Genomic DNA, 288,358 nt, shown 5'->3' on the forward strand with positions numbered 1-288,358 from the left:
ACCTCAATGATATGAAGTAAAAATTTATTCTATTTCCAGGCCAATCTCGCAGTCTCCTCTGAATTCAGAGAGATAATCAGCTGTGAGTAAAAACAGAGAAACTTTTTGGAGTCAAACTCAAGGCTAAGATGAATAGTAACTATTACAAAACTGGAATTGCCTTGCAGTTAGTAATACAATTAAAATCTGCAATTCATAAAACCTACCACGCTGGGCATTGATGGTGCAAGCTTTTAGTCCCAGGACACGGGAGGCAGAGGAATGTAGATTTCCCAGTTGAAGGCCAGCCTAGTCTACCGAGTGATTCCAGGATAGCCAGGGCTACAGAGAAACCCTGTCTTGCAAAAAAACCAACCAACCAACCAACCAAACAAACAAATAAATAAAACATCCCATGAACAGAGGAACACTGTAAACAATTTATACTATGTAAATCTTAAGATTATAGAGGAAAAACTAGTCAAAATGACAATTTGTCCATTAACTTGGGACATTAGAGACAACATCCATAGTTAACAATATAGAATTACTCATTGAAGAATGAAAAATTACTGGCCTCTTGTGAGAACATGAACTTTTTACCTCGGAGCCCACCCCCTCCCATCTAGAGGTTGTTCTCGGAACACTCCTAAACTTTTCACCCCAAAACTCCTCACCCTAAAGTTCGACCAAGAACATTTTTGAGATAAAGGCCTCCTGAAACAACCTCAAAATGAACCGGGTACATTGCCAAATGATAGGACATGACTCCTTAGTTACGTAGATTCCTTGATAGGACATGACTCCTTAGTTACGTAGATTCCTTTGGCAAGAACTCCCTAGTGATGTAAACTTGTACTTTCCCTGCCTAGTTCTCCCCCTTTGAGTTTTACTATATAAGCCTGTGAAAAATTTTGGCTGACCGTCGAGACTCCTCTACCCTGTGCTAAGGTGTATGAGTTTCGACCCCAGAGCTCTGTGTGCTTCCATGTTGCTGCTTTATTTCGACCCCAGAGCTCTGGTCTGTGTGCTTCCATGTTGCTGCTTTATTTCGACCCCAGAGCTCTGGTCTGTGTGCTTTCATGTCGCTGCTTTATTAAATCTTGCCTTCTACATTTTATGTATGGTCTCAGTGTCTTCTTGGGTACGCGGCTGTCCCGGGACTTGAGTGTCTGAGTGAGGGTCTCCCCTCGAGGGTCTTTCATTTGGTGCATTGGCCGGGAAACAGCGCGACCACCCAGAGGTCCTAGACCCACTTAGAGGTAAGATTCTTTGTTCTGCTTTGGTCTGATGTCTGTGTTCTGTTTCTAAGTCTGGTGCGATCGCAGTTTCAGTTTTGCGGACGCTCAGTGAGACCGCGCTCCGAGAGGGAGTGCGGGGTGGATAAGGATAGACGTGTCCAGGTGTCCACCGTCCGTTCACCCTGGGAGACGTCCCAGGAGGAACAGGGGAGGATCAGGGACGCCTGGTGGACCCCTTTGAAGGCCAAGAGACCATTTGGGGTTGGGAGATCGTGGGTTAGAGTCCCACCTCGTGCCCAGTTGCGAGATCGTGGGTTCGAGTCCCACCTCGCATTTTGTTGCGAGATCGTGGGTTTGAGTCCCACCTCGCACCTTGTTGCGAGACCGTGGGTTCGAGTCCCACCTCGCGTCTGGTCACGGGATCGTGGGTTCGAGTCCCACCTCGTGCAGAGGGTCTCAATCGGCCGGCCTTAGAGAGGCCATCTGATTCTTCTGGTTTCTTTTTTGTCTTAGTCTCGTGTCCGCTCTTGTTGTGACTACTGTTTTTCTAAAAATGGGACAATCTGTGTTCACTCCCCTTTCTCTGACTCTGGAGCATTGGAAGGAGGTGCGGGTCAGAGCCCACAACCAGTCGGTGGAGGTCAGAAAGGGTCAGTGGCAGACCTTTTGCGCCTCCGAGTGGCCAACGTTTGGAGTAGGCTGGCCACCTAAGGGTGCTTTTGACTTGTCACTAATCGCCGCCGTCAGGCAAATTGTTTTTCAGGAGGAAGGGAGTCGATGTGGAATCTGCCCCCGTCAGGAAATAGCGTTTGGCTTGGCTGGTTGTACAAGTCCAGGCGTGGACGAGTGTGCTTAGAGATACTGGTGTCTTCTTTTTCTCTGTTGCTATCTTGTTTTTGTTTGTGGTTTTTGTCATGAGACACAGACACTGTACGTCAGAGGTAAAGTGAGATCCCTCCCTGTCTGTATGTCTGTGTGTCTGTGTGTCTTGTTCACTTGTGTGTCCTCCATTGGACCACCTTCTGATTCTGTTTTGTTTTTGATTTGTCTGGTTTCAGGTCTGGTTTTGGTCCCAAGGAGTTGACTGATTATCTTGGTTTGGTTTTAGGCCGGTCTCAGGTTCTGGGGCCTTCCCATGGAGACAGGTCCATTTGGGTTGGTCATAGTGACAGTAAGCTTCTCTGGAAATCGCATGTAAGATGCCCTGTATTGGTCTTGCTTGTGTTTGTCATTTCTGTGGTACTGTGATTCTATAGTGGTTGCCTGAAAAACGGTTTCTGTGTGTGTCTTTTTTGTCTCTTTGTGTTCGGACTTGGACTGATGACTGACGACTGTTTTTAAGTTATGCCTTCTGAAATAAGCCTAAAAATCCTGTCAGATCCCTATGCTGACCACTTCCTTTCAGATCCTCAGCTGCCCTGCCTCCTACTCCAACTCCAGAGAGCAGCCAGCGGGTCACAGTGGTCCCGCCCATGGACCTGGAGCCTAGGGAAAAATGAGCTCGGAAATCCGGAGCAAATGAGGAGTGGTCCCTGAGAAGTCAGTGGCCCTGGATGTTGTGGCTGCTGAAGAAAAAAAGAAGAGGAGGCTGTTCGAGTAGCCGGCCAAGAGCGCTGCAGGTTCCCAGGCAGCTTCTCATTCCCCTGTCCCTCCCATCCCATCTCTTGTTAACAGAAAAACTGCTTTCACTTTAAGATAAGTGCCGGTTGCAGCCAGCTGTGAGAGCTGCACTCCCGTCTCTGCTCTAAAGTTCCCTCTTCTCAGAAGGTGGCACCACCCTGAGCTGCTGGCAGTGAGTCTGTTCTAAGCTCCAGTGAGGGAGGCATCCGCCCACTTGGGGCTTCTGTCCAAGGTAAGGAGCACCTGTGAGTCTAACTGCCAGACTCTGATGGGGGTCTCGTCTCTGTGGGACTAGAAAGTCCCAACAATCTAACCAAGGTAATAAGAGTCAGACAAGAAAAAGAGTTAAAGAAACATGAGGCTGACAAAGACAGAGACCAGAGTCAGAATCAGAGCTGTGCTGTGAGACAGAAAGATAAGAAAAATAAAATGCTGGCCACAAAAGTCAGGAAAATTAGAAAACTTAGATAGTACCTGGCAACAAAAGAAAGCTTTTGGCTAAAGATCAACGTGTATACTGTAAAGAAAATGAGCACTGGGTGAGAGACTGCCCCAACAAAAAGAAGAGGAGCCCCCCTCATGACCAAACCCTTCACCTGTTCGTGGCTAAAAGTAAAGAGATAACAAAAGGGGTGCTAATACAGAAGCTGAGTCCTTAAAAGAGTCCGGTGGTCTACCTGTTGAAGCAGCTAAAAAAAAGAGACTGTGTTTCATACTCCTCCACCGACCAGTGCAAAACAAGCTAAAAAGTTCCTGGGCACTGCGGGCTTTTGCAGATTGTGGATTCCAGGTTTTGCTGAGTTAAAGAGATAAACAGCCCTTCGTATAAAGAAAAAAAAAAAAGGAACAATCTTAGATGGCCTTAGATGCTCTTGAGACTGCCCTAATGTTATCCCCAGCTATGGGACTCCTAGATGTGACTGAGAACAAAGGTATTGCCAAAGAAGTTCTTACTCAGAGATTGGGACCCTGAAAAAGACCTGTGGCATACTTGTAAGAAATTAGACCTGGTGGCTGTAAGATGGCCTGCTTGTCTGCACATAGTGGCTTCTGGTCAAGGACGCAGATAAATTGACTCTGAGACAAAACTTGGCACATGTCCTAGAAAGTGTGGTTCAGCCCCCATGACCGATGGCTGACTAACGCTCTTGAAAGCATTATCCAACTGTTCCCCTGACCGATGGACACATTGTCAGAGCTTTGACTGAACGAGTGACCTTCGCTCCCCCTGCTATCCTCGATCTCACTACTGCCTGAGACTTCACCTACTCATCATTGTGCTGACATTCTGGCAGAAGGAACTCATACTCGAGATGATCTGAAGGATCAGATCAGCCTTGGCCTGAGAGTTTGAACTGGTACACGGATGGCAGTAGCCTGGAGGTTAAAGGTAAGCGGAAGGCGGGGACAGCAGTGCAGTGATGGACAGAAAGCAAGTGATCTAGGCCAGCAGCCTCCCTAAAGAGACTTCAGCCCAGAAAGCTAAACTTGTGGCTTTAATACAAGCTCTATATATACAGACAAAGAGAGCTGTTGACATCTGCAGAGAAAGACCTAAGATGCTGTGGCTAAAAAAAAAATCAGATGGCAAATCTAACCGCCCAGGCATCCTAAAGAGCAATGATCCTGACAGTCTGAAGACTATCAAGTTATAGACAAATTAAGACTGGTAAAAGAAACCCTGTATAAAATAGTAAAAACTGAAGAAAGAAAACTAGTCCTCTCATGAGAAGACATCTACTGAAAAATAGACTTTACTGAAAAAATATGTGTATGAATACCTTCTGGTTTTTGTAAACGTTCTCAAGATGGATAAAAGCTTTTCCTTATAAAACTGAGACTACTCAGATAGTCATCAAGAAGATTATTAAAAATTTTCCAAGGTTCGGAGTGCCAAAAGCAATAGTGTCAGATAATGGTCCTGCCTTTGTTGCCCAGGTAAGTCAGGGTGTGGCCAAGTATTTAGAGGTCAAATAAAAATTGTATTATGTGTACAGACCTCAGAACTCAGGACAGATAGAAAGAATAAATAAAACTCTAAACAGACTTTGACAAAATTAATCCTGGAGACTGGCACAGGCTTACTTGGTACTCCTTCCCCTTGCCCTATTTAGAACTGAGAATACTCCCTCTTGATTCGGTTTTACTCTTTTTGAGATCCTTTATGGGGCTCCTGTGCCCATCACTGTCTTAAATGATGTGTTTAAACCTATGTTGTTATAATAATGATCTATATGTTAAGTTAAAAGGCTTGCAGGTGGTGCAGAAAAAAGTCTGGTCACAACTGGCTACAGTGAACGAGCTGGGTACCCCAAGGACATCTTACCAGTTCCAGCCAGAGATCTGATCTACGTACACCTGCGTCATGCTGAGACCCTCAAGCCTCACTAAAAGGGTCCCTGCCTAGTTCTGTTTACTAATCTGCCTTATTCTGTTTCTGTTCCCATGTTAAAGATAGAGTAAATGCAGTATTCTCCACATAGAGATATAGACTTCTGAAATTCTAAGATTAGAATTACTTACAAGAAGAAGTGGGGAATGAAGAATGAAAAATTACTGGCCTCTTGTGAGAACATGAACTTTTTACCTCGGAGCCCACCCCCTCCCATCTAGAGGTTGTTCTCGGAACACTCCTAAACTTTTCACCCCAAAACTCCTCACCCTAAAGTTCGACCAAGAACATTTTTGAGATAAAGGCCTCCTGAAACAACCTCAAAATGAACCGGGTACATTGCCAAATGATAGGACATGACTCCTTAGTTACATAGATTCCTTGATAGGACATGACTCCTTAGTTACGTAGATTCCTTTGGCAAGAACTCCCTAGTGATGTAAACTTGTACTTTCCCTGCCCAGTTCTCCCCCTTTGAGTTTTACTATATAAGCCTGTGAAAAATTTTGGCTGACCGTCGAGACTCCTCTACCCTGTGCTAAGGTGTATGAGTTTCGACCCCAGAGCTCTGTGTGCTTCCATGTTGCTGCTTTATTTCGACCCCAGAGCTCTGGTCTGTGTGCTTCCATGTTGCTGCTTTATTTCGACCCCAGAGCTCTGGTCTGTGTGCTTTCATGTCGCTGCTTTATTAAATCTTGCCTTCTACATTTTATGTATGGTCTCAGTGTCTTCTTGGGTACGCGGCTGTCCCGGGACTTGAGTGTCTGAGTGAGGGTCTCCCCTCGAGGGTCTTTCATCATATTTTATCTTTAGGATTAATTTGGAACAGGAAATAAAAAATAGCCCTTAAGTTGCCCTTAACAAGTAAAATTGTGATTGTTTATCTGTGTTGTTGTTATTTCTCAGACACAGCCTTATTTAGAATATCAGAGTCACTAAATAAACACAAATAAAAACAATTAAATCAAAATTAATTTATCTCTGTTCTTTGATTATCTGCTCATTGGAGGCCAGCAGCCTGTATTGTCTTCCTCTCTTTGCCTTACTCTGGGCAGCCTATTTGAACAGCAGTGACTCCCAGCACCTCTAAGTCTAAACTCTTTGGATAGTCCAGAACTCTGGGAAGAAATCTCCACATGGCGTAGGCAAAATCTGTGCCTTGCTAAAAAGCCAATCCTCCCCTCCGTCTAATCTTATATCATGGTGTGTGTATTCCATCCCAGAATCTCTAAATAACTTTTAATAGTACTTTCCCCATGTTGCCATCTGTAGCGGTGAATTGTTAATTTGCTTAACCTCCCATCAGGTGGCGCATGTACTACACCCACCCAAGAGTTCTGGATTCCTGAATAAAAGACATACATGTCAGTTTAATCTTTAATATGACTAAGTAGCTCAATTTCTGTGCACTTCTTTTTTTAAAGATTTATTTATTTATTATATGTAAGTACATTGTAGCTGTCTTCAAGCACTCCAGAAGAGGGAGTCAGATCTCCTTACGGATGGTTGTGAGCCACCATGTGGTTGCTGGGATTTGAACTCTGGACCTTCGGAAGAACAGTCAGGTGCTCTAACCCACTGAGCCATCTCACCAGCCCTTCTGTGTGCACTTCTAATCTTCCCAATGGCTAGCACATATTTCTCTCCAATTCTTTTTTGTTTTGTTTTGTTTTTTCGAGACAGGGTTTCTCTGTGTAGCCCTAGCTGTCCTGGAACTCTCTCTGTAGACCAGGCTGGCCTTGAACTAAGAAATCTGCCTGCCTCTGCCTCCCGAGTGCTGGGATTAAAGGCGTGCACCACCATGCCCGGCTTTTTTTTTTTTTTTTTTTTTTTTGGTTTTTTGAGACAGGGTTTCTCTGTATAACTCTGACTGTCCTGGAACTCACTCTATAGATCAGGCTGGCCTTGTGGCCTTGAACTCAGAAATCTGCCTGCCTCTGCCTCCCCAGTGCTGGGATTAAAGGCGTGTGCCTCCATCCCTGGCTCTCTCCCTATTCTTAAGTTATCGTTTTCTAAATATACTTAGGTTATTTGCTTTCCCTAACCCAAGTCGGGGAGCAGCTCCTGGGCCTGCTTCCCTGGGTAATTCTATGTTGACTTGCCTTTACTTCTGATATCTCTGCTCCCTTCATAGCGATTCTTTCTTTGTCCCCCTTATTCCCTTGCTTGTGCAATCTAAAAGTCCTGCTTGCATTTCCCTGTGCAGCCATTGCCTGAACGGCAATCATTTATTATCAATCAAAGCCAGCTGGAGGCAGGGCTACTGAGCCTCTCTGAGCAAGCATTTCGGGAGGAAAATTAAGACATAGCATAATATTCAACCTGCAATACATGCACATAACCAGGGACTTTGAAAATTCAGATGGGTTAACATTGAAAGAGCACAGCTGGCATCAGGCTGACAATCTGCTATAAAAATGCACAGTCTTTCCAGATACCTTCTAATTAATGATGCCCTAATCAAACTTTGGGTTTGTTTGTTTTCATAAAAAATAATTCCTAAGGAATATAATGTTGAAAATGAAAATGTAATTATTAAGATGAAATACTGATCTAACTCTACTGTTTTGTAGATTTTTTTCTTTTTTATAATGTGTTTATTTTTATGTTATATATATGGGTGTTTTGCCTGAATGTATGAGGGTGTAAAATTGGCTGAAACAGAAGTTACAGACAGTTGTGAGCTGCCATGTTGTTTCTGGGAATTAAACGTGGGACTTCTGCAAGAGTAGCCAGTACTCTCAACCATTGAGCCATTTCTCCAGTCCCTAGAGTTTTTTTTTTAATTGTCAGAATTATAAATGTATATACTATGAAATTTAATTATATATCCCTCGTCCCCCTCTACAGCCCACAGATCCATCCAAATCAACCATCTCCTCACTATGAAATCTCCTCCTCCTCTGCCCTCTCCTTCCGATCCCTACTAAGTCCATTTAGCAATGCCTGCATGGGTCTGACTGTGGGCCCGTTATTGGACAATGGGCAGCCTTCCACTCACCTCATCCTCAATAAAGAATGACCCTGATCTCTCAGCTGCAAATAGCCCTTCAGTTGAGGGTACAACTATGAGATATCCTTGGCTATTCTACATAGCCAATTTTGGCTTGACCCTCTCACCCACCCTTTGATTGTCCTCATTTCAGCTGATTAAACCTTCCATTTTGTAATAAAGAAAAAATTATTTTATTATTCTACGTGCATGAGTGTTTTGCCTTTTTGTATGTTTATCACATGCATTCCTGATTCCCTCATAGGACAGAAGTGGACAATGAATCTTTTGTACTGGAGTTTTATACAGTTCTGAGCCTATGTGTAGATACAGAGAATACAGGTTCTCTGCAAAAGTAGTCTTTTTATTTTAAATATATTTTTATTAGATATTTTCTTCATTTACATTTCAAATGCTACCCCCTTTCCTAGTTTCCACTCCGAAAATCCCCTATAACCTCCGTCCTCACCCTGCTCCCCAATCCACTCACTCCTTCCTCCTGACCTTGGCTTTCCCCTATACTGGGGCATAGAATCTTTGCAAGACCAAGGGCCTCTCCTCACATTGATGGCTTACTAGGCCATAAGACAGGAGTACCACCATGTATTTTCTTTGATATTATTTTCTTTGATTATTATATTTTCTGGCCTCAAACTCAGAAATCTGCCTGCTTCTGCCTCTGGAGTGCTGGGATTAAACACGTATACCACCACGCCTGGCTTCATTTTCATTAAACCCTAAAACGTCTTTAATTTCTTTCTTTATTTCTTCCTTGACCAAGTTATCATTGAGTAGAGTGTTGTTCAGGTTCAACGTGAATGTTGGCTTTCTATTATTTATGTTGTTAGTGAAGATCAGCCTTCATCTGTGGTGTTCTGATAGGATGCAGGGGATTATTTCAGTATTTTTGTATCTGTTGTGGCCTGTTTTGTGACCAATTATATGGTCAGTTTTGGAAAAGGTATAATGAGTTGCTGAAAAGAAGGTAAATCCTTTTGTTTTAGGATGAAATGTTCTACAGACATCTGTTAAATCCATTTGTTTCATAACTTCTGTTAGTTTCACTGTTTCTCTGTTAAGAAAATATTCTAAGATTCCACAATACCTAGTCTTTGAGGATAATAAGGAATCCCAGTAATATGACTGATATTAAATTGTTAACAAAACATCTCAAATGTCTGACTGTAATAGCCAGTAACTCCATGTCATTTTGAACATCCAGTATAGAAAAACATGTAGGCAATGACTAGTTTCATATTTAGTTGCTTCTCTTGTTAAAGCATTTCCAAATAGATAACCTGAGAAGGTATCAATAGTCATACTTGCTATGAATCGGGTCCAGTGGGCGCTCCTCAATCCTTGGGAATCAGGAGTTCCAGCAGATGGGCATCGAGTAGGCGGGAATGACAGACAGACACAGATATGAGAGAGTGTGCTGAATCTGAATGTAATTTGTTAAATCGAGCATCAAACTTTTTATACAGAAGAAAATAGGAAAGTTCAGTGACACTCCAGCAAGGTACAATGATGTTACTGAATTCTTACACAAAACAGAGGAATGCAAACACAGAAGGACTGACCAGAGGAACCAACTGGGATAAAATTCAGTGTTAACAACTGGGATCAAAAACAGCTCCACCTAAGGTCCACTTAATCTTAGAAGCCAAGGGCAAGGGCTTCATGCCCTTGGCATAGTTCCTATTGTAGTCTATTATATAGTCCATATTCCCCCTAGGCCATTGTAAACACTTGTATATGGGTGTAACTCAGCAATCTATAGTTCTAAGTATTTACTCTGGTTCCTCCTCTGGTCACAAACTTCCTTCTTCCTAGATAATGGTAAATTCCTGCATAGGGCAGTGACTTAGCTATCCATGCCCAGGGTCGGATCAAGGACTGTCTAGAATCTAACTTAGGTATATGTCAAAAAAAAATCAATTCTTAGGAGCACTTATTTTGTTTATAATTATGTGATTTAAAGATTTGTTTATTTATTATGTTTAAGTACACTATAGCTGTCTTCAGATACACCAGAAGAGGGCATCAGATGTCATAATGGGTGATTGTGAGCCACAATGTGGTTGCTGGGCTTTGAACTCAGGACCTTCAGAACAGCAGTCAATGCTCTTGACCACTGAGCCATCTCTCCAGCCCCCTTAGGAGAACTTATACAGTTTTTCGGGGCCTGTTGCGCTTCTCACTACTGGATTGGATGTAGCACATATGTACATTGTTTAACATTTTTTAAAATTCAGATATATAAGTAACGTCTATTTGCCATAACTGAGTAGGTACCAGTCCTAGAGGATTAACTCCTAGAGGATTAACACCTTTGTGTGATACAGGAAGAAACTGAGGACACTGATGAAAGTCTTTACAATTTGACATGCACATTCTCTAGAAATACCAAATTGTTGTCTCAACCTATTGCTTTTTAATGATGTAAAGAATGAGAGTGTTTGGCTAAACTGTTCCTGAGTAATGCCTATACTCTGCCTAATATGCAAACCTGCTGAGGCATTGCCCTCATTAAGGGGTCTGGGCAATCCACTATGAGCTTTCAAATATCCTATAACCTAAGGAAGAGTACTTGCTCTTAAATTAAGTTGGAACTTTGGGCCAGAAGATCCATTCGGTGTTAAGAACTCTGTGGGATGTTGTGTAGGAGCTTGAAAGATAATGTTGAGAGCAGTGCAGAAGATTAAATCCTGGCTTGTAAATTTTCACAGGGAAAATTAAAGACTTTTGAGGGCCATTTCTATTTTGGATTGTGAAGATCTGTGGTTCTGGATAGCTAGGGCTGAAGAATCAGCTGTGATGAACAAGATACCAGAACTACTAGAGTGAAAACTTTGTATTACTGGGACTACTGATGCTGTTTAGTTGGAGCTAAGAAATTAGCAGTGATTAAAAAGAAACCAGCATCATTGAGGTGGCATCATATGGGAAGTGTTTTCTGAGAGCACAGAGGCAGTGTTCTAGAGATAGTCAAGGTTGTATCTTGTGCTCTGGCTGGACTTGGTAATGTGTAAGAGGTACCCAGGTGGTACTGGTTTTGAAGGCATAAAGGGATCATGCAGAGCAGCTGAAGCCCAGCACTGTGAGAGACCATGGAAGGCCATTGGTGAAGGTGCAGCCTCAGGTGCAATTGATGGCCCAGTGCTGAAGAGATCATGCAGTGTTTTGGAGTTTTCACGTCCATGAATGACCAAGAACAGCAGCAACAGTAAAGTACAGGCATCTGGAGCCTAGAGGACAAGCTGTGTGCTACAAAGGACAGGGCTGGAGAAGTGACCCAAGCCCTTGGAGGAGCCCAAAGGATCGTGAGTTGGATCCCATACTTTGGATAGTTGGAGTTTAATTTTGGATTTTGATTGTGACTGTGCGCTAATATTTTTCCCTCTTGAAGGGAGAATATACTTTAGTGGATTCCACAGTTAAGAGACTTTTAATTGTAAAAGGCTTTGGATTTTAAAGGCTATTAGATATTTTTAAAGGATTTAACTTTTAATATGTAAAGACTGTGGGACTTTCAAAGTTGTGTATATCTAGGGGATGAATAAGAAACTAAGGTTTGAGGATTACTAGTGATGTGTTTGTGTGTCAAGTTGACAAGGTGTCAATTGTACTGGCAAGTTTTGTGTCAACTTGACACAAGCTGAAGTTATCACAGAGAAAGGAGCTTCAGTTGGGGAAATGCCTCCATGAGATCCAGCTGTCAGACATTTTCTCAGTTTGTGATCAAGGGGAAAAGCCCCTTGTGGGTGGGACCATCTCTCTGCACTGGTAGTCTTGGGTTCTATAAGAGAGCAGTCTGAGCAAGCCAGGGAAGCAAGCCAATAAAGAAACATCCCTCCATGGCCTCTGCATCAGCTCCTGCCACTTGACCTGCTTGAGTTCCAGTCCTGACTTCCTTGGTGACGAAGAGCAAGCAGTATGAAAGTATAAGCCGAATAAACCCTTTCCTCCCCAACTTGCTTCTTGGTCATGATGTTTGTGCAGGAATAGAAACCCTGAAGAAGACAAGGGGTATAAGGTGTGGATTGTAAAAAAAAAAAGTCATCAGACAATAAAGAAATGAAGAAATAAACTTATGGGCTGGTTAGATGGCTCAGTGGGTAGGAGCACCCTACTGCTCTTCCGAAGGTCTGGAGTTCAAATTCCAGCAACCACATGGTGGCTCACAACCATCCGTATGGAGATCTGACTCCCTCTTCTGGAGTGTCTGAAGACAGCTACAGTGTACTTACACATAATATATAAGCAAATAAATCTTTAAAAAAAAAGGAAAAAAAAAGAAATAAAATTATTTTTTAAAAAAGGATGGACAGACAGAAACATACCTTCCAAATTATAGCTTCATTTTCACACCAATCAGAATTTAGGGATAGGGGCTTATGTAGTTTAGAGTGTCATCTGTTATATATTATGGGTGTTATAGTTTAACCAATCATATGGATTTGTTCTTTGGTGGTAAAGTACAGGTCTTATGTTTTGAGGAGCACAATGAAAAGCAGAAAGTATTATTAGTGACAGTCATTATGTTTTCAAGAAGAGAATATGAGTAAAGTGAGGTTGGATTTCCACAAGACCCCATGCCTGGAAACTTGAACTTAGAGTCACCATATGAGTAAATGCAGGGTAATAACAAAAAAAAGGCAATACTTAGGGCCTGGTGTTTGTTTTGGTTTGGTTTTTCTGCTTATTCCCAATTGTGTATTGGTTCTCATGCTACTCCTGTTAAATTGTTCAAATTGCATGATAAGCCCATATTGGGACACTGAGATTCCCTGCCCCAAGCTGATTGTAAATGGGTAAAAAAAGTGCCAACAGCCAATGGCTAGGCAGGAGACAAAGGCAGGATGTCTGGATCAGCTAGGGGGATTTTGCTACATCCCAGCTTATGACATGGAACCAAGAATTATGCATACCAGTTCAGCTCACCTTTTGTTCTAGTTGTGAACCTGCACAGCTTGGTGACACACCTCATGTCTCCAGTAAACCAGCATCTCTGCTAAGAATCCAATTTTCCACATCTCTTTATCTCACATCATGACATGGTTTTCCACTTGAGAATCTACAATTAATTTTTAATATTGAGTTCAAGCCTACAGGTGAGGTACATTCTGCAGAGTTGGTTGGTTACTCTGATCTACTATAGGATGCTTCCTGTGCAAGTTCCTCACTGAGCATGCAAATGCTTTAGATCCTCAAATAAAGATACACAGCTTTATTTACTATTTTAAATCAGCTAATTGGTTGGGACACTCTCAAACTTCCACATTGCTAATTCTTTTCTGTGATAATCCTGAATTATTACTTACTAAAGTCTCTATGCCATTTTTGCTACCCCAGAATCAATCACAGGAGGGGCCACTGGGGCTCTCTTCCCTGGCTCTTACATGGCTGGTATTCTGCCATTCCCAGCTCTCAAGCCTGCATCCACTTCATTTACTAGCATGGCAATCCTCTTTGGTTCTCTTGGTCGATTTTGGAGAAGGTACCATGAGGTGCTGAGAAGGTATATCCTTTTGTTTTAGGATAAAATGTTCTGTAGACATCTGTTAAATTCATTTTTTTCATAACTTCTGTTAGTTTCAATGTGTCTCTGTTTAGTTTCATCCAGGATCTGTTCCTTGATGAGAGCTGTGTGTTGAAGTCTCCCACTATTATTGTGTGAGGTGCAATATGTGCTTTGACCTTTACTGTAGTTTCTTTCATAGATGTGGATGCTCTTGCATTTGGAGCATAGATATTCAGAATTGAGAGTTCATCTTTGAAGATTTTACCTTTGGTGTGTATGAAGTGCCCCTCCTTGTCTTTTTTGATAACTTTAGGTTGGAAGTTGATATTATTTGATATTAGAATGGCTACTCCAGCTTGTTTCTTCAGACCATTTGCTTGGAAAATTGTTTTCCAGCCTTTTACCCTTCAAAAAAGCTTTACCACTTTGGTTACATTTAAAAGGTTCCTCTCTGGTATGTGTTCATTTATGTACTTGGAGATCAATGCTTGCTGCAAAGGCTTTATAACATCAGATGCCTTCATAGAGTCTCTCTCCTGTATGGTCTTTTCTCTTTAAAGGTCACTCCTTCCTGCAAAACTTTAGCACATAGGTTACATTCATAGGGTTTTTCAGCTGTTTGTGTTCGATTATTATATTCAAGACCACTGCTTCCTTCAAAGGGTTTACCACCTTGGTTACATTCATATGGTGTCTCTCCTGTATGTGATCTTTTATGGCATTGGAGACCACTGCTTCCTGCAAAGGCTTTACCACATTGTTTACATTCATAGGGTTTCAATCCTGTATGTGCTCGCTTATGTATTCGGAGATGACTGCTTTGTGCAAAGGCTTTACCACATTGTTTACATTCATAGGGTTTCTCTCCTGTATGTGTTCGTTTATGTATTTGGAGGACACTCTTTCTTGAAAAGGCTTTACCACATTGTTTACATTCATATGGTTTCTCTCCTGTATGTGTTTGTTTATGTTTTTGGAGGTCACCACTTCGTGCAAAGCCTTTACCACATTGTTTACATTCATAGGGTTTCTCTCCTGTATGTGTTCGCTCATGTATGTGGAGATGACTGCTATGTGCAAAGGCTTTACCACATTGTTTACATTCATAGGGTTTCTCTCCTGTATGTGTTCGCTTATGGATTTGGAGATGACTGCTTTGTGCAAAGGCTTTACCACATTGTTTACATTCATAGGGTTTCTCTCCTGTATGTGTTCGCTTATGTATTCGGAGATGACTGCTTTGTGAAAAGGCTTTACCACATTGTTTACATTCATAGGGTTTCTCTCCTGTATGTGTTCGCTTATGTATTTGGAGGTCACTCCTTCTTTTAAAAGCTTTACCACATTGGTTACAGTCATGCTGTTTCTCTCCAGTATGTTTTATTTGATGCCTTTGACTACCACTCTCATTTGCAAAGGCTTTACCACAGTGAATAAACTCAGAGGGTTGCTCTGCAGAACAACTTCTTTCATGCCTGCAAATAAAATTGGCACACGTGAAATCTTTCTTACACTGATTATACTGATGAGTCTTTTTATCTGTATGAATTCTTTTAAAATTTGATTTCATTGAAAAGAGCAAATTAATATTAACATAATATTACTTTGTTTACATTCAAAGGAGTTCTATTGAATTATGGATTGTTTTACATCTTTGAGTATACATGAAATGGGAACAGTACTGATTATCTGGCTCACATTTATAACATAATTTTCCCATAAAAGGTTACTCACATATTTGAAAAAAACAGGAAGAACTCACAGTGTTTGCACAGTGATTGCATTCACAAATTTTGTTATCATGAGAGTAATACTACATTTGGAATATGAACAAATGCAAAAGAAAAAAATTCTACTGCCTTGATTCTCATTACTATTTTCAGCAGTTTTCGTTTGTAAATGTCCCCAGCAATGTTCGGAAACAAATTATTTATAAACTTATAGCACATTAAGAATGTTGCTCAAAGTATGTTATACTGCATATCCTCTAATTGTTCTGGAAAAGAGAAAGGTATGTGGCTTCTTTCAATGCCTCAATGTTCACAAGGCTTGTATCCATCCTAACCTATGACATCCACATCAAAAGAAGAATAACAAGTGAAAATTCCATGTTACATTCACAGCTGACTTTCTTTCGTAACAGAGATGTGGTACAGAGTTTAAGGTTTTTCCACAAACCATTTTTTAATCTTATGAACTGTTCATCTCGCTAAATTTAGCAATGTTATTACAAGTATATCATTAAGCTCAGATATTCTATGGATTATTACTAGGTTTTAGACATATACTTGTCACCTAATCACTGTTAGTTCCTGTTGCAATAGCTAAGCGATATGAGACTGAAGACACTCGCACTTGTACAGCATGGCTCTACTAGGCTTGATTTAAACAGTAACATATCTGTTAAGCCATTCTTTCTCTACCTTTGAACTAATAGAATGCCTTGCAAACAATAATTACATATTTGACATAGACATATATGATTTTATGAAAGTCAGTAAACATCCATCACTGAAAGCAGTGCTTATTGTACCCTTTTGGTTTTCTTTACTACTTGTAGCACACGTTAAACTTTCTTCATAGGCATTTTCTCATCAGCTTACAGAGGAAAATTACCTTCCATGACTTCTAGAAGTTTGAAAATGGTCTTCACTTGTATGTTCTTCCCAAATGTAACCTAAACCCAGTACCAGAGAAAGTATGTTACATTATTGGAAATTAGGCAACATTTAAGTTACTAACGCCATTGAACTTTAAAACCATGAGTGATTTATACACCATATTCTTCCTCACTCTCAATTGAAATTATAAGAACTAATTACAATAACATAGACATTTTACAAAGCAAATAAAAAAATCACAATATTACCTATAGCTGTGAGATTCCTATAGGTCTCTACCATCACATCTTTGTAGAGATTTTTATGAGAAGGATCCAGCAAAGCCCACTCTTCCTGAGTGAAGTTCACATGCACGTCATCATAGGTGATTAAATTCTAAAAGATCCCAAACGTGTGTACATAAAAAATAAAAATATGATACAGACAAAAGTGTAAAGGTGTACTTCAAAATGAATATTTGCTGACTGCCCTGCCCACCCACATAGTACTTTTTATCCAGTCTTTCACAGTTGGACAACAAAAACTTAAGTAAATAAATGATCTCTGGGAACCTGATGCCTTAGTATTAAGATGTTGTGTATGGAACCATGTAGAATGCTGGTAGACCTTCCACATTATTGTTCCTTGAGACCAAATATGTAATAGTTCTCTTAAGACTGCAGTTTCCTCTCACCTGCCCATGTCACCTGTAGATACAAAAGACTATTTCCATCTCCCCTTACCTTCTTGCCACATGTCCCCTTCTCTTATTAGCCCCCAAGTATGGGCAGACACCCTCTTCTCAACCATAGACAGTTTTCCCCAAGACCAAGCAGTCTGTCTAAAGAACAAGCCCTCTATCCGTTATCCTAGACACAGTTTTCATAGTAGCCCACAGAAATGCAACACAATATCAGGGAAAGCTTCCTCTGCCCATTTCCATGTGACCAATTTTCAACTTTTCTTCAATTACTAAGGCAACTACACCAGGAACAATGTGAACTTGACCAATGTTACCTGTGCTAGTGTGTGTATAGAAATAAAATAAAATCATATTTCATGACTCCAATAAAGATAACTCAAAGTCACCCCTAAACTGTTATAAATTTGACCCTAGTTACTACTGATCTGTCTTCTGAACAGAGAGGCCCCATGCTTCAGAGCCCTCTCTGTCATTGTAGATGATCAGAAAGTTGAGCTATTGTTCTATAGCTGTTCATGACCCTTAGTGATTTCAGGCTAAACCAGACCCACAGGAGCCCATATACAAAACAATGCTGAATGATAATTTAATGTCTGCTTCCTGCCATATGCATTATGCTCCAATCAGTCCTATCCACCCACCCAGCACCAGCAACACCTGGGAAACTTCTGCATGTCAGAAGCTCCTTTTGTAACCAAGAATTGAAGTTCTGTGAATCATGCCATTTTGACAATAGGGAATAGAAAGGTAAAAGGAATCTAATCAAGTATTTCTGAAGGATGACCGCTGTCGATCTTTACAACTAACTTCTAAACTATTTTATAAAATTAGTCACACAAAACTGAATACAGAGGGTCAGGAATTCTAGAAAGCAAACCGTTACTTTTCCAATGTTGTCCTACGGCACACTAAAGGCCATGCCTGTATATAGGCCCTGCATAGTGACATTTAAATTCCATACCTTCCCACTCCCAGGCCTAGCGAGCCACCCCCACCCCTGTAAATCCACACTCAGGAAGAGTCAAAGGACAAGGGCCTCTGTTATGATCACCACATGGACCAACAGAACCACACTCTGACCCACAGTCCATTTAGCACCAGCAGATCAGACTCAAATAGCTCTGCAGACTTGCTCCTCCTGTACTCTCAATGGACATTACTATAATAACCAGGGGATGGCTTGTGGTCTTCCAGGCAGCTTGTAACACATGCATCTGAGGAGAATCCTTTAAAGAACCAGCAAGCTACCTAAATTCTCCTAGTGTTCCTGATGGTTAGGCCTGCCCAGAGTCCCTCATTAGCATGGAAAACCCAGCTGGGCCTCAGGGCAACAGCAGCTCCTTCACTGTGTGATCACAGAGCAAATGACTCAGACAGCTGAAACCTTCCAAACTCATCTGTTACACCCTACAAGCAGACAAAGCCCAAGTCTGGAAAATGTACATTTAAAAGAATATTCTAGTCCTGTAGACCAAGTATTTTCCATTTTAAAGGCCCAGCATCCTTTCTTTGTACATTCAATTATGCATGCAATACCCACTACAGCCATCTCTACTTCTTACTGGGGAAGTCCTGAAAAAAACCTGCAATGAAATTCATACATTAACAATAATTTAAAAGTGAAAGTGACAATGACAGAAGTATAAGTTATCTTTTTAAAAATAGGAATGGAGCCGGGCGTGAGGCAGGCGTGAGGCCTTTAATCCCAGCACTTGGGAGGCAGAGGCAGGCGGATTTCTGAGTTCGAGGCCAGCCTGGTCTACAGAGTGAGTTCCAGGACAGCCAGGACTACACAGAGAAACCCTGTCTCGAAAAAAAAAAAAAAAAAAAAAAGGAATGGAATTCTTAATTTTCGGGTAATATTGGAGAATAGAAACACATAAGAGGTCACCTATGGATACTGAAAATGAAATTTAAAAAGTAAAACCGAAAAATAACTTTTTAAAAAGATAAAAATAATTGAAAAAATATATTACCGTACTGATTTGGAAAAGATCATGCCCTTTCTGGTAGAACAAATGGCATTAATAAGATAGTGTTTGACCTTGCCCCTATGTGCTTTGTTAACTACTGAGATCTATAATGTGATACACACAGCTACAGCTAATGGCATGTGTTTTACATTTCTGATACATAATATCTATATAGTACAGATCCTAAAACAGAAATTCATTATCATTGGCTCAAGCTAACTTGCACAAATTAAGCACACACCAATCTAGTTTTATTTAATAACATGCATTATTTAATACATTTAGTGAAATTACAAAAGTATTCACCCTGCCTGACTCGTATCTCTAGAATAGTGACACCTGGAGCAGATTCCCTTAAGCTTTCGTCTATGATCTAGCCGTCTCCTGCCCTACTTCACCTGACAGAGATCACAGTAAACCATTGCTCCTGTTCTCTACTGAAGGTGGAAGAAATGAACAGTTCATTATATAACTCAAATGAGCAATTATAAAACACTACTTTGCTACATTCTTTAACTCAAGAATTTAGAAATTTATATCAAGAGGAAAGCAAGGTCATTGCCCTGGGGAGCAGCAGACCAGGATCAAGGCTACCTGAGTCAACATAGCTTGTCTTAGAAACATCTCTATAAGGGGAAGAAGAGACAGCTCTCCCAGAATTAACATGTCATCCCAGAAAGTAATCACTGCATACACAACAAAAATATTAATTAGTAAAAATTCTTAATGGCATCATGAATTCAGCTGCGGCTAATGCTCAAAGACCTGCTAGCCAAAAATAGGTTTTTTGGATTCCACATATGCTCTCATCCATAAGTTTCTTTCCAGTTCAGTCCCCAGGTTATTTTGAACAATTTAAATATGGACTAGAGATTACAAGTCCTACTTAAGACAGCTAGGAGAAATACAAAGCAAAGACCCCCAGAATCATTTATTAAGTGCCTCAGAGCCCTGAAATAGCAAGCCATTTTTCAGTGATGGGTTCCTGAGTTGGAGGTCCCAAGAGATGAGAAAAATAGCAAAAGGAGAAGGTAGAATTTGCAACAGCTGCAGTGGGGAGAGTTTACACAAGCTATGTCTTATGCCAAGTAAACTTAAGAGTAGCATGTTGTATTCTACTTACAGGGATAAGTGGAAAGAAATGGAGACCTCTATGAAGTCTGCAGAAACTAGCATACACTGGGACAAACTCAGAAGTCTAATAAAACAGCACTGCAAAACATAACTACCAAGTATCAAAAAACCATGACTGACCAAGCCCCGTGAACTTGGGACTGAGAACCATATCGCCACATTGTGGAGAAAGTTGGAATCTCAGGATCTGAACCTTCTCCCAGAAGCCCTAGCCACAGACCATTGCCACCTCTCCTAATGCTAATCCTGGTTTAAGAGAATGAGCTTAGCAAGATTTTATCGAAAGGACCCAGATGTAGCTGTCTCTTGTGAGACTATGCCGGGGCCTAGCAAACACAGAAGTGGATGCCCACAGTCAGCTAATGGATGGATCACAGGGCTCCCAATGGAGGAGCTAGAGAAAGTACCCAAGGAGCTAAAGGGATCTGCAACCCTATAGGTGGATCAACATTATGAACTAACCAGTACCCCGGAGCTCTTGACTCTAGCTGCATATGTATCAAAAGATGGCCTAGTCGGCCATCACTGGAAAGAGAGGCCCATTGGACACACAAACTTTATATGCCCCAGAACAGGGGAACGCCAGGGCCAAAAAGGGGGAGTGGGCAGGTAGGGGAGTGGGGGTGGGTGGGTATGGGGGACTTTTGGTATAGCATTGGAAATGTAAATGAGCTAAATACCTAATAAAAAATGGAAAAAAAAAATTAAAAAAAAAAAAAAAAAAAAAAAAAGAGAATGAGCACTGTTTTGTATTCAATACACAACGGCCTTAGGTCAAGCTCCTAAGGCTTAAGGCTCCAGGATCTTAAAGGTCTGGAATTTAGGATAGATATGCAATTCTCCACACATTAGGATCAAGCTTTACTTGAGTGGACCAGCCCTCAACACAATAGTATTTTTCCTTTCAAAGAGCTGTCACCAGCTGTAGTCCTGCCCTTGAGGCAAAACTATGCTTTTTCCATGAAGGAAAATATATCTTTATGGCATACCAGGCCTTAAGGTTGGTTGTGACCCTATAATGCCATTGTGAGTAGCTTGTTCGGGGGCTGTTCTTTGATATCAGCATAGGTCTAATGCCTGACTGTATAGCAGATTTGTCCCTTTTGTTATGGTTTGGAGACAAATTTCAGATAACCCTGGAAAATAAACATGCATATGGCCATAATAATCTTTAACAGGACTGCTTAGCATACTACATACCTGTCAGGTGTTTTACAGGCAGCCCTACCTCAGCTACATTCTACTTAGTGTCACTTAATATTACCTAAGCATTGATGAATCCATAACATCATCAACTCTACCCTTGTACATCAGGGCTTAATATTGGAGTGCTACCCAGCACATAAAATGTCTTCTACAACCTCCACAAAAACAACTCCAAATGGATCTTGCACCTACATGTTAACTGCTAAGGGCAGAACTTAGAGAAAATAACATAGAAACAAAGGCTGTCAAGTTTGTCATCCTGCCAAGTACATTTCTCCAGAGAAGCCCCTCCTGCAAATGTTTTGTGCAGATGCAGCCCAATAATAAAGTTATTTAGAGGCCACAGCCAGGTCCAAGAGGAGACTAGGCCCACAAAGGACCTCACAGGTGGCCTCATCTAGCTGCCTGCTTCTTACCATCCAGGTGCTGGGAAGTGGTACTACAAGTGCATTTCTTGCTAAGCTGCTTGCTCCTCCTCTCTGTGGCAGATGACTTTGCACTTACCATGTCTGGAGTTTTGAGTTTGTGAGGTCCCCTTACATCAATTAGTAGAGGCGCTCAAAACACATTCCACAGAAACGCAATGATCAGATGAATTACAGGGAGGAAGTTGCTGGCTTGGAACCAGGAAGAGCTGCCTCCTTTTTTGACTGGCAGCTGTGTAGAGATTCTGGTTGGCTCAAGAGTCTTGAGTGACATGTTAACTACCCTTAGGGTTAGGGTGTGTTGAAGGGACACAGTTCCAACCTGGGCCAATCATTTTCCAGATCTAGAGATTTGCAGTTCAGTTGCACTAGTGCCTTTGCTCCAATAGATTACCTGTGCATCCTCCTAAAAGCCTCTTGGAGTAACTAAGATTGCAGATCCATGCTGCTCAATTGTCTGTTACTTCCCTTTGTGGGCAGTGTCTCTGTGTTCACTGTTTTGCAAATTTGGAGCTCATTTGAACTCCAACCACAGCACTCCCTCTGCATGCCTCCTTCTTCCTCCTAGAATCAAGCTGGATATCTTACATAGCCCATAAATCAGCTTACATGGGAGTTACCAATGTGCCCACAAGTGGACAGGTGACAAGAATGTTAGCAATTAAAGAGAGATTTTAGGGAACAAGATTTTGGTCTGTCTTCAGGCTGGGTTTAGGTCACCTGCAAGTCCACTTGATGGTTATGAGACAAGCTTCAGAACAAAGCAGGAAACATATGACAGACATGGTGGCCTTCCTGGCTTTCCTGGCCTTTGTGGCCATCAGGCACAGATAGAAACAAAAATACAGAGGCAAAATAACCATACAAATAAAATAACAGGTTAATTTCTGAGAGAGAGAGAGGGGGCGGGGGACGGAGGGGAGAGAAAGAGAATAAAATTTAAAGAGAGCACTGAAGAATTGGAACAATGCAATAACTCTTAAAGTCATTTCAGGTGTTTAGCATCAGTGCCTTACAATCATTTTCAAAATGATATTGCCAAGCATGATAATATGTGCTATCAATCCCAGAAGTGTGGAGGCAAATTCTTATTTTTGAATTTGAGGCCACACTTGTCTACATAGTCTCTTCCATAATATAAACCATATCAAATAGGCTTAGTTTTTTAAAGGGTAGATACAGTTACACTGTCAAGAACTAGGAAGCAATGACCTAAATGATATGAAGTAAAAATTTATTCTATTTCCAGGCCTATCTTCCAGTCTCCTCTGAATTGAGAGTGATAATGAGCTGTAAGTAAAAACAGAAAAACTTTTTGGAGTCAAACTCAAGGATAAGATGAATAGTAACTATTACAAACCTGGATTTGCCTTGCAGTTGGTAATACAATTAAAATCTTCAGTTCATAAAACCTACGATGCCGGGCAATGATGGTGCAAGCTTTTAGTCCCAGCACTTGGGAGGCATAGGCAGGCAGATTTCCCAATTGAAGGCCAGCCAGGTCTACTGAGTGAGTCCAGGATAGCCAGGGCTACACAGAGAAACCCTGTCCCGAAAATAATAAAATAAATAAATAAAACATACCATGAACAGTGGAACAGTGGAAACAAGTTATACTTTGTAAATCTCAAGACTATAGATGAAACACAAGTCAAAATGTCAAGTTGTCCTTTAACTTGGGACATTAGAGAAAACAACCATAATTAACAATACAGAATTAATCATATTTTACCTTTAGGATTAATTTGGAACAGGAAATAAACAATAGCCCTTAACTGGCCCTTAACAAATATAATTGTGATTCTTTATCTTGGTTGTTGTTATTTCTCAGACAGGGAGACTTGGGGAAGGGAACTGAGAAAGGGGATAGTATTTGAAATGGAAATAAAGAAAATATTCAATAAAAAATAAGTGAGCTGTTAAAAAAAAAAGTAGTAGTATATATTTAATCCTGTGCTTTTGGGCCTCCGTTCTTTACACGAGTCTTCAATACAAGTTGGAGCAGAAATGTTATTTGGAACTGGTTGGGTTATAATTAAAGGAGAATATTCTTAAAAGGATTGCTTTTTAAGGGAAGTAGATAATTGTCAATCTTGGGATTACTCCTAATTTGAAAGGTATGGGACAGATCATACTGACCTAGAGATAAGTTGAAAAATATTCCTCCTTGGTTTCTATAGTTGTAAGGGATGATATTCTGATTTCTGATTTCCATGGAACTCCTCTGTATATTTCTTTTCTATTGATCTCATGAAAAACACCATAGACAAAGGAAATTATAATTGAAGGCTCATTTTGGGCTTACTGTTCCAAAGCCTTAGAGTCAATACTGGCAATATAAACACATGGCATCAGGTAGAGCTGAGAGCTCATACTTTGAAACTAGACAAGAGGTAGCTAGCAAAGTGGGCTTGGTCAGAAGATGTTAAAACCTTCATAATTAGTCCGATATACTAAAAGAATAAGTATTCGAACATATGGAGGACGGAAAGGTGGCTCAGTGGTTAAAAGCACTGACTGCTCTCCTTAAGGTCCTGAGTTCAAATCCTTGCAACCATATGATGGCTCACAACCATCTGTGCTGAGATTTGACTCCCCCTTATGGAGTGTCTGAAGACAGCTACAGAGTACTTACATATAATAATTAAATAAATCTTTTTTTAAAAAAAAAGTATTCGAATATATAAATCTATGGGAGCCATTATCATTTAACTACCACATGTTTTTTCAAAAATGAAAACTACTTTTTATCTGTCCACACTGTACCATATGCTTAAGAGAGATTGTTATCTTTTGTACATCCAAGGTCACAAAAGAAACAATCCTTAGCAGAAATAATCAAATCATCTGAAAAAATTGAACTGACCAAAGACACCAAAATTTAACAGTGAAGACAACAAAACTTATAGCTTCTTGTTCAGCATCTTGAGATTATGATGACATTGCCTTAGCCACATGGTTTTCCATACTCTCACTTCTCCAGCTCTGTCACCTGCAACACACATAGCTTCTTTTCAGTAAATTCCATGTCCTGCTTGTAGCTTTCCTCAAAGCTGGCCCTTGTAACTCTAATACCTTCTGTACAGTATTCTCTTATTTTGTTGAAAGTGGGTTGTCCAGAGCCATAATAGGACAAGCTAATATCTAGCAAGTGATCATCCAGAAATGTTCAAATACTTTTTAAATAAAAGATTTATTTAATTATTATATGTAAGTACACTGTAGCTGTCTTCAGACACATCATAAGAGGGAGTTAAATCTCAATACAGATGGTTGTGAGCCGCCATATGGTTGCTAGGAATTGAACTCAGGACCTTCAGGAGAACAGTCAGTGATTTTAACCACTGAGCAACCTTTCCATCCTCCATATGTTCAAACAATTATTATATAATCTGCAACATCTGTGCCCTTATTAAGCAAGCCTGTAATGGATTCCTTGTATGAAATATTCCTGAGATGAATATGCTTTTCCTGTTATTATTAAAGATATATAACAATCACTATGTAGAAGCACACCCCTTTAGAGCAGAACTCTACAGATCTATGAAGATGTACTGTTTTCTAGTGATGTTATATAGACAAACAGATGACTTAAGTCTTAATGGCAATCCAATAAATATTCCTAAAATGGTTTCAGTGATAATTAAACTGTTTATATTCAGACGGCTATTAGGTAAATTTCTGATACTCAAAACTGCAAAGAAAACTCCACCAGTCTCCCAAGCATCATAAATTAATTGCTCTTAGATAGTAATCAGACTTTCTCCTACTCAGAGCACATTCCAAGAGGTTGTAAAACAATTTACCAAAGGTCATAAAAAGGAAACTAACGATTTATTATAGGTGCTAGGCTAGAAGATGAAATATGGACTGTGTTTATCTCTGCAAAACTCTACTAATAACTTAGTTATGGTTTTAAACCTTCAGGGAACCTGAGGATCTGATACAGGCGATGGATACTTAGCCATTAGTAATTACTCGTAATGGATATACATGTAAACATTCTCTGTTGTAAACTTCTATTTCAGTGTATGATTTGATTTTTTGTGAGAACTTGTGATGAACTTGGTAACATGTGATCATGTATACTGAAGGATGTATAAGTAATGAGGACAAAGAGATAAAGAAAAGAGAAAGGAGAAGTTTTTTGCCCTTCCCCACTTAGGATCTTTTCGCTTTTCCTCTTAGATAGCTTTCATAGGTAACTTGTTACAACTTAGTAATAAACTCCATAACCACTTCTTTGAGCATCCCATTTTCTTCCTGTGACTTCTGACTTGCAGGCTAAAAGTTAGAGTCCAGCAGTTCCTTCTGAGATAGAGCAAAGGCCACACTGCTTAATCCTCAGCTGTTAGGCTACAGGTGATAATCACGGAAGCCCTCAGTCTTTTACCCTCAGAAAGAGCAAGAAAGTTTTTAGGCTCAGATGCACAAAGCAAGTATTAACTACATGGCATAAGGAAAGCCTGAACTACAGATGTTGCTGTAAACAGACAGATATGTAAAATCTTTACAAATAGGAATAAAACTATTGATTTCTGGGAAACATTGGAGAATAGAAACAAGTAAGAGATCAGGGCACCTATGCATAAAGAAAATGGAATTTAAAAAGTAATACCAAGGGCTGGAGAGATGACTCAGTGGTTAAGAACACCAACTGCTCATCTGAAGGTCCTGAGTCAAATCCCAGCAACCACATGGTGGCTCACATCCACCCGTAATGCGATCTGATGCCCTCTTCTGGAGTGTCTGAAGACAGCTACAGTGTATTTACATATAATAAATAAGTAAATCTTTAAAAAAGAAAAAAAATTAAAAATATGTCACTGTACTGATTAGAAAAAGATCAGGCCTTTCTTGGTAGAAGGAATGTCATTCATGAGATAGTGTTTGACCTTTCCCTTAAGTGCTTTGTTAACTACTGAGATCTATAATCTGACTCACACAGAGACAGCTAATGGCATGTGCTTTACATTTCTGAGCTCAATTAAATATGTCAACAAGGATTGCACAAATCTACATAATACATATCCTAAAATGGGAATTCATTACCCACTGGCTCAAGCTAACCTGTCCAAATAAAACACCCACCAATCTAGTTTTACTAAATTACATCCATAAATGAATACAGTCTGTAAAACTACAAAATCATTCTCACTCCCTGAATCAGGTCCTTCTCCATAACAGTGACCCCTGCAGCACACTCCCTTTTTCTTTGGTCTGTGACCTAGCTCTTGTCTGTACTGTTTTGCCTGACAGTGTACACAGTAAGCTGTTCCTCTGGTTCTCATCCCCCCAAGTATATTTCCACACACAAGCCCCTGCCACAAAGATTTTGTCCAGATGCTGCCAGACAATAAAGTTATTCAGAGGCTAAAGCCGGGTCCATGGAGAGACTAGGTCAACAAAGGAGCACACAGGTGGCCCCATATGCCTGGCTGATGCTTACCATCCATGCGCTGGAAAGACCTACTACGCAGGCATCCTTTGCTAAGAAGCTTGCTCCCCCCCCCGTCCCTCTTTTTTATGGGAGATGACTTTGCACTTATCATGTCTGAAGTTCTGAGCTTGCCTGAGCTACCCTCGCAGCACTCACTGAAGACAGTAAGAACAGAACACATAGAAACACTCAGGTCACCTGAGTTACAGAGAGAAACTTGAGGGCTTGGTACCAGGAAGAGCCACCTCCTCTTCTGACTGGCAGCTCCGTGTGGGGGTTCTGATTGGCTACTGAGTCTTGAGTGACATGAGCACCACCCTTAGGGTTAGAGTGTGTTGAAAGGACACAGCTTAGTGGTTCCAGCCTGGGCCAATCCTTTTCCAGATCTGTGGCTTTGTAGGATAGTAGCAGTAGTGAGTCTCCTCCAATAGCTGATCTGTCTGTTCTCCAGCCAGGCCCTTGGGAGGGGCTAAGATTCCAGATCAAAGCTGCTTATCTGCCTTCTTCTCTCCTTTGTGGGCAGTGCCCTTTGTTCACTGCTGTGCAAAAAACTTGCCTGATGTCTAAGCACTGCACTCAGGAAGCACTTCTTCTTCCTCCTAGAATCAAGCTGAAGAGCTTGCATAGCCCATCAATCAGCTTACATTGGAGTCACCAATTTGTCCCACAAGTGGGCGGTTGGCCAGGATCTTAGCAATTAAAGAAAGTAGAGATTTGAGAAAACAAGAGTTCGTTCTGTGACTTCTGACTGTGTTCAGGTCAACTGCAAGTATGTTCCACATGATGGTTATGAGCAAACTACAGCACAGAGCAGGAAACACAAGACAGATATTGTGGCCTTGCTGGCTTTCCTGGCCTTTGTGGCCATCAGGTATGGACAGAGAACCAAATCAGAGCACAGAGGCAGGGAGATTACTGAGTTTTAGGATCACCTGTACTGGCCTCAGAAATGGGGGTCTAAACTCTGCCTACAGGAGTTTTTGGCCCATTGACTCCAGGGACCAGAGATAATTTCTGGACTGAAGCAGCACTATTATAAAAATACTGCAGATCTATTCACACATTATAGACAATGATTATGCAGGTGAAATTAGAATTATGGCTGCCCCATTATATGTGTACCTGCTAACAAAAGAATTGTTCAACTTAATTTAGTTCCCTTGTATCTGCTAAATGTGTGAGAGGACAAGGTAGCTTTGGTTTCACCTATGTGTACTGGGTCCAATCTGTTGCTATTAAGAGACCTAACCTTAAATTACTAATTGAAGGAAACTGTTTGGAAGGATTAATAGGCACTGGAGCTGATGTACTCCCTCACCTCCAAAGGACTGGTTATTCCAATGACCGAAAATAAAGTTCAGGGCTGGAGAGATGGCTCAGCCGTTAAAGGCTAGGCTCACAACCAAAAGTATAAGAAAATAAATTTCAAAACTTAAGATGTATGAAAGGATAATGAACCTGGGACTTAAGAGGACATTCAAAACTGTCTTACCTACTTTAGCTGACATTTCAAAAATAGGTGTAAGATTATTATTGACTTAAAAGATCATTTTTATAGTATTCCTTTGCATCTTGAGGGTTGTAAAAGGTTTGCATTTGAAGTGTCTGCTTGTAATTTTAAATAAGCCACGAAGTGATATCATTTGACTCCCTTCAATGGAATTTCTCAAGGAAGGGTCAGTCGCCCTACATCATGTCAAAAATTTGTTTCTGCTTCAATACAAGAAGTTAGGACTTTGAATCCTACTTTGTGTATTGATCATGATATGGATATTTTATTAGACGATCCCTCTGAAAGAGTTTTACTACAGGCCTTTGTTATGATACAAAAAGCTTTAAAATCTTGGAGAAGAAAAGATTTAAAGACAATATCCTTTTCAAGATTTGGGGCATCTGTTATACACTAAAGAAATTGTTGCCCAGAAAATTCAAATAAGAAAAGATAGTTTACTTACTTTAAATGATTTTCAAAAGCTGTTAGGGAATGTTAGTTGGCTAAGACCTCACCTTAAGCTTGCCACAGAAGAACTTAAATGTCTGTTTGTTATTTCTCAAGGGAAATGCAAATCCTAATTCCCCTGGAAAAATAACTGATGAGGAATGAAAAGCTTTGCTGAAAGTAGAGGAAGCTATTAGCCAACAACAGATATATAGACTAAGATCAATTGTTGACTATTTCACAGCAGTCCTTTAGCAAAAGGGACCATTAATGTGTATTCATCATTCTTCATCTCCAAGTAAAGTTTGCACACTCTACTATGAAACTGTTGCTATGTTGAAAAAGAATTGTAGGATAGAATCACAAAAGTATTTTGGAAAAGAACCTGATGAAATATTTATTCCGTATTTCAAACAGCATTTAAATTGGTTACTGAAGAATGCTTATATTTAGTCTATTGAATGTGCAAACATTTTAGGCAAATTTGATAGTTATTATCCAAAAGGCAAGTTGTTAGAATTTGCCTCTAGGCATACTTTTGAATTTCCTGTAAATTTACTCATGCAGCTGATAGAGAATGCATTTATTGTGTTTACAGACAGCTCATCTAAAGGGAAGGTAGCATGCGTTATTGGATCATATGTTTATTCTCTTGAGTTTCCCCAATGCTTCACAAATATTTGAATAATGTACTATAGCCACTGTTTTTGAAACGTTGAAAAAACAAGCTTTGAGTTTATATACTGATGGCCAGTATATACCTCATGGCTTACAATTGCGTGACTTTGTTCCATTTTTAGTTACTGCTAGTACTCAAATTTTGGAATTATTTATGCAAATGCAACTTAATTTAAGAGCTTGTACTGTTCCTTAGGTTATACGACATTTAAAAGCTCATACTGGGTGTTCCAGACCCTTTAATGAGGGCAATGCCACAGCAGGTTTGCATATCAGGCAGAGAATAGGCATTACACAGGAACAGTTCAGCCAAACACTCTCATTCTATACATCATTAAAATACTAATAGGTTGAGACAACAATTTGGTATTTCTAGAAAATGTGCATGTCAATTTATAAAAACTTGTCTTCAGTGTCCTCAATTTCTTCCTGTACCACATAATGGTGTTAATCCTTAAGAACACATACCTAATCAAGTATGGCAAATGGATGTTACTTATGTATCTGAATTTAAAAAATGTTAAACAATGTATATATGACTATTGATACCTTTTTAGGCTTTCTATCTGCAACTGCTTTAACAGGATAAGCAACTAAATATGAAACTAGTCATTGCCTACATTGTTTTTATATACTGGATGTTCAAAATGACATGAAGACAGATAAAGTTACTGACCATTACAGTCAGGCATTTGTGATGTTTTGTTAACAATTTAATATTTGTCATATTATTGGGATTCCTTATTATTCTCGAAGAATAGGTATTGTGGAGTGCTACACTCTCCGGTCGAGTCAACTGGACAGGCCGAAAGGCTTAAAAGTCACTCATGAGGCAAAAGAGCTTCAAGGAAGCTCTCCTCCTGGAGTCTAGGGTTCCCTACCCATACAGTAATTTTTCATTCCCGAGTTCCATTCCTGAGTTAGTCTAGTGTATGGATCCACGTGCTCTCTTTCAATATTTTCCTATCATAAGTGCCTTTTAAGATTGAATTCTGACATAGCTAAAGCCGTCCGCCAGTGTTCCAACAGTCCTAGTTCGTCCTTATCAAGACCTTGGGTTTGGAATTCAGTACTGCCCCTGGTATTACACTATCTCTTTGAGTAAAAGTTAGGTCACTGCCCTTCACAGGAATCTACCATCACCTAGGAAGAAAGAAGTTTCTGACCGTAGTGGAAACCAGAATAGATGCTTAGAATTATAGCTGAGTTACACCGATTTACAGGAATTTACTATGGTTTAGGAAGCAGATCGGGCTGTGGTTTTAGAGTATTGCATTATTCATGAGATGGTTAGCTAGAACGGAACTCCCTAGTTAGAACCATGACTTGGATGTGAAAGCCCTTGCCCTAGGAGTGAAAAGTTCTCACACCTGGCTTCTAAGACTATAGCTGACCTTAGATAGGGCTGACTTTGTCTCAATTATTTTATTGCCCAGTTCCTTCCGATCTTTGCGTTTTCATTCCTCTGTTCTGTGTAAGAATCATTAAGCATCCGGTTACCTCATTTGTACCTTGCGGGTATGTCACCCAACTTTTTTATTGTCTTCTGTATAAAAGTCTGAAGCTCGAATTGTAAATTACATTCAGATTCTACACACAACCTTTCCTGTGTGCATCTGTCTGTCATTCATCCACGCTTTTCCCACCCGCGTCGAGAGACCCCGTTCCACGCAGACACAGGGACCCAGAGGGTCTGCGGCAGTGGAGCATGCCCATGGAACTTTAAAACAATTCTCAATTTAGCACAATCTTCAATCATCTGGTAGGAAAGTCTCAAGGAGGCATCATCTGAATCAGGTTAGCCTTTCACAATAGCTGTGGGATACTGTCATAGTTATATTAATTAAGATGAAGAGAATTACCACTGAGATTTGCTCCATTTCCTAGGCAGGTTGTAAAAGAATGGAGAAAGCAAACTGTGCACTAGCAAAAATGCTCTGAGCACTCTCTGCTCTTGACTGTTGATAGGTGTGCACTCTTTTTTTTTTCTTTTTTTTTTAAGATTTATTATATTTAAGTACACTGTAGCTGTCTTCAGACACTCCAGAAGACGGAGTCAGATCTCATTACGGATGGTTGTGAGCCACCATGTGGTTGCTGGGATTTGAAATTCGGACCTTCTGAAGAGCAGTCGGGTGCTCTTACCCACTGAGCCATCTCACCAGCCCAGGTGTGCACTCTTGTCGCAGGCTCTTGACACCACAACATTATACCATCATGGACCATACCACGGACCTATGAGCTAAGATGACCCTTTCTTTCCCATTTGCTTTTCCTAGGGTATTTTATTGTAAGAATAGCATTGAGACGTACCAATAAATTTAAACATTTTGTTTCTCTTTTGAGGATTTTAAAAAATGAAACATAAAGTATATATTACATGAAAGGTATTGTCCAAAGAATGCCAAGTGCACACATCTCACTAGTCTATCTCTTGATGGACAGCTTCCCTCAGTCTCACTCTCTGTCAGGCATCATTCATTTCTGCAGCCAGGAAACAGCAGATTCCTACTATGCTAACCCTGGCTTGACCTACAACTGTATACTACCTCCAATCTGAAACTAACTCAAAGGAGGTTATGGGACTCACAGTGTTACCAGTGGGGTTGTATAAGCAAGAACCAGTTTCTAAGGGAGAGATGACTCCCTGGTAGCACTGCCTGCAAGCAGTATAGCAAACTCCAGGGATTCAACTCCTCCAAGTCATCCCCCATATTGGGTTGCTTTGTTAGTAACTCAGCTAGCTGACTATGTCAACCATAATCTGAAAAGCTCAATAATAATTTCTCTCCCATTCACTGGGCTTGAAATCACTTCAGAGACAAAGTTTTGGTTGTTTTGGGGAGTTTGAGAGAAGCTAAAAAAAAAAAAGATCAAAGCACCCAGAATGAAATGGCTCCAAATCTTGGCCCAGCTAAGGTGAAAAATGAGAGGAACACTTTTTAATCTCCCTATGTCAGGACAAAAGATGAAATGTGACAGGATACTTTCAACTCCAAATCATGCATTCCACTCCTACCTAGCTCCCTCTCCCCTCCTGCCTCCCTCTTCCCACTAGTTCCCTTCTTAATCACTTGCCCCCCCTCCTCCCAGCTATCTCACTGTCCTCCCCATCCTGTCTCCCACTTCCAACACTGCCTTTCTCACCATGATGGACTTCCGAAAATCATGGGCCAAGATAAACCTTTCCTTCCCATAATCCTAAAATATTTTTGTTGGGTATTTATTCGCAGCAACAAGAAAACCCACTGATGCTCCAAAGCAGTACTTGGGTGGAGCCATCTCCTATCTCTCAACATGCTCTATCAGGAAGGAAAAGAAGTTCCTTCCCATCTCCCCAGGATACATTTAACAACAAACACCCCATTAAAAACTTGCTGTAATCATTGTCCAGGGTCACTGCCTTGGGTAGTTGACACATGAGAAGCTCCTGTGACATCTTGTGAACTGTCACTGCCATGGAGCCAGGATCCCACCTCAGTGTTGAGACATCAGAGCTGGTGCTAATGTACAGACTTCAAGGATGTGCCTGTCTAAGATGAAAAGTGGATGCAGGAAGGACAAGGGCAAAAGTGACAGAATTTGTCCAAAGAAAAACAAAGCAGGGGCTTCTCAAAAAGCGAGCTTGCCATTCCCCCCTCACCCCCCACTCTCCCAATCCCTGAGAATCCCACAAGTCAGGAAGGTTTCGGTGGCCCTCTTGTGGCGACCTCAAATATTGCTCAATATTTTTGGTTGCCTCATGCAGGTGGTACCAGCTAGAAACAAGGTGTGAAATAAAACTATTTTAAAGGTTTCTGTGTTTTGAAATAATTCATTTAACTTATTAATTAGAAAATCTACCAGTGATTTTATTTGTTCAAAATACCCCTGTGTTCGGACATATTGCAGGTCATCACCATACTTGATTTCAAATTATGCTATAAAGCTGAAGTAATAAAAATCAGAATGGTACTGACACATAACCAGACACGGATTGAACCACTGGAATAGAAGATCCAGATATAACCGCATAAGGTCACATTATCTCTGACAAAGACACACACACACACACACACACACACACACACACACACATACACACACATACACACACACACAGACACACACACATTCATACATGAACCCCACTCACATGCTCTCACACAGACATACATGCACATGCTTATTCAACTGTCACATGCAGAAACATACACACATGCATGTCCCATTCTCAGTCACAAGCTCACACCCACATATGCATACATACATGCACATAAACATGCTAAAACAAAAATGCACACCACATACCTGACCCTGACTTGCACACATGCTCCCTTCCACACACATACAAACACATACACACAAGAAACTCTTTCCCTCACATGCTCACACAAACACAAATGCACCCCTGCAACAACTTCACAGACAGACATTCACACATGCACTCCCCCATATTCTCATACACACATTCACACAAGTAACCCAAGCACATTTGCTCACACTCACATGCACAAACACCAGATGACACACATACATGCACACACACACACACACACACACACACACACACACACACACATGCATATGCATGTGCAAACCCTGTGCTCACACATACACATGCACCCTTTAAACATGCTCAAATACAAACAGGATCACATACATCTCCACACACATGCAAAAACACATCCTCACAGTCATTAACATTCCTACATGCACCCATACATCTGAAAATCAATATTCACGAAAAAGAAGCCAATCTTTTCTTCCTGCACAGAACTTAATTCCAATTGGATCAAGGACATCAACACAGGACTTTGTACTCCAAGGCTGCACCAGAAATATCAACGACTCTGCATCAACACAGAAGTACAGGAGAGGAATTTCTAAACAAGACCCTTGTGCAGCAGAGGATGAGAGCAATTACTGACAAAGGGGACCATATGCAGCTGAACACTGAAGTGTCAGGTGAGTGAAGAGGAGAGGCTTACAAGACAGGAGAGGCCTCTCTGCCAGATGCTCATCTGAAAGAGAATCATAGATAGAATGTACAAAGAACTAAAAAGAAAGTCTAACCATTAAGAACCTTTAAAAATAAATGAAAAAACGGGCCCTGAGTGGTTAAAGAGATGACTCAAAGAGTACTTTGGGGACAAAATTTTGTTGACTATATATGCCTGGATTGATTTTGGGGCTCTCTTTTTACCAGGCTTCTCCTGGTTTGTAGAAATGCTATTGCTGATTTTCTATCCAGGGTGTCTTTGAGGCAGGTCCACACAGGAGAGCACGTGGGCTGCAGAAGGAAAAGAGGTTCTTGGACAGGATCCCTTCAGTCCTTCATCCTCAGCCAGGAGGTGGAGCTGATCCTCAGTCCTCTGTGCACCTTTCCTGACAGAGGAGAGTTGGCCTGTAGGGAGTGCTCTGACCCAGGAACTCAGGACAGAGCTTGTCTCCCAGGAGTACTGACAGAGGCTAACAGACACACAGAAGGAACAAGCTCCAATCAGAGACAGCTAGAACATCTAACACCAGAGATTACCAGATGGCAAAAGGCAAACATAAGAATCTTACCAACAGAAACCAAAAACACTTGGCATCATCAGAAACCTGTAATCCCACCACAGCAAACCCTGGATAACCCAACAAACCATATCTCGTGATGCTGGTAAAGGATTTTAAGAAGGACATTAATAATTCCCTTAAAGAAAAACAGGACAACACAGTTAAACCGCTAGAAGTCATTAAATAGGAAACACAAAAATCCCTTAAGGAAATACAGGAAAACGCAAATAAACAGGTGAAGGAATTAAACAAAACCATCCAAGACCTAAAAATGGAAGTAGAAACAATAAAACCCAAAGGGAGACAGCTATGGAGATAGAAATCCTAGGAAAGAAATCATGAGTCATAGATTTGAGCATCACCAACAGAAAACAAGTGATGGAAGAGAGAATCTCAGGTGTAGAAGATTCCTTAGAAAACATGGACACAAAAATAAAAGGATGTGTAAAATGCAAAAAGATCCTAACCCAAAACATCCAGGAAATCCAGGACACAATGAGAAGACCAAACCTAAGGATAATAGTTATAGATGCGAATGAAGATTTTCAACTTAATGGGCCAGTAAATATCTTCAACAAAATTATAGAAGAAAACATCCCTAACCTAAAGAAAGAGATGCCCAGGAACATACATGAATCCTACAGAACTCATAATACACTGGACCGGAAAAGAAATTCCTCCCCTACACGAAATAATCAGAACAAATGCACTAAATAACGATAGAATATTAAAAGCAGTAAGGGAAAAGGGTCAAGTAACATAAAGACGGACCTATTAGAATTACACCAGAGTTCTCACCAGAGACTATGAAAGCAACAAGATCCTGGACAGATGTTATACAGACCATAAGAGAAAACATGTGCCAGCCCAGGCTACTATACCCAGCAAAACTCTCAATTACCATAGATGGAGAAATCAAAGTATTCCATGACAAAACCAAATTCACACAATATCTCTCCACAAATTCAGCCCTTCAAAGGATAATAAAGATAAAACTCCAACACAAGGATGGAAACTACACCCTAGAAAAAGCAAGAAAGTAGTCCTTCAACAAACCTAAAAGAACATAGCCACGAGGACAGAATACCAATTCTAACAATAAAAATAACAGGAAACAACAATTACTTTTCTTAATATCTCTTAATATCTAACAGACAGGTTACATAAGCAGGACCCAACATATTGGTGCATACAGAAACCCACCTCCAGGACAAAGACAGACACTACCTTAGAGTAAAAGGCTGGAAAACAATTTTCCAAGCAAATGGTCCCAAGAAACAAGCTGGGACCATTTGAATAAAATTGACTTTTAACCTATAGTTCTCAAAAATGATAAGGAGGGACACTTCTTACTCATCAAAGGTAAAATTTACCAAGATGAACTCTCAATTCTGAACATCTATGCTCCAAATGCAGGAACATCCACATTCATTAAAGAAACTTTGCTAAAACTCAAAGCACACATCCCACCTCACACAATAATAGTGGGGGACTTTCATACCCTACTCTCATCAATGAACAGATCCTGGAAATGGAAACTAAACAGAGAAACAGTGAAACTAACAGAAGTTATGAACCAATTTTAACAATTGTCTCTAGAACATTTCATCCTAAAACAAAAGGATTTATCTTCTTCTCAGCACCTCATGGTACCTTCTCCAAAACTGTCCATAAACTGAAGAAAACTGACTGGCCTCGTCACAAAACAGGCCTCAACAGAACAAAAATATTGAAATAATTCCATGCATCCTATCAGAACACCACAGATGAAGGCTGATCTTCAGTAACAACATAAATAATAGAAAGCTAACATTCATGTGGAACCTGAACAACACTCTACTCAATAACTTGGTCAAGGAAGAATTAAAGAAATTAAAGACGTTTTAGAGTTTAATGAAAATGAAGCCACAACATACCCAAACTTATGAGGCACAATGAAAGCAGTCCTAAGAGGAAAACTCATAGCTCTGAGTGCCAACAAAAAGAAACTAGAGAGAGCACACCCCAGCTGTTTGACGGCACATCTAAAAGCTCTAGAACAAAAGGAAACAAATTCACCCAAGAGGAGTAGATGGCAGGAAATAATCAAACTCAGGGCTGAAATCAACCAAGTGGAAATGAAGAGAACTATAAAAAGAATCAACCAAACCAGGAGCTGGTTCTTTGAGGAAATCATCAATATAGATAAACCCTTAGCCAGAATCCAAGAATATCAACATGATCATCCCTCATGATCAAGTAGACTTCATACCAGAGACACAGGGATGGTTTAATATATGGAAATCCATCAACAAAATACACTATATAAACAAACTCAAAGACAAAAACCACATGATCATCTCATTAGATGCTGAGAAGGCATTTGACAAAATCCAACATCCATTCATGATAAAAGTCTTGGAAAGATCAAGAATTCAAGGCCCATACTTAGACATAATAAAAGCAATATACTGCAAACCAGTAGCCAACATCAAACTAAATGGAGAGAAACTTGAAGCAATCTCACTGAAATCAGGGACTAGACAAGGCTGCGCACTCTCTCCCTATCTATTCAACATAGTACCTGAAATCCTAGCTAGAGCAATTAGGCAATAAAAGGAAATTAAGGGGATTCATACTGGAAAGGAGGAAGTCACTTGATCTTTGACAAAGGAGCAAAAACTATCCAGTGGAAAAAGGAAAACATTTTCAACAAATGGTGCTACCTCGAGTGGTGGGTAGAATGTAGAAGAATGCAAAATTATCCATTCTCATCTCCTTGTACAAAACTCAGGTGTAAGTGGATCAAGGAACTCCACATAAAACCAGAGACACTGACACTTATAGAAAGGAACATGTGCAAGAGCCTCAAAGATATGGGCATAAGGCAAAATTTCCTGAACAGATCAGCAATGGCTTGTGCTGTAAGATTGAGAATCAACAAATGGGACCTCATAAAATTGCAAAGCTTCTGTAAGGCAAAGGACACTGTCAATAAGACAGAAAGTCTGACAACAGATTGGGAAAAGATATTTACCAATATTAAATCAGATAGGGGACTAATATCCAATATATTTAAAGAACTCAAGAAGGTGGACTCCAGAAAATTAAATAACCCTATTAAAAAATGGGGTACAAAGCTAAACAAAGAATTCTCAACTGAGGAATACAGAATATATGATAAGCACATGAAAAAATGTTCTATTCCTTAATCATCAGGGAAATGTAAATCAAAACAACTCTGAGATTCCACTCACACCGGTCAGAATGGCTAAGATCAAAAATTCAGGAGATAGCATATGCTGGTGAGGATGTTGGGAAAGAGGAACACTCCTCCATTGCTGGTGGGCTATCAAGCTTTTACAACCACTCTGGAAATCAGTTTGGTGGTTCCCCATAAAAGTGGTTATAGTACTACCAGAATATCCAATAATACTACTCCTGGGCATATACCCAGAAGATGTTCCAATTTGTAATAAGGACACATACTCCACTATGTTCATAGCAGCCTTATTTATAATAGCCAAAGCTGGAAAGAACCCAGATGCCCCTCAACAGAGGAATGGATACAGAAAATGTGGTACATTTACACAACTGAGTACTACTCAGCTATTAAAAACAGTGACTTTATGAAATTCTTAGGCAAATGGATGGATCTGGAGGATATCACCCTGAGTGAGGTAACCCAATCACAAAATAACACACATGATATACACTCACTGATAAGTGGATATTAGCCCAGAATCTCAGAGTACCTAAGATACTATTTGCAAAACACTTAAAACTCAAGAAGAAGGAAGACCAAAGTGTGGATACTTCAATTGTTCTTAGAAGGGAGAACAAAATAATCGTGGAAGGATTTACAGAGACAAAGTTTGGAGCAAAGACTGAAGGATCCTGTCAGCAAACTCTTGTTGGCATCTACAGCAGTGTCTGGTTTTGGTGGTTGTTTATGGGATGCATCCCTAGATTGGGCAGTCTTGGATGGTCATCTTTTCAGCCTCTGCTCCAAACTTTGTCTCTGTAAATACTTCCCTTCAGGAGAACACAAGATGTCTTAGTCAGGGTTTTAATGCTATGAACAGACAACATGACCAAGGAAGTCTTATAAAAAAACAAAAAAAAAAAAACCCATTTAATTAGGGCTGGATTATGGGTTCAGAGGTTTAGTCCATTATCATCAAGGTGGGAGCATGGTGGCATCCAGGCAGTCATGGTGCAGGCAGAGCTGAGAGTTCTATGTCTTCATCCAACAGCTGCTAGTGGAAGACTGCCTTCCAGGCACATAGCGTGAGAGTATTAAGCCCACACCCAACTGACACACATACTCCAAACAGGTCATACCTATTCCAACAAGGCCACACCTCCAAATGGTGCCACTCCGTGGTCCAAGAATATACAAACCATTACAATATTGCTTTAAAGAATGTCTTCCCTGTTAATATTAATGACTCCATTTTGGCTACAAGACCAGGAGGCAAAGGGGTGGCTAATGTCTCAGTAAAATGGTAAATGCTGCAAACTTCAGGACAGCCCTTAAGGCTGTGGAAAAGACCTCTAAGATCTTAGGTTCCAAATATGTAATTCCTCAAAAAACAATAATGCAAATTGAACTATGAGGGGCTTCACAAATCTAAAGGAAAGAAAGTAGGTGTGCTGTGAGCCAACTTATCAGACAGATACTAAGGAAGGATATAGAAGATAATGAGACTTAGAGAGTGGTGATCACAAGAGATTTAACCCAGATAAATTTTTGTTGTTATAGCTGTTATCTATATTTACAAAGCCAAAGAGATTCCTGAGTTAAATATCAGCCTGGAACAGATCAAGGTTAACCCAGGTGTTTTGGAAATGGAATTTCAGGACTGGGTTGCACTCAGCTAGTTTAGTATCTGTGCTTAACAGAGGCAGGTAGACCTCTAAATTCTTCTGCAATTTTATAAGAAAATGTGTACTTGCTTTCTGCTAAGAATCAGGTGTGTGCTCAGGGATGCACATTCTTAAGATAATCAAATGGAAACTTGGAGTAAATGACTGGATTGTTATGTAAAATAAAAGACTGGACTCTGATCTCCAAGAGATGACCTACCCAGAGAATTTTTTAGAATAGCAAGAGAGAATTTCTTGTAGAAGATTCTCATGGATTGCTGCTTGAAGATCTCCAGAGAGGCAGATCAGATAAAATGAGCACAGAACAGAATGAACGCAGGGTAGAAAACTGTTTCCAGCAGAGCATAGGTTGTTACCTTGTAGTGATGAATAAACTGCCTTCCCTTTATTTTTGATGCTCCCAGATACCCCTTCTCTCAGAACACTCCTTCTAGCCCAGGACTGGAACTTGGCAACAGAGGAATATTTTTATGCCACTAAGTTTTTAATCTATATCAGGACTTATAGGAAAGGTCTCATTTATGTTAACATCCAAAGCAATGCCAATACTAGCTTATACCCAACTATTTTGATTTATGGTTCTTATGGAAGTGTACTTACAGAACATGTTGATCAGCCATGTGAGACCTAGGAAAAGTAATGGGTTTGAACAGTGCTCTTAACCACTGAATGATCCCTGCATGCCAACTAACCCACTTTCAATAAAATAAAATAAAATAAAATAAAATACTGTAAAGGAGATATTAGATATTCAAGTACGAACTTCGAGGAAAGCTACAAATGGTTAATGGAGCTTGCTGAAAAGAAGCTATGTTTGCTGCAAGTGACATAGCTGGAGAAGTGGGAGTACCTAAAACCTTGTGGTTAAGGCAATTAAACCATAATCCCAAGGTGCTGAACTGGAAGTTATAAGTTTTGTTGTTTTCACTGTTAAATTTTGGTCTCATTTGGTCAGTTCATTTTTTCCTATGTTCTGATTATTTCTGCTAAGGATTGTTTCTTTTGTGACATTGGATTTATGAAATATAACAATCTCTCTTAAGCATATGGTACAGTGTGGACAGATAAAAAGTAGTTTTGACTTTTGAAAAAACGTGACAGTTAAATGAGAATGACTCCCATAGACTTATATGTTTCAATACTTATTTTTTTAGTTGGTCAGACTGTTTTCAAAGGAGCACAGGTGTGGCCTTTTGGAAAGATGTGTCATATGGGTGCATATTCAGGTTTTAATATCTTCTGACCATGCTCACTTTGCTAGCTACCTCTTGTCTCAGGTTCAAAATATGAGCTCTCAGCTTTACTGGATGTCATGTGTTTACACTGCCACTATTGACTCTAATGCTTTGGAACTGTAAGCCCAAAATGATGCCTTCAATTATAATTTCTTTTGTCTATGGTGTGTTTTATGATATCAATAGAAAATAAATATACAAAAGAGTTGCATGGAAAATCAGAACACAGAAAAACCACCACTTCTAACTAAAGAAAACAGGGAGGAACACTATTCCAACTATCTCTAGAGCACTATGATATGTTCCATGCCGTTGAAATTATCAGTGATTCCAAGATTGACAATTATATATTTCTCTGAAAAAGCAACCATTTTAAGAACATTCTCCTTTACTTATATCCCAACCAATACCAAATAAAGGTTCAACTCCATCTTGTGTTGAAGATTCATGTGAAGAATTGAGGCCCAAAAGCATAGGATTACACACATACTACTCCTTCTTTCATTGACAGCTCCTTATTTTTTATTGAATATTTTCTTTATTTACATTTCAAATGTTATCCCCTCTCTCAGTTCTCTCCTCCCAATTCACTATTCCCTACCTCTACCCCTGTTTCTTTGAGGGTGTTCCGCCAACCACTCACTCCTGCCTCCTTGCCCTGGCACTCACTTACACTGGGGCATTATACTACTCTTTATTATACATACAATAAATGTTGTAAATTATGGTATATTTAGTGAATCAAGTTGGGATGACATTCTAAATAAGGCACTCTCTCAAGAACAACATCAACGATAAACATCACAGTTATATATTTAAGGGCCTGTGAAGAACTATTTTTTATTTTCTGTTCCAAATTAATCCTAAAGATAAAATTTGATTAATTCTATATTGTTAATAATGGTGTTTTCTCTAATCATGTCCCAAGTTAAAGGCCAACTTATCATTTTGACTTGTTTTTCCTCTATAATCTTGAGATTTACACAGTATAAATTGCTTCGACTGTTCATGGTATGTTTTTAAACTGCAGATTTTAATTGTATTACTAACTGCAAAGCAATTCCAGTTTGTGATAATTAGCATGCATCTTACCCTTGAATTTGACTACAAAAAGTTACTCTGTACTTTGGGCTGAATATCTCTCCTAATTCAGAGGAGAATGCAAGATTGACCTGGAAATAAAATACATTTTTACTTCACATCATTTTGGTCATTTCTTCCTGGTTCTTGACAGTGTAAACATATCTACCCTTTTAAAAACTAGGCCTTTTTGAAATGGGTTGTATTATGAAAGTTACTATGGAGACCAGTGTGGCCGGAATTCAGGAATACGAATTTGCCTCCAAACTTCTGGAATTGATAGCACATACTACCATGCTTGGCAATATTCATTTTGAAGATGATTGTAAGGTACTAATTCTAAACAACTGAAATGACTGTAAGAATTATTGTATTGTCCCAATTCTTCAGTGCTTTCATTATCTTAGTTATTCATTTTGTTTTTCTTTTCCTCTCTATCATCTCTCTTACCTCTACTCTCTCTTTATTCTCCTTCTCCTTCTTCCTTTCCCCTCCCTCTCTCTTTCTCTTTCTCTCCCCCCTCTCCCCTCCACTCTCCCCCCTCCCTCTCCCTCCCCCTCTCTCCTCTGTCAGTATATGTGTGTGCATGTTGATTTTGCAGCACTGGCTATCCTAAAACTCAGTAATCTCCCAGCCTCTGTGTTCTAAGTAGTGGGTTTGAAGTAATGCTTTGCTGAGTGTCTCAATATGTTCTCTCCCTACCACCTCCCTCCCTCAACTAACTCTCTCTCTCTCTCTCTCTCTCTCTCTCTCTCTCTCTCTCTCAAAGAAATTTATTTGTATGTTTATTCAGCCTCTGTATTTTGGTTCTCCATCCATGCCTTATGCCCACGAAGGCCAGGAAAGTCCGCAAAGCCACCATATCTGTTATGTGCTTCCTGCTCTGTTCTGAAGCTAGCTCATAACCATCACGTGGAACATACATGCAGTGGACCTGAACCCAGTCAGAAGCCACAGAAAAAATCCTTGTTTCCTAAAATCTCTCTTTAATTTCTTTAATTGCTAATATTCTGGGCAACAGTCCACTTGTGGGACACATTGGAGACTCCAATGTAAGTTGATTGATGGGCTTGATTCAGCTTGATTCTAGGAGGAAGAAGAAGTGCCTCCTGAGTGCAGTGCTTTGAGTTCAGGCAAGATCAAAATTTGCACAGCAGTGAACAAAGGGCACTGCCCACAAAGGGGAGAAGCAGGCAGATAAGCAGCATTGATCTGGAATCTTAGCCCCTCCCAAGGAATTGGCGGGAGAACAGACAGATCAGCTATTGGAGGAGACTCACTACTGCTACTGTCCTACAAAGCTGCAGATCTGAAAAAGGATTGGCCCAGGCTGGAACCACTAAGCTGTGTCCTTTCAACACACTCTAACCCTAAGGGTGGTGCTCATGTCACTCAAGACTCAGTAGCCATCATAACACCCACACGGAGCTGCCAGTCAGAAGAGGAGGTGGCTATTCCTGGTACTATGCCCTCGAGTTCCTCTCTGTAACTCAGGTGACCTGAGTGTTTCTATGTGTTGTGTTCTTACTGTCTTCATTGAGTGCTGCGAGGTAGCTCAGACAAGGTCAGAATTTCAGACATGGTAAGTGCAAAGTCATCTCCTGTAAAGATGGGGAGCAAGCTTCTTAGCAAAGGATGCCTGCGTAGTAGGTCTTTCCAGCGCATGGATGGTAAGCATCAGCCAGGCATATGGGGCCACCTGTGTGCTCCTTTGTGGACCTAGTCTCTCCTTGGACCCGGCTGTAGCCTCTAAATAACTTTATCTGGCAGCATCTAGACTAAACCTTTGTGGCAGGGGCTTGTGTGTGGAAACATACTTGGCAGGATGAGAACCAGAGGAACAGCTTACTGTGTACACTGTCAGGTAAAGCAGTGCTGACAAGAGCTAGGTCACAGACCAAAGGGAAAGGGAGTGTGTGCAGGGGTCACTGTTATGGAGAAGGACCTGATTCAGGGAGTGAGAATGATTTTGTAATTTCACAGACTGTATCCATGTATGGATGTAATTTAGTAAACCTAGATTGGAGGGTGTTTTATTTGGGCAGGTTAGCTTGAGCCAGTGGGTAATGAATTCCCATTTTTGGATCTGTATTATGTAAATATGTGCAATCCTTGTTGACATATTTAATTGAGCTCAGAAATGTAAAACACACGCCATTAGCTGTAGCTGTGTGTGTCAGATTATAGATCTCAGTAGTTAACAAAGCACTTAGGGGCAAGGTCAAACACTATCTCATTAATGCCATTCCTTGTACCAGGAAGGGCCTGACCTTTTTCAAATCAGTACAGTGATATATTTTTTCAATTATATTTATCTTTTTAACAAGCCACTTTTTGGTATTACTTTTTAAATTTCATTTTCTCTATGCATAGGTGCTCTGATCTCTTCTTTCTATTCTCCAGTGTTTCCCAGAAGTCAATAATTACACTCCCATTTCTAAAGAGATTATATATCTGTCAGTTTAGAGCAACATGTGTAGCTCAGGCTTTCCTTACGCCATGTAGTTAATACTTGCTTTGAGCATCTGAGCCTAAAAACTTCCTTGCTCTTTCTGAGGGTAGAACACTGATGGCTTCTGTGATTATCACCTGTAGCCTAACAGCAGAGGATTAAGCAGTGTGGCCTTTGCTCTATCTCAGAAGGAACTGCTGGGCTCTAAGTGTTAGCCTGCAAGTCAGAAGTCACAGGAAGTAAATGGGACACTCAAAGAAGTGGTTATGGAGTTTACTACTAAGTTGTCAAAAGTTACCTATGAAAGCTATCTAAGAGGAAAAGCAAAAAGATCCTAAGTGGGGAAGGGCAAAAAACTTCTTTCTCTTTTCCTTATCTCTTTGTCCTCTGTACTTATACATCTTTCAGAATACCTGATCACATGTTACAGAGTTCACTACAAGTTCACACACAAAAAAAATGGGAATGGGTGGGTAGGTGAGTTGGGGGGGGGGGGACTTTTGAGATAGCATTGGAAATGTAATTGAAGAAAATACGTAATAAAAAAAAACTCTATAGAGGGACAAAAAAAGAAGAATCCTTTCAAAAGCTGAGAAGACTAAAAAAAAAAAATTGAGAAAGAAGTTTACAACAGAGAATGGTTACATGCATACCATTAGGAGTAATTACTAATGGCTAGCTATCCATCGCCTGATTCAGATTCACAGATTCACCGAAGGTTTAAAACCATAACTAAGTTATTAGTAAAGTTTTGCACAGATAAACACAGCCCATATTTCATCTTCTAGCCTAGCACCTATAATAAATCATTAGTTTCCTTTTTATGACCTTTGGTAAATTGTTTTACAACCTCTTGGAATGTGCTCTGAGTAGGAGAAAGCCTGATTACTATCTAAGAGCAATTAATTGGTGACACTTGGGAGACTGGCGGAGTTCTCTTTGCACTTTTGAATATCAGAAATTTACCTAACAGCCGTCCGATCATAAAAGAGTTTAATAATCACTGATATAATTTTAGGAATTCTTACCACACTGTCATTAATACTTAAGTCATCTATTTGTTTATATAACATTACAAGAAAACAGTTCCATGGAAAATCAGAACACAGAATATCATCCCTTCCAACTATAGAAAACAGGGAGAAATATCTTTGAAACTATCTCTAGGTCAGTATGATCTGTCCCATACCTTTGAAATTAGGAGTGATCTGAAGATTGACAATTATCAACTTCCGTTTAAAAGCAATCCTTTTTAGAACATTCTCCTTTACTTATAACCCAATCAATACCAAATAACATTTCACCTCCATCTTCTATTGAAGACTCATGTAAGGAATGGAGGCCCAAAAGCACAGGATTAAATATGTACTACCCCCCCTTTTTTTTTGACAGCTCACTTTTTTTTATTGAATATTTTATTTACATTTCAATTACATTTCAAATGCTATCCCCTTTCCCAGTTCCCTTCCCCCAGTCTCCTATTGCCTCCCTTCCCTCTTCTATGAGGGTGTTCCCCAGCCATTCACTCCTGCATCCACACCCTGCCATACCCTTACACTGGGGCATCACACTACTCTGTATTACATATTCAATAAATGTTGTTAATTATCATTTATTTAGTGTCTCTAGTTCAGCTGGTATTCTAAATAAGGCCCTGTCTGAAAAATAACAACAAAGATAAACAATCACAATTATATTTGTTAAGGGCCATTTAAAGACTATTTTTTATTTCCAGCTCCAAATTAATCCTAAAGATAAAATATGATTAATTCAATATTGTTAACTATGGTGGTTTTCTCTAATGGCCCAAGTTAAAGGACAGCTTGTCATTTTGACTTGTTTTTCCTCTATAATCTTGAGATTTACCTAGTATGAATTCTTTCCACTGTTGATGGTATGTTTTATTTATTTATTTTGTTATTTTCGAGACAGGGTTTCTCTGTGTAGCCCTGGCTATCCTGGATTCACTTGGTAGAACAGACAGTTCTTCCGTTGGGAAACCTACCTTCCTCTGCCCCCGAGTGCTGGGACTAAAAGCATGCACCATCATTGCCCGGCATAGTAGGTTTTATGAACTGCAGATTTTTTTTTTATTGGGTATTTATTTCATTTACATTTCCAACGCTATCCCAAAAGTCCCCCACACGCTCCCCCCACCCACTCCCCTACCCACCCAATCCCACTTCTTGGTCCTGGGGTTCCCCTGTATTGAGGCATATAAAGTTTGCACGACCAATGGGCCTCTCTTTCCACTGATGGCTGACTAGGCCATCTTCTGATTCATATGCAGCTAGACACACGAGCTCCGGGGGGGCTACTGGTTAGTTCATATTGTTGTTCCACATATAGGGTTGCAGATCCCTTTAGCTCCTTGGGTACTTTCTCTAGCTCCTCCATTGGGCCCATCCAATAGCTGACTGTGAGCATCAACTTCTGTGTTTGCCAGGCCCCGGCATAGTCTCACAAGAGACAGCCATATCTGGGTCCTTTCAGCAAAATCTTGCTAGTATATGTATTGGTGTCAGCGTTTGGAGGCTGATTATTGGATGGATTCCCGGATATGGCAGTCTCTAGATGGTCCATCCTTTCGTCTCAGCTCCAAACTTTGTCTCTGTAACTCTTTCCATGGGTGTTTGGTTCACAATTCTAAGAAGAGGCAAAGTGTCCACACTTTGGTCTTTGTTCTTCTTGAGTTTCATGCGTTTAGCAAATTGTATCTTATATCTTGGGTAGTCTAAATTTCTAGGCTAATATCCACTTATCAGTGACTACATATTGTGTGAGTTCTTTTGTGATTGGGTTACCTCATTCAGGATGATGCTTTCCAGGTCCATCCATTTGCCTAGGAATTTCATAAAATCATTCTTTTTAATAGCTGAGTAGTACTCCATTGTGTAAATGTACCACATTTTTCTGTATCCATTCCTCTGTTGAGGGGCATCTGGGTTCTTTCCACCTTCTGGCTATTATAAATAAGGCTGCTATGAACATAGTGGAGCATGTGGTCTTCTTACCGGTTGGAACATCTTCTGGATATATGCCCAGGAGTGGTATTGCAGGATCCTCTGGTAGTACTATGTCCAATTTTCTGAGGAACCGCTGGACTGATTTCCAGAGTGGTTGTACAAGCTTGCAATCCTACCAACAATGGATGAGTGTTCCTCTTTCTCCACATCCTTGCCTGAAAGATCTCCCATGCTCATGGATTGGCAGGATCAACATTGTAAAAATGGCTATCTTGCCAAAAGCAATCTACAAATTCAATGCAATCTCCATCAAAATTCCAACTCAATTCTTGAACAAATTAGAAAGGTCAATCTGCAAATTCATCTGGAATAACAAAAAACCTAGGTAAGCAAACACTCTTCTCAAGGATAAAAGAACCTCTGGTAGAATCACCATGCCTGACCTAAAGCTGTACTACAGAGCAATTGTGATAAAAAACTGCATGGTACTGGTATAGCGACAGACAAGTAGACCAATGGAATAGAATTGAAGACCCAGAAATGGGGCATGGTGGTACATGCCTTTAATCCCAGCACTTGGGAGGCAGAGGCAGGCAGATTTCTGAGTTTGAGGTCAGCCTGGTCTACAGAGTGAGTTCCAGGACAGTCAGGGGTATACATAGAAATCCTGTCTCAAAAAAAAAAAAAACAAAAAAAAAAAAAACAAAACAAAAAAGGGATTCAGAAATGAACTCACACACCTATGGTCACTTGATCTTTGACAAGGGAGCAAAAAACATCCAGTGGAAAAAAGACAGCATTTTCAACAAATGGTGTTGGCACAACTGGCCTTTATAATGTAGAAGAATGCGAATTGATCCTTTCCTGTCTCCTTGTACTAAGGTCAAATCTAAGTGGATTAAGGAACTCCACATAAAACCAGAGACACTGAAACTTATAGACGAGAAAGTAGGAAAAAACCCTCGAATGTATGGGTACAGGGGAAAAATTCCTAAATAGAACAACAATGGCTTGTGCTATAAGATCGAGAATTGACAAATGGGACCTCACTAAATTGCAAAGCTCCTGCAAGGCAAAAGATACTGTCAATAAGACAAAAAGGCCACCAACAGATTGGGAAAGGATCTTTACCTTTACTAAATCAGAGAGGGGAATAATATCCAGTATATATATAAAGAACTCAAGAAGGTGGACTCCAGAAAAATCCAATAACCCCATTAAAAAATGGGGCTCAGAGCTAAACAAAGAATTCTCACCTAAGGAATACCGAATGGTTGAGAAGCAACTGAAAAAATGTTCAATATCCTTAATCATCAGGGAAATGCAAATCAAAAAAACCCTGAGATTCCACCTCACACCAGTCAGAATGGCTAAGATCAAAAATTCAGATGACGGCAGATGCTGGAGAGGATGTGGAGAAGTTCCTAGGCAAATGGATGAAGCTGGAGGGCATCATCCTGAGTGAGGTAACTCAATCACAAAAGAACTCACATGATATGTACTCACTGATAAGTAGATAATATCCCAGAAACTTAGAATACCCAAGATATAAGATACAATTTTCGAAATACATGAAACTCAAGAAGAACAAAGACCAAAGTGTGGACACTTTGCCCCTTCTTAGAATTGGGAACAAAAGTGGATGCTCACAGTCAGCTATTGGATGGATCACAGGGTCCCGAATTGAGGAGCCAAAGCTTGAACACAGGATTTGAGGACCAGTCTTTGTTTTCATGCTCCCAGATACCCCTTCTCCCTCTACTACCCTCCAAGCCCAGGCTTGGTCCTTGGCAACAGAAGTACACTTTGATATCATTAATCTTAAATCTAGATGTCAGGACTTAGAGCAAATGTATCACTTATGTAACCATCCAAGTCAATGCCAGGTACCAGCTTATACTCAAGTATTTTCATAGAAGTGTAGCTACAGACTAGTGAACTGCCATTTGAGTGCTAGGAAGTGAAATGGGTTTGAGCAGTGCTCTTAACAACAACTGAATGATCCCTTAGCCCACTAACCTACTTTCAATAATATAAGAGACAGTACTATACATTACAGATTTGAGATACAAACACCAGCTTTGAGGAAAGCTGAAAGAAGATGGTGACTTTGAGGAAACAAAGCTGTGTGTGCTTCAGGTGACAGAGCTAGAAGAGTGGGAATTCCTAAGACATTGTGGCTAAGGCAATATCATCATAACCTCAAGTTCCTGAACAAGAAACTGTAAGTTTTGATGGATTCCCTGGTGAATTTTGGTCTTGTTTGTTCTGTTCATTGTTTATAATGCTCTGATTCTTTCTGGTAAGGCTTCTTTTGTGACATTGTGTGTTGAAAGCATAATAGGCTCTCTTTAGGATATGGTAGTCATGTTAGATAAACAGGTGTTTTCACGTTTGAGGAAACAGATGGTAGTTAAATTAATATGGCTCCCATAGACTCATAGGTTTGTATACATGTTTCCTAGTTTGTGGAACTGTTTGGGAAGGAACACAGGTCTGCCTTTTTTGGAAGAGGTGCAACACTTGGGTGCATTTTCAGGCTTTAATCTCTTCTGAACCCGTCCATATTGCAAGCTCCCACTTTCGTGGAGTTCAAAATATGAGTTCTCACCTTTCCCTTGATTTACAGCTAAGACCTTGTAATCCAAGAGGAACTTTCCAGATGCATTTATGTCCAACATTTTTATAATTTATGGATGATTCTGGATGACTATGAGGTAAGAATGCCCTTCAATATCTCAGCTTTTACATTTGACCATCTTCAGAAAAGAATTTAACTTAACTTTCATAGGAGTAGGCAAACTTATGTGTAAATGTGTCTAGATTCCCTGAGTAAAATCTCAATACTCCCACACTTGAAGAAAGGCGTTGCTTTGGAAATGGCTCCTGTGCTCTCCTTACTCATCACAGGAAGAATCTTTTGCAGGTGTTCTGTCTTGTCTGCTGTGCTAGGTATTCTTGTCAGTCAAATTGACCACATCTGGAATTAGCTGAAACAGAAAGAGTTGGGTACTGTGAGGTATTTTTCTTAATTATAGTTTTCAATCTGGGAAAAGTATTTTTAATCTGGGTCTTTTGTGGTGATAAGATTCACCTTGAATCCATAATTGGTCTTTCAAACATATACTTTGTGTTTATGGAAACATTAAATTTACTTTACTCAACCAATTATTGTCTCCTCTTCTTGACTCCAAATCTGTGTATTTGCTACCTCTAAGGATCAAGAAGTGTTTGTTGTTCATTTAGTGGCAGGCTCAATTCACTTAGCATAAGGACCTCCAGGGGTTTTGAATGAGAATCATTGCAATACACTTATATGTTTGAATACTTGGTCCCTAGATGGTGGGAAATTTAGGAAGGATTAGGGATGTGGCCCTGTTACAGGAGGTGTGTCAGTGGTGGAAGGCAGACTTTGAGGTTTTCCTAAACCCAACAAATCTGAGTGTTTTTTTTTTCCTAGCTTGTCCTTCTTTTCTACTTTGATAGTAGATCAAGATGTAATGTCTACCTACTAAGGCAACTCCATGCAACCTACTGATTGCCACATTTCCTGCCATTATGATCCTTTGGTTTGGTTTTGTTAAAAACAACAACAACAACTTCCCAGACATTCAGTTTTACCAATGAAGACTGAGGAGGCTGATGAAGTTGTGAATGCCTTCAAGACCAGAGAGGCAGAGAAAGAACCAAGCTTAACTTCCTCAACTGACTTTCCAGAGGAAAAGGGCCCTTTCCCCTCCTCCAAACTGTGCTAAATACTCTTCAACTAATGCCTTTCCTTTCCACATCCTGTGTTCATTTCCTCTCAACTGGCAACTTGCTTACATATTAACCTATGGTCTACTTTATTTACTCCTGTTTACAGAAAGCTCTTACTTAGTATTAAAGTTGTATGCTAGAGCTGAGCCACAGCACAACAAGAAACAAGTATTTTTCACAATCTTGAGGTTCACCATGTGATTGAATATCCTCCAACAATGGCCACAAACACTTATTGTATTTACCTTGAAAGTATAAGTCCCCAATAAACATTTCTTTATGTTGCTTTTGTTTGGTGTTTTTTCACAGCAATAAAAAAATGGAGAGACTTCAGAGTTCATCCACTTTATGGCCAGTGTCATGACTGATATTATGATATCTGCATAGATCATGTTTTGCTTCACCTCTCTAAAGGAACTCTGGCTGCTTCTACTTCAAGGTCTTGAGAATACAGTTGTGATGAGCCTGGGTGTGGAAAGCTATATGACACTTGGTTTTCAGTTCTTTTAAGCAGAACTGTGGGCTACCATGTTAATTCTGTTGTTAGCAGTCCTTTAGATGTCACCATACCACTTTCTATAGTTATCGGATCCTCTCATGATCCACCAACAATGCACAGGAGCTCCAGTTTGTCCATAGACCAGAACACTTGTTGTCTTTTGTTTGTCTTCACTACCATAAATAAAGATGAGGGTGTGATGGATCCTTTTAATTGTCAACTTGGCACAATCTAGATCCACCTGAGAGAAAAGTCTCAAGGAGTCCTCATCTGAATCAGGTTAGCCTCTGACTATAGTTGTGTGATACTGTCACAATTATGTTAACTAAGAAGAGAATCACCACCATGAGTCACTCCATTGTCTGGGCAGGGATTCAGGTTCTTTAAGAATGAAGAAAGTGAATTGTGCACTAGCACATATGCTCTGAGCACTCTCTGCGCTTGACTTTGGATATGTGTGACCTCTTGTCTCAGGCTCTTGATACCATCACATCATCCAATAATGGCCTATACCCGGAAACTATGAGCTAACATCACTTTTACTTTCCCAAGTCGGTTATATTAGGATATTTTATTTTAACAATAGCGAAGAGGCTTACCCTTAAATTTAAGCACTTTGTTTCTGTTTTGAGGATTTTTTTAAAATGAAACTTAAAATATATATGGCATGAAAGGTGTTGTCCAAAGAATGCCATGTGCACACATCTCCTCCCTGGTGTAGTTCTTTTGAGGACAACCTCCCTCTTTCTCAGCCTCTTTCAGGCACCCTTCATTTCTCCAGGCAGGAAACTGCAGATTCCTACTCTACTAAACCTGGCATAGCTCAAAGCAGTGTTGATCAACAGGCATTACCTCCAATCTGAAACTAACTCAGGAGGTTATGGGACTCAGGGTTCTCAATGGAGTTGTATAAGGAAGAACTGATTGCTGAGGGAGAGAAAACTCTCTGGTAGAGCAGCCTGCAAAAAGTGTAGCAAACTCCATGGATTCAGCCCCCCAAGGCATCACTCATGTTGGGTGGCTTTGTTAGTGATGCAGGTAGCTGACTATGTCAACCATGTTCCTACAAGAACAATGAAAATATCCCTTCCCTTCCTGGGCAAGAGACACAGTTCTGCGTGTGTTTGGGTGTTTTGACAGAAGTTTCCAAAAAAAGTGAAGAGCCACCCAAAATGGAATGCCTCCAACTGGTGGCCCAGCTTTAGGAGAAAGTGAGAGGAAAATCTTTCATCTTCATCTATTTGGACCACAGATGGAATAGGACAGGTTACTTTCAACATCCAACCCTGCCTCCCTCTCCCCATCTGCATCCCACTCCCACCTGTCTTCCACTCATCCCCAAATGCCTCCCAGCCTCCCCAACCTGTCTCCTGCTTTTCACCCTGCCTTTCTCACCATGATAGACTCCAACAAAACAAGATAAAACTCTCCTTTCCATACTTCTAAGATATTTTTGTTGGATATTTATTCAAAGCAACAAGAAATATCAGTGATGTACCAAGCAATATTTGGATGAAGACATCTCATGTCTCTCAACATCCTCTATCTAGGAGGAACAGAAGTTCCTTCACATCTCCCTGGGAAACAGAGAACCACAAATGCCCCACTAGTCACTTGTTTGTATCAGCATCCAGGATGAGTGCCTGACCTAAAGCCAATTTCTTAGTTGACAAGTGAGAAGCTCCTGGGACATCCTATGAACTGTCACTGCCATGGAGCCAGGATCCCACCTCAGTGTTGGGACATCAGAGCTGGTGCTAAGTGGGCAGACTACAGGGAAATGTCTATAAAAGATGAAAAATGGCTTCAAAGAGGACAGGGGCAACAGTGACAGTGTTTCTACAAAGAAAAAGAAGGCAGGGGCTTCTCCAATTACCCCCTCCCACACTCCATGAGTTACCATGGGTAAAGAAGGTTCTTGTTTCCTCTTGCAGGGACTTTAGGTATTGCTCAATATTTGTGTGTGTGTGTGTGTGGGGGGGTGTTGAGCAGGTGGTGCCAGAAAACAACAGGAGTGAAATAAAACTATTTAAAAGGTTTCTTTGCTTTCATAAACTTCATTTCAGTGCAGCTTATTAATAAAAAATATACCTGTGATTGTATATGAATAAAATACCATTGTGTTATGTGGTATTACAGGGTCATCATCTTACCTGATATCAAATTATATGACAAGGCTGTAGTAATAGAAATCAGCATGTACTAACACATAACCAGACACAGCTTGAAGCACTGGAATAGAAGATCCACATATAACTGCATGAAGTCACATTATCTATGACAAAGACACACACAATTTTACACATGAACCACTACTTACATGCTCTCAAACACACCACACATGCACATGTACTGACACCTGCTGAAACACACACACACACACTCACCTGTACTCCAGCCACATGGTCACAGCTACATAGGCACACATACACCCACATAAACATGCTCACACACAAAGGCACACCATATACCTGATCCCTGCTTATACACATGTAGAACACCACACACAAATGCACACAAACACACATGAAGCCCCCACTCCCCACATGCTCACACACATGCACCCCCCAAATGCCCTCACACACAGACATGCACATATGCAATGCCCCATATGCACATGCACACATGTAACCCAAACACATGTACGCACACAGGTGATGACACACATAAATGCAAACATACAGCCCCACATACATGTGCATGTGCAATCCCTCCACACACACATACACATGCCCTCCCGCCCATATGCTCATAGATACACATAAACACACACATCTCCATACACATACTAACACACATACACGTACCCCCACACTAATACACATGCCTACATGCTCCCCTAAAGCCGACAATCAATATTTAGGAAAATAAAGCCACATCTTCTCATCCTGCACAGAACTTAATCCCAGTCGGATCAAAAACATCAACACAGGACCCCACACTCCAAGACTGCACCAGAACCAGCAAAGAATCTGCATCCACATAGAAGTATGGGAGTGGGATTTCTAAACAGGACCCTGGTGCTGCAGAGGATGAAAGCAATTACTTTCAAAGGGAACCACATGCAGCTAGAACTTCTGTAGAGTGACCTGTCAGGTGAGTGAAGAGGAAAGGCCCACAATACAGGAGAGGTATCTCTGCCAGATGCTCATCTGGAAGATCAGTGGATAGAATATACAAAGAACTTAAAGGAAGTCTAACCATTAAAAACTTAGAAAAATAAAGGGGGGGGGGAACAGGCATTGGGAAGCTAAGGAAAGCCGGGCAGTGGTGGCACACAACTTTATTTTATTTATTTTTTTTTAAATATTTTTAAAGATTCATTTATTTATTATATGTAAGTACACTGTAGCTGTCTTCAGACAATCCAGAAGAGGGAGTCAGATCTTGTTACGGATGGTTGTGAGCCACCATGGGCACACAACTTTAATCTCAGCACTTGGAAGGCAGAGGCAGGCACATTTCTGATTTCGAGGCCAGCCTTGACTACAGAGTGAGTTCCAAGACAACCAGGGCTACACAGAGAAACCTTGTCTCGAAAAACAAAACGAGAGAAAGAGAAGGGGGGAGGGAGGGAGGGAGGGAAGGAGGGAGAGAGAGAGAGAGAGAAAGAGAGAGAGAGAGAGAGAGAGAGAGAGAGAGAGAGAGAGAGAGAGAGAGAGAGAGAGAGGCTAAAAAGATGGCTCAAAGAATACTATTGCAGAGGACCTCGATTCAATTCTCAGTGCCAACACAGTAGCACAGAACTGTCTAAAACACCAGTGCAAATGATTCACTGCCCACTACAGACCTATGAGGGAAACAGGCATGCATGCAGTACACATACAAGCAGGCAAAACACTCAAACACATAGAATAATAAAATAATTTTTAATTCGAAAAAGAAAGGCTGAACTGAGGAAAGGAAGGGGAGAATGGGGTAAATCAAAGGGTGGGTTTCACTTTTTCATTCCTGACTTCTACTTGCTAGTAGTTTTAATCTTAGAACTAGACACTATCTTCTGTCTGACACACTTGATCCTTTAGGGCATGGTACTGTTGTCTCAAAACTAAAAGCTGCACTGCACTAATTCTTATTCTAATAAAGACGATAACACACATGGACCTATAATTAAATAGAGAAGCAAAATCTAAAGTGGTCCCATAAGGGTAGTAAGTAGGGTGGTCAAGAGAACAAGATAAGGTTTTCTGCATTGTGGCGTCTAATGTAGACCAAATCTCTAACTTGGAACTGATGTGGGGCTTGAAGTCTCCTTCTCTTGAGTAGGCCTTCTGGGGCTGCTTCTTTGCTCCCTGTCTCACTCACTTGAGCTCCTTGAGCCTAGTGAAAAAGGCTGGGAAAGCAGCACGTCAGCACTATGTACAGAGGCTATTTCTACCAGTGGAGCCTCCCCACCCCCCATACAGTGATTTATAGAGGGTTGAAAGATCATGACAGAATGTAAAAGGCCACAGAAGCCCTGAAATTGGCAAAGTAGATTTCACTGTTAGTATAACTAGCTTCACTGATTTAGAAAAATAGAGGAGCACAATGCTCTGGCTGCTCCTCGAACCTGTGTGTTTGTCAATGTTCTGACAAGGTGTGTCCCCATTGCTGTAACTCACTGCCAAGTGTCTGTGGTATTGTTTGCTATATTGGTTGCTGGGAAAGAGTCAGAAAATCTCCCCAGCAACCACAGTAGGGGCCAATCTGGAGTTGTTGCACCTTCATTAGACTCTTTCCATGTTTCCCTCCCATACCCATTTCAAGAGGAATCAATCATTTTAGAATAGACATTGTTTAGATCTGAAAATCCCCTACTTCCCCCCTTCTCCTTTTCCCCTTAAGGACCCATAAAAACTGAAACCCCTTTTACCTCATGGTTGACTCCTCTAACCCTGCGTGGGATACGAGTTGTCTCCATAGCTCTGGCTTTCCCCGAATAAAGCCTCGTGTGGTTTGCATCAAGCTTGGTCTCTCCTGAGTTCTTGGGGGTCTGCTATTATCCCGACGCCTGAGTGAGGGGCTCCTCTTGGAGTCTTTCAGGGTCAGTCCAAACTGTCCAGGAGTGTTTCTAACCCTGAAGAGCACAAAGGGTAGGAGAGCTATCTAATCATTAATGCTAGTCTCCGCTGTCAATTTGTTAAGGGTCTCTTTAATGGTTATATTTATCTTCTCTACCTGTCCTCAGCTTTGGGGCATGTATGCACCTCCTTGTCTTTTTTGATAACTTTAGATTGGAAATTGATTTTATTTGATATTAGAATGGCTAGTCCAGCATGTTTCTTTAGACCATTTGCTTGGAAAATTGTTTTCCAGCCTTTTACCCTGAGGTAGTGTCTGTCTTTTTCCCTGAGATGGGTTTCCTGTTAGCAGCAAAAAGTTGGGTCCTGTTTATGTAGCCAGTCTGTTAGTCTATGTCTTTTTATTAGGGAATTGAGACATTGATATTAAGATATAATAAGGAAAAGTACTTGTTGCTTCCTGTTATTTTTGTTGTTAGAGTTCAGATTCTGTTCTTGTGGCTGTCTTCCTTTAGGTTTGTTGAAGGCTTACTTTATTGCTTTTTCTAGGGCTTAGTTTCTGTTCTTGTGTTGGTGTTTTCCCATTATTATCCTCTGAAGGGCTGGGTTCATGGAAAGGTATTGTGTGAATTTGGTTTTGTCATGGACTACTTAGGGTTCTCCATCTATGGTAATGGAGAGTTTTGCTGGGTATAGTATCCTGGGCTGGCATTTGTGTTCTCTTAGGGTCTGTATAACATCTCTCCAGGATCTTCTGGCTTTCAAAGTCTCTGGTGAGAAGTTTGATGTAATTCTAATAGGCCTGCCTCTATATGTTACTTGACCTTTTTCCCTTACTGCTTTCAATATTCTATCTTTATTTAGTGCATTTGTTGTTCTGATTATTATGCGTCGGGAGGAATTTCTTTTCTGGTCCAGTCTATTTTGAGTTCTGTAGTTTCTTTGTATGTTCATGGCCATCTCTTTCTTTCGGTTAGGGAAGCTTTCTTCTATAATGTTGTTGAATATATTTACTGGTCCTTAGATTTGAAATTTTCCATTGTCATCTATCTATAATTTATAAGTTTGGTCTTCTCATTGCATGCTGGATTTCCTGCATGTTTTGGGTTAGGATCTCCTTGCATTTTCTTTGATTGTTGTGACCATGTTCTCTATGGAATCTCCTGTACCTGAGATTCTCCCTTCCATCTCTTGTATTCTGTTGCTGATGCTAGCAGCTATGGTTCCTGATTTCTTTCCTAGGTTTCTATCTACAGAGTTGGCTACCTCTGGGTTTTTAAAATCGTTTCTACTTCCATTTTTACATCTTGAATGGTTTTGTTCAATTTCATCACCCCTTTGGTTTTGTTTTCCTGTAGTTCTTTAAGGGATATTTATGTTTCCTTTTTAAGGTCTGCTACCTGTTTAGAAGTGATTTCCTGTAATTCCTTTGGGGATTTTTGTGCTTCCTATTTAAGGGCTTCGACATGTTTAGCAGTGTTCTCCTGAATTTCTTTAAGTGAGTTATTAATGCACTTCTGAAAATCCTATACCAGCATCAAGAAATATGATTTTAGACCTTAATCTTGCTTTTCAGGTGTGTTGGCATATTCAGGACTTGCTGTGGTACGTTCTGATGATTTCCAGTGGTCCTGGTTTCTGTTAGTAAGATTCTTTCCTTTGCCTTTCGCCATCTGGTAGTCTCTTGTGTTAGATATTCTAGCTGTCTCTGGTTGGAGCTTGTTTCTCCTGTGATTCTTTAGCCTCTGTCATGACTCTTGGGAGACCAACTCTCTCCTGTGATCCTGTGGTCAGAACATGCTCTGCAGGCAAGCTTTCCTGTTGCAGAGTATGTACACAGAAGTCTGGAGCTCATATCCACCTCCTGATTCCTGGGGTCAGAGCCCTCCCTGGAGGCTGACTCTCCTCAGGCAGGGAAGGTGTGCAGGGCTCTGAGTGTTAGGTCTTTTCATCTAGCTGAGGATAAAGGCCTGAAGGGACCCTGTCCAAGAAGCTTAGTTGCTTCTGCTGCCCACTTACTCTCCTGCATAAACTGGTCTCAGTGATCCCAAGATTCTGGATGTGCTAGGGCCTGCCTTTGTCCTTTGACCCTGTTGCTGCTAGCACAAGACCTTCTGGATTTTTTGGAAGTGATGTTGCATTCCACTCACCAGTGATCTCAAGGACCCGGGTGTGCTAATGGAAGTGCAGCATGGAGAATCCTCTGAGGACATTTGGGCCCTCTGCCTAGATCATGCCGAATATGGCATGGGGGTGGGGGGTGGGGGAGGAAGGAGCTGACCAGAAGTTAAACCCAGCTGCTGGTCAGGCTGCTGTCCTTTGTCCCTGTTTCTGCTACCACAAGACCCTCTGGATTTTGTGGAACTTACGTTGCGCTCCACTCACCAGTGATCAAGGACCTAGGTGTGCTAGTGTGCCAGCCATGTGGAGACTCCTCTGGAAACATTAGGGCCCTCATTAGAGATCCCTCATCAAAGATCGCTTCAAACACTCGTAAACAATCACTACCTGCTCATTTATCCTTTAAAGAAATTAAACAAATCTCATAGATTTCTCTCTATTCTTTTTTTCTGATTATAGCTCTGAGCAGCCTCTACCATCTAGCTCTGACTCTGCTTTCTGGGCAGCCTGTCTCTTTGTACTGTACCTCCAAGCTCAAACTATCAGAGACAGACAGAAATCTTTAAGAAGAGTTTATGGTAAACCAGACTAACAAGGATGTCTGGATCAGCTTGGGGGATTTTGCTGAGACCCAGCTCATTACAGAAACCCAAGAATTAAGCATAACAATTCAGCTCAACTTTTGTTTTAGTTGTGAACCTGCCCAGCTTGGTGAGGAATCAGATGGCTCTGCAAAACCAGTGACTCTGCTAAGAATCCAATTTTCCTCATCTCTTAATTTCACATCTTAGCAGTTGTTTATCATTTGAGAATGTCAAATTAGTTTTTAATACTGCATTCCAGCCTATAGGTGTGATGCCCTCTGTAGACTTAGTTGGTTACTCTGCTCTACTATAGGATGCCACCTGTGCAAGTTCCTAGCTCAGCTTGCAAGTGCTTTGGAGTCTGAAATGAAAGACAAACAGCTATATTTAATATGCCAAATTAGCTCATTGGCTGGGACACTCCCAAACATCCACATTGCTATTGGCTCCCCTGTGATACACCTAATTTCCTAAATCTAGAGCCCATCTTTGCTACCCCAGAATCAATCAGAGGAGGGAACACTGGGGTTACTCTTCCCCATCTATTATGTGGCTGGTATTCTGTCTTTCCCAGCTCTCAAGCTGCATCCAGTTCCTTTACTGGTATGGAGATCGTGTTTGTTCCCCTTGCCATGAATACAAAAGTCCTGCCTTTGTCTCCTGCCTAGCCATTGGCTACTGGCACTTATGTTTCCGATTTATAATCAGCTTGGGGCAGGGAATCTCAGTGTCCCAATACGGGATTATCATGCAATTTGGGAAAATTTAACAGGAGTAGCATGAGAACCAATACACGATTGGGAATAAGCAGAAAAACCAAACCAAACCAAACACCAGGCCCTAAGTATTGCCTTTTTGTTATTACCCTGCATTTACTCATATGCTGAAACTAAGTTCAAGTTTCCAGGCATGGGGTCTTGTGGAGATCCAACCTCACTTTACTCATATATTCTTCTTGAAAACATAATGACTGTCTGTAACAATGCTTTCTGCTTTTCATTGTGCTCCTCAAAACATAAGACCTGTACTTTACCACCAAAGAACAAATCCATATGATTGGTTAAACTATAACACCCATATTCTATAACAGTTGACACTGTAAACTACATAAGCCCCTATCCCTAAATCCTGATTGGTGTGAAAATGAAGCTATAATTTGGAAGGAATGTTTCTGCCTGTCCATCGTTTTCATAAAATATTTTTACTTCTTCATTTCTTTATTGTATAATCTCTTTTTTTACAATCCAACTTTATACACCTTTTCTTATTCAGGGTTTCTATTCCTGCACAAACATCATGACCAAGAAGCAAGTTGGGGGGAGGGAGAAGAGTTTATTCGGCTTATACTTTCATACTGCTTGCTGTTCATCACCAAGGAAGTCAGGACTGGAACTCAAGCAGGTCAAGAGGCAGGAGCCGATGCAGAGGTCATGGAGGGATGTTTCTTTACTGGCTTGCTTCCCCTGTCTTGCTCAGACTGCTCTCTTAGAGAACCCAAGACTACCAGCCCAGAGAGATGGTCCCCACAAGGGGCCTTTCCCCTTGATCACAAAATGAGAAAATGTCTTACAGCTGGATCTCATGGAGACATTTCCCCAACTGAAGCTCCTTTCTCTGTTATAACTCCAGCTTGTGTCAACTTGACACAAAACTAGCCACTACAATTGACCCCTTGTCAACTTGACACACAAACACATCACAACTAAGCCTCAACCCTTAGTTTCTTATTCATCCCTAAGTTCTAAGCAACTTTGAAAGCCCCACAATCTTTACATAGTAAAAGTTAAATCTTTTAAAATATCCAATATCCTTTAAAATCCAAAGCCTTTTACAATTAAAAGTCTATTAACTATGGAATCCACTAAAATAATTTCTCCCTTCAAGAGGGAAAAATATTAGTGTACAGTCACAATCAAAAGCAAAAATTAAACTCCAACTGTCCAATGTCTGGGATCAAACTCACGATCTTTTGGGCTCCTCCAAGGGCTTGGGTCACTTCTCCAGCCCTGTCCTTTGTAGCACACAGATTGTCCTCTAGGCTCCAGAAGCCTGTACTTTATTGTTGCTGCTGTTATTGGTCATTCATGGACCTAGTGACTCCAAAACACTACATCATCTCTTCAGTACTGGGACATCAATTTTACCTGAGTTTGCACCTTCACCAATGGCCTTCCATGACCTCTCAAATGGCAGGGCATCAGCTGCTCTGCATTATCCCTTCATGCTTTCAAAACCAGTACCATGTGGGTAACTGTAACACATTACCAAGTCCAGGCATAGCACAAGGTACAAACTTGACTATATAACACTGCCTCTGTGCTCTCAGAAAACACTTCCCAGATGATGGTCCTCAATGATGCTGGTTTCTTCTTAATCACTGCTAATTTCTCAGCTCCAGCTAACCAGCATCAATAGTCCCAGTAAAGCAAAGTTTTCACTCTAGAAATTCTGGTATCTTGTTCATCACAGCTGATTCTTCAGACCTAGCTAACCAGAACCACAGAATCTTCACAATCCAAAATAGCAATGGACCTCAAAAGCGTCTTTAATTTTTCCTGTGAAATTTCATAAGCCAGGCCTTCATCTTCTGCACTGTTCTCAACATTATCTTCCAAACTCCTACACAACATCCCACAGAGTTCTTAACACAGAATGGATCTTCTAGCCCAAAGTTCCAAAGTCCTTCCACAGTCCTCCCAAAACATGGTCAGGTTTTCACAGGAATACCCCACTCCTCATACCAATATGTCTTAGTCATAGTTTCTATTCCTGCATAAACATCATGACCAAGAAGCAGTTGGGGAGGAAAGGGTTTAATCCAGCTTACACTTTCCACATTGATATTTATCTCCAAAGATTGTCAGGACTGTAACTCAAGCAAGACAATAAGAATCATGCCTTGTATCCCCTTGATCTCCTTTGTATGATTATTCTCATGATGATGATGAATTAGAAATGTTTAAAGGCCTCCCCATATTGAATGCATTCATGGGTTTCTCTTTCATAATGATGAAGATTTGGGAAATCTGAAAAGGTTTCACCATATTATATTCCTAAATTTCTTTGCAGTATGGATTGTTTGATTGTGAAGACTCTAGAAATATTCAAAAATCTTCACCATGTTAAATACACGCAGCATTTTGTCTACATTATATTTTCTTTTGTGTCTTTGAATATGACTGAGAAATAAAAGCAATACCACATGGCTTGCAAACATAGAGTTTCTCACCTCTATGTCTTCTTTTATGTATTTGAAGTATTTAATGTACAAGGCTTTGTTCATTTGATAACTTTCATAGGGTTTCTCTCAACTGTGTCTCCTTTTATTTACTTAAGGACTACTGTGATTTATAAAATGTTTACCACAAGGGGAATCCCAGGGCCAAAACGGGGGAGTGGGTGGGTAGTGGATTGGGGGGGGGTGGGTATGGCGGACTTTTGGGATAGCATTGAAAATATAAACGAGGAAAATACCTAATAAAAATAAAATAAAATTTAAAAAAATGTTTACCACACTGCTTATATTCATAGTGTTTCTATCCAGTGTGTATACTTTTGTGTTGGGAGATGACTCTTTTGTACAATTGATTTCCCTAAATAGTGTTATTCAGAGGATTTCTCTCCACCTCATGTACTTTATGGATTTGAAGATGATTGTGCTGTAGAAGTGCTTTAAAACATTGCCAATATTCATAGGGTTTCTCTCCTGTACTTATCCCTTTATATATTTGGAGGCCACTGCTTTGTGAAAAAGGTGTAAAAGCACCATTGCTAACATTCAAAAATCTCTCTCCTATATGTGTTCTTTCATTTTGTTGATGACTGCTTTTTGAAAAAGTTTAACCACATTGGTTAAAATCAAAGCATTTCTCTCAACTATATGTGCTTTTATGTGTGTAAAGACTATTGGTTTTCGAAAAAGCTTTACCACACTGGGTACATTTAAATGGTTCCTCTTGGTATATGTTCATTTATGTACTTGGAGGTCAATGCTTGCTGCAAAGGCTTTATAACATTAAATACCTTCATAGAGTTTCTCTCCTGTATGGTCCTTTCTCTTTAAAGGTCACTCCTTCCTGCAAAGGCTTTACCACATTGGTTACATTCATATGGTGTCTCTCCTGTATGTGATCTTTTGTGACATTGGAGACCACTGTTTCCTGCAAAGGCTTTACCACACTAGTTACATTCATTGGGTCTCTCTCCTGTATGTGTTCGTTTATGTTTTTGGAGGCCACCACTTCTTGCAAAAGCTTTACCACATTGTTTACATTTATAGGGTTTCTCTCCTGTATGTGTTCGCTTATGTACTTGGAGGTCACTCCTTCTTTTAAAAGCTTTACCACATTGGTTACATTCATAGGGTTTCTCTCCTGTATGTGTTCGCTTATGTATTCGGAGATGACTGCTTTGTGCAAAGGCTTTACCACATTGTTTACATTCATAGGGTTTCTCTCCTGTATGTTTTTGTTTATGATTTTGGAGGTCACATTTTCTTGCAAAGGCTTTTCCACATTGATTACATTCATAGGGTTTCTCTCCTGTATGTGTTTGCTTATGTTTTTGGAGGTCACAGTTTCTTGCAAAGGCTTTTCCACATTGATTACATTCATAGGGTTTCTCTCCTGTATGTGTTCGCTTATGTATTTGGAGATGACTGCTCTGTGTAAAGGCTTTACCACATTGGTTACATTTGTAGGGTTTCTCTCCTGTATGTATTCGTTTATGTTTTTGGAGTTCACAACTTCTTTTAAAAGCTTTACCACATTGGTTACATTCATAGGGTTTCTCTCCTGTATGTGTTCGCTTATGTTTTTGGAGTTCACAACTTCTTTTAAAAGCTTTACCACATTGATTACATTCATAGGGTTTCTCTCCTGTATGTGTTCGCTTATGGATTTGGAGAGTACTGCTTTCTGCAAAGGCTTTACCACACTGTTTACATTCATAGGGTTTCTCTCCTGTATGTGTTCGTTTATGTTTTTGGAGGTCACTACTTCTTTTAAAAGCTTTACCACATTGGTTACATTCATAGGGTTTCTCTCCTGTATGTGTTCGCTTATGGATTTGGAGAGTACTGCTTTCTGCAAAGGCTTTACCACATTGTTTACATTCATAGGGTTTCTCTCCTGTATGTGTTCGTTTATGTTTTTGGAGGTCACATTTTCTTGCAAAGGCTTTTCCACATTGATTACATTCATAGGGTTTCTCTCCTGTATGTGTTCGCTTATGTTTTTGGAGGTCACAGTTTCTTGCAAAGGCTTTTCCACATTGATTACATTCATAGGGTTTCTCTCCTGTATGTGTTCGTTTATGTTTTTGGAGGTCACCACTTCTTGCAAAGGATTTACCACATTGGTTACATTTGTAGGGTTTCTCTCCTGTATGTGTTCGTTTATGTTTTTGGAGGTCATCACTTCTTGCAAAGGCTTTTCCACATTGGTTACAGTCATGGTGTTTCTCTCCAGTATGTTTTATTTCATACCTTTGACTATGACTCTCATATGCAAAGGCTTTACCACATTGAATGAACTCAGAGGGTTGCTCTGCAGAACAACTTCTTTCATGCCTACAAATACAATTAGCATATGTGAAATCTTTCTTACATTGATTATACTGATGAGTCTTTTCATCTGTATGAATTCTTTTAAAATTTGGTTTCATTGAAAAGAGCAATCAAATGTTAACATAATATTACTTTGTTTACATTCAAAGGAGTTCTACTAAATTATGGATTGTTTTACATCTTTGAGGGTACATGAAATGGGAACAGTACTGATTATCTGGCTCACCTTTATAACATACTTTTTCTATAAAAGGTTACTCACATATTTGAAAAAAAAACAGGAAGAACTCACAGTATTTGCACAATGATTGCATTCACAAATTTTGTTATCATGAGAGTAATACTACATTTGGAATATGAACAAATGTAAAAGAAAAAAATTCTACTGCCTAAATTCTCATCACTATTTTCAGCAGTTTGAGTTGGTAAATGTCCCCAGCAATGTTCGGAAACAAATTATTTATAAACTTATAGGACATTTAGAATGTTGCTGAAAGTATGTTATACTGCATATCCTCTAATTGTTCTGTAAAAGTGAAAGGTATGTGGCTTCTTTCAATACTCCAATGCTCACAAGGCTTGTATCCTTCCTAACCTTTGACATCCACATCAAAAGTGAATAACAAGTGAAAATTCCACATTACATCCAGAGCTGACTTTTTTTTTCATCACAGAGATGTGGTAGAGAGATTAAGGTTTTTCCACAAAACCATTCTTGAATCTTATGAACTGTTCATATCACTAAATTTAGCAATGTTATTACAAGTATATCATCAAGCTCAGATATACTATGGATTATTTGCTCAATACTAGGTTTTAGAAATATACTTGTCACCTAATCACTGTGTGTTCCTTTTGCAATAGTTAAGCGATATAAGACTGAAGACACTCACACTTGTACAGCATAGCTCTACTAGGCTTGATTTAAACAGTAACATATCTGTTAAGCCATTATTTCTCTTTCTTTGAACTAAAGGAATGCCTTGCAAACAATAATTTCATATCTGCCATAGACATATATGATTTTATGAAATTCAGTAAACATCCATGACTGAAATCAGTGCTTATTGTACCCTAGTGGTTTTCTTTACTACTTGTAGCACATGTTAAACTTTCTTCATAGGCATTTTTTTCATCAGCTTGCAGAGGAAAATTACCTTCCATGACTTCTAGAAGTTTGAAAATGGTCTTCAATTGTATGTTCTTCCCAAATGTAACCTAAACCCAGTACCAGAGAAAGTATGTTACATTATTGGCAATTAGGTAACATTTAAATTACTAACTCCATTGAACTTTAAAACCATGAGTGATTTATTCAACATATTATTCCTCACTCTCAATTGAAATTACAAAAACAAATAACAATAACAAAGAAACAGTTGTGCATACACGTTACAAAGTAAATTTAAAGAATCACAATATTACCTATAGCTGTGAGATTTCTATGGGTCTCTAGCATCACATCTTTGTAGAGACTCTTCTGAGAAGGATCCAGCAAAGCCCACTCTTCCTGAGTGAAGTTCACCTGCACATCATCATAGGTGACTAAATCCTAAAAGATCCCAAACGTGTGTACATATATATGTATATATATATATATATATATATACACACACACACACACACACACATATATATATGATACAGATAACAGTGTAAAGGTGTACTTCAAAATGAATATTCGCTGACTGCACTGCCCAACCACATAGTACTTTTTAATCCAGTCTTTCACAATTGGACAACACAAACTTAAATTAATTAATGATCTCTGGGAACCTGACGCTTTCATATTAAGATGTTGGGTTTGGAACCAAGTAGAATGCTGCTAGACCTTCCCCATTTTTGTTCCCTGAGACCAAATATACAAGAGTTCCCTTAAGACTGCAGTTTCCTCTCACCTACCCATGTCACCTGTAGATACAAAAGACTTTTTTCCATCTCCCCTTCCCTACTTGCCAGATGTCCCCAACCCTTCTTAGCCCCCAACTATGGGCAGATACCCCAATCTCAACCATAGTCAGTTCTCCCGAAGAGCAAGAAGTCTGTCTAAAGAACAAGCCCACTATCTGTTATCCTAGACACAATTCTCATAGTAGCCCACAGAACTGCAACACAGTATCAGGGAAAGCTTCCTCTGCCCATTTCCATGTGACCAATTTTCAACTTTTTTTCAATAACTAAGGCAACTACACCAGGAACAATGTGAACTTGACTAATGTTACCTGTGCTAGTGTGTGTATAGAAATAAAATAAAATCATATTTCATGACTCCAATAAAGATAACTCAAAGTCACCCCTAAACTGTTATAAATTTGACCCTAGTTACTACTGATCTGTCTTCTGAACAGAGAGGCCCCATGCTCTAGAGCTCCCTCTGTCATTATAGATGATCAGAAAGTTGAGCTATTGTTCTATAGCTGTTCATGACCCTTAGTGATTTCAGGCTAAACCAGACCCACAGGAGCCCATATACAAAACAATGATGAATGATAATTTAATGTCTGCTTCCTGCCATATGCATTACATTCCAATCTATCCTATCCACCCACCCAGCACCATCAACACCTGAGAAACTTCTGCATTTCAGAAGCTCCTTTTGTAACCAAGAATTGAATTTCTGTGAATCATGCCATTTTGACAATAGGTAACAGAAAGGTAAAAGGAATCTAATCAAATATTTCTGAAGGATGATCACTGTCAGATCTTTACAACTAACTTCTACACTATAAAATTAGTCACACAAACCTGAATACGGAAGGGTCAAGAATTCTAGAAATCAAACCATTACTTTTCCAATGCTGTCCTATGGCACACCAAAGGCAATGCCTGTATATACACACTGCATAGTGACATTTAAGTTCCATACATTCCCACTCCCAGTGCTACTGAGCCACCCCCACCCCTGTAAATCCACACTCAGGAAGAGTCAAAGGACAAGGAGCTCTGTTATGATCATCACATGGACCAACAGAACCACACTCTGACCCACAGTCCATTTAGAACCAGAAGATTGGACTCAAATAGCTCTGCAGACTTGCTCCTCCTGTACTGTCAAGGGAGATTACTATAATAACCAGGAGATGGCTTGTGGTCTTCCAGGCAGCATTTAACACATGCATCTGAGGAGAATCCTGGTAAGAACCTACAAGCTACCTTCCACTAGTGTTCCTGATTGTTAGGCCTGCCCAGAGTCCCTCATTGGCATGGAAAACCCAGCTGGTCCTCAGTGCAACAGCAGCTCCTTCACTGTGTGATCACAGAGCAAAAGACTCAGACAGCTGAAACCTTCTAAGCTCTGCTGTTACACCCTACAAGCAGGCATAGCCCCAGTCTGGAAAATTTACCTTTAAAAGAATATTCTAATTCTGGAGACCAAGTATTTTCCATTATAAAGGTCCAGCGCCCTTTCTTTTTATATTCAATTATGCATGCAATACCCACTACAGCCATCTCTACTTCTTACTGGGGAAGTCCTGCAGCCAACCTGCAATCAAATTCATATATTAACAATAATTTAAAAGTGAAAGTAACTATGACTTTTAAAACTAGAAGCAGTTATTGGGCGAGAAAAAGGAAGAAAAAGAAGAAATAAAATGTAAAGACATCACTGCTTCTAGGTATGTTGGAGGAGAAAGTATATTATACACAAAAGAGTGAACATAGCCAGAACCAGTTATACCTGGGATAGAATAGAGTAGACATGACCTGGGACCTTGTGGAGAGAGGAAGGAGGGTAGTAGCAAGAGCCAGATCAAGATGATTAATGATAGATGAAAAGGTCAGTTACCAAATGATTGGATTGCATAAGGAATGGCAGCTGGAAGATTGGTAGTCCTAATGCTGGGGTAGATGGTGAGGTATGCAAGCAATATGGTGTCACAGGGAGGGCCTGTGATCTCATTTGTCATTGCCCTAATCTGAAAAATGCCAGAAGATGACCAGTATGGAATTTTACTGATTGTGTAAAATTGATTACTTGACTCCTCACGGTGAATGTCAACCACTGCCAAAGCAGAAAGGCCTCACCTACCTTATTCCTCCTCCTTTTCTGTGCTGCAAGTATACCAGCTTCAAAGTTGGTCAGTGAACTCAACCTTATACCTGTCCCTCTTTATTTGTAATCCCCTAATTTGTAACTCTGTAACCCAGGGAGGTTAGACAACACTCATTCCCTGGTGTCTTTTGTCACACTGATAAGTCACAACCCAGCCTGAAAGCAGTTGTAGGACTGTTTTCCAAGCCCTGGGCAGCAGAGGGAGGATTAGGAGTTCAAAGCAAGTCTTAACTACATGGCATAAAGAAAGTAGGAGCTACAGGAGATGTTTCTCTAAACAGACAGATATGAAATCTCTTTAAAAATAGGAATGAAATTCTTAATTTGGGGGCAATATTGGAGAATAGAAACACGTAAGAGGTCACCTATGCATAATGAAAATGAAATTTAAAAAGTAATACCAAAAAATAACTTTTTAAAAAGATAAAAATAATTGAAAAATATATTACTGTACTGATTTGATAAAGATCATGCCCTCTCTGGTAGAACTAATGGCATTAATAAGATAGTGTTTGACCTTGCCCCTATGTGCTTTGTTAACTACTGAGATCTATAATGTGACACACAGAGCTACAGCTAATGGCATGTGTTTTACATTTCTGAGCTCACTTAAATATATCACCAAGAATTGCACATATCTCATAATACAGATCTAAAATGGGAATTCATTCCCCACTGGCTCAAGCTAATCTGCCAAAATTAAACACCCACCAATCTAATATTACTAAATTATATCCATATATTAATACAATCTGTGAAATTACAAAATCATTCTCACTGCCTGTATCATGTCCTTCTCCAAAACAATGACCCCTGCAGCATACTCCCCTTTCCTTTAGTCTGTGACCAAGCTCTTGTCTGCACTGCATTATCTGACAGTGTACACAGGAAACTCTTTCCCTTGTTCTCATCCTGCCAAGTATATTTTTACACACAAGCCCCAGCTACAAATGTTTGTCCAGATGCAGGCTTATAATAAAGTTACTCAGAGGCCACAGTCTCGTCCAAAAGGAGATTAAGTCCAAAAAATACCTCACAGGTGGCCCCATTTGTCTGGCTGATGCTTACCACCCTGCCTCTGGGAAGACCTATTGCACAAGCATCCTTTGCTAAGATGCTAGCTCCTCCTCTTTGTGGGAGATGACATTGCACTTAGCACCTCTGAAGTTATTACCTTGCTTGAGCTAACCTCACAGCATCCAGCGAAGACACTAAGAACAGATCACACAGAAACACTGAGATCAGTTGAGTTAAACAGAGGACCATGCAGGCTTAGTCTCTGGAAGAGTCACTGCCACTTCTGACTGGCAACTCCTTGTGGAGGCTCTGATGGCTATTGAGTCTTATTGACATGAGCACCACCCTTAGGGTTAGAGTGTGCTGAAGGGACACAGCAGAGTGCTTCCAGCCTGGGCCAATCCTTTTCCAGATCTGCAGATTTGAAGTTCAGTAGCACCAGAGTGTTTCCTCCAACAGTCTGTTCCTTCACCAAGCCCTTGGGAGAGGCTAAAGTTCCTGATCCTTGCTGCCTAAGTGCCTGCCTCTCCCCTTTCTGGGCAGTGAGCCTGGGTTCACTGCTTTGAAAGTTTGGAGCTTGCTTGAGCTCCAATTCCAGCACTTCCCCTTCTTCCTCCTGGAATCAAGCTGGATAGCTTGCATACCCCAACAATCAGCTGACACTGGAGTTGCCAAACAGTCCACAGGGGGTCAGTGCCAGAATATTAGCAACTGAAGAGAGATTTTAGGACATAAGATTTTGTTTTGTGGCTTCAGGCTGGGTTAGGGTAAACTGCAAGCACTTTCCACCTAATGGCTATGAGCGAAGGCTCAGAGAAAAGCAGGACACATGTCAGACACTGTGAAGCACTCTTGTTAATCAGCTCATTGTCCTCAGTGGTTTGCTAAAACAAACATAACAACAACAAACCCACAGCTATATTGGGAAAATATATCACTGTACTGATTTGAAAAAGATCAAACCTTTCTTGGTTGAAGGAATGATATTAATAAGATAGTGTTTGACCTTGTTCCTATGTGCTTTGTTAACTACTGAGATCTATAATGTGACACACACAGCTACAGCTAATAGCATGTGTTTTACATTTCTGATACATAATATCTATATAGTACAGATCCTAAAACAGAAATTCATTATCACTGGCTCAAGAAAACTTGCACTAATTAAGCACCCACCAATCTATTTTATTTAATCACATGTATTATTTAATACATTTTGTGAAATTACAAAAGAATTCAACCTGCCTGACACTTATCATTCTCTAGAGTGGTGACACCTAAAGCAGATTCCCTTAAACTTTTGTCTATAATCTAGCCATCTCCTGCCCTATTTCACCTGATAGAGATAACAATAAACCATTGCTCCTGTTCTCTACTGAAGGTAGAAGAAATGAACAGTTCATTATATGACTCAAATGAGCTATTATAAAACACTACTTTGCTACATTCTTTAACTCAAGAATTTAGGAATTTATATCAAGAGGAAAGCAAGGTCATTGCCCTGGGGAGCAGCAGACCAGGATCAAGTATATATATATATATCTGAGTCAATATAGCTTGTCTTAGAAACATCTTTATAAGGGGAAGAAGAGACAGCTCTCCCAGAATTAACATATCATCCCAGAAAGCAATCACTGCATATACAACTAAAATATTAATTAGTAAAAATTTTAATGACATCATGGATTCAGCTGCGGCTAATGCTCAAAGACCAGCCAGCCAAAAACAGGTTTTTTGGATTCCACATATGCTCTCATCCATAAGCTTCTTTACAGTTCAGTCCCCTGGTTATTTTGAACAATTTAAATATGGACTGGAGATTACAAGTCCTACTTAAGACAGCTAGGAGATATACAAACCAAAGACCCCCCAGAATCATTTATTAAGTGCCTCAGAGCCCTGAAATAGCAAGCCATTTTCCAGTGATGGGTTCCTGAGTTGGAGGTCCCAGGAGATGAGAAAAATAGCAAAAGTAGAAGGTAGAATTTACAACAGCTGCAGTGGGGACAGCTTACAGAAGCTATGTCTTATGCCAAGTAAACTTTTTAAGAGTAGCATGTTGTATTCTACTTACAGGAATAAGTGGAAATAAATGGAGACCTCTATGAAGTCTGCAGAAACTAGCATACACTGAGACAAACTCAGAAGTCTAATAAAACAGCACTGTAAAACAGAACTGCCAAGTATCAAAAAACTATGACTGACTAAGCCCCCAGTGGAGTTGGGACTGAGAACCATATCGCCATATTGTGGAGAAAGTTGGAATCTCGGGATCTGAAGCTTCTCATCCCCAAAAGCCCTAGCCACAGACCATTGCCACTTCTCCTAATGGTAATCCTGGCTTAAGGGAAAGAGCAATATTTTGGACTTAATACACAAGGGCCTTAGGTCAAGCTCCTAAGCCTTAAGGCTCCAGGCTCTTAAAGGTCTGGAATTTAGGATTGAGATATGCAATTCTTCACACATTAGGATTAAGCATTATTTGAGTGGACCAGCCCTCAACAAAATACTATTTTACCTTTCAAAGAGCTGTCACCAGCTGTAGTCCTGCCCTGGAGGAAAAACTATGCTTTTTCCATGAAGGAAAACGGATCTTTATGGCACACCAGGCCTTAAGGTTGGTTGTGGCCCTATAATGCCATTGTGAGTAGCTTGTTAGGGGGCTGTTCTTTGATATCAGCATAGGTCTAATGCCTGACTGTATAGCAGATGTGTCCCTTTTGTTATGGTTTGAAGACAAATTTCTGATAACCCTGGAAAATAAACATGCATATGGCTATAATAACCTTTAACCGGACTGCTTAGCATACTACATACCTGTCAGGTGTTTTACAGGCAGTCCTACCTCAGCTACATTCTACTTAGTGTCACTTAATATTACATAAGCATTGATGAATCCATAACATCATCAACTCTACTCTTGTACATCAGAGCCTAATATTGGAGTGCTACCCAGCACATAAAATGTCTTCTACAACCTCCACAAAAACAACTCCAAATGGATCTTGCACCTACATGTTAACTGCTAAGGGCAGAACGTAGAGAAGATAATATAGAAACAAGGGCTGTCAAGTTTGTCAGCCTGACAAGTACATTTCTCCAGAGTAGCCCCTCCTGGAAATGATTTGTGCAGATGCAGCCCAATAACAAAGTTATTCAGAGGCCACAGCCAGGTCCAAGAGGAGACTAGGCCCACAAAGCTCCTCACAGGTGGCCTCATCTAGCTGCCTGCTTCTTACCATCCAGGTGCTGGGAAGTGGTACTACAAGTGCATTTCTTGCTAAGCTGCTTGCTCCTCTTCTCTGTGGCAGATGACTTTGCACTTACCATGTCTGGAGTTCTGAGCTTGGGACATCCCCTCACATCACTCAGTAGAGGCGCTCAAAACACATTCCACAGAAATGCAATGATCAGATGAATTATAGGGAGGAAGTTGCTGGCTTGGAACCAGGAAGAGCTGCCTCCTTTTCTGACTGGCAGCTGTGCAGAGATTCTGGTTGGCTCAAGAGTCTTGAGTGACATGTTAACTACCCTTAGGGTTAGGGTGTGCTGAAGGGACACAGTTCCAACCTGGGCCAATTGTTTTCCACATGTAGAGATTTGCAGATCAGTAGCACTCATGCCTTTGCTCCAATAGAGTACCTGCGCATCCTCCTAAAAGCCCCAGGGAGTAACTAAGATTCCAGATCCATGCTGCTCAATTGTCTGTTACTTCCCTTTGTGGGCAGTGTCTCTGTGTTCACTGTTTTGCAAATTTGGAGATCAATCTGAACTCCAACCACAGCACTCCCTATGCATGCCTCCTACTTCCTCCTAGAATCATGCTGGATATCTTACATAGCCCATGAATCAGCTTACATTGGAGTTACCAATGTGCCCACAAGTGGACAGGTGACAAGAATGTTAGCAATTAAAGAGAGATTTAAGGGAACAAGATTTTGTTCTGTCTTCAGGCTGGGTTTAGGTCACCTGCAAGTCCACATGATTATTATGAGACAAGCTTCAGAACAGAGCAGGAAACACATGAAAGACATGGTGGCCTTCCTGGCTTTCCTGGCCTTTGTGGCCATCAGGCACAGACAGAAACAAAACATACAGAGGCAAAACATCCATACAAATAAAATAACAGGTTAATTTCTGAGGGAGTAGGAGAGAGAGAGAGAGAGAGAGAGAGAATAAGATTTAAAGAGAGCACTGAAGAATTGGGACAATACAATAACTCTTAAAGTCATTTCAGGTGTTTAGAATCAGTGCCTTATAATCATTTTCAAAATGATATTGCCAAGCATGATATTATATGCTATCAATCCCATAAGTGTAGAGGCAAATTCTTATTCCTGAATTTGAGGCCACACTTGTGTACATATTCTCTTCCATAATATAAACCAAATCAAATAGGCTTAGTTTTTTAAAGGATAGGTACAGTTACACTGTCAAGAACTAGAAAGCAATGACCTAAATGATATGAAGTAAAAATTTGTTCTATTTCCAGGCCAATCTCGCAGTCTCCTCTGAATTCAGAGTGATAATGAGCTGTAAGTAAAAACAGAGAAACTTTTTGGAGTCAAACTCAAGGCTAAGATGAATAGTAACTATTACAAAACTGGATTTGCCTTGCAGTTGGTAATACAATTAAAATCAGCAGTGCATAAAACCTACCATGCCGGGCAATGATGGTGCGAGCTTTTAGTCCCAGCACTCGGGAGGCAGAGGAAGGCAGATTTCCCAATTGAAGGCCAGCCTGGTCTACTGAGTGAGTCCAGGATAGCCAGGGCTACACAGAGAAACCCTGTCTCGAAAATAACCAAATAAATAAATAAAACATACCATGAACAGTGGAACAGTGGAAACAAGTTATACTATGTAAATCTCAAGACTATAGTGGAAAAATAAGTCAAAATGACAAGTTGTCCTTTAACTTGGGACATTAGAGAAAACATCCATATTTAACAATATAGAATTTATCATATTTTACCTTTAGTTAATCCTGTGCTTTTGGGCCTCCATTCGTTACACGAGTCTTCAATACAAGATGGAGCAGGAATGTTATGTGGAATTGGTTGGGTTATAAGTAAAGGAGAATGTTCTTAAAAGGATTGCTTTTTAAGGGAAGTAGATAATTGTCAATCTTGGGATTACTCCTAAATCAAAGGTATGGGACAGATCATACTGACCTAGAGATAGAAAATATTCCTCCTTGGTTTCTATAGTTGGAAGGGATGATATTCTGATTTCTGATTTTCCATGGAACTCCTCTGTATATTTCTTTTCTGTTGATCTCATGAAAAACACCTTAGACAAAGGAAAATATAATTGAAGGCTCATTGTAGGCTTACTGTTCCAAAGCCTTAGAGTCAATACTGGCAGGATAAACACATGGCATCAGGTAGAGCTGAGAGCTCATATTTTGAACCTAGACAAGAGGTAGCTAGCAAAGTGGGCATGGTTAGAAGATGTTAAATCCTTCATAATCAGTCCGATAAACTAAAAAAAAAAAAAAGTATTCGAACATATGGAGAATGGAAAGGTGGCTCAGTGGTTAAGAGCACTGACTGCTCTCCTGAAGGTCCTGAGTTCAAATCCTACAAACCATATGGTGGCTCACAACCATCTGTGCTGAGATTTGACTCGCCCTTATGGAGTGTCTGAAGACAGCTACAGAGTATTTACATATAATAATTAAAAAAATCTTTTAATCTATGGGAGCCATTATCATTTAACTACCACATGTTTTTTCAAAAATGAAAACTACTTTTTATCTGTCCACACTGTACCATATGCTTAAGAGAGATTGTTCTCTTTTGCACATCCAATGTCACAAAAGAAACAATCCTTAGCAGAAATAATGAAATCATCTGAAAAATGAACTGACCAAAGACACCAAAATTTATCAGTGAAAACAACAAAACTTATAGCTTCTTGTTCAGCATCTTGAGATTATGATGACATTGCCTTAGCCACATGGTTTTCCATACTCTCACTTCTCCAGCTCTGTCACCTGCAGCACACATAGCTTCTTTTCAGTAAATTCCATTTCCTGCTTGTAGCTTTCCTCAAAGCTGGCCCTTGTAACTCTAATACCTTCTGTACATTATTCTCTTATTTTATTGAAAGTGGGTTGTCCAGAGCCATAATGGGACAAACTAATATCTAGCAAGTGATCATCCAGAAATGTTCAAATACTTTTTAAATAAAAGATTTATTTAATTATTATATGTAAGTACACTGTAGCTGTCTTCAGACACTCCATAAGAGGGAGTCAAATCTCAATACACATGGTTGTGATCCACCATATGGTTGCTAGGAATTGAACTCAGGACCTTAAGGAGAGCAGTCAGTGATCTTAACCACTGAGCCACCTTTCCATCCTCCATATGTTCGAACAATTATTATATAATTTGCAACATCTGTGCCCTTATTAAGCAAGCCTGTAATGGATTCCTTGTATGAAATATTCCTGAGATGAATATGCTTTTCCTGTTATTATTAAAGATATATAACAATCACTATGTAGAAGCACACCCCATTAGAGCAGAACTCTACAGATCTACAAAGATGTACTGTTTTCTAGTGATGTTATATAGACAAATAGATGACTGAAGTCTTAATGGCAATCCAATAAATATTCCTGAAATGGTTTCAGTGATAATTAAACTGTTTATATTCAGACGGCTATTAGGTAAATTTCTGATACTCAAAACTGCAAAGAAAACTCCACCAGTCTCCCAAGCATCACCAATTAATTGCTCTTAGATAGTAATCAGACTTTCTCCTACTCAGAGCACATTCCAAGAGGTTGTAAAACAATTTACCAAAGGTAACAAAAAGGAAACTAATGATTTATTATAGGTGCTAGGCTAGAAGATAAAATATGGACTGTGTTTATCTCTGCAAAACTTTACTAATAACTTAGTTATGGTTTTAAACCTTCAGGGAACCTGAGGATCTGATACAGGTGATGGATACTTAGCCATTAGTAATTACTCCTAATGGATATGCATGTAACCATTCTCTGTTATAAACTTCTATTTCAGTTTATGATTTGATTTTTATGAGAACTTGTGATGAACTTGGTAACATGTGATCACGTATACTGAAGGATGTATAAGTAATGAGGACAAAGAGATAAAGAAAAGAGAAAGGAGAAGTTTTTTGCCCTTCCCCACTTAGGATCTTTTCGCTTTTCCTCTTAGATAGCTTTCATAGGTAACTTGTGACAACTTAGTAATAAACTCCATAACCACTTCTTTGAGCATCCCATTTTCTTCCTGTGACTTCTGACTTGCAGGCTAAAAGTTAGAGCCCAGCAGTTCCTTCTGAGATAGAGCAAAGGCCACATTGCTTAATCCTCAGCTGTTAGGCTACAGGTGATAATCACAGTAGCCATCAGTCTTCTACCCTCAGAAAGAGCAAGAAAGTTTTTAGGCTCAAATGCTCAAAGCAAGTATTAACTAAATGGAATAAGGAAAGCCTGAACTACAGATGTTGCTGTAAACAGACAGATATGTAATCTCTTTACAAATAGGAATGAAACTATTGATTTCTGGAAACATTGGAGAATAGAAACAAGTAAAAGATCAGGGCACCTATGCATAAAGAAAATGAAATTTAAAAAGTAATACCAAGGGCTGGAGAGATGGCTCAGTGGTTAAGAGCACGGACTGCTCTCCAAAGGTCCTGAGTCAAATCCCAGCAACCACATGGTGGCTCACAACCATTCATAATGAAATCTGATGCTCTCTTCTGGAGTGTCTGAAGACAGCTACAGTCTACTTAGATATAATAGTAAGTAAATCTTTAAAAAAAAAAAAAAGGTAATACCAAAACCTGGCTTTTTAAAAAGATAAATATGGGGCTGACAAGATGACTCAGATGTTAAGAGCGCCGACTGCTCTTCCGAAGGGTCCAGAGTTCAAATCCCAGCAACTACATGGTGGCTCAAAACCATCCATAATGAAATCTGATGTCCTCTTCTGGAGTGTCTGAAGACAGCTACAGTGTACTTACATATAATAAATAAATAAATCTTTAAAAAAGAAAAAAAATTTAAAAATATGTCACTGTACTGATTAGAAAATGATCAGGACTTTCTTGGAAGAAGGAATGGCATTAATGAGATAGTGTTTGACCTTGCCCCTATGTGCTTTGTTAACTACTGAGATCATTAATCTGACACACAGAGGCAGCTAATGGCATGTGTTTTACATTTCTGAGCTCAATTAAATATGTCAACAAGGATTGCACAAATCTACATAATACAGATCCTAAAATGGGAATTCATTACCCACTGGCTCAAGCTAACCTGTCCAAATAAAACAATCACCAATCTAGTTTTATGCATAAATGAATACAGTTTGTAAAATTACAAAATCATTCTCACTGACTGAATCAGGTCCTTCTCCATAACATTGACCCCTGCAGCACAATCCCTTTCCCTTTGGTCTGTGACCTAGCTTTTGTCTGCACTGTTTTACCTGACAGTGTACACAGTAAGCTGTTCCTCTGGTTCTCATCCTGCCAAGTGTATTTCCACACACAAGCCCCTGCCACAAAGATTTTGTCCAGATGCTGCCAGACAATAAAGTTATTCAGAGGCTACAGCTGGGTCCAAGGAGAGACTAGGTCCACAAAGGAGCACACAGGTGGCCCAATATGCCTGGCTGATGCTTACCATCCATGCGCTGTTAAGACCTACCACACAGGCATCCTTTGCTAAGAAGCTTGCTCCCCATCTTTACAGGAGATGACTTTGCACTTACCATGTCTGAAGTCCTGAGATTGTCTGAGCTACCCTCGCAGCACTCAATGAAGACAGTAAGAACACAACACATAGAAACACTCAGGTCACCAGAGTTACAGAGAGGAACTCAATGGCTTAGTACCAGGAAGAGCCACCTCCTCTTCTGACTGGCAGCTCCGTGTGGGGATTCTGATTGGCTAGTGAGTCTTGAGTGACATGAGCACCACCCTTAGGGTTAGAGTGTGTTGAAAGGACACAGCTTAGTGGTTCCAGCCTGGGCCAATCCTTTTTCAGATCTGCGGCTTTGTAGGACAGTAGCAGTAGTGAGTCTCCTCCAATAGCTGATCTGTCTGTTCTCCCGCCAGGCCCTTGGGAGGGGCTAAGATTCCAGATCAATGCTGCCTATCTGCCTGCTTCTCCCCTTTGTGGGCAGTGCCCTTTGTTCACTGCTGTGCAAATTTAGAACTTGCCTGATGTCTAAGCACTGCACTCAGGAGGCACTTCTTCTTCCTCCTAGAATCAAGCTGAAGAGCTTGCATAGCCCATCAATCAGCTTACATTGGAGTCACCAATTTGTCCTGCAAGTGGGCAGTTGGCCAGGATATTAGCTATTAAAGATATTAGAGATTTTAGGAAACAAGAATTTTTTCTGTGGCTTCTGACTGGGTTCAGGTCAACTGCAAGTATGTTCCACGTGATGGTTATGAGCAAACTACAGCACAGAGCAGGAAACACAAGACAGATATTGTGGCCTTGCTGGCTTTCCTGGCCTTTGTTGCCATCAGGTATGGACAGAGAACCAAATTAGAGCACAGAGGCAGGGAGATTACTGAGTTTTAGGATCTCCTGTACTGGCCTCAGAAATGGGGGTCCAAACACTGCCTACAGGAGTTTTTGGCCCATTGCCTCCAAGGACCAGAGATAAGTTCTGGACTGAAGCAGCACTATTATAAAAATACTGCAGATCTATTCACATATTATAGACAATGATTATGCAGGAGAAATTAGAATTATGGCTGCCCCATTATAAGTGTACCTGCTAACAAAAGAAATTGTTCAACTTAATTTAGTTCCCTTGCATCTGCTAAAAGTGTGAGAGGACAAGGTGGCTTTGGTTTCACTGATGTGTACTGGGTCCAATCTGTTGCTATTAAGAGACCTAACCTTAAATTACTAATTGACGGAAACTGTTTTGAAGGATTAGTAGGCACTGGAGCTGATGTACTCCCTCACCTCCAAAGGACTGGTTATTCCAATGACCCAAAAGAAAGTTCAAAACTTAAGATGTGTGAAAGGATAATGAACCAGGGACTTAAGAGGACATTCATACCTGGCTTACCTACTCCAGCTGCTGTTTCAAAAAAATAGGTGTAAGATTATTATAGACTTAAATCATCAGTTTTATAGTATTCCTTTGCATCTTGAGGGTTGTAAAAGGTTTGCATTTGATGTATCTGCTTGAAATTTTAAATAAGCCATGAAGCGATATCATTGGACTCCCGTCAATGGAATTGCTCAAGGATGGGTCAGTAGCCCTCCATTTTGTCAAAAATTTGTTTCTGCTTCAATACAAGAGTTTAGGACTTTGAATCCTACTGTGTGTATTTATCATGATATGGAAATTTTATTAGATGTTCCCTCTGAAAGAGTTTTACTACAGGCCTTTGTTATTGTACAAAAAGCTTTAAAATGTTGGAGAAGAAAAGATTCAAAGACAATATTCTTTTCAAGATTTGGGGCATCAGTTATACACTAAAGAAATTGTTGCCCAGAAAATTCAAATAAGAAAAGATAGCTTACTTACTTTAAATGATTTTCAAAAGCTGTTAGGAAATGTAAGTTGGCTAAGACCTCACCTTAAGCTTGCCACAGAAGAACTTAAATGTCTGTTTGTTATTTCTCAAGGAAAGTGCAAATCCTAATTCCCCTGGAAAAATAACTGATGAGTAATGAAAAGCTTTGCTGAAAGTAGAGGAAGCTATTAGCCAACAACAGATATATAGATTATGATCAATTGTTGACTATTTCTCAGCAGTCCTTTAGCAAAAGGGACCATTAATGTGTATTCATCTTTCTTCATCTCCAAGTAAAGTTTACACCCCCTACTATGAAACTGTAGCTTTGTTGATACACAATTGTAGGATAGAATCACAAAAGTATTTTGGAAAAGAACCTGATGAAATATTTATTTCTTATTTCAAACAGCAATTAAATTGGTTACTGAAGAATGCTTATATTTAGTCTATTGAATGTGCAAACATTTTAGGCAAATTTGATAATTGTTATCCAAAAGGCAAGTTGTTAGAATTTTCCTCTATGCATACTTTTGAATTTCCTGTAAATTTACTCATTCAGCTGATAGATAGAGAATGCATTTATTGTGTTTATAGACAGCTCATATAAAGGGAAGGTAGCATGCGTAATTGGATCATATGTTTATTCTCTTGAGTTTCCCCACTGCTTCACAAATATTTGAAAAATGTATTATAGCCACTGTTTTTGAAACATTGAAAAAATCAAGCTTTGAATTTATATACTGATGGCCAGTATATACCTCATGGTTTATAATTGCTTGACTTTGTTCCATTTTTAGTTACTGCTAGTTCTCAAATTTTGGAATTATTTATGCAAATGCAACTTAATTTAAGAGCATGTACTGTTCCTTAGTTTATAGGTCATTTAAAAGCTCATACTGGATTGCCCAGACACCTTAATGAGGGCAATGCCACAGCAGGTTTGCATATCAGGCAGAGTATAGGCATTACACAGGAATAGTTCAGCCACACACTCTCATTTTTGTTTTGTTTTTTGTTTTGTTTTTTTAAATGTAATTTAATTTAATTTAATTTAATTAATTAATTAATTAATTTATTTATTTATTTATTTATTTATTTATTTATTGTAAGTACACTGTAGTTCAGACACTCCAGAAGAGGGCATCAGATCTCAGTACAAATGGTTGTGAGCCACCATGTGGATGCTGGGATTTGAACTCAGGACCTTCGGAAGAGCAGTCAGTGTTCTTTTTTTAAAAAATATTTTTTATTAGGTATTTTCCTCATTTACATTTCCAGTGCTATCCCAAAAGTCCCCCACTCCCCTACCTATCCACTCCCACTTTTTGGCCCTGGCGTTTCCCTATACTGGGGCATATAAAGTTTGCATGACCAATGGGCCTCTCTTTCCAGTGATGGCCGACTAAGCCATCTTTTGATATATATGCAGCTAGAGACAAGAGCTCTGGGGTACTGGTTAGTCATATTGTTTTTCCACCTATAGGGTTGCAGTTCCCTTTAGCTCCTTGGGTACTTTCTCTAGCTCCTCCATTGTGGGCCCTGTGATCCATCCAATAGCTGACTGTGAGCATCCACTTTTGTGTTTGCTAGGCCCTGGCATAGTCAAATGCACTAAGAGAAACACTCTCATTCTATACATCATTAAAATACTAATAGTTTGAGACAACAATTTGGTATTTCTAGAAAACGTGCATGTCAATTTATAAAAACTTGTCTTCAGTGTCCTCAACTTCTTCCTGTACCACATAATGGTGTTAATCCTTGAGAACACATACCTAATCAATTATGGCAAATGGATGTTACTTATATATCTGAATTTTAAAAATCTTAAACAATGTACATTTAACTATTGATACCTTCTCATGCTTTCTATTTGCAACTGGTTTAACAGGATAAGCAATTAAATATGAAACTAGTCATTGCCTACATTGTTTTTCTATTCTGGATGTTCAAAATGACATGAAGACAGATAAAGTTACTGGCCATTACAGTCAGGCATTTGTGGTGTTTTGTTAACAATTTAATATTTGTCATATTACTGGGATTCCTTATTATTCTCAAAGACTAGGTATTGTGGAGCACACCCATGGAACTTTAAACCAATTCTCAATTTAGCACAATCTTCAATCATATGGTAGGAAAGTCTCAAGGAGGCATCATCTGAATCAGGTTAGCCTTTCACAATAGCTGTGGGATACTGTCAGAGTTATATTAATTAAGATGAAGAGACTTATCACCGTGAGTTGCTCCATTTCCTAAGCAGGGACCCTGGTTGTAAAAGAATGGAGAAAGTGAACTGTGCACTAGCAAAAATGCTCTGAGCACTCTATGCTCTTGACTGTCGATAGGTGTGCACTCTTGTCTCAGGCTCTTGACACTGCAACATTATATCACCATGGACCATACTACAGAACTATGAGCTAAAATGACCTTTTCTTTCCCATTTGCTTTTCCTAGGGTATTTTATTGTAACAATAGCATTGAGACATACTAATAAATTTAAACATTTTGTTTCTCTTTTGAGGATTTTTAAAAATGAAACATAAAGTATATATGGCATGAAAGGCATTGTCCAAAGAATGCCAAGTGCACACATCTCACTAGTCTATCTCTTGATGGACAGCCTCCCTCAGTCTCACTCTCTGTCAGGCATCATTCATTTCTCCAGCCAGGAAACAGCAGATTCCTACTATGCTAACCCTGGCTTGACTCACAGCTGTATATTACCTCCAATCTGAAACTAACTCAGAAGGAGGTTATGGTACTCACAGTGTTCCCAATGGGGTTGTATAAGCAAGAACCAGTTCCTAAGGGAGAGATGACTCCCTGGTAGCACTGCCTGCAAGCAGTATAGCAAACTCCAGGGATTCAACTCCTCCAAGTCATCCCCCATATTGGGTTGCTTTGTTAGTGACTCAGCTAGCTGACTATGTCAACCATAATCCGAAAAGCTCAATAATAATTTCTCTCCCATTCACTGGGCTTGAAATCACTTCAGAGACAAAATGTTGGTTGTTTGGGGGAGTTTGAGAGAAGCTAAAAAAAAAAAAAAATGGATCAAAGTCACCCAGATTGAAATAGCTCCAAATGTTGGCCCAGCTAAGGTGGAAAATGAGAGGAACACTTTTTAATCTCCCTATGTCCTGACAAAAGATGAAATGTGACAGGCTACTTTCAACTCTGAACCCTGCATTCCACTCCTACCTAGCTCCCTCTCCCCCTCCTGCCTCCCTCTTCCCACTAGTTGCCTTCTTAATCACTTGCCCCCCCTCCTCCCAGCTATCTCACTGTCCTCCCCATCCTGTCTCCCACTTCCATCACTGCCTTTCTCACCATGATGGACTTCCAACAAAACATGGGCCAAGATAAACCTTTCTTTCCCATAACCCTAAAATATTTTTATTGGGTATTTATTCGCAGCAACAAAGCAATACTTGGGTGGAGCCATCTCTTATCTCTCAACATGCTCTATCTGGAAGGAACAGAAGTTCCTTTCCATCTCCCCAGGATACATTTAACAACAAACACCCCATTAAAAACTTGCTGTAATCATTGTCCAGGGTCAGTGCCTGAAAGCTAATTCCTTGGGTAGTTGACACATGAGAAGCTCCTGTGACATCTTGTGAACTGTCACTGCCATGGAGCCAGGATCCCACCTCAGTGTTGGGACATAAGAGCTGATGCTAATGTACAGACTTCAAGGATGTACCTGTCTAAGATGAAAAGTGGATGCACGGAGGACAAGGGCAAAAGTGACAGAGTCTGTCCAAAGAAAAACAAAAGCTAGCTTGCCATCACCCCCACCCTCCACCCCACTCTCCCATTCCCTGAGAATCCCACAAGTCAGGAAGGTTTTGGTTGCCCTCTTGTGGCGACCTCAAATAGTGCTCAATGTTTTTTGGTTGTGTCATGCAGGTGGTACCAGCTAGAAACAAGGCGTGAAATAAAACTATTTTAAAAGTTTCTATGTTTTCAAATAATTCATTTAACTTATTAACAAGAAAATCTACCAGTGATTTTATTTGTTTAAAATACCCCTGTGTTCGGCCGTATTGCAGGTCATCACCATACTTGATTTCAAATTAGGCTACAAAGCTGAAGTAATAAAAGTCAGAATGGTACTGACACATAACCAGACACGGATTGAACCACTGGAATAGAAGATCCAGATATAACTGCATAAGGTCACATTATCTCTGACAAAGACACACACACACACACACACACACACACACACACACATTCATACATTAACCCAACTCACATGCTCTCACACACACATAAATGCACATGCTTATGCACCTCTCACATGCAGAAACATACACACATGCATCTCCCATTCTCAGTCACATGCTCACACCCACATATGCACACATACTTACCCATAAACATGCTAACACACAAATGCACACCACATGCCTGACCCTCACTTGCGCACATGCTCCCTTACACACACATACAAACATATACACACAAGAAACTCTTTCCCCCACATGCTCACACAAACACAAATGCACCCCTGAAACAGCTTCACAGAAAGACATTCACACATGCACTGCCCCATATTCTCATACACACATTCACATATGTAACCCAAGCACATTTGCTCACACTCACATGCACAAACACCCAAAACACCAGATGACACACATACATGCACACATGAGCACACACACACACACACACACACATATGCATGTGCAAGCCCTGTGCTCACACATACACATGCATCCTACCTACATGCTCAAACACAAACAGGATCATATACATCTCCACACACATGCAAAACATATCCCCACAGTCATACACATTCCTACATGCACCCCTACATCTGACAATCAATATTCAGGAAAAAGAAGCCAATCTTTTCATCCTGCACAGAACTTAATTCCAATTGGATCAAGGACATCAAAACAGGACTTTGTACTCCAAGGCTGAGCCAGAAACATCAACGAATCTGCATCAACATAGAAGTACAGGAGAGGAATTTCTAAACAGGACCCTTGTGCTGCAGAGGATGAGAGCAATTACTGACAAAGGGGACCATATGCAGCTGTACACTGAAGTGTCAGGTGAGTGAAGAGGAGAGGCTCACAAGACAGGAGAGGCCTTTCTGCCAGATGTTCATCTGAAAGAGAATCATAGATAGAATGTACAAAGAACTAAAAAGAAAGTCTAACCATTAAGAACCTTTAAAAAATAAATGAAAAAACGGGCCCTGAGTGGTTAAAGAGATGACTCAAAGAGTACTTTGGGGACAAAATTTTGTTGACTATATATGCCTGGATTGATTTTTGGGCTCTCTTTTTACTAGGCTATCTTCTCCTGGTTTGTAGAAATGCTATTGCTAATTTTCTATCCAGGGTGTCTTTGAGGCGGGTCCACACAGGAGAGCACGTGGGCTGCAGAAGGAAAAGAGGTTCTTGGACAGGATCCCTTCAGTCCTTCTTCCTCAGCCAGGAGGTGGGGCTGATCCTCAGTCCTCTGTGCACCTTTCCTGACAAAGGAGAGTTGGCCTGTAGGGAGTGCTCTGACCCAGGAACTCAGGAGAGAGCTGGTCTCCCAGGAGTACTGACAGAGGCTTACAGACATACAGAAGGAACAAGCTCCAGTCAGAGACAGCTAGAACATCTAACACCAGAGATTACCAGATGGCAAAAGGCAAACATAAGAATCTTACCAACAGAAACCAAAAACACTTGGCATCATCAGAAACCTGCAATCCCACCGCAGCAAATCCTGGATAACCCAACAAACCATATCTTCTGATGTTTGTAAAGATTTTAAGAAGGACATTAATATTTCCCTTAAAGATACATAGGACAACACAGTTAAACCGCTATAAGTCCTTAAAGAGGAAACACAATAATCCTTTATGTAATATAGGAAAACGCAAACAAACAGGTGAAGGAATTGAACAAAACCATCCAAGACCTAAAAATGGAATTAGAAACAATAAAGAAAACCCAAAGGGAGACAGCTCTGGAGATAGAAATCCTAGGAAAGAAATCATGGGTCATAGATTTGAGCATCACCAAGAGAAAACAAGTGATGGAAGAGAGAATCTCAGGTGCAGAAGATTCCTTAGAAAACATGGACACAAAAATAAAAGGATGTGTAAAATGCAAAAAGATCCTAACCCAAAATAACCAGGAAATCCAGGACACAATGAGAAGACCAAATCTAAGGATAATGGGTATTAGAGGCGATTGAAGATTTTCAATTTAAAGGGTCAGTAAATATCTTCAACAAAATTATAGAAGAAAACATCCCTAACCTAAAGAAAGTGATGCCCATGAACATACAAGAAGCATACAGAACTCATAATACACTGGACCGGAAATGAAATTCCTCCCTACATGTAATAATCAGAACAAATGCACTAAATAACGATAGAATATTAAAAGCAATAAGGGAAAAAAAGTCAAGTAACATAAAGACAGACCTATTAGAATTACACCAGAGTTCTCACAAGAGACTATGAAAGCAACAAGATCCTGGACAGATGTTATACAGACCATAAGAGAAAACAAGTGCCAGCCCAGGCTACTATACCCAGCAAAACTCTCAATTACCATAGATGGAGAAATCAAAGTATTCCATGACAAAACCAAATTCACACAATATCTCTCCACAAATTCAGCCCTTCAAAGGATAATAAAGAGAAAACTCCAACACAAGGACTGAAACTACACCCTAGAAAAAGCAAGAAAGTAGTCCTTCAACAAACCTAAAAGAACAGAGCCACAAGGACAGAATACCAATTCTAACAATAAAAATAACAGGAAACAACAATTACTTTTCTTAATATCTCTTAATATCTAACAGACAGGTTACATAAGAGGAACCCAACATATTGGTGCATACAGAAACCCACCTCCAGGACAAAGACAGACACTACCTTAGAGTAAAAGGCTGGAAAACAATTTTCCAAGCAAATGGTCCCAAGAAACAAGCTGGGACCATTTGAATAAAATTGACTTTTAACTTATAGTTCTCAAAAATGATAAGGAGGGACACTTCTTACTCATCAAAGGTAAAATTTACCAAGATGAACTCTCAATTCTGAACATCTATGCTCGAAATGCAGGAACATCCACATTCATTAAAGGAACTTTGCTAAAACTCAAAGCACACATCACACCTCACACAATAATAGTGGGGGACTTTAATACCCTACTTTCATCAATGAACAGATCCTGGAAATGGAAACTAAACAGAGAAACAGTGAAACTAACAGAAGTTATGAAACAATTTTAACAATTGTCTCTAGAACATTTCATCCTAAAACAAAAGGATTTATCTTCTTCTCAGCACCTCATGGTACCTTCTCCAAAACTGTCCATAAACTGAAGAAAACTGACTGGCCTGGTCACAAAACAGGCCTCAACAGAACAAAAATATTGAAATAATTCCATGCATCCTATCAGAAACACCACAGATGAAGGCTGATCTTCAGTAACAACATAAATAATAGAAAGCTAACATTCATGTGGAACCTGAACAACACTCTACTCAATAAACTTGGTCAAGGAAGAATTAAAGAAATTAAAGACGTTTTAGAGTTTAATGAAAATGAAGACACAACATACCCAAACTTATGGGGCACAATGAAAGCAGTCCTAAGAGGAAAATTCATAGCTCTGAGTGCCAACAAAAAGAAACTAGAGAGAGCACACCCAAGCTGTTTGACAGCACATCTAAATGCTCTAGAACAAAAGGAAACAAATTCACCCAAGAGGAGTAGATGGCAGGAAATAATCAAACTCAGGGCTGAAATCAACCAAGTGGAAATGAAGAGAACTATACAAAGAATCAACCAAACCAGGAGCTGGTTCTTTGAGGAAATCATCAATATAGATAAATCCTTAGCCAGAATCCAAGAATATCAACATAATCATCCCTCATGATCAAGTAGACTTCATACCAGAGACACAGGGATGGTTTAATATATGGAAATCCATCAACAAAATACACTATATAAACAAACTCAAAGACAAAAACCGCATGATCATCACATTAGATGCTGAGAAAGCATTTGACAAAATCCAACACCCATTCATGATAAAAGTCTTGGAAAGATCAAGAATTCAAGTCCCATACTTAAACATAATAAAAGCAATATACTGCAAACCAGTAGCCAACATCAAACTAAATGGAGAGAAACTTGAAGCAATCTCACTGAAATCAGGGACTAGACAAGGCTGCGCACTCTCTCCCTATGTATTCAACATAGTACCTGAAATCCTAGCTAGAGCAATTAGGCAATAAAAGGAAATTAAGGGGATTCATACTGGAAAGGAGGAAGTCACTTGATCTTTGACAAAGGAGCAAAAACTATCCAGTGGAAAAGGAAAACATTTTCAACAAATGGTGCTACCTCAAGTGGTGGGTAGAATGTAGAAGAATGCAAAATTATCCATTCTCATCTCCTTGTACAAAACTCAGGTGTAAGTGGATCAAGGAACTCGACATAAAACCAGAGACACTGACACTTATAGAAAGGAACATGTGCAAGAGCCTCAAAGATAAGGGCATAAGGCAAAAATTCCTGAACAGATCAGCAGTGGCTTGTGCTGTAAGATCGCGAATCAACAAATGGGACCTCATAAAATTGCAAAGCTTCTGTAAGGCAAAGGACACTGTCAATAAGACAGAAAGGCTAACAACAGATTGGGAAAAGATATTTACCAATATTAAATCAGATAGGGGACTAATATCCAATATATTTAAAGAACTCAAGAAGGTGGACTCCAGAAAATTAAATAACCAGATTAAAAAATGGGTTACAAAGCTAAACAAAGAATTCTCAACTGAGGAATACAGAATATCTGATAAGCACCTGAAAAAAAGTTCTACATCCTTAATCATCAGGGAAATGCAAATCAAAACAACTCTGAGATTCCACTCACACCGGTCAGAATGGCTAAGATCAAAAATTCAGGAGATAGCATATGCTGGTGAGGATGTTGAGAAAGCGGAACACTCCTCCATTGCTGGTGGGCCATCAAGCTTTTACAACCACTCTGGAAATCAGTTTGGTGGTTCCCCATAAAAGTGGATATAGTACTACCAGAATATCCAATAATACTACTCCTGGGCATATACCCAGAAGATGTTCCAATTTGTAATAAGGACACATACTCCACTATGTTCATAGCAGCCTTATTTATAATAGCCAAAGCTGGAAAGAACCCAGATGCCCCTCAACAGAGGAATGGATACAGAAAGTGTGGTACATTTACACAACTGAGTACTACTCAGCTATTAAAAACAGTGACTTTATGAAATTCTTAGGCAAATGGATGGATCTGGAGGATATCATCCTGAGTGAGGTAACTCAATCACAAAAGAACACACTTGATATACACTCACTGATAAGTGGATATTAGCCCAGAATCTCAGAGTACCTAAGATACTATTTGCAAAACACTTAAAACTCAAGAAGAAGGAAGACCAAAGTGTGGATACTTCAATTGTTCTTAGAAGGGAGAACAAAATAATCGTGGAAGGATTTACAGAGACAAAGTTTGGAGCAAAGACTGAAGGATCCTGTCAGCAAACTCTTGTTGGCATCTACAACAGTGTCTGGTTTTGGTGGTTGTTTATGGGATGAATCCCTAGATTGGGCAGTCTTGGATGGTCATCCTTTCAGCCTCTGCTCCAAACTTTGTCTCTGTAAATACTTCCCTTCAGGAGAACACAAGATGTCTTAGTCAGGGTTTTAATGCTATGAACAGACAACAAAACCAAGGAAGTCTTATAAAAAAACAAACAAAAAAACATTTAATTGGGGCTGGATTATGGGTTCAGAGGTTTAGTCCATTATCATCAAGGTGGGAGCATGGTGGCATCCAGGCAGTCATGGTGCAGGCAGAGCTAAGAGTTCTATGTCTTCATCCAACAGCTGCTAGTGGAAGACTGCCTTCCAGGCACATAGCGTGAGAGTATTAAGCCCACACCCAACTGACACACATACTCCAAAAAGGTCATACCTATTCCAATAGGGCCACACCTCCAAATGGTGCCACTCCGTGGTCCAAGAATATAAAAACCATTACAATATTGCTTTAAAGAATGTCTTCCCTGAGCCGGGCGTGGTGGCACACACCTTTAATCCCAGCACTTGGGAGGCAGAGGTAGGTGGATTTCTGAGTTCGAGGCCAGCATGGTCTACAAACTGAGTTCCAGGACAGCCAGAGCTACACAGAGAAACCCTGTCTCAAAAAAAAAAAAAAAAAAACAAAAAACAAAAAACAAAACAAAACAAAAAAATGTCTTCCCTGTTAATATTAATGACCCCATTATGGCTACAAGACCAGGAGGCAAAGGGGTGGCTAATGTCTCAGTAAAATGGTAAATGCTGCAAACTTCAGGACAGCCCTTAAGGCTGTGGAAAAGACCTCTAAAATCTTAGGTTCCAAATATGTAATTCCTCAAAAAACAATGATGCAAATTGAACTATGAGGAGCTTCACAAATCTAAAGGAAAGAAAGTAGGTGTGCTGTGGGCCAACTTATCAGACAGATACTAAGGAAGGATATAGAAGATAATGAGACTTAGAGAGTGGTGATCACAAGAGATTTAACCCAGATAAGTTTTTGTTGTTATAGCTGTTATCTATATTTACAAAGCCAAAGAAATTCCTGAGTTAAATATCAGCCTGGAACAGATCAAGGTTAAGCCCAGGTGTTTTCGAAATGGAATTTCAGGACTGGGTTGCACTCAGCTAGTTTAGTATTTGTGCTTAACAGAGGCAGGTAGACCTCTAAATTCTTCTGCAATTTTATAAGAAAATGTGTACTTGCTTTCTGCTAAGAATCAGGTGTGTGCTCAGGGATGCACATTCTTAAGATAATCAAATGGAAACTTGGAGTAAATGACTGGATTGGTATGTAAAATAAAAGACTGGACTCTGATCTCCAAGAGATGACCTACCCAGAGAATTTTTTAGAATAGCAAGAGAGAATTTCTTGTAGAAGATTCTCATGGATTGCTGCTTGAAGATCTCCAGAGAGGCAGATCAGATAAAATGAGCACAGAACAGAATGAACGCAGGGTAGAAAACTGTTTCCAGCAGAGCATAGGTTGTTACCTTGTAGTGATGAATAAACTGCCTTCCCTTTATTTTTGATGCTCCCAGATACCCCTTTCTCAGAACACTCCTTCTAGCCCAGGACTGGAACTTGGCAACAGAGGAATATTTTTATGCCACTAAGTTTTTAATCTATATCAGGACTTATAGGAAAGGTCTCATTTATGTTAACATCCAAAGCAATGCCAATACTAGCTTATACCCAACTATTTTGATTTATGGTTCTTATGGAAGTGTACTTACAGAACATGTTGATCAGCCATGTGAGACCTAGGAAAAGTAATGGGTTTGAACAGTGCTCTTAACCACTGAATGATCCCTGCATGCCAACTAACCCACTTTCAATAAAATAAAATAAAATAAAATAAAATAAAATAAAATACTGTAAAGGAGATATTAGATATTCAAGTACCAACTTTGAGGAAAGCCACAAATGGTTAATGGAGCTTGCTGAAAAGAAGCTATGTTTGCTGCAAGTGACATAGCTGGAGAAGTGGGAGTACCTAAAACCTTGTGGTTAAGGCAATTTCACCATAATCCCAAGATGCTGAACTGGAAGTTATAAGTTTTGTTGTTTTCACTGTTAAATTTTGGTCTCATTTGGTCAGTTCATTTTTTCCTATATTCTGATTATTTCTGCTAAGGATTGTTTCTTTTGTGACATTGGATTTATGAAATATAACAATCTCTCTTAAGCATATGGTACAGTGTGGACAGATAAAAAGTAGTTTTGACTTTTGAAAAAACATGTGACAGTTAAATGAGAATGACTCCCATAGACTTATATGTTTCAATACTTATTTTTTTAGTTGGTCAGACTGTTTTCAAAGGAGCACAGGTGTGGCCTTTTGGAAAGATGTGTCATATGGGTGCATATTCAGGTTTTAATATCTTCTGACCATGCTCACTTTGCTAGCTACCTCTTGTCTCAGGTTCAAAATATGAGCTCTCAGCTTTACCGGATGTCATGTGTTTACACTGCCACTATTGACTCTAATGCTTTGGAACTGTAAGCCCAAAATGATGCCTTCAATTATAATTTCTTTTGTCTATGGTATGTTTTATGATATCAATAGAAAATAAATATACAAAAGAGTTGCATGGAAAATCAGAACACAGAAAAACCACCACTTCTAACTTCAGAAAACAGGGAGGAACACTATTCCAACTATCTCTAGGGCACTATGATCTGTTCCATGCCGTTGAAATTATCAGTGATTCCAAGATTGACAATTATATATTTCTCTGAAAAAGCAACCATTTTAAGGACATTCTCCTTTACTTATAACCCAACCAATACCAAATAACGTTTCAACTCCATCTTGTGTTGAAGATTCATGTAAAGAATTGAGGCCCAAAAGCATAGGATTACACACATACTACTCCTTCTTTCATTGATAGCTCCTTATTTTTTATTGAATATTTTCTTTATTTACATTTCAAATGTTATCCCCTCTCTCAGTTCTCTCCTCCCAATTCACTATTCCCTACCTCTACCCCTGCTTCTTTGAGGGTGTTCCGCCAACCACTCACTCCTGCCTCCTTGCCCTGGCACTCACTTACACTGGGGCATTATACTACTCTTTATTACACATACAATAAATGTTGTAAATTATGGTATATTTAGTGAATCAAGTTGGGATGACATTCTAAATAAGGCACTCTCTCAAGAACAACATCAACGATAAACATCACAGTTATATCTTTAAGGGCCTGTGAAGAACTATTTTTTATTTTCTGTTCCAAATTAATCCTAATGATAAAATTTGATTAATTCTATATTGTTAATAATGGTGTTTTCTCTAATAATGTCCCAAGTTAAAGGCCAACTTATCATTTTGACTTGTTTTTCCTCTATAATCTTGAGATTTACACAGTATAAATTGCTTCGACTGTTCATGGTATGTTTTTAAAACTGCAGATTTTAATTGTATTACTAACTGCAAAGCAATTCCAGTTTGTGATAATTAGCATGCATCTTACCCTTGAATTTGACTACAAAAAATTACTCTGTTTGTACTCTGGGCTGAATATCTCTCCTAATTCAGAGGAGAATGCAAGATTGACCTGGAAATAAAATACATTTTTACTTCACATCATTTTGGTCATTTCTTCCTGGTTCTTGACAGTGTAAACATATCTACCCTTTTAAAAACTAGGCCTTTTTGAAATGGGTTGTATTATGAAAGTTACTATGGAGACCAGTGTGGCCGGAATTCAGGAATACGAATTTGCCTCCAAACTTCTGGAATTGATAGCACATACTACCATGCTTGGCAATATTCATTTTGAAGATGATTGTAAGGTACTGATTCTAAATACCTGAAATGATTGTAAGAATTATTGTATTGTCCCAATTCTTCAGTGCTTTCATTATCTTAGTTATTCATTTTGTTTTTCTTTTCCTCTCTATCTTCTCTCTTACCTCTACTCTTTCTTTATTCTCCTTCTCCTTCTTCCTTTCCCCTCCCTCTCTCTTTCTCTTTCTCTCCTCCCTCTCCCCTCCACTCTCCCCTCTCTCTCTCCCTCCCCCTCTCTCCTCTTACAGTATATGTGTGTGCATGTTGATTTTGCAGCACTGGCTATCCTGAAACTCAGTTATCTCCCAGCCTCTGTGTTCTAAGTAGTGGGTTTGAAGTAATGCTTTGCTGAGTGTCTCAATATGTTCTCTCCCTACCACCTCCCTCCCTCAACTAACTCTCTCTCTCTCTCTCTCTCTCTCTCTAAGAAATTCATTTGTATGTTTATTCAGCCTCTGTATTTTGGTTCTCCATCCATGCCTTATGCCCACGAAGGCCAGGAAAGTCCGCAAAGCCACCATATCTGTTATGTGCTTCCTGCTCTGTTCTGAAGCTTGCTCATAACCATCACGTGGAACAGACATGCAGTGGACCTGAACCCAGTCAGAAGCCACAGAAAAGAACCTTGTTTCCTAAAATCACAGAAGTCAATAATTTCACTCCTATTTCTAAAGAGATTACATATCTGTCAGTTTAGAGCAACCTGTGTAGCTCAGGCTTTCCTTATGCCATGTAGTTAATACTTGCTTTGAGCGTCTGAGCCTAAAAACTTCCTTGCTCTTTCTGAGGGTAGAAGACTGATGGCTTAGGTGATTATCACCTGTAGCCTAACAGCTGAGGATTAAGCAATGTGGCCTTTGCTCTATCTCAGAAGGAACTGCTGGGCTCTAACTTTTAGCCTGCAAGTCAGAAGTTACAGGAAGTAAATGGGACACTCAAAGAAGTGGTTATGGAGTTTACTACTAAGTTGTCAAAAGTTACCTATGAAAGCTATCTAAGAGGAAAAGCAAAAAGCTCCTAAGTGGGGAAGGGCAAAAATACTTCTCCTTTCTCTTTTCCTTAACTCTTTGTCCTCACTACTTATACATTTTTCAGAATACCTGATCACATGTTACAGAGTTCACTACAAGTTCACACACAAAAAAATGGGAATGGGTGGGTAGGGGAGTGGGGGGGGGACTTTTGAGATAGCATTGGAAATGTAATTGAAGAAAATACGTAATAAAAAAAAAAAACTCTATAGAGGGACAAAAAAAAAAAAGAGTCCTTTCAATAGCTGAGAAGACTAAAAAAAAATTGAGAAAGAAGTTTACAAAAGAGAATGGTTACATGCATACCATTAGGAGTAATTACTAATGGCTAGCTAACCATCACCTGATTCAGATTCACAGGTTCACTGAAGGTTTAAAACCATAACTAAGTTATTAGTAAAGTTTTGCAGAGATAAACACAGTCCATATTTCATCTTCTAGCCTAGCACCTATAATAAATCATTAGTTTCCTTTTTATGACCTTTGGTAAATTGTTTTACAACCTCTTGGAATGTGCTCTGAGTAGGAGAAAGCCTGATTACTATCTAAGAGCAATTAATTGGTGACGCTTGGGAGACTGGCGGAGTTCTCATTGCACTTTTGAATATCAGAAATTTACCTAACAGCCGTCCGATCATAAAAGAGTTTAATAATCACTGATATAATTTTAGGAATTCTTATCGCACTGTCATTAATACTTAGGTCATCTATTTGTTTATATAACATTACTAGAAAACAGTTCCATGGAAAATCAGAACACAGAATATCATCCCTTCCAACTATAGAAAACAGGGAGAAATATCTTTGAAACTATCTCTAGGTCAGTATGATCTGTCCCATACCTTTGAAATTAGGAGTAATCCCAAGATTGACAATTATCTACTTCCCTTAAAGCAATCCTTTTAAGAACATTCTCCTTTACTTATAACCCAATCGATACCAAATAACGTTTCACCTCCATCTTCTATTGAAGACTCATGTAAGGAATGGAGGCCCAAAAGCAGAGGATTAAATATGTACTACCCTTTTTTTTTTGATAGCTCACTTATTTTTTATTGAATATTTTCCTTATTTACATTTCAATTACATTTCAAATGCTATCCCCTTTCCCAGTTCCCTTCCCCCAGTCTCCTATTGCCTCCCTTCCCTCTTCTATGAGGGTGTTCCCCAGCCATTCACTCCTGCATCCACACCCTGCCATACCCTTACACTGGGGCATCACACTACTCTGTATTACATATTCAATAAATGTTGTTAATTATCATTTATTTAGTGTCTCTAGTTCAGCTGGTATTCTAAATAAGGCCCTGTCTGAAAAATAACAACAAAGTTAAACAATCACAATTATATTTGTTAAGGGCCATTTAAAGACTATTTTTTATTTCCAGCTCCAAATTAATCCTAAAGATAAAATATGATTAATTCTATATTGTTAACTATGGTGGTTTTCTCTAATGACCCAAGTTAAAGGACAGCTTGTCATTTTGACTTGTTTTTCCTCTATAATCTTGAGATTTACATAGTATGAATTGTTTCCACTGTCGATGGTATGTTTTATTTACTTGTTTTGTTATTTTCGAGACAGGGTTTCTCTGTGTAGCCCTGGCTATCCTGGATTCACTCGGTAGAACAGATAGTTCTTCAGTTGGGAAACCTGCCTTCCTCTGCCCCCCGAGTGCTGGGACTAAAAGCATGCACCATCATTGCCCGGCATGGTAGGTTTTATGAACTGCAGATTTTTTTTATTGGGTATTTATTTCATTTACATTTCCAACGCTATCCCAAAAGTCCCCCACACGCTCCCCCCACCCACTCCCCTACCCACCCAATCCCACTTCTTGGTCCTGGGGTTCCCCTGTATTGAGGCATATAAAGTTTGCACGACCAATGGGCCTCTCTTTCTACTGATGGCTGACTAGGTCATCTTCTGATTCATATGCAGCTAGACACACGAGCTCCGGGGGGCTACTGGTTAGTTCATATTGTTGTTCCACATATAGGGTTGCAGATCCCTTTAGCTCCTTGGGTACTTTCTCTAGCTCCTCCATTGGGCCCATCCAATAGCTGACTGTGAGCATCAACTTCTGTGTTTGCCAGGCCCCGGCATAGTCTCACAAGAGACAGCCATATCTGGGTCCTTTCAGCAAAATCTTGCTAGTATATGTATTGGTGTCAGCGTTTGGAGGCTGATTATTGGATGGATTCCCGGATATGGCAGTCTCTAGATGGTCCATCCTTTCGTCTCAGCTCCAAACTTTGTCTCTGTAACTCTTTCCATGGGTGTTTGGTTCACAATTCTAAGAAGAGGCAAAGTGTCCACACTTTGGTCTTTGTTCTTCTTGAGTTTCATGCGTTTAGCAAATTGTATCTTATATCTTGGGTAGTCTAAATTTCTAGGCTAATATCCACTTATCAGTGACTACATATTGTGCGAGTTCTTTTGTGATTGGGTTACCTCATTCAGGATGATGCCCTCCAGGTCCAACCATTTGCCTAGGAATTTCATAAAATCATTCTTTTTAATAGCTGAGTAGTACTCCATTGTGTAAATGTACCACATTTTTCTGTATCCATTCCTCTGTTGAGGGGCATCTGGGTTCTTTCCAGCTTCTGGCTATTATAAACAAGGCTGCTATGAACATAGTGGAGCATGTATCCTTCTTACCGGTTGGAACATCTTCTGGATATATGCCCAGGAGTGGTATTGCAGGATTCTCTGGTAGTACTATGTACAATTTTCTGAGGAACCGCCGGACTGATTTCCAGAGTGGTTGTACAAGCTTGCAATCCTACCAACAATGGATGAGTGTTCCTCTTTCTCCACATCCTTGCCTGAAAAATCTCCCATGCTCATGGATTGGCAGGATCAACATTGTAAAAATGGCTATCTTGCCAAAAGCAATCTACAAATTCAATGCAATCTCCATCAAAATTCCAACTCAATTCTTGAACAAATTAGAAAGGTCAATCTGCAAATTCATCTGGAATAACAAAAAACCTAGGTAAGCAAACACTCTTCTCAAGGATAAAAGAACCTCTGGTGGAATCACCATGCCTTACCTAAAGCTGTACTACAGAGCAATTGTGATAAAAACTGCATGGTACTGGTATAGCAACAGACAAGTAGACCAATGGAATAGAATTGAAGACCCAGAAATGGGGCATGGTGGTACATGCCTTTAATCCCAGCACTTGGGAGGCAGAGGCAGGCAGATTTCTGAGTTTGAGGTCAGCCTGGTCTACAGAGTGAGTTCCAGGACAGCCAGGGGTATACAGAGAAATCCTGTCTCAAAAAAAAAAAAAAAAAAAAAAAAAAAAAAAAAAAAAAAAACAAAAACAAAAACAAAAAAGGGATTCAGAAATGAACTCACACACCTATGGTCACTTGATCTTTGACAAGGGAGCAAAAACCATCCAGTGGAAAAAAGACAGCATTTTCAACAAATGGTGCTGGCACAACTGGCGGTTATAATGTAGAAAAATACGAATTGATCCATTCCTATCTCCTTGTACTAAGGTCAAATCTAAGTGGATTAAGGAACTCCGCATAAAACCAGAGACACTGAAACTTATAGACGAGAAAGTAGGAAAAACCCTCGAATGTATGGGTACAGGGGAAAAATTCCTGAATAGAACAGCAATGGCTTGTGCTATAAGATCGAGAATTGACAAATAGGACCTCACTAAATTACAAAGCTCCTGCAAGGCAAAAGACACTGTCAATAAGGCAAAAAGGCCACCAACAGATTGGGAAAGGATCTTTACCTTTCCTAAATCAGAGAGGGGAATAATATCCAGTATATATATAAAGAACTCAAGAAGGTGGACTCCAGAAAAATCCAATAACCCCATTAAAAAATGGGGCTCAGAGCTAAACAAAGAATTCTCACCTAAGGAATACCGAATGGTTGAGAAGCACCTGAAAAAATGTTCAGCATCCTTAATCATCAGGGAAATGCAAATCAAAACAACCCTGAGATTCCACCTCACACCAGTCAGAATGGCTAAGATCAAAAATTCAGGTGACAGCAGGTGCTGGCAAGGATGTGGAGAAAGAGGAACTGCAGATGTTAATTGTATTACCAATTCAAGGCAATTCCACTTTTGTAATAGTTATGGTTCATCTTAGCCTATAGTTTGACTCCAAAGTTTCTCTGGTTTTACTCACAGCTGAATATCTCTCTGAATTCAGAGGAGACTTTGAGATTGGCCTGGAAATAGAATGAATTTTTACTTCATATCTTTTAGATTGTTGCTTCCTGGTTCTTGACAGTGTAACTGTATCTACCCTTTAAAAAACTAAGCCTATTTGAGATGGTTTATATTCCAGAAGAGACTATGTAGACGAGTGTGGCCTCAAATTCATGAATATGAATTTGCCTCCACACTTCTGGGATTGATAGCACATACTATCATGCTTTGCGATATTCATTTTGAAAATGATTGTAAGGCACTGATTCTAAACACCTGAAATGACTTTAAGACTTAGTGTATTGTCCCAAATCTTAGGTGCTGTCTTTAAATGTTACTTTGTTTCTCTCTCCCCCTCTTTCTCTCTCTCTCCCCCTCTCTTCCCCTCTCCCTCTCTTCCTCTTCCCCTCTCTCCCCCATTCCCTCTCTTCCTCTCCCCCTCTCCCTCTCCCTCTCCCTTTCCCTCTGCCTCTCCCTCTCCCTCTCTCCCTCTCTCTCTCTCAACGAAATTAAGCTGTTATTTTATTTGTATGGTTGTCTTGCCTCTATTTTTCACTTCTGTCTGTGCCTGATGGCCACAAAGGCTAGGAAAGCCAGGAAGCCCAACATGTCTGTCATGTGTTTCCTGCCTTATTCTGAAACTTGTCTCATAATCATCATGTGGACTTGCAGGTGACCTAAACCCAGCCTAAAGACAGAACAAAATCCTGTTTCCTAAAAAAATCTCTTTAACTGCTAGTATTCTAGGCACCTGTCCACTTGTGGGGCACATTGGTAACTGCAATGTAAGCTGATTCATGGGCTCTGTAAGTTATGCAGCTTGATTCTAGGAGCAAGAAGGAGGCATGCTTAGGGAGTGCAGTAGTTGGAGTTCAGATTGAGCTCCAAATTTGCAAAACAGTGAACACAGAGACACTGCCCACAAAAGGAAGTAACAGACAATTGAGCACTTTGGATCTGGAATCTTAGTTACTCCCAGGGGCTTGGCAGGAGGACACACAGGTAGGTTATTGGAGCAGAGGCACTAGTGCTACTGAACCTTGAATCTCTAGATCTGAAAAGGGATTGGCCCTGGTTGGAACTGTGTCCCTTCAGCACACCCTAACCCTAAGGGTAGTGATCATGTCACTCAATATGCTCCAGCCAATCAGAATCTCCACCGGGCGCTGCCAGTCAGAAGAGAAGGGGCTGCATCTGCACAAAACATTTCCAGGAGGGGCTACTCTAGAAATGTACTTGGCAGAATGACAAACTTGACAGCCCTTGTTTCTCTATTATCTTCAGTAAGTTCTGCCCTTAGCAGTTAACCTGTAGGTGTAAGATCTATTTGGAGTTGTTTTTGTGGAGGCTGTAGAAGACATTTTATGTGTTGGGTAGCACTCCAATATTAAGCTGTGATGTACAAGAGTAGTTGATGATGTTATGGATTCATCAATGCTTAGAAAATATTAAGTGACACTAAGTAGAATGTAGCTGAGGTAAGACTGCCTGTAAAACAGCTGATAGGTATGTAGTATGCTAAGCAGTCCAGTTACAGGTTAGTATAGTCATATACATGTTTATTTACCAGGATTATCAGAAATTTGTCTCCCAACCATAACAAAAGGGACAAATCTGCTATACAGTCAGGCATTAGACCTATGCTGATATCAAAAGAACAGGCCCCTAACAAGCTACACAAAATGGCATTATAGGGTCACAACCAACCTTAAAGCCTGGTGTGCCATAAAGATCTTTTTTTCTTCTTGGAGAAAGCATAGTTTTGCCTCCATTTCAAGACTACAGCTGGTGACATCTCTTTGAAAGGAAAAATACTATTGTGTTAAGGGCTGGTCTACTCAAATAAGGCTTGATCCTAATGTGTGGAGAATTGCATATCTCAACCCTAAATTCCAGATCTTTAAAAGTGTGGAGCTTGACCAAAGGCCCTGGCGTATTGAATACAAAATAGTGCTCTTTCTCTTAAGCCTGAATTACCATTAGGAGAGGTGGCAATGGTCTGTGGCTAGGGCTTCTGGGAGGAGAAGCTTCAGATCCTGAGATTCCAACTTTCTCCACAATGTGGCGATATGGTTCTCAGTCCCAAGCCCACTGGGGGTTTGGTCAGTCATGGTTTTTTGATACTTGGCAGTTCCCTTGTGCAGTGTTGTTTTATTGGACTTCTGAGTTTGTCCCAGTTTATGCTAGTTTCTGCAGACTTCCTAGAGGTCTCCAGTTCTTTCCACTTACCCCTCTAAGTGGGATACAAGATGCTACTCTTAAAAAGTTTACTTGGCATAAGACATAGCTTGTGTAAGCTCTCCACACTGCAGCTGTTGTAGATTCTACCTTCTACTTTTGCTATTTTTCTCATCTCATGGCTACCTCCAACTCAGGAACCCATCACTGGAAAATGGCTTGCTATTTCTGGGCTCTGAGGCACTTAATAAATGATTCTGGGGGTCTTTGGTTTGTATATCTCCTAGCTGTCTTAAGTAGGACTTGCAATCTCCAGTCTATAATTAAATTGTTCAAAATAACCAGGGGACTGAACAGGCAAGAAACTTATGGGTGAGAGCATGTGTGGAATCCAAAGTCTGTTTTTGGTTGGCTTGTCTTTGAGCATTAGCCACAGCCGAATCCATTCTGCCATTAAGAAATTTTTCCTAATTAATATTTTAGTTGTATATGGAGAGATTTCTTTCTGGGATGATATGTTAATTCTGGGAGAGCTGTCTTTTATTTCCCTTGTAGAAATGTTTCTAAGACAAGCTATGTTGACTCAGGTAGCCTTGACCTAGTCTGCTGCTCCCCAGGTAAATGACCTTGCTTTCCTCTAGATGAAAATTCCTAAATTCTTGAGTTAAAGAATGTAACAAAAGAGTGTTTTATAACTGCTCATTTGAGTCATATAATGAACTGTCCATTTATTCCAGCTTCAGATGAGAACAGGAGCAATGGTTTACTCTGATCTCAGGTGAAACAGGGCAGGAGATGGCTAGATCATAGACGAAAGCTTAAGGGAATCTGCTCCAAGTGTCACCATTCTACAGAAGGATAAGAGTCAGGCAGGGTGAATAATTTTGTAATTTCACAGCTTGTATAAAATAATGCAAGTGATACAATGAAATTAGATTGGTGAGTGCTTAATTTGGGCAGTTTAGCTTAAGCTAGTGATAATGAATTTACATTTTAAGATCTGTACTATATAGATATATCAGAAATGTAAAACACAAGCCATTAGCTGTAGCTGTGTGTGTAACATTATAGATTTCAGTAGTTAACAAAGCACATAGGAGCAAGGTCATACACTATCTTATTAATATCATTCTTTCTACCAGAAAGGCCTGATCTTTTTCAAATCAGTACAGTTATATATTTTACCAATATAGGTGTGGGTTTGTTGTTATATTTGTTGTACCAACCCACTGAGGACAATGTGCTGATTAACAAGAGTGCTCCACAGTGTCTGACATGTGTCCTGCTTTGCTCTGAGCCTTGTCTCATAGCTGTTAGGTGGAAAGTGCTTGTGGTTTACCTGAACCCAGCCTGAAGCCACAAAACAAAGTTTGTGTCCAAAAATCCCTCTTCAGTTGCTAATATTCTGGCAATGACCCCCTGTGGACAGTTTGGTAAGTCCAATGTAAGCTGATTGATGGGGTATGCAAGCTATCCAACTTGATTCCAGGAGGAAGAAGGGGAATTCCTCCTGAGTGTTGGAATTGGAGCTCAGGCAAGCTCCAAACTTTCAAAGCAGTGAACCCAGTGGCACTGCCAAGAAAGGGGAGAGGCAGGCAGGTGAGCAGCAGGGATCAGGAATCTTAGCCCCTCCCAAGGGTTTGGCGGGAGATCAGACAGGTAGCCTACTGGAGGAGATGCAGTAGTGCTACTCAACTGCAAATCTGCAGATCTGCAAAAGGATTGGCCCTAGCTGGAACCATTCTGCTTTGTCCCTACAGCACACTATAATCCCATGGGTGGTGTTCATGTCACTCAAGACTCCCTAGCCTATCAGAACCTCCACACGGACCTGTCAATCAGAAAGAGAGGTGACTCTTCTGGGTACTAAGCCTGCAAGTTCCTCTCTAACTCAACTGACCTCAATGTTTCTGTATGATCAGTTATTATCTTTACTGGGTGCTGTGAGATGAGCTTATGCAAGCTTAGAAGTTCAGATGTGTTAAGTGCAAGGTCATCTCCCACAAAGAGGGTGAGCAAGCATCTTAGCAAAGGATGCTTGTGCAATAGGTCTTCCCAGAGGCTGGATTGTCAGCATCAACCAGACAGATGGGGCCACCTGTGAGGTCCTTTGTGGACCTACTCTTTCCTTTCGGTCCTGGCTGCTGCCTCTGAGTAACTTTATTATAAGCCTGCATCTGGACAAAACCTTTGTGGCAGGGGCTTGTGTGTAGAAATATACTTGGCAGGATGAGAACCAGAGGAACAGCTTACTGTGTACACTGTCAGGTAAAACGGTGCAGACAAGAGCTAGGTCACAGATCAAAGGAAAAGGGAGTGTGCTGCAGGGGTCACGTTTATGGAGAAGGACCTGATTCAGGCAGTGAGAATGATTTTGCAACTTCACACATTGTATTAATTTATGCATGAGATTAAATAAAACCAGATAGGTGGGTGTTTAATTTGGGCAGGTCAGCTTGAGCCAGTGGGTAATGAATTCCCATTTTAGGATCTGTATTATGAGATATGTACAATACTTGGGAACATATTTAACTGAGCTCACAAATATTAAACATATGACATTATCTGTAGCTTTGTGTGTCACATTATAGATCTCAGTAGTTAACAAAGCACATAGGGGCAAGGTCAATCACTACCTTATTAATATCTTCTACCAGGAATGGCTGGATCTTTTTCAAATCAGTACAGTGATATATTTGTTCAATTATATTTATCTTATTAAAAATTTAATTTTTAATGGGGTTATTTGAGTTTTTGGAGTCCACCTTCTTGAGTTCTTTATATATATTGGATATTAGTCTCCTATCTGATTTAGGATAGGTAAAGATCCTTTCCCAATCTGTTTGTGGCCTTTTTGTCTTTTTGACGGTGTCTTTTGCCTTACAGAATTGCAATTTTACGAGGTTCCATTTGTCGATTCTCAATATTACTGCACAAGCCATTGATGTTCTATTCAGAAATTTTTCCCCGGTACCCATATCTTCAAGGCTTTTCCCCATTTTCTCCTCTACAACTTGAACTGTCTCTGGTTTTATGTGGAGTTCCTTGATCCACTTAGATTTGACCTTAGTACAAGGAGATAGGAATGGATCAATTCGCATTCTTCTACATGTTAACCCCCAGTTGTGCCAGCACCATTTGTTGAAAATGCTGTCTTTTTTTCACTGGATGGTTTTTGCTCCCTTGTCAAAGATCAAGTGACCATAGGTGTGGGTTCATTTCTGGGTCTTCAATTCTATTCCATTTGTATACTTGTCTGTAGCTATACCAGTACCATGCAGTTTTTATCACAATTGCTCTATAGTACAGCTTTAGGTCAGGCATCAGAGCTAAACAAAGAATTCTCACATGGGGAATACCGAATGGCTGAGAAGCACCTGAAAAAATGTTCAGCATCCTTAATCATCAGGGAAAAGCAAATCAAAACAACCCTGAGATTCCACCTCACACCAGTCAGAATGGCTAAGATCAAAAATTCAGATGACAGCAGATGCTGGCGAGGATGTGGAGAAATTCCAAGGCAAATGGATGAACCTGGAGGGCATCATCCTGAGTGAGGTAACTCAATCACAAAAGAACTCACATGATATGTACTCACTGATAAGTGGATAATATCCCAGAAACTTAGAATACCCAAGATATAAGATACAATTTTCGAAATACATGAAACTCAAGAAGAACAAAGACCAAAGTGTGGACACTTTGCCCCTTCTTAGAATTGGGAACAAAAGTGGATGCTCACAGTCAGCTATTGGATGGATCACAGGGTCCCGAATTGAGGAGCCAAAGAAAGTACCCAAGTAGCTAAAGGAATCTGCAACCCTATAGGTGGAACAACAATATGAACTAACCAGTACCCCCCCCCCCCAGCTTGTGTCTCTAGCGGCAAATGTATCAGAAGATGGCCTATTCGGCCATCACTGGAAACAGAGGCCCATTGGTTTTGCGAACTTTATATGCCTCAGTACAGGGGAACACCAGGGTCAAGAAGTAGGAGTGGGTGGGTAGGGGAGTCGGGGAGAGGAGGGTATGGGGGACTTTTGGAAGAACACTGGAAATATAAATGAAGAAAATATCTAATAAATATTCATATAAAATTAAAAAATTATACTTAGATGTAAAAAAAGTTAATTTTTGGTATTCCTTTTTAAATTTCATTTTTATTATGCATATTGATCCCTTACTTGGTTCTGTTCCCCAATATTTCCCCAATTTAAGAATTTCATTCCTAATTTTTTTTTTTTTTTGAGACAGGGTTTCTCTGTGTAGCCCTGGCTGTCCTGGAACTCACTCTGTAGACCAGGCAGGCTTGGAACTCAGAAATCTACCTACCTCTGCCTCCCTAGTGCTGGGATTAAAGGTGTGCACCACCACTGCCCTGTTCATTCTTATTTTTAAAGAGATTTTATATATGTCTGTTTAGAGAAACATCTCCTGTAGCTCTTACTTTCTTTATGTAAATCAGACTTTCTTTGAACTCCTAATCCTGCCTCTGCTGCCCAGGGCTTGGAAAACAGTCCTACAACTGCTTTCAGGCTGGGTTGTGACTTATCAGTGTGACAAAAGACACCAGGGAATGAGTGTTGTCTAACCTCCCTGGGTTACAGGGTTACAAATTAGGGGATTACAAATAAAGAGGGACAGGTATAAGGTTGAGTTCACTGACCAACTTTGAAGCTGGTCTACTTGCAGCACAGAAAAGGAAGAGGAATAAGGTAGGTGAGGCCTTTCTGCTTTGGCAGTAGTTGACATTCACCATGAGGAGTCAAGTAATCAATTTTGCACAATCAGTAAAATTCTATACTGGCCATCTTGTGGCATTCCCCAGATTAGGGCAATGACAAATGAGATCATGGTCCCTCCCTGTTACAGCATATTACTGCCATACCTCATCATATAACCCAGGAGTAGGGTTGCCAATCTTCCAGCTGTGATTCCTTGTGGAATCCAATCATTTGGGAACTGGCCTTTTCATCTATCATTAGTCATCCTGATCTCCTGGTCTGGCTCTTGCTTCTCCCCTCCTTCCTCTCTCCACAAAGTTCAAGGTCATGTCTACTCTATTCCATCCCAGATATAACTGGGTCTGGCTATGTTCTCACTTTTGTGTATAATATACTATCTACTCCAACATACCCAGGATCAATGCTATCCTTTACTTTTTTAAAAATATTTTTTATTAGGTATTTTCCTCATTTACATTTCCAATGCTATCCCAAAAGTTTCCCATACCCTCTTCCCACTCCCCTACTCACCCACTCCCACTTTTTGGCCCTGCTGTTCCCCTGTATTGGGGCATATAAAGTTTGCATGACCAATGGGCCTCTCTTTCCAGTGATGGCCGAATAGGCCATTTTTTGATACATATGCAGCTAGAAACAAGAGCTCTGGGGTACTGGTTAGTTCATATTGTTGTTCCACCTATTGGGTTACAGATCCCTTTAGCTCCTTGGGTACTTTCTCTAGCTCATTCATTGGGGGCCCTGTGATCCATCCAATCGCTGACTGTGAGCATCCACTTTTGTGTTTGCTAGGCCCCAGCATAGTCTCACAAGAGACAGCTATATCAGGGTACTTTCAGCAAAATCTTGCTAGTGTATGCAATGGTGTCAGCGTTTGGAAGCTGATTATGGGATGGATCCCTGGATATGGCAGTCTCTAGATGGTCCATCTTTTGTCTCAGCTCCAAATTTTGTCTCTGTAACTCCTTCCATGGGTGTTTCGTTCCCAATTCTAAGAAGGGACAAAGTGTCCACACTTTGGTCTTTGTTCTTGAGTTTCCTGTGTTTCGCAAATTGTATCTTATATCTTGGGTATTCTAAGTTTCTGGGCTAATATCCACTTATCAGTGAGAACATACCATTTGAGTTCTTTTGTGATTGGGTTACCTCACTCAGGATGATGCCCTCCAGGTCCAACCATTTGCCTAGGAATTTCATAAATTCATTCTTTTTAATAGCTGAGTAGTACTGCATTGTGTAAATGTACCACAATTTTTGTATCCATTCCTCTGTTCAGGGGCATCTGGGATCTTTCCAGCTTCTGGCTATTATAAATAAGGCCTCTATGAATGTAGTGGAACATGTGTCTTTCTTACCAGTCGGAATAACTTCTGGATATATGACCAGGAGAGGTATTGTGGGATCCTCCAGTAGTACTATGTCCATTTTTTTGAGGAACTGCCAGACTGATTTCCAGAGTGGTTGTACAAGCTTGCAATCCCACCAACAATGGAGGAGTGTTCCTCTTTCTCCACATCTTTGCCAGCATCTGCTTTCACCTGAATCTTTGATCTTAACCATTCTGACTGGTATGAGGTGGAATCTCAGGGTTGTTTTAATTTGCATTTCCCTGATGATTAAGGATGCTGAACATTTTTTCAGGTTCTTCTCAGCCATTCAGTATTCCTCAGGTGAGAATTCTTTGTTTAGCTTTAAGCCCCATTTTAAATGGGGTTATTTGACTTTATGGAGTCCACCTTCTTGAGTTCTTTATATATATTGGATATTAGTCTCCTATCTGATTTAGGATAGGTAAAGATCCTTTCCCAATCTATTGGTGGCCTTTTTGTCTTATTGACGGTGTCTTTTGCCTTACAGAAGCTTTGCATTTTAATGAGGTCTCATTTGTCAATCCTCCATCTTATAGCACAAGCCATTGCTGTTCTATTCAGGCATTTTTTCCCTGTGCCCATATCTTTGAGGCTTTTTCCCACTTTCTCCTCTACAACTTGAACTGTCTCTGGTTTTATGTGGAGTTCCTTGATCCATTTACATTTGACCTTAGTACAAGGAGATAGGAATGGATCAGTTCGCATTCTTCTACATGATGATCGCCAGTTGTGCCAGCACCATTTGTTGAAAATGCTGTCTTTTTTCCACTGGATGCTTTTAGCTCCCTTGTCAAAAAGAGTGACCATAGGTGTTTGGGTTCATTTCTGGGTCTTCAATTCTATTCCATTGGTCTACTTGTCTGTTGCTATACCAGTACCATGCAGTTTTTATCACAATTGCTCTGTAGTACAGCTTTAGGTCAGGCATGGTGATTCCACCAGAGGTTCTTTTATCTTTGAGAAGAGTGTTTGCTATCCTGGGTTTTTTTTTTTTTTTTTTATTCCAGATGAATTTGCAGATTGCTCTTTCTAATTCATTGAAGACTTGAGTTGGAATTTTGATAGGGATTGCATTGAATCTGTAGATTGCTTTTGGCAAGATAGCCATTTTTACAATGTTGATCCTGCCAATCCATGAGCATGCGAGATCTTTCCATCTTCTGAGATCTTCTTTGATTTCTTTCTTTAGAGATTTGAATTTCTTATCATACAGATCTTTCACTTCCTTAGTTAGAGTCACGCCAAGGTATTTTATATTATTTGTGACTATTGAGAAGGGTGTTGTTTCCCTAATTTCTTTCTCAGCCTGTTTATTGTTTGTGTAGAGAAAGGCCATTGACTTGTTTGAGTTAATTTTATATCCAGCTACTTCACCGAAGCTGTTTATCAGGTTTAGGAGTTCTCTGGTGGAATTTTTAGGGTCACTTATATATACTATCATATTATCTGCAAAAAGTGATATTTTGACTTCTTCTTTTCCAATTTGTATCCCCTTGATCTCCTTTTGTTGTCTAATTGCTCTGGCTAGGACTTCAAGTACAATGTTGAAGAAGTAGGGCGAGAGTGGGCAGCCTCATCTAGTCCCTGATTTTAGTGGGATTGCTTCCAGCTTCTCACCATTTACTTTGATGTTGGCTACTGGATTGCTGTAGATTGCTTTTATCATGTTTATGTATGAGCCTTGAATTCCTGATCTTTCCAAGACTTTTAACGTGAATGGATGTTGGATTTTGTCAAATGCATTCTCTGTGTCTAAGGAGATGATCATGTGGTTTTTGTCGTTGAGTTTGTTTATGTAATGGATTACCTTGATGGATTTCTGTATATTAAACCATCCCTGCATCCCTGGAATAAAACCTACTTGGTCAGGATGGATGATTGTTTTAATGTGTTCTTGGATTCAGTATGGAGAATTTTATTGAGTATTTTTGCATCGATATTCATAAAGGAAATTGGTCTGAAGTTCTCTATCTTTGTTAGATCTTTCTGTGGTTTAGGTATCAGAGTAATTGTGGCTTCATAAAATGAGCTGGGTAGAGTACCTTCTACTTCTATTTTTGGAATAGTTTGTGAAGAACTAGAATTAGATCTTCTTTGTAGGTCTGATAGAACTCTGCAGTAAAGCCATCTGGTCCTGGGATTTTTTTGGTGGGAGACTATTAATGACTGCTTCTATTTCTTTAGGGGATATGGGACTGTTTAGGTCATTAATCTGATCCTGATTTAACTTTGGTACCTGGTATCTGTCTAGAAATTTGTCCATTTCGTCCAGGTTATCCAGTTTTGTTAAATATAGCCTCTTGTAGAAGGATCTGATGATGTTTTGGATTTCTTTAGGATCTGTTGTTATGTCCCCCTTTTCCTTTCTGATTGTGTTAATTAGGATGCTGTCCCTGTGCCCTTTAGTGAGTCTGGCTAAGGGTTTATCTATCTTGTTGATTTTTTTCAAAGAACCAGCTCCTCGTTGTTTGATTCTTTGAATAGTTCTTCTTGTTTCCACTTGGTTAATTTCAGCCCTGAGTTTGATTATTTCCTGCCGTCTACTCCTCTTGGGTGAATTTGCTTCCTTTTGTTCTAGAGCTTTTAGGAGTGTTGTCAAGTTGCTAGTGTGTGCTCTCTCTAGTTTCTTTTTGGAAGCACTCAGAGCTGTGAGTTTCCCTCTTAGAAATGCTTTCATTGTGTCCCATAAGTTTGGGTATGTTGTGGCTTCATTTTCATTAAACTCTAAAGAGTCTTTAATTTCTTTCTTTATTCCTTCCTTGACCAAGTTATTATTGAGAATAGTGTTGTTCAGTTTCCACGTGAATGTTGGCTTTCCATTATTTATGTTGTTATTGAAGAATAGCCTTAGTCCATGGTGGTCTGATAGGATGCATGGGACAATTTCAATATTTTTGTATCTTTTGAGGCCTGTTTTGTGACCAATTATATGGTCAGTTTTGGAGAAGGTACCATGAGGTGCAGAGAAGGTATATCCATTTGTTTTAGGATAAAATGTTCTGTAGATATCTGTTAAGTCCATGTGTTTCATAACTTCTGTTAGTTTCACTGTGTCCCTGTTTAGTTTCTGTTTCCACGATCTGTCCATTGATGAAAGTGGGGTGTTGAAGTCTCCCACTATTATTGTGTGAGGTGCAATGTGCTTTGAGCTTTACTAAAGTTTCTTTAATGAATGTGGCTGCCCTTGCATTTGAAGCATAGATATTCAGAATTGAGAGTTCCTTCTGTAGGATTTTACCTTTGATGAGTATGAAGTGTCCCTCCTTGTCTTTTTTGATAACTTTGGGTTGGAAGTCGATTTTATTCGATATTAGAATGGCTACTCCAGCTTGTTTCTTCAGACCATTTGCTTGGAAAATTGTTTTCCAGCCTTTCACTCTGAGGTAGTGTCTGTCTTTTTCTCTGAGATGGGTTTCCTGTAAGCAGCAAAATGTTGGGTACTGTTTGTGTTAGTCTATGTCTTTTTATTGGGGAATTGAGTCCATTGATATTAAGAGATATTAAGGAAAAGTAATTGTTACTTCCTTTTTTTTTTTTGGTTTTTGGATACAGGGTTTCTCTGTGTAGCCCTGGCTGTCCTGGCACTCACTTTGTAGACCAGACAGGGCTCGAACTCAGAAATCCGCCTGCCTCTGCCTCTGGAGTGCTGGGATTAAAGGTGTGCGCCACCACATCTGGCTCTCTTTCTACTATTTTTGTTGTTAGAGTTGGCATTCTGTTCTTGTGGCTGTCTTTTTTTAGGTTTGTTGAAGGATTACTTTCTTGCTTTTTCTAGGGCGTGGTTTCTGTCCTCTTATTGGATTTTTTCTGTTATTATCCTTTGAAGGGCTGGATTCGTGGAAACATAATGTGTGAATTTGGTTTTGTCGTGGAAAACTTTGGTTTCTCCATCTATGGTAATTGAGAGTTTGGCTGGGTATAGTAGCCTGGGCTGGCACTTGTGTTCTCTTAGTGTCTATATAACATCTGTTCACGATCTTCTGGCTTTCATAGTCTCTGGTGAAAAGTCTGGTGTAATTCTGATAGGCCTGCCTTTACATGTTACTTGACATTTCCCCCTTACTGCTTTTAATATTCTATCTTTATTTAGTGCATTTGTTGTTCTGATTATTATGTGTCAGGAGCAATTTCTTTTCTGGTCTCGTCTATTTGGATTTCGGTAGGCTTCTTGTATGTTCATGGGCATGTCTTTCTTTAGGTTTGGGAAGTTTTCTTCTATAATGTTGTTGAAAATATTTGATGGCCCTTTGAGTTGAAAATCTTCATTCTCATCTACTCCTATTTTCCGCAGGTTTGGTCTTCTCATTGTGTCCTGGATTTCCTGGATGTTTTGAGTTAGGATCTTTTTGCATTTTGTATTTTCTTTGATTGTTGTGCCGATGTTCACTATGGAATCTTCTGCACCTGATATTCTCTCTTCCATCTCTTGTATTCTGTTGCAGATGCTCGCATCTATGGTTCCAGGTTTCTTTCCTAGAGTTTCTATCTCCAGCGTTGCCTCACTTTGGGTTTTCTTTATTGTGTCTACTTCCCGTTTTAGGTCTTGGATGGTTTTTATTCAATTCCATCACCTGTTAGGTTGTGTTTTCCTGCAATTCTTTAAGGGATTTTTGTGCTTCCTCTTTAGGGTCTTCTACCTGTTTAGCAGTGTTCTACTGTATTTCCTTAAGTGAGTTATTAAAGTTCTTCTTGATGTCCTCTACCGTCATCATGAGATATGCTTTTAAATCCGGGGCTATCTTTTTGGTCGTCTTGGGACCCACACAGGACTGGGTGAGGTGGCAATGCTGCGTTCTGATGATGGTGAGTGGTCTTTGTTTCTGTTAGTAAGATTCTTACGTTTGCCTTTCGCCATCTGGTAATCTCTGGAGTTAGTTGTTATAGTTGTCTCTGGTTAGAGCTTGTTCCTCAGGTGATTATGTTTGTCTCTATCAGCAGACCTGGGAGACTAGCTCTCTCCTGAGTTTCAGTGGTCAGAGTACTCTCTGCAGGCAAGCTCTCCTCTTGCAGGGAAGGTGCCCAGATATCTGGTTTTCGAACTTGCCTCCTGGCAGAAGTTGTGTTCCAATCATCAGAGGTCCTAAGATCCCGTGGAGAGTCCTGTGGGGACCTTGGGGGTGTCCGCAGACTCCCCGTCCAAGGTGCCTCGGTGCTGGTGCTAATGCCAACTCTAAGGGAATTGTGAGCCTGGTGAGGCCGGGTTTTCTGCTTCCCTAATTAATGCTGTCTCAGATCCCGCGAAATTGGATTGGAGCAGCAGTTGTGTCCCATTCACCAGAGGTCTTAAGAACCTGTGGGGAGTCCTGTGGGGACCTTGGGGGTGTCCACAGACTCCGTGCCCAAGGTGCGTCTGTGCTGGCACCGACCTGAAGGGACCTATCCTTTACTTTTTATTTCTTCTTTGTCTTCCCTTTTCTCTCCAATTAACTGCTTCTAGCTTTAAAATACATAGCCACTTTTACTTTTAAATTATTGTTAATGTATGAATTTTATTTCAGTTCAGCTGCAAGACTTTCCTATTAAGAAATAGAGATGGCTGCACAGGACATTGCATGCATAATTGAATATAGAAAGAATAGACCCTGGGCCTTTTAAATATAAAATACTTGGTCTGCAGGACTAGAACATTCTTTTAAATGTACATTTTTCAGACTAGGGCTATGTCTGCATGTAGGATGGAACATCAGAGCTTGGAAGGTTTCAGCTGTTTGAGTCATTTGCTCTGTGATCCAACTGTGAAGGAGCTGCTGTTTTTCTGAGGCCCAGCTGGGTTTTCCAAGCTAATGAGGGACTATGGTCAGGCCTAACAATCAGGAACACTAGCTGAAGGTAGCTTGCAAGTTTTTTACAGGATTCTCCTCAGATGCATGTTTTAAATGCTGCCTGGAAGACTACAAGCCATCCCCTGGTTTTATAGTAATTTCCCTTGACAGTACAGGAGGAGCAAGTCTGCAGAGCTATTTGAGTCTGATCTGCTGGTTCTAAATGGACTGTGGGTCAGAGTGTGGTTCTGTTGGTCCATGTGGTGATCATAGCAGAGACCCTTGTCCTTTGACCCTTCTTGAGTGTGGATTTACAGGGGTCCCGGAGGCTTGGTAGCCCTGGGAGTGTGAAGGTATGGAACTTAAATGCCACTATGCAGTGTGTATAAAGAGGCATTGCTTTTCTTGTGCAGAAGGACAGCATTGGAAATGCAGTGGTTTGATTTCTAGAATTTGTGACCCTTCTGTATTTAGTTTTGTGTGGTTATTTTTATGAATAGTTTAGAAGTTAGTAGTAAAGAGCTGACAGTGATCATCCTTCAGAAATATTTGATTACATTCCTTTTTACCTTTCTGTTACCTATTGTCAAACTGGCATGATTCACAGAAATTCAATTCTTGGTTACAAAAGGAGCTTCTGACATGCAGAATTTTCTCAGGTGTTGATGCTGCTGGGTGGGTGGATAGGAAACATTGGAACATGATACATATGGAAGGAAGCATTATTATGTATATGGGCTGGAGTGGGGATGGTTTTGCCTGAAATTACTAATGGTCATGAGCATCTACAGAGCCATAGCCCAACTTTCTGACCATCTACAATTACAGAGAGAGCCCTAGAGCATTGGGGCCTCTCTGCTTGGAAGACAGATCATTAGTATCTGTAGGGTCAGAATTATAAAAGTTTAGGAGTCACTTTGAGTTATTTTTATTGGAGTCATGAAATATGATTTTATTTTATTTCTATACACACACTAGCACAGGTAACATTGGTCAAGATCACATTATTCCTGATGTATTTGCCTTAGTTATTTAAGAAAACTTGAAAATTGGTCACATGGAAATGGGCAGAGGATACATTCCTTGATACTGTGTTGCAGTTCTGTGGGATACTATTAGAATTGTGTCTAGTGAAACAGATAGTGGGCTTGGTCTTTAGACAGACCTCTTAGTCTTCAGGAGGATGGACTATGGTTGAGAAGGGGGTTTCTGTCCTTACTTGAGGTCTAAGACACAGACATGTGGGAAGAAGGGAAGGGGAGATGGAAATGGTCTGTTGTATCTGCTGGTGACATGGACAGGTGAGAGGAAACTGCAGTCCTTAGGGAACTCTTGCATATTGGGTCTCAGGGAGCAAAAATTGGGAAGGTCTAGCAGCATTCTACATAATTCCAAACCCAACATCTTAATACTAAAGCATCAGATTCCCAGAGAACATTAATTTACTTAAGTTTTTATTGTCCAACTGTGAAAGACTGGATAAAAAGTACTCTGTGGGTGAGCAAGGCAGTCAGCGAATATTCATTTTGAAGTATACCTTCACACTGTTGTCTGTATCATATTTCTGTTTTATATACACATGTTTGGGATAGTTTAGGATTTAGTCACCTATGATGACGTGCAGGTGAACTTCACCCAGCAAGAGTGGGCTTTGCTGGATCCTTCTCAGAAGAATCTCTACAAAGATGTGATGCTAGAGACCTATAGGAATCTCACAGCTATAGTTAATATTGTGATTTTTTTTACTTGCTTTGTAAAATATCTAGGTTATTGTTATTTGTTTTTATAATTTCAATTGAGAATGTGTGTATGAGTGTGTGTGTGTGTGTGTGTGTGTGTGTGTCTGTGTGTCTGTGTGTGTGTGTGTGTGTGTGTGTGTGTTGATACGCAACAATGGCTATCTAAAATCTCGATGATCTCCTCTGAGTTCTGAGTGCCTGGACTGAAGAAATGCATTGCAAGCTATTGAAAAGGTGAGCTCAGCAACTTTGGAAAATTCAACCACACACCTCCCCTCCTGAAAGACAATGGTCATAGAACATGTAGGCACCCCAGTGCTCCAGAAGGGAGAAGCTAATTTAATTAAATTCTGCAGACCATAGGGGGGACCTACTGCTGACCACATGCAGATAAGGGAAACCCAGAGCACATAGACACACTCCTCAAGGTGAAGAGACAGGTCTTATCCCCCCATCACCTCTCTTTCCTCCCCTGAACTCCCCCTGCCCCCGCAGCCAAGAAAAGCCCTTGCTACCTCAGCCCATGAAGACCAAACTCTTTAAAGGGTACACTGTTCCACTAGTCACATTGTGTCTACTTGCTGCTGCTCTGAAAACTGTATAAAAAAATTAATGAATGGGCTGCACGAGGTCACCACCTCTCCTTCAGGTGTAGTATAATCCCAAAACATTCAAACAATAAATTCCTCTTGCTTTTTGCATTGATTTTCTGCTCTGCATTGTTCACTCAGGGGGTTCCCTGTAAGCTGATGCTTGCCAGAGTCTTACTTTATCCACAGCTTCCCAATAAGGTCTCTTGAAAAGGTCACCTCAGGAACTTTGGGAAGGTCATGAAACACTTGCCCCTCCATAATGGAGAGGGTAATTAACATTTCTCAGACCACAGGGCAGGAACCAACCTGTGGGTGGGGACACATTCCACAGGATGGACCATTGCCCCCTTTCAGACAAGGGAAGTTCCTTGTCACCTCATTCCCTAAAGACCAGTTTAAAGGGTGCACTGTTCCACCAATCATATTTTGCCTAGTTGCTGATGCTCTATTCTGCCCCTTGAAACCATATAAAAACTTGGTTACTACAGAATGGCATGGTTTCTGCCCCTCCCACAGGACCAGTGGATGTGGGCCTCTGAAAGTGCTAATGACTACCAAGAGCATAAGGCTTGTTTACAGAATAATGTACATATTTTACAATCCTCCTTTAAGGAATGTTCTCCCTGTTAACATTAATGAGTACATGATGATCAGAGACAGCACAAGTTCAAAAGCAAAGGTGTGGCTAATGTCTCACCCAAATGGTAAATGCTGGGACTTTCAAGACAGCCGTGAAGACTGTGGAACAGACCCCTAAAATTGGATTAAAAATATATTATTTCTCAATAAATAATAATGTATATAAATTATGAGGGACTCAAGAATCTAAAGTAATGAAAGCCAACTTCTCAGAAAGATACTAAGGAACGAGATACAGAGATTTGAAAAGTGGTGATCACAGAAGATCTCACCCAGGTAATGTTTTTGTTGTTGTTGATGATGATGATGCTTAGAAAGGCTGACAGATTGCTGATTTCAGGATCAGCCTGGGAAAGAGCAAATTTAGTCTCATGTGTGGTAGAAATGGTAATTACAGGCCTGGGTCGCACCCAGCCAGTTTCAGCTTAGCCTTTATGCTTCACAGAGGCAGGCAGATATCTGCTTTAGTAAGGTTAAAAGAAAATGTGTGCTTCCTGTCTCGTAAGAATTAAGTTCCTGTGGACACAGGATGCTATTTCTTAAGACAATCAAAAGGAAACTTGGAGTAAATGGCTGGGTTAATAAATATAATAGTAGATTGTGTTTATGGTATGCAGGAGATGACCTACCAAGTGAATTTTTTAGAATAGCAGGAGATAGCTGCTTGGTGGCCAGTCTTCAGCAGAACATAGACAGAGAGCTGTCTGGAGACCTGCAGAACAAGCAGATCAGAAAGTAAGAAGAACACAGCGAAAGGAGGATGGAAAGCTGTCTCCTGCAAACATAGACTGACAGCTTGAACACAGGACTTGAGGACCAGTCCTTTGTTTTCATGCTCCCAGATACTCCTTCTCTCTCTACCACTCTCCAAGCCCAGGTTTGGTCCTTGGCAACAGAAATACACTCTGATATCATTAATCTTAAATCTTGATGTCAGGACTTAGAGCAAATGTATCACTTATGTTACCGTCCAAGTCAATGCCAGGTACCAGCTTATACTCAAGTATTTTGATAGAAGTATAGCTACAGACTAGTGAACTGCCATTTGAGTGCTAGGAAGTGAAATGGGTTTGAGCAGTGCTCTTAACAACAACTGAATGATCCCTTAGCCCACTAACCTACTTTCAATAAAATAAGAGAGAGTACTATACATTACAGATTTGAGATACAAACACCAGCTTTGAGGAAAGCTGAAAGAAGATAGTGACTTTGAGGAAACAAAGCTGTGTGTGCTTCAGGTGACAGAGCTAGAAGAGTGGGAATTCTAAGACCTTGTGGCTAAGGCAATTTCATCATAATCTCAAGTTGCTGAACAAGAAACTTTAAGTTTTGATGGATTCCCTGTTGAATTTTGGTCTTGTTTGTTCTGTTCATTGTTTATAATGCTCTGATTCTTTCTGGTAAGGCTTCTTTTGTGACATTGTGTGTTGAAAGCATAATAGGCTCTCTTTAGGATATGATAGAGTCATGCTAGATAAAAAGTTGTTTTCACGTTTGAGGAAACAGATGGTAGTTAAATTAATATGGCTCCCATAGACTCATAGGTTTGAATACATTTTTCCTAGTTTGTGGAACTGTTTGGGAAGGAACACAGGTCTGCCTTTTTTGGAAGAGGTGCGACACATTGGGTGCATTTTCAGGCTTTAATCTCTTCTGAACACGTCCATATTGCAAGCTCCCACTTTCGTGGAGTTCAAAATATGAGTTCTCATCTGTCCCTTGATTTACAGCTAAGACCTGTACTTCAAGATGTACTTTCCAGATGCATTTATGTCCAACATTTTTATAATTTATGGATGATTCTGGATGACTATGAGGTAAGAATGCCCTTCAATATCTCAGCTTTTACATTTGACCATCTTCAGAAAAGAATTTAACTTAACTTTCATAGGAGTAGGCAAACCTATGTGTAAATGTGTCTAGATTCCCTGAGTAAAATCTCAATGCTCCCACGCTTGAAGAAAGGCGTTGCTTTGGAAATGGCTCCTGTGCTCTCCTTACTCATCACAGGAAAAATCTTTTGCAGGTGTTCTGTCTTAACTGCAGTGCTAGGTATACTTGTCAGTCAAATTGGACACATCTGGAATTTCCTAAAACAGAAAGAGTTGGGTACTGTGAGGTATTTTTCTTAATTATAGTTTTCAATCTGGGAAAAGTATTTTTAATCTGGGTCTTTTGTGGTGATAAGATCCACCTTGAATCCATAATTGGTCTTTCAAACATATCCTTTGTGTGTATGGAAACATTAAATTTACTTTACTCAACCAATTTTTTGTCTCCTATTCTTGACTCCAAATCTGTGTATTTGCTAGCTCTAAGGATCAAGAAGTGTTTGCTGTTCATTTTGTGGCTGGCTCATTTCACTTAGCATAAGGACCTCCAGGGGTTTTGAATGAGAATCATTGCAATACACTTATATGTTTGAATACTTGGTCCCTAGATGGTGGGACATTTAGGAAGGATTAGGGATGTGGCCCTGTTACGGGAGGTGTGTCAGTGGTGGCAGGCAGACTTTGAGGTTTTCCTAAACCCAACCAATCTGAGTGGTTTTTTTTTCCCTAGCTTGTCCTTCTTTTCTACTTTGATACTAGATCAAGATGTAATGTCTACCTACTAAGGCAACTCCCTGCAACCTACTGATTGCCACATTTTCTGACATTATGATCCTTTGATTTGTTTTGTTTGTTTGTTTGTTTTTAAAAAAAGAAAAAACAACTTCCCAGACATTCAGTTCTACTAATGAAGACTGAGGAGGCTGATGAAGATGTGAATGTCTTCAAGACCAGAGAATCAGAGAGAAAGAACCCAGCTTAACTTCCTCAACTGACTTCCCAGAGGGAAAGGGCCCTTTCCCCTCTTCCAATCTGTGCTAAATACTCTTCAAATAATGGCCTTCCTTTCCACATCCTGTGTTCATTTCCTCTCAACTGGCAACTTGCTCGCCTATTAACCTATGGTCAACTTTATTTAATCTTGCTTACAGAAAGCTCTTACTTAGTATTAAAGTTGTATGTTAGAGCTGAGCCACAGCACAAGGAACACTTTTTTTTTTTCACAATCTTAAGGTTCACGATGTGATTGAATATCCTCCAATAATGTCCACAAACTCTTATTGTACTTACCTTGAAAGTGTAAGTCCCCAATAAACATTTCTTTATGTTGCTTTTGTTTGGTTTTTTTTCACAGCAATAAAAAAATGGAGAGAATTCAGAGTTCATCCACTTTATGGCCAGTGTCATGACTGATATTATGATGTCTGTATAGATCATGTTTTGCTTACTTCTTCACCTCTCTAAAGGAACTCTGGCTGCTTCTACTTCAAGGTCTTGAGAATACAGTTGTAATGAGCCTGGGTGTGGAAAGCTATATGACACTTGGTTTTCAGTTCTTTTAAGCAGAACTGTGGGCTACCATGTTAATTCTGTTATTAGCAGTCCTTTAGAAGTCACCATACCATTTTCTATAGTTATCAGATCCTCTCATGATCCACCAACAATGCACAGGAGCTCCAGTTTGTCCATAGACCAGAACACTTGTTGTCTTTTGTTTGTCTTCACTACCATAAATAAAGATGAGGGTGTGATGGATCCTTTTAATTGTCAACTTGGCACAATCTAGATCCAGCTGGGAGGAAAGTCTCAAGGAGTCCTCATCTGAATCAGGTTAGCCTCTGACTATACTTGTGTGATACTGTCACAATTATGTTAACTAAGAAGAGAATCACCACCATGAGTGACTCCATTGTCTGGGCAGGGATCCAGGTTCTTTAAGAATGAAGAAAGTGAATTGTGCACTAGCACATATGCTCTGAGCACTCTCTGCCCTTGACTTTGGATATGTGTGACCTCTTGTCTCAGGCTCTTGATACCATCACATCATCCAATAATGGCCCATACCGGGAAACTGTGAGCTAACATCACTTTTACTTTCCCAAGTCGGTTTTATTAGGATATTTTATTTTAACAATAGCGAAGAGGCTTACCCTTAAATTTAAGCACTTTGTTTCTGTTTTGAGGATTTTAAAAAATGAAACTTAAATATATATGGCATGAAAGGTGTTGTCCAAAGAATGCCATGTGCACACATCTCCTCCCTGGTATAGTTCTTTTGAGGACAACCCCCCTCATTCTCAGCCTCTTTCAGGCACTCTTCATTTCTCCAGAGAGGAAACTGCAGATTCCTACACTTCTGACACTGGCGTGGCTCAAAGCAGTGTTGATGAGCAGGTATTACCTCCAATCTGAAACTAACTCAGAAGGAGGTTATGGGATTCAGGGCTCTCAATGGAGTTGTATAAGAAAGAACTGATTGTGGAGGGAAAGAAAACTCTCTGGTAGAGCAGCCTGCAATCAGTGTAGCAAACTCCAGGGATTCAGCTCCCACAAGGCATCACTCATGTTGGGTGGCTTTGTTAGTGATGCAGGTAGTTGACTATGTCAACCATGTTCCTACAAGAACAATAAAAATATCCCTCCCCTTCTTGGACAAGAGACACAGTTCTGGGTGTGTTTGGGTGTTTTGACAGAAGCTTGCAAAAACAGTGAAGAGCCACCCAAAATGGAATGCCTCCAACTGGTGGCCCAGCTTAAGGAGAAAGTGAGAGGAAAATCTTTCATCTTCATCTATTTGGACCACAGATGGAATACAACAGGCTACTTTCAACTTCCAACCCTGCCTCCCTTTCCCCATCTGCATCCCACTCTCACCTGTCTCCCACTCATCCCCAAATGCCTCCCAGTCCTCCCCAACCTTTACACCCTGCCTTTCTCACCATGATAGAATCCAACAAAACAAGATAAAACTTTCCTTCCCATACTTCTAAGATTTTTTTTTCTGGATATTTATTCAAAGTAACAAGAAATATCACTGATGCACCAAGTAATATTTGGATGAAGCCATCTCCTATCTCTCAACATCCTCTATCTGGGAGGAACAGAAGTTCCTTCACATCTCCCTGGAAAACAGAGAATCACAAATGCCCCACTAGTCACTTGTTTGTATCAGCATCCAGGATGAGTGCTTGACCTAAAGTCAATTTCTTAGTTGACAAGTGAGAAGCTTCTGGGACATCCTATGAACTGTCACTGCCATGGAGCTAGGATCCCACCTCAGTGTTGAGACTTCAGAGCTGGTGCCAAGAGGGCAGACTACAGGGAAATGTATATAAAGCATGTAAAATGGCTTCAAAGAGGTCAAGGGCAAAAGTGACTCTTTTGTACAAAGAAAAACAAGGCAGTGGCTTTTCCACAAGGAGCTAGCTTGCCCACTCTCACACTCCCTGTGTAACCATGGGTCAGGAAGGTTCTTGTTACCCTCTTGCGGGTACTTTAGGTAATGCTCAATGGTTTTTTGTTGGGGGGGGGTTGGTTGAGCAGGTGGTGCCAGAAAACAACAGGAGTGAAATAAAACTATTTGAAAGGTTTCTTTGCTTTCATAAACTTCATTTCAGTGCAGCTTTCTAATAAAAATATACCTGTGAATGTATATGAATAAAATACCACTGTGTTCTGTGGTATTACAGGGTCATCACTTTACCGGATATCAAATTATATGACAAGGCTGTAGTAATATAAATCAGCATGGTACTAACACATAACCAGACACAAATTGAAGCACTGGAATAGAACATCCACATATAACTGCATGAAGTCACATTATCTAAGATAAAGACACACACAATTTTACACATGAACCCCCACTTACATGCTCTCAAACACACCACACATGCACATGTACCTGCCACATGCTGAAACACACACATACACACACCACACATACACATGGTCACAGCCACACATACACATATACACCCACATAAACATTCTCACACACAAAGGCAAACCATATACCTGACCCCTGCTTGCACATGTAGAACACCACACAGAAATGCACACAAACATACATGAAACGGCCACTCCCCACGTGCTCACACACACACACATGCACCCCCCACATTCCCTCACACACTGACATGCACATATGCACTGCCCATATGCTCATACACACATGCACACATGTAACCCAAACACAAGTCCACACACAGGTGATGACACACATAAATGCACACATGCACCCCCACATGCATGTGCATGTGCAATCCCTCCACAAACACATACACATGCCCTCCCGCCCATATGCTCATAGATATACATAAACACACATATCTCCATACACATACTAATACACACACATGCACGTACCCCCACACTAATACACATGCCTACATGCTCCCCTAAAGCCGACAATCAATATTTAGGAAAATAAAGCCACATCTCATCCTGCACAGAACTTAATCCCAGTTGGATCAAAAACATCAACACACGACCCCACACTCCAAGACTACACCAGAACCAGCAAAGAATCTGCGTCCACATAGAAGTATGGGAATGGGATTTCTAAACAGGACCCTGGTGGTGCAGAGGATGAAAGCGATTACTTTCAAAGGGAACCACATGCAGCTAGAACTTCTGTAGAGGGACCTGTCAGGTGAGTGAAGAGGAGAGGCCCACAAAACAGGAGAGTTATCGCTGCCAGATGCTCATCTGAAGATCAGTAGATAGAATATACAAAGAAGTTAAAGGAAGTCTAACCATTAAAAACTTAGAAAAATAAAGGAAAAAACAGGCATTGAGAAGCTAAAGAAAGCCGGGTAGTGGTGGCACAAATCTTTAATCTCAGCACTTGGAAGGCAGAGGCAGGCACATTTCTGAGTTCGAGGCCAGCCTGGTCTACAGAGTGAGTTCCAGGACAGCCAGTGCTACACAGGGAAACCCTGTCTCAACAAAATACACACACACACAGAGAGAGAGAGAGAGATAGAGAGAGGGAGAGGGAGAGAGAGAGAGAGAGAGAGAGAGAGAGAGAGAGAGAGAGAGAGAGAGAGAAGTTAAAGAGATTACTCAAAGAATACTTTTGCAAAGGACGTGGATTCAATTTTCAGTGCCAACATAGTGGCACCGAACTGTCTAAAACCCCAGTGCAAATGATTCTCTGCCCACTTCTGACCTATGAGAGAACCAGGCATGCATGCAGTACACATACAAACAGGCAAAACACTCAAACACATACAATAATAAAATTTTTTTTTACTTAGAAAAAGAAAGGCTGAACTGAGGAAAGGAAGGGCAGAATGGAGTAAATCAAAGGGTGGGTGAGTGAGTTCAGCCAAAAATGGCTGTGTAAAAAAGCAAGGCAACAACCTACTACCTCATAGATCTACTCTCAATTGAGGAGCTATTTGCAGCTGAGAGATGGGAGTCATTCTGGTTTGAGGATGAGGTGACTGGCCAACTGCCCATTCTCCAGTAAAGGGCCCCATGGTCAGGCACATGCAGCATTGCTAAATGGACTTAGCAGGGAAGAGGAGAAGCAAGAGGAGGAGGAGATTACATAGTTAGGAGATGGTTGTTTTGGATGGATTTAGGAGCTGAAGAGGGGGAGAGAGGGGCGTGTATAATCATATATAATTTTACATTTAGAATTCTGAGATTAAAAAAGATTCTAGGTACTGGAGAAATGACTCAATGGTTAAGAGTACTGGCGACTCATCCAGAAGTCCTAGGTTCAATTTCCAGAACCTACACGACAACTTACAACTGTCTGTAATTTTTGTTCCAGAGAATTAACACATGCAGGCAAAACACCCATGTAAATAAAATGAAAATAAATATGATGTAAAATGAAAAATTCTAGAAATCTGTAGATTATGATTAATATATTTTCTTAACAATTACATTTTGATATCCAAAATTATCCTTAGCAATCAATTTGTATGAAAACAAACAAACCCAAAGCTTGCATAGAGCATCACTAATTAGAAAGTATCTGGAAAGACTGGGCATTTCTATAGCAGATTCTGAGCCTGGTACCAGCTGTGCTCTTTCAAAGTAAACCCATCTGAAGGTTCGAAGACTTGCTTAAGTGTGTATGTTGGAGACTGAATATGATGATGTGTCTTATTTTGCCTCCCAAAATTGATGTTATCAAGATGCTGAGTGACCCTTCCTCCAGCTGTCCTCCAATGGTAACAAATTATTTCAGTACAGCCAATGGCTAGGCAGTGAGATGGAGGCAGATCTTTTAAATGGCATAATCAAGGAAATGGGGGGGGGGCATGGAAAGGAAGAATCACCATGAAGGGAGCAGAGAGATCAGAATTAAAGACATGTAGACATCCGAGTATCTAGGGAAGGAGCCCCAGGGGCTACTCCCCTGTTTGGTTCTGAGGAAGCAAAGATTATAAGGACATTTAGAAAATGATAACTCAAGATTATGGAGAGAAATATGTGATAGTGGACAGCAGGATTAGAAGTGCACAGCCATTGAGCTACTTAGGCATATTAAAAATTAAATGGACATATGTGTGCTATTTATTCATGAATCCAGAACACTTGGACAGGTGCAGTACGTGAGCAACCTGCTGGGAGCTCAACTGAATTAACAATTCACCACTACAGATGGCACCCAACATTTGTAAAAATTATTTAGAGAGTCTGGGATGGAATACACAGACCATGATATAAGATTAGAAGAAGAGAAATACTGGCTTCTGAACAGGTTACAAATTTAGACCAAGCCACGTAGGGATTTTGTTTGGAAGTTTAGAACTATACAAAGAGTTTAGGCTTAGAGGTACTGGGAGTCACTACTGTTCAAATAGACAGGCTACTTAGATGAAGGCAGAGAGAGGCAGACAATATAGACTACTGGACTCCAACAAGCAGATAATCACAGGAGAGAGATAAATTAATTTTGGGTTTTGTTGTTGTTGTTGTTTGTTTATTTGTTTTTTGTTTGTTTTCCAGACTGGGTTTCTCATTGTAGCCCTGGGTGTCCTGGAACTCACTCTGTAGACCAGGATGGCCTCAAACTCAGAAATCCTCCTGCCTCTGCCTCCCAAGTGCTGGGATCAAAGGTGTATGCTACCACTGCCCGGTGATAAATTAATTTTGATTTACTTGTTTGTAAGGTTAGAGGATAATATAATGGTAATTGTTTAAATATTTTTAAGTATATATAGAATAAAGAAATTCAAGCCTTTGATCTCATATATAGAAAACAAAGACACACAGAAGGATGATTGGTTGAGAAAAATGCTTTAAAGAAAATTCAAAAATGTCTATGCCAGGCCAAATAATCTAGATCTTTGAACATGGCCTACCTGGGGATTCTTGGATTGTTCAGCCTGGTATAACAAATGCAGAGGATGGAAATAGGTCCATACAATATGTAGAAAGGAATTCAATAGAAGTGATGAAAGACCCCCGTTTTGGGGGAGACTCTCCTCAAGTCCCGGGATGAGCCGACACCCCAGTAACTCTAAAGAAAAAGTTCTTGATGCAATGTTGCGTGAGGTTTATTCGGGTATCAGCATCCTAAGGCTGAGCTCGTAACCCACACAGGGGCAGAGTAGATCCACCCCCAGCAGTTGTAGTCGAGGGTTTTTAAAGAATAAACTGCAAAGTGAGGAGAGAATAAGACCACAAAGAATGGGGAAGCTGAGTAAACATCTTAAGAATGGAGATGGTGAATTACTGCTCATCTCTCACGTAAAGGTTACAGACTACCTTTGGCAAACATTCTAGGTCCCTTACACTATGGGTCAGGTGCCTTGGTGAGTCACCCAGTGGTCATCATTCTCTTAGGCTGAAGGCAAAAAACAAAGAACTCCCTGCTGGGCTTTGTTTCTAGGGGTCTAAGAAACACATTGAGTTGGAGTCTTACATTCCCCACTCCTTCTAGTAAATAGTTCTAATCATAGAACAAGAAAAATTAAACCTCTGACTCAGTACATCCCGTATCAGCCTGTTTTACTTTTTGATATTGTTGGCTCAGCATAAGAACTTGTACATTGCCAGCATGATGGCAGCACAAAACTTTAATCCCAGCACTTGGGAAGCAGAGGCAGGCGGATTTCTGAGTTCAAGGCCAGCCTGGTCTTCAAAGTGAGTTTCAAAAAAAAAAAAAAAAAAAGACCCTGTATAGCACTGATCTGCTCTCTGACAAAAGTCATTATCTTGTTAATTATGCAGGGGCCTATCGTAAATAAAAGAAGCAAAACTAATAAGGGGCCAATGAGGGAAGATAGTAAAGTAGTCATCCATGGGGATTTTGTGAACCAACCTTCAAACCATCCTTCATTAGCCTCTCACTCTCATTTTCATATTTCTAACCTTTCTTTGAGTTTGGCTATAGAGTCTCTAATTGCCCTTGAATGGTCAATATGGAAGCAGCATTCTTCTTTTAAAGCTGCCCCGACTAGCTGGGCAAGGGGGTATTTAAAGGAAGAAACCACAACTCAAGGGGGTGGGGAGGGAATTGTTGGGAAATACCCAAAATACCAGTTAAGAGGCTTGAGGAAGTGGAAAGTCAAGAGAGTTTTCTATGAGTCTCAATAACAATAGCACAATTGCATAGCAGGTTCCGGGACCTGTCAGGGTGGGTCAGGGTGACTTTCTTTGAAGAAACACTCCCTTAACCCAGGAAGCAGGTGGGTGGAGGAATGTTGCTATCTGTTTTATGATCAGCATGCCTTGGAGCATTTAGTCACAGAGGTCAAATTCTCAAGCCTGGGCCTAAAGGCCTAGGATTTTTTATTTTCATGTTTCACTTTTTGATTCCCGACTTCTACATGTTAGTAGTTTTAATCTTAGAACTAGACACTATCTTCTCTCTGACACACTTGATCCTTTAGGGCATGGTACTGTTGTCTCAAAACTAAAAGCTGCACTGCACTAATTCTTGCTCTAATAAATTCGATAACACAGATGGACCTATAATTACAAGCAGAAGGAAAATCAAAAGGGGTCCCATAAGGGTAGAAAGGAGAGTGGTCAAGAGTACAAGATAAGGTTTTCTGCATGGTGGCGTCTAATGTAGACTGAATCTCTAACATGGAAGCAATGTGGGGCTTGCAAGTCTCCTTCTCTTGAGTAGGCCTTCTGGAGCTGCTCCTTTGCTTGCTGTCTCACCCACTGAGCGCCTTGAGGCTAGAGAACAAAGGCTGGGAAAGCAGCATGTCAGCACTATGTACAGAGGCTATTCTACCAGTGGAGCCCCCCTGCCCCCGTAGAGTGATTTATAGAGGGTTGAAATATCCTGACAGAATGTAAAAGGTCACAGAAGCCCTGAAATTGGCAAAATAGATTTCATTGTTAGTAAAACTAGGTTCACTGATTTAGAAAAATAGAGGGGCACAATGCTCTGGCTACTCCTCGAACCTGTGTGGCTGCCAATGTTCTGACCAGGTGTGTGCCATTGCTGCACCTCAATGACAGACATCTGTGATATTGGTTGCTATATTGGTTGCTGGGAAAGAGTCAGAAAATCTCCCTAGCCACCACAGTCGGGGCTAATGTAGAGTTGCTGCACCTTCATTAGACTCCTTCTTGTTTCCCTCCCATACCCATTTCTTGAGGAATCAATCATTTTGGAATAGACATTGTTTAGAAATCTGATAGGAGTCATGACCAGAGCTCTGGCTTTCCCCGAATAAAAACTCGAGTGGTTTGCATCAAGCTTGGTCTCTCATGAGTTCCTGGGGGCCTCCTATTATCCCAAGGCCTGAGCGAAGGGCTCCTCAAGGAGTCTTTCAGGGTCAACCCAAACTGCCCAGGGGTGTTTCTAACACTGAAGAGCACAAAGGGTAGGATAGCTATCTAATCATAGGGGCCAGTCTCCACTGTCAATTTATTAAGGGTCTCATAAATGGTTCTATTTATCTTCTCTACCCATCCTGAGCTTTGGGGCCTGTATGCACAGTGTAACTTGTAATAAATCCTCAATATCTTGGCCAGTCCCTGACTTACCTGGGCAACAAAGGCAGGTCACTTATAAGACCTAATTACCATGGGTATCCCAAACCTCGGGAAGATTTCTTCTTGGATCTTCTTGGCTACCACATTGGCAATCTCAGTCTTGGTAGGAAAAGCTTCTACCCAGCTTGAAAAGGGGTCTATAAACACTAATAAGTACTTGTCATACTTGGCTGGCTTCACTTAGTCTTATCTCAGGAGGCATTCTGGAACTATTAGCATTAACCAGCTTGAAAGGCACACCAAGTTTGACCATGGAGTCAGCCACTCCATGGTCAAACTTTGTTTGGTCTTTATGTGGTTTAGGTATCAGAGTAAATGTGGCTTCACAGAATGAATCGGGTAGAGTACCTTCTGTTTCTATTTTGTGGAATAGTGTGAGGAGAATTGGAATTAAGTCTTCTTTGAAAGTCTGATTGGTCTCTGCACTAATCCTATCTGGTCCTCGGCTTTTTTTTTGGGGGTGTGTGACTATTAATGACTGCTCCTCTCTCTTTAGGGTTTATGGGACTGTTCAGGTCATTACTATGATCCTGATTTAACTTTGGTACCTGGTATCTGTCTAGAAATTTATCCATTTCATCCAGGTTGTCCAGTTTTGTTGAGTTTAGTCTTTTGTAGTAGGATCTGATGGTGTTTTTATTTCTTCAGGTTCTTTTGTTATGTCTCCCTTTTCATTTCTGATTTTGTTAAGTAGGATACTGTCCCTGTGTTCTCTTGAGTTTGGCTTAAAGGTTCATCTATCTTGTTGATTTTCTCAAATAACCAGCTCTTAGATTGGTTGATTCTTTGTATAGTTCTCTTTGTTTCCACTTGGTTGATTTCAGCCCAGAGTTTTATTATTCCCTGCCATCTATGCCTCTTGGGTGAATTTGCTTCCTTTTGTTCTACAGCTTTTAGGTGTGAGGTCAAGCTGCTAGTGTGTGCTATCTCTAGTTTCTTTTTGGAGGCACTCAGAGCTATGAGTTTTCCTCTTAGGACTGCTTTCATTGTGTCCCATAAGTTTGGGTATATTGTGGTTTCATTTTCATTTAACTCTAAAAAGTCTTCAATTTCTTTCTTTATTTCTTCCTTTAGTAGAGTATTCTTCAGCTTCCACGTGAACATTGGATTTCGATTATTTCTGTTGTTATTAAGGATCACCCTTAGTCTGTGGTGATCTGATGGGATGTGTGGGATAATTTTAATATTTTTGTATGTGCTGAGGACTGTTTTGTGACCAATTCTATGGTCGATTTTGGAGAAGGTGCCATGAGGTGCTGAGAAGAAGGTATATCCTTTTGTTTTAGGATAAAATGTTCTGTAGACATCTGCTAAATCCATTCTTTTCATAACTTCTGTTAGTTTCAATGTGTCTCTGTTTAGTTTCTGTTTCCAGGATCTGTTCCTTGATGAGAGCTGTGTGTTGAAGTCTCCCACTATTATTGTGTGAGGTGCAATATGTGCTTTGACCGTTACTATGGTTTCTTTAATAGATGTGGATGCTATTGCATCTGGAGCATAGATATTCACAAATGAGAGTTCATCTCTGAAGATTTTACCTTTGATGTGTATGAAGTGACCCTCGTCTTTTTTGATAACTTTGGGTTGGAAGTTGATATTATTCAATATTAGAATGGCCACTCCAGCTTGTTTCTTCAGACCATTTGCTTGGAAATGTGTTTTCCAGCCTTTTACCCTGGGGTAGTGTCTGTCTTTTCCCCTGAGATGGGTTTCCTGTTAACAGCAAAAAGTTGGGTCCTGTTTATTTGGCCAGTCTGTTAGTTTATTTCTTATTATTAGGGAATTAAGCCATTGATATTAAGATATAGTAAGGAAAAGTACTTGTAGTTTCCTGTTATTTTTGTTGTTAGAATTGGGATTCTGTTCTTTTGGCTGTTTTCTTTAAGGTCTGTTGAAGGATTACTTTCTTGCTTTTTCTAGGGCATAGATACAGTCCTTCTATTGGTGTTTTCCCTTTATTATCATTTGAAGGGCTGGATTCATGAAAAGATATTATGTGGATTTGGTTTTGTCATGGAATACTTTGGTTTCTCCATCTCTGTTAATTAAGAGTTTTGCTGGTTATAATAGCCTGGACTGGCATTTGTGTTCTCTTAGAGTCTGTATATCATCTGTCCAGGATCATCTGGCTTTCATAGTCTCTGGTGAGAAGTCTGGAGTAATTCTAATAGGTCTGCCTTTATGTTACTTGACCTTTTTCCCTTACTGCTTTTAATATTCTGTATTTATTCAGTGCATTAGTTGTTCTGATTATTATCTGTCGGGAGGAATTTCTTTTCTGACCCAATCTAGTTGGAGTTCTGTAGGTTTCTTGTATGTTCATGGGCATCTCTTTCTTTAGGCATGGAAAGTTTTCTTCTATAATTTTGTTGAAGATATTTACTGGTCCTATGAGTTGAAATTCTCCATTCTCATCTACCTATTATCTGTAGGTTTGGTCTTCTCATTGGGTGCTGGATTTCCTGCATGTTTTGGGTTAGGATCTCCTTGCATTTTCTTTGATTGTTGTGACCATGTTCTCTATGGAATCTTCTGCACCTGAGATTCTCCCTCTCTTGTATTCTGTTGCTGATGCTTGCATCTAAGGTTCCTGATTTCTTTCCTAGGTTTTCTATCTACAGAGTTGTCTCCCTTTGGGATCTTTTTTTCTTTTTTAATTGTTTCTACTTCTATTTTTAGATCTTGCAATGTTTTGTTCAATTTCATCACCTCTTTGGTTGTGTTTTCCTGTAGTTCTTTAAGGGATTTTTATATTTCCTCTTCAAGGTCTTCTACCTGTTTAGAAGTAATTTCCTGTAATTCCTTTTGGGATTTTGTGCTTCCTAAGGGCTTCTACCTGCTTAGCAGTGTTCTCCTGAATTTCTTTAAGTGAGTTTTAATGCATTTCTAAAAATCCTATACCAGCATTATGAGATATGATTTTAGATCTGAATCTTGCTTTTCAGGTGTGTTGGCATATTCAGGACTCGCTATGGTGGGCATACTGGGTTCTGATGATTCCCAGTGGTCCTGGTTTCTGTTAGTAAGATTCTTTCCTATGCCTTTTGCCATCTGGTAGTCTCTTGTGTTAGATATTCTAGCTGTCTCTGGTAGGAGCTTGTTCCTCCTGTGATTCTTTAGCCTTGTCAGCACTGCTGGGAGACCAACTCTCTCTTGTGTCCCAGTGGTCAGAACACTCTCTGCAGGCAAGCTCTCCTCTTGCAGAGAAGGTGCACAGAAGTCTGGAGTTCAGATCCACCTCCTGATTCCTGGGGTCAGAGCCCTCCCTGAAGGCCGACTCCCCTCTGGCAGGGAAGGTGTCCAGGGTTCTGGGTATTACGTCTGTCTTCTGGCTGAGGATGAAGGCCTGAAGAGACCTTGTTCAAGAAGCTTGGTTGCTTCATCTGCCCAATTACTCTCCTGCATAAACAGTTCTCAGTGATCCCCAGATTCTGGATGTGCTAGGGCCTGCCTTTCTCCTTGACCCTGTTGCTGCTAGCACAAGACCCTCTGGATTTTTTGGAAGTGATGTTACATTCCACTCACTAGTGATCTCACGGACCCAGGTGTGCTAGGGGGCCTGCAGCATGGAGAGTCCTCTGGGGACCTTTGGGCCCTCTGCTGAGATCTTGCTGAAGATTGCATGGGGGTGGGAGGGTGGGGCCAACCCCAGCCTCTAGTCAGGCTGCTGTCCTTTGTCCCTGTTCCTGCTACACAAGACCCTCTAGATTTTTTGGAATTTATATTGCATTCCACTCCCCAGTGATCTCAAGGACCTGGGTGTGCTAGGGTGCCAGCCATGTGGAGAATCCTCTGCAGACATTAGGGCCCTTCACAGAGATTGCCTCAAACACTCTTACACAATCACCACCTGCTCATTTTTCCTTAAAAGAAATTAAAACAAATCTCATTGATTTCTCTCTATTCTTTTTTCTGATTATAGCTCTGGGCAGCCTCTACCATCTACCTCTGTCGCTGCTTTCTGAGCAGCCTGTCTCTTTGTACTGCACCTCCAAGCTCAAACTACCTGAGGCAGACAGAAATCTTTGAGAAGGGCTCATGGTAAATCCAGACCAACAAGGATGTCTGGATCAGCTTGGGACATTTTTCTGAGTCCCAGCTCATTTCACAAATCCAAGAATTATGCATACCAATTCAGCTCAACTTTTGTTTTAGTTGTGAACCTGCACAGCTTAGTGAGGACTCAGATGGCTCAGCAAAACCAGCGAATCCACTAAGAATCCAATTTTCCTCATCCCTTAATTTCACATATTAGCATTTGTTTTTCATTTGAGAATCCCCAATTAATTTTTAATAGTGCATTCCAGCCTATAGGTGTGATGCCTTCTGTAGACTCAGTTGGTTACTCTGCTCTACTATAAGATGCCACCTGTGTAAGTTCTTAGCTCAGGATACAAGTGCTTTGGAGTCTGAAATGAAAGACAAACAGCATTATGTAATATGCCAAGTCAGCTTATTGGCTGGGACACTCCCAAACATCCACATTGCTATTGGTTCCCCTGTGATACACCTAATTTCCTAAATCTAGAGCCCATCTTTGCTTCTCCAGAACCAATCAGAGGAGGGAACACTGGGGTCACTCTTTCCCAGCTTTTATGTGGCTGGTATTGTGTCTTTTCCAGCTCTCAAGCTGGCATCCAATTCCTTTACTGGCATGGAGATCCTCTTTGTTTCCCTTGCCATGAATCCAAAAGTCCTGCCTTTGTCGCCTGCCTAGTCATTGGCTGCTGGCACTTTTGTTACCCATTTACAATCAGCTTGGGGCAGGGAATCTCAGTGTCCCAATACAGGATTAGCATGCAATTGGGGAAGAATTTAACAGGAGTAGTATAAGAATCAATACACAATTGGGAATTAGCAGAAAAACAAATCAAATCCAAACACCAGGCCCTAAGTATTGCCTTTTTGTTATTATTCTGAATTTAATCATATGGTGAAACTAAGTTCGTTTCCAAGGATTAGGTATTGTGGAGATCCAACCTCACTTTACTCATATTTTCTTCTTAAAACATAATGACTGTCTCTAACAATGCTTTCTGCTTTTCATTGTGCCCCTCAAAACATAAGACCTGTACTTTACCACCAAAGAACAAATCCATATGATTGGTTAAACTATAACACCCATATTATATAACAGTTGACACTGTAAACTACATAAGCCCCTATCCCTAAATCCTGATTGGTGTGAAAATGAAGCTATAATTTGGAAGGAATGTTTCTGTCTGACCCTCCTTTTAAAAAAAAATAAGTTTATTTCTTTATTGTCTAATCTTTTTTTACAATCCATACCTTATACACCTTGTCTTATTCATGGTTTCTATTCCTGCACAAACATCATGACCAAGAAGCAAGTTGGGGAGGAAAGGGTTTATTCGGCTTACACTTTCATACTGCTTGCTGTTCATCACCAAGGAAGTCGGGACTGGATCTCAAGCAGGTCAAGAAGCAGGAACTGATGCAGAGGCCACGGAGGGATGTTTCTTTACTGGCTTGCTTCCCCTGGCTTGCTCAGACTGCTCTCTTGTAGAACCCAAGACTACCAGTGCAGAGAGATGGTCCCACCCACAAGGGGCCTTTCCCCTTGATCACAAATTGAGAAAATGTCTTAAAGCTGGATCTCATGGAGACATTTCACAACTGAAGCTCCTTTCTCTGTGATAACTTCAGCTTGTGTCAAGTTGACACAAAACTAGCCAGTACAATTGACACCTTGTCAACCTGACACACAAACACATCACTAGTAATCCTCAACCCTTAGTCTCTTATTCATCCCCAAGATATATACAACTTTGAAAGCCCCACAGACTTTACATATTAAAAGTTCAATCCTTTTAAAATATCCAATATCTTTTAAAATCCAAAGCCTTTTACAATTAAGTCTCTTAAGTATGGAATCCACTAAAATACTTTCATCCTTCAAGAGGGAAAAATATCAGGGCACAGTCACAATCAAAAGTAAAAATTAAACTCCAACTGTCCAAAGTCTCAGATCCAACTCACACGATCTTTTGGACAACTCCAAGGGCTTGGGTCACTTCTCCAACCCTGTCCTTTGTAGCACACAGCTTGTCCTCTAGGCTCCAGATGCCTGTACTTTACTGCTGCTGCTGTTCTTCGTGGTCATTCATGGACCTGTCAACTCCAAAACACTGCATGATCTCTTCAGTACTGGGCCATCAATTTCACCTGAGTCTGCACCTTCACCAGTGGCCTTCCATGGCCTCTCAAAGTGCTGGGCCTTAGCTGCTCTGCATTATCCCTTCATGACTTCAAAACCAGCACCACGTGGGAAAGTCTTACAAACTACCAAGTCCAGCCACAGCACAAGGTACCACCTTGATTATCTCTAGAACACTTCCTCTGTGCTCTCAGAAAACACTTCACAGATGATGCCACTTCAATGATGCTGGTTTCTTCTTAATCACTGCTAATTTCTTAGCTCAAGCTAACCATCATCAACAGTCCCAGTAATGCAAAGTTTTCACTCTACTAGTTCTGGTATCTTGTTAATCACAGCTGATTCTTCAGCCCCAGCTAACTAGAACCACAGAATCTTCACAAAGTAACAATGGCCCTGAAAAGAGGCTTTAATTTTCCTTCTGAAATTTCACAAGCCAGGCCTCCATCTTCTGCACGGCTCTCAACATTATCTTCCAAGCTCCTACACAACATCCCACAGAGTTCTTAACAAAGAATGGATCTTCTAGCCCAAAGTTCCAAAGTCCTTCCACCGTCCTCCCAAAACATGGTCAGTTTGTCACAAAAATACCCCACTTCTGATACCAATTTGTCTTAGTCAGGGTTTCTATTCCTGCATAAACATCATGACCAAGAAGCAGTTGGGGAGGAAAGGGTTTAATCCAGCTCACACTTTCCACATTGATATTTATCATCAAAGGATGTCAGGACTGTAACTCAAGCAAGACCATAAGAAACATGCCTTGTATCCCCTTGATCTCCTTTGTATGATTATTTTCATGATAATGAAGAATTTGAAATATTTAAAGGCTTCCCCATATTGAATGCATTCATGGGTTTCTCATTCATAATGATGAAGATTTGGGAAATCTGATAAGGTTTTACCATATTATATTCCTAAATTTCTTTGCAGTATGGATTGTTTCATTGTGAAGACTCTAGAAATATTCAAAAAGTTTCACCATATTAAATACACTCAGCCTTTTTCTACATTTTGTTTTCTTTTGTGTCTTTGAATATGACTGACAAGTGAAAGCAATACCGCATGGCTTGTAGACATAGGGTTTCTCACCTCTATGTCTTCTTTTATGTATTTGAAGATTTTAATGCACAAGGCTTTGTTCATATGTTCATTTCATAGGGTTTTTCTCAACTGTGTCTCCTTTTATTTTCTTAGAGACTACTGTGACTTATAAAATGTTTACCACATTGCCTATATTCATAGGGTTTCTATCTAGTGTGTATACTTTTGTGTTGGGAGATGACTCTTATGTACAATTGCTTTCCCTAATTAGTGTTATTCAGAGGATTTCTCTCCACCTCATTGTCTTTACAGATTTAAAGATGAGTGTGATGTAGAAGTGCTTTAAAACATTGCTGATATTCATAGGGTTTCTCTCCTGTATGTGTTTCTTTATATATTTGGAGGCCAATGCTTTGTGAAAAAGGTGTAAAAGCACCATTGCTAACATTCAAAAATCTCTCTCCTATATATACGTGTTCTTTCACGATTTTGTTGATGACTGCTTTTTGAAAAAGTTTAACCACATTCTTTAAAATCAAAACATTTCTCTCAACTATATGTGCTTTTATGTTTGTAAAGTCTATTGTTTTTCGAAAAAGCTTTACCACATTGGTTACATTTAAAAGGTTCCTCTCTGGTATGTGTTCATTTATGTACTTGGAGATCAATCCTTGCTGCAAAGGCTTTATAACATCAGATACCTTGATAGAGTTTCTCTCCTGTATGGTCTTTTCTCTTTAAATGTCACTCCTTCCTGCAAACGCTTTATCACGTTGGTTACATTCATAGGGTTTTTCAGCTGTGTGTGTTTTCGATTATGATATTCAAGACCACTGCTTCATTCAAAGGGTTTACCACCTTGGTTACATTCATATGGTGTCTCTCCTGTATGTGATCTTTTATGGCATTGGAGACCCCTGCTTCCTGCAAAGCTAGTTACATTCATAGAGTCTCTCTCCTGTATGTGTTTGCTTATGTATTCGGAGATTACTGCTTTGTGCAAAGGCTTTACCACATTGTTTACATTCATATGGTTTCTCTCCTGTATGTGTTCGATTATGGATTTGGAGAGTATAGCTTATTGCAAAGGCTTTACCACATTGTTTACATTCATAGGGTTTCTCTCCTGTATGTGTTCGCTTATGTTTTTGGAGGTCACAACTTTTTGCAAAGGCTTTTCCACATTGGTTACATTCATAGGGTTTCTCTCCTGTATGTGTTCGTTTATGTTTTTGGAGGTCACTACTGCTTGCAAAGGCTTTACCACATTGGTTACATTCATACCGTTTTTCTCCTGCATGTGTTCCCTTATGTATTTGGAGATTATTGCTCTGTGTAAAGGCTTTACCACATTGGTTACATTCATACCGTTTATCTCCTGCATGTGTTCGCTTATGTATTCGGAGATGACTGCTTTGTGCAAAGGCTTTACCACATTGGTTACATTCATAGGGTTTCTCTCCTGTATGTGTTCGTTTATGTTTTTGGAGGTCACTACTGCTTGCAAAGGCTTTACCACATTGGTTACATTCATAGGGTTTCTCTCCTGTATGTGTTCGCTTATGTACTCGAAGATGACTGATTCTTGCAAAGGCTTTACCATATTGGTTACAGTCATAGGGTTTCTCTCCTGTATGTGTTCGCTTATGTATTTGGGGGGCATTCCTTGTTCTAAAGTCCTTACCACATTGGTTACAGTCATGGTGTTTCCCTCCAGTATGTTTTATTTGATGCCTTTGTCTACCACTCTCATATGCAAAGGCTTTACCACATTGAATAAACTCAGGGGGTTGCTCTGCAGAACAACTTCTTTCATGCCTGCAAATAAAATTTGCACATGTGAAATTTTTCTTACATTGATTATACTGATGAGTCTTTTTATCTATATGAATTGTTTTAAATTTTGGTTTCATTGAACAGAGCAATCTAATGTTAACATAATATTATTTGTTTACATTCAAAGGAGTTCTACTAAATTATGGATTGTTTTACATCTTCGAGGATACATGAAATGGGAACAGTACTGATTATCTGGCTCACCTTTATAACATACTTTTTCTATAAAAGATTACTCACATATTTGAAAAAAACAGGAAGAAATCACAGTGTTTGCACAATGATTGCATTCACAAATTTTGTTATCATGAGAGTAATACTACATTTGGAATATGAACAAATGCAAAAGAAAAAAACATTTCTACTGCCTTAATTCTCATTACTATTTTCAGCAGTTTGAGTTGGTAAATGTCCGCAGTAATGTTCGGAAAAAAATTATTTATAAACTTATAGCACATTTAGAATGTCGCTCAAGGTATTTTATACTGCATATCCTCTAATTGTTCTGGAAAAGTGAAAGGTATGTGGCTTCTTTCAATACCCCAATGCTCACAAGGCTTCTATCCTTCCTAACCTTTGACATCCACATCAAAAGAGAATAACAAGTGAACATTCCACATTACATTCACAGCTGACTTTTTTTTCATCACAGAGATGTGGTACAGAGATTAAGGGTTTTCCACAAAACCATTCTTGAATCTTATGAACTGTTCATCTCACTAAATTTAGCAATGTTATTACAAATATATCATCAAGCTCAGATATACTATGGATTATTTGCTTATTACTAGATTTTAGACATATACTTGTCACCTAATCACTGTGTGTTCCTTTTGCAATACCTAAGCGATATGAGACTGAAGACACTCGCCCTTGTACAGCATGGCTCTACTAGGCTTGATTTAAACAGTAACATATCTGTTAAGCCATATTTCTCTGTCTTTGAAGTAATGGAATGTCTTGCAAACAATAATTACATACATGCCATAGACATATATGATTTTATGAAATTCAGTAAACATCCATAACTGAAATCAGTGCTTATTGTACCCTATTGGTTTTCTTTACTACTTGTAGCATACGTTAAACTTTCTTCATAGGCATTTTCTCATCAGCTTACAGAGGAAAATTACCTTCCATGACTTCTAGAAGTTTGGAAATGGTCTTCAATTGTATGTTCTTCCCAAATGTAACCTAAACCCAGTACCAGAGAAAGTATGTTACATTATTGGCAATTAAACAATATTTAAGTTACTAATACCATTGAACTTTAAAACCATGAGTGAATGATTCACCATATTCTTCCTCACTCTCAATTGAAATTACCAAAACAAATAACAATAACAAAGAAACAGTTGTGCATACATGTTATAAAGTAAATAAAAAATCACAATATTACCTATAGCTGTGAGATTCCTATAGGTCTCTAGCATCACACCTTTGTAGAGACTCTTCTGAGAAGGATGCAGCAAAGCCCACTCTTCCTGAGTGAAGTTCACATGCACGTCATCATAGGTGACTAAATCCTACAAGATCCCAAATGTGCGTACATTAAAAAAAAATGATACAGACAACAGTGTAAAGGTGTACTTCAAAATGAATATTTGCTGACTACCCTGCCCACCCACGTAGTATTTTTATCCAGTCTTTCACAGTTGGACAACAAAACTTAAGTAAATAAATGATCTCTGGGAACCTGATGCCTTAGTATTAAGATGTTGTGTTTGGAACCACGTAGAATGCTGGTAGACCTTCCCCTTTTTTGTCCCCTGAGATCAAATATGCAAGAATTACCTTCAAACTGCAGTTTCCTCTCACCTATCCATGTCACCTGTAGATAGAGAAGACCATTTCCATCTCCCTTTTTCTTCGTGCCACATGTCCCCTTCCCTTCTTAGCCCCCAAGTATGGACAGACACCCCCTTCTCAACCATAGCCAATTCTCCCGAAGACCAAGTAGTCTGTCTAAAGAACAAGCCCACTATCTCTTTTCCTAGACAGGATTCTCATAGTAGCCCACAGAACTGCCACACAATATCAGGGAAAGCTTCCTCTGCCCATTTCCATGTGACCAATTTTCAACTTTTCTTCAATAACTAAGGCAACTACACCAGGAACAATGTGAACTTGACTAATGTTACCTGTGCTAGTATGTGTATAGAAATAAAATAAAATCATATTTCCTGACTCCAATAAAAATAACTCAAAGTCACTGTTATAAATCTGACTCTACAGTTACTACTGATCTGTCTTCCAAACAGAGAGGACCCATGCTCCAGAGCTCTCTCTGTCATTGTAGATGATCAGAAAGTTGAGCTACTGTTCTATAGCTGTTCATGACCCTTTGTACTTTCAGGCCAAACCAGGCCCACAGGAGTCCATATACAAAACAATGCTGAATGGCAACTTAATGTTTGCTTCCTTCCATATGCATTATGTTCCAATCTGTCCTATCCACCCACCCAGCACCATCAACACCTGAGAAACTTCTGCATGTCAGAAGCTCCTTTTGTAGCAAGAATTGAAGTTCTGTGAATCATGCCATTTTGACAATAGGTAACAGAAAGGTAAAAGGAATCTAAGCAAATATTTCTGAAGGATGATCGTGATCAGCTCTTTACTACTAACTTCTAAACTATTTATAAAACTAGTCACACAAAACTGAATACAGAAGGGTCAGGAATTGTAGAAATCAAACCATTACTTTTCCAATGTTGTCTGTCCTATGGCACACCAAAGGCAATGCCTGTATATACACACTGCATAGTGACATTTAAGTTCCATACCTTCCCACTCCCAGGGCTACTGAGCCACCAGCACCCCTGTAAATCCACACTCAGGAAGAGTCAAAGGACAAGGGCATCTGCTATGATCACCACAAGGAACAACAGAACCAAACTCTGATCTACAGTCCATTTAGAACCAGCAGATCAGACGCAAATAGCTCTGCAGACTTGCTCCTCCTGTACTGTCAATGGACATTACTATAATAACCAGGGGATGGCTTGTGGTCTTCCTGGCAGCTTGTAACACATGCATCTGAGGAGAATCCTGTAAAGAACCTGCATGCTACCTTCCCCTAGTGTTCCTGATTGTTAGGCCTGCCCAGAGTCCCTCATTAGCATGGAAAACCCAGCTGAGCCTCAGGGCAACAGCAGCTCCTTTACTGTGGGATCTCAGAGCAAAGGATTTAGACAGCTAAAACCTTCTAAGCTCTGCTGTTTGACCCTACATGCAGACATTGCTGTAGTCTGGAAAATTTACATTTAAAAGAATGTTCTAGTCCTGCACACCAAGTAATTTCCATTTTAAAGGCCCAAGGTCCTTTCTTTATATATTCACTTATGCATGCAATACCAACTATAGCCATCTCTACTTCTTATGGGGAATTCCTGCAGCCAACCTGCAATCAAATTCATACATTAACAAAAATTGACAAGTGAAAGTGGCTATGAATTTTAAACCTAGAAGTAGTTAATGGGCGAGAAAAGGGGAAAAAAAGAAGAAATTAAAAAAAAAAGACCATCACTGCTCCTAGGTATATTGCACCTAGGTATATTATACACAAAGTGAGAACATAGCCAGACCCATTTGTACCTAGTAAAATTTAGAGTAGACATGACCTTGGACCTTGTGAAGAGAGCAAGGAGGGGAGAAGCAAGAGCCAGGTCAGGAGGATTAATGATAGATGAAAAGGCCAGTTCCCAAATGATTGGATTGCATAAGAAATGGCAGCTGGGAGATTGGCTATCCTACTCCTGGGTTAGATGGTGAGGTATGCCAGCAATATGCTGTAACAGGCAGGGACTGTGATCTCAATTGTCATTGCTCTAATCTGGGAAATGCCACAAGATGACCAGTATGGAATTTTACTGATTGTGTAAAATTGATTCCATGACTCCTCATGGTGAATGTCAACCACTGCCAAAGCAGAAAGGCCTCACCTACCTCATTCCTCCTCCTTTTCTGTGCTGCAAGTAGACCAGCTTCAAAGTTGTTCAGTGACCTCAATCTTATACCTGTTCCTCTTTATTTGTAATCCCCTAATTTGTAACCCTGTAACCCAGGGAGGTTAGACAACACTCATTCCCTGGTGTCTTTTGTCTCACTGATCAGTCAGAACCCAGCCTGAAAGCAGTTGTAGGACTGTTTTCCAAGCCCTGGGCAGCAGAGGCTGGAAGAGGAGTTCAAAGCAAGTTTTAACTACATGACATAAAGAAAGTAGGAGCTACAGGAGATGTTTCTCTAAACAGACAGATGTGAAATCTCTTTAAAAATAGGAATGAAATTCTTAATTTGGGGGAAATATTGGAGAATAGAAACACGTAAGACGTCAAATCACCTATGCATAATGAAAATGAAATTCAGAAAAGTAATACCAAAATTTAATATTTAAAAAGATCAATATAATTGAAAAAATATATTCCTGTACAGATTTGAAAAAGATTAGGCCCTTCCTGGTAGAAGAAATGGCATTAATAAGATAGCATTTGACCTTGCCCCTATGTGCTTTGTTAACTACTGAGACCTATAATGTGACACACACAGTTACAAGTAATGGCATGTGTTTTACATTTTTGAGCTCACTTAAATATGTCACCCAAGGATTGCACATGTTTATCTAATACAGATCCTGAAATGGGAATTCATTACTAACTGGTTCTAGCTAACCTGCCCAAATTGAACACCCACCAATCAGATTTTACTAAACTATATCCATAAATTAATACAATCTGTGAAGTTATCAAATTATTCTCACTGCCCTAATCAGGTCCTTCTCCATAACAGTGACCCCTGCAGCATACTCCCCTTTCCTTTGGTCTGTGACCTAGCTCTTGTCTGCACTGTTTTACCTGACAGTGTACACAGTAAGCTGTTCCTCTGGTTCTCATCCTGCCAAGTATATTTCTCCACACACAAGCCCCTGCCACAAAGGTTTTGTCCAGATGCAGGCTTATAATAAAGTTACTCAGAGGCCACAGCCTGGTCCAAAAGGAGAGACTAAGTCCACAAGGGACCTCACAGGTGGCCCCATCTGTCTGCCTGATGCTTACCATCCTGCCTCTGGGAAGACCTATTACACAGGCATCCTTTGCTAAGATGCTTGCTCACCCCACTTTGTTGGAGATGAAGTTGCACTTACCATGTCTGAAGTTCTAAGCTTGCCTGAGCTAACCTCACAGCACTCAGTAAAAATAATAAGAACCGATTCCACAGAAAATCTGAGAGCAGCTGAGTTACACAGAGAAACTTGCAGGCTTAGTACCTGGAATAGTCACCTCCTCTTCTGCCTGGCAACTCCATGTGGAGGTTTTGATTGGCCATTGAGTCTTGAGTGACATGAGGACCATGCTTAGGGTCAGAGTGTCTGTAGGGACACAGCACAATGGTTCGAGCCTGGGCCAATCCTTTTCCATATCTGCAGATTTCCAGTTCAGTAGCACTAGTGTGTCTCGCCAATAGCCTACCTGTCTGATCCTCTGCCAAGTCCTTGGGAGGGGCTAAGATTCCTGATCCCTGCTGCTCACCTGCCTGCCTCTCCACCTTTCTGGTCAGTGACCCTGGGTTCACTGCTTTGAAAGTTTGGAGCTTACCTGAGCCCCAAATCCAGCACTCAGGAGGCATTTCCCCTTCTTCCTCCTGGAATCAAGCTGGATAGCTTGCATACCTCATCAATCAGCTGACACTGGAGTTACCAAACTGTCCACAGGTGGTCAGTGCCAGAATATTAGCAACTAAAGAGGGATTTTAGGACACAAGATTTTGTTTTGTGGCTTCAGGCTGGGTTCAGGTAAATTGCAAGTACTTTCTACCTAATGGCTATGAGACAAGGCTCAGAGCAAAGCAGGACACATGTCACTGAGGAGCACTCAGTGCATTAATCAGAACAATTGTCCTCACTGGGTTGGTAAAACAAACATAACAACAAACCCACACCTATATAAGTAAAATATATCACTGTACTGATTTGAAAAAGATCAGGCCCTTCTTGGTAGAAGGAATGGCATTAATAAGATAGTGTTTGACCTTGCCCCTAAGTGCTTTGTTAACTACTGGTGTCTACAATGTGACACACACAGCTACAGATAATGTCACCTGTTTAATATTTGTGGGCTCACTTAAATATGTCACCCAAGGATTGCACATATCTCATAACACAGATCCTAAAATGGGAATTCATTACCCACTGGTTCAAGCTAGCCTGCCCAAATGAAAGACCCACGAATCTAGTTTTATATACATCCATGCATAATTAATACAATCAGTGAAATAACAAAATCATTCTCACTGCCCTAATCAGGCCCTTCTCCATAAGAGTGACCCCTGCAGCATACTCACCTTTCCTTTGGTCTGTGACCTAGCTCTTGTCAGCACTGTTTTACCTGACAGTGTACACAGTAAGCTGTTCCTCTGGTTCTCATCCTGCCAAGTGTATTTCCACACACAAGCCCCTGCCACAAAGGTTTTTTGCAGTACAGTCGTATAATAAAGTTACTCAGAGGCCACAGGCTGGTCCAAAAGGAGAGACTAGGTCCACAAAAGACCTCACAGGTGGCCCCATCTGTCTGGCTGATGCTTACCATCCTGGCTCTGGGAAGACCTATTACACAGGCATCCTTTGCTAAGATGCTAGCTCCTCCTCTTTGTGGGACATGACACTGCACTTACCATGTGTGAAGTTCTGAGCTTGCTTGAGCTAAATTCACAGTATCCAGCGAAGACACTAAGAACAGATCACACAGAAACACTGAGATCAGCTGAGTTACACAGAGAAACTTGCAGGCTTGGTACCCGGAAGTCACTGCCTCTTCTAACTGGCACGAACCATGTGGAGGTTCTGATTGGCTATTGAATCTTGAGTGACATGAGCAACACCCTTAGGGTTAGAGTTTGCTGAAGGGACACAATATAGTGTTTCCAGCCTGGGCCAATCCTTTTCCATATCTGCAGATTTCCAGTTCAGTAGCACCAATGTGTCTCCTCCAATGGCCTACCTGTCTGTTCTCCCGCCAAGCCCTTGGGAGGGGCTAAGACTCCTGATCCCTGCTGCTTACCTGCCTGCCTCTCCACCTTTCTGGTCAGTGACCCTGGGTTCACTGCTTTGGAGCTTGCCTGAGCTCCAATGACAGGACTCAGGAGGCAATTTCCCTTCTTCCTCCTGGAATCAAGCTGGATAGCTTGCATACCCCATTAATCAGCTGACACTGGAGTTACCAAACTGTCCACAGGTGGTCAGTGCCAGAATATTAGCAACTGAAGAGGGATTTTTGGACACAAACTTTGTTTTGTGGCTTCAGGCTGGGTTCAGGTAAATTGCAAGTACTTTCCACCTAATGGCTATGACACAAGGCTCAGAGCAAAGCAGGACACATGTCAGACACTGTGGAGCACTCTTGTTAATCAGCACATTGTCCTCAGTGGGTTGGTAAAACAAACATAACAACAACAAACCCACACCTATATTGGGAAAAATATATCACTGTACTGATTTGAAAAAGATCAGGCCTTTCTTGGTAGAAGGAATGGCATTAATAAGATAGTGTTTGACCTTGTTCCTATATGCTTTGTTAACTACTGAGATCTATAATGTGACACACACAGCTACAGCTAATGGCATGTGTTTTCCATTTCTGATACATTCTATCTATATAGTACAGATCCTAAAAGAGAAATTCATTATCACTGGCTCAAGCTAACCTGCACAAACTAAGCACCCACCAATCTAGTTTTATTTAATCACATGCATTATTTAATACATGCTGTTAAATTACAAAATTATTAACCCTGCCTGACTCTTATCCTTCTCTAGAATGGTGACACCTGGAGCAGATTCTCTCATGGTTTTATCTATGATCAAGCTATCTCCCGCCCTGTTTCACATGACAGAGATAACAGTAAACCATTGCTCCCGTTCTTATCTAAAGGTGGAAGAAATGGAGGGTTCATTATATGACTCAAATGAGCAATTATAAAACACTTTTTTGCTACATTCTTTAACTCAAGAATTTAGGAATTTATATCAAGAGGATATATATTTTATATTTATATAAATATTATATATTTATATCAAGGCCATTGTCCTGGGGAGCAGCAGACCAGGATCAGGGCTACCTGAGTCAAAATAGCTTGTCTTAGAAACATCTCTATATGGGGAAGAAGAGACAGCTCTCCCCGAACTAACATCTCATCCTTGAAAAAATCTCTCTATATACAACTAAAATATTAATTAGGAAAAATTTCTTAATGACAGCATGGATTCAGCTGTGGCTAATGCTCAAAGACCAGGCAGGCAAAAACAGGTTTTGGATTCCACACATGCTCTCACCCATAAGTTTCTTTCCTGTTCAGTCCCCTGATTATTTTGAACAATTTTAATATGGACTGGAGATTACAAGTCCTACTTAAGACTGCTAGGAGATTTACACAGCAAAGACCCCCAGAATCACTTATTAAGTGCCTCAGAGCCCTGAAATAACAAGCCATTTCTCAGAGATGGGTTCCTGAGTTGGAGGTCGCAGGAGATGAGAAAAACAGCAAAAGTAGAAGGTAGAATTTACAACAGCTGCAGTGGGGAGAGCTTACACAAGCTATGTCTTATGCCAAGTAAACTTTTTAAGAGTAGCATCAGCCGGGCGTGGTGGCGCACGCCTTTAACCCCAGCACTTGGGAGGCAGAGGCAGGCGGATTTCTGAGATCGAGGCCAGCCTGGTCGACAGAGTGAGTTCCAGGACAGCCAGGGCAACACAGAGAAACCCTGTCTCAAAAAAAAAAAGTAGAGTAGCAGCTTGTATCCTACTTACAGGGATAAGTGGAAAGAAATGGAGACCTCTATGAAGTTTGCAGAAGCTAGAATACACTGGGACAAATTCAGGAGAAGTCTAATAAAACAACCCTGCACAAGGGAACTCAAGTATCTAAACAAAACATTACTGACCAAGCCCCCAGTGCACTTGGGGACCCTACTCAGTGCAGGGTGGCACAGAATTACTGCATGGCCCAGCAGAGGGGGAGGTGGAGTTGACTGGCACTGCAGAAGTGGGTTTGCAACTTCCCCTCCCTGCCTGCATTCCTTTGTATTTGCTGGAACCCTAGCACCAAGGCTGGCAAGAGATCTCTGTGGAAAACCTTTGGTACCCAAGTCCACAAGCTACTAGGGCTACTGAGCTTCCCACATCCCCATTAATCCACACTCAGGAAGGGGCAAAGGACAAGGGCCTCTGCTATGATCACCACATGGACCAACAGAACCACAGTCCTTGGAACCAGCAGATCTGACTCAGATAACTCAGTAAACTTGCTCCTCCTGGCCTGGCAAAGGAGACAATTACAATCACCATGACATGGCTTTTGGCCTTCTTCATAGTTTGCAACAGATGGCTCTGAAGAGACTCCCATAAAGAACCCCAAGCTACCTTCCACTAGGGTTCCTGATAGAGAGGCATGGACAGAGTCCCTCATTAGCCTGGAAAAAACAGCTGGGACTCAGACAACAGCAGCTCCTCCACTGTAAGATCACAGAGCAAATGATTCAGGCAGCTGAAGCTTTCCTGGCTCAGCAATTCCGCCACAGTTGCAGACAGAGCTCTAGTCTGGGAAATTTGCATTCACTACAATTTTCCAGACTCCACTTATTTTCCTTTTTAAAGGCACAGAGCCTTTCTTTGCAATTAAAGAACATTATTAAATTATACAGGCAATGTCCAGTGCAGCCATCTCTGCTTCCTACTTGGGAAGCCCTGCAGCCAAACTGCAATCAAATTCACACAGTAACAAAAATTAAAAAGAAAACCTCCCGCCAGAAGGCCATCCTGTGCTCCAGCCCCGGACCTGACCAAGGATGCTCGCTCGCGTGGGAACCATTCAGTGGCCCCTATCCCCCAACTTCTCCTCCCTTTGGCCCCGAAGCCAGTGCCACCCCGGGGACCCCATTCTGTCCTAAGCTCTTCCAGGGTATCCAGCGTGGGATGCTGGAGACTGGGAACCTGGTGCCTAGAGCTGCCCTTGTCCACCACCCACCGAGTTGGGTCCCTGCCTTCACATGGCCAGACAGCCAACCGGGGCCATGTGGAGAGCATCCTGCAGTCCTCCCGCTCTTGCCTGCCCAGGGCAATGGAACTCTGGCCAGAAGCGAGTTCTCTCCCACTCCCCTCTTTTCGCCACACCGAGGGCACCTTAGGAGATGACCTGGCACTTACCATGTTTGGAGTTCTGAGCTTGACTAACCTCCTCTCACAACTCCCAGTAGAGTCATGCAGAACACATCACACCGAAACTCCCATGACTGCTGAGTTACAAAAGGAGCTTGCAAGCTTGACCTGGAAGAGCCGCCTCCTCTTCTGACTGGCAGGTCCATGTGGAGGTTCTGATTGGCTATTGAGTCTTGAGTGACATGAGCACCACCCTTAGGGTTAGAGTATGTTAAAGAGACAGGGCATAGAGGTTCCAGCTTTGGCCAAAAGTTTTCCAGATCTGTAGATTTGAAGTTCATTAGCACAAGAACCTCTCGTCCAATTGCTTACCGGTCTGTCCTCCCATCAAGCCCCTGGGAGAACATAAGACTTCACATCCCTGCTATTCAACTGCCTGCTTCTACCCCCTTGTGGGCAGTAACTCTATGCTTCCCTGCTTTACAAATTTGGAGCTTGCTTAAGCTCCAATCACAGCACTCAGAAGATATTTCCACTTCTTCCTCCTGGATTCAAGTTGGATGGCTCTCACAGTCAATAAATCAGATTACAATGGAGTTAAATCTGTCCCAAATGTGGAAATGTGCCCAGAATATTAACAATTAAGAAAGATTTTAGAAAGCAATATTTGTTTGGTGCCTTTACGCTGGGTTCAGCTACACTGCAAGGACTGTTCACCTGGTGTTTCTGAGACAAGCCTCAGAGCAAAGCAGGAAACAACAACCACAAACCCACAGCTGTGCTATCAAAGATTCTCCTGATGAACAGAACTGATAGAATGAATCTCTATTATATAGTTAATGCATTTATTAGAATGACTCACAGGATGCCATTCAACCAGTCCAAAAATGGCTGTCTACACATTTAAAATTTCCAATAGTAGTTCAGTTCATGTGGCTTGACGTCTCAACTAGTCTTCATTATATACCTTAATTTTCAAAATTATGCACTACTGCCAAAAATAAAACAAAAAAACAAACAAACACACACAATAATAACAACAACAACAACAAAAAGTTGTTAGAAAGAGGTAGGGCATTAAGGCAAAGAGATAGAGCTACCATCTTCAATGTCCTTTATATATGTAGGCTGACACCATAAGCTGTTGCCTAGATCCAAGGTGGATCTTATCACCCCAAAAGACCCAGATTAAAAATACTTTTCCCAGATTGAAAACTACAATTAAGAAAAATCCCTCACAGTACCCAACTCTTTCTGTTTCAGCTAATTCCAGATGTGTTCAATTTGACTGACAAGAATACCTAGCACAGCAGACAAGACAGAACAGCTTCAAAAGATTTTTCCAGTGATGGGTAAGGAGAGCACAGGAGCCATTTCCAAAGCAACGCCTTTCTTCAAGTGTGGGAACATTGAGATTTTACTCAGGGAATCTAGACACATTTACACATAGATTTGCCTACTCCTATGAATGTTAAGTTAAATTCTTTTCTGAAGATGATCAAATGTAAAAGCTGAGATATTGAAGGGCATTCTTACCTCATAGTCATCCAGAATCATCCATAAATTATAAAAAATATAATCCATAATTATGTTGGACATAAATTATCCATAAATTATGTTGGACATAAATGCATCTGGAATGTTCCTCTTGTATTACAAGGTCTTAGCTGTAAATCAAGGGAAAGGTGAGAACTCATTTTGAACTCTACCAAAGTGGGAGCTTGCAATATGGGTGTGGTCAGAAGAGATTAAAGCCTGAAAATGCACCCAAGTGTCACACCTCTTCCAAAAAGGCAGACCTGTGTTCCTTCCCAAACAGTTCCACAAACTAGGAAGTCTATGGGAGCCATATTAATTTAACCTATGAGTCTATGGGAGCCATGTTAATTTAACTACCATCTGTCTCCTCAAACGTAAAAACACCTGTTTATCTAACATCACTGTACCATATCCTAAAGAGAGCCTATTATGCTTTCAACACACAATGTCACAAAGGAAGCCTTACCAGAAAGAATCAGAGCATTATAAACAATAAACAGAACAAACAAGACCAAAATTCAACAGGGAATCCATCAAAACTTACAGTTTCTTGTTCAGCAACTTGAGATTATGATGAAATTGCCTTAGCCACAAGGTCTTAGGAATTCCCACTCTTCTAGCTCTGTCACCTGAAGCACACACAGCTTTGTTTCCTCAAAGTCACTATCTTCTTTCAGCTTTCCTCAAAGCTGGAGTTTGTATCTCAAATCTATAATGTATAGCACTCTCTCTTATTTTATTGAAAGTAGGTTAGTGGGCTAAGGGATCATTCAGTTGTTGTTAAGAGCACTGCCCAAACCCATTTCACTTCCTAGCACTCAAATGGGAGTTCACTCATCTGTAGCTACACTTCTATGAAAATACTTTAGTATAAGCTGGTACCTGTCATTGACTTGGATGGTTACATAAGTGATACATTTGCTCTAAGTCCTGACATCTAGATGTAAGATTAATGATATCAAAGTATACATCTGTTGCCAAGGACCAAGCCTGGGCTTGGAGACTGGTAAAGAGAGAAGGGGTGTCTGGGAGCATGAAAACAAAGGACTGGTAGTCAAGTCCTGTGTCCAAGCTGTCAGTCTATGCTCTGCAGGAGACAGCTTCCCATCCTCCTTTCGCTGTGTTCTGCTTTCTTTCTGATCTGCTTGCTCTGCAGGTCTCCAGACAGCTCTCTGTCTATGTTCTGCTGGAGACTCTTTACCAAGCAGCTATCTCCTGCTATTCTAAAAAATTCACTCAATAGTTCATCTCCTGCATACCATAACCAGAATCTATTATTATATCTCTCAAACCAGCCATTTACTCCAGTTTTCCTTTTGATTGTCTTAAGAAATAGATCCTGTATCCACAGGAACTTAATTCTTATGAGACAGGAAGCATACATTTTCTTTTAACCTTACAAAAGCAGATATTTGCCTGCCTCTGTGAAGCATAAAGGCTAAGCTCAAACTGGCTGGGTGGGACCCAGGCCTGAAATTACCATTTCTAACACACATGAGACTAAATTTGCTCTTTCCCAGGCTGATCCTGAAATCAGTAAACTGTCAGCCTTTCTAAGCATCATCATCATCAACAACAACGAAAACATTAGCTGGGTGAGATCTTGTTATCACCACTTTCCAAATCTCTTTATCTCCTTCCTTAGTATCTTTCTGAGAAGTTGGCTTTCATTCCTTTAGATTCTTGACGTCCCTCATAATTTATATACATTATTATTTATTGAGAAATAATATATTTTTAATCGATGTTTTAGGGGTCTGTTCCACAGTCTTAAGGGCTGTCTTGAAAGTCCCAGCATTTACCATTTGGCTGAGACATGAGCCACACCTTTGCTTTTGGACTTGTGCTGTTTCTGATCATCATGTACTCATTAATGTTAACAGGGAGAACATTCCTTAAAGGAGGATTGTAAAATATGTACATTATTCTGTAAACAAGCCTTAAGCTCATGGTAGTCATTAGCACTTTCAGAGGCCCACATCCACTGGTCCTGTGAGAGGGGCAGAAACCATGCCATTCTGTAGTAACCAAGTTTTTATATGGTTTCCAGGGCAGAATAGAGCATCAGCAACTAGGCGAAATATGATTGGTGGAACAGTGCACCCTTTAAACTGGTCTTTAGGTAATGAGGTGACAAGGAACTTCCCTTGTCTGAAAGGGGGCAATGGTCCATCCTGTGGAATGTGTTCCCACCCACAGGTTGTCCTGCCCTGTGGTCTGAGAAATGTTAATTACCCTCTCCCTTATGGAGGGGCAAGTGTTTCATGACCTTCGCAAAGTTCCTGAGTTAACCTTTTCAAGAGACCTTATTGCGAAGCTGTGGATAAAGTAAGACTCTGGCAAGCATCACCTTACAGGGAAACCCCTGAGTGAACAATGCAGAGCAGGAAATCAATGCTAAAAGCAAGAGGAATTTATTGTTTGAATGTTTTGGGATTATACTACACCTGAAGGAGAGGTGGTGACCTCGTGCAGTCCATTCATTAATTTTTTAATACAGTTTTCAGAGTAGCAGCAAGTAGACACAATATGACTAGTGGAAGAGTGTACCCTTTAAAGAGTTTGGTCTTTATGGGCTGAGGTAGCAAGGGCTTTTCTTGGCTGCGGGGGCAGGGGGAGTTTAGAGGAGGAGAGGTGGTGGGGGTATGTGACCTGTCTCTTCACCTTGAGGAGTGTGTCTATGTGCTCTGGGTTTCCCTTGTCTGCATGTGGTCAGCAGTAGGTCCCCCCTATGGTCTGCAGAATTTAATTAAATTAGCTTCTCCCTTCTGGAGCACAGGGGTGCCTACATGTTCTATGACCATTGTCTTTCAGGAGGGGAGGGGTCTGGTGGAATTTCCCAAAGTTGCTGAGCTCACCTTTTCAGTAGCATGCAATGCATTGCTTCAGTCCAGGCACTCAGAGCTCAGAGGAGATCCCTGAGATTTTGGATAGCCATTATTACATATCAACACACACACACACACACACACACACTCACACACACTCACAGGAAAAGAAAAACAAAATTAATAACATGATAAAAAGAGCATTGGGGAATTGGGACAGTACTATAACCCTTAAAGTTATTTAAGATGTTTGGATCCAATGCCATACAATCATTTTCAAAAATGAATATAGCCAAACATAATAGCATGTGCTATCAATTCCAGCAGTTTGGAGGCAAATTCACATCCATGAATTTGAGGACACAATGTTCTACATAGTCACGTCCATATTTTTAAAAAATAGTTATGGTTGCACTGTCAAGAACAAAGGAGCAATGACCTAAATGATGTGAAGTAAAAAGTTATTTTATTTCCAGGCCAATCCTGCAGTCTCCTCTGAATTAGGAAAGAATAGCAGCCCTGAGTAAAAACACAGGAAATTTTCTATTTAAACTCAAGGCCAAGGTTCATAGTAGGTGATTACAAAACTAGAATTGCTTTGCAGTCAGTAATTTAGTGAAAAACCTGGCAGCTCTAAAACCATACCACGAACACTGGAAACAATTTACACCATGTAAATCTTAAGATTATTGGGGAAAAACAAGTCAAAATGAAAAGTTGTCCTTTAACATAGAACATGAGTAGAGAAAATACCGTACTAAACAATATAGAAATTACTGTATTTTTTTCTTTAGGATTAATTTGGAACAGGAAAAAGAATAGTCTTTAAGTGGCCCTTAAAATATAGTTTAGATTGTTTAATCATCCTTTTTTTTTTGAGACAGGTTCTCATTTATAATGCAGCTGACCTTTACTCACTAAATAAACTACAATTTACAACACTTATTGGATCTGTAATAAGGAGTAGTGTTTATTTAATCCTGTGTTTTGGGCCACCATTACTTAAATGAGAGTCTTCAATACAAGGTGGACCTGATTCATGATTTGGTATTGGTTGGGTTAGAAGTAAAGGAGAATGTTCATAAAGGGGTTGCTTCTTCAGAGAAGTCTATAATTGTCAATCTTGGGATCATGCCTAACTTCAAAGACACAGGACAGATTATAACTGCTCTAGAGATAAAGTTTGAACAGTATTCCATCCTGGTTCCTATAGTTGGAAGGGGGCATTTTCTGGGTTCTGACCTTCCACACAACATATGTGTATATTTACTTTTCTATTGTTATTATAAAACACACCATGGACAAATTATAATTGAAGGCATAAAATCGGGTTTACAGTTCCAAAGTGTTAGAGTCAATCATAGCAGCATAAACACAGCATCAGGCAGAGATGAGAATTCATATTTTGATCCACAGGCAAGAGGTAGCTAGCAATATGGGCATGGTCAGAAGATGTTAAAACCTGAAAATGTACCCATGTGACAGACCTCTTGCAAAAGGGCCACATGTATGCTCTCTGTCCCAAAGAACTCCACAAACTAAAAGTAAGTTTTCAAACATATGAGTCTATGGGAACCACTCTCATTTAACTACTACAAGTTTTTTTCAGAAGTAAAAACTATTTTTATCTGACCACACAGTACCATATCCTTAAGAGAGACATTATGTTTCCAACATACAGTGTTATAATAGAAACACACCTTACCAGAAAAAAGTCAGAGGATAGGAAAGAATGAACAGACCAAACAAGACCAAAATTCTGCAGGGAAAACACCAAAACTTATAGCTTCTTGTTCAGCAATTTAAGATTATGATAAAATTGCCCTGACTCTAAGGTCTTAGGTATTCCCACTCCTCTAGCTGTGTCACCTCCTGCATACATAGCTTCCTTTCTAAAAAATATAAATAAAAAAGATTTATTTATTACTTATATGTAAGTACACTGTAGCTGTCTTCAGACACACCAGGAGAGGATGTAGGATGTCATTATAGAAGGTTCTAAGCTACCATGTGGTTGTTGAGATTTGAACTCAAGATCTTCAAAAGAAGAGTCAGTGTTCTTAACTGCTGAGCCATCTCTCCAGCCCCTACATAGCTTCTTTCCTACAAACACCACTATCTTCTTTCTGCAGCTGTCCTCAAAACTGGTCCTTGTATTGAATCTTTTGTGTATAGTATTCTCGTTTATTCTATTGAAAGTGGGTTAGTGGACTGCTCAGATCATTCAGTTCTTTTTTTTTTTTGTCATTTTGAAAATTTTTATTTAATTATTTTATGTAAATGAGTACACGATAGTGGTCTTTGGACACAGGAAAAGAGAGCATTGGATCCCATTACAGATGGTTGGGAGCCACCATGTGGTTGCTGGGAATTGAATTCAGGATGTCTGTAAGATCAGCTAATGCTCTTAAGCACTGGGCCATCTCACGAGCCCAAAAATGCCATTTTAACATTTAAAATCTATATTAAAAAAAAGAAACAGATTCATTAGGTCATTATCTAGGCTCATGTACCTCAAATTCCTGCTTGTTAATTTTCTGTATTTTTCTTGAGCATTGGTCATAGTACACAATAATTAGCATTTCAATCTGATGCATGCTTATCATAGAAACACCAGCTTTCTGACAGTATGAAGTCACTGGGAAACTGGGTAATGACTAAGCAAAAATGTTAAATAAAGTAATGCTCACACCTACATTAAGAACTATTTGTTGTCAGACATTATCAAATGGATATACAGAAATTACTCATAGTGAAGAAAACGAAGTCTTCTGTGTAACAACATAACATATAAAACTGAGAGACAGTCCCTAAAAACAGAAAAGCTAAACATATCCATGTAATATTAGAACTCATTTAGGCACAATTGTTTCAACAAAGAGAAAAAAACTAGAAATAGAATCATTGTCATATGGCAACAAAGAACAAAAAATTAGGACGGTGCCTCCATAAGAGACAGAGAACAGCACTTGCCGTTGACACCAAAAATTGAAGGTAAAATAGCCAACCTCTCCAATATGTTCAACAGTCAATCCATGGTGAAAGACTTTTTTTTTCTTCCAATTTTTTTATTAGGTATTTACTTTATTTACATTTCAAAGGCAATCCTGGAAGTTCCCTATACATTGCCTCCTCCATGCTCCCCTACCCACCAACTCCCATGTCTTGGCCCTGGTGTTTCCCCTGTATTGGGGCATATAAAGTTTGCAAGACCAAAGGGCCTCTCTTCCCAATGATGGCCGAATAGGCAATCTTCTGCTACATGTGCAGCTAGAGATACTAGCTCAGGGGTATTGGTTAGTTCATATTGTTGTTCCACCTATAGAGTTGCAGACCCCTTCAGCTCCTTGGGTACTTTCACTAGCTCCCCACTGGGGGCCCTGTGTTCCATCCAATAGTTGACTGTGAGCATCCACTTCTGTGTTTGCCTGGCACTGGCATAGACTCACAAGAGACAGCTATATCAGAGTCCTTTCAGCAAATTCTTACTGGCATATGCAATAGTGTCTGTGTTTGGAGGCTGATTATGGGATGGACCTCAGTGTGGGGCAGTCTCTAGATGGTCCATCCTTTTGTCTCAGCTCCAAACTTTGTCTCTGTAACTCCTTCCATGGGTGTTTTGTTCCCAATTCTAAGAAGGGGTGAAGTGTCCACACTTTGGTCTTCCTTCTTCTTGAGTTTCATGTGTTTTGCAAATTGTATCTTAGGTATTCTAAGTTTCTGGGCTACTATCTACTTATCCCTGAACGCATATCATATGAGTTCTCTTGTCATTGGGTCAACTCACTCAGGATGATATTCTCCAGATCCATCCATTTGCCTAGGAATTTAATAAATTCATAGCTTTTAATAGCTGAATAGTACTCCATTGTGTAAATGTACCACATTTTTTGTATACATTCCTCTGTTGAGGGACATCTGGGTTCTCTCCAGCTTCTGGCTATTATAAATAAGGCTGCTAGGAACATAGAGGAGCATGTGTTCTTATTACCAGTTGGAATATCTGGGTATATGCCCAGGAGACATATTACTGGATCCTCCAGTAGTACTATGTCCAATTTTCTGAGGAACCATCAGACTGATTTCCAGAGTGGTTGTACAAGCTTGCAATCCCACCAACAATGAAGGAGTGTCCCTCTTTCTCCACATCCTCACCAGCATCTGCTGTTACCTGAATTTTTGATCTTATTCATACTGACTGGTGTGAGATGGAATCTCAGGGTTGTTTTGATTTGAATTTCCCTGATGATTAAGGATACTGAACATTTTTTCAGGTGCTTCTCAACCATTTGGTATTCCTCAGTTGAGAATTCTTTGTTTAGCTCTGAGCTCCATTTTTTTAATGGGGTTATTTGATTTTCTGAAGTCCACATTCTTGAGTTCTTTATATATATTAGATATTAGTCCCCTATCTGATTTAGGATTGGTAAAGATTCTTTCCCAATCTGTTGGTGGCCTTTTTGTCTTATTGACAGTGTCTTTTGCCTTACAGAAGTTTTGCAATTTTATGAGGTCCCATTTGCCAATTCTCAACCTTACAGCACAAGCCATGGCTGTTCTATTCAGGAACTTTTCTCCATATCTTCAAGGCTTTTCCCCACTTTCTCCTAGACAAGTTTCAGTGTCTCTCGTTTTATGTGGAGTTCCTTGGTGCACTTAGGTTTGACCTTAGAACAAGGAGATGAGAATGAATCAATTCACGTTCTTCTACATGATAACTGCCAATTGTGCCAACACCATTTAATGAAAATGCTGTCTCTTTTTCACTGAATGGTTTTAGCTCCCTTGTCAAAGATCAAGTTACTATAGGTGTGTGGGTTCATTTCTGGGTCTTCAATTCTATTCCATTGGTCTACTTGACTGTCGCTATACCAGTACCATGCAGTTTTCATCACAATTGCTCTGTAGTACAGCTTTAGGTCAGGCATAGTGATTCCACCAGAGATTCTTTTATCATTGAGAAGAATTTTTCCTATCCTAGGTCTTTTGTTAATACAGATGAATTTGCAAATTGCCCTTTCTAATTCGATGAAGAATTGAGTTGGAATTTTGATGGTGATTGCATTGGATCTGTAGATTGCTTTTGGCAAGATAGCTAATTTCACTATATTGATCCTGCCAACCCATGTGCATCAGAGATCTTTCCATCTTCTGAGATTTTCTTTGATTTCTTTCTTCAGAGACTTGAGGTTCTTATCATACAGATCTTTTACTTCCTTAGTGTCACACCAAGGTATTTTATATTTTTTGTGACTATTGTGAAGGGTACTGTTTCCCTAATTTCTTTCTCAGCCTGTTTATCCTTTGTGTAGAGAAAGGTCACTGATTTGTTTGATTTAATTTTATATGCAGCTAGTTCACTGAAGCTGTTTATCAGGTTTAGGAGTTCTCTGCTGGAATTTTTAGGGTCACTTATATATACTATCATATCATCTGCAAATAGTGATATTTTGACTTCTTCCTTTCCAATTTGTATCCCATTGACCTCCTTTTGTTGTCTAATTGTTCTGGCTAGGACTTTGAGTACTATATTGAATAGAAAGGAAGAAAGTGGGCAGCCTTGTCTAGTCCCTGATTTTAGTGGGATTGCTTCCAGCTTCTCTCCATTTACTTGGATGTTGGCTACTGGTTTGATGTAGATTGATTTTATTATGTTTAGATATGGGCCTTGAATTCCTGCTCTTTCCAAGACTTTTATCATGAATGAGTGTTAGATTTTGTCAACTGCTTTCTGAGCATCTAACAAGATGATCATGTGAGTTTTGTCTTTGAGTTTGTTTATATAGTGGATTATGTTGATGGATTTCTGCATATTAAACCATCCCTGCTTCCCTGGGATGAAGCCCTCTTGGTCATGATGGATGATCCTTTTGATGTGTTCTTGGATTCGGTTAGCAAGAATTTTATTGAGTATTTTTGCATTGATATTCATAAGGTAAATTGGTCTGAAGTTCTCTATTTTTTTTCCTTTTTTTTATTACGTATTTTCTTCAATTACATTTCCAATGCTATCCCAAAAGTGCCCCCCCACCCACCCATTCCCATTTTTTGGCCCTGGCATTCCCCTGTACTGGGGCATATAACGTTTGCCTGACCAATGGGCCTCTCTTTCCAGTGATGGCCGACTAGGTCATCTTTTGATACATATGCAGGTAGAGTCAAGAGCTCTGGGGTACTGGTTAGTTCATAATGTTGTTCCTCCGATAGGGTTGCAGATCTCTTTAGCTCCTTGGATACTTTCTCTAGCTCCTCCATTGGGGGCCCTGTGATCCATCCAATAGTTGACTGTGAGCATCCACTTCTGTGTTTGCTAGGCCCCGGCCTAGTCTCACAAGGGACAGCTATATCACTGTCCTTGCAACAAAGGCTTGCTAGTGTATGCAATGGTGTCATCGCTTGGAGGCTAATTATGGGATGGATCCCTGGATATGGCAGTCTCTAGATGGACCATCCTTTTGTCTCAGCTCCAAACTTTGTCTCTGTAACTCCTTCCATGGGTGATTGTTTCCAATTCTAAGAATGAGCAAAGTGTCCACACTTTTGTCTTCGTTCTTCTTCAGTTTCATATGTTTTACATATTGTACCTTATATCTCGCTATACTAAGTTTCTGGGTTAATATCCACTTATCAGTGAGTACATTTCATTTGAGTTCTTTTGTGATTGGGTTACCTCACTCAGGATGATGCCCTCCAGGTCCAACCATTTGCCTAGGAATTTCGTGAATTCATTCTTTTTAATAGCTGAGTAGTACTCCATTGTGTAAATGTACCACATTTTTTATATCCATTCCTCTGTTGAGGGACATCTGGGTTCTTTCCAGCTTCTGGCTATTATAAATAAGGCTTCTATGAACATAGTGGAGCATGTGTCCTTCTTACCAGTTGGAACATCTTCTGGATATATGCCCAGGAGAGGTATTGGGGGATCCTCCAGTAGTACTATGTCCAATTTTCGGGGGAACCGCCAGACTGATTTCCAGAGTGGTTGTACGAGCTTGCAGTCCCACCAACAATGGAGGAGTTTCCTCTTTCTCCACATCCTCGCCAGCATCTGCTGTCACCTGAATTTTTGATCTTAGCCATTCTGACTGGTGTGAGATGGAATCTCAGGGTTGTTTTGATTTGCATTTCTCTGATGATTAAGGATGTTGAACATTTTTTTCAGGTGTTTCTCAGCCTTTCGGTATTCCTCGGGTGAGAATTCTTTGTTCAGCTCTGAGCCCCATCTTTTAAGGGGGCTATTTGATTTTCTGGAGTCCACCCTCTTGAGTTCTTTATATATATTGGATATGAGTCCCCTATCTGATTTAAGATAGGTAAAGATCCTTTCCCAATCTGTTGGTGGTCTTTTTGTCTTATTGACGGTGTCTTTTGCCTTGCAGAAGCTTTGCAGTTTCATGAGGTCCCATTTGTCAATCCTCGATCTTAAAGCACAAGCCATTGCTGTTCTATTCAGGAATTTTTTTCCCTGTGCCCCTATCTTGAAGACTTTTCCCTACTTTCTCCTCTATAAGTTTCAGCGTCTCTGGTTTTATGTGGAGTTCCTTGATCCACTTAGTTTAGACCTTAGTACAAGGAGAGAGGAATGGGTCGATTCACATTCTTCTACATGATAACAACCAGTTGTGCCAGCACCATTTGTTGAAAATGCTGTCTTTTTTTTCCACTGGATGGTTTTAGCTCCCTTGTCGAAGATCAAGTGACCATAGGTGTGTGGGTTCATTTCTGGGTCTTCAATTCTATTCCATTGGTCTACTTGTCTGTCACTATACCAGTACCATGCAGTTTTTATCACAATTGCTCTGTAGTAAAGCTTTAGGTCAGGCATGGTGATTCCACCAGAGGTACTTTTATCCTTTAGAAGAGCTTTTGCTATCCTAGGTTTTTTGTTATTGCAGATGAATTTGCAGAATGCTCTTCCTAATTCGTTGAAGAATTGAGTTGGAATTTTGATGGGGATTGCATTGAATCTATAGATTGCTTTTGGAAAGATAGCCATTTTTACAATGTTGATCCTGCCAATCCATGAGCATGGGAGATCTTTTCATCTTCTGAGATCTTCTTTCATTTCTTTCTTCAGGGACTTGAAGTTTTTATCATACAGATCTTTCACTTCCTTAGTTAGAGTCACGCCAAGATATGTTATATTATTTGTGACTATTGAGAAGGGTGTTGTTTCCCTAATTTCTTTCTCAGCCTGTTTATTCTTTGTGTAGAGAAAGGCCATTGACTTGTTTGAGTTAATTTTATATCCAGCTACTTCACCGAAGCTGTTTCTCAGGTTTAGGAGTTCTCTGGTGGAATTTTTAGGGTCACTTATATATACTATCATATCATCTGCAAAAAGTGATATTTTGACTTCCTCTTTTCCAATTTGTGTCCCCTTGTTTTCCTTTTGTTGTCTAATTGCTCTGGCTAGGACTTCAAGTACTATGTTGAAGAGGTAGGGAGAAAGTGGTCAGCCTTGTCTAGTCCCTGATTTTAGTGGGATTGCTTCCAGCTTCTCACCATTTACTTTGATGTTGGCTACTGGTTTGCTGTAGATTGCTTTTATCATGTTTAGGTATGGGCCTTGAATTCCTGATCTTTCCAAGACTTTTATCATGAATGGGTGTTGGATCTTGTCGAATGCTTTTTCCGCATCTAACGAGATGATCATGTGGTTTTTGTCTTTGGGTTTGTTTATATAATGGATTACATTGATGGATTTTCGTATATTAAACCATCCCTGCATCCCTGGAATAAAACCTGCTTGGGTAGGATGGATGATTGCTTTAATGTGTTCTTGGATTCTGTTAGCAAGAATTTTATTGAGGATTTTTGCATCGATATTCATAAGGGAAATTGTTCTGAAGTTCTCTATCTTTGTCGGATCTTTCTGTGGTTTAGGTATCAGAGTAATAGTGGCTTCATAGAATGAGTTGGCTAGAGTTCCCTCTACTTCTATTTTGTGGAATAGTTTGTGAAGAACTGGGATTAGATCTTCTTTGAAGGTCTGGTAGAACTCTGCACTAAACCCATCTGGTCCTGGGCTTTTTTTGGTTGGGAGACTATTAATGACTGCTTCTATTTCCTTAGGGGATATGGGACTGTTTAGATCGTTAACTTGATCCTGATTTAACTTTGGTACCTGTTATCTGTCTAGAAATTTGTCCATTTCATCCAGGTTTTCCAGTTTTGTTGAGTATAGCCTTTTGTAGAAGGATCTGATGGTGTTTTGGATTTCTCCAGGATCTGTTTTTATGTCTCCCTTTTCCTTTCTGATTGTGTTAATTAAGATGCTGTCCCTGTGCCCTCTAGTGAGTCTGGCTAAGGGTTTATCTATCTTGTTGATTTTTTTCAAAGAACCAGCTCCTCCTTGTTTGATTCTTTGAATAGTTCTTCTTGTTTCCACTTGGTTGATTTCACCCCTGAGTTTGATTATTTCCTGCTGTCTACTCCTCTTGGGTGAATTTGCTTCCTTTTTTTCTAGAGCTTTTAGATGTGTTGTCAAGCTGCTAGTATGTGCTCTCTCCTGTTTCTTCTTGGAGGCACTCAGAGCTATGAGTTTCCCTATTAGAAATGCTTTCATTGTGTCCCAAAGGTTTGGGTATGTTGTGGCTTCATTTTCATTAAACTCTAAAAAGTCTTTAATTTCTTTCTTTATTCCTTCCTTGACCAAGGTATCATTGAGAAGAGTGTTGTTCAGTTTCCACGTGAATGTTGGCTTTCCATTATTTATGTTGTTATTGAAGATCAGCCTTAGGCCATGGTGGTCTGATATGATACATGTGACAATTTCAATATTTTTGTATCTGTTGAGGCCTGTTTTGTGGCCAATTATATGGTCAGTTTTGGAGAAGGTCCCGTGAGGTGCTGAGAAGAAGGTATATCCTTTTGTTTTAGGATAAAATGTTCTGTATATATCTGTCAGATCCCTTTGTTTCATAACTTCTGTTAGTTTCACTGTGTCCCTGTTTAGTTTTTGTTTCCACGATCTGTCGATTGATGAAAGTGGTGTGTTGAAGTCTCCCACTATTATTGTGTGAGGTGCAATGTGTGCTTTGAGCTTTACTAAAGTGTCTTTAATGAATGTGGCTGCCCTTGCATTTGGAGCGTATATATTCAGAATCGAGAGTTCCTCTTGGAGGATTGTATCTTTGATGAGTATGAAGTGTCCCTCTTTGTCTTTTTTGATAACTTTGGGTTGGAAGTCGATTTTATTAGATATTAGAATGGCTACTCCAGCTTGTTTCTTCAGACCATTAGCTTGGAAAATTGTTTTCTAGCCTTTCACTCTGAAGTAGTGTCTGTCTTTTTCCCTGATGAAGTTCTCTATCTTTGTTGGGTCTTTTTGTGGTTTAGGTATCAGAGTAATTGTGACTTCATAGAATGAATTGGGTAAGGTACCTTCTGTTTCTATTTTGTGGAATAGTTTGAAAAGAACTGTAGTTAGGTCTTCTTTGAAGATCTGATAGAACTCTGCACTAAACCCTTCTGGTACTGGGCTTTTTTTTTTTTTTGGTTGGGAGACTATTAATGACTGCTTCCTTTTCTTTAGGAGATATAGGACTGTTTAGGTTATTATTCTGATCCTGATTAAACTTTGGTACCTTGTATCTATCTAGAATTTGTTCGTTCCATCCAGGTTTCCAGTTTTGTAGTACGATCTGATGGTGTTTTTTATTTCCTCGGGATCTGTTGTTATGTCTCCCTTTTCATTTCTGATTTTGTTAATTAGGATACTGTCCTTGTTCCCTCTAGTGAGTTTGACTAAGGGTTCATCTATCTTGTTGATTTCCTCAAAGAACCAGCTCTTTGATGGGTTGATTCTTTGTATAGTTCTCTTCATTTCCACTTGGTTGATTTCAGCAGTGAGTTTGATTATTTCCTGCCATCTACTCCTCATGGGTGATTTTACTTCCTTTTGTTCTGGAGGTTTTAGTTGTGCTTCAAGCTGCTAGTGTGTGCTCTCTCTGCTTTCTTTTTGGAGGCACTCAGAGCTTTGAGTTTTCCTCTTAGGACTGCTTTCATTGTGTCTCATACGTTTGGGTATGTTGTGGTTTCATTTTCATTAAACTCTAAAAAGTCTTTAATTTCTTTCTTTATTTCTCCCTTGACCAAGGTATCATTGGGGAGAGCGTTGTTCAGTTCCCAGGTGAATGTTGGCTTTCTATTATTTATGTTGTTATTGAAGATCAGCCTTATAGTCCATAGTGATCTGATAGGATGCATGGGACAATTTCAATATTTTTGTATCTGTTGAGGCCTGTTTTGTGGCCAATTACATGGTCGATTTTGGAGAAGGTACCATGAGGTGCTGAGATGTATTATCCTTTTGTTTTAGGTTAAAATGTTCTGTAGATATCTGTTAAATCCATTTGTTTCATAACTTCTGTTAGTTTCACTGGGTCCCTGTTTAGTTTCTGTTTCCACGATCTGCTCATAGATGAAAGTGGGGTGTTGAAGTCTCCTACTATTATTGTGTGAGGTGCAATGTGTGCTTTAAGCTGTACTAAAGTTTCTTTAATGAATGTGGCTTCCCTTGCATTTGGAGCATAGATATTCAAAATTGAGAGTTCCTCTTGAAAGATTTTACCTTTGATGACTATAAAGTACCCCTCCTTGTCTTTTTTGATAACTTTGGGTTGGAAGTCGATTTTATTCGATATTCGAATGGCTATTCCAGCTTGTTTCTTCGGACAGTTTGCTTGGAAAATTGTTTTCCAGCCTTTCACTCTGGGGTAGTATCTTTTTCCCTGAGGTGGGTTTCCTGTAAGCAGCAAAATGTTGGGTCCTGTTTGTGTAGCCAGTCTGTTAGTCTATGTCTTTTTATTGGGGAATTGAGTCCATTGATATTAAGAGATATTAAGGAAAAGTAATTGTTGCTTCCTATTATTTTTGTTGTTAGAGTTGGCATTCTCTTCTTGTGGCTGTCTTCTTTTAGGTTTGTTGTAAGGTTACTTTCTTGCTTTTTCTAGGGCATAGATTCCATCCTTGTATTGGTTTTCTTCTGTTATTATTTTTTGAGTGCTAAATTCGTGCAAAACATTTTGTGAATCTGGTTTTGTTATGGAATACTTTGGTTTCTCCATCTATGGTAAGTGAGAGTTTGGCTGGTTATAGTAACCCGGGCTGGCAGTTGTCTTCTCTTAGTGTCTGTATAACATCTGTCCAGGATCTTCTAGCTTTCATAGTCTCTGGTGAAAAGTCTGCAGTAATTCTAATGGACCTGCCTTTATATGTTACTTGATCTTTTTCCATTGCTGCTTTTAATATTTTGTCTTTATTTAGTGCATTTGTTATTTTGATTATTATGTGTCAGGAGGAATTTCTTTTCTGGTCCAGTCTATTTGGAGTTCTGTAGGCTTCTTGTATGTTCATGGGCATCTCTTTTTTAGGTATGGAAAGTTTTCTTCTATAATTTTGTTGAAGATATTTGCTCGCCTTTAAGTTGAAAATCTTCATTTTCATCTACTCCTATTATCCATAGGTTTGGTCTTCTCATTGTATCCTGCATTTCCTAGATGTTTTGAGTTAGGATCTTTTTGCATTATGCATTTCGTTTGTTGTTTTGACCATGTTCCCTAAGGAATCTTCTGCAACTGAGATTCTCTCTTCCATATCCTCTATTCTGTTGTTCTACAGTTCCTGCTTTCTTTCCTAGGGTTTCTATCTCCAGAGTTTTCTCCCTTTAGGTTTCCTTTTTGTTTCTATTACCTTTTTAGATCCTGGATGGTTTTGTTCAATTCCATCTCCTGTTTGGTATTGTTTTCCTGTAACTCTCTAAGGCATTTTTGTGTTTCCTGCTTAAGGGTTTCTAGCTGTTTACCTGTGTTTTCCTGTATTTCCTAATTAAAGTCCTCCATCATCATCATAAGAAGTGACTTTAGATCCATGTCTTGCTTTTCTGGTGTGATGGTGTATCCAGGACTTGCTATGGTGGGAGAGTTTGGTTCCGATGATGCCAAGTAACCTTGGTTTCTGTTGCTTCTGTTCTTAAGCTTGCGTCCTGCCATCTGATCATCTCAAGTATTTGCTGCCCTCAATATATCTGATTGTAGCCTGTCGTTCCTACAATCCCAGTTGATTCAGGACTGGTAAGAGTCCAGCTTTCTCTGTGATCCTTTGCTTGTGGGCTCCTGTGAATCTGAGATTCTGGGTGTGTCAGACTTTTTGGCAGTCAAGCTTCCTCTGAGACCCTGAAATACTGGTGTGAACAAGCTCTTTTTATTCTAGGATCCTGTTGTCAAAGATCCTGGGCATGTTACAGTGCCTGGAGGTGGTGTTTCCTTTGAGGAGCGTGGAGCTGTCTGGTCAGTAGTCCTAAGTTAGTGTGGACAGTCCTCTAGGGACCATGGGGGTGTCCGCCAACTCTGCACACAAGGTGACCAGGTACTGGCGCCAACAGGGACTTGTAACTCTGGTCAAGTGGGTTTTCTGCGTCCCTAATGCTGTCTCAGGTTCCGTGCGCGATGGATTGGAACAGAAGTTGTGTTCCACTTACCGATGGTCCTAAGATCACGAGAAGAGTCCTCTAGGGACCTTAGAGATGTCCGTCGACTCTGAGCCCAAGGTGACCCTGTGCTGGCACCGACTGGAAGGGACCATCTGGTGTAATTCTAATAGCCCTGCCTCTATATGCTACTTGACCTTTGTCCCTTACTGCTTTCAATATTGTATCTTTATCTAGTGTATTTGTTGTCCTGATTATTATGTGTCAGGAGATACTTTTCTGGTCCTGTCTATTTGGAGTTCTATAAGTCCCTTGTAAGTTCATGGGCATCTCTTTTTGGTTGGGGAAATTTTCTTGTATAATTTTGTTGAAGATATTTACTGGTGCTTTGAGTTGAAATTCTCCATTCTCATCTATACCTATTATCTGTAGTTTGGTCTTCTCTTTGAGTCCTGGATTTCCTGCATGTTTTGGGTTAGGATCATTTTGCATTTTGCATTTTCTTTGATTGCCGTGTCCATGTTCTCTATGGAATCTTCTGCACCTGGGTCTCTCCCTTCCATCTCTTGTATTCTGTTCCTGATGCTTGCATCTAAGGTTCCTGATTTCTTTCCTAGGGTTTCTATCTACAGAGTTGTGTCCCTTTGGGTTTCTTTATTATTTCTACTTCCATTTTTAGATCTTGGATGGATTTATTCAATTCTATCACCTCTTTGGTTGTGTTTCCTTGTAATTCTTTATGGGATTTTTGTCTTTCCTCTTTAAGGTCTTCTACCTGTGTAGCAGTGATTTCCTATAATTCCTTGAGGGATTATTGTGCTTCCTATTTAAGGGCTTCTACCTGTTTAGCAGTGTTCTCCTGAATTTCTTTAAGTGAGTTATTAATGCACTTCTGAACATCCTATACCAGCATCATGAGATAAGATTTGAATATTGCTTTTCAGGTGTGTTGTCATATTCAGGACTCACTGTGGTGGGCATACTGGGTTCTGATGATGCCCAGTGGTCCTGGTTTCTGTTAGTAAGATTCTTTCGTTTGCCTTTCACCATCTGGTAGTCTCTGGTGCTAGATGTTCTAGCTGTCCTGCCTGTGTCTCCTGCCTAGCCATTGGCTGCTGGCCCTTTTGTTCCCAGTTACAATCAGCTTGGGGGGGGGGGAAATCTCAGTTTATCAAATGCAATATTATCATGCAATTTGGGAACAATTTAACATGAGTAGCATGACAACCAATACACAATTGGGAATGAGCAGAAAAACCAAACCAAACCGAACACCAGGCCCTAAGTATTGCCGTTTTGTTATTACCCTGCATTTACTCATATGGTGAAACTAAGTTCAAGTTTCCAGGCATGGAGTATTGTGGAGATCCAACCTAATTTTACCCATATTTTGTTCTTGAAAACATAAAGACAGAAAACAATGCTTTCTGCTTTTCATCGTGTTTGTGCTCCTCAAAACATAACACATGTTCTTTACCACCAAAGAACAAATCCATATGATTGGTTAAACTATAACACCCATATTCTATAACAGGTGACACTGTAAACTACATAAGCCCCTATCCCTAAATCCTGATTGCTGTGAAAATGAAGCTATAATTTGGAAGGAATGTTTCTGTTTGTCCCTCCTTTTTTTTTTAATACTTTTTTTCTTTATTTCTTTATTTTTTCCCATTTTTATTAGGTATTTAGGTCATTTACATTTCCAATGCTATACCAAAAGTCCCCCATACCTGCCCCCCCCCACTCTCCTACCCACCCACTCCCCCTTTTTGGCCCTGGCATTTCCCTGTACTGTGGCATATAAAGTTTGCAAGTCCAATGGGCCTCTCTTTCAAGTGATAGCCTATTAGGCCATCTTTTGATACATATGCAGCTAGAGACAAGAGCTCCGGGGTACTGGTTAGTTCATATTGTTGTTGCACCTATAGGGTTGCAGTTCCCTTTAGTTCCTTGGATTCTTTATTTCTTTATTGTCTAACCTATTTTTACAATCCACTCCTTATACCCATTGTCTTATTCAGGGTTTCTATTCCTGCACAAACATCATGACCAAGAAGCAAGTTTTGGAGGAAAAGGTTTATTGGGCTTATGATTACATACTGCTCTACATCTCCAAGGAAGTCAGGACTGGAATTCAAGCAGGTCAGGAAGCAGGAGCTGATGCAGAGGCCATGAATGGATGTGTCTTAACTGGCTTGCTTCCCCTGGCTTGCTCAGCCTGCTCTCTTATAGAACCCAAGTCTACCAGCCCAGAGAGATGGTCCCACCCACAAGGGGTCTTTCCTGCTTGATCACTAATTGAGAAAATGCCTTATAGCTGGATCTCGTGGAGGCATTTCTGAAGCTCTTTTCTCTGTGATAACTCCAGCTTGTGTCAAGTTGACACAAAACTTACCAGTACAATTGACACCTTGTCAACTTGACACACAAACACATCACTAGTAACCCTCAACCCTTAGTTTCTTCTTCATCCCCAAGATATACACAACTTTGAAAGTCCCATAATCTTTACATATTAAAAGTTCAATCCTTTAAAAATATCCAATAGCCTTTAAAATCCAAAGCCTTTTACAATTAAAAGTCTCTTAACTGTAGAATCCACTAAAATATTTTCTCCCTTCAAGAGGGAAAAATATTAGGGCACAGTCACAATCAAAAGCAAAAATTAAACTCTAATTGTCCAATGTCTGGAATCCAACTCACGATCTTCTGGGCAACACCAAGGGCTTGGGTCACTTTTCTAGCCCTGTCCTTTGTAGCACACAGCTTGTCCTCTAGGCTCCAGATGCCTGTACATTACTGCTGCTGCTGTTCTTGGTGGTCATTCATGGTCCTGGCATCTCCAAAACACTGCACGACTCCTTAATTTCTGGGCCATCAATTGCACCTGAGGCTGCACCTTCACCAATGGCATTGCATGGCCTCTCACAGGGCTGGGCCTCGGCTGCTCTGCATGATTCCTTCATGCCTTCAAAACCAGTACCACCTGGGTAACACTTACACATTAACAAGTTAAGCCACAGTAAAACGTACAACCTTGCTATCTCTAGAACACTGCCTCTGTGCTCTCAGAAAACACTTCCCAGAAGATGCCACCTCAATGATGCTGGTCTCTTCTTAATCACTGCTAAATTCTTAGCTCCAGCTAACTAGCATCAATATTCCCAGCAATGCAAAGTTTTCACTCTAGTAGTTCTGGTATCTTGTTAATCACAGCTGATTCTTTAGCCCTAGATAACCAGAACCACAGAATCTTCACAATCCAAAATAGTAATGGCCCTGAAAAGAGTCTTAAATTTTCCCTGTGAAATTTCACAAGCCAGGCCTCCATCTTCTGCACTATTCTCAACATTATCTTCCAAGCTCCTACACAGCATCCCACCGAGTCATCACAGTGTTCTGAACACCGAATGGATCTTCTGGCCCAAAGTTCCAAAGTCCTTCCACAGTCCTCCCAAAACATGGTAAGGTTGTCACAGGAATACCCCACTCCCGATACCAATTTGTCTTAGTCAGGGTTTCTTTTCTTTTCTTTTCTTTTCTTTTCTTTTCTTTTCTTTTTTTTTTTTTTTTTTTTTTTTTTTGATTTTTCGAGAGGGTTTCTCTGTGTAGCCATGGCTGTCCTGGAACTCACTGTGTAGACCAGGCTGGTCTTGAACTCAGAAATCCACCTGCCTCTGCCTCCCAAGTGCTGGAATTAAAGGTGTGCACCACCACGCCCAGCTTAGTCGGGGCTTCTATTCCTACACAAACATCATGACCAAGAAACACTTGGGGAGGAAAGGGTTTAATCCAGTTTACACTTTCCACATTGCTGTTGATCTCCAAAGGATGTCAGGACTATAACTCAAGCAAGACAGTAAGAAACATCTCTTGTATCCCCCTTGGTCTCCTTTGTATGATTATTTTCATGATGATGATTTAGAAATGCTTAAAGACTTCCCCATATTGAATGCATTCATAGGGTTTCTCTTTCATAATGATGAAGATTTGGGAAATCTGAAAAGGTTTCACCATATTATATTTCTAAATTTCTTTGCAGTATGGATTGTTTCATTGTGAAGACTCTAGAAATATTCAAAAAGCTTCACCATATTAAATACTCTCACAGGATTTTGTCTCTATTATGATTTTTGTGTGTGTCTTTGAATATGACTCATAAGTATAGGCAATGCCACATGCATTACAGACATAGGGTTTCTCACCTCTGTCTACTTTTATGTATTTGAAGATCTTTATGTACAAGGCTTTGTCCCTTTGATAACTTTCATAGGGTTTCTCTCAACTCTGTCTTCTTTTATTTACTTAGAGACTACTGTGACTTATAAAATGTTTACCACATTCTTATATTCATAGGGTTTCTATCCAGTGTGTATACTTTTGTGTTGGGAAATGACTCTTTTGTACAATGACTTTACCTAATTAGTGATATTCAGAGGATTTCTTTCCACCTCATGTTCTTTACGGATTTGAAGATGATTGTGATGTAGAAGGGCTTTAGAACATTGATGATATTCATAGGGTTTCTCTCCTGTATGTATTTCTTTATATATTTGGAGACCACTGCTTTGTGAATAAGGTGTAAAAGGACATTGCTAACATTCAAAAATCTCTCTCCTATATGTGTTCTTTTATGATTTTGTTCATGACTGCTTTTTGAAAAAGTATAACTACATTGGTTGAAGTCAAAGCATTTCTCTCAACTATATGTGCTTTTATGTGTGTAAAGACGATTGGTTTTCGAAAAAGCTTTACCACGTTGGTTACATTTACAAGGTTCCTTTCTGGTATGTGTTCATTTATATACTTGGAGAACAATGCTTGCTGCAAAGGTTTTATAACATTAGATGCCTTCATTGAGTTTCTCTCCTGTATGTGTTCTTTCATGTCTTTTGAGGTTACCACTATGTATACAAGCTTTACCACATTGGTTACATTCATAGGGTTTCTCTCCTGTATGTGTTCGCTTATGTATTCGGAGGTGACCACTTCTTATAAAAGTTTTACCACATTGGTTACATTCATAGGCTTTCTCTCCTGTATGTGTTCGCTCATGTATTTGGAGATTACTGCTTTTTGTAAAGGCTTTACCACATTGGTTACATTCATAGGGTTTCTCTCCTCTTTGTCTTCGTTTATGTTTTTGGAAGTCACCACTTCCTGCAAAGGCTTTACCACATTGGTTACATTCATAGGGTTTGTCTCCTGTATTTCTTCGTTTATGTATTTGGAGATGACTGCTTATTATAAAGTTTTTACCACATTGGTTACAGCAATAGTCTTTCTCTCCATTATGTGTTCTTTCATGCCTTTGTCTAAGACTCTGATATGCAAAGGCTTTACCACATTGAATAAACTCAGAGTGTTGCACTGCAGTACAATTTCTTTCATGCCTGCAAATACAATTGGCATACGTGAAATCTTTCTCACATTGATTGTACTGATGAGTCTTTTTATCTGTATGAATTTTTTTTTTATAATTTGGCTTCATTGAAAAGAGCAATCTAATGTTAACATAATATGACTTTTACATTCAAAGGTTTTCTCCTTCATTATGGATTGTTTTACATCTTTGAGGATACATGGAATGGGAACAGTACTGATTATCTGGCTCACATTTATAGCATACTTTTAAAAGGTTATTCACATATTTGAAAAAAAACAGGAAGAACTCTGCATTCACAATTTTTTTTAATAATGAAAGTAATACTACATTTGGAACATGAACAAATGCAAACAGAAGAAAATTTCTACTACCCTAATTCTTATTGTGATTTTTCAGCAGTTTGAGTTGGTATTTGTCCCCAATAATGTTGGAAAACTAATTATTTATAAACTTATAGCACATTTAGAATGTCTACTCAAAGTGTGGTATACTGCATATCCTCTAATCATTCTGGAAAAGTGAAAGGTGTGTGGCTTCGTTCAATGCCCCAATGCTCACAAGGCCTGTATCCATCCTAACCTATGACATCCATATCAAAAGAGAATAACAAATGAATAAGTTCCATTTTATATTCACACAGCTGACTTTTTTTCACCACAGAGATGTGGTACAGAGTTAAGGTTTTACCACAAAACCATTCTTGAATCTTATGAACTGTCCATCTCACTAAATTTAGCAATGTTATTACAAGTATTTCATTAAGCTCAGATATACTATGGATTATTTGCTTATTACTAGGTTTTAGACATATACTTGTCACCTAATCACTGTGTGTTCCTTTTGCAATAGCTAAGCGATATGAGACTGAAGAGACTTGCACTTGTGCAGCATGGCTCTACTAGGCTTGATTTAAACACTAATATATATATATATATATATATATATATATATATATATATATGTTAAGCCATTATTTCTCTGTCTTTGAACTAATGGAATGCCTTGCAAAGTATAATTACATACATTATAATTACATACCTGCTATAGACATATATGATTTTATGAAATTCAGTATACATCCATAAGTGAAAGGTGTGCTTATTGTACCCTAATGGTTTTCTTTACAACCTGTAGCACACGCTAAACTTTCTTTATAGGCATTTTATCATCAGCTTGAAGAGTAAAATTACCTTCCATGACTTCTAGAAGTTTGAAAATAGTCTTCACTTGTATGTCCTTCCCAAATGTAACCTAAACCCAGTACTAGAGAAAGTATGTTACATTATTGGAAATTAGGCAACATTTAAGTTACTAACTCCCTTGAACTTTAGAACCATGAGTGATTTATTCACCTTATTCTTCTTCATTCTCAATTGAAATTACAAAAACAAATAACAATAACATAGACATTTTACAAAGCAAATAAAAAAATCATAATATTACCTATAGCTGAGAGATTCCTATAGGTCTCTAGCATCACATCTTTGTAGAGATTCTTCTGAGAAGGATCCAGTAAAGCCCACTCTTCCTGAGTGAAGTTCACATGCAGGCCATCATAGGTGACTAAATCCTAAAAGATTTGAAGCGTGTGTACATAAAAAAAAATATGATACCGGCAAGAGTGTAAATGTGTACTTCTAAATGAATACTTGCTGACTGCCCTGCCCACCCACATAGTACTTTTTATCCAGTCTTTCACAGTTGGACAACAAAAACTTAAGTAAATAAATGATCTCTGGGAACCTGATGCCATAGTATTAAGATGTTAATACATGGAACCATGCAGAATGCTGCTAGACCTTCCCTCATTTTTGCTCCCTGAGACCCAATATGCAAGAGTGCCCTTAGGAATCAGTTTCCTCTCACCTGTCCATGTTACCTGCAGATACAAAAGACCTTTTCCATCTCCCCTTTCTTTCTTGCAACATGTATCTGTCTTAGCCCGCAAGTATGGGCAGACACACCCTCCTCAACCATAGTCAGTCCTCCTTAAACAGTCCATCTTAAGACCAAGCCCACTATCTCTTACCCTAGACACATTGCTCATAGTAGCCCACAGAGCAGCAAAACAATATCAGGGAAAGCTTCTTCTGTCCATTTCCATGTGACCAATTTTCAACTTTTCTTAAATAACTAAGGCAAATACATCAGGAACAATGTGATCTTGACCAATGTTACCTATACTAGTGTGTGTATAGAAATAAAATAAAATCATATTTCATGACTCCAATAAAAATAACTCAAAGTGACTCCTAAACTTTTATAATTCTGACCCTACAGATACTACTGATCTGTCTTCCAAACAGAGAGGACCCATGCTCCAGAGCTCTCTCTGTAATTGTAGATGGTCAGAAAGTTGGGCTATGGCTCTATAGGTGCTCATGACCCTTAGTAATTTCAGGCAAAACCAGCCCCACTCCAGCCCATATACAAAACAATGCTTCCTTCCATATGCATCATGTTCCAATCTTTCCTATCCACTCACCCAGCACCATCAACACCTGAGAAACTTCTGCACGTCAGAAGCTCCTTTTGTAACCAAGAATTGAAGTTCTGTGAATCATGCCATTTTGACAAAAGGTAACAGAAAGGTAAAAGGAATCTAATCAAATATTTATGAAGGATGATCGCTGTCAGCTCCTTACTACTAACTTCTAAACTATTCATAAAAATAATCACACAAAACTGAATACAGAAGGGTCAGGAATTCTAGAAATCAAACCATTGCATTTCCAATGCTGTCCTTCTGCACAAAAAGGCAATGTCTCTACATACACTGCATAGTGACATTTAAGTTCCATACCTTCCCACTTCCAGGGCTACCGAGCCTCTGGGACCCCTGTAAATCCACACTCAGGAAGAGTCAAAGGACAAGGGTCTCTGCTATGATCACTACATGGACCAACAGAACCACACTCTGACCCACAGTCCATTTAGAACCAGCAGATCAGACTCAATTAGCTCTGCAGACTTGCTCCTCCTGTACTGTCAATGGAGATTACTATAATAACCAGGAAATGGCTTGTAGTCTTCTAGGCAGCATTTAACACATGCATCTGAGGAGAATCCTGTAAAGATCTTGCAAGATACCTTCAGCTAGTGTTTCTGATTGTTAGGCGTGACCATAGTCCCTCATTAGCTTGGAAAACCCAGCTGGGCCTCAGGACAACAGCAGCTCCTTCACCATTGGATCACAGAGCAAATGACTCAAAGAGCTGAAACCTTCCAAGCTCTGCTGTTCCATCCTACATGTGGACATAGCCCTAGTCTGAAAATTTTACATGTAAAAGAATGTTCTAGTACTGCAGACCAAGTATTTTATATTTAAAAGGTCCAGGGTCCTTTCATTTTATATTTAATTATGCATGCAATGTCCTGTGCAGCCATCTCTATTTCTTAATAGGAAAGTCTTGCAGCTGAACTGAAATAAAATTCATACATTAACAATAATTTAAAAGTAAAAGTGGCTATGTATTTTAAAGCTAGAAGCAGTTAATGGGAGAGAAAAGGGAAGACAAAGAAGAAATAAAAAGTAAAGGATAGGTTCCTTCAGGTCATTGCCAGCACAGACGCACCTTGGGCACGGAGTCTGCGGACACCCCCAAAGTCCCCAGAGGACTCCCCACAGGATCTTAAGACCTCTGGTGAATGGAACACAACTGCTGCTCCAATCCAATTGCACAGGACTTGAGACAGCATTAATTAGGGAAGCAGAAAACCAGGCTGACCAGGGTCACAAGTCCCTTACAGTTGGCACTGGCACCAGCACCAGGGCACCTTGGGTGGGGAGTCTGCCCAAGTACAGGGGAACACCAGGGCCAAAAAGTGGGAGTGGGTTGGTAGGGGAGTTGGGTGGAGGGTCTGGGGACTTTTGGGATAGCATTGGAAATATAATTGAGGAAAATACGTAATAAAAATATTTTTTAAAAAATGTATCAATGCTAAAAAAATCATAATAGAGACAAAATCCTGTGAGAGTATTTAAAATGGTGAAACTTTTTGAATATATCTAGAGTCTTCACAATGAAACAATCCATACTGCAAAGAAATTAAGGAATATAATATGGTAAAACCTTTTCAGATTTCCCAAATCTTCATCATTATGAAAGAGAAACTCTATGAATGCATTAAATATGGGGAAGCCTTTAATCATTTCTAAATCACCATCGTGAAAATAATCATACAAAGGAAATCAAGGGGATACAAGAAATGTTTCTTACTGTCTTGGTTGAGTTACAGTCATGACATCCTTTGGAGATCAACAGCAATGTGGACAATGTAAGCTGGATTAAACCCTTTCCTCCCCAACTGTTTCTTGGTCATGATGTTTGTGCAGGAATAGAAACCCTGACTAAGACAAAATGGTATCAGGAGTGGGGTATTCCTGTGACAACCTGACCATGTTTTGGGAGGACTGTGGAAGGACATTGGAACTTTGGGCCAGAAGATCCATTCTGTGTTAAGAACTCTATGGGATGTTCTGTAGGAGCTTGGAAGATAATGTTGAGAACAGTGCAGAAGATGGAGGCCTGGCTTGTGAAATTTCACAGCGAAAATTAAAGACTCTTTTCAGGGTCATTATAGTTTTGATTTGTGAAGTTTCTGGTTAGCTAGGGCTGAAGAATCAGCTGTGATTAACAAGATACCAGAACTCCTAGAGTGAAAATTTTGCATTGCTGGGGCTATTGATGCTGGTTAACTGGAGCTAAAAAATTAGCAGAGATTAAGAAGAGAACAGCATCATTGAGGTGGCATCTTCTGGGAAGTGTTTTCTGAGAGCACAGAGGAAGTGTTCTAGAGATAGCCAAGGTAGTATCTTGTGCTGTGGCTGCACTTGGTAATGTGTAAGAGTTACCCAGGTGGTACTGGTTTTGAAGGTATAAAGGGATCATGCAGAGCAGCTAAGGCCCAGCACTGTGAGAGGCCATGGAAGGCCATTGGTGAAGGTGCAGCCTCAGGTGCAATTGATGGCCCAGAAATTAAGGGGTCATGCAGTGTTTTGGAGATGCCAGAACCATGAATGACCACGAAGAACAGCAGCAGCAGTAAAGTACAAGCATCTGGAGCCTAGAGGACAAGATGTGTGCTACAAAGGACAGGGCTGGAGAAGTGACCCAAGCCCTTGGAGGAGCCCAAAAGATCGTGAGTTGGATCCCAGACATTGGACAGTTGGAGTTTAATTTTTGCTTTTGATTGTGACTATGCCATGATAGTTTTCCCTTGAAGGGAGAAAATATTTTAGTGGATTCCATAGGTAAGGGACTTTTAGTTGGAAAAGGCTTTGGTTTTTAAAGGATATTGGAAATTTTAAAAGGATTGAACTTTTAAAATGTAAAGATTGTGGGACTTTCAAAGTTGTGTATATCTTGGGGATGAAGAAGAAACTAAGGATTGAGGCTTAGTTCTGATGTGTTTGTGTGTCAAGTTGACAAGGTGTCAATTGTACTGGCTAGTTTTGTGTCAACTTGATACAAGCTGGAGTTATCACAGAGAAAAGAAGTTCAGTTGGGGAAATGCCTCCACGAGATCCAGCTATAAGGCATTTTCTCAATTAGTGATCAAGAAGGAAAGGCCCCTTGTGGGTGGGACCATCTCTATGGGATAGTAGACTAGGGTTCTATAAGAAAGCAGCCTGAGCAAGCCAGGGTTAGCAAGCCAGTTAAGACACATCCCTCCATGGCCTCTGAATGATCTCCTGTGCCCTGACCTGCTTGAGTTCCAGTCCTGACTTCCTTGGTGATGAACAGCAGTATGTAATCATAAGCCCAATAAACCATTTCCTGTAAAACTTGCTTCTTGGTCATGATGTTTGTGCAGGAATAGAAACCCTGAATAAGACAATGGGTATAAGGTCTGGTTTGTAAAAATAGATTAGACAATGAAGATATAAAGAAAAGAAGTATTAAAAAAAAAAAAGGAGGAACAGACAGAAACATTCCTTCCAAATATAGCTTCATTTTCACACCAATCAGGATTTAGGGATAAGGGCTTATGTAGATTACAGTGTCTACTGTTATAGAATAAGGGTCTTATACTTTAACCAATCATATGGATTTGTTCTTTGGTGGTAAAAAACAGGTGTCATGTTTTGATTAGCACAAACAAGATGAAAAGCAAAAAGCATTGTTAGAGACAGTCATTATGACTGTTAGAGACTGTTAGAGACAGCCACAATACCCCATGCCTGGAAACTTGAACTTATTTTCACCATATGAGTAAATGCAGGGTAATAACAAAAAGGCAATACTTAGGGCCTGGTGTTTGTTTGGGTTTGGTTTGGTTTTTCTGCTTATTCCCAATTGAGTATTGGTTCTCATGCTACTCGTGTTAAATTGTTCCCAAATTGCATGATAATCCTGTATTGGGACACTGAGATTCCCTGCCCCAAGCTGGTTGTAAATGGGAAACAAAAGTGCCAGCAGCTGATGGCTAAGCAGGAGACAAAGGTGGGACTTTTGGATTCATGACAAGGGGAACAAAGAGGATCTCCATGCCAGTAAAGGAATTGGATGCCAGCTTGAGAGCTGGGAAAGACAGAATACCAGCCTCATAACAGCTGGGAAACAGTGACCCCAGTATCCCCTCCTCTGATTGATTCTGGGGAAGCAAAGATGGGCTATAGATTTTAGTAATTCAGGAGTATCACAGAGAAGCCCTTAGCAATGTGGGTGTTTGGGAGTGTCCCAACCAATAAGCTGATTTGGCATATTAAATAAAGCTGTTTGTCTTTCATTTCAGACTCCAAAGCACTTGCAAGCTGAGCTAGGAATTTACACAGGTGGCATCCTATAGGAGAGCAGAGTAACCAAGTTAGTCTACAGGAGGCATCACACCTATAGGCTGGAACTTAGTATTAAAACTAATTGGAAGCCGGGCATGGTGGCATATGCCTTTAATCCCAGCACTCGGGAGGCAGAGGCAGGTGGATTTCTGAGTTTGAGGCCAGCCTGGTCTACAAAATGAGTTCCAGGACAGGCAGGGCTATACAGAGAAACCCTGTCTCAAAAAACCAAAACAAAACAAAAACAAAAAACAAAAAAACAAAAATAAAACAAAAACTAATTGGAGATTCTCAAATGAATACCAAATGTTAAGATGTGAAATTAATGGATGTGGAAAAGTGAATTCTTAGCAGATTTGCTGGTTTGGCTTAGCCATCTGGTTTGTCACCAGGCTGTGCAGGTTCACAACCAAAAGAAAAGTTGAGCTGAATTGGTAGGCATAATTCCTGGGTTCATGGAATGAGTTGGGACTCAGCAAAATCCCCAAAGCTGATCCAAACATCCTTCTTGGACTGGTTTTACCATGGGCCCTTCTCAAAGATTTCTGTCTGTCTCAGATAGTTTGAGATTAGAGGTGCAGTACAAAGATACAGGCTGGTCAGAAACAGACAGAGGTAGATGGTAGAGACTGCCCAGAGCTATAATCAGAAAAAAGAATTGAGAGAAATCGATGAAATTTTTAAAATTGCTTTTAAGGATAAATGAGACAGTGGTAATTGTTTAAGAGTGTTTGAGGCAATGTCTGTGGAGGGCCCTAATGTCTCCAGAGGACTCTCCACACGGCTGGCACACCAGCACACCCAGGTTCTTGAAATCACTGGTGAGTGGAAAGCTACATCAGTTCGAAAAAATCCAGATGTGGGAAGCCTCATGTGCCTTTGCAGGTCACATGTGCCATTGCAGGGTAACCGCTGGCTACCATGCATACGTAGGCAGTAAAGTTTTTTTGCCAAGATGAGGTTTTGAGAATTAACCAATCAGATGAGAGAGAAGCTAACCAATCAGATGTGAGACATGCAAATGAGGTGGTAAGCATAACCCATGCATAACCAATCTGGGTGTGAGACACGCCTCTCCTAGGCCTATATAAGCAGCACCAGTTCTGGGCTTGGAGTCTCTTCACCTCTGCAATCAAGCTCTTCCAATAAAGTGTACAGAAGGATCTTGTTGCAGCATCATTCTTGCTGGCCAGTCGGGCACGCACAAGATCCAGAGGGTCTTGTGCTAGCAGGAATAGTGACAAAGGACAGCACCCGACCAGCGGCTGGGGTTACTTTTTGTTGGTGCCACCCCCCACGCCCCCCATGCCATCTTCGGCATGATCTTGGCAGAGGGCCCTAAGGTCCCCAGAGGACTCTCCATGCTCCAGGCCCCCTAGCACACCTGGGTCCTTCAGATCACTGGTGAGTGGAACACAACCTAAGTTACAAAAAAAAAATCCAGAGGTTCTTCTGATAGTAACAACAGCGTCAAAGGAAAAAGGCAGGCCCTAGCACACCCAGAATCTTGGGATCACTGAGACCAGTTTATGCAGGAGAGCAGATGGAGAACAGAAGCAACCAAGCTTCTTGGACAGGGTCCCTTCAAGCCTTCATCCTCAGCAGGAAAACAAAACTGACAACCAGACCCCTGGACACCTTCCCTGACAGAAGAGAGTCGGCCTCTAGGGAGGGCTCTGACCTCCGGAATCAGGAGGTGAATCTGAGTTCCAGACTTCTGTGCACTTCCTCTGCAAGAGGAGAGCTTGGCTGCAGAGTGGTCTGACCACTGGGACACAGGAGACAGTTGGTCTCCCAGGAGTGCTGACAAGCTAAAGAATCACAGGAGGAAAAAGCTCCATTCAGGGACAGCTAGAACATCTAGCACCAGAGATTACCTGATGGCAAAAGGTAAATGAAAGAGTCTTACTAACAGAAACCAGCACCAATGGGCATCATCAGAACCCAGTTCACCCACCACAGCGAGTTCTGAATATGCCAAGACACCTGAAAAGCAAGATTCAGATCTAAAATCATATCTCATGATGTTCGTATAGGATTTGGAGAACCACATTAATAACTCACTTAAAGACATTCAGGAGAACACTGCTAAACAGGTAGAAGACATTAAAGAGGAAACACAAAAAATCCCTTAAAGAATTACAGGAAAACACAACCAAAGAGGTGATGGAATTGAACAAAACCACCCAAGATCTAAAAGTGGAAGTAGAAACAATAAAGAAAACTCAAAAGGAGACAACTCTGTAGATAGAAACCCTAGGAAATAGATCAGGAACCTTAGATGCAAGCCTCAGCAACAGAATACAAGAGATGGAAGGGAGAATCTTAGGTGCAGAAGATTCCATAGAGAACATGGACACAACAATCAAAGGAAATGCAAAATGCAAAAAGATCCTAACTCCAAACATGCAGGAAATCCAGGACGCAACAAGAAGACCAAATCTACTAATAATATGTAGATGAGAATGGAGAATTTCAAATCAAAGGACCAATAAATATCTTCAACAAAATTATAGAAGAAAACTTCCCTAACCTAAAGAAAGAGATGCCCATGAACATACAAGGGACCTACAGAACTCCAAATAGACTGGACCAGAAAATAAATTCCTCCCAACGCTTAATAAGCAGAACAAAAATGCACTAAATAAAGATAGAATATTGAAAGAAGTAAGGGGAAAAGGTCAAGTAACATATAGAGGCAGGCCTATTAGAATTATACCACACTTCTCTCCAGAGACTTTGAAAGTCAGAAGATCCTGGACAGATGTTATACAGACCCTAAGAGAACACAAATGCCAGCCCAGGCTACTAAACACAGCAAAACTCTCAATTACCATAGACGGAGAACCCTAAGTATTCCATGACAAAATAATAATGGGAAAATACCAACGGAAGGACAGAAAATACACCCTAGAAAAAGAAAGAAAGCCTTCAACAAACCTAAAGGAAGACAGCCACAAGAACAGAATCCAACTCTAACAACAAATATAACAGGAAGCAACAAGTACTTTTCCTTAATATCTCTTAATATCAATAGACTCAACTCCCCAATAAAATGACATAGACTAACAGACTAGCTACAGAAACAGGACCCAACTTTTTGCTGCTAACAGGAAACCCATCTCAGGGAAAAAGACAGACACTACCTCAGGGTAAAAGGCTGGAAAACGATTTTCCAAGAAAATGGTCCAAAGGAACAAGCTGGAGTAGCCATTGTAATATAGAAAAAAATCGACTTACAACCCAAAGTTATCAAAAAAGACAAGGAGGGGTACTTCATTCACATCAAAGGTAAAATCTTTCAAGATGAACTCTCAATTCTAAATACCTATGCTCCAAATGCAAGAGCATCCACATCTATTAAATTAACTACAGTAACGGTCAAAGCAAATATTGCACCTCACACAATATTAGTGGGAGACTTCAACACAACTCTCATCAAGAAACAAATCCTGGAAACAGAAACTAAACAGAGACACATTGAAACTAACAGAAGTTATGAAAAGAATGGATTTAACAGATGTCTACAAAATATTTTATCTCCGCACCTCATGGCACATTTTCCCAAATCAACCATATAATCGGTCACAAAACAGGCCTCAGCCGATACAAAATTCTGAAATTATCTCACACATCCTATCAGATCACCACGGACTGAGGCTGACCGTTAATAACAACATATATAATAGAAAGCCAATGTTCACGTGGAACCTGAAGAACACACTACTGAAGGAGAAAATAAATTAAGAAATTAAAGACTTTTAGAGTTTAATGAAAATGAAGCCACATCATACCCAAATTGATGGGACACAATGAAAGCAGTTCTAAGAGGAAAACTCATAGCGTTAAGTGCCTCCAAAAAGAAACTAGAGAGAGCACACACTAGTAGCTTGACAACACACCTAAAAAGTTCTAGAACAGAAGGAAACAAATTCACCCAAGAGGAGTAGATGGTAAGAAATAATCAAACTCAGGGCTGAAATCAACCAAGTGGAAACAAAGAGAACTATATAAAGAATCAACCAATTTAGGTGCTGGTTCTTTGAGAAAAGCAACAAGATAGATGAACCCTTAGCCAAACTCACTAGAGGACACAGGGACAGTGTCCTACTTAACAAAATCAAAAATGAAAAGGGAGACATAACAACAACAGAACCCGAGGAAATAAAAAACACCATAACATCCTACTACAAAGACTAAACTCAACAAAACTGGAAAACCTGGGTGAAATGGACAAATTTCTAGACAGATACCAGGTACCAAAGTTAAGTCAGGATCAGATTAATGACCTAAACATTCCCGTATCTCCTAAGGAAATAGAAGCAGTCATTAATAGTCTCCCAACAACAACAACAACAAAAGCCCAGGACCAGATAGGATTAGTGCAGAGTTCTTTCAGCCTTTCAAAGACCTAATTCCAATTCTCCTCACACTATTCCACAAAATAGAAACAGAAGGTACTCTACCCAGTTCATTCTGTGAAGCCACAGTTACTCTGATACCTAAACCACATAAAGACCAAACAAAGATAGAGAGCTTCAGACCAATTTCCCTTATGAATATTCATGCAAAAATACTCAATAAAATTCTCACTAACTGAATCCAAGATCTCATCAAAACAATCATCCATCATGATCAAATAGGCTTCATTCCAGGGATGCAGGGATTATTTAATATACAGAAATCCATCAACGTAATCCACTATATAAACAAACTCATAGACAAAAACCACATTATCATCTTGTTAGATGCTCAGAAAGAAGTTGACAAAATCTAAGACTCATTCATAATAAAAGCCTTGGAAAGAGCAGGAATTCAAGGTCCATGCCTAAGCATAATAAAATCAATCTACATCAAACTAGTAGCCAACATCAAAGTAAATGGAGAGAAACTGGAAGCAATCCTGCTAAAATCAGGGACTAGACAAGGCTGCCCACTTTCTCCCTACCTATTCAATGTAGTACTCAAAGTCCTACCCAGAACAATTAGACAAGAAAAGGGGGTCAATGGTGTACATATTGGAAAGGAAGAAGTCAAAATATCACTTTTTTGCAGATGGTATGATAGTATATATAAGTGATCCTAAAAATTCCACCAGGGAACTCCTAGACCTGATAAACAGCTTCGGTGCAGTAGCCGATTATAAAATTAACTCAAAAAATTCAATGGCCTTTCCCTACAGAAAGGATAAACAGGCTGAGAAAGAAATTAGGGAAACAACACCTTTCACAATAGTCACAAATAACATAAAATACCTTGGTGTGACTCTAACTAAGGAAGTGAAAGATCTGTATGATAAGAACTTCAAGTCTCTGAAGAAGTGAACGAAGATCTCAGAAGATGGAAAGATCTCCCATGCACATGTATTGGCAGAATCACTATAGTAAAAATGGCTTGCCAAAAGCAATCTACAGATTCAGTGAAATCCCCATCAAAATTCCAAATTAATTCTTTAGTGAATTAGAAAGGGCAATGTTGGGAGCAAAATAAGAAGGGTATGGAGGGCCCTCCAGGGCCCTAGGGAGAAAGTGGGATAGGAAAAATATGCCCACTGTCCCGCCAAAGTTTCCCTATTCTTTAGTCAGTCAGGCATGGGAGGTGTCTATCTACCTATCCATTCATCCTTGTGTAGGCATTCCTCTATCCCACTCTTCAGGGGGTGGTCAAGGGACAGCCCTGCCTGGGTACTCCCCTGGAGCTAGTTTGCTAAAGCCACCAGGGTTGTAGGATAGAGGGAAGGGGAAAGAAGTTCCCAACACTGACTAGAGTGCACAGAGGAACTTGAAAGAGCAGAGCAGAGACTCTATGTTTTAAGAGCTTTATTATAGAAATGCAGGGGAAAGAAAGAAGGTAGAAAGAAGGGAGGAAGGGAGGGAGGGAGGGAGAAAGAGAGAGAGAGAGAGAGAGAGAGAGAGAGAGAGAGAGAGAGAGAGAGAGAGAGAAGGAAAGAAGACAAAAGGAGGAGAGAGAAGTGGTGAGAGAGGTGAGAGGACAAAGGGATAAGAGGTTAAATGAGCGAGGTGGGGGCTGAGCATCCCTTTTTATGGTCTACACTGTTGCTAGGTAACTGGAGAGGAGTCTAGCCTGAAGGTCAGAAGCTTGGGCCATTGCTTACATGACTACTGACCATACTTCTGTTGTGGGGGCTGTGGGATGTGGTACCTTAGGCAGGGGCCAGAGTACCAGGATCATGAGGGAAAGACTACCGACTACCATAACATGTAGGTGAATTATGACCATCAGGGTTCAGAGCTCAGCTAGACTGGAGACCAGCCTGCAATTCCCCACAGGGCAATTTTCAAATTTATCCAGAATAACAAAAAACCTTGATAGCAAAAACTCTTCTCAATGATAAAAGAACCTCTGGTGGAACGACCATGCCTGACCTAAAGCTGTACAACCAGGGAATTTTGAGAAAAACTGCATGGTACTGGTACAGCAACAGACAGGTAGATGAATGGAATGAATTTGAAGACCCAGAAATGAACTCACACACCTATGGTCACTTGATCTTTGACAAGGGAGCTAAAATCATCCAGTAGAAAAAAGACAGCATCTTCAACAAATGGTGTTGGTAATACTGGTGGTTATTACGTAGAAGAGTGTGAATTGATGCATTTCTATCTCCTTCTACTAAGGTCAAGTCGATGTGGATCAAGGAACTCCACGTAAAACTAGAGAAACTGGAACTTATAGAGGAGAATGTGGGGAAAAGTCTCAAAGATATTGGCACAGGGGAAAAATTCCTGAACAGAACAGCAATGGCCTGTGCTGTAAGATCAAAAATTGATAAATGGGACCTCATACAATTGCAAAGTTTCTGTAAGGCAAAAGATACTGTCAATAAGACAAAAATGCCATCAACACATTTGGAAAGTATCTTTACCTATCCTAAATCAGATAGAGGACTAATATCCAATATATAAAAAGAGCTCAAGAAGTTGGACTCCAGAAATTCAAATAACTCTATTATAAAAAAAAAAAAAAAAACGGGGTACAGGGCTAAACATAGATTTCTCAACTGAGGAAAACCAAAGGGCTGAGAAGCATCTGAAAAAATGTTCAACAACCTTAACCATCAGGGAAATGCAAATCAAAACAACCCACCTCATACCAGGCAGAATAGCTAAGAACAAAAATCAGGCGACAGCATCTGCTCTCAAGGATGTGGAGAAAGAGGAACATTCTTCCATTGTTGGGGGGGATTGCAAGCTGGTACAGCCACTCTGGAAATCAGTATGGTGGTTCCTCAGAAAATTGGACATAGTACTACCTGAGGACCCAGCTATACCACTCCTGGGCATATATACCCAAAAGATGCTCAAACATATAACAAGGATACATGCTCCACTATGTTTATAGCAGCCTTATTTATAATAGGCAGAAGCTGGAAAGAACCCAGATGTCCCTCAATAGAGAAATGGATACAGAAAATGTGGTACATTTATACAATGGAGTACTACTCAACAATTAAAAACAATGCATTCATGACATTCTTTTTGGAGTTTTTTCTCCTCCTCCTCCTCCTCCTCCTCCTCCTCCTCCTCCTCCTCCTCCTCCTCCTCCTCCTCCTTCTTCTTCTTTTTGGTTTTTCAAGACAAGGTTTCTCTGTATTGACCTGGCTATCCTGGAACTCACTCTGTAGACCAGGCTGGACTCAAACTCAGAAATCCACCTGCCTCTGCCTCCCAAGTGCTGGGATTAAAGGTGGGCTCCACCACTGCCCTGTGACTTCATGAAATTCTTAGGCAAATGGATGCATCTGGAGGATATCATCCTGAGTGAGGTAACCCAATCACAAAAGAACACACATGGTATGCACTCACTGATAAACAGATATTATCTCAGAAACGTAGAATATCCAAGATACAATTTGTAAAACACATGAAACTCAAGAAAAAGGAAGACCAAAGTGTGGATACTTTGAACCTTCTTAGAAAGGGGAACAAAATACCCATTGAAGGAGTTATAGAGACAAAGTTTAGAGCTAAGACAGAAGAAAAGACCATCCAGAGACTGCCCCACCCGGAGATCCATCCCATGAACAACCATCAAACACAGACACTATTGCTTATGTCAGAAAGCTTTTGCTGACAGGACCCTAACATAGCTCTCTCTTCTGAGTCTATGACAATGCCTGGCAAATACAAAAGGGGATGCTCACAGTCATCTATTGGATGGAACACAGGCCCCATAATGAAGGATTTAGAGAAAGTACCCAAGGAGCTAAAGGTGTTTGCAAAACTATAGGCAGAACAACAATATGAACTAACCAGTACCCCCTACCCAGAGCTATACCTCTAGTTGCATATGTAGCAAAGGATGACCTAGTTGGCTATCAATGGGAGAAGAGCCCCTTGGTATTGTGAAGATCATATGCCCCATTACAGGGGAATGCCAGGGCCAGGAAGCAGGTGTGGGTGGGTTGAGGAACAGGGCGGGGGGGAGGGTATAGGGGACTTTGGGGATGGCATTTGAAATGTAAATGAAAAAATATCTAATAAAAAAAGTGGTTGAGTATACATGGAATAAGGTAATCCAGGCTTTGATCTCAAATGTAGGAAACAAAGGCATGAAGATAGAGTGATAACTTACCACAATAAATAATTAGAGGTGTTAATTTCTACACAATGGAAAATGAATCGAAAAACTGCCTTAAAGAAAAATTTAAAAGTCTATGGTATTATGGGAGAGAATCTATATTTGTGCTAATAGCAAGGAAGAAATTGCCTTGGACCTCTTCCAGAGTGATATAGCTCAGATGTGACAGGGGAAGACCCCCTGAAGATCTTGGCTACCAAAAATTAATGTTTGAGAAAATCCAACAGGCAGGCATCATGATTTGCTGTTTCCTACACATGGGAACAGCCCTGTAACTAGCCTAGACATGTAAAGTCGCTAGCCAAAACTTCAGCTAAAATTAGAACATATATATTATTGGTTATGGAACACTTAATATTCATCGTCATCCATCCTATGACATGAATGAAGATTTATTATTGATTAAATTAACACATAAAAGAATAGTTGTCTTTCACCTGCTCTAACGAGGAGCAAAAATTAATTCTTAACTGATCTGTGCTCCTTTCACATTCCATATGAATATCTTAATAGAACTAAAATCATTACTGTAAGATTCACATTTGCAGAATGTGCCCCGCCAACTAGATTCATTAGTTGGGATGTTGAGTTGACCTCTTTTTCCAGGTACCTATCTCCTTATACTGTTTTCAGAGACTTGCTTCCAGAACAGTTTCAGAAATTGCTGCTGATTCAAAATGGACTTGATTCATCCAACCTTTCAGACAGATAACTGAACTTCAGTCAAAACCTGAGTGTTCTAAGCATGAAGAGACTGGAAAACAAATGCTTTCTTAATTCTAACCAGGTTTTCTAATTTTCGCACCCCTACTCACCCCTTTAAACTCAGCAGGACGACATTGTGCAGTCTTGTCATGCTGATCCCTGACTTTTGGGTGTGGTTATTTTATAAATTATGGTTTGGTTGTCATTTTAAGGGATAAATTAATATCTTTTTTTGTGTTCTAATTATATGAGATGTGTGTAGCCACGTCATGTTTGATACTTACTGGTTTTAATAGTAATATATTTACTCCATGTCTCCATTATGGAGTATTGGCTTATAACTCATTGGGTATGATTAAAAATTTGGAACACTGGTAAGAGAAAGTTACCTTAAAACTGGTAACTCAGGGATGGAGTCATTCTAAACAACAACTAATGACATGAGCCAACCCAGGAAAGCAGGTCTCTAAACATACTTCTAAATGAAAGTAATATATTATGTAATTCTTATACTAGAACTAAACTAATAAAAATGGATTAAAAAGAATATCTCTTTTATGAGGTATTAAAACTGTACTGTCATGCATTCATATATATGAACTTGAAAACAAACTTTGTAATGGCAAAGTAATGCTCTTGGTATTGATTTTAAAGAGAACAGATGGTTTGCACTGATAAAAACTGGGTTTTTCTTTCCAAAATTATGGTTATGCTATAATATTAAAAAGAAACTTAACAATAGAGATTCACTGCCAATGTCCCATTAGCTACAGTATTCAATTTGATCACAAGCTCAAGAGTGTTAACTCACCCATATTTGTAATTAAGAAAAAAATCAACTCCTATGCTTAGGCTCTTCCCAGGACAGAAGACCATCAACTTCTGGCTACCTGCAGAAGAATCTGGCTGCTTTAAGATTCACATTTGGTAAGATCCTTACCAAAATAGCACCAGGAGAGAGCTAGTCTCCCAGGAGTACTGAAACACCTGTGAGCACAGGTAAAACCATTACTACTGGTCACAGGGACCCTCCTGAAAGCCTCAGGACACAGAAAACTAGAAGCAGCCTGGGACAGGAGCCTTGTGGTTTCTGTCAGGAAGCCCTTAAAGAGGAAAAAAAATTCCCTTAAAAAATTACAGGAAGCCGGGCATGGTGGCACACACGTTTAATCACAGCACTTGGGAGGCAGAGGTAGGTGGATTTCTGAGTTTGAGGCCAGCCTGGTCTACAGAGTGATCTCCAGGACAGCCAGGGCTACACAGAGAAACCCTGTCTTGAAAAACCAAAAAAAAAAAAAAAAAAAAAAAAGAAAAAAAGAAAAAAGAAAAGAAAAGAAAAGAAAAATTACAGGAAAACACAACCAAACAGGTAAACAGGTGAAGGAAAGGAACAAAACTGCCCATAATCTAACACTGGAAATAGAAACAATAAATCATAAAGGGAGACAACCCTGGAGATAGAAAACAGGAAAGAGATCAGGAGTCATGGATATAAGCATCACCAACAGAATACAAGAGATACAAAAGAGAATCACAGGTGCAGAAGATACCACAGAAAACATTGATTCAACATTCAAGAAAATGCAAAAATGCAAAAAGCTCTTAACACAAAACATCCAGAAGATCTAGGACACAATAAGAAAACCAAATCTAAGGATAAGAGGTATAGCTGGACAGTGGTGACACATACACACGCCTTTAATCCTAGCATTTGGGAGGCAGAGGCAGGTGGATTTCTGAGTTTGAGGCCAGCATGGTCTACAGAGTGAGTTCCAGCACAGCCAGGGCTACACAGAGAAACCCTGTTCCAAACAAAACAAAACAAAACAAACAAACAAACAAACAAAAAGATAGTAGGTATAGAAGGGAGTGAAGATTCCCAAATTGAAGAGCCAGTAAATATCTTCAACAAAATTATATAAAAAAACGCCCCTAACCTAAAGAAATAGATGCCCATATACATACAAGAAGCCTACCGAACTCCAAAGAGATTGGACCAAAATAGATATTCCTCCTGTCACATAGTAATCAAAACACCAAATGCACTAAACCAAGAAGTAGTAATAAAAGCAGTCAGGGAGAAAATGTCAAGTAACTTATGAAGGCAGACTTATCAGAAATACACTAGACTTCTCACCAGAGACTATGAAAGCTAGAAGATCCTAGAAATCTCATACAGATGCTCAGAGAACACAAATGCCAGCCCAGTCTACAGTCCGCAGCAAAACTCTCAATTACCATAGATGGAGAAACCATGATATTCTGTGACAAAACCAAATTTACACATCAACTTTCCACAAATCCAGGTCTACAAAGGAAAATAGATGGAAAATGCCAACACACGGAGGGAAAGTGCACTCTAGAAAAAGCAAGAAAGTGTTCTTTTGCCAGGCTTGGCAGTGCATGCCTGTAATCCCAGCACTTGAGGGGCAGAGGCAGGGGGATTTCTGAGTTCGAGGCCAGCCTGTTCTACAAAGTGAGTTCCAGGACAGTCAGGGCTATACAGAGAAACCCTAGTCTGGAATGAAAAAAAAATGCTTTAAAGAAAATTTGAACACATTTATGGCAGAGCAAACACTTAGATTCTTTTGAATGTGATCCATACAGAATTCTGGGATTGTTCATGCACATATGACAATTTTAGACCTGGGAAATAGGATTATACAATAAGGACACAGGAATTTAATGAAAGTACATGGGTGAGAAAAAATTTAAAGGTTTTGAACTTAAATTATAGGTCAAATGTTAACAGGGGATAATTGAAAAACCTTATCTCAGACAGATGATAGAAATTTATGTTAATTCAAGTTATATAATCATAAAGGGGACATATTTAGTGACAGATACATTAATCTCTATAGAAAGGAAAATTTAAGTATATAGTTGAATAAATAACTTAAGTCTTGATCACATGGAGGTATGTACCACCCTGCTTGAATCTGGAACTTTCTTTGAACATGCTGGCCTTAAACTCTGGGATCTGTTTGCCTCAATATTCTGGGATTGAAGGTATGAACTACTTTTCCTGGGCCTAAGATTTTCATGGTCACTATGCCTCAAACTCTTCATGTCAAGATGCAATCTGAAACCTATGCCTTCTTGCCTCAGGATCTGGGTCACATGTGTAGCCTCCATTTCTGGGTTCTAGTTCATTCCATTTATAGTCTAGTTGACAAACAGGAATAGCCATCATGGGCACATGTAATGAAATAGCAACAGGACAGTAGAAGTACTGTGCAGCTCTCCTTTATTTTTTATAACATTTGAATCCTGTTGCCTAATCCACATCTCACTGTTCTTGTTTTAGTATTAAAATAATCGTTTAGCCATGCATGGTGGCACATTCCTTAATCCCACCAATTTGTAGCTAGAGGCAGATGGATATCTGTGAATCTGAAGCCACTCTGGTCTACACAGTGATTTTCAAGATGTCCAATATGCCCTCACACTTCATGTGGGCAGCCTGTCATCTCTGTCATCTGAGTAGTACCCTGGCTTTCCTATTGACACCCAAAGGCCCTATTAATTTAGGGAGCCTCTATTTACTTACAAAGTAATGCAAAGTTTTGTTTTAGTTTTGCACCTTCCCATTTATTCACAGTGTGCTGCATGGCTCTTTTCAGTTATGAACTTTTGCTTCATTTTATTAAAGGCTTATTTTGCATTTGTTGCTAAGGCTCCTCCTCAATCACCGATGTAATAGTTCCACAGATTCAATATAAAGGCAGTCTTAGTTGGGTGTCCATTGTTGTGAAGGGGCTCCATGACCAAGGCAACTTTGATAAAGGCAGAATTTATTTGGGTGTCTAATCGGTTCAGAGGTTCAATTCAATATCATCATTGCAAAAGGCATGTCAGCATTCAAGCAGACATGATGCTAGAGAAGAAGCTGAGAGTTCTCCATCTTGTACGAAAGTTATCCAGAAGACTGTCTCCCAGGCAACTAGGAGGATGTTCTCTGTGGAGAGCCGCAATAACATTTACCATCTTAAGATGGCGCTGGCTCCGCAGTGCCTTATGCCACCTAAACAAAGAACAAGCTATATGCACATGTGCTAAAAGCAAAAACCCGCCAAAAGTTACCAGCCCATTTCCAGGCACCAGTCCATCCCCCAGGGCACTAGCCCAACCCCTGGGGTGTTTAGCCTATCCCTAGGGTGCATGAGAATCGTGGGTGTTGCTACCAGTCCTAGTTTAGACACGTCACCAAAAAGTATTTAAGCCACACACTTTCTGAGCCTTCTTTGTCTACCTCACTATGTTATTGAAGTAAAGTTAACCATGGAAGAACCTGGCGTGTCCTGTGTTTATTTCCTGTGGAACAGGGATAAGCTCAGGATAGTTCTCAAAGCCCATTCCCACAGTAACACATTTACTCCAACAAAGCTATTCCTCCTAACAGTGCTGCTTTTTGAGCTAAGCTTATGCAAACACCACAGAGCCCATCATGCATATATGGGCAAACCATACTTAACTGTAGTCTATAATTCCTCTCTTCTTCTCAAACATGTTTACCCCTACAAATAACCCCATCTTTTTCTGTATCCATACATTGAAACATGCTGACCTCCTTTTGAACTTGGTCTTCTCACATGGTAAACATGAAGATCTTTTGTTTCCAGTGGTGAGGAGACATTTACAATTCTTGTCTATTAATTCCATGTTGATGTTTTAACATAATTTTTAGAATTTTTCTTTTTCCTTCTTGAAGTCTTCTCAAAGATTGGGCATTCTCTACACAGTACAGAGTATATTGGAGCTAGAGAGTTTACTCTTTATATAAAGCTCTTGCACTGAAAGAGCATAACATAAAAACTAGGCCTTAGGCCCAGGCTTGAGAATGTGACCTTTGTGATTCAATGCTCCCAGGTATGCTAATCATAAAACAGATAGCAACATTCCTTGTGATGCACCTGCTTCCTGGGTTCTGAGAGTGTTCATTCAAAGAAAATCACCATGACCCACCCTGACCATGGCTGGAACCCGCTATCCAAAAGTGCTATTGCTAGAGGTTCATTGTAACTGTCTTGACTTTCCACTTCCTTGTAATTCTTAACTGGTATTTTTGGTGTTTTTCTCCCCACCCCTTTGAGTTGTGGTTTCTTCCTTTAAATACCCCCTTACCCAGATACTCGGGGAGCCACGGTTCTCTACCCCTGTGTGGTTTATGACCGTGAGCCCGAGAGCACTCTTGATAATAAAAGTCCTCTTGCAGTTTGCAGTAAGACCTTTACTCATGAGTGATTTGGGGTGTCACCTCTCCTGAGTCAGAACGTGGGGGAGTCCTCACGTTGTGGTTCTTTCACAAGCATCAACACAGGGACCCAAGTTCAGATCCCAAGTACTCACATAAAATCTGAGAGTGGTAGCACTTGCTGTAATCCCAGCACTGGTGAGGCAGAGACAGGAGCAACCTCAGGGCTTGCCTGCAAGCTAGTCTACTCAGGTTCAGAGAGAGAACTGGCTGAATACAGAAGGTGGGGTCTGAATGAAGAAGGCACCCAGCCTTGATCCCTACATGCATGTGAACATGCAAGAACTAAACAGAGAGATAATGAAACTAACAGACACTATGAATCAAATAGACTTAACAAACATCTATAGGATGTTCCACCCAAACACAATGCAATATAACTTCTTCTCAGCACCTCATGAATTCTTCTCCAAATAGAACCATGTAGTCACCCACAAAGCAAGTTTCAACAGATAAAGAAAATTGAAGTGGGGCTGGAGAGATGGCTCAGCAGTTAAGAACACTAACTGCTCTTCTGAAAGTCCTGAGTTCTAATCCCATCAACCACTTGGTGGCTCCCAACTGTTGTGAATAGCCCTGGAGCTAATTATATTAGATGTTAATTCCATTCTCCTGTGAGTGGTTGTGAATAAGGAATGAGTCAGCACTCAGGTGATTTCCTGTAAACCTGCTTCCCACCTTCATTTGTAAAATAAAGGAGAGCTGATGATTGGGCAGATCAAAGGGAAGGTGGAGCAGAAGGTGAGAGAGAGAAGAAGGAGAAAATTTGAGAGGGAGAGGATGCAGAGGAGGAGGAAGAAGAAAAGCAGAGCAGAAAAGCACATGGCCTAGAGAAACCCAAGTTCTAAGGGGTCTCATAGATGGAGAAGATGGTTGTGTAGCAGTAGATCTGCCCAGTCTAAGCATACAGCTTGTATTCATATTAACTGTGTTGTGTTATCATTGACAGGGCATATTTGGGTTGGAGATTTACCACAACATACAACTATCCAGAATGAGACCTGATGTCCTCTTCTGTTGCATCTGAATACAACTATAGAGTACTTACATATAATAATCAATAAAACTTCAGGCTGGAGCAAGCAGATCCTGAGCCATCGTGGCTGAGCAAAGTAAGCAACCTTCACTCCCAGCAACCAGGTGATGGCTCATAACCATTAGTACAGCGACATTGTACCCATATACATAAAATAAATAAATCTTCAAAAAAGAAAGAAAATTGAAGTAATAGTATCATATCAGACAATATGAATAAAGCTGGATTTCAATAACAACAGAAAACCTAAAGCCTAAATACACTTGGAGATTGAACACCTCAATGATCTCTGGAAATGAAAGAAAAAAAAAGATATTAAAGACTGTATAAAATTAAATGCAAATGAAGGCAAAACATACCAAAATTTATGGGACACAATGAAAGCAGCCCTAAGAGTAAAGTATATAGTGCTAAGTGCCTGTATAAAGTATCTCCAGAGCTCATATGTCTAGCTGCATATGTAACAGAAGATGGCCTAGTCGGCCATCACTGGGAAAAGAGGCCCCTTGGTGTTGGAAACTTTATATGCCCCAGTACAGGGGAATGCCAGGGCAAAGAAGTGGGAGTGGGTGGGTAGGGAAGCAGAGCTGAGGAAGGGTATTGGGAACTTTCAGAATAACCCACCGAGACTAGTATGAGCAGGTGAGAGTGTGGACTACAGAAGCTAACAGCTTCTGGGATAGGCCCTGTTTTGGGCCTTCATCTTCTGCCAGGAGGCAGGTTCAAATGCCAGATATCAGTGCACCTTCCCTGCAAGAGGAGTGCTTGCCTGCAGAGAGTGTTCTACCCACTTAAACTCAGGAGAGAGCTAATCTCCCAGGTCTGCTGATAGACGATAACAGAATCACGAGAGGAACAAGCTCTAACTAGAGACAACTATAACAACTAACTCCAGAGATTACCAGGTGTCGAAAGGCAAACGTAGGAATCTTACTAACAGAAACCAAGACCACTCACCATCATCAGAACCCAGCACTCCCACCTCAGCCAGTCCTGGGCACCCCAGCACACCCAAAAAGCTAGACCCAGATTAAAAAGCATATCTCATAATGATGGTAGAGGACATCAAGAAGGACTTTAATAACTCACTTAAAGAAATACAGGAGAACACTGCTAAAGAGTTACAAGTCCTTAAAGAAAAACAGGAAAACACAACCAAACAGGTAGTAGTCCTTAAAGAAAAACAGGAAAGCACATCCAAACAGATGATGGAAATGAACAAAACCATACTAGACCTAAAAAGGGAAGTAGACACAATAAGGAAAACATAAAGTGAGACAACGCTGGAAATAGAAACCCTAGGAAAGAAATCTAGAACCATAGATGGGAGTATCAGCAAGAGAATACAAGAGATGGAAGATAGAATTTCAGGGACAGAAGATTCCATAGAGAACATGGGCACAACAATCAAAGAAAATGCAAAATGCAAAAAGATCCTAACTCAAAACATCCAGGAAATTCAGGACACAGTGAGAAGACCAAACCTACGGATAATAGGAGTAGATGAGAATGAAGATTTTCAATTTAAAAGGTCAGTAAATATCTTCAACAAAATTATAGAAGAAAATGTCTCTAACCAAAAGAAAGAGATGCCCATGAACATACAAGAAGTCTATAGAACTCCAAATAGACTGAAGCAGAAAAGAAATTCCTCCCGATACATAATAATCAGAACAGCAAATGCACTAAATGAAGATAGACTTTTAAAAGCAGTAAGGGGAAAGGTCAAGTAACCTATAAAGGCAGACCTAGTAGAATTACACCAGACTTCTCACCAGAGACTATGAAAACCAGAAGATCCTGGACAGATGTTATACAAACACTAAGAGAACACAAATGACACCCCAGGGTACTATACCCAGCCAAACTCTCAATTACCATATGTCTTAGTTAGGGTTTTACTGCTCTGAACAGACACCATGACCAAGGCAAGTCTTATAAAAAACAACATTTAATTGGGGCTAGCTTACAGGTTCAGAGGTCAGTCCATTATCATTAAGGTGGGAGCATGGCAGCATCCATGCTGTCATGGCGCAGGCAGAGCTGAGAGTTCTATGTCTTCATCCAAAAGCTGCTAGTGGAAGCATGACTTCCAGGCAACTGGGGTGAGAGTTTTAAGCCCACACCCACAGTGATACACCTACTCCAACCAGGTCACACCTATTCCAACAAGGCCACACCTCCAAATGGTGCCACTCCCTGGTCCAAGAATATACGAACCATCACACCATAGAAGAAGAAACCAAAGTATTCCATTACAAAACCAAAGTCACACATTATCTTTCCACGAATCCAGCCCTTCAAAGGATAATAAAGGGAAAACCCAAACACAAGAGGGAAATTATGCCCAATAAAAAGCAAGAAAGTAATCCTTCAACAAACCTAAAGGAAGATAGCAACAAGAACAGAATGCCAACTCTAGCAACAAAAATACAAGGAAGCATAATTACTGTTCCTTAATATCTCTTAAAATCAATGGACTCAATACCCCAATAAAAAGACATAGACTAACAGACTGGCTACATAAACAGGACCCAACATTTTGCTGCTTACAGGGAACGCATCTCAGGGAAAAATACAGACACTACCTCAGAATGAAAGGCTGGAAAACAATTTTCCAAGCAAATGGTCTGAAGAAACAAGCTGGAGTAGCCATTCTAATATCGAATAAAATCAACTTCCAACCCAAAGTTATCAAAAAAGACAAAGAGGGGCACTTCATACACATCAAAGGTTAAATCTTCCAAGAGGAACTCTCAATTCTGAATATCTATGCTCCAAATGCAAAGGCATCCACATTTATTAAAGAAACTTAAGATCCAAGCACACATTGCACCTCACACAATAATAATGGGAGAGTTCAACACCCCATTCTCATCAATGGACAGATCCTGGAAACTAACTAAACAGACACAGAGAAACTAACAAAAGTTATGAAAGAAATGGATTTAACAGATATCTACAGAACATTTTATCCCAAAACAAAAGGATATACCTTCTTCTTGACACCTCATGGTACCTTCTCCAAAATTGACCATATATAATCAATCACAAAAACAGCCTCAAAAGATACAAGATTATTGAAATTATCCCATGCATCCTATCAGATCACCACTGGACTAAGGTTGATCTTCAATAACAACATAAGTAATAGGAAGCCAACATTCAGGTGGAAGCTGAAAACAACACTCTACTCAAGGATAACTTGGTCAAAGAGGAAATAAGGAAAGACATTAAAGACTTTTTAGAGTTTAATGAAAATGAAGTCGCAACATAACCAAACTTATGGGACACAATGAAAGCATTCCTAAGAGGATCATACATCATGATCAATTAGGCTTCATCCCAGGAATGCAGGGATGGTTTAATATATGGAAATCCATCAACATAATCCACTATATAAACAAACTCAAAGACAAAAACCACATGATCATCTCATTATATGCTGAGAAATCAATTGACAAAATCCAACACCCATTCATGATAAAAGTCTTGGAAAGAGCAGGAATTCAAGTCCCATACTTAAAAATAATAAAAGTAATACATAGCAAACCAGTAGCCAACATCAAAGTAAATGGAGAGGAACTTGAACCAATCCCACTAAAATCAGGGACTAGACAAGGCTGCCCACTTTCTCCCTACCCTATTCGATATGTACTTGAAGTCCTAGCCAGAGCAATTCGACAACAAAAGGAGATCAACGGGACATAAATTGGAAAGGACGAAGTCAAAATACCACTATTTGCAGATGATATGATAGTATATATAAATGACCCTAAAAATTTCACCAGGGAACTCCTAAACCTGATAAACAGCTTCAGTAGCTGGATATAAAATTAACTCAAACAAATCAATGACCTTTCTCTACACTAAGGATAAATAGGCTGAGAAAGAAATTAGGGACACAACACCCTTCTCAATAGTCACAAATAATACCTTGGTGTAACTCTAACTAAGGAACTGAAGATATGTATGATAAGAACTTCAAGTCTCTGAAGAAAGAAACCAGAGAAGATCTCAGAAGATGGAAAGATCTCCCATGCTCATAGATTGGCAGGATCAATATAGTAAAAATGGCTATCTTGCAAAAGCAATCTACAGATTCAATGCAATCCCCATCAAAATTCCAACTCAATTCTTCAATGAATTAGAAAGGGTAATTTGAAAGTTCATCTGAAATAACACAAAACCTAGGATAGCAAACTCTTCTCAATGATAAAAGAACCTCTGGTGGAATCACCATGCCTGACCTAAAGCTGTACTACAGAGCAATTGTGATAAAAACTGCATGGTAATGGTAGAGTGACAGGCAGGTAGACCAATGGAATAAAATTGAAGACCCAGAAATGAACCCACATTTGTTAAGCAGGGATGTTAAACTAGCTGAAACAGTTCTGAAGTTACCTTTTCTATAACATTTGGGTTTAACCTTGCTCTGCTTGCTCTGTCCCAGTCTGATCCTGAACTCAGGAATCTGTCTGCCTTTAAAAACATTTAAAAAAAAAAAAGCTGAATGGGAGAATGGGATCTCCTGTGATCACCACTCCCTAAATCTCTTTATCTCCTTCCTTAGTATCTTTCTGACAAGTTAGCTACAAGACAAGTGCTTTTCTTCCTTTAGATTTGTGAAGACCCTCATGATTCAAATTGCATCATTATTTTTTGAGGAATTAACATGTTTTGAACCCATGTTTTTATATGTCTTTTCCAAGCTTTAAAGGGAAGTCACAAAGGTCCCAGCATTTACCATTTTGCTGAAACATTAGCCACACCTTTGCCTCCTGGACTTGTGATCACCATGCAGTCATTAGCTTTAACTGGGAGGACATTGGATATTCCTTAAAGGAATATGTACATATTATTGTTTTGATTTGATTTGATTTGACTTGTTTTCTTTCTTTCTCTCTCTCTCTCTCTCTTTCATTCTTTCTTTCTTTCTTCCTTCTTTTCTCCTTCCAGAGATAGGCAAATTTCTGAGTTCAAGGCCAGCCTGAGTTCCAGGACAGTCAGGGCTATATATAGAAACCCTGTCTCAAAAAAAAAAATTTAAAAAAATTGAGCACCAACATCTAGGCACAATATTATTGGTAAAATAGTGCACCATTTAAACTGATTGGTCTTTAGGGAATGAGGTAACTAGAATGTCCCACATCTGAAGGTGTACAAAGGTCTATCCTGTGGAATGTGTCCCCACCCCTAGGTTGGTCCCTGCCCTGTGGTCTGAGGAATGTTAATGGCCTCTCCCTTCTGTAAGGGCAAGTGTTTCATGACCTTCCCAAAGTTCCTGAGCTGACCTTTTCAGGGTCATCAGCCTTTTTCAGCTTTTCCCTACTTCAACCACAGGAGTCCCTGACTTCAAACCATTGGATGGGTGTAAGTATCTGCTTAGTCAGCTGCTTGTTGGTCCTCTCAGGAGGCAGCCTTGCTAGGCTCCACCCTATAAGCACACTGTAGAATCAGTAGCAGTGTCAGGCCTTGGAGGCTCCCCATGAGAAGGATCCCAATTTGTTCTGGTCACTGAACCGCCTTCCCCTCAGTCTCTTTTCCTTTTTTGTCTCTGAAGTTCTATTAGAAAGGAACAATTCTGGGTCAGAATTTTTGACTTTTGGATGGCAATCCCATCCGTTCATGTAATGTCCAGTCATTATACTGTAGGTGGATTCTACATGTTCCCTCTCTCCACTGTTGGTCATTTCATCTATGGTCCCTCCCTTTGTGTCTTGGGATTCTCTCACCTCTACCAGAACTTTAAGTACAATCTAGAGATCAAGCTTCCTTGATGATGATGACTAATCATTTTGATGTTTTCTAAAGCACTTAGTATAACAGCCTTTTTTAATACACAGAGAAACCTTTGCATGTGGAAGGTTATACATGTGGTTACAGCATCTTCCCAAATTTTGATGTGAGAAGGAAGCAACAAAAATACCTTTGACAATCAAACATATTCATCTGACTCTATGATTCATTTTGAGCAGAAAAACTTGATCATTGTAATTTCTTTAGAAATATTTTTTGGGAATTCCTTTCCAGTACAAATATTTGAATGAAATTCTGCACACAATTGGTGGTATTTGATGAACATAAAGCATTTAAAATACAATGTCATGAGCTGGGTCATGAGGTAGAACTGTGTCAAGTTTTCTCAGAAACCACCAAATTGATTTTCAGAGTGGTTATATAAGTTTATAATCCTAACATCAATGAAGGAGTGTTCTCCTTGCTTCCCATCCATGCCAGTATGTGTAATCTTTTGAGTTTTTTGATCTTAACCATTATGGTGGGTATAAAATGGAACCCCAGAGTTGTTTTGACTTGCATTTCTCTGATGAGTAAGGGCTTTGAACATTTCTTTTTTTTTTCCAAAAACAATTTTTTATAGATATTTTCTTCATTTACATTTCAAATGCTATCCCCAAAGTACCCTATACATTCCCCACGTCCTGGTCCCCAACCCACCCACTCCCACTTCTTGGTCCTGGCATTCCCCTGTACTGGGGCATATGATCTTCACAATACCAAGGGTGTCTCCTCCCATTGATGGCCGACTAGGCCATCCTCTAATACATATGCAACTAGAGGCATAGAGTTCTTGGGATTACTGTTTAGTTCATATCGTTGTTCCTCCTATAGGGTTGCAAACGCCTTTAGCTCCTTTAGTACTTTCTCTAGCTCCTTCAGTAGGGGCCCCATATTCCATCCAATAGATGTCTGTGAGCATACACTTCTGTATTTCCAGGCATTGGCATAGACTCACAATAGAGAGCTAAGTCAGGGTCCTGTCAACAAAATCATCCTGAGTGAGGTAACCCAATCACAAAAGAACTCACATGATATGCACTCACTGATAAGTGGATATTATCCCAGAAACTTAGAATACCCAAGATAGAATTTGCAAAATACATGAAACACAAGAAGAAGGAAGACCAAAGTGTGGACACTTCGCCCATCCTTAGAATTGGGAACAAAACACCCATGGAAGGAGTTACAGAGACAAAGATTGGAGATGAGATGAAAGGATGGACCATCCAGAGACTGCCCCACCCGGGGGTCCATCCCATAATCATCCACCAAACGCAGACACTATTGCATATGTCAGCAAGAATTTGATGAAAGGACCCTGATATAGCTGTTTCTTGTGAGGCTATGCCAGTGCCAGGCAAACACAGAAGTAGATGCTCACAGTCAGCTATTAGATGGAAAACAGGGCCCCCAATGGAAGAGCTAGAGAAAATACCCAAGTAGCTGAAGGGGTCTGCAACCCTATAGGTGGAACAACAAAATGAACTAACTACTACCCCCAGAGTTCGTATCTTTAGCTGCATATGTAGCAGAAGATGGCCTAGTCGGCCACCATTGGGAAGAGAGGCCCCTTGGTCTTCCAAGCTTTATATGCCCCAGTACAGGGGAAACACCAGAGCCAAGACATGGGAGTTGGTGGGTAGGGGAGCATGGGGGTAGGGGGAAAGCAACGTTTAGGGGACTTCTGGGATAGCATTTGAAATGTAAATAAAGTAAATACCTAATGAAAAATTGGAAGGAAAAAAAAAGTCTTTCACCAGGGATTGACAGTTGAATGTATTGGAGAGCTTGGCTATTTTACCTTCAATTTTTGGTGTCAATGGCAAGTGCTGTTCTTTGTCTCTTATGGAGGCGCCATCCAAATTTTTTGTTCTCTTTGTTGCCATATGACAATGTTTCTAGTTTTTTCTTTTTGTTGAAACAATTGTGCCTAAATGAGTTCTAATATTACATGGATATGTTTAGCTTTTCTGTTTTTAGGGACTGTCTCTCAGTTTTATATATTATGTTACACAGAAGACTTCGTTTTCTTCACTATGAGTATTTTCTGTATATCCATTTGATAATATCTGACAACAAATAGGTTCTTAATGTAGGTGTGAGTATTATTTTATTTAACACTTTTGCTTAGTTATTACTCAGTTTTCCGGTGACTTCATACTGTCAGAAAGCTGGTGTTTCCAGTATAAGCATTCATCAGATTGAAATACTATTTATTGTGTACTATGAACAATGCTCAAGAAAAATACAGAAAATTAATAAACAGGAATTTGAGGTATATGAGCCTAGATAATGACTTAATTAATTTGTTTTTAATAGATTTTCAAATGCTAAAATGACATTTGTGGGCTGGAGAGATGGCCCAGTGGTTAAGAGCACTAGCTGTTCTTACAGACATCCTGAATTCAGTTCCCAGCAACCACATGGTGCCTCCCAACCATCTGTAATGGAATCCAATGCTCTCTTTTGGTGTGTTTGAAGACCACTATGGTGTACTCATTTACAAAAAATAAGTAATTAAATCTTTAAAAAATTGCCAAAAAAAAAAAAAGAACTGAATGATCTGAGCAGTCCACTAACCCCCTTTCAATAGAATAAAAGAGAATATTATACACAAAAGATTCAAGATACAAGGACCAGCTTTGAGGACAACTGCAGGAAGGTAGTGGCGTATGTAGGAAAGAAGCTATGTTGGGGCTGGAGAGATGGCTCAGCAGTTAAGAACACTGACTGTTCTTTTGAAGGCCTTGAGTTCAAATCCCAACAACCAGATGGTGGCTTACAGCCTTCTATAATGACATCTGACATCCTCTACTGGGATGTCTGAAGACAGGTACAGTGTACTTACATAAAAATAATAAATAAATCTTTTTTTATTTTTTTAAAAAAAGAAGCTATGTATGCAGGAGGTGACACAGCTAGAGGAGTGGGACTACCTAAGACCATAGAGTCAGGGCAATTTCATCATAATCTCAAATTGCTGAACAAGAAGCTATAAGTTTTGGTGTTTTCCCTGCTGAATTTTGGTCTTGTTTGGTCTGTTCATTCTTTCCTATCCTCTGATTTTTTTTTCTGGTAAGGTGTGTTTTATTATAACACTGTATGTTGGAAACATAATGGCTCTCTTAAGGATATGGTACAGTGTGGTCAGATAAAAATAGTTTTTACTTCTAGAAAAACTTGTAGTAGTTAAATGAGAGTGGTTCCCATAGACTCATATGTTTGAAAACTTAGGTTTAGTTTGTGGAGTTCTTTGGGACAGAGAGCATACATGTGGCCCTTTTGCAAGAGGTCTGTCACATGGGTACATTTTCAGGTTTTAACATCTTCTGACCATGCCCATATCGCTAGCTACCTCTTGCCTGTGGTTCAAAATATGAATTCTCATCTCTGCCTGATGTCATGTGTTTATGCTGCCATGATTGACTCTAACACTTTGGCACTGTAAGCCTGATTTTATATCTTAAGTTATAATTTGTTTGTCCATGCTGTGTTTTTTGATAACAATAGAAAAGTCAATATACACACGTGTTGTATGGAAGGTCAGAACCCAGAAAGTCACCCCTTCCAACTATAGGAACCAGGATGGAATATTGTTCAAACTTTATCTCTAGAGCAGTTATAATCTGTCCTGTGTCTTTGAAGTTAGGAATAATCCCAAGATTGACAATTATAGACTTCCCTGAAGAAGCAACCCCTTTATGAACATTCTCCTTTACTTCTAAACCACCCAATACCAAATCATGAATCAGGTCCATCTTGTATTGAAGACTCTCATTTAAGTAATGGTGGCCCAAAACACAGGATTAAATATATACTACTCTTTATTACAGATCCAATAGGTGTTTTAAATTGTAGTTTATTTACTGAGTCAAGGTCAGCTGCATTCTAAATGAGAGCCTGTCTCAAAATAAAAAGGATTCTAAACAATCCAAACATATACATACATATATATGGTTTTTCGAGACAGGGTTTCTCTGTATATCCTTGGCTGTCCTCGAACTCACTTTGTAGACCAGGCTGTCCTCAAACTCAGAAATCTGCCTACCTGTGTCTCCCAAGTGCTGGGATTAAAGGCATGTGCCACCACCGCCCAGCTCTAAACTATATTTTTTAAGGGCCAGTTAAAGACTATTCTTTTTCCTGTTCCAAATTAATCCTAAAGAAAAACATTCAGTAATTCCTATGTTTACTATGGTATTTTCTCTAATCATGTTCTATGTTAAAGGACAACTTTTCGTTTTGACTTGTTTTTCCCCAATAATCTTGAGATTTACAGGGTGTAAATTGTTTCCAGTGTTCATGGTATGGTTTTAGAGCTGCCAGGTTTTTAACTAAATTATTAACTGCAAAGCAATTCTAACTTTGTAATTGCCTACTATGAACCTTGGCCTTGAGTTTAAATATAAAATTTCCTCTTTTTTCACTCAGGGCTGCTATTCTCTCCTAATTCTGAGGAGACTGCAGGATTGGCCTGGAAATAAATAAATTTTTACTTCACATCTGTTGGGAGCTATTTAGACAACACTATTGTCCTGATCTCTAAATTGGGCCTCTCCCCCTGAGAAGAAAAGGGGGTCAAAAGCTGGCCACCTACACACCATTGCTGATGTCCTGACCACACCCTGATACCACCAAGTTCCTACTTCCCCGAGTAACTGCCTAAAGAATGTGCAATTCTATTGCCCCCTCCCCCCCGCACTGATAAGTACTTCTCCTTTTGCTTGTATTGCCCCACTCCTCCCGCTGATAAGTATCTGTACTTCCCCTTTAGCTTGTGCATTTAAGCCTTGGGCCTTTCTCAATACATTGGGGTCTTGATGCAATCCAGAACGTTTCCGTGTCATTATTTTCACAAGAACCTCGTCTCTCTCTCTACCACCACCACCCCAATTTGATTTTTAGGAGAAGGTCCCCTCGAGACCCTCGAATAAGTGGACCTGCTGGATCGGTCAAGTGGCACCAGACATGGGGCACGAGGTACGACCACCCTCTGAACAATGGATTAAAGAGGTACCACGCAGACAGTGAGACAGTGGGAGAGTCCCCCACCACTTCACTAGAGTGTCACGGACGGACATCGGACATCGGAGAGGTAAGCCTAGGCATTCAGTTGTTGTCCCATTAACCATGGGGAAGGTTCTGTCCAAAGAGGCAGTCTTTATTCAAGAGATGAAGGGTTCTCTTAAGGAGAGAGGGATAAGAGTTAAAAAAAAAAGGATTTAATAAAGTTTTTTTTTTTTTTTTTTGTTTTGTGGACAAGAGATGTCCATGGCTGGTATTGAATGGTTCAGAAATACACCCTTTAACTTAGAATAAAGTAGGCAAAGATATTAATGCTTTGATAAAACAAGAAGATGTCCCTGAGTCCTTTTTTTAGCAATTGGGGAATCATCAGAGATCTCCTTAAACAGGCAGAAGAGGGTGGAGAAGGTGCTCGCCTCCTAGTCCTTACTGAAGATTTTTTAGAAAACTCCCGATCGCCATCTCGCAAAAGCGAAACTAAGCTGCTGGCGCACAGTATCTATATTAGAAGGTTTAGCAGGGGAAGGCTACTTGATACCCAATGAATGAAATAAAGTTGTTCAGTCTGTCCTCACTAGAGACAAATATTTAACTTGGAAGTCAGAGTTTAGGGCTGCCCTGAGAAGTAAAACTAAAAGTTTAGATATAAATGGTATGATCAAACTTTGTAATCAGGTAGATGTGTTTTCTCAACAAGATTCTAAGTCTATTAACCTGGCCATTGGGGCTGCTCTACAACTAAATAAAGGAGAAAAAACTTGCTATAGATGCAACCAACCTGGACATTTTGCTAGAGAATGCCCTACACAAAGACAGAACACCCTAGTAACTAAGGTCCAGGGAAACGGCCAGAGGGCCCCCCTGCGAGGCCCGTCTCCCCAATAACAACTGCAGACAACCCCCTACGCCCCACGGGAGATTGTGCAGGGTTTCAGCAGAAAGCACATCAAGCTCGAGAGTTCGGCCTTCTTCGCCCCGAGCCCCTCATGGCCTCGGCCATGCCAGGTGAGCCCGAGGGGCCCGGGAGCAGCCTAGGTCCCTACCTTGGCAGACGCCAGGTGCCCTCGCCCTCGAGGCAGCCACCAGGTAGGCCTGAAGGCCAAGGCTGGGCCTTCGGGGCTTCTGCGGCCTAAGGCGGCAGGTCTGAGCAAGAACACTCTGCCATTGCAGGCCTGCCCATGGCCAAGCACGCAGACCTGGATAAACCGAGGCCTCGATGGGCCTGGACAAAGGTGGGGGGGCTCTTCCACTGATTTACTGTGGTCTATATTGAATGCTTCTGCTTTAGCCTTGTTGGATAAGACACAAAGAGATAATGCGTCAGAATTTAAAGATTGCTGGATGTGCTTTTCTGCTTCCCCGTGCCCTTTTATGAGGGCATAGCCTTATTTGGAAATTTTACCCTGCTTTCAGATGCTAGGCAGCTTCCCTTTGAGTCAGTTCAGCTTACCTTGACAGAACTCTCTGGCGTAGGAAGTTGTGTGTTGGGCCCAGGCATGCTTCCGCGAGGCCCTTGCTAGAGATTTGCAATAACACGTTTAGAGTAAATAAAAATGGGTTTTAAAGAGACTTCATAATGGTCAAAATATAGCTCAATTATTACTGTTACCTTATTTACAACTCCCCAATCCTGCAATGTGTCAAAAAATTCATAGATTAGGTTTTATTGGAAGTTAAGAAATCATTTCCTAAAACATATATAATTCATTTTGCCGATGGTGTTTTTGTTGGTTGCAAAAAATAGAGAGCGTTTTTGCAGATGGCTATAAAATATTTGACTAAGTGTGCACTGATAATGGCTTCAAAAAAGATTCAGCATGGTAAACTTTTAGGCTATTTGAGACATTTAGTGTATAGAGATTGTGTGTTTTCTCAAAAATTTGCCCTCAGATTAAATAAATTAGAAGTTTTAGATGCTTGCCAGAGCTGTTAGAAAATTTTGGATTTTAATCTTGGTTTGACAAGCTGCCTCTTACAAGCAGGAAAGGAAAGGAAGGGATAGAGGAAAATGGATTTTAGAACTCTCCCAGGGACAGAGAGAAATCGGGGGATGCCCTGTTTTATTCTCTCTGGCCCCTACAGGAGAAGTTCTCTACCCTCTATCTATTGCCTATATTTGGTGCACCAATCACATGTCAATTCATGTATGTTTTCTGTTTCATTGTCCGAATGATTGTTTCGTTGTCTGAATGACTGGCTGTTTTATGTTTCATGTTAAAGAAAATAAAATGGTTAAAACTTTACCTGCTAAATCACTCTCAGTTTGCACAACTGAGGATCAGAGGCCCCTCCCTTTAGCCAAACATCAAGCACAGCAGGAGAGGTCCTGCTGAAAAATTTGTTTTTAAAGAAAAGGAATCTGCAAACTCTTAGTTCTAAGGCAAATAAGTTGATAGTTGGTTTTTTTCCCTAAAAAATTCTCTACAATTTTGTGAGTATTGTGTTTAGCAAATGACAAAGTGTGTTTTTATCTTATAAGTATAGCTATAAAAAGTAAAATTCTTTGGTTGATCTAAATTTATAAGATTTGTGTAGCCACTTCATTTGGGTTTTGACTGGTCTTAAAGGTATAAATATAATCTGCATATCTTGGTCATAGAGAATTGGCTAATAAGTTATTTGGGTATGATTAAAAAGGTATAACACTGGTTACAAAGTTAGCTTAAGTAGTAACTCAGGGCTAGAGTCATTTTCAAACAAAAGCACCTGGCATAAACCCGCCCAGAAAATTACTCCTCTAAAGATACTCCTAAATTGACATAATATTTTATGTAATTCTTATCCTAAAAAGTAGACTTATAGAGATAAGTTTTTAAAACAATGTCTCTTTAACAGAACATTAAAATTTACACTGTCATGCATTCATGAATTGGCAGCCAAACTTTGTAACGTGATAGTGATGTTTCTAGTATTGATTTTAAGGAGAATAAATTGTTTAAAATTGGGTCTTGCTTTCCAAAAGTTATATTCTAATATTGCAACAGAAACTTAAAAATTATGGTTAAAATTGCCAGTGTTCCATTGACTGCAGCTTGCAGTTTGATTTCAAATTTAAGATCTTTAATTCACCTGTATATTGTAATTAAGCTAATTATAAGAGTAATCATCTTTAAAAAAGAGTATCAAAAATTAGAGTCATAGACAGTTAAATTGTTCCTCTAAAATCGGTCCTTATTACAGGAAGGCCAAAATGCTCAGATTAAAAAATATTTTATGTTTGAGTTAATGCAAGGCTCAAGGCAGCCCAAAAAAAGCTTGTAACCTTCTTTTATCTTGTAAACAGTGCCTGAGAAAGTTTGCCCTGTGTTCAAGGGAATTTCTTTTTAGCTTTGTTGCAGATCTATTCAGATGTTTAAAATAATGCTTAAATTCGAAGAGTTTTGCTTTTAATGAACTGGTGATCACTAGATAATTTTGCCTGTAGGTATGGCTAAATAGCTTTACAATATGTAAGAAATTTTTATTGTCTGCTTCAATACAAGAAACAAAGTTTAACTCTTTCAGTATATATTGTTTCCTAAATGAAAAGTATTCTATTAGCCAATGCCTCTAAAGGAAAGTTTAAAGTTCTGGGGAATAATTGTTGCTCCATAAGATTCAGAGGCAATATTTTTAATATTTAGGGTTTTAGTTATACTGGAAAATTGTGGTAAAATTTGCTTTAAAATTTTATTTTCAAAAGCTTCCAGGAGATGTTAATTGGCTAAAGACCTTACCTTAAACTGACCACAGGAGAACCTAAGCCTTTGTTAGGTGCTATCAAGTGAGATTCAAATTAACTGGTGAGAACCAAAAAGGCTTTAAGAGAAAGTAGAGGAAAAGCTCTACAATCTATTGGTATCGATTATAATTGGTGGTAATCAAATATTAGCTACATATTCTAGTTATTGTTATTAAATGTGTCCACAGCTATTCTTTGGCAGGAAAAATCATTAAAGTAAAATCATTCTTCTTCACCTTAAAGTTTTAACATCCTATTATAAAACTGCTGTGGTGCTAATTAAGAATTCCTTGTTCCAAACACCAATTGGTTATTGCAAAATATTGATATTTGACCTATTGCATACCATCATTTTAAATAAAATTGATACTCATCCTAAAAATAGGTTAAAATTGCTTATATACATGCTTTTGTATCTTCTATAAATTCATGCATGCATGCATCCCATTTACTGTATTTAAAAACAACCCTTCTATGGGAAAAAAGTATATGTGAATTGATCACATGTTTATTCTTTCGAGTTTCTGCCTGCTTCAGCACAGATAATTAAATTATGTGCTGTAGATGGTGTTTTAAAATGTTAAAGATTGCCTGGAAAAGAGCTCTTAAGACAATGCCACGCTAGATTTATATCCCAGGTAGATTATAGATCTTATACAAAAATAATTGGCCATATAATCCCATTCTTTCCATCATCAAAATAGTAATGGCTTAAAATAATAATTTGGTACTTAAAATAAATAAATAAATAAATAAATAAATAAATAAATAAATATGCATGTCATATTGTAAAGATTTGCTCTCAGTGTCCTCAGTTTCTACCTGTTTCACACATTGGTGTTAATTCTCGAGGACTTATACTTAATCAATTATTGCAAAAGGATACTCATTTTTAATAAAAAAATATACACATGACTATTGATACCTTTTTAGTCTTTCTAATTACAACTACTTTAACAAGAAAAACAACTAAAAGTATAGTTAATCATTGCCTGTGTTGATTTTTTTTTTCTTGGTGTTCTAAATCAAATTAAAACTGGCTATTACAACCAAAGATTTGAGATGTTTTGTCAACAGTTTAATGTTACACATGTTACTGAGATATTTTATGATTCTCAAAGACAAGGTATTATAAAACTTTAAAAACTATATCTTCTTTAAAAACAAAGAAGGGGAGAAATTATATCCCCGTGCACATTATTTGGATCACATATTTGTTTTTGGAAAAACTGGATATAATAGTGTCTAGGGCAGATAATAAGGATCTACTTATTGGCACATGCCATGATCCTGTTCAGATACTTAATATGGGGAAAACGGGGAATGTTTCTGTTTTTTCCACAGAATGCTTACAAGAGCATTCCAATGTGACAGGCTGACCTGTGACCTGTGCGTGCCCTGACAGTGGTGACCAGAAAGCTGTGTTGAGTGCACAAAAGAGGAGAAATCTGAGAGCAGCCACTTACAAACAGATAAAGAAACTTCGTATCTCCACCATGGGCTGCAGCAAGGAGTACCAACCTGGTGCCAACTTAAAATAAAAACAACTAAAAAAGCTGACTAATGAGGCAAAATGACTGGTACAGAGAATGTACAAGATGCTTTCGTCAGAGACACTGTTTTTGGTCATTCAGGCCAGCTCCTTATAGCTATGAAAGTTTGTGTACCTTACCTATATGCTTATTGTTAGATAACTTTAAGAGTTAAGATCGCCAATCTTGGCAAGTCTTTTTATATTCATTATAATTCTTGTCAATCAATTTATTGTGTAGATCCTAATTTAGATAAGAAATCTACTGTTATGTTTTTGTAAGAGACCTGCTTATGTTTTGCGACCTATTAGAGTTAGAAAATGATCCTTGGTTTAATAATCTGAAAATGCAAACTTTAAAAAGGTATCTACCACTCTTTCCAGCCAGCGCCGAGCGTTGGGCATCTTTCAGGACAACTGGCACAAACGCCGAAAGACCTGGGGTAAGCGAAAAACCCTACCACAAGAAGCGAAAGTATGAGCTGGGACGGCCCGCTGCCAACACGAAGATTGGCCCTCGCCGCATACACACAGTCCGAGTTCGAGGAGGCAATAAGAAGTACCGTGCCCTGAGATTGGATGTGGGGAACTTTTCCTGGGGCTCTGAGTGTTGTACTCGCAAAACAAGGATCATTGATGTTGTCTACAATGCATCCAACAACGAGCTTGTCCGCACCAAGACCCTGGTGAAGAACTGCATCGTGCTTATTGACAGCACACCGTACCGACAGTGGTACGAGTCCCACTGTGCACTGCCCCTGGGCCGCAAGAAGGGGGCCAAGCTGACTCCTGAGGAGGAAGAGATTTTAAACAAAAAACGATCAAAGAAAATTCAAAAGAAATACGACGAAAGGAAAAAGAATGCCAAAATCAGCAGCCTCCTGGAGGAGCAGTTCCAGCAGGGCAAGCTTCTAGCCTGTATTGCCTCACGACCAGGCCAGTGTGGCAGAGCAGACGGCTATGTGCTCGAAGGCAAGGAGCTGGAGTTCTATCTGTGGAAGATCAAAGCCCGGAAAGGCAAATGAGCCTAACTCGTAGTGTAATAAAGGTGTCTGCTGTTCTAAAAAAAAAAGGTACCACAGCTTTAGATTAGCAGCTACATACTGCACATTTTGTTAATGATAAGCATAGAAATATTTCCATAGCTTTGTCAGAGCAACATATTATATAGATAAAAATTTGGAGGCAAAAGATAGCATCCTAGAAAGTCCTTGAGCTGACCATGGGCTTGGAATTCAGAAAGAAAGTTGCCTATTCAGTGACATTCAGAATTACCTCTGGCATTACACTATCACTTTGAATAAAAGCTAGGTCACTGCCTTACACAGGAATCTACTATCACCTAAAAAGAAGGAAGTTTAAGACCTAAGAGGAACCGGAGTAGATACTTAGAACTATAGATAGCTGAGTTACACCCATACACACGTATTTACAATGGCCTAGGAGAAAGGTGGACTACTAAAACTGGTTTTCAACCTCCCCCTGACCTTGTTGCCCTCCCTTTTAGGGCCCCTATTGGGACTCCTATTATTGATCTCCTTCGGTCCTTGGGCATTTCAAAAATTGACCCGATTTGTTAAATCTCAAATTGATTCATCTCTTTCAAGTACATTTGTTTCAGTTCATTACCATTGGCTGGACGTTGGCGATAACAAGCAGGTTACTAGAAAAGAGTCAGACGTAGATACCGCTTCATCACCCTCATTTCGGGGAGAGGGACTCAATTTCCATAAAATGCTTAAGTAAGATCATTCCCCTCCCCCTAAATTCGGCCATCAGTCTCATGCCACAAATCATTTATAGATTGCCGTAGTCTGTGCTTCCGACATGGTAATATACGTTCTGGCCACACTGGAAACTAAACAGTCCTCCCAGGCTAGACACATAGAAAAGTTGGAACTTGAAGCAGTCGCCCGTGAGAGTTGTAAGACTAAGTACTGCACAGAGATTAGTCTGGAAGCTGTTAGTCTCTGAGAGGCATGTCTGATTGCATGAAGGTTGAGTGCCCTAGGGTCCTTCCCCCAAGAAAAATGGCACAGGAGCAGGTCAGGGTTACTCTGGGTAAAAATCTCTGGGCATGAGAGTCAATCCTGTACATGGCCCCTAACATTGCACACTGGGGATCAGACCTCTACCTCTACCCATGGAGCTTGCTTCGTTCCTAAATCCCTTTGCTGGACCAGGTTATACCCAACATACTGGGACCATTAATTCAAGCCTCATAGATGACTTGTCCTTGGGTCCTTCATGGTTTTAGAGAATCACCCAGTGAGCAAACAGACATTTAGGCGATCGTTAAAAACGTGGCTACAAATTTATTATACAATATGCCTTTATAAAAATATTAAAACGGGGGAGATGTTGGGAGCTATTAAGACAACTCTTGATCTCTGAATTGGGCCTCTTCCCCCGAGAAGAAAAGGGGTCAAAAGCAGGCCACCGACACATGGATTCCGAGAACCAGGGGATGTTCCAGCCCTAGGTCATCACCGATGTCCTGACCACACCCTGATACCACCAAGTTCCTGCTTCCCCGTGTAGCTGCCAAAAGAATTTCTATTGCCCCCCTCACATAAGTACTTCTCCTTTTGCTTGTATTGCCCTACCCTCCCACTGATAAGTATCTGTACTTCCCCTTTTGCTTGTGCATTTAAACCTCGGGCCTGGCTAATACATTTGGGGGCTTTGATGCATTCCAGAACGGTTTCCGTGTAGTTATTCGCACAAGGCCCTCGTCCCTCTCTACCCTCCATTTGGTTCTTAGGAGGAGGTCCCCTCGAGACCCTCGAATACCTGGACTGGCTAGACAGGTCAGAAAGGCTGACAGATTACTGATTTCAGGATCAGCCTGGGAAAGAGCAAATTTAGTCTCATGTGTGGTAGAAATGGTAATTTCAAGCCTGGGTCGCACCCAGGCAGTTTGAGCTTAGCCTTTATGCTTCACAGAGGCAGGCAGATATCTGCTTTTGTAAGTTTAAAAGAAAATGTGTGCTTGCTGTCTCATAAGAATTAAGTTCCTGCGGACACAGGATGCTATTTTAAGACCATCAAAAGGAAACCTGGAGTAAATGGTTGGGTTGAGAGTTATAATAATAGATTCTGGTTATGGTATGCAGGAGATGAACTATTGAGTGAATTTTTTAGAATAGCAGGAGATAGCTGCTTGGTGAAGAGTCTCCAGCAGAACATAGACAGAGAGCTGTCTGGAGACCTGCAGAGCAAGCAGATCAGAAAGAAAACAGAATACAGCTAAAGGAGGATGGGAAGCTGTCTCCTGCAGAGCATAGACTGACAGCTTGGTCACAGGACTTGACTACCAGTCCTTTGTTTTCATGCTCCCAGATACCCCTTCTCTCTCTACCACTCTCCAAGCCCAGGCTTGGTCCTTGGCAACAGAGGTACACTTTGATATCATTAATCTTAAATGTAGATGTCAGGATTTAGAGCAAATGTACCACTTATGTAACCATCCAAGTCATTGCCACGTACCAGCTTATACTCAAGTATTTTCATAGAAGTGTAGCTACAGATGAGTGAACTCCCATTTGAGTGCTAGGAAGTGAAATGGGTTTGAGCAGTGCTCTTAACAACAACTGAATGATCCCTGTAGCCCACTAACCTACTTTCAATAAAATAAGAGAGTGCTATACATTATAGATTTGAGATACAAACACCAGCTTTGAGGAAAGCTGAAAGAAGATAGTGACTTTGAGGAAACAAAGCTGTGTGTGCTTCAGGTGACAGAACTAAAAGAGTGGGAATACCTATGACCTTGTGACTTATGCAATTTCATCATAATCTCAAGTTGCTGAACAAGAAACTATTAATTTTGATGGATTCCCTGTTGAATTTTGGTCTTGTTTGTTCTGTTTATTGTTTATATGCTCTGATTCTTTCTGGTAAGGCTTCTTTTGTGACATTGTATGTTGAAAGCATAATAGTCTCTCTTTAGGATATGGTAGAGTCATGTTAGATAAACAGGTGTTTTCACGTTTGAGGAGACAGATGGTTGTTAAATTAATATGGCTCCCGTAGACTCATAAGTTTGAATACATGTTTCCTAGTTTGTGAAAATGTTTGGGAAGCAACACAGGTCTGCCTTTTTGGAAGAGGTGCGACACTTGGGTGCATTTTCAGGCTTTAACATCTTCTGACCACGCCCATATTGCAAGCTCCCACTTTCGTGGAGTTCAAAATATGAGTTCTCAGCTGTCCCTTGATTTACAGCTAAGACCTGTACTACAAGATGTACTTTCCAGATGCATTTATATCCTACATTTTTATAATTTATGGATGATTCTGGATGACTATGAGGTAAGAATGCCCTTCAATATCTCAGTTTTTACATTTGACCATCTTCAGAAAAGGATTTAACTTGACATTCATAGGAGTAGGCAAACCTATGTGTAAATGTGTCTAGATTCCCTGAGTAAAATCTCAATGCTCCCACACTTGAAGAAAGGCATTGCAAAATCTTTTGAAGCTAATCTGATTTATTGACTGTGAGAGCCATCCAACTTGAATCCAGGAGGAAGAAGTGGAAATAACTTCTGAGTGCTGTGATTGGAGCTCAAGCAAGCTCCAAATTTGCAAAGCAGGGAAGCATAGAGTTACTGCCCACAAGGGGGTAGAAGCAGGCAGTTGAATAGCAGGGATGTGAAGTCTTACGTTCTCCCAGGGGCTTGATGGGAGGACAGACCGGTAAGCAATTGGACGAGAGGTTCTTGTGCTAATGAACTTCAAATCTACAGATCTGGAAAACTTTTGGCCAAAGCTGGAACCTCTATGCTGTGTCTCTTTAACACACTCTAACCCTAAGGGTGGTGCTCATGTCACTCAAGACTCAATAGCCAATCAGAACCTCCACATGGACCTGCCAGTCAGAAGAGGAGGCGGCTCTTCCAGGTCAAGCTTGCAAGCTCCTTTCTGTAACTCAGCAGTCATGAGAGTTTCTGTGTGATGTGTTCTGCGTGACTCTACTGGGTGTTGTGAGAGAAGGTTAGTCAAGCTCAGAACTCCAAACATGGTAAGTGCCAGGACATCTCCTGCGGTGCCTTCGATGTGGGGAAAAGAGGAGAGTGGGAGAGCTCACTTCCAGCCAGAGTTCCAGTGCTCTGGGCAGGCAGGAGCGGGAGGACTGCAGGACGCTTTCCACATGGCCCGGGGTGGCTGTCTGGCCATGGGAAGGCACGGACCCAACTCGGTGGGTGGTGGAAAAGGGCAGCTCTAGGCACCAGGTTCCCAGTCTCCAGCATCCCACGCTGGATACCCCGGAAGAGCTTAGGACAGAATGGGGTCCCCGGGGTGGCACTGGCTTCGGGGCCAAAAGGAGGAGAAGTCGGGGAGAGGGGTCGCTGAATGCTTCCCAAGCTAGCAAGAGTCCTTGGTCAGGTCCGGGGCTGGAGTACAGGATGGCCTTCTGGCGGGAGGTTTTCTTTTTAATTTTTGTTACTGTGTGAATTGATTGCAGTTTGGCTGCAGGGCTTCCCAAGTATGAAGCAGAGATGGCTGCACTGGACATTGCCTGTATAATTTAATAATGTTCTTTAATTGCAAAGAAAGACTCTGTGACTTTAAAAGGGAAAATAAGTGCTCTGGGAGTCTGGAATAGTCTATCGAATTTAAATTTCCCAGACTAGGGCTCTGTCTGCAACTGTGGCAGAATTGCTGAGCCAGGAAAGCTTCAGCTGTCTGAATCATTTGCTCTGTGATCTTACAGTGGAGGAGCTGCTGTTGTCTGAGTCCCAGCTGTGTTTTCAAGGCTAATGAGAGACTCTGTCCATGCCTCTCTATCAGGAACCCTAGTGGAAGGTAGCTTGGGGTTCTTTATGGGAGTCTCTTCAGAGCCATCTGTTGCAAACTGTGAAGAAGGCCAAAAGCCATGTCATGGTGATTGTAAAGTGTCTCCTTTGCCAGGCCAGAAGGAGCAAGTTTGCAGAGCTGTTAGAGTCAGATCTGCTGGTACCAAGGACCGTGGTTCTGTTGGTCCATGTGGTGATCATAGCAGAGGCCCTTGTCCTTTGACCCTTCCTGAGTGTGGATTAATGGGGGTGTGGGAAGCTCAGTAGCCCTAGTATCATATGGGCCTGGGTACCAAAGGTTTTCCACAGAAATTTCTGGCCAGCCTTGGTGCGAGGGTTCCAGCAAATACAAAAAAATGCAGGCAAGGAGGGGAAGTTGCAAACCTGCTTCTGCTGTGCCAGTCAACTCCACCTCCCTCTCTGCTGTGCTATGCCATAATTCTGTCCCTCCCTGCACTGAGTAGGGTCCCCAAGTCCACTTGGGGCTTGGTCAGTAATGTTTTTCTTCAGATACTTGGCAGTTCCCTTGTGCAGGGTTGTTTTATTAGACTTCTCCTGAGTTTTTCCCAGTGTATGCTAGTTTCTGCAGACTTCATAGAGGTCTCCATTTCTTTCCACTTATCCCTGTAAGTAGGATACAAGATGCTACTCTTAAAAAGTTTACTTGGCATAAGACATAGCTTGTGTATGCTCTTCCCACTGCAGCTGTTGTAAATTCTACTTCTACTTTTGCTATTTTCCTCATCTCCTGGGAACTCCAACTCAGAAACCCATCACAGGAAAATGGCTTGCTATTTCAGGGCTCTGAGGCACTTAATAAATGATTCTGGGTATCTTTGTTGTGCAAATCTCCTAGCTGTCTCAAGTAGGATTTGTAATCTCTAGTCCATATTTAAATTGTTCAAAATAACCTGGGGACTGAACAGGAAAGAAACTTATGGATGAGAGCATATGTGGAATCCAAAACCTGTTTTTGGCTCACTGGTGTTTGAGTATTAGCCAGAGCTGAATCCATTGCTGTCATTAAGAAATTTTTCCCAATTAATATTTTAGTTGTATATGGAGCGATTTCTTTCTGGGATGACATGTTAATTCTGGGAGAGCTGTCTCGTCTTCCCCTCATAGAGATGTTTCTAAGACAAGCTATGTTGACTTAGGTAGCCTTGATCCTGGTCTGCTACTCCCCAGAGCAATGACCTTGCTTTCCTCTTGATAGAAATTCCTAAATTCTTGAGTTAAAGAATGTAGCAAAATAGTGTTTTATAATAGCTCATTTGAGTCATATAATGAACTGTTCATTTCTTCTACCTTCAGTAGAGAACAGAAGCAATGGTTTACTGTTATCTCTGTCAGGTGAAGTAGGGCAGGAGATGGCTAGATTATAGACAAAAGCTTAAGGGAATCTGCTCCAGGTGTCACCATTCTAGTGAAGGATGAGAGTCAGGCAGGATGAATACTTTTGTAATTTCACTAAATGTATTAAATAATGCATGTGATTAAATAAAACTAGATTGGTGGGTGCTTAATTTGTGCAGGTTAGCTTGAGCCAGTGATAATGAATTTCTCTTTTAGGATCTGTACTATATAGATATAATGTATCAGAAATGTAAAACACATGCTATTAGCTGTAGCTGTGTGTGTCACATTATAGATCTCAGTAGTTAACAAAGCACATGGGGCAAGGTCAAACACTATCTTATTAATATCATTCCTTCTACTAAGAAAGGCCTGATCTTTTTCATATCAGTACAGTGATATATTTTTCCAATATAGGTGTGGGTTTGTTGTTATTATGTTTGTTTTGACAACCCACTGAGGACAATGTGCTGATTAAGAAGAGTGCTCCACAGTGTCTGACATGTGTCCTAATTGCTCTGAGCCTTCGCTCATAGCCATTGGGTGAAAGTACTTGCAGTTTACCTGGACCCAGCCTGAAGCCACAACACAAAATCTTATGTCCTAAAATCTCTCTTCAGTTACTAATATTCGGGCACTGACCACCTGTGGACAGTTTGGTAACTCCAATTTCAGCTGATTGATGGGGAATGTAAGCTATCCACCTTGATTCCAGGAGGAAGAAGGGGAATTGCCTCCTGAGCGCTGGAATTGGAGCTCAGGCAAGCTCCAAACTTTCAAAGCAGTGAACCCAGGGGCACTGCCCAGAAAGGGGAGAGGCAGGCACTTAGGCAGCAAGGATCAGGAATCTTAGCCTCTCCCAAGGGCTTGCGAGAGAACAGACTATTGGAGGAGACACACTGGTGCTACTGAACTGCAAATCTGCAGATCTGGAAAAGGATTGGCCCAGACTGGAACCACTCGGCTGCATCTCTACAGTACACTCTAACCCTAAGCCTGGTGTTCACTTCACTCAAGACTCAATAGGGAATTAGAGCCTCCACATGGAGCTGCCAGTCAGAAGAGGAGGTGACTCTTCCAGGTACTAAGCCTGCATGTTCCTCTGTGTAACTCAGCTGATCTCAGTGTTTCTGTGGAATCAGTTCTTATTATTTTTGCAGGTTGCTGTGAGGTTAGCTCAGGCAAACTTAGAACTTCAGACATGGTAAGTGCAATGTCATCTCCCACAAAGAGGAGGAGCAAGCATCTTAGCAAAGGATGCTTGTGTAATATCTCTTCCCAGAGGCTGGATTGTCAGCATCAGCCAGACAGATGGGGACATCTGTGAGGTCCTTTGTGGACCTACTCTCTCCTTTTGGTCCCAGCTGTGGCCTCTGAGTAACTTTATTATAAGACTGCATCTTGTCAAAACCTTTGTGTCAAGGGCTTGTGTGGAGAAATATACTTGGCAGGATGAGAACCAGAGGAACAGCTTACTGTGTACACTGTCAGGTAAAAGAGTGCTGAGAAGAGCTAGGTCACAGACCAAAGGAAAAGGGAGTATGCTGCAGGGGTCACTGTTATGGAGAAGGACCTGATTCAGGGACTGAGAATGATTTTGTAATTTTACAGACTGTATCCATGTATGGATGTAATTTAGTAAACCTAGATTGAAGGGTGTTTTATTTGATCAGGTTAGCTTGAGCCAGTGTGTAATGAATTCCCATTTTAGGATCTGTATTATGTAGATTTGTGCAATCCTTGTTGACATATTTAATTGAGCTCAGAAATGTAAAACACATGCCATTCTCTGTAGCTGTGTGTGTTAGATTATAGATCTTAGTAGTTAACAAAGCACTTAGGGACAAGGTCAAACACTATCTCATAAATGCCTTTCCTTCTACCAAGATAGGCCTGATCTTTTTCAAATCAGTATAGTGACATAGTTTTCAATTATATTTATCTTTTTAAAAAGCCAATATTTGGTATTATTTTTTAAATTTTTATTTTCTTTATGTATAGGTGCTCTGACCTCTTACTTCTTCCTATTCTCCAATATTTCCCAGAAATCAATAATTTAATTCCTATTTTTAAAGAGATTACATATCTTTCTGTTTACAGCAACATCGGTAGCTCAGGCTTTCCTTATGCCATGTAGTTAAGCCTTGCTTTGAGCACCTGAGCCTAAAACCTTCCTTGCTCTTTCTGAGGGTAGAAGACTGATGGCTTCGTTGATTAACACCTGTAGCCTAACAGCAGAGGATTAAGCAGTGTGGCCTTTGCTCTATCTCAGAAGGAACTGCTGGTCTCTAACTTTTAGCCTGCAGGTCAGAAGTCACAGGAAGAAAATGAGACACTCAAAGAAATGGTTATGGAGTTTTTACTAAGTTGTCAAAAGTTACCTATGAAAGCTATCTAAGAGGAAAAGCGAAAAGATCCTAAGTGGGGAAGGGCAAAAAAACTTCTCCTTTCTCTTTTCCATATCTCCTTGTCCTCTGTACTTATAAATCTTTCAGAATACCTGATCACATGTTACTGAGTACACTACAAGTTCACACAAAAAATCAAATAATAAATTGAGAGAGAAGTTTACAACAGAGAATGGTTATTAGTAAAACTAGATTGGTGGGTGTTTATTTTGGGCAGGTTAGCTTGAGCCAGTGAGTGATGAATTCCCATTTTATGATCTGTATTATGAGATATGTGCAAACCTTGGTGACATATTTAAGTGATCTCAGAAATATAAACACATGCCATTAGCTGTAGCTGTGTGTGTCACATTATAGATCTCAGTAGTTAACAAAGATCATAGGGGCAAGGTCAAACACTATCTTATTATTGCCATTCCTTCTACCAGGAAGGGCATGATCTTTTTCAAATCAGTACAGTAATATATTTTTTCATTTATTTTTTTCTTTTTAAAAAGTTCATTTTTGGTATTAGATTTTAAATTTCATTTTCACTATCCATGGGTGATCTCTTAAGTGTTTCTGTTCTCCAATATTGCCCCAAAATTAAGAATTTCATTCCTGTTTTTAAAGAGATTTCATATCTGTCTGTTTAGAGCAACATCTCCTGTAGCTCCTACTTTCTTTATGCCATGTAGTTAAGACTTGCTTTGAACTCCTAAATCCAGCCTCTGCTGCCCAGGGCTTGGAAAACAGTCCTACAACTGCTTTCAGGCTGGGTACTGACTGATCAGTGAGACAAAAGACACCAGGGAATGAGTGTTGTCTAACCTCCCTGGGTTACAGGGTTACAAATTAGGTGATTACAAATAAAGAGGGACAGGTATAAGGTTGAGTTCACTGACCAACTTTGAAGCTGGTATACTTGCAGCACAGAAAAGGAGGAGGAATAAGGTAGGTGAGGCCTTTCTGCTTTGGCAGTAGTTGACATTCACCATGAGGAGTCAAGTAATCAATTTTGCACAATCAGTTAAATTCCATACTGGTCATCTTCGGGCATTTTTCAGATTAGGGCAATGTCAAATGAGATCACAGGCCCTCGTTGTGACACCATATTGCTGGCATACCTCGCCATCTACCCCAGCAGTAGGACTGCCAATCTCCCAGCTGCCATTCCTTATGCAATCCAATCATTTAGGAACTGGGCTTTTCATCTATCATTAATCATCTTGATCTGGCTCTTGCTTCTGCCCTCCTTCCTCTCTCCACAAGGTCCCAGGTCATGTCTACTCTATACTATCCCAGGTATAATTGGGTCTGGCTATGTTCACTCTTTTGTGTATAATATACTTTCTCCTCCACCATACCTAGGAGCAGTGATGTCCTTACATTTTATTTCTTCTTTTTCTTCCTTTTTCTCGCCCAATAACTGCTTCTAGTTTTAAAAGTCATAGTCACATTCACTTTTAAATTATTGTCAATGTATGAATTTGATTGCAGGTTGGCTGCAGGACTTCCCCAGTAAGAAGTAGAGGTGGCTGTAGTGGGTATTGCATGCATAATTGAATATATAAAGAAAGGACCTTGGGCCTTTAAATGGAAATTACTTGGTCTCCAGGACTAGAACATTCTTATAAATGTAAATTTTCCAGACTAGGGCTATGTCTGCATGTAGGGTGTAACAGCCTAGCTTGGAAGGTTTTAGCTGTCTAAATCTTTTGCTCTGTGATCCCACAGTGGAAGGAGCTGCTGTTGCCCTGAGGCCCAGCTGACTTTTCCATGCTAATGAGGGACTATGGGCAGGACTAACAATCAGGAACACTAGGGGAAGGTAGCTTGCAGATTCTCTACAGGATTCTCCTCAGATGCATGTGTTATAAGCTGCCTGGAAGACCACAAGCCATCCCCTGGTTATTATAGTAATCTCCATTGATGGTACAGGAGAAGCAAGTCTGCAGAGCTATTTGAGTCCGATCTGCTGGTTCTAAATGGACTGTGGGTCATAGTGTGGTTCTGTTGGTCCATGTGGTGATCATAACAGAGGCCCTTGTCCTTTGACTCTTCCTGAGTGTGGATTTACAGGGGTGGGGGTGGCTCGGTAGCCCTGGGAGTGGCAAGGTATGGAACTTAAATGTCACTCTGCAGTGTGCATATACAGGCATTGCCTTTGGTGTGCCATAGGACAACATTGGAAAAGTAATGGTTTGATTTCTAGAATTCTTGACCCTTCTGTATTCAGTTTTGTGTGACTAGTTTTATAAATAGTTTAGAAGGTAGTAGTAAAGAGCTGTCAGCGATCATCCTTCAGAAATATTTGATTAGATTCCTTTTATCTTTCTATTCCCTGTTGTCAAAATGGCATGATTCACAGAACTTCAATTCTTGTTACAAAAGGAGCTTCTGACATGCAGAAGTTTCTCAGGTGTTGATGGTGCTGGGTGGGTGGATAGGACAGATTGGAGCATAATGCATATGGCAGGAAGCAGACATTAAGTTATCATTCAGCATTGTTTTGTATATGGGCTCCCAGGGCCTGGTTTAGCCTGAAAGTACAAAGGGTCATGAACAGCTATAGAGCAATAGCTCAACTTTCTGATCATCTACAATGACAGAGAGAACTCTGGAGCATGGGGCCTCTCTGTTTAGAAGACAGATCAGTAGTAACTGTAGGGTCAGATTTATAACAGTTTAGGGGTGACTTTGAGTTACTTTTATTGGAGTCAGGAAATATGATTTTATTTTATTTCTATACACATACTAGTGAAGAATACAAAATCACTGAACTCTTCCTCACTCCAGAGCCCGACCCCTCCCATCTAGAGAGTGTTCCCAGAACACTCCTGAACTCTTCACCCCAGAATGCATTCCTGAACTCCTCACCCTAGAGTTCGAACCCTCCCAACTAAAGACTGTTCCAAGAACATTTTTGAGATAAGGGCCTCCTGGAACAACCTCAGAATGAACCGGGTACATTGCCAAATAATAGGACATGACCCCTTAGTTACGTAGAATCCCTTGGCAGAAGCCCTTGTCCCTTGGCAGAACCCCTTAGTTATGTAAACTTGTACTTTCCCTGCCCCGCTCTCCCCCCTTGAGTTTTTCCTGTATAAGCCTGTGAAAAATTTGGCTCCTCGTCGATTCTCCTCTACACCACTAGGTGTATGAGTTTCGACCCCAGAGCTCTGGTCTATGTGCTTTCTTGCTGTTGCTTTATTAAATCTTGCCTTCAACATTTTGAGTTCGGTCTCAGTGTCTTCTTGGGTCCGCGGCTGTCCCGAGGCTTGAGTGAGGGTCTCCCTTCGGGGGTCTTTCATTAGCACAGGTAATATTAGTCAGGTTCACATTGTTCCTGGTGTAGTTGCCTTAGTTATTGAAGAAAAGTTGAAAATTGGTCACATGGAAATGGGCAGAGGAAGCTTTCCCTGATATTGTGTGGCAGTTCTGTGGCCTACTATGAGACTGTCCTGTCTAGGAAAACAGATAGTGGGCTTGTTCTTTAGACAGACTGCTTGGTCTTTGGGAGAATTGGCTATGGTTGAGAAGGGGGTGTCTGTCCATACTTGGGGGCTAAGAAGGGAAGGAAACATGTGACAAGAAGGGAAGGGGAGATGGAAATGGTCTCTTGTGACATGGATAGGTGAGAGTAAACTGCAGTTTTAAGGGAACTCTTGCATATTTGATCTCAATAACAATAATGTCTACCAGCATTCTACATGGTTCCATACAGAACATCTTAAAACTAAGGCATCAGGTTCCCAGAGATCATTTATTTACTTAAGTTTTTGTTGTCCAACTGTGAAAGACTGGATAAAAAGTACTATGTGGGTAGGCAGGGCAGTCAGCGAATATTCATTTTGAAATAAACCTTTACACTGTTGTCTGTATATTTTGTTTTGTACACACTTATCAAATCCTACAGGATTTAGTCACCTATGATGACGTGCATGTGAACTTCACTCAGGAAGAGTGGGCTTTGCTGGATGCTTCTCAGAAGAGTCTCTACAAAGGTGTGATGGTAGAGACCTATAGGAATCTCACAGCTATAGGTAATATTGGATTTTTTTTTTTACTTTATAACATGTATGCACAACTGTTTCTTTGTTATTGTTTTTTGTTTTTGTAATTTTAATTGAGAATGAGGAAGAATATGGTGAATAAATCACTCATGGTTTTAAAGTTCAATGGAGTTAGTAACTTAAATGTTGCCTAATTGCCAATAATGTAACATACTTTCTCTGGTACTGTGTTTAGGTTACAGTTGGGAAGAACATACAATTGAAGACCATTTCCAAACTTCTAGAAGTCATGGAAGGTAATTTTCCTCTGCAAGCTGATGAGAAAATGCCTATGAAGAAAGTTTAACGTGTGCTACAAGTAGTAAAGAAAACCAATAGGGTACAATAAGCACTGCTTTCAGTTATGGATGTTTATTGAATTTCATAAAATCATATATGTCTATGGCAGATATGTAATTATTGTTTGCAAGACTTTCCATTAGTTCAAAGACAGAGAAATAATGGCTTAACAGGTATGTTACTGTTTAAATCAAGCCTAGTAGAGCCATGCTGTACAAGTGCGAGTGTCTTCAGTCTCATATCGCTTAGCTATTGCAAAAGGAACACACAGTGATTAGGTGACAAGTATATGTCTAAAACCTAGTAATAAGCAAATAATCCATAGTATATCTGAGCTCAATGATATACTTGTAATATCATTGCTAAATTTAGTGAGATGGACAGTTCATAAGATTCAAAAATGGTTTGGTGGAAAAACCTTAATCGCTATACTACATCTCTATGAGGAAAAAAGTCACGTGTGTGAATGTAATATGGAACCTTTACACTTGTTATTCTCTTTTAATATGGTTGTCATATGTTACTATGGATACATTGAGCATAGGGGTATTGAAAGATGCCACATACCTTTCACTTTTTCAGAACAACAAGAGGATATGCAGTATAACATACTTTGAGTGACATTCTAAATGTGCTGTAAGTTTATAAGTACTTAGTTTCCCAACATTTTTGGGGACGTTTACCAACTCAAACTGCTGAAAATCATAATGAGAATTAGGGTAGTAGAAATTATATTCTGTTTGCATTTGTTCACGTTCCAAATGTAGTATTACTGTCATGATAACAAAATTTGTGAATGCAATCAGTGTGCAAAGACTTTGAGTTCTTCCTTTTTTTTTCAAATATGTGAATAACCTTTTATACAAAAAGTATGCTATAAATGTGAGCCAGATAATCAATACTGTTCCCATTTCATGTATCCTCAAAGATGTAAAACAATCCATAATGAGGAGAACACCTTTGAATGCAAACAAAGGCATATTACATTAACATTAGATTGCTCTTTTGAATGAAGCCAATTTTTAAAAGAATTCATACAGATAAAAAGACTCACCAGTATAATCAATGTGAGAACAATTTCACATGTGCCAATTGTATTTGCAGGTATGAAAGACGTTCTTCTGCAGAGCAACACTCTGAGTTTATTCAATGTGGTAAAGCCTTTGCATGTCAGAGTCATAGTCAAAGGCATGTAAGAATACACAATGGAGAGAAACACTATGAGTGTAACCAATGTGGTAAAGACTTTGGAACAAGGAGTGTCCTCCAAAGACTTAAACGAACACATACAGGAGAGAAACCCTATGAATGTAACCACTGTGGTAAAGCCTTTGCAGAAAGCAGTACTCTCCAAATCCATAAGCGAAAACATACAGGAGACGAACCATATGAATGTAACCACTGTGTTAAAGCCTTTGCAAAAAGGAGTGACCTCCAAATACATAAACGAATACATACAGGAGAGAAACCCTATGAATGTAACCAATGTGGTAAAGCCTTTACACGAAGCAGTCATCTCGGAATCCATAAGCGAACACATACAGGAGAGAAACCCTATGAATGTAAACAATGTGGTAAAGCCTTTGCACGAAGCAGTACTCTCCAAACCCATAAGCACACACATACAGGAGAGAAACCCTATGAATGTAAGCAATGTGGTAAAGCCTTTGCACAAAGCGGTCCTCTCCAAATCCATAAGCGAACACATACAGCAGAGAAACCCTATGAATGTAAGCAATGTGGTAAAGCCTTTGCACATAGCAGTACTCTCCAAATACATAAGCGAACACATACAGGAGAGAAACCCTATGAATGTAAACAGTGTGATAAAGCTTTTGTAAAAAGGGGAGAACTCCAAATACATAAGCGAACACATACAGGAGAGAAACCCTATGAATGTAAACAATGTGGTAAAGCCTTTGCACAAAGTGGTACTCTCCAAGAACATGAGCGAACACATACAGGAGAGAAACCCTTTGAATGTAACCAATGTGGTAAAGCCTTTGTACGATGCATTGCTCTCCGAATACATGAACGAACACATACAGGAGAGAAACCCTATGAATGTAAACAATGTGGTAAAGCCTTTGCACAAAGTGGTACTCTCCAAGGACATGAGCGAACACATACAGGAGAGAAACCCTTTGAATGTAACCAATGTGGTAAAGCCTTTGTACAATGCATTGCTCTCCGAATACATGAACGAACACATACAGGAGAGAAACCCTATGAATGTAAACAATGTGGTAAAGCCTTTGCACATAGAAGTACTCTCCAAATACATGAACGAACACATACAGGAGAGAAACCCTATGAATGTAAACAATGTGGTAAAGCCTTTGCACATAGAAGTACTCTCCAAATACATAAGCGAACACATACAGGAGAGAAACCCTATGAATGTAAACAATGTGGTAAAGCCTTTGCACATAGCAGTACTCTCCAAATACATAAGCGAACACATACAGGAGAGAAACCCTAAGAATGTAAACAATGTGGTAAAGCCTTTGCAGGAAGCAGTCATCTCCGAATACATAAGCGAACACATACAGGAGAGAAACCCTACGAATGTAACCAATGTGGTAAAGCTTTTAAAAGAAGTGGTGACCTTCTAATACATAAGCGAACACATACATGAGAGAAACCCTGTGAATGTAAGCAATGTGGTAAAGTTTTTATAAGAAGTGGTGACCTTCAAATACATAAGCGAAGACATACAGGAGATAAACCCTATGAATGTAAACAATGTGGTAAAGCTTTGCAGAAATCAGTACTCTCCAGATATATAAGCGAACACGTACAGGAGAGAGACCCTATGAATGTAACTAGTGTGGTTAAGCCTTTGCAGGAAGCAGTGGTCTCCAATGTCATAAAAGAACACATACAGGAGAAACACCCCATGAATGGAACCAAGGTAGTAAACCCTTTGCAGGAAGCAGTGGTCTTGAATATCATCGAATACATACAGCTGAAAAACCCTATGTATTTAACCAATGTGGTAAAGCCTTTGCAGGAAGGAGTGACCTCCAAAGACAAAAGATCATACAGAAGAGAAAGCCTATGAAGGCATCTAATGTTATAAAGTCTTTGCAGCAAGCATTGATCTCCACGTATATAAATGAACACATACCAGAGAGGAACCTTTTAAATGTAACCAACATGGTAAAGCTTTTTCAAAAACCAATAGTCTTTACATACATAAAAGAATATATACTTGAGAGAAATGCTTTGACTTTAACCAATGTGGTTAAACTTTTTCAAAAAGCAGTCATCAACAAAATCATAAAAGAACACGTATAGGAGAGAGATTTTTGAATGTTAGCAATGTGCTTTTACACCTTTTTTCACAAAAGAGTGGCCTCAAAATATATAAGGAAACACGTACTGGCGAGAAACCCTATGAATATCAGGAATGTCCTGAAACCCTTCTACATCACAATCATCTTCAAATCCATAAAGAACATGTAGTGGAGAAAAATCCTCTGAATATCACTAATTAGGTAAAGCAGTTATAAAGAGTCATCTCCTAACACAAAAGTATACACACTGGATAGAAACCCTATGAATATAAGCAATGTGGTAAATGTTTTATAAGTCACAGTATTCTCTAAGTAAATAAAGGAAGACACACTTGAGAGAAACCCTATGAAAGTTATTAAAGGTACAAAGCCTTGTACATTAAAATCTTCAAATACATAAAAGAAGACATAGAGGTGAGAAACCCTATGTCTGCAAGCCATGTGGTATTGCCTTCACTTGTCAATCATATTCAATGACACAAAAGAAATCATAATGTAGACAAAATCCTGTGAGAGTAGTTAATATGGTGAAGCTTTTTGAATATTTCTAGAGTCTTCACAATGAAACAATCCATACTGCCAAAAAATTTAGGAATATAATATGGTGAAACCTTTTCAGATTCTCAAATCTTCATCATTATGAACGAGAAACCCTATGAATGCATTCAATATGGGGAAGCCTTTAAACATTTCTAATTCTTCATCATCATGAAAATAATCATACAAAGAATTCAAGAGGATACAGGGGTGTTTCTTACTGTATTGCTTGAGTTACAGTCCTGACATCCTTTGGTGATCAACAGCAATTTGGAAAGTGTAAGCTGAAGGAACCCTTTCCTCCCCTCTGCTTCTTGCTCATCATGTTTGTGAAGGAATAGAAACCCTGACTAAGACAAATTGGTATGAGGAGTGGGTATTCCTGTGACAACCTGACCATGTTTTGGGAGGACTGTGGAAGGACTTTGGAACTTTGGGCCAAAGGACACATTCAGTTTTAAGAACTCTGTGGGATGTTGTGTAGGAGCTTGGAAGATAATGTTGAGAACAGTGCAGAAGATGGAGGCCTGGCTTGTGAAATTTCAGAGGGAAAATTAAAGACTCTTTTCAGGGCCATTGCTATTTTGGATTGTGTTGATTCTGTGGTTCTAACTAGCTAGGGCTGAAGAATCAGCTGTGATTAACAAGATACCAGAACTACTAGAGTGAAAACTTGGCATTACTGGGACTATTGATGCTGGTTAGCTGGAGCTAAGAAATTAGCAGTAATTAAGAAGAGACCAGCATCATTGGGGTGACATCTTCTCGGAAGTGTTTGCGGAGAGCACAGAGGCTGTGTTCTAGAGATAGCCAAGGTTTACCTTGTGCTATGGCTGGACTTGGTAACGTGTAAGAGTTACCCAGGTGGTACTGGTTTTGCTGGCATGAAGGGATCAGACAGAGCAGCTGAGGCTCAGCACTATGAGAGGCCATGGAAGGCCATTGGTGAAGGTGCAGCCTCAGATGCAATTGATGACCCAGGACTGTGGTGTCATGCAGTGTTTGGAGAAGCCAGGACCATGAATGACCAAGAACAGCAGCAGCAGTAAAGTATAGGCATCTGGAGCCTAGAGGACAAGCTGTGTGCTACAAAGGACAGGGCTGGAGAAGTGACCCAAGCCCTTGGAGGAGCCCAGAAGATCATGAATTGGATCCCAGACGTTGGACAGTTGGAATTTAATTTTTCTTTTGATTGTGACTGTGCCCTCATATTTTTCCCTTTGAAGGAAGAAAATATTTTAGTGGATTCCACAGTTAAGAGACTTTTAATTGTAAAAGAGTTTGGATTTTAAAGGATATTGAATATTTTAAAAGGATTGAACTTTTAATATGTAAAGACTATGGGACTGTGATGGTTTGTATATCCTTGGACCAGGGAGTGGCACCATCTGAAGGTGTAGCCTTGGTGCAATAGGTGTGACCTGGTTGGAATGGGTGTGTCACTGTGGGTGTGGGTATAAGATCCTCACCCTAGTTGCCTGGATGTCAGTCTTCCACTAGCAGCCTTTGGATGAAGACATAGAACTCTCAGCTCCTCCTGCTCCATGCCTGCCTGGATACTGCCATGCTCCCACCTTGAAAATGGACTGAACCTCTGAACCTGTAAGCCAGCCCCAATTAAATGTTGTTTTTTATAAGACTTGCCTTGGTCATGGTATCTGTTCACAGCAGTAAAACCCTAGCTAAGATAGGGACATTTAAAGTTGTTTAGATCTTGGGGATGAATAAGAAACTAAGGGTTGAGGCTTACTAGTGATGTATTTGTAGGTCAAGTTGACAAGGGGTCAATTGTACTGACAAGTTTGGTGTCAACTTGACACAAGCTGGAGTTATCACAAAGAAAGGAGCTTCAGTTGGGGAAATGCCTCCATGTGATCCAGCTGTAAGGCATTTTCTCTCTCTCTCTCTCCCCCGCCCCCCTTTGGTTTTTTTGAGACAGGGTTTCTCTGTGTAGCCCTGGCTATCCTGGAACTCACTTTGTAGTCCAGGCTTACCTCAAACTCAGAAATCCACCTGCCTCTGCTTCCTGAGTGCTGGGATTAAAGGTGTGTGCCCCCACACCAGGCTCTTTCTTTTTTTGGGGGGTGCATTTTCTCAATTAGTGATCAAGGGGAAAGGCTGCTTGTGGGTGGGACCATCTCTGGGCTGGTAGACTTGGGTTCTATAAGAGAGCAGGCTGAGCAAGCCAGGGGAAGCAAGCCAGTAAAGAAATATCCCTCCATGGCCTCTACTTAAGCTCCTGCTTCCTGACCTGCTTGAGTTCCTGTCCTGACTTCCATTGTGATGAACAGCAGTATGAAAGTGTAAGCTGAATAAATTCTTTCCTCCCCAACTTGCTTCTTGGTCATGATGTTTGTGCAGGAATAGAAACTCTGAATAAGATAAGGGGTAGAAGGTGTGGATTGTATAAAAAAAAAGAGTAAACAATAAAAGAAAGAAACATTTATATATATATATATAAAAGGGAGGGACAGGCAGAAACATTCCTACAAAATTATAGCTTTGTAAGACCCCCTTTCAGGGACTGCTGCTCTAGTCTGGGGAGAGAGAGTGCACCCAAAGAAACACAAGAATCCTCCTTACTGTAAACACATGAGGTAGGTTAATGACAGAGCTCCATGTCAAAAACGAATCTCACACAGGAGACACTGGATTCGTCCCCGAGGCTCGAGAGCTAGGGGTTTTTATGGGGTAAAGGGCTTAGGGGTGGAGAACTCAGCATCGTGACACACTATTGGCTTATTCAAACATCAGCAAAAGAATACGTGCAGGTCAGGGTTCTGTGAGTTGTTGACTCAGTTCAGATAGCCCTGTTATGTCCTCATATTGCTCTTTATCTTTTTGGTCAAGCTGTTCCCAGGAATGCCCGGGTTTGTTTTTCTTTGTTCTCAGCCCCAGGAGCCTCTAAGCTTACAAACAACCAGCAATTTCTGAGTACTTTATATGACTTACAGGTCTTGAAATTTCATCTTTCTTTCAGCTTTGTTTTCACACCAATCAGGATTTAAGGACAGGGGCTTGTGTAGTTTATCTGTATCAACTGTTATAGAATATAGAATATAGGTATTATAGTTTAAACAATCATTTGGATTTGTTCTTTGGTGGTAAAGAACAGGTGTTATGTTTTGAGAAGCACACTATGAAAAGCAGAAAGCTTTGTTAGAGACAGTCATTATGTTTTCAAGAACAAAATATGAGTAAAGTTAGGTTGGATCTCCACAATACCTGATGCCTGGAAACTTGAACTTAGTTTCACCATATGAGTAAATGGAGGGTAATAACAAAAAGGCAGTACTTAGGGCCTGGTGCTTGGATTTGCCTTGTTTTTCTGTTTATTCCCAATTGTTTATTGGTTCTCATGCTACTCATGTTAAATTGTTCCCAAATTTCATGATAATCTTGCATTTGAGACACTGAGATTCCCTGCCCCAAGCTGATTATAACTGGGAAACTAAAGTGCCAGCAGCCAATGGCTAGGGAGGAGACACAGGCAGGATTTTTGGATTCATGACAAGGGGAACAAAGAGGATCTCCATGCCAGTAAAGGAATTGGATGCTGGCTTGAGAGGTGGGAAAGACAGAATACCAGCCACATAAGAGCTGTGGAAGTGTAGTCCCAGTGTTCCCTCTTCTGATTGGTTCTGGGGAAGCAGAGATAGGCTATAGATTTTAGTAATTCAGGAGTGCCATGGAGGAGCCATTAGCAATGTGGATCATTGGGAGTGTCCCATCTAATGAGCTGATTTGGCATATTAAATTAAGCTGTTTGTCTTTCATTTCAGACTCCAAAGCATTTGCAAGCTGAGCTAGGAACTTACACAGGTGGCATCCTATAGTAGAGCAGAGTAACAACTGAGTCTACAGAAGGCATCACACCTATAGGCTGAAACGCAGTATTCAAAACTTACTGGAGATTCTCGAATGAAAAACCAATGCTAAGATGTGAAATTAAGGGATGGGGAGAATTGGATTCTTAGTGGAGTTGCTGGTTTTGCTGAGCCATCTAGTTCCTCACCAAGTTGTGCAAGTTCACAACTAAAACAAAAGTTGAGCTGAATTGGTTTGCATAATTCTTGGGTTCTTGGAATGTGCTGGGACTCACCAAAATCCTCCAAGTTGATCCGGACATCCTTGTTGGTCTGGATTTACCATGGGCCCTTCTCAAAGAATTCTGTCTGTCTCAAATAGTTTGAGCTTGGAGGTGCAGTACAGACAGACAGGTAGCTCAGAAAGAAGAGACAGAGGTAGATAGTAGAAGCTGCCCAGAGCTATAATCATAAAAAAGAATAGAAATCTATGAGATTTGTTTAATTGCTTTTAGGGATAAATGAGACAGAAGTAATTGTTTAGGAGTGTTTGAGGCGGTCTCTGTGGAGGGCCCTAAGGTCCCCAGAGGACTCCCCACAAGGCTGGCACATTAGCACACCCAGTTCCTTGAGATCACTGGTGAGTGGAACGCAACATCAATTCCAAAAAATCCAGAGGGTCTTGTGCTAGCAAAAACAGGGTCAAAGGGCATAGGCAGGCCCTAGCACACCCAGAATTTTGGGATCACTGAAACCAATTTATGCAGAAGAGTACATGGGCAGCAGAAGCAACCAAGCTTCTTGGACAGGGTCCCTTCAGGCCTTCATCCTCAGCCAGAAGACAGAGCTGGAACCCAGACTCCTGGACACCTTCACTGCCAGAGGAGAATTGGCCTCTGGGGAGGGCTCTGACCTCAGGAATTAGGAGGTGGATCTGAGCTCCAGACTTCTGTGCACCTTCTCTGCAATAGGAGAGCTTGCCTGCAGAGAGTGTTCTGACCACTGGGACACAGGAGAGAATTAGTCTCCCAGGAGTGCTGACAGGGCTTAAAGAACACAAGAGGAACAAGCTTCAACCAGAGACAGCTAGAACATCTAACACCAGAGACCACCAGATGGCGAAAGGCAAATGAAAGAATCTTCCTAACAGAAACCAAGACCACTGGGCATCATCAGAACCCAGTACGCCCACCACAGCGAGTCTCAAATACACCAACACACCTGAAAAGCAAGATTCGAATCTAAAATCTTATCTCATGATGTTGTTATAGGATGTTCAGAAGTGCATTAATAACTCACTTAAAGAAATTCAGGAGAATACCGCTAAACAGGTAGAAGCACTTAAATAGGAAGCACGAAGATTCCCTCAAGGAATTATAGGAAATCACTGCTACACAGGTAGAAGACCTTAAAGAAGAAAGACAAAAATCCCATAAAGAATTACAAGAAAATACAACCAAAGAGGTGACAGAATTGAACAAATCCATCCAAGATCTTAAAATGGAAGTAGAAATAGTAAAGAAAACCCAAAGGGAGACAACTCTGTAGATAGAAACCCTGGGAAAGAAATAAAAAACCGGAGATACAAGCATCAGCAACAATACAAGAGATGGAAGGGAGAGACCCAGGTGCAGAAGATTCCATAGAGAACATGGATACAACAATCAAAGAAAATGCAAAATGATCCTAACCCAAAACATGCAGGAAATCCAGGACTCAAAGAGAAGACCAAACCTACAGATAATAGGTATAAATGAGAATAGAGAATTTCAACTCAAAGCACCAGTAAATTTCTTCAACAAAATTATAGAAGAAAATTTCCCCAACCAAAAAGAGATGCCCATGAACATACAAGGGACCCATAGAACTCCAAATAAATAGGACCAGAAAAGTATCTCCTGACACATAATAATCAGGACAACAAATGCACTAAATAAAGATACAATATTGAAAGCAGTAAGGGACAAAGGTCAAGTAACATATAGAGGCAGGGCTATTAGAATTACACCAGATGGTGCCAGCACAGGGTCACTTTGGGCTCAGAGTCGATGGACATCCCTAAGGTCCCTAGAGGACTCTTCTCGTGATCTTTGGACCATCGGTAAGTGGAACACAACTTCTGTTCCAATCCATCGCGCACGGAACCTGAGACAGCATTAGGGACGCAGAAAACCCACTTGACCAGAGTTACAAGTCCCTGTTGGCGCCAGTACTTGGTCACCTTGTGTGCAGAGTTGGCGGACACCCCCATGGACCCTAGAGGACTGTCCACACTAACTTAGGACACTCACCAGACAGCTCCACGCTCCTCAAAGTAAACACCACCTCCAGGCACTGTAACATGCCCAGGATCTTTGACAACAGGATCCTAGGATAAAAAGAGCTTGTTCACACCAGTATTTCAGGGTCTCAGGGGAAGCTTGACTGCCAAAAAGTCTGACACACCCAGAATCTCAGATTCACAGGAGCCCACAAGCAAAGGATCACAGAGAAAGCTGGACTCTTATAAGTCCTGAATCAACTGGGATTGTAGGAACGACAGGCTCCAATCAGATATATTGAGAGCAGCAAATACTTGAGATGATCAGATGGCAGGATGAAAGCTTAAGAACAGAAGCAACAGAAACCAAGGTTACTTGGCATCATTGGAACCAAACTCTCCCACCATAGCAAGTCCTGGATACACCATCACACCAGAAAAGCAAGACATGGATCTAAAGTCACTTCTTATGATGATGATGGAGGACTTTAATTAGGAAATACAGGAAAACACAGGTAAACAGCTAGAAACCCTTAAGGAGGAAACACAAAAATGCCTTAGAGAGTTACAGGAAAACAATACCAAACAGGAGATGGAATTGAACAAAACCATCCAGGATCTTAAAAGGTAATAGAAACAAAAAGGAAACCTAAAGGGAGACAACTCTAGAGATTGAAACCCTAGGAAAGAAAGCAGGAACTGTAGAACAACAGAATACAGGATATGGAAGAGAGAATCTCAGTTGCAGAAGATTCCTTAGGGAACATGGTCACAACAACAAACGAAATGCATAATGCAAAAAGATCCTAACTCAAAACATCTAGGAAATGCAGGATACAATGAGAAGACCAAACCTATGGATAATAGGAGTAGATGAGAATGAAGATTTTTCAACTTAAAGGCGAGCAAATATCTTCAACAAAATTATAGAAGAAAACTTTCCATACCTAAAAAAGAGATGCCCATGAACATACAAGAAGCTTACAGAACTCCAAATAGACTGGACCAGAAAAGAAATTCCTCCTGACACAATAATCAAAATAACAAATGCACTAAATAAAGACAAAATATTAAAAGCAGCAATGGAAAAAGATCAAGTAACATATAAAGGCAGGCCCATTAGAATTACTGCAGACTTTTCACCAGAGACTATGAAAGCTAGAAGATCCTGGACAGATGTTATACAGACACTAAGAGAAGACAACTGCCAGCCCGGGTTACTATAACCAGCCAAACTCTCACTTACCATAGATGGAGAAACCAAAGTATTCCATAACAAAACCAGATTCACAAAATGTTTTGCACGAATCCAGCTCTTCAAAGGATAATAACAGAAGAAAACCAATACAAGGACGGAATCTATGCACTAGAAAAAGCAAGAAAGTAACCTTACAACAATCCTAAAAGAAGACAGCCACAAGAACAGAATGCCAACTCTAACAACAAAAATAATAGGAAGCAACAATTACTTTTTTTTAATATCTCTTAATATCAATGGACTCAATTCCCCAATAAAAAGACATAGACTAACAGACTGGCTACACAATCAGGACCCAACATTTTGCTGCTTACAGGAAACCCACCTCAGGGAAAAAGATACTACCCCAGAGTGAAAGGCTGGAAAACAATTTTCCAAGCAAACTGTCCGAAGAAACAGGCTGGAATAGCCATTCGAATATCGAATAAAATCGACTTCCAACCCAAAGTTATCAAAAAAGACAAGGAGGGGTACTTTATAGTCATCAAAGGTAAAATCTTTCAAGAGGAACTCTCAATTTTGAATATCTATGCTCCAAATGCAAAGGAAGCCACATTCATTAAAGACACTTTAGTAAAGCTCAAAGCACATATTGCACCTCACACAATAATAGTGGGAGACTTCAGCACCCCACTTTCATCTATGAGCAGATCGTGGAAACAGAAACTAAACAGGGACACAGTGAAACTAACAGAAGTTATGAAACAAATGGATTTAACAGATATCTACAGAACATTTTATCCTAAAACAAAAGGATAATACATCTCAGCACCTCATGGTACCTTCTCCAAAATCAACCATGTAATTGGCCACAAAACAGGCCTCAACAGATACAAAAATATTGAAATTGTCCCATGCATCCTATCAGATCACTATGGACTATAAGGCTGATCTTCAATAACAACATAAATAATAGAAAGCCAACATTCACCTGGGAACTGAACAACGCTCTCCCCAATGATACCTTGGTCAAGGAAGAAATAAAGAAAGAAATTAAAGACTTTTTAGAGTTTAATGAAAATGAAACTACAACATACCCAAACTTATGAGACACAATGAAAGCAGTCCTAAGAGGAAAACTCAAAGCTCTGAGTGCCTCCAAAAAGAAAGCAGAGAGAGCACACACTAGCAGCTTGAAGCACAACTAAAACCTCCAGAACAAAAGGAAGTAAAATCACCAATGAGGAGTAGATGGCAGGAAATAATCAAACTCACTGCTGAAATCAACCAAGTGGAAATGAAGAGAACTATACAAAGAATCAACCCATCAAAGAGCTGGTTCTTTGAGGAAATCATCAAGATAGATGAACCCTTAGTCAAACTCACTAGAGGGAACAAGGACAGTATCCTAATGAACAAAATCAGAAATGAAAAGGGAGACATAACAACAGATCCTGAGGAAATAAAAAACGCCATCAGATCGTACTACAAAACTGGAAACCTGGATGGAATGAACAAATTCTAGACAGATACAAGGTACCAAAGTGTACTCAGGATCAGAATAATGACCTAAACAGTCCTGTATCTCCTAAAGAACAGGACACAGTCACTAATAGTCTCCAACCAAAGAAAAGCCCAGGACCAGATGGGTTTAGTGCAGAGTTCTATCAGACCTTCAAAGAAGACCTCACTACAGTTCTTTTCAAACTATTGCACAAAATAGAAACAGAAGGTACCTTACCCAATTCAGTCTATGAAGTCACAATTACTCTGATACCTAAACCACAAAAAGACCCAACAAAGATAGAGAACTTCATCAGGGAAAGAGACAGACACTACCTCAGAGTGAAAGGCTGGAAAACAATTTTCCAAGCGAATGGTCTGAAGAAACAAGCTGGAGTAGCCATTCTAATATCTGATAAAATCGACTTCCAACCCAAAGTTATCAAAAAAGACAAGGAGGGACACTTCATACTCATCAAAGGTAAAATCCTCCAAGAGGAACTCTCGATTCTGAATATATACGCTCCAAATGCAAGGGCAGCCACATTCATTAAAGACACTTTAGTAAATCTCAAAGCACACATTGCACCTCACACAATGATAGTGGGAGACTTCAACACACCACTTTCATCAGTGGACATATCGTGGAAACAGAAACTAAACAAGGACACAGTGAAACTAACAGAAGTTATGAAACAAATGGATCTGACAGATATCTACAGAACATTTTATCCTAAAACAAAAGGATATACCTTCTTCTCAGCACCTCACGGGACCTTCTCCAAAACTGACCATATAATTGGCCACAAAACAGGCTTCAACAGATACAAAAATATTGAAATTGTCCCATGTACCTTATCAGACCACCATGGCCTAAGGCTGATCTTCAATAACAACATAAATAATGGAAAGCCAACATTCACGTTGAAACTGAACAACACTCTTCTCAATGATACCTTGGTCAAGGAAGTAATAAAGAAAGAAATTAAAGACTTTTTAGAGATTAATGAAAATGAAGCCACAACATACCCAAACCTATGGGACACAATGAAAGCATTTCTAAGAGGGAAACTCATAGCTCTGAGTGCCTCCAAGAAGAAACGGGAGAGAGCACATACTAGCAGCTTCACAACACATCTAAAAGCTCTAGAAAAAAAAGAAGCAAATTCACCCAAGAGGAGTAGACGGCAGGAAATAATCAAACTCAGGGGTGAAATCAAGCAAGTGGAAACAAGAAGAACTATTCAAAGAATTAACCAAGCGAGGAGTTGGTTCTTTGAGAAAATCAACAAGATAGATAAACCCTTAGCTAGACTCACTAGAGGGCACAGGGACAACATCCTAATTAACAAAATCAGAAATGAAAAGGGAGACATAACAACAGATCCTGGAGAAATCCAAAACACCATCAGATCCTTCTACAAAAGGCTATACTCAACAAAACTGGAAAACCTGGATGAAATGGACAAATTTCTAGACAGATACCAGGTACCAAAGTTAAATCAGGATCAAGTTAACGATCTAAACAGTCCCATATCCCCTAAGGAAATAGAAGCAGTCATTTATAGTCTCCCAACCAAAAAAAGCCCAGGACCAGATGGGTTTAGTGCAGAGTTCTACCAGACCTTCAAAGAAGATCTAATCCCAGTTCTGCACAAACTATTCCACAAAATAGAAGTAGAGGGAACTCTACCCAACTCATTCTATGAAGCCACAATTACTCTGATACCTAAACCACAGAAAGATCCAACAAAGATAGAGAACTTCAGACCAATTTCCCTTATGAATAACGATGCAAAAATCCTCAATAAAATTCTTGCTAACCGAATCCAAGAACACATTAAAGCAATCATCCATCCTAAACAAGTAGGTTTTATTCCAGGGATGCAGGGATGGTTTAATATACGAAAATCCATCAATGTAATCCATTATATAAACAAACTCAAAGACAAAAACCACATGATCATCTCGTTAGATGCGGAAAAAGCATTCGACAAGATCCAACACCCATTCATGATAAGTCTTGGAAAGGTCAGGAATTCAAAACCCATATCTAAACATAATAAAATCAATCTACATCAAACCAGTAGCCAACATCCAAGTAAATGGAGAGAAGCTGGAAGCAATCCCACTAAAATCAGGGACTACACAAGGCTGCCCACTTTCTCCCTTTCTATTCAATACAGTACTCAAAGTCCTAGCCAGAACAATTAGACAACAAAAGGAGGTCAAGCGGATACAAATTGGAAAGGAAGAAGTCAAAATATCACTATTTGCAGATGATATGATAGTATATATAGTGATCCTAAAAATTCCACCAGAGAACTCCTAAACCTGATAAACAGCTTCAGTGAACTAGCTGCACATAAAATTAACTCAAACAAATCATTGGCCTTTCTCTACACAAAGGATAAACAGGCTGAGAAAGAAATTAGGGAAACAGTACCCTTCACAAAAGTCACAAAAAATATAAAATACCTTGGTGTGACACTAAGGAAGTGAAAGATCTGTATGATAAGAACCTCACGTCTCTGAAGAAAGAAATCAAAGATCTCAGAAGATGGAAAGATCTCTGATGCACATGGGTTGGCAGGATCAATATAGTGAAATTAGCTATCTTGCCAAAAGCAATCTACAGATCCAATGCAATCCCCATCAAAATTCCAACTCAATTCTTCATCGAATTAGAAAGGGCAATTTGCAAATTCATCTGTATAAACAAAAGACCTAGGATAGGAAAAATTCTTGTCAATGATAAAAGAATCTCTGGTGGATTCACAATGCCTGACCTAAAGCTGTACTACAGAGCAATTGTGATGAAAACTGCATGGTACTGGTATAACGACAGTCAAGTAGACCAATGGAATAGAATTGAAGACCCAGAAATGAACCCACACACCTATAGTAACTTGATCTTTGACAAGGGAGCTAAAACCATTAAGTGGAAAAGAGACAGCATTTCATCAAATGGTGTTGGCACAATTGGCAGTTATCATGTAGAAGAACTCGAACTGATTCATTCTCATCTCCTTGTTCCTAGGTCAAATCTAAGTGGACCAAGGAACTCCACATAAAACCAGAGACACTGAAACTTATCTAGGAGAAAGTGGGGAAAAGCCTTGAAGATATGGAGAAAAGTTCCTGAATAGAACAGCCATGGCTTGTGCTGTAAGGTTGAGAATTGGCAAATGGGACCTCATAAAATTGCAAAGCTTCTGTAAGGCAAAAGACACTGTCAATAAGACAAAAAGGCCACCAACAGATTGGGAAAGAATCTTTACCAATCCTAAATCAGATAGGAGACTAATATCCAATATATATAAAGAACTCAAGAATGTGGACTTCAGAAAATCAAATAACCCCATTAAAAAATGGAGCTCAGAGCTAAACAAAGAATTCTCAACTGAGGAATACCAAATGGTTGAGAAGCACCTGAAAAAATGTTCAGTATCCTTAATCATCAGGGAAATTCAAATCAAAACAACCCTGAGATTCCATCTCACACCAGTCAGTATGACTAAGATCAAAAATTCAGGTAACAGCAGATGCTGGTGAGGATGTGGAGAAAGAGGGACACTCCTCCATTGTTGGTGGGATTGCAAGCTTGTACAACCACTCTGGAAATCAGTCTGATGGTTCCTCAGAAAATTGGACATAGTACTACTGGAGGATCCAGCAATATGTCTCCTGGGCATATACCCAGATGTTCCAACTGGTAATAAGAACACATGCTCCACTATGTTCCTAGCAGCCTTATTTATAATAGCCAGAAGCTGAAGAGAACCCAGATGTCCCTCAACAGAGGAATGTATACAAAAAAATGTGGTACATTTACAAAATGGAGTACTATTCAGCTATTAAAAACAATGAATTTATTAAATCCTAGGGAAATGGATGGATCTGGAGAATATCATCCTGAGTGAGGTGACCCAATGACAAAAGAACTCATATGATATGCATTCAGGGATAAGTGGATAGTAGCCCAGAAACTTAGAATACCTAAGATACAATTTGCAAAACACATGAAACTCAAGAAAAAGGAAGACCAAAGTGTGGACACTTCACCCCTTCTTAGAATTGGGAACAAAACACCCATGGAAGGAGTTACAGAGACAAAGTTTGGAGCTGAGACAAAAGGATGGACCATCTAGAGACTGCCCCACACTGAGGTCCATTCCATAATCAGCCTCCAAACACAGACACTATTGCATATGCCAGTAAGAATTTGCTGAAAGGACTCTGAAATAGCTGTCTCTTGTGAGTCTATGCCAGTGCCAGGCAAACACAGAAGTGGATGCTCACAGTCAACTATTGGATGGAACACAGGGCCCCCAGTGGGGAGCTAGAGAAAGTACCCAAGGAGCTGAAGGGGTCTGCAACTCTATAGGTGGAACAACAATATGAACTAACCAATACCCCTGAGCTCGTATCTCTAGCTGCATATGTAGCAGAAGATTGCCTGTTCGGACATCATTGGGAAGAGAGGCCCTTTGGTCTTGCAAACTTTATATGCCCCAATACAGGGGAAACACCAGGGCCAAGACATGGGAGTTGGTGGGTAGGGGAGCATGGAGGAGGCAACGTATAGGGACCTTCCAGGATTGCATTTGAAATGTAAATAAAGTAAATATCTAATAAAAAATTGGAAAGAAAAAAAAGTCTTTCACCAGGGATTGACTGTTGAACATATTGGAGAGGTTGGCTATTTTACCTTCAATTTTTGGTGTCAATGGCAAGTGCTGTTCTCTGTCTCTTATGAAGGCACCGTCCTAATTTTTTGTTCTCTGTTGCCATATGACAATGATTCTATGTCTAGTATTTTCTCTTTGTTGAAACAATTGTGCCTAAATGAGTTCTAATATTACATGGATATGTTTAGCTTTTCTGTTTTTAGGGACTGTCTCTCAGTTTTATATGTTATGTTGTTACACAGAAGACTTCGTTTTCTTCACTATGAGTATTTTCTGTATATCCATTTGATAATGTCTGACAACAAATAGTTCTTAATGTAGGTGTGAGCATTACTTTATTTAACATTTTTGCTTAGTCATTACCCAGTTTCCCAGTGACTTCATACTGTCAGAAAGCTGGTGTTTCTATGATAAGCATGCATCAGATTGAAATTCCAATTATTGTGTACTATGGCCAATGCTCAAGAAAAATATAGAAAATTAACAAACAGGAATTTGAGGTACATGAGCCTAGATAATGACCTAATGAATCTGTTCTTTTTAAATATAGATTTTAAACGTTAAAATGGCATTTGTGGGATGGAGAGATGGCCCAGTGCTTAAGAGCACTAGCTGATCTTACAGACATCCGGAATTCAATTCCCAGCAACTACATGGTGGCTCCCAACCATCTGTAATGGGATCCAAAGCTCTCTTTTTGTGTGTCTGAAGACCACTATCGTGTATTCATTTACATAAAATTATTAAATAAAAATTTTTAAAATGGCAAAAAAAAGAACTGAAATGATCTGAGCAGTCCACTAACCCACTTTCAATAGAATAAAAGAGAATACTATACACAAAAGATTCAATACAATGACCAGCTTTGAGGACAGCTGCAGGAAGAAGATAGTGGCATTTGTAGGAAAGAAGTTATGTAGGGGCTGGTGAGATGGTTCAGCGGTTTAGAACACTGACTGTTCCTTTGAAGGTCTTGAGTTCAAATCCCAACAACCACATGGTGGCTTAGAACCTTCTATAATGACATCTGACATCCTCTCCTGGTGTATCTGAAGACAGCTACAGTGTACTTACATATAAGTAATAAATAAATCTTTTTTATTTATGTTTTTTGGAAAGGAAGCTATGTATGCAGGAGGTGACACAGCTAGAGGAGTGGGAATACCTAAGACCTTAGAGTCAGGGCAATTTCATCATAATCTCAAATTGCTGAACAAGAAGCTATAAGTTTTGGTGTTTTCCCTGCTGAATTTTGGTCTTGTTTGGTCTGTTCATTCTTTCCTATCTTCTGACTTTTTTCTGGTAAGGTGTGTTTCTATTATAACACTGTATGTTGGAAACATAATGTCTCTCTTAAGGATATGGTACAGTGTGGTCAGATGAAAATAGTTTTTACTTCTGAAAAAACTTGTAGTAGTTAAATGAGAGTGGTTCCCATAGACTCATATGTTTGAAAACTTAGGTTTAGTTTGTGGAGTTCTTTGGGACAGAGAGCATACATGTGGCCCTTTTGCAAGAGGTCTGTCACATGGGTACATTTTCAGGTTTTAACATCTTCTGACCATGCCCATATTGCTAGCTACCTCTTGCCTGTGGTTCAAAATATGAATTCTCATCTCTGCCTGATGCTATGTGTTTATGCTGCTATGATTGACTCTAACACTTTGGAACTGTAAACCCGATTTTATGCCTTCAATTATAATTTGTCCATGGTGTGTTTTATAATAACAATAGAAAAGTAAATATATACACATGTTGTGTGGAAGGTCAGAACCCAGAAAATCCCCCCTTCCAACTATAGGAACCAGGATGGAATACTGTTCAAACTTTATCTCTAGAGCAGTTATAATCTGTCCTGTGTCTTTGAAGTTAGGCATGATCCCAAGATTGACAATTATAGACTTCCCTGAAGAAGCAACCCCTTTATGAACATTCTCCTTTACTTCTAACCCAACCAATACCAAATCATGAATCAGGTCCATCTTGTATTGAAGACTCTCATTTAAGTAATGGTGGCCCAAAACACAGGATGAAATAAATACTACTCTTTATTACAGATCCAATAAGTGTTGTAAATTGTAGTTTATTTAGTGAGTAAAGGTCAGCTTCATTATAAATGAGAACCTGTCTCAAAAAAAAAAGGATGATAAACAATCTAAACTATATTTTAAGGGCCAGTTAAAGACTATTCTTTTTCCTGTTCCAAATTAATCCTAAAGAAAAAAATACAGTAATTTCTATATTGTTTAGTACGGTATTTTCTCTACTCATGTTCTATGTTAAAGGACAACTTTTCATTTTGACTTGTTTTTCCCCAATAATCTTAAGATTTACATGGTGTAAATTGTTTCCAGTGTTCTTGGCATGGTTTTAGAGCTGCCAGGTTTTTCACTAAATTACTGACTGCAAAGCAATTCTAGTTTTGTAATCACCTACTATGAACCTTGGCCTTGAGTTGAAATAGAAAATTTCCTGTGTTTTTACTCAGGGCTGCTATTCTCTCCTAATTCAGAGGAGACTGCAGGATTGGCCTGGAAATAAAATAACTTTTTACTTCACATCATTTAGGTCATTGCTTCTTTGTTCTTGACAGTGCAACCATAACTATTTTTTAAAAATATGGACGTGACTATGTAGAACAGTGTGTCCTCAAATTCATGGATGTGAATTTGCCTCCAAACTGCTGGAATTGATAGCACATGCTATTATGTTTGGCTATATTCATTTTTGAAAATGATTGTATGGCATTGGATCCAAACATCTTAAATGACTTTAAGGGTTATCATACTGTCCCAATTCCTCAATGCTCTTTTTATCATGTTATTAATTTTGTTTTTCTTTTCCTGTGAGTGTGTGAGTGAGTGTGTGTGTGTGTGTGTGTGTGTGTGTGTGTGTGTGTGTGTGTTGATATGTAACAATGGCTATCCAAAATCTCAGGGATCTCCTCTGAGTTCTGAGTGCCTGGACTGAAGAAATGCATTGCATGCTACTGAAAAGGTCAGCTCAGCAACTTTGGGAAATTCCACCACACCCCTCCCCTCCTGAAAGACAATGGTCATAGAACATGTAGGCACCCCTGTGCTCCAGAAGGGAGAAGCTAATTTAATTAAATTCTGCAGACCATAGGGGGGACCTACTGCTGACCACATGCAGATAAGGGAAACCCAGAGCACATAGACACACTCCTCAAGGTGAAGAGACAGGTCACATACCCCCACCACCTCTCCTCCTCTGAACTCCCCCTGCCCCCGCAGCTAAGAAAAGCCCTTGCTACCTCATCCCATAAAGACCAAACTCTTTAAAGGGTACACTCTTCCACTAGTCATATTATGTCTACTTGCTGCTGCTCTGAAAACTGTATAAAAAAATTAATGAATGGGCTGCACGAGGTCACCACCTCTCCTTCAGGTGTAGTATAATCCCAAAACATTCAAACAATAAATTCCTCTTGCTTTTTGCATTGATTTTCTACTCTGCATTGTTCACTCAGGGTTTTCCCTGTAAGCTGATGCTTGCCAGAGTCTTACTTTATCCACAGCTTCCCAATAAGGTCTCTTGAAAAGGTCACCTCAGGAACTTTGGGAAGGTCATGAAACACTTGCCCCTCCATAAGGGAGAGGATAATTAACATTTCTCAGACCACAGGGCAGGACAACCTGTGGGTGGGGACACATTCCACAGGATGGACCATTGCCCCCTTTCAGACAAGGGAAGTTCCTGGTCACCTCATTCCCTAAAGACCAGTTTAAAGTGTGCACTGTTCCACCAATCATATTTTGCCTAGTTGCTGATGCTCTATTCTGCCCCTGGAAACCATATAAAAACTTGGTTACTACAGAATGGCATGGTTTCTGCCCCTCTCACAGGACCAGTGGATGTGGGCCTCTGAAAGTGCTAATGACTACCATGAGCTTAAGGCTTGTTTACAGAATAATGTACATATTTTACAATCCTCCTTTAAGGGATGTTCTCCCTGTTAACATTAATGAGTGCATGATGATCAGAGACAGCACAAGTCCAAAAGCAAAGGTGTGGCTAATGTCTCAGCCAAATGGTAAATGCTGGGACTTTCAAGACAGCCCTTAAGACTGTGGAACAGACCCCTAAAACATCGATTAAAAATATATTATTTCTCAATAAATAATAATGTATATAAATTATGAGGGACGTCAAGAATCTAAAGGAATGAATGCCAACTTCTCAGAAAGATACTAAGGAAGGAGATAAAGAGATTTGGAAAGTGGTGATCACAGAAGATCTCACCCAGCTAATGTTGTTGTTGTTGATGATGATGATGATGCTTAGAAAGGCTGACAGTTTACTGATTTCAGGATCAGCCTGGGAAAGAGCAAATTTAGTCTCATGTGTGGTAGAAATGGTAATTTCAGGCCTGGGTCCCACCCAGCCAGTTTGAGCTTAGCCTTTATGCTTCACAGAGGCAGGCAAATATCTGCTTTTGTAAGGTTAAAAGAAAATGTGTGCTTCCTGTCTCATAAGAATTAAGTTCCTGTGGACACAGGATCTATTTCTTAAGACAATCAAAAGGAAAACTGGAGTAAATGGCTGGTTTGAGAGATATAATAATAGATTCTGGTTATGGTATACAGCAGATGAACTATTGAGTGAATTTTTTAGAATAGCAGGAGATAGCTGCTTGGTGAACAGTCTCCAGCAGAACATAGACAGAGAGCTGTCTGGAGACCTGCAGAGCAAGCAGATCAGAGAGAAAGCAGAACACAGCGAAAGGAGGATGGGAAGCTGTCTCCTGCAGAGCATAGACTGACAGCTTGGACACAGGACTTGACTACCAGTCCTTTGTTTTCATGCTCCCAGACACCCCTTCTCTCTCTACCAGTCTCCAAGCCCAGGCTTGGTCCTTGGCAACAGAGGTATACTTTGATATCATTAATCTTACATCTAGATGTCAGGACTTAGAGCAAATGTATCACTTATGTAACCATCCAAGTCAATGCCAGGTACCAGCTTATACTCAAGTATTTTCATAGAAGTGTAGCTACAGATGAGTGAACTCCCATTTGAGTGCTAGGAAGTGAAATGGGTTTGAGCAGTGCTCTTAACAACAACTGAATGATCCCTGTAGCCCACTAACCTACTTTCAATAAAATAAGAGAGAGTGCTATACATTATAGATTTGAGATACAAACACCAGCTTTGAGGAAAGCTGAAAGAAGATAGTGACTTTGAGGAAACAAAGCTGTGTGTGCTTCAGGTGACAGAGCTAGAAGAGTGGGAATACCTAAGACCTTGTGGCTAAGGCAATTTCATCATAATCTCAAGTTGCTGAAAAAGAAACTGTAAGTTTTGATGGATTCCCTGTTGAATTTGGTCTTGTTTGTTCTGATCATTGTTTATAATGCTCTGATTCTTTCTGGTAAGGCTTCTATTGTGACATTGTGTGTTGAAAGCATAATAGGCTCTCTTTAGGATATGGTACAGTGATGTTAGGTAAACAGGTGTTTTTACGTTTGAGGAGACAGATCGTAGTTAAATTAATATGGCTCCCATAGACTCATAGGTTAAATTAATATGGCTCCCATAGACTTCCTAGTTTGTGGAACTGTTTGGGAAGGAACACAGGTCTGCCTTTTTGGAAGAGGTGTGACACTTGGGTGCATTTTCAGGCTTTATCCTCTTCTAAACATGCCCATATTGTAAGCTCCCACTTTGGTGGAGTTCAAAATGAGTTCTCACCTTTCCCTTGATTTACAGCTAAGACCTTGCAATCCAAGAGGAACTTTCCAGATGCATTTATGTCCAATATTTTTATAATTTATGGATGATTCTGGATGACTATGAGGTAAGAATGCCCTTCAATATCTCAGCTTTTACATTTGATCATCTTCAGAAAAGAATTTAACTTAACATTCATAAAAGTAGGCAGATCTATGTGTAAATGTGTCTAGATTCCCTGAGTAAAATCTCAATGCTCCCACACTTGAAGAAAGGCGTTGCTTTGGAAATGGCTCCTGTGCTCTCCTTACCCATCACTGGAAAAATCTTTTGAAGCTGTTCTGTCTTGTCTGCTGTGCTAGGTATTCTTGTCAGTCAAATTGAACACATCTGGAATTAGCTGAAACAGAAAGAGTTGTGTACTGTGAGGGATTTTTCTTAATTGTAGTTTTCAATCTGGGAAAAGTATTTTTAATCTGGGTCTTTTGGGGTGATAAGATCCACCTTGGATCTAGGCAACAGCTTATGGTGACAGCCTACATATATAAAGGACATTGAAGATGGTAGCTCTATCTCTTTGCCTTAATGCCCTACCTCTTTCTAACAACTTTTTGTTGTTGTTTTGTGTGTGTTTGTTTGTTTGATTTTTTTGTTTTATTTTTGGCAGTAGTGCATAATTTTGAAAATTAAGATATATAATGAAGACTAGTTGAGACGTCAAGCCACATGAACTGAACCACTATTGGAAATTTTAAATGTGTAGACAGCCATTTTTGGACTGGTTGAATGGCATCCTGTGAGTCATTCTAATAAATGCATTAACCATATACTAGAGATTCATTCTATCAGCCTTGTTCATCAGGAGAATCTTTGATAGCACAGCTGTGGGTTTGTGGTTGTTGTTTCCTGCTTTGCTTTGAGGCTTGTCTCAGAAACACCAGGTGAACAGTCCTTGCAGTGTAGCTGAACCCAGCCTGAAGGCACCAAACAAATATTGCTTTCTAAAATCTTTCTTAATTGTTAATATTCTGGGCACATTTCCACATTTGGGACAGATTTAACTCCATTGTAATCTGATTTATTGACTGTGAGAGCCATCCAACTTGAATCCAGGAGGAAGAAGTGGAAATATCTTCTGAGTGCTGTGATTGGAGCTTAAGCAAGCTCCAAATTTGCAAAGCAGGGAAGCATAGAGTTACTGCCCACAAGGGGGTAGAAGCAGGCAGTTGAATAGCAGGGATGTGAAGTCTTACGTTCTCCCAGGGGCTTGATGGGAGGACAGACCGGTAAGCAATTGGACGAGAGGTTCTTGTGCTAATGAACTTCAAAAAAGCAGATCTGGAAAAGGTTTGGCCAAAGCTGGAACCTCTATGCCCTGTCTCTTTAACATACTCTAACCCTAAGGGTGGTGCTCATGTCACTCAAGACTCAATAGCCAATCAGAACCTCTACATGGACCTGCCAGTCAGAAGAGGAGGCGGCTCTTCCAGGTCCAGCTTGCAAGCTCCTTTCTGTAACTCAGGGGTCATGAGAGTTTCTGTGTGATGTGTTCTGCGTGACTCTACTGGGTGTTGTGAGAGAAGGTTAGTCAAGCTCAGAACTCCAAACATGGTAAGTGCCAGGTCATCTCCTGCGGTGCCCTCGGTGTGGGGAAGAGGGGAGTGGGAGAGAACTCGCTTCTGGCCAGAGATCCATTGCCCTGGGCAGGCAGGAGCGGGAGGACTGCAGGACACTTTCCACATGGCCACGGTTGGCTGTCTGGCCATGGGAAGGCACGGACCCAACTCGGTGGGTGGTGGAAAAGGGCAGCTCTAGGCACCAGGTTCCCAGTCTCCAGCATCCCACGCTGGATACCCCGGAAGAGCTTAGGACAGAATGGGGTCCCCGGGGTGGCACTGGCTTCGGGGCCAAAGGCAGGAGAAGTTGGGGGATAGGGGCCACTGAATGGTTCCCACGCGAGCGAGCGTCCTTGGTCAGGTCCGGGGCTGGAGTACAGGATGGCCTTCTGGCGGGAGGTTTTCTTTTTAATTTTTGTTACTGTGTGAATTTGATTGCAGTTTGGCTGCAGGGCTTCCCAAGTATGAAGCAGAGATGGATGCACTGGACATTGCCTGTATAATTTAATAATGTTCTTTAATTGCAAGGAAAGGCTCTGTGCCTTTAAAAAGGAAAATAAGTGGAGTCTGGAAAATTCTAGTGAATGCAAATTTCCCAGACTAGAGCTCTGTCTGCAACTGTGGCAGAATTGCTGAGCCAGGAAAATTTCAGCTGTCTGAATCATTTGCTCTGTGATCTTACAGTGGAGGAGCTGCTGTTGTCTGAGTCCCAGCTGTGTTTTCCAGGCTAATGAGGGACTCTGTCCATGCCTTTCTATCAGGAACCCTAGTGGAAGGTAGCTTGGGGTTCTTTATGGGAGTCTCTTCAGAGCCATCTGTTGCAAACTGTGAAGAAGGCCAAAAGCCATGTCATGGTGATTGTAATTGTCTCCTTTGCCAGGCCAGGAGGAGCAAGTTTACTGAGTTATCTGAGTCAGATCTGCTGGTTCCAAGGACTGTGGTTCTGTTGGTCCATGTGGTGATCATAGCAGAGGCCCTTGTCCTTTGACCCTTCCTGAATGTGGATTAATGGGGGTGTGGGAAGCTCAGTAGCCCTAGTAGCTTGTGGTCTTGGGTACCAAAGGTTTTCCACGGAGATCTCTTGCCAGCCTTGGTGGGAGGGTTCCAGCAAATACAAAGAAATGCAGGCAGGGAGGGGAAGTTGCAAACCTGCTTTTGCAGTGCCAGTCAACTCCACCTCCCCCTCTGCTGGGCCATGCAGTAATTCTGTGCCACCCTGCACTGAGTAGGGTCCCCAAGTGCACTGGGGGCTTGGTCAGTAATGTTTTTTTAGATACTTGGCAGTTCCCTTGTGCAGGGTTATTTTATTAGACTTCTCCTGAATTTGTCCCAGTGTATTCTAGCTTCTGCAAACTTCATAGAGGTCTCCATTTCTTTCCAGTTATCCCTGTAAGTAGGATACAAGATGCTACTCTACTTTTTTTTTTTGAGACAGGGTTTCTCTGTGTTGCCCTGGCTGTCCTGGAACTCACTCTGTCGACCAGGCTGGCCTCGATCTCAGAAATCCGCCTGCCTCTGCCTCCCAAGTGCTGGGGTTAAAGGCGTGCGCCACCACGCCCGGCTGATGCTACTCTTAAAAAGTTTACTTGGCATAAGACATAGCTTGTGTAAGCTCTCCGCACTGCAGCTGTTGTAAATTCTACCTTCTACTTTTGCTGTTTTTCTCATCTCCTGCGACCTCCAACTCAGGAACCCATCTCTGAGAAATGGCTTGCTATTTCAGGGCTCTGAGGCACTTAATAAGTGATTCTGGAGGTCTTTGCTGTGTAAATCTCCTAGCAGTCTTAAGTAGGACTTGTAATCTCCAGTCCATATTAAAATTGTTCAAAATAAGCTGGGGACTGAACAGGAAAGAAACTTATGGGTGAGAGCATGTGTGGAATCCAAAACCTGTTTTTGCCTGGCTGGTCTTTGAGCATTAGCCAGTGCTGAATCCATGCTGTCATTAAGAAATTTTTCCTAATTAATATTTTAGTTGTATATGGAGAGATTTTTTCTGGGATGACATGTTAGTTCTGGGAGAGCTGTCTCTTCTTCCCCATATAGTGATGTTTCTAAGACAAGCTATGTTGACTCAGGTAGCCTTGATCCTGGTCTGCTGCTCCCCAGGACAATGGCCTTGCTTTCCTCTTGATGGAAATTCTTGATCTAAATTCTTGAGTTAAAGAATGTAGCAAAAAAGTGTTTTATAATTGCTCATTTGAGTCATATAATGAACCCTCCATTTCTTCCACCTTTAGATAAGAACCCGAGCAATGGTTTACTGTTATCTCTGTCAGGTGAAACAGGGCGGGAGATAGCTTGATCATAGATAAGAGATGATAAGTGTCACCATTCTAGAGAAGGTTAAGAGTCAGGCAGGGTGAATAATTTTGTAATTCAACAGCATGTATTAAATAATGCATGATATTAAATGAAACTAGATTTGTGGGTGCTTAGTTTGTGCAGGTTAGCTTGAGCCAGTGATAATGAATTTCTGTTTTAGGATCTGTACTATATAGATAGAATGTATCAGAAATGTAAAACACATGCCATTTAGCTGGAGCTGTGTTTCAGATTATAGATCTCAGTAGTTAACAAAGCACATAGGAACAAGGTCAAACACTATCTTATTAATGCCATTCCTTCTACCAAGAAAGGCCTGAACTTTTTCAAATCAGTACAGTGATAAATTTTTCCCAATATAGGTGTGGGTTTGTTGTTGTTATGTTTGTTTTACCAACACACTGAGGACAATGAACTGATTAACAAGAGTGCTCCACAGTGTCTGACATGTGTCCTGCTTTGCTCTGAGCCTTGTGTCATAGCCATTAGGTGGAAAGTACTTGCAATTTACCTGAACCCAGCCTGAAGCCACAAAACAAAGTTTGTGTCCAAAAATCCCTCTTCAGTTGCTAATATTCTGGCACTGACCACCTGTGGACAGTTTGGTAACTCCAGTGTCAGCTGATTAATGGAGTATGCAAGCTATCCAGCTTGATTCCAGGAGGAAGAAGGGAAATTGCCTCCTGAGTCCTGTCATTGGAGCTCAGGCAAGCTCCAAAGCAGTGAACCCAGGGTCACTGACCAGAAAGGTGGAGAGGCAGGCAGGTAAGCAGCAGGGATTAGGAATCCTAGCCCCTCCCAAGGGCTTGGAGGGAGAACAGACAGGTAGGCTATTGGAGGAGACACATTGGTGCTACTGAACTGGAAATCTGCAGATATGGAAAAGGATTGGCCCAGGCTGGAAACACTATATTGTGTCCCTTCAGCAAACTCTAACCCTAAGGGTGTTGCTCATGTCACTCAAGATTCAATAGCCAATCAGAACCTCCACATGGAGCTGCCAGTTAGAAGAGGCGGTGACTTCCGGGTACCAAGCCTGCAAGTTTCTCTGTGTAACTCAGCTGATCTCAGTGTTTCTGTGTGATCTGTTCTTAGTGTCTTCACTGGATGCTGTGAATTTAGCTCAAGCAAGCTCAGAACTTCACACATGGTAAGTGCAGTGTCATCTCCCACAAAGAGGAGGAGCTAGCATCTTAGCAAAGGATGCCTGTGTAATAGGTCTTCCCAGAGGCAGGATAGTAAGCATCAGCCAGACAGATGGGGCTACCTGAGAGGTCTTTTGTGGACCTAGTCTCTCCTTTTGGACCAGGCTGTGGCCTCTGAGTAACTTTATTATAAGACTGCACTGGAAAAAACCTTTGTGGCAGGGGTTTGTGTGTGGAAATACACTTGGCAGGATGAGAACCAGAGGAACAGCTTACTGTGTACACTGTCAGGTAAAACAGTGCAGACAAGAGCTAGGTCACAGACCAAAGGAAAGGGGAGTGTGCTGCAGGGGTCACTGTTATGGAGAAGGGCCTGATTAGGGCAGTGAGAATGATTTTGTAATTTCACAGATTGTATTAATTATGCATGGACGTATATAAAACTAGATTCGTGGGTGTTTAATTTGGGCAGGTTAGCTTGAACCAGTGGGTAATGAATTCCCATTTTAGGATCTGTATTATGAGATATGTGCAATCCTTGGGTGACATATTTAAGTGAGCCCACAAATATTAAACACATGACATTATCTGTAGCTGTGTGTGTCACATTGTAGACATCAGTAGTTAACAAAGTACTTAGGGGCAAGGTCAAACACTATCTTATTAATGCCATTCCTTCTACCAAGAAGGGCCTGGTCTTTTTCAAATCAGTACAGTGATATATTTTACTAATATAGGTGTGGGTTTGTTGTTGTTATGTTTGTTTTACCAACCCAGTGAGGACAATTGTTCTGATTAATGCACTGAGTGCTCCTCAGTGACATGTGTCCTGCTTTGCTCTGAGCCTTGTCTCATAGCCATTGGGTAGAAAGTACTTGCAATTTACCTGAACCCAGCCTGAAGCCACAAAACAAAGTTTGTGTTCAAAAATCCCTCTTCAGTTGCTAATATTCTGGCACTGACCACCTGTGGACAGTTTGGTAACTCCAGTGTCAGCTGATTGATGGGGTATGCAAGCTATCCAGCTTGATTCCAGGAGGAAGAAGGGAAATTGCCTCCTGAGTCCTGTCATTGGAGCTCAGGCAAGCTCCAAAGCAGTGAACCCAGGGTCCCTGACCAGAAAGGTGGAGAGGCAGGCAGGTAAGCAGCAGGGATCAGGAATCTTAGGCCCTCCCAAGGGCTTGGCGGGAGAACAGACAGTTAGGCCATTGGCGAGACACACTAGTGCTACTGAACTGGAAATCTGCAGATATGGAAAAGGATTGGCCCAGGCTCGAACCATTGTGCTGTGTCCCTACAGACACTCTGACCCTAAGCATGGTCCTCATGTCACTCAAGACTCAATGGCCAATCAAAACCTCCACATGGAGTTGCCAGGCAGAAGAGGAGGTGACTATTCCAGGTACTAAGCCTGCAAGTTTCTCTGTGTAACTCAGCTGCTCTCAGATTTTCTGTGGAATCGGTTCTTATTATTTTTACTGAGTGCTGTGAGGTTAGCTCAGGCAAGCTTAGAACTTCAGACATGGTAAGTGCAACTTCATCTCCAACAAAGTGGGGGTGGCAAGCATCTTAGCAAAGGATGCTTGTGTAATAGGTCTTCCCAGAGGCAGGATAGTAAGCATCAGCCAGACAGATGGGGCCACCTGTGAGGTCCCTTGTGGACTTAGTCTCTCCTTTTGGACCAGGCTGTGGCCTCTGAGTAACTTTATTATAAGCCTGCATCTGGACAAAACCTTTGTGGCAGGGGTTTGTGTGTGGAAATACACTTGGCAGGATGAGAACCAGAGGAACAGCTTACTCTGTACACTGTCAGGTAAAACAGTACAGACAAGAGCTAGGTCACTGACCAAAGGAAAGGGAGTATGCTGCAGGGGTCATGGTTATGGAGAAGGGCCTGATTAGGGCAGTGAGAATAATTTGATAATTTCACAGATTGTATTAATTTATGGATATAATTTAGTAAAATCTGATTGGTGGGTGTTCAACTTGGGCAGGTTAGCTAGAACCAGTTGGTAATGAATTCCCATTTCAGGATCTGTATTATATAAACATGTGCAATCCTTGGGTGACATATTTAAGTGAGCTCAGAAATGTAAAACACATGCCATTAGTTGTTGCTGTGTCTGTCACATTATAGGTCTCAGTAGTTAACAAAGCACACAGGGGCAAGGTCAAATGCTATCTTATTAATGCCATTCCTTCTACCAGGAAGGGCTTGATCTTTTTCAAATCTGTACAGGAATATATTTTTTCAATTATATTGATCTTTTTAAATATTAAATTTTGGTATTTTCTGAATTTCATTTTCATTATGCATAGGTGATTTGACCTCTTACGTGTTTCTATTCTCCAATATTTCCCCCAAATTAAGAATTTCATTCCTATTTTTAAAGAGATTTCATATCTGTCTGTTTAGAGCAACATCTCCTGTAGCTCCTACTTTCTTTATGCCATGCAGTTAAGACTTGCTTTGAACTCCTAATCCTCCCTCTGCTGCCCAGGGCTTGGAAAACAGTCCTACAACTGCTTTCAGGCTGGGTTCTGACTGATTAGTGAGACAAAAGACACCAGGGAATGAGTGTTGTCTAACCTCCCTGGGTTACAGGGTTACAAATTAGGTGATTACAAATAAAGAGGGACAGGTATAAGGTTGAGTTCACTGACCAACTTCGAAGCTGGTCTACTTGCAGCACAGAAAAGGAGGAGGAATAAGGTAGGTGAGGCCTTTCTGCTTTGGCAGTAGTTGACATTCACCATGAGGAGTCAAGTAATCAATTTTGCACAATCAGTTAAATTCCATACTGGTCATCTTCGGGCATTTTTCAGATTAGGGCAATGTCAAATGAGATCACAGGCCCTCGTTGTGACACCATATTGCTGGCATACCTGACCATCTACCCCAGCAATAGGACTGCCAATCTCCCAGCTGCCATTCCTTATGCAATCCAATCATTTAGGAACTGGGCTTTTCATCTATCATTAATCATCTTGATCTGGCTCTTGCTTCTGCCCTCCTTCCTCTCTCCACAAGGTCCCAGTCTACTCTGTATTATCCCAGGTATAACTGGGTCTGGCTATGTTCACTCTTTTGTGTATAATATACTTTCTCCTCCACCATACCTAGGAGCAGTGATGTCTTTACATTTTATTTCTTCATTTTCTTCCCTTTTTTTGCCCATTAAAAGTTTCTATCTTTAAAATTAATAGCCACTTTTACTTTTAATATTGTTAATGTATGAATTTGATCCCAGTTTGTCTGCAGGACCTCCCCACTATGAAGAAGAGTTGGCTGCATGCATAATTGAATATACAAAGAAAGGACCCTAGGCCTTTTAAATGGAAAATACTTGGTCTGCAGGACTAGAATATTCTTTTCAATGTAAATTTTCCAGACTAGGGCTATGTCTGCTTGTAGGGTGTAACAGCAGAGCTTGGAAGGTTTCAGCTGTCTGAGTCACTTGCTCTGTGATCCCACAGTGGAGGAGCTGCTGTTGCCCTGAGGCCCAGCTGGCTTTTCCAAGCTAATGAGGGACTTTGGGCAGGACTAACATTCAGGAACACTAGGGGAAGGTAGCTTACAGGTTCTTTACAGGATTCTCCTCAGATGCATGTGTTACAAGCTGCCTGGAAGACCACAAGCCATCCCCTGTTTATTATAGTAATCTCCATTGAGAGTACAGGAGGAGCAAGTCTGCAGAGCTATTTGAGTCCAATCTGCTGGTTCTAAATGGACTGTGGGTCAGAGTGTGGTTCTGTTGGTCCATGTGGTGATCATAACAGAGCTCCTTGTCCTTTGACTCTTCCTGAGTGTGGATTTACAGGGGTTGCAGTGGCTCGGTAGCCCTGGGAGTGGCAAGGTATGGAACTTAAATGTCACTATGCAGTGTGTATATACAGGCATTGCCTTTGGTGTGTAGTAGCACAACATTGGAAAAGCAGTGCTTTGCTTTCTAGAATTCCTGACCCTTCTGTATTCAGTTTTGTGTGACTAATTTTATAAATACTTTAGCAGTTAGTAGTAAAGAGCTGATCACGGTCATCCTTCAGAAATATTTGATTAGATTCCTTTTACCTTTCTATTCCCTATTGTCAAAATGGCATGATTCACAGAACTTCAATTCTTGGTTATAAAAGGAGCTTCTGACATGCAGAAGTTTCTCAGGTGTGGATGGTGCTGGGTGGGTGGATAGGACAGATTGGAGCATAATGCATATGGCAGGAAGCAGACATTAAATTATCATTCAGCATTGTTTTGTATACTTCGGTGGGGCTGGTTTAACATGAAATTACTAAGGGTCATGAACAGCTATTGAGCCATAGTCCAACTTTCTCATCATCAACAATTTCAATGAGAGCTCTAGAGCATGGGGCCTCTCTGTTTGGAAGACAGATCAGTAGTATCTGGAGGGTCAGATTCATAACAGTTTCAGGGTCACTTTGTGTTATTTTTCTCGGAGTCAGGAAATACGATTTTATTTTATTTCTATACATACACTAGCACAGGTAACATTGGTCAAGTTCACATTATTCCTGGTATAGTTGCCTTAGTTATTGAAGAAAAGTTGAAAATTGGCCACATGGAAATGGGCAGAGGAAGCTTTCCCTGATATTGTGTGGCAGTTCTGTGGGCTACTATGAGAATTATGTCTAGGATAACAGATAGTGGTCTTGGTCTTTAGACAGACTGCTTGGTCTTCGGGAGAACTGGCTATGGTTGAGAAGGGTGTGTCTGCCCATACTTGGGAGCTAAGACACAGACATGTGGCAAGAAAGGAAGGGGAGATGGAAAAGGTCTTTTGTATCTGCAGGTAGCATGGACAGGTGAGAGGAAACTGCAGTCCTAAGCGCACTCTTGTATATTGGGTCTCAAGGAACAAAAAATGGGTGAAGGTCTAGCAGCATTCTACATGGTTCCATGTATTAATATCTTAATACTAAGGCATCAGGTTCCCAGAGGTCATTTATTTACTTAAGTTTTTGTTGTCCAACTGTGAAACACTGGATAAAAAGTACTATGTGGGTGGGCAGGGCAGTCAGCGAATACTCATTTTGAAGTACACCTTTATACTGTTGTCTGCATCATTTTTTTTATATACACATGTATCAAATCTTTTAGGATTTAGTCACCTATGATGATGTGCAGGTGAACTTCACTCAGGATGAGTGGGCTTTGCTGGATCCTTCTCAGAAGAGTCTCTACAAAGGTGTGATGCTAGAGACCCATAGGAATCTCACAGCTATAGGTAATATTGTGATTTTTTTAATTTACTTTATAACATGTATGCACAACTGTTTCTTTGTTATTGTTATTTGTTTTTGTAATTTCAATTGAGAATGAGGAAGAATATGATGAATAAATCACTCATGGTTTTAAAGTTCAATGGAGTTAATAACTTAAATACTGTTTAATTGCCAATAATGTAACATACTTTTTCTGGTACTGGGTTTAGGTTACATTTGGGAAGAACATACAATTGAAGACCATTTCCAAACTTCTAGAAGTCATGGAAGGTAATTTTCCTCTGCAAGCTGAGGAGAAAATGCCTATGAAGAAAGTTTAACGTGTGCTACAAGTAGTAAAGAAAACTACTAGGGTACAATAAGCACTGCTTTCAATGATGGATGTTTACTGACTTTCATAAAAATCATATATGTCTATGGCAGATATGTAATTATTGTTTGCAAGACATTCCATTAGGTCAAAGACAGAGAAATAATGGCTTAACAGATATGTTACTGTTTAAATCAAGCCTAGTAGAGTCATGCTGTACAAGTACGAGTGTCTTCAGTCTCATATCGCTTAGGTATTGCAAAAGGAACACACAGTGATTAGGTGACAAGTATATGTCTAAAACCTAGTAATGAACAAATAATCTATAGTATATCTGAGCTCAATGATATACTTGTAATAACATTGCTAAATTTAGTGAGATGAACAGTTCATAAGATTCAAGAATGGTTTTGTGAAAAAACCTTAATCTCTGTACCACATCTCTGTGACAAAAAAAGTCAGCTGTGAATATAATGTGGAATTTTCACTTGTTATTCTTCTTTTGATGTGGATGTCATAGGTTACGATGGATATAAGCCTTGTGATCATTGGGGCATTGAAAGAAGCCACATACCTTTCACTTTTCCAGAACAATTAGAGGATATGCAGTATAACATATTTTGAGCAACATTCTAAACGTGCTATATAAGTTTATAAATAATTTGTTCCGAACATTGCTGGGGACATTTACCAACTCAAACTGCTGAAAATAGTAATGAGAATCAAGGCAGTAGAATTTTTTTTTTTTGCATTTGTGCATAATCCAAATGTAGTATTACTCTCATGATAACAAAATTTGTGAATGCAATCATTGTGCAAGTACTGTGAGTTCGTCCTGTTTTCTTTCAAATATGTAAGTAACCTTTTATAGAAAAAGTATGTTATAAAGGTGAGCCAGATAATCAGTACTGTTCCCATTTCATGTATCCTCAAAGATGTAAAACAATTCATAATTTATTAGAACTCCTTTGAATGTAAACAAAGTAATATTATGGTAACATTAGATTGCTATGTTCAATGAAACCAAAATTTAAACAATTCATACAGATAAAAAGACTCATCGGTATAATCAACGTAAGAAAAATTCACATGTGCAAATTTTATTTGCAGGCATGAAAGAAGTTGTTCTGCAGAGCAACCCTCTGAGTTTTTTCAATGTGGTAAAGCCTTTGCATATGAGAGTCGTAGTCAAAGGCATCAAATAAAACATACTGGAGAGAAACACCATGACTGTAACCAATGTGGTAAGGACTTTAGAACAAGGAATGACCTCCAAATACATAAGCGAACACATACAGGAGAGAAACGCTATGACTGTAACCAATGTGGTAAAGCCTTTGCAAGAAGCTGTCATCTCCGAATACATAAGCGAACACATACAGGAGAGAAACCCTATGAATGTAACCAATGTGGTAAAGCCTTTGCAAGCAGTAGTGACCTCGAAAAACATAAACGAACACGTACAGGAGAGAAACCCTATGAATGTAACCAATGTGGTAAAGCCTTTGCACAAAGCAGTCATCTCCGAATACATAAGCGAACACATATAGGAGAGAAACGGTATGAATGTAACCAATGTGGTAAAGCCTTTATACAGAGCATTCAACTCCGAATACATAAGCGAACACATACAGGAGAGAAACCCTATGACTGTAACCAATGTGGTAAAGCCTTTGCAAGAAGCTGTCATCTTCGAATACATAAGCGAACACATACAGGAGAGAAACCCTATGAATGTAACCAATGTGGTAAAGCCTTTGCAAGCAGTAGTGACCTCGAAAAACATAAACGAACACATACAGGAGAGAAACCCTATGAATGTAACCAATGTGGTAAAGCCTTTGCAGAAAGCAGTACTCTCCAAATCCATAACCGAACACATACAGGAGAGAAACCCTATGAATGTAACCAATGTGGAAAAGCCTTTGCAAGAAGGTGTGACCTCCAAAAACATAAACGAACTCATACAGGAGAGAAACCCTATGAATGTAACCACTGTGGTAAAGCCTTTGCACAAAGCAGTTCTCTCCGAATCCATAAGCGAACACATACAGGAGAGAAACCCTATGAAAGTAAACAATGTGGTAAAGCCTTTGCACAAAGCAGTCATCTCCGAAAACATAACTGAACACATACAGGAGAGAGACAATATGAATGTAACTAGTATGGTAAAGCCTTTGCAGGAAGCAGTGGTCTCCAATGCCATAAAAGATCACATACACGAAAGACACCATATGAATGTAACCAAGGTGGTAAACCCTTTGAAGGAAGCAGTGTTCTTGAATATCATAATCGAACACACACAGCTGAAAAACCCTATGAATTTAACCAATGTAGTAAAGCCTTTGCAGGAAGGAGTGACCTTTAAAGAGAAAGGACCATACAGGAGAGAAACTCTATGTAGGTATCTGATGTTATAAAGCCTTTGCAGCAAGCATTGATCTGCAAGTACATAAATGAACACATACCAGAGAAGAACCTTTTAAACGTAACCAATGTGGTAAAGCTTTTTCGAAAAACGATAGTCTTTACATACATAAAAGTACATATAGTTGAGAGAAATGCTTTGATTTTAACCAATGTGGTTAAACTATTTCAAAAAGCAGTCATCAACAATATCATGAAAGAACACGTATAGGAGAGACATTTTTGAATGTTAGCAATGGTGCTTTTACACCTTTTTCACAAAGCATTGGCCTCTAAATATATAAAGGTACACATACAGGAGAGAAACCCTATGAATATCAGCAATGTTTTAAAGCACTTCTACATCACAATTATCTTCAAATCTGTAAAGAAACATGAGGTGGACAGAAATCTTCTGAATAACACCAATTAGGGAAAGCAATTGTACAAAAGAGTCATCTCCCAACACAAAAGTATACACACTAGATAAAAACCCTATGAATATAGGCAATGTGGTAAACATTTTATAAGTCACAGTAGTCTCTAAGTAAATAAAAGGAGACACAGTTGAGAGAAACCCTATGAAAGTTAACAAATCAACAAAGCCTTTTACATTAAAATCTTCAAATACATAAAAGAAGACATAGAAGTGAGAAACCCTATGTCTCCAAGCTGTGTGGTATTGCTTTCACTTGTCAGTCATATTCAAAGACACAAAAGAAAACAAAATGTAGACAAAAGGCTGAGTGTATTTAATATGGTGAAACTTTTTGAATATTTCTAGAGTCTTCACAATGAAACATACCATACTGAAAAGAAATTTAGGAATATAATATGGTGAAGCCTTTTTTAGATTTCCCAAATCTTCATCATTATGAAAGAGAAACCCCATGAATGCATTCAATATGGGGAAGCCTTTAAACATTTCAAATTCTTCATCATCATGAAAATAATCATACAAAGGAGATCAAGGGGATACAAGGCATGTTTCTTATTGTCTTGCTTGAGTTACAGTCCTGACATCCTTTGCTGATAAATATCAATGTGGAAAGTGTGAGCTGGATTAAACCCTTTCCTCCCCAACTGCTTCTTGGTCATGATGTTTATGCAGGCATAGAAACCCTGACTAAGACAAATTGGTATCAGGGGTGGGGTATTTTTGTGACAACCTCACCATTATTTTGGGAGGACGGTAGAAGGACTTTGGAACTTTGGGCTAGAAGATCCATTCTTTGTTAAGAACTCTGTGGGATGTTGTGTAGGAGTTTGAAAGATAATGTTGAGAACCGTGCAGAAGATGGAGGCCTGACCTGTGAAATTTCAGAGGTAAAATTAAAGCCTCTTTTTTGGGCCATTGTTACTTTGTGAAGATTCTGTGGTTCTGGTTAGCTGGGGCTGAAGAATCAGCTGTGATTAACAAGATACCAGAACTACTAGAGTGAAAACTTTGCATTACTGGGACTATTGATGCTGGTTCGCTGGAGCTAAGAAATTAGCAGTGATTAAGAAGAAACCAGCATCATTGAAGTGGCATCATCTGTGAAGTGTTTTCTGAGAGCACAGAGGAAGATAATCAAGGTTCTAGAGATAATCAAGGTTGTACCTTGCGCTGTGGCTGGACTTGGTAGTGTGTAAGACTTACCCACGTGGTACTGGTTTTGAAGGCATGAAGGGATAATGCAGAGCAGCTAAGGCCCAGCACTGTGAGAAGCCATGGAAGGCCACTGGTGAAGGTGCAGACTCAGGTGAAATTGATGGCCCAGTAGTGAAGAGATCATGCAGTGTTTTGGAGTTGCCAGGTCCATGAATGACCACGAAGAACAGCAGCAACAGTAAAGTACAGGCATCTGGAGCCTAGAGGACGAGCTGTGTGCTAAAAAGGACAGGGTTGGAGAAGTGACTCAAGCCCTTGGAGTTGTCCAAAAGATCGTGAGTTGGATCCCAGACATTGGACAGTTGGAGTTTAATTTTTACTTTTGATTTTGACTGTGCCCTGATATTTTTCCCTCTTGAAGGAAAAAAGTATTTTAGTGGATTCCATAGTTAAGAGACTTTTAATTGTAAAAGGCTTTGGATTTTAAAGGATATTGGATATTTTAAAAAGGATTTAACTTTTAATATGTAAAGTCTGTGGGGCTTTCAAAGTTATATATATCTTGGGGATGAATAAGACACTAGTGATGTGTTTGTGTGTCAGGTTGACAAGGTGTAAATTGTACTGGCTAGTTTTGTGTCAACTTGACACAAACTGAAGTTATCACAGAGAAAGGAGCTTCAGTTGGGAAATGCCTCCATGAGATCCAGCTTTAAGACATTTTCTCAATTTGTGATGAAGGGGAAAGGCCCCTTGTGGGTGGGACATCTCTCTGCACTGGTAGTCTTGGGTTCTACAAAAGAGCAGTCTGAGCAAGCCAGGGAAAGCAAGCCAGTAAAGAAACATCCCGCTGTGGCCTCTGCATCAGATCCTGCTTCTTGACCTGCTTGAGTTCCAGTCCCGACTTCCTTGGTGATGAGCAGTAAGCAGTAGGAAAGTGTAAGCCGAATAAACCCTTTCCTCCCCAACTTGCTTCTTGGTCATGATGTTTGTGCAGGAATAGAAACCATGAATAAGACAAGGGGTATAAGGTATGGATTGTAAAAAGAGATTAGACAATAAAAAAATGAAGAAGTAAAATTATTTATTTTAAAAAGGAGGGTCAGACAGAAACATTCCTTCCAAATTATAGCTTCATTTTCACACCAATCAGGATTTAGGGATAGGGGCTTATGTAGTTTACAGTGTCAACTGTTATATAATATGGGTGTTATGGTTTAACCAATCATATGGATTTGTTCTTTGGTGGTAAAGTACAGGTCTTATGTTTTGAGGGGCACAATGAAAAGCAGAAAGCATTGTTAGAAACAGTCATTATGTTTTAAGAAGAAAATATGAGTAAAGTGAGGTTGGATCTCCACAATACCTAATCCTTGTAAACGAACTTAGTTTCACCATATGAGTAAATTCAGAACAATAGCAAAAAGGCAATACTTAGGGCCTGGTGTTTGGATTTGATTTGTTTTTCTGCTAATTCTCAATTGTGTATTGATTCTTATGCTACTCCTGTTAAAATCTTCCCAAATTGCATGATAATCCTGTATTGGGACACTGAGATTCCCTGCCCTAAGCTGATTGTAAATGGGTAACAAAAGTGCCAGCACCCAATGGCTAGGCAGTTGACAAAGGCAGGACTTTTGGATTCATGACAAGGGAAACAAAGAGGATCTCCATGCCAGTAAAGGAATTGGATGCCAGCTTGAGAGCTGGGAAAGACAATGCCAGCCACATAAAAGCTGGGGAAGAGTGACCCCAGTGTTCCCTCCTCTGATTGGTTCTGGAGAAGCAAAGATGGGCTATAGATTTAGGAAATTAGGTGTATCACAGGGGAACCAATAGCAATGTGGATGTTTGGGAGTGTCCCAGCCAATGAGCTGATTTGGCATATTACATAATGCTGTTTGTCTTTCATTTCAGACTCCAAAGCACTTGTATGCTGAGCTAAGAACTTACACAGGTGGCATCCTATAGTAGAGCAGAATAACCAACTGAGTCTACAGAAGGCATCACATCTATAGGCTGGAATGCACTATTAAAAACTAATTGGGGATTCTCAAATGAAAAACAAATGCTAAGATGTGAAATTAAGGGATGAGGAAAATTGGATTCTTAGCGGATTCACTGGTTTTGCTGAGCCATCTGAGTCCTCACCAAGCTGTGCAGGTTCACAACTAAAACAAAAGTTGAGCTGAGTTGGTATGCATAATTCTTGGATTCATGGAATGAGCTGGTACTCAGAAAAATGTCCCAAGCTGATCTAGACATCCTTGTTGGTCTGGATTTACCATGAGCCCTTCTCTACCATGAGCCCTTCTCAAAGATTCTGTCTGCCTCAGATAGTTTGAGCTTGGAGGTGCAGTACAAAGAGATAGGCTGCTCAGAAAGCAGCAACAGAGGTAGATGGTAGAGGCTGACCAGAGCTATAATCAGAAAAAAAAAAAAAAAACAAGAGGGAGAAATCGATGATTAGATTTGTTTTAATTTCTTTTAAGGAAAAATGAGCAGGTGGTGATTGTGTAAGAGTGTTTGAGGCAATCTCTGTGAAGGGCCCTAATGTCTGCAGAGGATTCTCCACAGGGTTGGCACCCTAGCACACCCAGGTCCTTGAGATCACTGGGGAGTGGAACACAATATAAGTTCCAAAAAATACAGAGGGTCTTGTGATAGCAGGAACAGGGACAAAGGACAGCAGCCTGACCAGCGGCTGGGGTTTACTTCTGGTTGGCACCACCCTCCGCCCCCAATGCAATATTTGGCCAGATCTCAGCAGAGGGCTCAAAGGTCCTCAGAGGACTCTCCATGCTGCAGGCCCCCTAGCACACCCGGGTCCTTGAGATCACTAGTGAGTGGAATGCAATATCACTTCCAAAAAATCCAGAGGGTCTTGTGCTAGCAGCAACAGGGTAAAGGACAAAGGCAGGCCCTAGCACATCCAGAATCTTGAGATCACTGAGAACTGGTTATGCAGGAGAGTAAGTGGGCAGCAGAAGTAACTAAGCTTCTTGAACAAGGTCCCTTCAGGCCTTCATCCTCAGCCAGAAGACAGACCTAACACCCAGAACCCTGCACACCTTCCCTGCCAGAGGGGAGTCGGCCTCCAGGGAGGGCTCTGACCCCAGGAATCAGGAGGTGGATCTGAACTCCAGACTTCTGTGCACCTTCTCTGCAAGAGGAGAGCTTGCCTGCAGAGAGTGTTCTGACCACTGGGACACAGGAGTGAGTTGGTCTCCCAGCAGTGATGACAAGGCTAAAGAAGCACAAAAGGAACAAGCTCCAACCAGAGACAGCTAGAATATCTAACACAAGAGACTACCAGATGGCAAAAGGCATAGGAAAGAATCCTAACAGAAACCAGGACCACTGGGTATCCTCAGAACCCAGTATGCCCACCATAGCGAGTCCTGAATACGCCAACACCTGAAAAGCAAGATTCGTATCTAAAATCATATCTCATGATGCTGGTATAGGATTTTCAGAAATGCATTAATAATTCACTTAAAGAAATTCAGGAGAACACTGCTAAGCAGGTAGAAGCCCTTAAATAGGAAGCACAAAAATCCCCAAAGGAATTACAGGAAATCACTTCTAAACAGATAGAAGACCTTGAAAAGGAAATATAAAAATCGCCTAAAGAACTACAGGAAAACACAACCAAAGATGTGATGAAATTGAACAAAACCATGCAAGATCTAAAAATAGAAGTAGAAACAATTAAAAATAATCCTAAAGGGAGACAACTCTGTAGATAGAAAACCTAGGAAAGAAATCAGGAACCTTAGATGCAAGCATCAGCAACAGAATACAAGAGATGGAAGGGAGAGAATCTCAGGTGCAGAAGATTCCATAGAGAACATGGTCACAACAATCAAAGAAAATGCAAGGAGATCCTAACCCAAAACATGCAGGAAATCCAGCACGCAATGAGAAGACCAAACCTACAGTTAATAGGTAGATGAGTATGGAGAATTTCAACTCGTAGAACCAGTAAATATCTTCAACAAAATTATAGAAGAAAACTTCCCATACCTAAAGAAAGAGATGCCCATGAACATACAAGAAACCTATAGAACTCCAACTAGATTGGACTAGAAAAGAAATTCCTCCCAACACATAATAATCAGAACAACTAATGCACTGAATAAATACAGAATATTAAAAGCAGTAAGGGAAAAAGGTCAAGTAACATAAAGGCAGACCTATTAGAATTACTCCAGACTTCTCACCAGAGACTATGAAAGCCAGATGATCCTGGACAGGTGATATACAGACTCTAAGAGAACACAAATGCCAGTCTAGGCTATTATACCCAGCAAAACTCTCAATTAACATAGATGGAGAAACCAAAGTATTCCATGACAAAACCAAATTCTCACAATAACTTTTCATGAATCCAGCCCTCCAAATGATAATAACAGGAAAACACCAATAGAAGGACTGAATCTATGCCCTAGAAAAAGCAAGAAAGTAATCCTTCAACAGACCTAAAAGAAGACAACCACAAGAACAGAATCCCAACTCTAACAACAAAAATAACAGGAAGCTACAAGTACTTTTCCTTACTATATCTTAATATCAATGGCTTAATTCCCTAATAATAAGAAATAAACTAACAGACTGGCCAAATAAACAGGACCCAACTTTTTGCTGTTAACAGGAAACCCATCTCAGGGGAAAAGACAGACACTACCCCAGGGTAAAAGGCTGGAAAACACATTTCCAAGCAAATGGTCTGAAGAGACAAGCTGGAGTGGCCATTCTAATATCGAATAATATCAACTTCCAACCAAAAGTTATCAAAAAAGACAAGGAGGGGCACTTCATACACATTAAAGGTAAAATCTTCAGAGATGAACTTTCATTTCTGAATATCTATGCTCCAGATGCAATAGCATCCACGTCTATTAAAGAAACTATAGTAATGGTCAAAGCACATATTGCACCTCACACAATAATAGTGGGAGACTTCAACACACAGCTCTCATCAAGGAACAGATCCTGGAAACAGAAACTAAACAGAGACACATTGAAACTAACAGAAGTTATGAAAAGAATGGATTTAACAGATGTCTACAGAACATTTTATCCTAAAACAAAAGGATATACCTTCTTCTCAGCACCTCATGGCACCTTCTCCAAAATGGTCCATAGAATTGATCACAAAACAGCCCTCAGCACATACAAAAATATTAAAATTATCCCACGCATCCCATCAGATCACCACAGACTAAGGGTGATCCTTAATAGCAACAGAAATAATAGAAATCCAATGTTCACGTGGAAGCTGAAGAACACTCTACTAAAGGAAGAAATAAAGAAAGAAATTGAAGACTTTTTAGAGTTAAATGAAAATGAAGCGACAACATACCCAAATTGATGGGACACAATGAAAGCAGTCCTAAGAGGAAAACTCATAGCTCTGAGTGCCTCCAAAAAGAAACTAGAGATGGCACACACTAGCAGCTTGACAACACACTTAAAAGCTCCATAACAAAAGGAAGCAAATTCACCCAAGAGGCATAGATGGCAGGAAATAATCAAACTCAGCTGAAATCAACCAAGTGGAAACAAAGAGAATTATACAAAGAATCAACCAATCTAGGAGCTGGTTCTTTGAGAAAATCAACAAAATAGATGAACCCTTAAGCCAAACTCAAGAGGACACAGAGACAGTATCCTACTTAACAAAATCAGAAATGAAAAGGGAGACATAACAACAGAACCCAAAGAAATCCTACTACAAAAGACTAGACTCAACGAAACTGGAAAACCTGGATGAAATGGACAAATTTCTAGACAGATACCAGGTACCAAAGTTAAATCAGGATCATATTAATGACCTAAACAGTCCCATAAACCCTAAAGAGAGAGGAGCAGTCATTAATAGTAACCCCCCCCCCAAAAAAAAAGCCGAGGACCAGATAGGATTAGTGCAGAGACCTATCAGACTTTCAAAGAAGACTTGATTCCAATTCTCCTCACACTATTCCACAAAATAGAAACAGAAGGTACTCTACCCAATTCATTCTGTGAAGCCACATTTACTCTGATACCTAAACCACATAAAGACCAAACAAAGTTTGACCATGGAGTGGCTGAATCCATGGTCAAACTTTGTGTGCCTTGCAAGCTGGTTAATGCTAATCCTTCCAGAATGCCTCCTGAGATAATGCTAAGTGAAGCCAGCTAAGTATGACAAGTACTTAGTGTTTATAGACACCTTTTCAAGCTGGGTAGAAGCTTTTCCTACCAAGGCTGAGATGGCCAAGAAGATCCTAGAAGACATCTTCCCGAGGTTTGGGAGTCCCATGGTAGTTAGGTCTGATAAGTGACCTGCCTTTGTTGCCCAGGTAAGTCAGGGACTGGCCAAGATATTGAGGATTGATTAGAAGTTACACTGTGCATAAAGGCCCCAAAGCTCAGGATGGGTAGAGAAGATAAATAGAACCTTTTAAGAGACCGTCAACAAATTGACTGTGAGACTGGCGCTGATGACTAGATAGCTCTCCTACCCTTTGTGCTCTTCAGGGTTAGAAACACCCCTGGACAGTTTGGACTGACCCTGAAAAAAACCGTGAGGAGCCCTTCACTCAGGCCTTGGGATAATAGGAGGCCCCCAGGAACTCACGAGAGACCAAGCTTGATGCAAACCACACGAGGCTTTATTCGGGGAAAGCCAGAGCTCTGGGGACGACTCCTATCCCATGCAGGAGTAGTGGAATCGACCCGGAGGGAAAAGGGGTTTCAGTTTTTATAGGTCCTTAAGGGGGAAAGGAGAAGGGGGGAAGTAGGGGATTTCCAGATCTAAACAATGTCTATTCTAAAATGATTGATTCCTCAAGAAATGGGTATGAGAGGGAAACAAGAAGGAGTCTAATGAAGGTGCAGCAACTCCAGATTAGTCCTGACTGGTGGCTGGGGAGATTTTCTGACTCTTTCCCAGCAACCAATATCATAGACACCTGGCATTGAGGTGCAGCAATGGGCACACACCTGGTCAGAACATTGACAGACACACAGGTTCAAAGAGCGGCGAGAGCATTGTGCTCCTCTATTTTTCTAAATCAGTGAACCTAGTTTTACTAACAATGAAATCTATTTTGCCAATTTCAGGACTTCTGTGACCTTTTACATTCTGTCAGGATCTTTCAACCCTCTATAAATCACTCTACGGGTGGGGGGCGGTATCCACTGGTAGAAATAGCCTCTGTACATAGTTGTGACATGCTGCTTTCCCAGCCTTTGTTCTCTAGGCTCAAGGCGCTCGAGTGGGTGAGACAGTGAGCAAAGGAGCCTCTCCAGAAGTCCTACTCAAGAGAAGGAGACTTGCAAGCCCCACATTGCTTCCAAGTTAGAGATTCAGTCTACATTAGACGCCACCATGCAGAAAACCTTATCTTGTACTCTTGACCACTCTCCTTTCTACCCTTATGGGACCCCTTTTGATTTTGCTTCTGCTTGTAATTATAGGTCCATGTATGTTATCGACTTTATTAGAGCAAGAATTAGTGCAGTGCAGCTTTTAGTTTTGAGACAACAGTACCATGCCCTAAAGGATCAAGTGTGTCAGAGAGAAGATAGTGTCTAGTTCTAAGATTAAAACTACTAACAAGTAGAAGTCGGGAATCAAAAAGTGAAACATAAAAACAAAAACTCCTAGGCCTTTAGGCCCAGGCTTGAGAATTTGACCTCTGTGACTAAATGCTCCAAGGCATGCTGATCATAAAACTGATAGCAACATTCCTCCACCCACCTGCTTCCTGGGTTCAGGAAGTGTTTCTTCAAAGAAAGTCACCCTGACCCACCCTGACAGGTCCTGGAACCTGCTATGCAATTGTGCTATTGTTATTGAGATTCATAGAAAACTGTATTGACTTTCCACTTCCTCAAGCCTCTTAACTGGTATTTTGGGTATTTCCCAACAACTTCTGCCCCACCCCCTTGAGTTGTGGTTTCTTCCTTTAAATACCCCCTTACCCAGCTAGTTGGGGCAGCTTTAAAAGAAGAATGCTGCTTCCATATTGACCATTCAGGGGCAATTAGAGACTCAATAGCCAAACTCAAAGAAAAGTTAGAAATATGAAAATGAGAGTGAGAGGCTAATGAAGGATGGTTTGAAGGTTGGTTCACAAAATCCCCATGGATGACTACTTTACTATCTGCCCTCATTGGCCCCTTATTAATTTTGCTTCTTTTACTTACAATAGGCCCCTGCATAATTAACAAGATAATGACTTTTGTCAGAGAGCAGATCAGTGCTATACAGGGTCTTTTTTTTTTTTTTTTTGGTTTCGGTTTTTCGAGACAGGGTTTCTCTCTGTAGTCCTGGCTGTCCTGGACCTCACTCTGTAGACCAGGCTGGCCTTGAACTCAGAAATCTGCCTGCCTCTGCTTCCCAAGTGCTGGGATTAAAGGTTTGAGCCATCATTGCCGGCAATGTACAAGTTCTTATGCTGAGCCAACAATATCAAAAAGTAGAACAGGCTGATACACTGAGTCAGAGGTTTAATTTTTCTTGTTCTATGATTAGAACTATTTACTAGAAGGAGTGGGGAATGTAAGACTCCAACTCAATTGTTTCTTAGACCCCTAGAAACAAAGCCCAGCAGGGAGGAGTTCTTTGTTTTTTTGCCTTTAGCCTAAGAGAATGATGACCACTGGGTGACCCACCAAGGCACCTGACCCATAGTGTAAGGGACCTAGAATGTTTGCCAAAGGTTAATCTGTAACCTTTACGTGAGAGATGAGCTGTAATTCACCATCTCCATTCTTAAGATGTTTACTCACCTTCCCCATTCTTTGTGGTCTTATCCTCCCCTCACTTTGTGGTTTATTCTTTAAAACCCTCGACTGCAACTGCTGGGGGTCGATTTCCTCTGCCCCTGTGTGAGTTACGAGCTCGGCCTTAGCATGCTGATATCCGAATAAACCTCACGCGACATTGCATCAAGAACTTTTTCTTTAGAGTTACTGGTTATAGAAGTTTCCTTTACTTTTTGTTAAAGCCTTTTTGGTTCTTACCAGTTAATTTGAATCTCACTTGATAGCACCTAACAAAGGCTTATGTTCTCCTGTGGTGAGTTTAAGGTGAGGTCTTTAGCCAATTAACATCTCCCGGAAGCTTTTGAAAATAAAATTTTGAAGCAAATTTGTACCACAATTTTCTAGTATAACTAAAAACCCTAAATATTAAAAATATTGCCTCTGAATCTTATGGACCAACAATTATTCTCTAGAACTTTAAACTTCCCTTTAGAGGCATTGGCTAATAGAGTACTTTTCACTTACGAAACAATATATACTGAAAGATTTAAATTCTTTGTTTCTTGTATTGAAGCAGACAATAAAATTTTCTTACATATTGTAAAGCTATGTTAGCCATATCTACAGGCAAAATTATCTAGTGATCACCAGTTCATTAAAAGCAAAACTCTTTGAATTTAAGCATTATTTTAAACATCTGAATAGATTTGCAATAAAGCTAAAAAGAAATTTTTTTGAACACAGGGGAAACTTTCTTAGGCTTTGTTTGCAAAATAAAAGAAGGTTACAAGCTTCTCTGGGGCTGCCTTGAGCCCTGCATTAACTCAAACGTAAAATATTTTTTAATCTGGGCATTTTGGCCCTCCTGTAATAAGGACTGATTTTAGAGAAACAATTTAACAGTCTATGTCTCCAATTTTTGATACTCTTTCTTAAAGATAATTACTCTTATAATTATCTTAATTACAATATATGGGTGAGTTAAAAATCTTAAGCTTTCGATCAAATTGCAAACTGCAGTCAATGGGACACTGGCAATTTTAACCATAATTTTAAAGTTTCCGTTGTAATATTAGAATATATAACTTTTGGAAAGCAAGACCCAATTTTAAACTATTTATTCTCCTTAAAGTCAATACTAGAAACATCACTATCACGTTACAAAGTTTGGCTGCCAATTCATGGATGCATGACAATGCAAATTTTAATGTTTTATTAAAGAGACATTGTTTTAAAATCTTATCTCTATAAGTCTATTTTCTAGGATAAGAATTACATAAAATATTATCTCAATTTAGAAGTATCTTTAAGGGACTAGTTTTCTGGGCTGGTTTATGCCAGGTGCTTTTGTTTGAAAATGACTCTAGCCCTGAGTTACTACTTAAGCTAACTTTGTAACCAGTGTTATACCTTTTTAATCATACCCAAATAACTTATAAGCCAATTCTCTATGACCAAGATATGCAGATCATATTTATACCTTTAAGACCAATCAGAAACCAAATGAAGTGGCTACACGAATCTTGTAAATTTAGATCAAAGAATTTTACTTTTTATAGCTATACTTATAAGATAAAAACACACTTTGTCATTTGCTAAACACAATAATCACAAAATTGCAGAGAATTTTTTAGGAAGAAACAACTATCAGCTTATTTGCCTTAGAACTAAGAGGTTGTAGATTCCTTTTTTTAAAAAACAAGTTTTTCAGCAGGACCTCTCTTGCTGTGCTTGATTTTTGGCTAAAGGGAGGGGCCTCTAAGCCTCAGTTGTGCAAACTGAGAGTGATTCAGCCGGTACAGTTTTAACCATTGTTTTTTCTTTTCTTTTCAACATGAAACATAAAACAGCCAGTCATTCAGACAACGAAACAATCATTCAGACAACGAGACAAAAAACATACATGAATTGACGTGATTGGTGCACCAAACATAGACAATAGAAAGAGGGTAGAGAGCTTCTCCTGTAGGGGCCAGAGAGAATAAAACAGGGTGTCCCCTGATTTCTCTTTGTCCCTGGAAGAGTTCAAAAATCCATTTTCCTCTATCCCTTCCTTTCCTTTCTTGCTTCTAAGAGGCAGCTTGTCAAACCCAAGATTAAAATCCAAAATTTTCTTACAGCTTCTAAAACTTTTAATTTATTTAATCTTAGGGCAAATTTTTGAGAAAACACACAATCTCTATACACTAAATGTCTCAAATAGCCTAAAAGTTTACCATGCTGAATCTTTTTTGAAGCCATTATCAGTCCACACTTAGTCAAATATTTTATAGCCATCTGCAAAAACGCTCTCTATTTTCTGCAACCAACAAAAACGCCATCAACAAAATGAATTATATATGTTTTAGGAAATGCTTTCTTAACTTCCAATAAAACCTAATCTATGAATTTTTTGACACAATGTAGGATTGGGGAGTTGTAAAAAAGGTAACAGTAAGAATTGAGCTATATTTTGACCTTTATGAAGTCTCTTTGAAACCCATTTTTATTTACTCTAAACGTGTTATTGCAAATCTCTAGCAAGGGCCCCGGAGGAAGCATGGCTGGGCCCAACACACAACTTCCTATCCCAGAGAGTTCTGTCAAGGTAAGCTGAACTGACTTGAAGGGAAGCTGCCTAGCATCTGAAAGCAGGGTAAAATTTCTAAATAAGGCTAAAGCAGAAACATTTAATATAGACCATAGTACATCAGTGGAAGAGGCCCCCTCCCCCCCCCCTTTTCGTCTAGGCCCATCGAGGCCTCGGTTCATCCAGGTCTGAGTGCTCAGCCACGGGCATGCCTGCAATGGCAGAATGTTCTTGCTCAGACCCGCTGCCTAAAAGTTTACCATGCTGAATCTTTTTTTTTAAGCCATCATCAGTCCACACTTAGCAAATTCTGAGGCATTATCTCTTTGTGTCTTACCAACAAGGCTAAAGCAGAAGCATTCAATATAGACCACAGTAAATCAGTGGAAGAGCCCCCCCCCCGCCCCCCGTGCCCCCCTCCGCTCACCTTAGTCTAGGCTCACCGAGGCCTCTGTTCATCTAGGTCTGAGTGCTCGGCCACGGGCGGGCCTGTGATGGCAGAGTGTTCTTGCTCAGACCCACTGCCTTAGGCCGCAGAAGTCCCGAAGCCCCAGCCTTGGCCTTCAGGCCTAGCCAGTGGCTGCCTCGAGGGCAAAGGCTCCTGGCATTTGTAGGGTAGGGACCGAGGCTGCTCCCGGGCTCCTCGGGCTCACCCAGCATGGGCTGAGGCCGTAAGGGGCCCGGGGCGAAGAAGGCCACACTCCCGAGCTCGCTGTGCTCTCGGTTGGAACCCTGCACAATCTCCCGTGGGGGTTAGGGGGTTGTCTGCAGTTGTTATTAGGGGAGACGGGCCTTGTAAGGGGGGGCCCTCTGGCCGTTTCCCTGGACCGCAGTTACTAGGGTGTTCTGTGTTTGTGTAGGGCATTCTCTAGCAAAAATGTCTATGTTGGTTGCATCTATATCAAGTTTTTTCTCCTATATTTACTTGTAGAGCAGCCCTAATGGCCAGGTTAATAGACTTAGAAACTTGTTGAGAAAACACATCTACCTCATTTCAAAGCTTGATCATACCATTTATACCTAAACTCTTGGTTTTACTTCTCAGGGCAGCCCTAAACTCTGACTTCCAAGTTAAATATTGGCCTCTAGTGAGGACAGACTGAACAACTTTATTTCATTCATTGGGTATTAAGTAGCCTTCTCCTGCTAAACCTTCTAATAGAGATACTGTGCACCGGTGGCTTAGTTTCGCTTTTGTGAGATGGCGATGGTGATCGGGAGTTTTCTAAAAAATCTTCAGTAAGGGCTAGGAGGCTAGCACCTTTTCCGCCCTTTTCTGCCTGCTCAAGGAGGTCTCTGATGATTCCCCAATAACTAAAAAGGACTTGGGGACATCTTCTCCTTGTTTTATCAACGCATCAATATCTTTGCCTACTTTATTCTAAGTTAAAGGGTGTATTTCAGAACCATTCAATACCAGCCATGGACATCTCTCGTCCACAAAACAAAAATATTTTATTAAATTCCTTTTTTTTTAACTCTTATCCCTCTCTCCTTAAGAGAACACTTCATCTCTTGAATAAAGACTGCCTCTTTGGACAGAACCTTCCCCATAGTTAATGGGACAACAACTGAATGCCTAGGCTTACCTCTCAGACGACCGTCCTCGACACTTGAGCGAAGTGGCGGTGGACTGTCCCACTGTCTCACTGTCTGCGCGGTACCTCTTTAATCTGCTGTCCGAAGGGTGGTCGTACCTTGTGCCCCACGTTAGACGCCACTTGACCCGTCCAACAGGTCCAGTTATTAGAGGGTCTCGAGGGGACCTCCTCCTAAGAACCAAATGGGGGGTAGAGAGAGACGAGGGTCTTGCGGGAATAACAACACGGAAACCTTTCTGGAATGCATCAAAGCCCCAAATGTATTGAGAAAGGCCCAAGGCTTAAATGCACAAGCAAAAGGGGAAGTACAGATACTTATCAGTGGGAGGGGTGGGGCAATACAAGCAAAAGGAGAAGTACTTATCAGTGGGAGGGGGCAATATAATTGCACATTCTTAGGCAGTTACACGGGGAAGCAGGAACTTGGTGGTATCAGGGTGTGGTCAGGACATCAGTGATGACTTAGGGCTGGAACATCCCGTGGTTGTTCTCAGAATCCATGTGTTGGTGGCCCGCTTTTGACCCCCTTTTCTTTTCAGGGGGAGAGGCCCAATTCAGAGATCAAGAGTTGTCTTAATAGCTCCCAACAGAGATGTGAAAAAACGTCTGTTCCTCCCAGATAGAGGATGTTGAGAGATAGGAGATGGCTTCATCCAAATATTGTTTGGTGCATCAGTGATATTTCTTGTTGCTTTGAATAAATATCCAACAAAAATATCTTAGAATTATGGAAAGGAAAGTTTTATCTTGTTTTGTTAGAGTCTATCATGGTGAGAAAGGCAGGGTGGAAAGTGGGAGATAGGATGGGGAGGGCTAGGAGGCATTTGGGGATGAGTGGGAGACAGGTGGGAGTGGGATGCAGATGGGGAGAGGGAGGCAGGGTTGGAAGTTGGAAAGTAGCCTGTCGTATTCCATCTGTGGTCCAAATAGATGAAGATGAAAGGTTTTCCTCTCACTTTCTCCTTAAGCTGGGCCACCAGTTGGAGGCATTCCATTTTGGGTGGCTCTTCACTGTTTTTGGAAGCTTCTGTCAAAACACCCAAACACACACAGAACTGTGTCTCTTGCCCAAGAAGGGGAGGAATATTTTTATTGTTCTTGTAGGAACATGGTTGACATAGTCAGCTACCTGCATCATTAACAAAGCCATCCAACATGAGTGATGCCTTGGGGAGTTGAATCCCTGGAGTTTGCTACACTGACTGCAGGCTGCTCTACCAGAGTTTTCTCTCCCTCAGCAATCAGTTCTTCCTTATACAACTCCATTGAGAACCCTGGGTCCCATAACCTCCTTCTGAGTTAGTTTCAGATTGGAGATAATGCCTGCTCATTAACACTGCTTTGAGCCACGCCAGGGTCAATAGAGTAGGAATCTGCAGTTTCTTCGCTTGAGAAATGAAGAGTGCCTGAAAGAGGCTGAGAATGAGGGAGGTTGTCCTCAAAAGAACTATACCATTGAGGAGATATGTACACATGGCATTCTTTGGACAACACCTTTCATGCCATATATATTTTAAGTTTCATTTTTAAAAATCCTCAAAACAAAAACAGAATGCTTAAATTTATGGGTAAGCCTCCTTGCTATTGTTAAAATAAAATATCCTAATAAAAGCAACTTGGGAAAGTAAAAGTGCTGTTAGCTCAGTTTCCGGGTATGGGCGATTTTTGGATGATGTGATGGTATCAAGAGCCTGTGACAATAGTTCACACATATCCAAAGTCAAGGGCAGAGAGTGCTCAGAGCATGTGTGCTAATGCAAAACTCACTTTCTTCATTCTTTTTTTTGTTTTGTTTTTTTTGTTTTTAATTTACTTTTATTAGGTATTTTCCTCCTTTACATTTCCAATGCTATCCCAAAAGTCCCCCACACTCACCCCCCACCCCCAATCTCCTACCCTCCCACTCCCCCTTTTTGGCCCTGGCGTTCCCTGTACTGGGGCATATAAAGTTTGTAAGTCCAAAGGGTCTCTCTTTCCAGTGATGGCTGATTAGGCCATCTTTTGATACATATGCAGCTAGAGACAAGAGCTCCGGGGTACTGGTTAGTTCATATTGTTGTTCCACCTATAGGGTTGCAGTTCCCCTTAGCTCCTTGGGTACTTTCTCTAGCTCTTCCATTGGGGGCCATGTGACCCATCCACTAGCTGACTGTGACCATCCACTTCTGTGTTTGCTAGGCCCCGGCATAGTCTCACAAGACACAGCTATATCTAGGTACTTTCAGCAAAATCTTGCTAGTGTATGCAATGGTGTCAGCCTTTGGAAGCTGATTATGGGATGGATCCCTGGATATGGAAATCACTAGATGGTCCATCCTTTCGTCACAACTCCAAATTTTGTCTCTGTAATTCCTTCCATGGGTGTTTTGTTCCCATTTCTAGGAAGGGGCAAAGTGTCCACACTTTGGTCTTCATTTTTCTTGAGTTTCATGAGTTTAATAAATTGTATCTTATATCTTGTGTATCCAAAGTTTCTGGGCTAATATCCACTTATCAGTGAGTACATATTGTGCAAGTTCCTTTGTGATTGGGTTACCTCACTCAGGATGATACCCTCCTGGTTCATTTATTTGCCTAGGAATTTCATAAATTCATTTTTTTAATAGCTGAGTAGTATTCCATTGTGTAAATGTACCACATTTTCTGTATCCATTCCTCTGTTGAGGGGCATCTGGGTTCTTTCCAGCTTCTGGCTATTATAAATAAGGCTGCTATGAACATAGTGGAGCATGTGTCCTTCTTACCGGTTGGGACATCTTCTGGATATATGCCCAGAAGAGGTATTGCTGGATCCTCCGGTAGTACTATGTCCAATTTTCTGAGGAACCACCAGACTGATTTCCAGAGTGGTTGTACAAGCTTGCAATTCCACCAACAATGGAGGAGTGTTCCTCTTTCTCCACATCCTCGCCAGCATCTGCTGTCACCTGAATTTTTGATCTTAGCCATTCTGACTGGTGTGAGGTGGAATCTCAGGGTTGTTTTGATTTGCATTTCCCTGATGATTAAGGATGTTGAACATTTTTTCAGGTGCTTCTCTGCCATTCGGTATTCCTCAGGTGAGAATTCTTTGTTCAGCTCAGAGCCCCATTTTTTAATGGGGTTATTCGATTTTCTGGAGCCCACCTTCTTGAGTTCTTTATATATATTGGATATTTGTCCCCTATCCGATTTGGGATATGTAAAGATCCTTTCCCAATCTGATGGTGGTCTTTTTGTCTTATTGACGGTGTCTTTTGCTTTGCAGAAGCTTTGCAATTTTATGAGGTCCCATTTATCGATTCTTGATCTTACAACACAAGCCATTGCTGTTCTATTCAGGAATTTTTTTCCCTGTGCCCCTATCTTGAAGACTTTTCCCTACTTTCTCCTCTATAAGTTTCAGTGTCTCTGGTTTTATGTGAAGTCCCTTGATCCACTTAGATTTGACCTTAGTACAAGGAGATAGGAATAGATCGATTCGAATTCTTCTACATGATAACAACCAGTTGTGCCAGCACCATTTGTTGAAAATGTTGTCTTTTTTCCACTGGATGGTTTTAGCTCCCTTGTCAAAGATCAAGTGACCATAGGTGTGTGGGTTCATTTCTGGGTCTTCAATTCTATTCCATTGGTCTACTTGTCTGTCACTATACCAGTACCATGTTTTTATCACAATTGCTCTGTAGTACAGCTTTAGGTCAGGCATGGTGATTCCACCAGAGGTTCTTTTATCCTTGAGAAGAGTTTTTGCTATCCTGGGTTTTTTGTTATTCCAGATGAATTTGCAGATTGCTCTTCCTAATTCGTTGAAGAATTGAGTTGGAATTTTGATGGGGATTACATTGAATCTGTTGATTGCTTTTGGCAAGATAGCCATTTTTACTACATTGATCCTGCCAATCCAAGAGCATGGGAGATCTTTCCGTCTTCTGAGATCTTCTTTAATTTCTTTCTTCAGAGACTTGAACTTCTTATCATACAGATCTTTCACTTCCTTAGTTAGAGTCACACCAAGGTATTTTATATTATTTGTGACTATTGAGAAGGGTGTTGTTTCCCTAACTTCTTTCTCAGCCTGTTTATTCTTTGTGTAGAGAAAGGCCATTGACTTGTTTGAGTTAATTTTATATCCAGCTACTTCACTTAAGCTGTTTATCAGGCTTAGGAGTTCTCTGGTGGAATTTTTAGGGTCACTTATATATAATATCACATCATCTGCAAAGAGTGATATTTTGACTTCTTCCTTTCCAATTTGTAGCCCCTTGATCTCCTTTTGTTGTCTAATTGCTCTGGCTAGGACTTCAAGTACAATGTTGAATAGGTAGGGAGAGAGTGGACAGCCTTGTCTAGTCCCTGATTTTAGTGGGATTGCTTCCAGCTTCTCACCATTTACTTTGATGTTGGCTACTGGTTTGCTGTAGATTGCTTTTATCATGGTTAGGTATGGGCCTTGAATTCCTGATCTTTCCAAGTCTTTTATCATGAATGGGTGTTGGAATTTGTCAAATGCTTTCTCTGCATCTAACAAGATAATCATGTGGTTTTTGTCTTTGAGTTTGTTTATATACTGGATTACGTTGATGGATTTCCGTATATTGAACCATCCCTGCATCCCTGGGATGAAACCTACTTGGTCAGGATGGATGATTGTTTTGATGTATTCCTGGATTCGGTTAGCAAGAACTTTATTGAGGATTTTTGCATCGTTATTCATAAGGGAAATTGGTCTGAAGTTCTCTATCTTTGTTGGGTCTTTTTGTGGTTTAGGTATCAGAGTAATTGTGGCTTCATAGAATGAGTTGAGTAGAGTACCTTCTGTTTCTATTTTGTGGAACAGTTTGTGAAGAACTGAGATTAGATCTTCTTTGAAGGTCTTATAGAACTCTGCACTAAATCCATCTGGTTCTGGGCTTTTTTTGGTTGGGAGACTATTAATGACTGCTTCTATTTCTTTAGGGGATATAGGACCGTTTAGATCATTAACCTGATCTTGATTTAGCTTTGGTACCTGGTATCTGTCTAGAAACTTGTCCATTTCATCCAGGTTTTCCAGTTTTGTTGAGTATAGCCTTTTGTAGAAGGATCTGATGGTGTTTTGGATTTCTTCAGGATCTGTTGTTATGTTTCCCTTTTCATTTCTGATTTTGCTAATTAGGATGCTTTCCCTGTGCCCTCTAGTGAGTCTGGCTAAGGGTTTATCTATCTTGTTGATTTTCTCAAAGAACCAGCTCCTTGATTGGTTGATTCTTTGAATAGTTCTTCTTGTTTCCACTTGGTTGATTTCACCCCGAGTTTGATTATTTCCTGCCTTCTACTGCTCTTGGTTGAATTTGCTTCCTTTTGTTCTAGAGCTTTTAGGTGTGTTGTCAAGCTGCTAATGTGTGCTCTCTCTAGTTTCTTTTTGGAGGCACTCAGAGCTATGAGTTTTCCTCTTAGGAATGCTTTCATTGTGTCCCATAAGTTTGGGTATGTTGTGGTTTCATTTTCATTAAACTCCAAAAAGTCCTTAATTTCTTTCTTTATTCCTTCCTTGACCGAGGTGTCATTGAGAAGAGTGTTGTTCAGTTTCCATGTGAATGTTGGCTTTCTATTATTTATTTTGTTATTGAAGAACAGCCTTAGTCCATGGTGATCTGATAGGATGCATGGGACGATTTCAATATTTTTGTATATGTTGAGGCCTGTTTTGTGACCAATTATGTGGTCAATTAAGGAGAAGGTCCCGTGAGGTGCTGAGAAGAAGGTATATCCTTTTGTTTTAGGATAAAATGTTCTGTAGATATCTGTTAAGTCCATTTGTTTCATAACTTCTGTTAGTTTCACTGTGTCCCTGTTTAGTTTCTGTTTCCCTGATCTGTCTATTGGTGAAAGTGGTGTGTTGAAGTCTCCCACTATTATTGTGTGAGGTGCAATGTGTGCTTTGAGCTTTACTAAAGTTTCTTTCATGAATGTGGCTGCCCTTGTATTTGGAGCATAGATATTCAGAATTGAGAGTTCCTCTTGGAAGATTTTACCTTTGATGAGTATGAAGTGCCCCTCCTTGTCTTTTTTGATAACTTTGGGTTGGAAGTCGATTTTGTTAGATATAAGAATGGCTACTCCTGCTTGTTTCTTCACACTATTTGCTTGGAAAATTGTTTTCCAGCCTTTTACTCTGAGGTAGTGTCTGTCTTTTTCCCTGAGATGAGTTTCCTGTAGGCAGCAAAATGTTGGGTCTTGTTTATATAGCCAGTTTGTTAGTCTATATCTTTTTATTGGGGAGTTGAGTCAATTGATATTCAGAGATATTAAGGAAAAGTAGTTGTTGCTTCTCGTTATTTTTGTTGTTAAAATTGGCATTTTGTTCTTGTGGCTGTCTTCTTTTAGGTTTGTTGAAGGATTATCTTCTTGCTTTTTCTAGGGCGTGGTTTCTGTCCTTGTATTGTTTTTTTTCTGTTATTATCCTTTGAAGGGCTGGATTTGTGGAAACATAATGTGTGAATTTGGTTTTGTCGTGGAATACTTTGGTTTCTCCATCTATGGTAATTGAGAGTTTGGCCGGGTATAGTAGCCTGGGCTGGAATTTGTGTTCTCTTAGTGTCTGTATAACATCTGTCCAGGCTCTTCTGGCTTTCATAGTCTCTGGTGAGAAGTCTGGTGTAATTCTGATAGGCCTGCCTTTATATGTTACTTGACCTTTTTCCCTTACTGCTTTTAGTATTCTATCTTTATTTAGTGCATTTGTTGTTCTGATTATTATGTGTCGGGAGGAATTTCTTTTCTGGTCCAGTCTATTTGGAGTTCTGTAGGCTTCTTGTATGTTCATGGGCATCTCTTTCTTTAAATTTGGGAAGTTTTCTTCTATAATTTTGTTGAAGATGTTTGCTGGTCCTTTGAGTTGAAAATCTTCATTCTCATCCACTCCTATTATTCATAGGTTTGGTCTTCGCATTGTGTAGTGAATTTCCTGGGTGTTTTGAGTTAGGATCTTTTTGCATTTTCCATTTTCTTTGATTGTTGTGCCGATGTTCTCTATGGAGTCTCCTGCACCTGAGAGTCTCTCTTCCATCTCTTGTATTATATTGCTGATGCTCACATCTATGTTCTATTCAGGAATTTTTCTCCATATCTTCAAGGCTTTTCCCTACTTTCTCCTAGATAAGTTTCAGTGTCTCTGGTTTTATGTGGAGTTCCTTTATCCACTTAGTTTTTACCTTAGTACAAGGAGATGAGAATGAATCAATTCTCATTCTTCTACATGATAACTGCCAGTTGTGCCAACACCATTTGATGAAAATGCTGTCTTTTTTCCACTGGATGGTTTTAGCTCCCTTGACAAAGATCAAGTGACCATAGGTGTGTGGGTTCATCTCTGGGTCTTCAATTCTATTCCATTGGTCTACTTGACTGTCGCTATACCAATACCATGCAGTTTTCATCACAATTGCTCTGTAGTACACCTTTAGGTCAGGCATGGTGATTCCACTAGAGATTCTTTTATCATTGAGAAGAATATTTCCTATCCTAGGTTTTTTTTGTTAATACAGATGAATTTGCAAATTGCCCTTTCTAATTCGATGAAGAATTGAGTTGGAATTTTTATAGCAATTGCATTGAATCTAAAGATTGCTTTTGGCAAGATAGCCATTTTCACTATATTGATCCTGCCAATCCATGTGCATCAGAGATCTTTCCATCTTCTGAGATTTTCTTTGATTTCTTTCTTCAGACACTTGAGGTTCTAATCATACAGATCTTTCACTTCCTTAGTTAGTGTCACACCAAGGTATTTTATATTATTTGTGACTATTGTGAAGGGTACTGTTTCCCTAATTTCTTTTTTTTTTAATATTTATTTATTTATTATATGTAAGTACACTGTAGCTGTCCTCAGACACTCCAGAAGAGGGAGTCAGATCTTGTTATGGATGGTGGTGAGCCACCATGTGGTTGCTGGGATTTGAACTCCTGACCTTCAGAAGAGCAGTCGGGTGCTCTTACCCACTGAGCCATCTCACCAGCCCCCTAATTTCTTTCTCAGCCTGTTTATCCTTTCTGTAGAGAAAGGCCATTGATTTGTTTGAGTTAATTTTATATGCAGCTAGTTCACTGAAGCTGTTTATCAGGTTTAGGAGTTCTCTGGTGGAATTTTTAGGGTCACTAATATATACTATCATATCATCTGCAAATAGTGATATTTTGACTTCTTCCTTACAAATTTGTATCCGCTTGACCTCCTTTTGTTGTCTAATTGTTCTGGCTAGGACTTTGAGTACTATATTGAATAGAAAGGGAGAAAGTGGGCAGCCTTGTCTAGTCCCTGATTTTAGTGGGATTGCTTCCAGCTTCTCTCCATTTACTTGGATGTTGCCTTCTGGTTTGCTGTAGATTACTTTTATTATGTTTAGATATGGGCCTTGAATTCCTGATCTTTCCAAGTCTTTTATCATGAATGGGTGTTAGATTTTGTCAAATGCTTTTTCAGCATCTAACGAGATGATCATGTGGTTTTTGTCTTTGAGTTTGTTTATATACTGGATTATGTTGATGGATTTCCATATATTGAACCATCCCTGCATCCTTGGGATGAAACCTACTTGGTCAGGATGGATGATTGTTTTGATGTGTTCCTGGATTCGGTTAGCAAGAACTTTATTGAGGATTTTTGCATCGTTATTCATAAGGGAAATTGGTCTGAAGTTCTCTATCTTTGTTGGGTCTTTTTGTGGTTTAGGTATCAGAGTAATTGTGACTTCATAGAATGAATTGGGTAGGGTACCTTCTGTTTCTATTTTGTGGAATAGTTTGAGAAGAACTGGAATTAGGTCTTCTTTGAAGGTCTGATAGAACTCTGCATTAAACCCATCTGGTCCTGGGCTTTTTTTGGTTGGGAGACTATTAATGACTGCTTCCTTTTCTTTAGGTGATATAGGACTGTTTAGGTTATTATTTTGATCCTGATTAAACTTTGGTACCTTGTATCTGTCTAGAATTTGTCCATTCCATCCAGGTTTTCCAGTTTTATTGAGTATAGTCTTTTGCAGTATGATCTGATGGTCTTTTTTATTTCCTCAGGATCTGTTGTTATGTCTCCCTTTTCATTTCTGATTTTGTTAATTAGGATACTGTCCTTGTTCCCTCTAGTGAGTTTGACTAAGGGTTCATCTATCTTGATGATTTCCTCAAAGAACCACCTCCTTGATTGGTTGATTCTTTGTATAGTTCTCTTCCTTTCCACTTGATTTATTTCAGCTGTGAGTTTGATTATTTCCTGCCATCTTCTCCTCATGGGTGAGTTTGCTTTTTTTTTGTTCTGGAGCTTTTAATTGTGCTTCAAGCTGCTAGTGTGTGCTCTCTCTGGTTTCTTTTTGGAGGCACTCAGACCTTTGAGTTTTCCTCTTAGAGCTGCTTTCATTGTGTCTCATAAGTTTGGGTATGTTGTGGTTTCATTTTCATTAAACTCTAAAAAGTCTTTAATTTCTTAATTCATTTCTTCCTTGACCAGGGTATCATTGGGGAGAGTGTTGTTCAGTTTCCAGGTTAATGTTGGCTTTCTATTATTTATGTTGTTATTGAAGATCAGCCTTATAGTTCATGGTGATCTGATAGGATGCATGGGACAATTTGAATATTTTTGTATCTGTTGAGGCCTGCCTGTTTTGTGGCCAATTACATGGTCGATTTTGGAGAAGGTACCATGAGGTGCTGAGAAATATTATCCTTTTGTTTTAGGATAAAATGTTCTGTAGATATCTGTTAAATCCATTTGTTTCATAACTTCTGTTAGTTTCACTGTGTCCCTGTTTAGTTTCTGTTTCCATGATCTGCCCATTGATGAAAGTGGGCTGTTGAAGTCTCCCACTATTATTGTGTGAGGTGCAATGTGTGCTTTGAGCTTTACTAAAGTTTCTTTAATGAATGTGGCTTCCCTTGCATTTGGAGGATAGATATTCAGAATTGAGAGTTCCTCTTGGAATATTTTACCTTTGATGAGTATAAAGTACCCCTCCTTGTCTTTTTTGATAACTTTGGGTTGGAAGTTGATTTTGTTAGATATTAGAATGGCTACTCCAGCTTGTTTCTTCGGACAGTTTGCTTGGAAAATTGTTTTCCAGCCTTTCACTCTGGGGTAGTGTCTTTTTCCTGAGGTGGGTTTCCTGTAAGCAACAAAATGTAGCCAGTCTGTTAGTCTATGTCTTTTTATTGGGAATTGAGTCCATTGATATTAAGAGATATTAAGGAAAAGTTATTGTTGCTATTATTTTTGTTGTTAGAGTTGGCATTCTGTTCTTGTGGCTGTCTCCTTTTAGGTTTGTTGAAGGGTTACTTTCTTGCTTTTTCTAGGGCATATATTCCGTCCTTGTATTGATTTTCTTCTGTTATTATTCTTTGAAGGGCTGGATTCGTGCAAGGATATTTTGTGAATCTGGTTTTGTTATGGAATACTTTTGCTTTCTCCATCTATGGTAATTGAGAGTTTGGCTGGTTATAGTAACCTGGGCTGGCAGTTGTCTTCTCTTAGTGTCCGTATAACATCTGACCAGGATCTTCTAGCTTTCATAGTCTCTGGTGAAAAGTCTGCAGTAATTCTAATGGGCCTGCCTTTATATGTTACGTGATCTTTTTCCATTGCTGCTTTTAATATTTTGTCTTTATTTAGTGCATTTGTTATTTTGACTACTATGTGTCGGGAGGAATTTCAATTCTGTTCCAGTCTATTTGGAGTTCTGTAGGCTTCTTGTATGTTCATGGACATCTCTTTTTTAAGTATGGAAAGTTTTCTTCTATAATTTTGTTGAAGATATTTGCTGGCCTTTAAGTTGAAAATCTTCATTCTCGACAACTTCTGTTATCTATAGGTTTGGTCATCTCATTGTATCCTGGATTTCCTGGATGTTTTGAGTTAGGATCCTTTTGCATTTTGCATTTTCTTTTATTGTTGTGTCCATGTTCCCTATGGAATATTCTGCACCTGAGATTCTCTCTTCTATATCCTGTATTCTATTGCTGATGCTCACTCACATCTACGGTTCCTGATTTCTTTCCTAGGGTTTCTATCTCCAGAGTTGTCTCCCTTTAGGTTTTCTTTTGTTTCTATTACCTTTTTAGATCCTGGATGGTTTTGTTCAATTCCATCTCCTGTTTGGTATTGTTTTCCTGTAACTCTCTAAGGCATTTTTTGTTTCCTCCTTAAGGGTTTCTAGCTGTTCACCAGCGTTTTCCTGTATTTCCTAATTAAAATCCTCCATCATCATCATAAGAAGTGACTTTAGACCCATGTCTTGCTTTTCTGGTGTGATGGTGTATCCAGGACTTGCTATGGTGGGAGAGTTTGGTTCCGATGATGCCAAGTAACCTTGGTTTCTGTTGCTTCTGTTCTTAAGTTTTCGTCCTGCCCTCTGATTATCTCAAGTATTTGCTGCCCTCAATATATCTGATTGGAGCCTGTCGTTCCTACAATCCCAGTTGATTCAGGACCCCTAGAGTCCAGCTTTCTCTGTGATCCTTTGCTTGTGGGCTCCCGTGAATCTGAGATTCTGAGTGTGTCAGGGATTTTGGCAGTCAAGCTTCCTCTGAGACCCTGAAATACTGGTGTGACCAAGCTCCTTTTATCCTAGGATCCTATTGTCAAAGATCCTGGGCATGTTACAGTGCCTGGAGGTAGTGTTTCCTTTGAGGAGCGTGGAGCTCTCTGGTCCTAAGTTAGTGTAGACAGTCCTCTAGGGACCGTGGGGGTGTCCGCCAACTCTGCACACAAAGTGACCAGGTACTGGCACCAACTGGAAGGGACTTGTAACTCTGGTCAGGCGGGTTTTCTGGGTCCCTAATGCTGTCACAGGTCCCGTGCCCGATGGATTGGAACAGAAGTTGTGTTCCACACACCAATGGTCCTAAGATCACGTCCTCTAGGGACCTTAGGGGTGTTCGCCAAGGTGACCCTGTGCTGGCACCGACTGGAAGGGACCATCTGGTGTAATTCTAATAGCCCTGCCTCTATATGTTACCTGACCTTTTTCCCTTACTGTTTTCAATATTGTATCTTTATTTAGTGTGTTTGTTGTTCTGATTATTATGTGTCAGGAGATACTTTTCTGGTCCTGTCTATTTGGAGTTCTATAGGTCCCTTGTATGTTCATGGCATCTCTTTTTGGTTGGGGAAATTTTCTTCTGTAATTTTGGTGAAGATATTTACTGGTGCTTTGAGTTGAAATTCTCCATTCTCATCTATACCTATTATCTGTAGGTTTGGTCTTCTCTTTACATCTCAGATTTCCTGCATGTTTTGGGTTAGGATTATTTTGCATTTTGCATTTTCTTTGATTGTTGTATCCATGTTCTCTATGGAATCTTCTGTACCTGGGTCTCTCCCTTCCATCTCTTCTATTGTTGTGATGCTTGCATCTAATGTTCCTTATTTCTTTCCTAGGGTTTCTATCTACAGAGTTGTCTCCCTTTGGGTTTTCTTTATTATTTCTATTTCCATTTTTAGATCTTGGATGGATTTGTTCAATTCTATCACCTCTTTGGTTGTATTTTCTTGTAATTCTTTATGGGATTTTTATCTTTCCTCTTTAAGGTCTTCTACCTGTGTAGCAGTGATTTCCTATAATTCCTTGAGGGACTTTTTGTGCTTCCTTTTTAAGCGCTTCTACCTGTTTACTGGTGATCTCCTGAATTTCTTTAAGTGAGTTATTAATGCACTTCTGAACATCCTATACCAGCATCATGAGATAAGATTTTAGATTCGAATCTTGCTTTTCAGGTGTGTTGGCGTATTCAAGACTCGCTGTGGTGGGCATACTGGTTCTGATGAGGCTCAGTGGTCCTGCTTTCTGTTAGTAAGATTCTTTCATTTGCCTTTCGCCATCTGGTAGTCTCTGGTGTTAGATGTTCTACCTGTCTCTGGTTGGAGCTTGTTCCTCCTGTGATTCTTTAACCCCTGTCAGCATTCCTGGGAGACTAACTCTCTCCTGTGTCCCAGTGGTCAGAACAGTCTCTGCAGGCAAGCTATCCTCTTGCAGAGAAGGTGCACAGAAGTCTGGAGCTCAGATCCACCTCCTGATTCCTGAGGTCAGAGCCCTCCCCAGAGGCCGATTCTCCTCTGGCAGTGAAGGTGTCCATGCTGCGTGCCAGCTCTGTCTTCTGGCTGAGGATGAAGGCCTGAAGGGAACCTGTCCAAGAAACTTGGTTGCTTCTGCTGCCCATGTACTCTTCTGCATAAACTGGTTTCAGTGATCCCAAAATTCTGGGTGTGCTAGGGCCTGCCTATGTCCTTTGACCCTGTTTTTGCTAGCACAAGACCCTCTGGATTTTTTGGAACTGATGTTGCGTTCCACTCACCAGTGATCTCAAGGAACTGGGTGTGCTAGTGTGCCAGCCGTGTGGGGAGTCCTCTGGGGATCTTAAGGCCCTCCACAGAGACTGCCTCAAACACTCTTAAACAATTACTGCTGTCTCATTTATCCCTAAAAGCAATTCAACAAATCTCATCGATTTCTCTCTATTCTTTTTTCTGATTATAGCTCTGGGCAGCCTCTACTATCGATCTCTGTCTCTTCTTTCTGAGCAGCCTGTCTGTCTGTACTGCACCTCCAAGCTCAAACCATCTGGGACAGACAGAAATCTTTGAGAAGGGCCCATGGCAAATCCAGACCAACAAGGATGTCCGGATCAACTTGGAGGATTTTGGTGAGTCCCAGCACATTCCACGAACCCAAGAATTATGCAAACCAATTCAGCTCAACTTTTGTTTTAGTTGTGAACTTGCACAACTTGGTAAGGAACCAGTTGGCTCAGCAAAACCAGCAACTCCGCTAAGAATCCAATTTTCCCCATCCCTTAATTTCACATCTTAACATTGGTTTTTCATTTGAGAATCTTCAGTAAGTTTTGAATACTGCGTTTCAGCCTATAGGTGTGATGCCTTCTGTAGACTTAGTTGTTACTCTGCTCTACTATAGGATGCCACCTGTTTAAGTTCCTAGCTCAGCTTGCAAATGCTTTGGAGTCTGAAATGAAAGACAAACAGCTTTATTTAATATGCCAAATCAGCTCATTGGATAGGACACTCCCAATCATCCACATTGCTAATGGCTCCTCTATGGCACTCCTGAATTACTAAAATCTATAGCCCATCTCTGCTTCCCCAGAACCAATCAGAAGAGGGAACACTGTGACTACTCTTCCACAGCTCTTATGTGGCTGGTATTCTGTCTTTCCCAGCTCTCAAGCCGGCATCCAATTCCTTTACTGGCATGGAGAACCTCTTTGTTCCCCTTGTCATGAATCCAAAAATTCTGCCTGTGTCTCCTCTCTAGCCATTGGCTGCTGGCACTTTTGTTTTCCAGTTATAATCAGCTTGGAGGAGGGAATCTCAGTGTCTCATATGCAAGATTATCGTGAAATTTGGGAAGAATTTAACACGAGTAGCATGAGAACCAATACACAATTGGGAATAAGCAGAAAAACAAGGCAAATCCAAACACCAGGCCCTAAGTACTGCCTTTTT

General features: G+C 40.2%; 1 protein-coding gene, 5 long non-coding RNA genes and 4 pseudogenes across 7 annotated transcripts; 5 read left to right on the forward strand and 5 right to left on the reverse strand.

Moving 5' to 3' along the window:
• Positions 1 to 14,102: 14,102 nt before the first annotated feature.
• Positions 14,103 to 144,347, reverse strand: Gm14412 (annotated as a pseudogene).
• LOC115489547 lies at positions 16,273 to 22,121 on the reverse strand. 2 transcript variants are annotated; one of them, XR_003954134.1, is made up of 2 exons: positions 21,869 to 22,121; positions 16,273 to 16,425 (listed from the first exon to the last, which is right to left on the reverse strand). It is a non-coding gene; the product is annotated as an uncharacterized LOC115489547 (long non-coding RNA). The 2 variants fall into 2 exon arrangements; XR_003954133.1 differs by lacking the exon at positions 21,869 to 22,121 and adding an exon at positions 16,618 to 16,655.
• Positions 50,652 to 52,035, forward strand: Gm52574. The gene is made up of 2 exons (XR_003954138.1): positions 50,652 to 50,706; positions 51,450 to 52,035. It is a non-coding gene; the product is annotated as a predicted gene, 52574 (long non-coding RNA).
• Positions 50,657 to 57,174, reverse strand: Gm41987. Its single transcript, XR_878656.2, has 2 exons — positions 57,103 to 57,174; positions 50,657 to 50,979 (listed from the first exon to the last, which is right to left on the reverse strand). It is a non-coding gene; the product is annotated as a predicted gene, 41987 (long non-coding RNA).
• Gm41986 lies at positions 72,565 to 91,232 on the forward strand. The gene is made up of 3 exons (XR_878655.3): positions 72,565 to 72,650; positions 82,064 to 82,066; positions 91,220 to 91,232. It is a non-coding gene; the product is annotated as a predicted gene, 41986 (long non-coding RNA).
• Gm14418 (predicted gene 14418) lies at positions 134,524 to 147,929 on the reverse strand (annotated as a pseudogene).
• Gm14404 lies at positions 169,649 to 170,986 on the reverse strand (annotated as a pseudogene).
• Positions 209,812 to 210,500, forward strand: Gm14414 (predicted gene 14414; annotated as a pseudogene).
• Zfp970 (zinc finger protein 970) lies at positions 214,357 to 228,809 on the forward strand. The gene is made up of 4 exons (NM_001177568.1): positions 214,357 to 214,463; positions 222,901 to 223,027; positions 223,233 to 223,293; positions 224,441 to 228,809. Exons 1-4 carry the CDS (start codon positions 214,461 to 214,463, stop codon positions 225,816 to 225,818), a joined length of 1,569 nt encoding a protein of 522 aa, NP_001171039.1. The 5' UTR covers positions 214,357 to 214,460; the 3' UTR covers positions 225,819 to 228,809.
• Positions 228,810 to 247,840: 19,031 nt separating this feature from the next.
• Positions 247,841 to 261,926, forward strand: Gm14403 (predicted gene 14403). Its single transcript, NR_036450.2, has 5 exons — positions 247,841 to 247,932; positions 251,358 to 251,412; positions 256,524 to 256,650; positions 258,069 to 258,238; positions 258,659 to 261,926. It is a non-coding gene; the product is annotated as a predicted gene 14403 (long non-coding RNA).
• The last annotated feature ends 26,432 nt before the right edge of the window (positions 261,927 to 288,358 follow it).

This window comes from Mus musculus, chromosome 2, assembly GCF_000001635.26.
Source record: "Mus musculus strain C57BL/6J chromosome 2, GRCm38.p6 C57BL/6J".
In the NCBI taxonomy this organism is placed as follows: Eukaryota; Metazoa; Chordata; class Mammalia; order Rodentia; family Muridae; genus Mus; species Mus musculus.

Bases quoted from the DNA above. Each gene is read 5' to 3' on its own strand.
- Zfp970 (NM_001177568.1), top strand. The intron at 223,028-223,232 runs GTAATATTGGAT...TACTGTGTTTAG, and splicing joins TAGGAATCTCACAGCTATAG to GTTACAGTTGGGAAGAACAT. The intron at 223,294-224,440 runs GTAATTTTCCTC...TTGTATTTGCAG, and splicing joins ACTTCTAGAAGTCATGGAAG to GTATGAAAGACGTTCTTCTG.